Source organism: Argiope bruennichi, chromosome 10 (assembly GCF_947563725.1).
Source record: "Argiope bruennichi chromosome 10, qqArgBrue1.1, whole genome shotgun sequence".
Classification (NCBI taxonomy): domain Eukaryota; kingdom Metazoa; phylum Arthropoda; class Arachnida; order Araneae; family Araneidae; genus Argiope; species Argiope bruennichi.
In genome coordinates this window covers 117,591,521-117,835,313 of record NC_079160.1, presented here as the reverse complement: position 1 = coordinate 117,835,313, position 243,793 = coordinate 117,591,521, and the positions used below count along the sequence as shown (strand labels likewise).

The window sequence follows — 243,793 nt, the reverse complement described above, 5'->3', positions numbered from 1 at the left end:
GTATTTTCAGGAAGGACACCTATATAGATACACTTAAAAAACAGAATCTTATCTAAATATAAAATTGCATGCAAGTCGTTCGAGTCGTTTCCGAGATACACGAAATAAATTTATAGATATATGCAAAAATTGGTAGTTTAAACTTATAAGATTAACTGTTTCGGTTTGATATTCATTTCAAAGCACAATTTTGACTTTCGCTTTTATTAACAGGTGTAAAAATGTATTGTTTCAAATTTGAAGAGTTGTTTTTTGCAATTTCTTTCAGTACTAACGCAGAAAGGAATAAAGTGCAAAATTAAATGATTTAAAATCTAACTTACTTTTGATTTAGTGAGCATATTTTCCTTCGACAATGGATACATTGCTTCATTTACGCCAAAAGGTTGGATCAATGTGCCGTTTGCTCCTTTTATTTTGATTAAACCAAAACTGAATGGTTCTTTAATCTCGAATTGGAAGGAAATGGATACCTTGAAAAGAAAGTAACCGTTTATAAAACATTCAACTTTCAGCCACTGACATAACAAATCAAGCTTTTAATTCTACTTTCAGTCACAGACATAACAAATCAAGCTATTAATTAGACTTTCAGTCTCTGACATAACAAATCAATCTGTTAATTCACTTTTCAGTCACTGACATAACAAATCAAGCTTTTAATTCAACTTTCAATCACTGACATAACAAATAAGCTGTTATTTCAACTTTGAATCCCTAGCATAATAAATCAAGCTGATAAAGAATGTTTTAATGAGTTTACTTTCATAAGTACATTTTGGCTACAGAATACCTTTTATTAAATGATTTTTTGGAGGTTGTAATATTAAAACAAAAATTATTTTTTGCGGCTATATCAATAATAGACTTTGATAAACAAAATTGGTAATTCACAAACGATATTGTTATTTTCACCGCAACTAACTAATGCATGAGAAATGCCAAAATCGAATGAGTCGAATAAAGAAGAAAGAAAAAAATATACTGTTTTAACGAAGATAACTATCTTTAAAATACAATTATTGTGAGAAAAATGGATTTTACCTGGAGTCCAATTGCAACGGAGGATGACCTTTTCTTATGGAGTTTGAGAGAAAGCAACCATTTTGCGATTTTACAAGGAAAACTTGATCATTTATATGGACAAAGAAAAAACTGCACTTTAGCAATGATATGAACATTCTTTGATTGCCCCGATGAAGAAAGGAAGCTTACTGTAATATTTATATCTCTATACCATCATTGAAATGATTCTTAAAAATACTTTAGATATTATATGATGAATATGAAAAATATTTAGATATTATAGATTCTTTGATGGCATCGATATAAAAAGATATGTAAGCAGATAGGCAAAAAAATAAAAAATAAAAATATCAGTAAGTGCAGAAATTTTCATACTTCGGCTTTTGGATTGCAGGAATCTTCGACATCTATATAAAGAGAATCTGCAATGAGTTCGTTCTTGTAATGTGCCCAAACCACCAACCGGAAACTCGGTACCATATCGTGAGTGACCGAAAAGTTGATTCGCTGAATTCTGAAATAGCCTTCAGGAAGTTTGCTCATTTTCACGATTCTTCCTTTTGACAAAACCTGTGTATTAACAAAATGTAAATAAATGAAACAAAAGGATGTTGTTTTATTATAGATTCATATTTCCTTGAAAATAACATAAAGTCTTAAGCGAAATTTGCAAAATACTGATGAATTTGTAAGTTCAACTGACAGGAATAATCTGTAAGAAGAGTATCTAGTACTATTTTTTTCATATAGTTTTAAGAAATTAAATTTAAAAATGTATTATTTTTTAGAACTATTATCCATCTATGGTTTTAACAGGAAGGTGAGTAAAGTTATCTGCAGTTGGCTTTTGAACCACATTTGAAAATTTAATTAAAATATCTTAATTAGTAAAGATTATAGTAATGAAACATCTTGTTTCATTCGAAATGAGACAAAGTGTATTTATAACTAAATAAATGGATTGTGACTTGGTTTTCCTATGTAAATATTTTTTTATACTTGTTCTTTATGTACCCTAACAAGTTCGAATCAAGAATTTGCAATCATCCTGTATGTCGTGTTTTATGATACTTTTTAGAGATTCTTCCGCCGGCGTCCTGGCATAGGGGTAGCGCGTCTTCCCCGTGATCTGGGCGTCCCGAGTTCGAGTCCCGGTTTGGGCATGGTTGTTCTTCTGTTGTTCTATCTGTGAGATGTGTGAATGTGCCCTCCTGTAAAAAGGGGTTGTGCAAGCGAATGAGTGATGCGTGAGTAGCAAAGTCGTACTCTTGGTCCTAGTTGGCGCTGCTATAAAAAATAAGAGACGTCCCCCTCAGGCTTAAATCGCTGCCTTCGTAACAGCGGGCTTGTCGGTGGCAAGTGCCATAAGAAAACAAGCAAACAAACAAGAGATTCTTCCCGTCGCGCATTCTTATAGTATCTCAATACACATTTTTAATTGAGCACGGAATTTAAGTAAAACATTATTGAAATCGTAACTACAAAGTTAGAACATAAACAACTGAAATTATAAAAGAAAACTTACAACATAGTAAATGCTCTCCATAACAGGTGGTTCAATGTAAAAGTTTGTATCAAATATATCACCAATCTGTCAAAATAATGAATTGTAACATTGTAGTATAAATTAAAACAAAGCACGAAGAAAATTATTTTTATATGATTCAGTATAAAATTCATTTTACAATGTGAACTGAAATACGTGCAAGAGGAAAAAAAGAATTTTAGTTGAATTGAATCATCATTGTTTAAAACTTGAATCATTTAATTAAGGATGAATTAGCTTGATTTATAATGTATGATTTTCAAAGTACCGTTTAATACTTATTTTTACTTCTCATTACTTAGAATGAAATCGGTCAAGAAAATATTTTTTACTTTTAACATTCAAGCACTCCTTCTCTCCAAAGCAATGAAAGCTTTCTCCCTTGACATGAAACGACGCTGAACAAAAGTGCGAGTAGCTTGACTGCCAGCAAACCTTGGGTCGGCAATCTCTATCTGAAAAGTTTAAACACAAAAGAAAATTTATAAGACTAAGTATATTAGTTAATACCTTTAAAATCAATAGTCCCTCCCCAATCTTTCTTATATACTCTCTCATAAACCTCTTATGACAGGGAAAATCTTGCATGGATTAGCGTGTAAGAGTCATGAATATTAACTTTTAGCTGGAATTTAGTATTTTTACTGAATATATTATGTAATCCTTGACGATTAATCTCTGGAATGAGGTCAAAAATAATCAAAAACGTGACGTGTTTATAAATGGGCGTGCTTTATATTATATATATATATATATATATATATATATATATATATATATATATATAGACGTGCTTTTCCAACCGATTGAAATCAAAATTTAACTCAGAACTGCACTTGAAGTAAAAAAAAAAAAAAACTCACACACCAAATTTGATATATTTAAGTCATTGCGTTTTTTTGAGTTATTGAGTTTGCATCATGCCAAATTTGATATATTTAAGTCATTGCGTTTTTTTGAGTTATTGAGTTTGCATCATGCCAAATTTGATATATTTAAGTCATTGCGTTTTTTGAGTTATTGAGTTTGCATCATGCCAAATTTGATATATTTAAGTCATTGCGTTTTTTTGAGTTATTGAGTTTGCATCATGCCAAATTTGATATATTTAAGTCATTGCGTTTTTTTGAGTTATTGAGTTTGCATCATGCCAAATTTGATATATTTAAGTCATTGCGTTTTTTTGAGTTATTGAGTTTGCATCATGCCAAATTTGATATATTTAAGTCATTGCGTTTTTTGAGTTATTGAGTTTGCATGCTAATGATAGTTAAGAGCGACAGTCGGTCAACCTCTTGTTGGAATTCGCTCAAAAATTGATGTGTCTACAGTGTAGCTGTTAAATCTGAGTACCAAATTTTATCTATCAAACTTTTTTCGTTTTGTGGTTATCGAGTTATTTTATATTAGAACAGTTCGACAGACAGACTATCTTAGAACGGATTGTGCTCCAAATTTGATAAAAATGTACAAATTTGGTGTAAAGACTGCATATCTAATTTCATTCGTCTAGCTTAAACTCATTTATTTATTTTAGTTATCTTTGTCAAAGACATACATAATGCCAAAAATGTATTTATTGGACTCCAGGGAGTCTAAAATGTGAAGTTTTTTTCTTTTGACAAGACTCTTGGCGCTCATAATACTTTATTTTGTATAAGAGAAAGTATACAAAAACTTAGATGGAAAAAAATCTCAAAACAAAGTTCTCACCTAAAATGTTATTGAAAAAAATTACTTAAAAGAATTTAAAGCATATTATATAAACAAGAAATGAAGTCTTAATATTTATTTTAATTAAATTAAATATCATACTTTATTTGAAATTATTATCTGACTTCAATACTCTTTTATCCCTTTTAAACATGATAGAAAAGTCGAATCAAACTCAAATATATTTAAAACAGATGTTTATAGGATGAAGCAAACAGCTGTAGTGAAATTTTGAGAGTAGTTATTACAAGGAAACATTTTGTTGGTCTCGAAATATTTATAGTAAACTGATATCTCAGACAACATATAAATAATTAATAATAATTGAAATAATTTAATTTTTCGTGTAAATGCTAAAGTTTTATCAGCATCCGTTTACATTTTAAAAATTGCTATCTGGAAACCGAAGGAAAGAAGTAAATTTCTTTTATCACGTGATATAAAAGGAAAGGCTGCCACTACTTCCAATAATGTCATAAGAATTGAAACTATGAGAATCATAGCTAGGAAGTTTTAATTGTTCGTTGAACAGGATTTTGAATCATGGAAACGTAAATATTAGAGTGTAATGACATGCAATTATACCTGAACTATTTATTATGTATTTCAATGCAGTTTCTGCCGGCGTCCTGGCATAGGGGTAGCTCATCTTCCCCGTGATCTGGGAGTCCCGAGTTCGAATCCCGGTTGGGGAATGGTTGTTCTTCATCTGTGTTATATCTGCGAGATGTGTGAATGTGTCCCCTTGTTTAAAAAGGGTTGTGCAAGCGAATGTGTGAGTGTCATCTTCATATGAGCTAGAAGTCAGACTTCTGGCCCTCGGATGCTCAGGGGTCTTTACCTTCAGAAGCTACTGCACCCCCTTTCCGTGGTAAAGCTGACACGACATCGTCATCATCAATGCCGTTTCTGAGGCATTTGCATAAATTTATATTCTTTGTGTCGAAATTTATTTATTTATTGGTCTTTTTAAAGGCATTATATTTAATGGTAGGTTATCTTCAAAAGAATTTCTCACATACTCTTTTAACAAATAGGTTTAACAAATGTCTCCAGGAATGATACTTTTCGTATTCTCTTATACCATTTTAGTATAACAATGTGGAACTGCGTTAACCCCGCCAATGATGGAACGTCCTCCTACAGGAGTGGTTATACTGTGGCGAATGATGACTATTTGGAACCAATCATAATACTGTCTCATTGCTATCGTGTCCATACCATTTACTAAACCCCGAATGTCTGAGGAGGCCGGACAACCTTTTTGTTATTTAGTAAAATCTAGCACCTTATTTCCAGTTCTATTTTTATCCTCCTTTTCATCATTTGAACATATTGCGGGATGATGAGAGGGCGCAAAGGAGAGGGATTAAGCAATTGCAGATAACAACTGCATGCAATCGTTTCCCCCGCATTCCATATGTAGTGATGAAGTAAGGTCCGTTTTGTATTTCGTCATATAATGACGAAAATTGAGTATGCCTTTTAAAAGCCCCGTTTTGCACCAATATTATCCAAAATTTCACAGAAAGTTTCCATTTTGACTATAAAATCACAAATCAAATTTTATTTAACAAAGCTAGTATTGTAATACCTTGATTCAGACCGATCAAAAAAGAGAATAGCATAACAAATCAATTCAATCAATATTTACAGCCTTATATATGTACACAAAAAACTTGTTCTTCACTAGGTTAATATTATTTACAAGATTCTCACAACAGTTGAAAGTTTAATAGTGAAATAGTTCCTCGATCAAATTGGGGAATTAAAAGAAGGAATAATGCTTACAGGCTGTTTGCTCAAACTGCTATTCCAGGGTGCCGGTTCAGAAATCCACCGATCTTTATCGATTGGATCCTAACACAGAAACCCGAGTCACACAGAGTTTCTCACAAAATCAGGAACACCTCTTCGAACGCCGACGTCTCTCCTTCCACGTCTCTCACTACTCTCCTCTCTTCTCTCCGAAAAAACACCACATTTTATCTACGTCAGATCTCCGCCTCTGACATTTCCCATTGGTGAATTTGAGTTCCTTATTACCCAATAGCTGCTCAGCAATGCTACCTCAATGGTCTCTTGTCGATCGTGGGAATGTCTGTTGATGATCCATCTTTGTAGCTGACACCTCCTGAAAACATGTTAATTATAATCAAATCACAGCTAACAGCGGGTAAAGTCCACTTGACTTCGGAGATTAATGAAAATGATTGATAGTTCCTTGAAGATTTGAGGAGTCCATTCATAATGGTAAAAAGTTTAACATCTGAATGTTGTGACGTTCTTCTCCCTTGAAGGTATGATGGATCTCTTCGAAACGACGAAGCACACAACTGCGGCCCTGTATCTGGATACAACAAATGACCAGACACGATAATTCTTCTAGTGAAGAGGATCCCCATCTGGCGGTCTGTAGGCACTTAACTATGTGAGATGCAACGATGACGTTACATCTGGCCAGAATGCCAATTACCATTTGAGGAAAAAGCGGAAACGTTACAGTGTGCTTATGAATTATCGTTCATATGTGTATTTTTCGATCCATATATTCCTGTGCATAGTTTTCACATACACAGGGATATATGGACCAAAAAATGCTTTTTTGACAGATTTGGCCTAAATTTGATATGCATCTTGTAAATTTGATATGCACGATCTTATGATAAATCTGCATGTTCACATTTAATCCATATGGATCTTTTTCAGTTTTTGTGTTCTCATGTATACCGATCACATACAGATTTAGTCCAAATTTTAATGGAAGTCTATAAATTTCATACGCCTTAAAGTTCCAAATTTTTTATCTTAGTTCAGTGCGTTTTTGATCTATCATGCTCACAAACAAGTATAATATACAAACAGTATAATATACACACAGTATAAAACACAAATATAATTCCAAGAAATAAGAAGGAACTCTCCGAAACTTCCTAACATACTTTCCGGTAGGTCTAAGGTAAGATCTTAGAGGTTTTATCCTCCCCCTTCCCCCTCGAATAGAATTAGGGATCTTGGTAAGGCCACAAATACCTTGCAAAGCATTAGCGACTTACAGTTATTAAATATAGATTTTTGGGATGAATCCAACATTTTTACTGAATCTGTCGCCAGAATATATATTTTTGGCACTTTGTTGGTGACCCAATGACTTCAAAATTTGGCACAAAACTGCAGTTCTAGTCACTAGATAACACCCTGAATTTCATTGATTTGAGTCTTTATTCTTATGTGTTACTGAGTTCGAATGCATGAGAAAGTACAGACCTAAGGCGGTTAACTGTTTGAGATATCAAGTTCAAAATTTGGCAATAATCTACATTTTATGTGCTAAATCCGTGTACAAAATTTTGTCTATTTGGCTCTTTACGGTTTGGAGTTATCGAGTTTATTTGGAATCGAACAGCAAGACTTCCTGTGAATAGATTTCGCACAAAATTGTATACAGATCTACAACTTAGATATGAAGTCTATATACCAAATTTCATTCATTTAGTACAAAGTGTATTTGGGTTATCAGGCTCACAGACTGATGCGATAATGCTAAAAATGTTCCTCGAATTCAGGGAGATCTGAAGAGTTTTACAGCATCTGGAGTTCGAATTACAATTAGAATGCTTCGATTGTTACGATTGCAATATTTCGTATTCCAGAGAGTAAAATGTGGATTCTGAAATATCTCTGAAGATGTCTGACGCATCCAGATTTGTCAAAATTTCATTGCCCTTTTTTTACGATTTTAGTATTTTCTTTTTTTACATGAGAAAGCAAAATATATCTATAAAAAACGCTAACGTACGTGGCACGGAAATCGCTTTTATTACATATTCCGAATGGCAACAGTCAAATGTAAACAATTCATTGAGCATTGTTACAGCTGCACTCAACGTTCCGCTGACATTTGAAGCGGAAAAATGTTACAAGGAATGTTCTGGATAAAGTTCACCAAAAACTGATTTACACAGAGGGAAGAAAGTGTTAAAAAATCAAGAAATAGACGTCAAACAAAGTTTAATCGGGTGCAAAAATGGCTTAACCATGCCATACGGATAATCGCTAGACCTATCTATGGATATTGATTACCATAACTTCCCAAACTATTATCTCACATAAATGATATTTATATTTGTTTAAAAAAACTTTTTAATTATATAAATTTTATTTTTGTACCATTATTTTTAATATTTTTCCAATGCAATATATAATTTGTAAGATTTTTATTGCTATGAAATTCAAACTCAGGTATCAAAACATTTAATCACATGCGTTTGATAACGTTAAAAATAAAATTTTGAAAACTCAAAAATAAAATTTTGAAAAATTTTTTTTCAAAGGATAATTAAAAAGTGTGACTTTTGTCTCTGCTTTTAATTTTGCAATAATTACGTTATATACATTATTTAAATTGCATACATTATAATTTGTTATGAATTATTCAATTAAATTAATGTTCTTCGGTCTTCTCAGATAACAAGATAAAAATTTTAAAACCGCAAAGTACAAACGGTCTTGTACGAAAATCTAAAACGCTGGACCGCCGCAACATCAACACTTGCGGGAACTTTGGTAGAGACCTGAGGGCCATCATCGGCCTCGGTACAACCCTTCGCTTGGGAAGTACGTCCCGTCATCGATGGGAGGAGCCAGATCTCCACCTTTTCGTGTACAAATAAGGGTGGCGGGAACCAACCACTATGCAGGAAGCTTCTCATACACAGTTACGAGGGGGCCTCCGTAGGATTTAATTTGTTAAAAATATGCATTACACATCAATATTTAATAATGCAAAAAAATCAATAATCTAGGAGAACAAGCTGATCGCCAAAGGCGGATCGTATATAACAATTGCATCATCGATACATTAAAACAATATAGATTTACTGAGTAATGTAATTAGTGGATGTCTCACCGTAATGGATATGGCATTGTGATGCACTTGTGGATGGAGCTCAAACGAAACTTTCCCATCCTCGTCGCTGACGGCACAGCACCGAGAAATGGCAAGTGGTTTGCCATCAGCTAGAGCCTTGATCTGAGTAGCAATGCCTCCTGCAGGCGTGCCATCGATGTAGTTGATGTCAGCCTACAATTAGGACTTACAATTTTCGTTTATTATTTACAAAAGTGGCACAAAAACAAACAATTTCTTATCAAAGATAAATAATTTTGTACAGATGTAGCAGTTTTTAATTTGAATAGTTTTATTGTTTGGTTATAGATGAAAATCCATTCGAAATTTCCTTCTATTTCACTACAATGTTCAAAAAGGTAATCCATCCGATTTTCAAGGAGAGTAAATGCATACAATTTGAGAAATTTCAAATATTTCATTACAATGTAATTTGCTGTTCATTTCACTACAATGTTCAAAAAGGTAATCCATCCGATTTTCAAGGAGAATAAATGCATACAATTTGAGAAATTTCAAATATTTCATTACAATGCAATTTGCTGTTCATTTCACTACAATGTTCAAAAAGGTAATCCATCCGATTTTCAAGGAGAATAAATGCATACAATTTGAGAAATTTCAAATATTTCATTACAATGTAATTTTCTGTTCATTTCACTACAATGTTCAAAAAGGTAATCCATCCGATTTTCAAGGAGAATAAATGCATACAATTTGAGAAATTTCAAATATTTCATTACAATGTAATTTGCTGTTCATTTCACTACAATGTTCAAAAAGGTAATCCATCTGATTTTCAAGGAGAATAAATACGCACAAAATGAGAAACTTAAAAATATTTTAATACAATGTAATTTGGAACCACAATAATAATTCAATTCAAATATTTGAAAAATTGGGTTTTAAAATCCGGAACATAATGATGAGAATCCTGCCAAATTTTAGTTTAAAAATTAATTGCAATATAAATTTTAAAACTAATCAGTGTTTTCATCTGGCGTGCTACGAAATTTTTATTGCTGAAGATCCTATATAAAATAATACATAATTTGTTATTAAGGAGGAAGTGATTTTAATAAATAGATAAGATTTTTTTAAATGTACATTTTAAAAAATAAAAATTTATCTCATAATTATTTAAAATTTTAAGATTTATCTCTTAATTTGCTTAAAAATTTCGAAATAAATAAAAATGTATCTGAAAAAAAGTAAACAGTTAAAATAAACAGATGAAATTCCAGATTTTGAATTCAACTATTACTCAAAATAAGTAATGTTTTTATCTGGTATTTTCAAAATGTTTGCCTTTAGATTTTAAACTTTCATTAACATTATATAGGAAAAAAATATAAGACATTGGATAAAAACTCGGATTAACAATTTTTAAATTAAACACATTTTAAAATAAAAAATATAAAATTACAGCTGAATTGCGCTGGGTTCCTTTTTGCAGTTCCAAAATGTTTAGTAAAGTTTAAATAAACGACAGTTCAGAAATGAAAAAAAAAAAAAGAATCTGTCAGCTAAAATCCTCTAAGTCTTGGTTATAAACCTGAATACGACATATCTTCCTTAAAGTCCCACCCCAAAGGCGGAACTTTCCGGTCCCCGGTATTTGGGCTTAATTTAACCCTAAATAATAATTTTATCTTATTGCGATGTTTCCGATATGCATAAAGTTATCACTTTTGAACTTCCGCGGATGGCAGATACATAATGTTTTCAATACTAAAGTTATTCATTTCCTCCTAATTTGAATATTTTGTCCCTTTTCAATAATAAAGGGTTTATACCCAAATAAAAGCTTTAATTCAAAGAGATTTCCTACCCCCAATGAGCTGAAAGATCCGCCTATGAATTTATCCGAGGTTTTCATTTTTCCAAAGATATAGCCGTCATCGTCTGAAATTCAATCAAAACCAGTTTAGCGCTTAGAAAATAACATGGACAAATCAATATGCAATCAAACCTGTGCAAGTGATAATTCTAAAATTTTTTATTACATTTGAACCGGCGAGTAATATACTTCTTCTGCTTGTGTGTAGGGCCGCGGTGGCCAAGTGGTAAGTTCTCTGCTTCGAAACCTAAGGGTTATAGGTACTAAACCCGATTCCACAGAAGAATCGTAGTGTAAGCGGGTTTGATGCACGTTAAATCCGTCGGGACCAAACGTCCTCCAGCTGGTATGGTGTGGAAACTTGGAGAGGGGTGACAGCTCAGGTGTCGTCCTCGTCATCTGACAGTGGTTCAAAATTACGAGGTCCGTCTCGAAATAGATCTAGTGTTGCCTTAAAGAAACAAGATGCTATTATAACTAAAATAAACGAATCTTCTTCTGTACAGCCGACTATCCCGCCACTATGAGCTGGCGAATGATATACTGCAGGAACGATGAAAATACGAGCCGAGCCAGTAGATGTTCCATCTAGCTCAAAGGAATGGATATTTTTGATATCCCCATATAGTTCTTATATTATCGAAAGTAGAAAGGCAATAATATTTGGAGGAAATATCGCCTCAACAAATCGAAGAATTTTTTTTGTATAGGAACGTTTTCAATATCAGAAATTGTTTGGAATAGCTGTGCTTCTCAGAAACTACAGATATGATTTTAATACTACATCGTTTAAGAATACAGTTCAGCTAATAGCAGCTGGCGCGATTCTTCAATGGAAACTACACAAAGATACAATGAACAACAATGAATTTAAACTAGTAGGAGTTCTATCCCCAAAATTTTCTCGTTTATTCCCTAATAAAGTTGTTATATCAGAGATTGTTTTGCATGGAATTGTCATACAAAAGTTAAGAAATATAAAAATTTAGCGTGAATTTAGTTATTTTACTAATTTTATCGAATCCCGGTGAGTTGTTTTGAGATTAGTACCTGACAAGCGGTTAGTATATGAAAATCGAATTTGTGTTTTAAACACGTTTCCCCAAACCGATTGAAACAGAAATTTGACACAGAATACACTTGTTGTCCAAAATCCCATATCAAATTTGATATAATTAAATCATTACGTTTTTGAGCTATCGAGTTTACACGTTTCTGAAAATACAGACCAACAAAAAGTCAACCCCATCTTGAATTTGGTTCAAAATTCAATTCTTGCCTACACTATAGATGCTAAATCCGTGTATCGAATTTTTTCCGTCTAGCTCTCTTTGTTTTGTAGTTTTCGTGTTAACTTACTCGAACTGCCAAACGGACAGACTTTCCTCTAAGCGGAGTTAGCTCAAAATTTTATAGAAATTTACAAATTTGGCCTTAAGACCATACACCGAGCTTCATACATCTAGCTTAAAGCGTCTTTAAATTATTTTTGTCACAGACAAACAGATAGAACGGGTATTTTCCGAAAATATATTTTTCGAACTCAGTAGAGATCTAAAACATAAAGATTCCTCGAAATCTCGAGTTTGAACTTTTTGACGATTACTATACTTTCTGTATACTACATATGCGAGAAAGCAAAAAGAAAAAAAAAATGCCAATGAAATGGGAACCGCTCTTCTATTGCTTAGTTACATTCACTTATGTCGGGCTTACACTCGGCCAGTAGGCAGCGCATGCGTACAAAGGCTGAAAAATGCTGTTCGGTCGCTGGCAAGTAATTGCTCCGACTGACAATAACATGTCACGGTATTTTTTTTTTTTTTATCATGTGAGAACATGATGTTGTTTTGGTTTAAGGTTTTTGAAAATGTTATGGGAAGGCAACAAATTGGTGAAGCCTCATAATTCAATATTTAGAAAAATGATTTTTTTTTTTAAATCTAAAAATCGGTCGAGCTCCCAAACTTTGTTCGCCAGCTAGAAAAAATTGAAAATGAAAGTTTTAAAAAAATATCATTATATATGTATAGAGAGAGAGAGTGGGGGAGTGGGGTATAGAGATCGATAGAGAAGTTTTGTGATTGTTTAAACTGGTTAATGACTTAAATTAATTAAGACAAGTAATGATTTAAAAAATAATAATGTTCTCACATGATAACTTGAAATTTGTGATCGTAGATTTCATTTTTATTTTTTCTTATTGCGCATGCGTTTGTGGAATTTGGCGGGTTTTTTGGCGTGATAAAATTGATCACATATCACATAGATTAATTCCGATATTTTTTGCTCTTTGTTCTTTTTGATGCGATGTTGTGTTTTTCTTCCTTTATTTGTCATTTATTTTTTTATAGTTTTCCGAATTTAGGTGCATTGACCTTTTTTTATTTTACCATGTTTTTTTTAGTAAATACCCACCATTTTAGAACGATACGCAGTGGAAAAAAAATTCAGGGACATCAAAACGGCATTTTATAGCCACACATAAAATGCTTGAATCTATCTTATGAAGCTTTTCAAACATAATTCAGTCCCTTTCTGCGCATGCGCTGCCTACTGGCCGTCTTATAACTGGCCGAGTGTAAACCTGGTATTAGAACCATTGCTCAAAACCAGAAGAATTAACTGTGATTCTGCAGGCGAAACAAGTACTTTCAAATATCAGGTAATACAGATAATTTTAGATATAGATATGTTTCTTTCTTCATAATTACCTCCACGATGGATATAAGTCCCCCTTTGAAATCTTCAAAGCTTCTTTTGAAGGAAATGACAAACGGAGAATTGGAAAAGAGCGCTGTGGTATCTATTGCCACCGCTCTGCTGCCAGTCGCATAATCCACGACTGTTGCTTCGACAAACAGATGGGATCCTTCTATTCTTGAAAAGCAACCAATGTCCGTTTGATTGGTTAATTGTTTCGTACTTACTGTGATCTCATGGTATCCGTCTTGAAGCTGCAACATAAGTTAAATTATTGTCGTAATTTCAATCAGTAATATCAAAGGGGTCTCAGATAGAGATGCATAATCCACGATTTTTTGAATAACAAATAATTTTGCTATTGTTATTTTTAAATATGCGTTCCAAATATCTGTTATTTCAATCATATTATTAATTAAAAAATATTACTTAATATTAAATATAAAATTTATTAATTGTAATTAATACTTAATTTACTAATTTAAGTAACGTGTAATTGAATTAATTTATCTATTTCAGCTTACTTCTTAAATTTGATTTTTTCAAAACTATTTATTTAATTTCTGTATTGGAGTAAACCCTTTTCTGAAAAATTTAAATTAAATATAAATGTCATTTCTTTAAATTGTTTACTTCAGTTCTATATTCTACCAATAGATGGCGCCGGCAGTAAATAAAATATAAGCACAGTCAAATCACAAGCAATTAAAACGGTTTGTATGGAACAGTGCATCAACACATACAAATACCAGTAAGACCGGTTACTCTCATGAAGTGGAGCGGCGACTTCACACTTTCCAGTGAGGTCACCGCTCCGATAAATTTCAGTGATATGCAATTCAGTGATACGATGATTCCAATAACCGGTCCATTCACTTTTCAATCCGTTCACAGATTTCTCCTTTTCTGTTATGTTCGAGAACTTCCATTGGACAGATCGTATCGATTGTTACTTTGCAGTGAAGTCACCACTCCGGTAAATTTCAGTGATATCGTATGGATTGTTACTTTCTATCGTGAAATACCACCAGTAAGATCGTATCGAGGATTTGAATCACACCCCTCTTTGAAAAGTATTGATCACTTGTATTTGTGACTTTTTGGTATAAATATTCGTCTTTTCTAAAATATTCGTCATCCCTAGTCTCAGAATTCTTTACAGAAATACATAAAAGTGAATATATATATATCCTTTTTCCAACTCATCAATTTTTTTAAATTTACAATGCGAAAATTGAAAATTTAACTATAGAATATTCATATACAATTACCTCTCATGTTTTCATGTGATTTCAAAAAAAAAATTATAAAGTTATAACGAAATATAAATTGGATAGTTTTGCAATATCTTAAAAATCCGTTTTTTACTCTGTGCAGGATTCTAAATTTAAAAATTGATCAAAATTTACAAAATTAATACTCATTTTCAGAAAAATGTGCAGTTTTGAAATTATACATACTTTTTATAAAATTTGTTAAAAAAATATTTTTAATACAATTATTTTTTTAAAAAAATTGAAATTTTAACAAAAATTCTATATAAAATTCAAAACTTTTCTATGAATAATTTATTTAAAAAATGAAGTATAAGTCACAGAGGAACTAAATTTGAGCATGCGCATGAAATTTTAGATTAATAGGAATGGTAAATTTTGAGGAATCCTGCGCAAAGGCTCTATTTTTTGTTTTGAGAAAAATGACGTTAAAACAAAAAAATATTTAAAAAGGAATTTAAAGAAAGTAATGCAAATTAAAAACCCCATGAAGCAAAAGCACTGTCCATAATTAGGTAAAATTGTTCCATTTCTTTTGAAATATTAAGTTTTTTCTCCTTATGTGCATCAAAGATGTGCTAAGGACATCTTTGATGATATATGATATAAGGGCATCTTTGATAGGTTGTATGTCTTGACATTCTGGCAAAGAAAGTTTCTGCTTACATTTAATCGAGGTTGTCTTAATTTTTTTTCTCGATAACTCTGGAAGTTTTTTTAGCATCATTAAAATTTTGATACCAAAATGCTCAGAAAAGATGGGACTCTAACACGTATTTTTTTCAAACATCGAAAAGTTTGAAGTTTAAGAGTTCTGTGACCCTTAAGGAAAATGGGAAAATGTTAAAAAAATGACATTAAAGACATTTAAACACTTAAGCGATCGGAATTATTTCTACGCTCTTTTAAAAAGTACGTATTATTGTGATGGTACCAAGGTTCTTTCTGCCGTTTCTGTGATTTACAGTGACGATGATGATGGGAATTTTCTTGACAATAAAAATGGCAAAAATCTCAATTGCAGATAATCGTTTTTTTTTTTTTTTTCCACAAGTGAACTTTAAAATCTGATAGAAAATTTAGGATATATAGAACGTATGATTTATTTTAGTTATAAAACAGGAGAAAAAATATTTTTTCTTAAAGTACTTGCTTTTTAATGGTAAATCGATCAAATATGTGTTGTGAGGGTATGGTTTTTAAAGTTCATAACTAAAAATCGGTAAGCTCAGAAAAATAATTCTACGCAAAATCGCTAGAAAATTAGATAATTCCATAAGCATAATAATTACAGAGAACTTATTTTCATTTAAATAAATTAATAACATAAATTTTAAAAGAATAATAAATGTTGTAAAACTTGAAATCTGAAAAATATACGATATTTTGAATGATAAATAACATCTGAAGATTGATACTATTGCACAGAAAAAATAAAAATATGTCTAAAAGAAGTATATTGTTTTTAAATATCGTTGTATAAATTTTCACACAATTTTGCTGAATAGAACTCCTTCTATGAGTACCGAAATTTTTAGAAAATATGTTTTGAAAAAATACACTATCTTTCAAATATAAGTGATCTTGTTAGATTCATTGTTAAAAGATAATAGTTTGTCTCTTCAAACCTATACGAATTATACATTTCGATTATTAATTAAATCCTCTCCATTTTATGAGATTAAAATTGAAAAAACAATTTTTTGAAAGTAGAAATGATCCAAGTTTTTTTGACCGCAAGGAGTGCTAAAGAGTGTTTCTTCTCAGACTAATGCAAATGCATGAATGCGTGAACCCCTTTTTTCTTTGACCGATTAAAATCAAAATTTTACAGAAAAAAAACTACACATTTAATAAGAAAGCCTCATACCACATAGCATTTAGTTAGTTTATTATTAATTATATTAGCTTTCTGTGTCTCCACTGAAGTTTTTCGATCAATTTAATGCAAATAATAGTAATAATAAATATATATTGTAACGAAATTTCCGGGGTTCGTTTGGATAGTGGGGGTTATATGGTGTGAAGAACGCTCAATTACCAGCCGGCAGTAGAAAATAAAACAACGACGTTTATTTACACGAAGACACACAGGACAGCACAAAGACGACAACTATATACAGCACAGAAGACGATTATCTTCAGCCGAGACGTGCAGCATACAACAGACTCTACTACAGAAAGCAGCACACAGCTTAGTTCAGCACGAGCTTCACTCCGTCGCTGCTCCGCTTATATTTGGAAGGCCAGTTCCTTATCGTCGGTTTCGACTACTCTTCGACTCCACTGGTCCACGACTCAATTCACCGTCGCTTTCGACTACTCTCTCCGATCTGATTCACAACTCCCCGGCAGCTACAGGCTGCTCCTTTTATAGGTCTCAGGAGACGGGGCTAGAAGCCTCTCAACCAATTAGGAACGTTCGAGGCGTATCTCCGTTCCTACTGGACGGCTCGGGAAAATTCTCGATGTTTCGGGTATAATCTATTTTGGCGCCAAAGTCGCCAAATTCGTCGCCAAGTCGCCAAATGATCGCCAAGTTTGTTACCAAGCTCTGGGACCTTCTATGGAACCCACTATGCTGGGAAGTAGCATCGCAGGTTCGTAACAACATATACATTAATTTTCTTTGCAAAAATTCTGCCTGAATGTAATTACTTATCTTAGAACATTATCGCAATAAAAAAAAATGAGAGAATTATATGTTCTCCCACGTAGTAGGACCTCCATTTAATTCCTGAAGTAAAGATGTGATTCCCACAAATCATGGAATCCAAGTACAATATTTAAAGAAATCCAAGAAATATCTGTAAGTTATTACAATCCTACTTAAGATGACTTGAGAATTTTCCTTTTTTAAGAAAAGAAAATTTCCTGTTATATTTATGTGAAAGTGATTTCTATACGTTCTAACGAAATAGCTAACATTTTGTAATTGTTTCATAAGCTTCTTTAAATACATTTGTAAATCTAGTATTTTTTTAATTATTCAGTCTCTATTAAAACACGTTTGATGCGTATTTTACCTCTTTAGGTCCGATAACAGCAAAGAAAATGACATTTGGAGTTTCTTCTTTTACGCCAAGTCGGAAAGTCACCAGGCCTTTCACTTTTTCGTCAAAAAAGTATCTGAAATGTTAAGACAAGTTACACAGAAAAGTAGAAATGCGTGTTTTGGCGTTAAAACGAAATATAGTTTTCCGTTGAAAGCTGGGAGAGTAAAAATTGGGAACAGGAATTTTTCTGAATTAAAATACTGAAAAAAAAACAACAATTCATTTGAAATCAATTTGTCAAACCATTTTTAAAAAAATTAAAAAAAAATGAATAAACACTGTTTATCAATATGAATAATCTCTAATTATAAACATAGGAAATGGTGACCCTTCAACTTACTCGCAATTCCCCGCCCCCTGCTTACATTTATGGCTCTGAGTGAGAACGCAAATTCCTTTACATAGCGGGTAACAATTACAATATATGGATGAATATAACATTTTTACTGAATCTAATGTGAAAAAATATTTTAACCCTTAACTGGGGACGTGCGGTCTGTGAGACCGCTAGCGATGGATTTTTTATCACTCCTATTCTATTTTTAGCTCAATTGAATGGGTTGACCCTGTAGCTTCCTGTTTTGTGACCTTCAATACACGTGCACTTTTCAACCGATTTCAGCAGATGCTTTTAAAATTAATTCAGTTATTTCTTCGAACGTGGTCTCTAAGACCGCATCTCCCTGTTAGTGTCCCAGTCATAAACAAGGCTTAGCAGATGGCGCTAAAACTTGTTCCCCGAATCAGCATCCAGTTTACTGATCCTGTTATGAAGCAGTGTTCCAGACACTTTTAAATGAAGCAGAAATGAAAAATTTATAAAATATATTAATATACCAAGATATATATATGCAGAATGTATAGGCTGATTTTTATACTAGTTCTTAACCTGTATGTTTAAAATGCCCTAGAAAACCGTACCATGAAAGTCACACAAGCCGATAAAAAAAGGGCCAATTTTACCGATTGTCATTTTTTTTTTTCGTATAATTGTTGAATTTTATATTATATTGTCTTCTATATACCTTCATATACTGTAAAAATAAATAGGATTTAAAAAGTAAAAAGTAATATGCTTTTTCAAGAATATTATTTATTGTAACATGTCATTTGAGAAGAAAATGTATGTTCAAACGCATTTACTTTTTTCAATGACAATATATTTTGAAAAATTTCTTTAACATATTTATATATCAAGAAAAATACCTGTAAAATATATTGGCAGTTTTTCATATTAATACATTCATTAGAAAATTCAATTTGAGACTAAATGGAATGCGGTCTCGTAGACCGCACCTCCCCAGTTAAGTCCTAAAATTTCATCGCCCCAGTTAAGGGTTAAACGCGTTTACCCGAATAAAGCCAAACTTTGACATGGAATTACAATTGTATTCCCAAGATAGTGACCAAATTTCATTTATTTAAGTCATTTCGTTTATGAGAAATTGAAAGACCGATAGACAGTCATCAACTGGATTGGTTCAAAATTTGATAGGAATCTATATTTTAGATGCTAAGTCTTGGAAGCAAATCTTAGTTACTTTTTACTTTAATCTTACTTACTCTTTGCGTTTGGGAGTTGTCGAGTTCACTTGCAGTTGAACAGCCAGACATACAGACTTCCTCTGGATGGATTTCGTTTAAAATTTGACAAATATCTAAGCATTTAGTCATAAATTCATAAACTACATTTCATTCGTCTAGCTCAAAGTAGTTTTGAGTTATCGTGTTAATAAGCGTATATTAAGACTGACAAGATAACGTAATTCCAGGAATGGGTTTTATGAAGGGAAATCTAAAACATGGCGATTCGTCAAGATTTCGGGATCGAAATTTTTATGATTTCTATACTTTCTCTACATTTTGTATGCGAAAAAATAATAATATGTGGGTTTTGGCGCTCTATATGGCAGATTGTCCGATAAAGAGCTACCAAATTTGATATTAATATAATTTGGACATAGGGATCGCGCACCTACTAGCGATTTAAATTAGAATCTTATTTAATTAAACGTTAAACGAGTTTTCAATGTTTTTCCATGCCAATTCTCAAAAATAATATTACACAAAAATATCTGAAGATAAATTTAAAACTATACGTAAATTAATTATTCGAACAGATTTTTTATCGTTATAAAATTAAAAAAAAGGTGTTTAATAGTAATAATTTAGTAGGTTATTTTTCTTATGTTACGAGTAGGATTTTTTTTCTTAATGATATCCGTAACCGTCTCTTATGAATAATCAGAGTTTACTTATTATTTTACATTAATTAATTTTATTTTATTAATTTTTAATTAATCAATCTATAATTCCTTGGAGCATCATGACCCTCTATGACTGACGCTCTCAAAATGTCTTCTGTTTGCTATTTAGAAATGGAGAAACGACACAAGAATTAATTAATAAGAATTAATTGCCTCCATAATTAATTGAATGCCTTATTATTTCTGTTTGCTCTTTACTTGGCATAACAAACTTCCACAAACTTGAAATCGCAGTTTAAAAAAATAACCTCTAGAATTTCCAAGACTCAAAAAGTTTTGGGTGACAAACAGATTCACAGGATTTTAACATAATAATTAATTGAAGTATACACATGAAACAAAAAACAGAGGCATAATACATTTTAATAAATGCACATCATAGTAACTGAAACAAAATTCACATATTAATGTTATTATGATTAAAGTTTAAAATAAGAGAAAACATGTCGGAAAAATCGACTGAAAAATATTGCGATAGTATAAAATAATTTAAGTAAAAAATACAACTTGATAACTAAGATCTTGTTGTGTCGCCCTTGAACTTTGTGACTTCTTGCAATTGATTTGGCATAGATTTCATCAATGTTACGGAAAATTAACCGTTGATTTGGGTCCACTTTTCATTCAGATATTTTCTTAACGCCTGGTTCTTAGAAATATTGTGTTTGTTATATTTTCGCTGTATATGATCTCAAACATGTTAAATGATATCAAGTTCTGGACTCTGGGCAACGATTTTAATCACACCAGGACAGTGGTAGAGGAACCGTTACGTGCAAATATGAGTAGTATGTTTTCGGTCATTATCCTGGTGCAATTAAAATTGCCTTGAGATTTTTAAATTTCTCTCACTTTGCTGTAAATTTCGCATGAAAATTTCAAGGTAGACATATTTATTCATTGTACCATTTATAATGTCTAAGTTCCTCACCATAGAGCTTACCATACGACCCTGGTCTAATTGGATGCTGCTTTTATATTTTACAGTAGATAGCAAATTTTTGATATGCAATGCTGTATTTTGTATGAAGCAAACGTTTTACATGCCATAGTTTCCTGAAATGTTACATTTGCTTTCATTCGTAAAAAGAACACTTTCCAAAAAATCCGTTGACTACTTTACGTGCATTTTAGCAAATGTCGTCAAGCTTTTCTCTTTGCCTTGCTGAAGTAGGGCTTGCTCCGAGGTACTTTTGCCAGAATACTTATGTTTTCTTAAAACATTTTTGACAATTTTAGGATTTACAACTATTCAGCATTTTTTTTCTTTTAACATTTCAAAGTGAATTTTGTGGCTCAAGTTTTTGTATTAATGTGAACCTGTCTCACAATTCATTTCTCTTCATCTTCACGAACATTCCTTGGATGCTCTGATCTTTCCTTGTTTTCAACATTGTTATTTTCTTGAATCTACGAGTAATACTGAAAACAACATCCATACTGAACTTCAAGATTTGCCAGCATGCAACAAATTGATTTTTCATTTTTTTAATGACTAATTACCAGATATCGCAAATCAACCGAAATACCTTTGTTTCCCGCCACCGATCCATGTATAGTCTTTTCTGATAATTTTTTAAATCGAAAATATAGTCTAAAAATGACAGTAATTGAATTTTATTCATGCGCTATACATTGATTAAATTTCTCATTTCAAAAGTTTTCCAATACTTTTTTACAACTGTTTGCGTTTAAAATGTATTTAAAAGGTTAAAACTTTACAACTAATTGTATTCTAAAATACTATAAAAATTGTCCTTATAAACTTATAGACCAGATTGTTAAATCATTTCTTGATCAATTTGGTTTTTGCTTTAATGTGATTAATATTTTTATGAATGGCAATATGCATAAGTGTCTCAATACTTCTTTGCGTGTCTGTTTATAACCGTTATATATCTGACAAATCCGCTAAAATTAATTCAATTAGACGAGTTTTCAATTTTACTAGTTTTTAACGCCGAAATCTTCTTATTGATATTCCTTATTAGGCTCCTGTAAATGAATATTTCAAGAACTTTGAAAGGGGATGTAATACTTTGTTTTATTGACTATGTGCATCACGCGAAATGTCTGTCAACCAAATGTAAGAAACCAGCATGTACTGAATTTTAAATTCTTTTCGGTTTCGATATATTTTAAAGTGCTGATTCGTACCTTTAATTTGCGCACGATTTGAATTCAGTATCATTACCAAGCTGCTGGCGGACGCAATTCCGAGTAAATATTATAAGCTTTCCATTAAGCACTTTGTATGCGATGATGCAAGGTAGCAATTTAGATCACAGAGAAATAGCACATAATGTAGAAATTTAACAGTGATGCCATCTTATCTTTTGTAAGGTGTTTTCAGTGGCACACGAATTTCAAGAGAGAAGTAAATACAGACGAACAAAATGCATGCTTTATGCTTTCATTCGTAATATTTATTTACTTACTTAGCAGAAACAGACACAGTAATGTTGTCGTGGGATTCCAAAATAATTTTAGGTGCTTTAAGATCGACGGCAAATATTGGCAGAACTATGAAATAAAGCAGAAAAAAAAATATATAAATATATTTTAAAATTTAATATATAGGTCCAATGAATTTAAATGCATATAATTATTTAATATAAGAAAGTGTCAATAATATTTTGATTATTTCATTTTACAGGCCCATAAATATAGGAAAGTTTCAAAATCAAGTTTTTATTAAAGATGTTCACAGAAGAAAGAATTTCTTTATCAAAAATATGGAGATCAAAACAAAATTGTAAATGTTCTTGGCCTTGATTGAAATACTCCAAATAAAGTGGAATATATTTACATTTATATTATGTTTTTAATGTTTAATAAATGCTTGATATTTTCTTTTTTGTACTTTTTACTGTTACTTAATTTTCTTATAGAACTATTTTCAATGCCTTATGCCTTTATGAATTTATTTCCTCCGTATGTTTCGTTTAAAAAAATGATTTTTTAATTTTCAGTACAGTAATAAAAGAAGCTTCAGTTTATTTATATTTTTATTAGTCTTACTTTATACAATATGTTTCATAACTCTTTATTATAAATAGTTTTTTTCATTCAATTGTTTTTTCTCAAATTCCATACTTGATGCCACCGCTGATATGAAATTTAAAACAGATGAAATATTTTATTTTTATAGGAAATACACAAAATTTCAGAATTCTATTGCAAAAGATTTTTTTTTATTAGCGTAAAGATAAGTTAAGAAAAGTTGAGATGTGTAATAAAGACTTCGAACAATGTAATACATCTAAATATTTAAATTTATTTTATCATAAAATTCGGATTACTGTAATTCTTTTTTTAAGTTACGGAATTGAAGACTTTAATAGATGAAAATTGAAATTTATTACGTTGAAGCAAAATTAGTCAACTTACCATACTCTTTTAATTCAAAGTAGGCAGTTGTGTTTAGCTTCAGCTGAAACAAAATTGAAAAAAATATTCTATGAAATATTATCAACATAGGAATATCATAAGAAAAATTTAACATACGTTCTAGACCAGGGGTGGAAAACCTTTACGGATCAACGTGCCATTTTTTTTTTAAAAAGTTTAATGAGGTGTAGACGTGCCGTAAATAATTTTGATTTGTGATTATTGGGAAAATAATAAAACTAAATACTAATAACTCAAAACTTTATTTACTACGAAAAAATAAATTTTGCACTGTATAGTAGTAAAGATTTTAGATATACGTGTAATTCAAATGAAAGTAACTTTAGCGTGACTTCTTTTGTTGCCGATTAGATGACAAATAACTTATATTAGGATTGCAAGATGTTACTTTTGGCAAAAAGCATGCTGAATTAGAGTCATCTGCCAAACGGTTTCTAAGAGAGACTGTAATGTTATTCATCTCTGAATATTATGACTCACCGGCATAAATAGATGAAAATATGATTAAAATAGCATGAGCCAACTTCTCCAAACAGTTAAATGTGTCTGAAATGGAATCCCGTGTTTCCAAATTTCGTTATTGGCATTTTTACGTACATTGCTTTTTAATCTTTATGTTTCAATCAATACCAACTTTTTCATTGTTTCAATAAATTTTTGAATTCATATTGAACTAGATTGGTAGTTAATCGGTTGCATTTCAAATTCTTCAGTTTCCAACCAATCGAACAGGGACAAATTCAGTTTATGAAATGAAATCACATCAGGGTGTATAATAACCTTGAGCGTTTCCGATAATTTTTTGAACTGAGAAAATCTGGTTGAAATGTCTTGATTGGCGAATCAATTACGGAAATAAATTCTTCAATAACTTTTTCTTCGTTTGGTTTCTGATGTATATCTAAATCTTTGAAGTATATATATATATATTAAATTTAGGAAGTACTTGTAGTTTTTTTTAATATTATCGTTCCTAAAACATGCAATCCAATGTCAAAAGTGCGAATGAGATCCGTCATGACGATAATTGTTTCATTTGTGCCTTGAAGCTTTACGTTCAATTCACTGAAATGTTGGCATATGAAAAAAAAAAAACTCAATTTTGAGAGCCACATAATATCCAACAACTATTTATATTGTTAAATTTCTCCCACATTTTGCAGAAACAGTCTGATTTCTTCCAAGCAGTCAACAAATCTTTGAAGTACGTTCCCACGACTCAACCAACGAACATTATTATACATTAGTAAGCCATTATATACCGAGATGACTTCATGCAACAAAGCCCCAAACTTTCGCTTATTTAAAGCCTGCGACGATATGAGGTTGACTATTTTTGTGACTAACGCCATTACATTATCAAGAGATGTTAAACCATTCTTAGCACAGAAGGATTTTTGGTGAATAATGCAGTGGAATTCAAGAATCGAATGTACTACGTCTGTTTGAAATAAACAAATTAAACCATTTTTTCCTCCACCATATTTAGAGCCCCAGTGGTAAGCATAAGATGAAGGGTAGTTGCATTTCCTCATTCCATTTTTTTGATGAAATAAACACTTAATGACGTATGGACAAAAACGCTGAGGATGTCTGAATCCGATAATGAACACTAGATACTGGGCTTCTGACTAGAACTGAAAAACATGATTAAAATCATTAAAGCGAAGAATATTTTCTATTATATATCATATTTATGTTTGTATTTTAACATGAAAATAATTGTTGGTTTGTGAACCGTATTTAATTTTATTTATACAGAGTGAAAAAATGATTCGAAACATTCTGCAGAACATACCATTGGATTTGGAGCTAATAAATTTAGCACGTAGTTATTCTTTGGTTGAAAGTAGTTAGTATGGAAAGAGTTTTCAAAATTTTAATCGGAATTTTAATTAAAAAAACTTATTAAAATGTTAACATTTTTTCTTAATCGGAGCATTTTATCGGACAAAAATCATTACAACATTTTAAAATAATAAAAAAAAAGAATTCATTAATAATATTTTATTCCTTCTTATATTTTTCTATTTCTAAGAATTCGTTCAAATAACTTTGAATGCAAATTTCGCAACGAGAAGTTTCATTGTTATATCAATAAATAGTCACTCGCGTTGCAGAGATATTTTCTGTGTGCACTCTACTGCGGATATACAATTAATAGTTAATTTTAAATATGAAATGAAAATGGAAAATCCCTCTAACGATGTGCATTCCATTTTTCAAAATATATCTGTGCAAAATTTAATAGCTCTAGATCCAATGGCGTGCCTTATAGGCACTAAATAACATGCAGAGACACATTCAATTTTATTAGTAGTAGAAACCAAATAATACCTCATATCCATACCGTACAGTAGCTGACCATTCTCCTAATTCAGAGCCATCTGAGAATTTATAACTATGATCAAACGAAAGTCTAGAGAGTGTTCGAAAATTCTTGTTGAAATCGGTCTCTTTGAAGATCAGATTCTTCGGATTCTGCAAATTTTCAGCTATTAAATAACCTTAAAAAAGTCAAGATGAATATTATCATACCAAAAGCATATAAATTCAAATTAATACTATCCACAAATGGAAGTTCTATTTATTAAGCACATAGGAAACTGAGTATATGCTCTGAGAATTTTCTGTTTCACTCATTGCCTCCAAAATTTTACACTAAAGAAGGTAATGAACTATTTGAAATAGAATGCGCAATGAATATTATAATATTAAAGCATATAAATATTATCGACAAATGGACATTTTTTTATCTATTTCTTAAATGCATTGTAGGAAAATGATTATACGTTTTGAGAGTTTTCTATTCATATCATTGAATTCAAACTTTTTTTAAAGATTTACTACGTTGTTGGCAAGACTATAAACCAAACTACATCCATTTCGTTATATTTTTGAATTATCATTTCCATGTACTCGCAAATATGCGACTAAATTAGGTGAACCTTTACTCGAATGTTATCCAAAATTTTGCACACATCTATAATTCTAAAGATAAACTTAATTTTATTAATTTCTTTTATCTAGCTCCTTATGTTTTTAATTTGTGACAATGCAAACTTCAACCAACTGTTGTTTAAAGACAAAACCGTTCGTCTTGAAAAAGGTGCGGAATTTGTGAACTAAGTGAATTTGTGAATCCTACTTTTCAAGTCATTGTGAACTAAGAATTATAGTGATTTTGACATATCAAATCCCACTTGACTTAACGTATATAGTTAAACTCAAAAGTCAAGTGTTAATTACAAAGAGAAACGAATCCTTCCTAGAAAGAATCTAAGACAGAACTTGGTTTAATGACTATACTTAAGAGTAATTTTCATTCCTGAAGGAATTTTTGACGAGCCCCATTCTTGCTTTTCTGGGTGGGAAACCTCTAGCAACTAATTCTAGTCACAATGAACAATTTATTGCTAATTTCTATTGTTTTCTGAATAACACTGATGCCGATCACATCCAGAGAGTAGAACCAATACCCTTTTTCCTCCTCAGTTATTTAATCTTATCACTACTAATCCAGTAGTGAAAGTTCTGTACTAATAGTCCTTTTTGGGTTCAGCGTCTTTTTGAAACGAGGAATTAAGGGCATTATCAGTGATAACATGTTTTATATACGGCACTAATCGTACGGAAAAAAAAAGATCAATTAGTGTAAATCTTGCCCGATCGGGTTGGGCAGGTGTAATAGTGTGAAGGTTAATACTTTAATCCACTTGGCATTGGCGGCGGTTAGGATCTATGGTTAGTGTTGTATTATCTCAAGGTAATACTCTATTGCGCTACCAGCGCATCTATACTGTGCTTACTGAGCAGAGAATAGCTCTAAAAAAACCGAAGACTTTAAAATATAACGGAAAGTTCAGGAGGAAATAAGCAGGCCTTTTCTTGCATTCATTGCGTTTATTTTTCCGAACACAAACCGAAACTGAATTCTAAACACGTTTCAACAGTTATTATTACAGTTAACAACAGTTATTAGGTTACATTTAACAACAGTTATTAGGTTACAGTTAATAAAACTAATACTAAATAAAAGATAAGTAGAATGACAGTTAGAGTCATTTCGCCATTAGAGAGCTAACAATACCTTCTTGTTAAATAATGAACATAACTGTCACTCATAAGCAATGCAATAGGAAAAGGCAGTAAAACTATACCAGGATAATTAAATGAAAAATAGATTAATCCCGCATAGGGACTAAAATTTGGTTGACTTAAAGAAACATGAAAGATCAACCTGTCCCATCTATCTAGATACGGTGTTCTGCTGCACGGTCACCAGCAACTATCACACGAGAACAGTTTAATTCTCGTATTATATCAATAGCAATTCATGTATCAAAATACTCAAGTGAAAATATATATTTTGTCAAGAGTGAATTAACCGTTAACTAATTACAGCATCTATTTTGTATCTACCTGTATGTATATGTATTGTAATGCAATGTATATTAATTTAAGGCTTCAGAAGCCAATCAATACGAACATTTTCTTTTTTGAAAATGGGCATTGCAATATCTTTAAAGAGGTTTAAGTTTTCATTGGTCAAAGTACTCGAATACATCCATTCTATCTACTTTATATCTAATTCACCAGCAATTGGAAACTTTTACTTCTAATTTTAAAAGAAGTTTTATTCCCTTTTTTAATGATCATTGATTTGAGAGAATGGTTTCTTAATTCTCCAACATACTCCAAATAAATAAATAAATAACATAGATACTCTAAATTATATAACTGCATGAAAAAGTCACAAAATATTATGAATCATATACCCTGATTTGAAGTTTGAACGGCTTATCAGAGGGCAATCCATCTTCATTAAGGGATATGATTCGGATGCTGGCTGAAAAGAGAGAGAGAGAGAGAGAAATCTTATTCATGCACATAGACTTCCATTTCTAATATAGTAAAGACTGAAACAAATAGTCGTAGAAACTTCATGAAAATTCAAGCTTTTATTAATCTGAAAATAGTAGATATTTAATACTTCCAGATTTTTTTTTCTTTTCGTTTTTTAATATTGAGTTTAGTTTCTTATGGTCCTAGCAGATGGCGCCACGGAACGAAGTCAAAATTTAAGTAATGATTAGCGGATAATTAAACTCTGAAATCATCGAAATAACGAATATTTATCGCTGATTCCAAATCTTTTTAAAACTCCGGCATACCAGGGAGAGAAAAAGCAATTTCCCAGTTCCATATTTACATACATAAAACAAGTCACATTAAATAAAAATGTTGAAGAATTATAAATTAGAAAAACATGATTACCACAAATAAATGGAATAGCTACAGTTTCCTTTTATAAAATTTATAAATGATAAGAAATTTACTTTAAAACAAGTAATTAAAATGAGTGGTATTTGAAAATATGACTATTAAAAGCAAATGAGACATGTCTCTTTTTACGATATAAATTTCTACTTTATATTTTTATTATTTTCTCGTATACGAAGTATAGAGAAAGTATGCCCACATCTCTCACCAATATCTAATGGTCTCCACAAATCTTTCCCGGATACTCTCTAATAAAGGTGCTATACCAAAGAATGCCTTGCATGGCATTGGTGTACAATAGTTACGAAATATTAACTTTTGATGTGAATTTTGCATTTTTACTCTATCTATCATGTCAACGTTAATGGTTTATTTGGTGATTAATCCTTGCAATCCCTTAATAACATTCTGCAATCGTATTTGCGATTCAGATGGGTTTTTCCCAACCGATCGAAACAAAATTTGATAAAAAAGTACACTTGTAGTTACAAAATCTCATACCAAATTTAATATATTTAACACATTGCGCTTTTGAGTTATCACGTGTCTACACTATAAATGTTAAATCTGTGCACCGAATTTTATCTACCTAGCTCTCTTCGTTTTGTAGTTATTATGTTAATTTATATTCGAACAGCTAGACAGACACACTTCTTCTGAATGGATTTCACTGCAAATTTTGTGAAATGATCACATACCAAAATTTCATTTTTCTAATTCACAGACAGGCAGACATACTGACAAAAATGTGTTTTTCGAAATCGAGAAGGTCTAACGTGGCGATTCGTAAAAATCCCGAATTCGAATTTCTTGGTTTTTACTACACTTTCCTTATTCTACGTAAACGAGAAAGTATAAAAGGACGTCTTTCTCTCACCTGTACACGAAATTGGGAATTATGAAGAATTTCGTTAATAAATAAAGAAGGGCGTGTATTTCAGTACCAATAAAAATAGTTTTAATTGCTAAGCTAAATATTTATGGAATGTATTTTCGTTCGTCTACAAAAGAGTCACCTAATGAAGAACTGATTTAATTTGATTAGAATGCATTAAGAGAGTTAGAAAATGTAACCTACATTGATTTTTAAAAATACCATGATAATTTTCATAAAAAATAAAGGAAATCCTAAATTTAAAAAATAATTAAAATCATTTTAAAAAGTTATGAAAATTTTGGATTTTCAATGTATCCAAAGTTTTATTGCTACAAACCTGTAATGCTACTTCCCAGCATGGTTAGTTCATTCACTGGAAAAATTATTTTACGATCAGCTCTGTTAGTTGCTGATCGGGTGCTTCGTCAGTGATTTCAGAGCTTGGCGACAGACCTGACTATCATTTGGCGACTTGGCGACGGATTGGCGAAAAAATAGATATTACTAGAAACTTTCAGAATTTTAGTTACTAAGCCAATAGGATCCGAGACACGCCTGATTGGTCCAGAACCTTCTCCGTCCTCCTCCCAGGAACTATAAAAGGCCGGCAGTCTCAAGCTGCAGTGGATCGTAGTCGTAGACAAGTATCGAGCCGTCGAGAGGATAACGAAGCAACGAAGAACAAGCATTGTATGGGGCTCAAGCGATTTCTGAACTGAGCTGTGTGCCGAGTCCCGGTGTTTATTTGGAAGAAGTATCGAGTCGTGTGTGGATTAGCCAGTCGTGTAGTAGTTAGTCGGCAGTTGGATACAGCTAAAGCGGGGAGACAGTGGAGAATGGCAGCCGTTTGGAAAGACCGTAGAATGAAGCTCCGAAGATTCCCTATCCTGCTGAATTCTGCATGGCCGCTTTGTGTGCTGTGTTGTTATTGCTATCGCTTACTACTTGTGGCCACTGTATGTTGTAGTGTGCTGCTGCTTGTTGCCTATCTTCGTCTCGGCTGTATATATTTGTCGTCTTTGGCCATTCGGCTCTTTGTGTTCAATAAATGTCGTCGTCCGTTACTTGACTGTGTTTATTTCGGAAAAAAACCAACAAATCAGAAAAGAACCCCGACGACGGAAGAATATTACGTAACAACATTCAACGTTTTCTTTGAATTCATTCCCTGAAAGTATGGGGGCTATAAGAGATTAGAGTACAGAGCCCTTCAACTAGAAAATTATTGCAATGGAAAACTGATATCAAGGTAAGTGGACCCTTAATATGCTCGAAGATTACTGCTGAGACTTCATAAAGAAGCTGCTGATTACGTGTATATGAAAGTGTTTCACAGTTAAGGCGTTTGTTGCTACAAATAATATAAAACATGAAAAATTTCTTAAAAATCTAATTTTGTCACAAAAATTTTCTTATATTTAAAAAAAAAAAAACTTTATCAATAAGGTAATGTTTTAGAGTTGTATTAGTTTTAAGCCTGAAAAGTGTTTATTAATGCAAAAATGCAAATTTTTTATGGTCAATTGATCATATAAATACTATAAAATTGTGATTTTCTAAATTTTGAATTTTAAAAAAAGTCTTTGGGCGATAAAATATTTTTACTATGTTATTCCTCTTCAACACCTATCAAAATGTTTAAAACACCTCTTACTTAAAGTGGAACAGAAACTCTATTTATAAGTACAATCAAAATAAATTTTTATGTCAAATTCTTTAACAAAAGAGAAATATTAGATTTAAAGACATGAAGGACATGACACAATGAAGGTTGCATTTTAACAAAATAAAATGTTTAAAATAATTGTTTTCAATTGTTTATTTGAATCATATTTTAGTGATTAATTCTGATTTTGAATGTTCGCGAGCAATTTGAATATAGAAGGTCCCATTGTAAGCAAAGAAAACTTCAAAATTTTATTTTATATTTGCATCTAAAAAGTACAGAAGATAATAATTTTTTATCCAATTTTTTTAATTACTCTTTCGCCGGCGTCCTGGCCTAGGGTTAGTCCTGGTTCGGGCATGGTTGCTCTCTACCCTGTGTTCTATCTGTGAGGTGTGTGAAAGAGCCTCTCTATAAAGAGGGGTTGTGCAAGCGAATGTGTGTGTCATCTTCACATGAGACAGAGGTCAGACTTCTACCCTCGTGTGCTCAGGCACCTTGGCCCTCAGAAGTTACTGCACACTCGGCTTAAATCGCTGACAGTTCGTCAGCGGGCTTATAAAGTACCATGAGTAACAATAACAATGACTCTTACTATATGCATGAAATATTGCACTATGATTTTCGTTGAGATATTATTAACAGGAAAGCAAACTATCTAAATAGATACATCTTCTAGCTGTTAATGTAATTCTTACCTCTTTCCTTTGGCTTGTAGATTGGTTTGTCGGTTTGAATAAACACATATCCAGCCTCGTTAGTGATGGGAATCGGAATCTCTTTGTGAAAAGTTTCGCTTCTAACTGTCAGCAGCACATATTTTCTCGGACTCGGATTCGATAAAAAATGACGAGGAAAGGCAGATGGTTGCAAGCGGACTTTGAATATTTCGGGTTGCTCTGTAATAAAAAAAAAATATATATATGAATTTCAATTTGCCAATATTTCTTCGCATTCAGTCCCTAAAACTAACCCAGTGAGAGTTGTTTCTCCAAAACTTTCTCGCATACTTCATTCAAACTCTCATTCTTCACGTACAACACCCGATTCCACCAAAGAATCGTTATGTAAGTGGGTCTGGTGCACGCTAAATCCATTGGGGCCAAACATTCTTCCACTCATGTGGGATGGGGTACAAATATGGAGAGGGGCTGCCAGCTCAGGCGTCGTCCTTGTCATCTGACCGTGGTTCAAAATTGTGAGGTCCGTCCCAATCTAGCCCTAGTGTTGCTTTAAAGCGGGACGTTAATATAATCAAACGAAACTAAACTTCGTCATAAATATAGTTAAATAAATCTATTTAATTAAAACAAGATATTTAGTTTCTAACTTCTTCATTAGTAAGGATATTTTAATGAAATTTTCAACATTGGTAGGGTAGATCAGTCCCTTGGTCATTCGGATTTCAGGATTTATCGAGCACCTATTACTTTTATTGGGAATATCTGAAGAGTCTTGTTTACGAAATTCCAGTTGAGTCAATTGAGAATCTCGTTGTTCAAATATAAGAAGCTGATGTATGTGGGCGTGACATATTTGCCATCTTGGCAGTATAAGCCAATCGCTTCATGGAGGCTGTCAAGTATGTATCGGAATTTTGATCAGTTCTTATAAAGATTTCCCTTGTCAATGACGCTGTCATTAAATATTTTTGTCTCTCTGTTCATATTTTTTTTGCGTCACATGCACATATATATTCCTATTACAATAAATAGCTCTTTTAAATAAATGGAAATTCTACTAAAATATTTTCGCTATTGCAGAAGTTTTAAGCTAAACATCTTGTTTCAGTTGAGATGAGACACCTTGCATTTATCGCTAAAAAATGAATTCCGATCCCGGCATCCTATGTGAATATTATTCATATCCTTATTCCCTATCTCCTATCCAAATGTTTGTACCATGAATTTTGAATCACTCTGTATAACATAATGTTAACGGCATCTTACAGAGTATCGTAAAACATTTACCGGATACTTAAATAATTAATGAAAAAAAAATCTGTTACACCTGAAGATACATCCAGTACTGTTTCTGTTATGTTCTTGGCCTTTCCCGGATAGTCCTGGATAAGCACGCTCACCCTGGCCTTCGACCTGCCCTCCAAGGCCACTCCTATCTTCTCATCCGTATCGAGACGTAGAGTTTTGGGAGCAACCACATGGAAAATTCTGCAAACAAATGAATAATTATAAAGAATGTCTCCAGATATCAATGACTCAAATTCCATGGTAATTAGACTAAAAATTTTATAAACCTCAACTGTTTACACATATTTATTAAAATAAGGCTAGCGGGAGTATTCTCCCCGAAACCTTCTCTCATATTGTCCAATAAATGCCTTATATTATTCATGTGCATAATTATGGACTTTTGATAAGACGTCCTTTGCATGATATTGGTGAATGATAGTTACGAAACATAGATCTTTTACTTTTCTCGGGAATATGTATTTCAGACAATTTTTCGATTGGATCGATTTTTATTCATCAATTCGATTAGTATCAAAATTTGAAACAAAATTAAAATGGTGGCCATTGATTTAAGCATTGCATTTATGAGTTATGACGTTTGAATGCTTGAGAAAGTACAGACTAACAGACAGTCAACCATTGGACATTGACTGTAAAACTTTAGGACAAGTATCTGTATTTTAGATGATAAACGTATATGCCAAATTTTATGTATCTACATATTGGCGTGTTGTAGTGATCGAATTCACTACAGTTCCTGTGAATGGATTTCGTTTAAATTTTGATATAAATCTACAAATTTGTTCGTAAGTCCAGGTACCAACTTTGATGCATCTTGCTCAATGCATTTTGGAGTTAGCGTGCACACAGAGAGACACATTTCCAAAAAATGCATTTTTTGAACTGAGGGAGATCTGAAACGTGGGGATTCGTCAGAATTTCGACTTTGATTTTTTGGTGATTTCTATACCACCTTTATACTCCGTATATGAGAAAATAATAAAAGGAAGATATTCGCTTTCTACGGATATCCATGCACTGCCAATGGCTTCTTAGAAGATAAATAGTGAAAGGTGACTCAAACTCCTAATCCACAATATAGTAGTGCGATAATATTTTATGTTTGATTCGGCCATCTTTACTGTCGTGGCTGGTTCGTGAGTGCTTTGAAAAAAATTAGGCAAATAGAAAACTTAACAGATTTATTTCAGATTCGTTCGAGTTACTCTGCTCAGTAACTCCTTCTCCACCAAGAGCCAACACTCGAATGACATCACTCTTTGAATTACACTCGCGCTAGTTGCCTAGCGCCATCTATGAACGTTTATTTTCTTAACGCTTCAAAATCCAATCACTACACCCCCAACGTAAGAGTAGTGTTTATATGAAAACATAAACATACCTCTGAATTAAAATTATGAATTGGATTTTAAAACGTATCTAATAACATCAAATTATCCAAATAAAAATAAACACAAATGCAAAGTTAACTCGAATGAATAACTAATTACTAACAAACATTTAAGAAAGCAACGAGGTAAAATAAGAAATGCACAATTGAATATAAATACCATCTTGATAATAAGAAACTCACTTATCAGTTAATATATACTTAATAATGTATATAATCACTTATCAACTAATAAACACAAATTTATAATGAATATAATCACTTAGTAAACATTAATACATAATTAAGAAAGGATTTCACTTGATAAACCTTATTCAAATAATATTTCAAATATAACCAAAACTGCTGAATGAAAGTTTATAACAAACACTAGAAAAAGTTATATTCCTGTAACCAATCCTATTTCAAACAGTTTTGCACATTATACTCTTAAACTTGCGAATACCAATTATTCAACATATTAAGAAAATGATAATAACAAAAAAAAAAAAACATTAAAACAAATATACATAATATCAAGCATAAATTATTATTATTTTATAGTCACTAATCCCATATTGATATATAAAACAGAAAAATGATATTAGTACTAAAAAAATGTTTTTCAGTCTATTTTGGTAATAAACGTGACAGGGCATCAGCATGCGGCATTTTAGAACCAGGGCAATGTTTTAATGTTATGGTGAATCTCTGCAAGGCAAATACCCACCTTTGTAGTCGAGATGACTGAGGAGCGCACTTGGTCAGATAAGGAAGGGGGTTATGATCGGTAAAAATGTGGATCTCGGATCCAAACACAAGGGTTTCAAACTTTTTCAAGCTCCAAACTATAGCAAATGCTTCCCGTTCGATTGTCGACCAAGATTGTTGGCTTTTGTTTAATTTTTGACTTGCATAAGCGATAGGGCACATTTTTCCATCAACAGTCTGTGATAAACACGAGCCAATCCCGATTGACGAGGCATCACAATGAATCACAAAGGGTTTGCTCATATTCGGAGTGTGTAGAGTAGGAGCGTGTAACAATGCTGATTCTAATTTTTCAAAAGCAACACTATGCATTTCACACCACGGTAATACATCAGGGCTTCTTTTCTTTGTTAGTTCCGTTAATGGAAAGGCAATCTCGGCGAAATTCGCAATATAATCACGATAATAGTTGAACAGGCCAAGAGCACTACGTAGTTGTTTCTTGGTTTCAGGTACGGGCAAACGAGAGATCGTTTCTAACTTAGCTGGATCAGCTTGATGCTTTCCTGAGCCAATTATATGTCCCAGGTATGAAATTTCAGATTTCGCGAAAGCACACTTTGAAAGATTAACAGTGAATTGCAGCTCTTCCAATCTATTCAGCACCAAATGAAGATGTTTCAAGTGAGAGGAAATATCATTGGAGAATATAGCAATGTCATCAATATAAGCACGGCAAAATTCTCTGTATGGCGACAATGCTTTGTTCATTTCCCTTTGAAAAGTAGCAGCTGCATTTTTCAGCCCAAAAGGCATTACCTTAAAACGATATTGTGCTCTATGGGTCTTAAAAGATGTATAATCCCGCGAATCTTCTTTAATTTTTCTTTCTTCCAATTCTCGTTCTTCTTTAATTTTTCTTTCTTCCAATTCTCGTTCTTCTTGCTTTCGTTTTTGTTCTTCTCTCTCTTTTCTATCCTCTATGATAACTATCATTTGTTTCTTCACAAACTCTTCCTCGTAATTTTCACTTCCAGTAATTAATTTTTTTAAGTCCACAATTTTCATCTCTAATGAAACAGTTTCACCCAGCTCTTCCGCCAACAACTTCAAATCTTCCTTTTTCGCGCTGCCTAGGAAGGCCATATCGATACCGAAAGCACACACCTTTATCAAATAAAGTTCGATTTCAAGTTCGTCAAAAATAGCACTCGATTCTCAATCTGGTCGACTGCGCCAAATGTCGTGGCTGGTTCGTGAGTGCTTTGAAAAAAATTAGGCAAATAGAAAACTTAACAGATTTATTTCAGATTCGTTCGAGTTACTCTGCTCAGTAACTCCTTCTCCACCAAGAGCCAACACTCGAATGACATCACTCTTTGAATTACACTCGCGCTAGTTGCCTAGCGCCATCTATGAACGTTTATTTTCTTAACGCTTCAAAATCCAATCACTACATTTACTTTATTTTTAAACTTTACTTTTAAATATATAGCAAAGATAATGTGCCTTAAAAATTATATTTAATATCATTGCAATGAATCTGTCTATAAACATAGTAATTACAGCCGAGGAAAAGATTGCTATAAAATATGATTTGAATAATTTGAAATATTTATTAAAATTAAATCGAAACTGCCTGGAACTAATATTGGGATCTCTGAAAAGTCTTTAGTGTGGATTTCAGAGTTATAAGAGTGTTTTTACTTTCTTTGCGCAATAAAATGATTCATGGCTATCGAGGAAAACATTAACATCTGGATTTAATTGTAATAAAATCGTTTGATTAAATAATGATATTATTATACTTAGTGAGAACTTACTACTCAAGAAATAACCAAGTGTCAAAATGGGTAGACTTATGCTCAGTGATCTGTACCGTGGAAAGTTTTCAACAGTTTTACATCCTGCATATATTAATGAACCGATAGCGACCATCAATAAATATTTCATGTAAAAAATAGTGAGTGTTGAGTATTAACAGATAGAAAATTTATTAACTCATTTTATTACAATTATTTCTGTCATATTGATTTATAATAAGCTAAAATACTAAAAGGGATATAAAACTTTCGCTTTTTTTTTCTTCTCCTTTTCTCAAATTGCAGTTTTTCAAACACTTACATTCAACATGATTTATTTCATATTTGTAAACAGATAAATGAAAAATAGAAATATTCTTTCAGTTTGGGAAAATACTAAAAGTTGTAAATGCTACAAAGAACTATTTTTCATGTTGTTTACGTTCAATAAAGTACAGATAAAAAATTACGAAATCTAAATTTTTACACAATCCCGCTGCTTAAATGGCCATAGTTAGTAAAATAATCTTTCCCTGCAAACATTCAAACAAAATAATTGTACTCATCTGCACAGAAACTGAGAGTATTTAAAAAAATGTCCGTTTCAAGAAATTGGAAAAACTTTAAAGTGCGTTATTGTCGGTCATTTTTCATATTATAACAGCTTTCTAGAGGGATATCCACCAATCATTAGACGTCACTCTCTCGAGGTGACCAGTGATTTGTTTAGATTTAGGAAATTCGAAGCTTCATAACTTGATATGTTTTGGTCACAGAAGAATGGGAATTATTTTTATTCGAAATATGCTTACTTTAGGCTTACTTGAGGCAATATACTTGTTTATATTCTTTTATTTTTTAAGTACTTTTATTGATTGATCCGCCACAAAAGTATTTCTTATGACATTTAAAACTTTTTTGAATTTAAAATTATATATCTATATATTACAATTAGAAATTAGATATTTTCAACTATTTTTTTCCACTAGAAAATGAACTTGTTTTCGTTAGTTTAAAAAAAAATCGAATCTAGCTTTTTTTTAAACATTGAATGAATTCCCCATGGACATAAGATAAATTTTTAGAAATTATTTATAGCTTATGCCCATATATTCATTTCAAAGCTAATAAACGCTATCTAAAAATCCCCACGTTTTAGATTTTCCAGAGTTCAAAAATTTGTGTTTGTATGTATTTCCGTGTCAAAGATAATTGTAAAACGTTTTCAGCTAGACGGTTGAAATTTGGTATATGGTCTGAAAAGTCAAATTTGCAAATCTTTATCAAATTTTGAGTAAAATCTCTGCCGAGGAATTTCATCTGTTCAGCTGTTCGAATATAAGTTAACTCGAGAATTACAAAACGAAGATAATAAGATAGAGCAAAGTAATCGTTGGCCAATCATTTAGCGATCGCTCTTGCTGCTTGGATACGATAACTACAAAACAAAGAGAGCTGGACGGATAAAATTCGGTACCTAGATTAAATATCAACATGTCAAATTTTCAGTAAAATCCAAATGCGGAATGTCTGTCTGTCGTTCTATGCTTTCAGGGACATATAAATGCGATTTTTCAAAAACGGAATAATTTAAATATATGAAATTTTATGACTACAAGTATAGTTCTACGTCAAATATTTATCTAAACTGATTGTGAAAAAAGTGTTTGAAGCAGAAATTCGATTTTCGGATACCATAAACACATATCAAGGACTAATCATCTCAAATCTCGCCAAGGTTGACATGACAGATTCAGTAAAAATGCTAAATTCACGCCAAAAATTAATATTTCGTAACCATCGTGCGCCAATGCCATGCAAGGCGTTCACTGGGATGACATATTTATTAGAGAGTATGTGAGAAAGATTTGAGAAGATTACTCTCATTGGTTAAAAGAAAAATATTGATTTTCGCGAGTTTTCAGATCTTAAAATCGAATATCTAATGTACAAAAATAAATATTTTCTAGATCGTTAGATTCTTTACATTATTTTTCTACTTTTATTAGAGGTTGTTTTATTAGAGAGAGGATTAGGACTTCGCTTTTGAAAAATGATGAAAAATTAATTCATCTTTTTCATAAAAATTCCAAAACAAACGAACAAAAAAATCTGATAAATTTGAAAAACGCTCCTGAATTTTTCTTTAATTCGATATTTTAAAAGGAAATACTTACTGAGCACTAGCAGCAGAGAAAAGTGCAAAGCAAATGAACCATTTATATCGCGTGGTATCCATCACGATGCTTCACTTAAAATAAGGAAGTTTCATTTTTAAAGAAATGTGCCAAGATTTCGCCATGCAACTCTTAAACTTCAGCCTTTGGCAGATCGATTTTTTGATTAGATATTTCGAGGACGATCATTTTAACATGTCTGTCTGAAAGTCCGTAATAAATAAAAATCAAAATAAATTATAATAAAAGATAAAAATAATCATGCCTATGACCTTATTCAAAAAGATTAATTACTTTAAAGTTCGAATATAAAATGGTACACGAAAATGATATTTTATTTGAAGATATGACATTGATTTGATATTTTATTTATTAATATTTCTCTATTTGAGCAGCATCTTTAAATCTCAGTAAATTACAATGCCGAACTTTGTGAAATGTAGGTTTCAATATTTGTTTCCTTGATAAAATTTATTTATTGATTTTTTAATATGATTTTTTATGTATTCTGTATTTTCTGCGACTGTTTAGAAAATCGTTAAAACTCCACTTTATTTTTTATTTATTAATATCTAATCAGAATTTTAAAAGACTAAAAAAATTATTTTGAATCCCTTATTCATTTCTGTTACTAAATTTGGTAGCTATAAGGCCAAAAGCCTGCCTTGTAAAATACTTAGACATACGCGTACAAAGATACTTATTCTTAATTAATATTATCAGAAAGTTTTTTTCTTTTTTTCCAGTATAGGAAATACAGAGAAAGTATTGTGGCTGTAAAAAAATTATACTCGAGATTTTAACGAATGTCCAAGTTTTAGACCTCTATGAGTTCAGAAAACACATTTTTTTGGCATTACGTCTGTCCATCTGTCCGTCTGACTGACTGTATATGATGATTAAAAAACGATGTGAGCTAGAGCGATGAATTTTGGTATATACCATCTTTATACCAGATAGATATAGATTTCTATCTAATTTTGAGAAAAACCCGTTCTGAGGAAGTCTGTCTATCCGAATTTTCGAATATAAGTAAATACGATACATTTAATTAAAATTTTGTCCCTTTTAACTTCTTTTAATATTTCTTAAAATTTTGTTTCGAGCCTAACTCTAAGGATTACTAATACTAGATGATCTTTTGCGTCTAAAGTGTTTCAGTTTTTGCATTTTATGTTCGTTTAAATAAACTATTCTATTAGCGGAGAAATGAAAAATTTATTAACAAGAAAGCCCAATTACATTCGAGAACGAAAAACAGGATGCATATATCCAAAACTTAACCGAATTATTTAAAATGAACCAATCAGAGAGGGGCGATTCAAAAGGAAACGGAACATGGTGTCACATAAAGCGAAAGTGAAAGTAAAAACGAACGGATTGCGCTAATAACTAAATAGATATACTATTAATGGCAGTAACGTTAAGTAAACGCTTTAACCAAAATTCCGTTTAAAACTATTAATGTTTCTGAACTCGCTTTTGAAGAATACTTTTGGGGAAGATATAGGCAATAGTAAATAAAAAGAAGCCAGTGAGTATGGTCTCTCGAAAACTTTCTCGCATGATGCTCTCTAATAAAGGAGTTATTGTAGAGAATGTCTTGCATGCCATTGGCTTACAATAGTTACAAATATTAAGTTTTAAAGTGAGTCTAGCATTTTTATTTAATCTATAGTATGATCCTTCAAGAGTACTTTTACGATTAATGCATGCGGTTAATAGTATCCGGAATCGAATTTGTGTTTTCGACACTATTTTCCCAATGGATTCAAACGGACTCAAAACTACACTTGTAGTCACAAAACCACGGACCAAATATTATATATTTTAATTACTGCGTATTTGAGTTATCGAGTTTACGTTTTCGAAGTTATAGTTCACCAGATAGTAAGCCTCAGTTTAGATTTGACTCAAAATTTGTTATGTGTCTATTCTATAGATGTCAAATCTGCTTTCCAAATTTTATAAATCCAGCTCTCTTTGTTTTGTAGTTATCATGTTAACTTATATTCGAACAGACAGACTTCCTCAGAACGGATTTTGCTTAAAATTAGATACAAATCTACGAATTTGGTATAAGGACCATATACCAAAATTCATCTATCTAATTCAAATCCTTTTTAACCCTTAACTGGGGACGTGCGGTCTGTGAGACCGCTAGCGAAGGATTTTCTGTCACCCCTATTCTATTTTTAGCTCAATTGAATGGATTGACACTGCAGCTTCCTATTTTGTGACCTTCAATACACGTGCATTTTTTCAACCGATTTCAGCAGATGCTTTTAAAAATAATTCAGTTATCTCTTCGAGCGCGGTCTCTAAGACCGCATCTCCCTGTTAGTGTCCCAGTGATAAATAATGCTTTGCAGATGGTGCTAAAACTTCGACCCCGAAATATCATCCAGTTTACTGATCCTATTATGAAGCAGTGCTCCAGACACTTTTAAATGAAGCATAAAATGATTTTATTGATAAGGTTAATTATAAAGAAGAGTTTTTCGATGAAAGTTCGAATTCAATTGATTTTGATATGTATGTTCAAACATAATTAAATTTATAATGTATTTTGAAAAATTTATAAAATATATTAATATACCAAGATATATATATATACAGAATTTATAGGTTGATTTTTATACTAGTTCTTAACCTGTATGTTTAAAATGCCCTAGAAAACCATGCTATGAAAGTCACACAAGCCGATAAAAAAAAGGCCAATTTTACCCATTGTCATTTTTTTTTTATATCAATGTTGAATTTTACATTATATTGTCTTCTATATACCTTCATATACTGTAAAAATAAATATGATATAAAAAGTGAAAAGTAATATGCTTTTTTCAAGAATATTATTTATTGTAACATATAATTTGAGAAGAAAGTATATTTACCAACGCATTTACTTTTTTCAATGATAATATATTTTGAAAAACTTCTAAAACATATCTATATATCAAGAAAAATATCTGCAAAATATATTGGTAGTTTTTCATACTAATACATTTATTAGAAAATTTATTTTGACTGTAAATGAAATGCGGTCTTGTAGACAGCACCTCCCCAGTTAAGTCCTAAAATTTCACCTCCCCAGTTAAGGGTTAATCATTATATTCGCAGCCAAATTGATGGATAGACATAACGCCAAAAAGGGTTTTAACTCAGGGAGGTCTAAAACGGAAAGATCCGTTAAAATCTCGAGTATAATTTTTTTTTACAATTATAATACTTTCTCTGTACTTCGTATACTAGAAAACAAGAAGCTTTCTATAATAATAATTGAGAATGAGTGCTTATGTGTTTGCATGTGGAAGTGATTTACAGGGCAAATTGCTGGCCCTATAGAAACCAAATTTAGAACAGGGCGGAATAAGGGATTATAAATAATTTATTTTTTTAAATCTTAAAGTTTTGATTAGATTTTAATATATAACAAAATGAGCGAAATATTAGCCACTTTCTAAACAGCCAGAGAAAATACAGAATGGACAAATAATCATATTTCCTTGTATATTTGGAAACATTAGACGATTTGGGGTGAGTTTGGACTTGAAGAGTTAATCACAGGAGAAACATAAAATATTTTATTGAAATTTTTGAAACGCAGTAACCCCGGTGGATTAGTTGGCAACAAAGATAGTGAGTAAATAATGAAATTTTAGAAAGAATAAAATCTAATTATAGTAGATTTTGCAAATTTGACAAATTAAAAACATAATTATGATTACTAAAAATGGTAGGAGTCTGTTTGTGTGCGTTGGCATTCTAAGGGCTGACAAATAGATCATGATTTAACCAATTTTAGCTCATGCATAACATATTTTCATAACTGATATTAACTGATTTTAGGGTACTTATTGTTAAATGCAACGAATAAATTCCCAAGAATCATATGACAGATTAGTAAAAGATTTAGTAAAAATGCTGAATTCACTTCAAAGTTTAATATTTCTTTGCTATTGAGCGATGCCATGCAAAAAGTTCTCTGCCTTTCCCAAGGTCCACAATATTTTTGCCGAATGTGGGAATAATATCTTTATTTCAGAGTATACAAGATAGTTCTGGAGAGACTACTTCAGCTGATTTCCATTATATTTTATTAATTTATCGGCTGTTTTCCAGTCTAATTCATTAAGTTTGTGTTGAGCATTTTAGCTTTCGATGTTTCATTACCTATTGAAATTAAATAAAATTTTCTTTAATTCCGTTATGAGAAAACTGTTGGTGAAATAAATTATATATATATATATATATATATATATATATATATATATATATATATATATATTCACACACATTATATCCTATATACAAAAATAATGTGCTTATAATAATTCAGAGTATGTAAACAGTGTGTCAGAGTATTTGGAAATTGTTTGAACACGTTTAATATATTCAGCTACATTGAGATATGTAACTTAATATACCATCCTTCCCTCCCCCCCCCATCTTCTTTCAATTAACTTTACAGTAAGGTATTCTTAGAATATTATTTTTATATCTTTTTTTAAAAAATCTATTTACATTTTAAATAAAATTTTGAAAATCTATTTTTGAAATTTTATATAATAAGGAATGCATTAAGATAAAGTTTTAAAGTTTTATCTTATTATTGATGATGTCTGACTACATTTTCAAGGTGTATTTTTAACGAAGGTAAAAAAAAAGGGATTCCAAACTTCAAATTAAATTTAAAAAAAAAATCAACATATAAACATTTTTCTCAGCGAAATTAAGAAATATAATTTTTGAAACCTGTAAAGATCTTTTCTTCTAAAATTCAAAAACATTTATTATAAAGAGAAAATATATTCACACAAAGATCAAAATTGAATTTTCCCTACCTAAAACAATGTCATCTAATTTTCCCAATATCTAATCAAAACCTTCATTACATAGAAAACTATAATAACTCCACGGAAATGTTTGATTCTACACGAAAACAGAGGAACATGTTCTTGTCTAGAACATAGGTACTTAAGCTTGCATTTAGCCATGTCGAGTGGTATTATACACTGAAATTTAAAAAGGATGTAGAGGTAGGCAGAGATTAGGAACTACTACTTAAAACAACCTTCATCTAACCTAAACATCTTACACTCGTCCTTAATTTCAGCCTGCATCATTAAAACGACACACACAATTCAAATATTTATTTGAAACACTTGCTGAGACGTATAAACACAAAGTTAGCGTTTTTCTAAGTAGCCGGTGGGGAAATCCCCAGCCGAATATCAGTTTGTTTTGGTTATTCAAAGCGCGCTTTCAGTCACAAGTATTAAAAAAAAAACCGCTCTTGTAATATCTTATCAGGAAAACGATCTAGTGGGGTTGAAGGTCAGGAAAACACGTCGCGAAATCTTGGCGATCTTTACTGTAACCATCAATAAAGAAAAAGCGGAACCACCACTACTACGAAAGGAAATTCTATATATAAAATACTCAAATGCAACTTCCTCACTTCACACACAGCATCGCCATGGATACCATGCGATGCACAGTGATCTTCTGCTTGGCGCTTCTCTCAATTTCCAGCGCACAGTAAGTGTGTTCTTTTTCAAGAATATATTATCTTTCTATTGTTCTTAAAGTCATCACGCATTTTTAATAAATGCTAACGAGTAAGAGATAAAATAATTAAGTGCAAAAAAATCTACTTCTTTACGTTTGGTAACGACTGCTAGATAACTTGAGTCATAAAACAAACATTTGAAGGGGACAGTAGATTTTGAAATAAACAAAAATAGACGAAAATATGAAATTTTATTTTTATTTTTTCATCACCAAAATATATGTTTATATAAAATTAAAATCGCATTATTAAATGCATTGTTCAATAAAATGAGTGCATGAAGATCCTAAAGAAAAAACACATTTTAATGGCTTTTCTCAAAATATATTCTAATTAATACCGTTATAAAATTATATTTTAATTGTATATAATTAATAAAATTATGTTATGACTAATAATAATAATAAAATTATATTATGACTAATAATAATAATAAAATTATATTATGATTAATATAATTTATGAAATTATAATTAATAATGTTAAATTTCTTTGAAATGCTTGAGCTGTCTTGATTTTTGAAGAACATAGAATTGATGATACTGATATTTCTGTTAAAAATTGACAGAAAACAGGATGTGCATTTTATGTTTTGAGATTTTCTTTAGGTATTTAAAAGTGACAAAAATGTTAGTTCAGAAAAACAAAATGATGAAAATTCAGTGATTGGCCATAAAAATATTTCTTAAAAATTAACATTTAATTGGAATTACAAAATCATGTAAGTTTCATTCCAAAAAAATTTTTTATAGGGTAATAACGAAAAAATAATAGAAAAATTTTTTTTAATTTAATCTTTTGAAATATTTTGAAATTTTAAAAGGTCATGTGCCTTTTCATTTTTTAAAAAAATAATATATTTTGTTTTGAATTAATTTTTATAAGATATATGATGTATTTAATATGCATACAAATTTTAATAAGCTTTAGTGAATAAGTAGCAAATCTAATGAAGTTCACTGTCATTTTAAAACGAAATTTTTACTTTGTTTACAAAATATATCTATATTTATCTTTCTATCTATCTATTTCTCTCTCTCTCTCTCTCTCTCTCTCTCTCTCTCTATATATATATATATATATATATATATATATATATATATATATATATATATATATATATATATATATTGTAGTCATCATAAAATTAGAAATCAAGATTTTGACTTGTATATATGGGCGAAACTAAATATTATTTTTTACTTTCATTTGAATGTGAAATTTTATTTTTTTCAAACACACTATTTTTATTAGAATTTTCTGTCTTTCTGAACTAAAATTGACTCGTAAATATCTGAAATATCTCGTAACATGAAAAGCATGCATCTAGTTTTATTTTGATATTTTACTGGAATCTTTATAGCGAATTTTATGCAACTTACTCAAAAATTAAAACGGCATGGAGTATTTCGAATACATTTATCTTTGAAAGTTATATGGTTTTATGAAAATGTCATTTAAAATGCACTTCCTCCTTCGATCTCATGAAATATTCATTTTATTTAAGAAAAATTTTGTTATACGACTTTAGTTGCACATGAGCATATATTTTGGAGATGAGACGTTAAAATTTTATTTCTACATTTTGGTCTTTTTTCTTTCTTTTGCTAATGTCAAAGTTCATCGTCTCTTTGAAACTTACATGAATCCATAAAAACATATTTTCGGAATTATATGTTCCAGTATTAGAATATAATAATTCAAAAATGTTTTAATTAGATGAATAAAATTTGGAATGCTGATTTGATGCCTAATTTGCAAATTCATATTTAATTTTCCATGAAATCCATCTTATCTATCTATATCTTCGTTTGTTTGTAAACACGGCAACTTACAAACACAAATAGGAAAGTGGGTAAAATATTTTACACATTTTTAGTTTTTAAATATATAGATCTTTATCAAATTTTGAATTAAATCTTTTGAAAGATCGACCGTCTATCATTGTTTATATTCGCATACTTGTAAACCCAAAAGCGCAATCAGTCAGATAAATGAAATTCTGTATATAAATCATGTAAATTTTTTTTTGTTCTGATTAAATTTGTTTTAATGGGTCGACAAAAATAAATCAAAGATGTATAAGCGACTTTCTTCAGCTCATTACGAAGCAAAAACTGCACATGCAGACGACTCTGAAAATAAAAATTGGTCGTTTTTTGTGGAAGAAAATAATGACCTTTAATCAGAGAAGAAATTTCGGAGATATCAAGTCCTTTGCTTTTTATAAAAGTAATTTTATTTAACATAATATGAACCACATTTACAAGTAAGCGATTTTGATGATAATATTCTTGTATTGCAAAGATCCAAATTAGAGGAGTGCACTGAATTTTTTATAAGATTCCATCTTATAATAGAAAACCCATATAAGAGGCAAAATACCAAAAACAATGTATAAGTAATCGGTTGCGTCCTTTTAAGCATATAAATTCAAATAGCGTTATGTATAACCAGGGGAATACCACCTAACTATAATAAAATGACTATGCTGAATTTATTGAGATATGTTACAGTATTCCTTGCGTCGAAAATAGGAAGTTACAAATATACAATGAAATACCTCTTTTTTTGCTTATACCTCTATTAATAATAATGGAGACTGTGTGTGTATTGGCTTTTTTAGGATAGACTTTTAGACCTAAAACAAACCAAAACTGACATAGATACAGTTTAGAAAATAGAATTGTCTCTTGGAGAGATTTTTTGAAATTTTAATTAATTAAAAGTTAAACAAAGTTGCCGAAAATATTATAGCATAAAATGAATTTTATATCATTATAAATTGAGAAACTTATATTATGTTATATATAACTTATATTAATTGATGCATTATAGTTGTCCGTTTTTTTATATTCATAATTTAATTTTAAAAAAGTATTTTAAAGGTTTTTTTTGTTACAATTTCTTTGTAACGAGAGATTTTTTTTATTGTTACAAATATCTCACAATGTGCCTTTCTTATATTGTTGATGATAAAGATGTAGAGATATACTGTTTATTTTCCGATGCTGAATTTTTTTTTATGTATAATGTATGTTTGTAATAAAATTTTTATAATTTTATTCAACTCGTAATTAAGATTTAACTTTACAAGTAAATAATGATGTTTTTTTTTCATTTATCAATAATTAAGCTCTTTTCTGTAACATAAATGGAGGCAGAAAAATATATTATTATTAATTGTTTTTTTATTGTACAATCCATTTTTTTACTGAATCAGAGGAATGATATTGAATGACCCTTTGAAATATCACATAAATTGGAAAATATATTTTGTAATAATATTTTTAAAGAATTTCTTTTTAATTTCAGTAATTAATCTATTATATTAGTGAAAGTTACTAGCTTTCGTTTCAAATTAAATTTCAGGCTTTAGATGGGAGGAAATCAAGGAGATGCGTAGCACACTGAATCTAATAGTGTGAAATTTTATAATTAGTAAGATTCAATTGCGTATCAAAATTGTTGAAAAAAATAGTAAGAGTATAAAATATTTGATTGAAATTTTTAACAATCGTAAATCTCGGCTAGCCATTCACAATGGGCGGAAAGTAGACAATATTGACTTTGAAAATGCGATTTTTAAAAAAACTTTCTTCAATATCATTTCAGGTTGGAACCAATAATAATTTAAAAGACTATGATATGAAATATTTTATTTTTTGAGAAATTCACCCGAAAATGAATGCAAACTATCTAAAATACTCTATTATTTAAATCTACTTTTATTAATCTTCAGAAAGCAACTTCTTATTTAAAAATAAAAGTATTTGTCAATGTTAGATAAATCATAAAGTCCATGAAACAGTTTTCTTGAGATCAAGAAAGCTTAAGCAACATCCATATTCGTAGAAATCCTTTACGAATATTAATTCTTATTACTTTTGAAGGAGGTTCGGGAAAAAGTAAAAAGATAACAACTGTCCGTGATGAAAAATATGCAAATAATTCATTATTGAGAAGTTTGTTTGCTTTACTGGAGCCATAATGACTTGATAAATATTTTCTCTCCTAATAATAGTTGGTCAGTTCTGCTTCATGTAAAAAAGTGACGCTATTTTTTGGATTATTCTTTCATTTTCTTTTACTTTGGATATGTTAAGATAACACATTATTGATATCAAAAAAAATTTCTGTATCTTTATTAAGAAGGATTTTCTAACATTTTACTCTTCCTTCTGCTTGGGAAACACATTTTTGACTATATATTTTTTCGTGTATATATGAACAAAGTAATTAAAAAACACAATTAGTTAGATGGATGGCATTTGGTATATAGTTCTAATAGGTTTTAAATATATACCGAAACCATGATCATATCTATTAACGGGAAGACTGTCTGTCTGTCTGTCCATATGTGCATGAGTATGATAGTTTAACCAGCAGGAATGGTCTCCACAAAACTTGCTCGTATGTTTTTAAGTAAAAATGTTATTTTTACCCTCCCCTCTTCCCCACCCTGCAAAAAATTGTAAACCATGGGTTTGCCAGAGGATGGTTGCATGGTGCAGTAATTGTGGCATACATTATATACATGGCATACAATAATTATGAAATATTTAACTTTGGTGTGAATTTAGTATCTTTACAGTTTCGTTTCGTTATATTAACGTCCCGTTTTAAAGCAGCACTAGGGCTATTTTGGGACGGACCTCGTCATTTTGAACCGTGGTCAGATGTCGAGGACGACACCTGACACCTCCTCCCCTCTCCACACCAGCGGGAGGACGTTTGGTATGACGGATTTAACGTGCAACAGACCCCTTTAAATGACGGTTCTTTGGTGAAATCGGGTCTCGAACCTGAAACCCTACGGCTCACAAGCCGAGACCTTACCACCTGGCCATAGTATCTTTACAGAATCTCTCCTCTGATCATTGGCGAGTATTTTGGCGATTTGTCCGTGGCATGTAGTTAATATTATCCAAAAACTGATTTTGTGTTTTAGGCATGTTTTTCACAATCAATGGAAATTTGGAAAATCACCAAAATTTGGCACATAATTATAATTGGTGTCGTAAAATAGCATTCCAAATTTCATGCATTTAAGTCCATTGCGTTTTTCAGCTGATGCTTCTACTTACTTCTGAAAATACAGACCGACAAACGTTCCACCCCTTGTTAGTTTTGGTTCAAAATTTGGAATCGGATTTTTTTAACGTTTACAATACTTTCTCTATACTTCATATATTGAATGTAAAAATTAAACTAGCCGTACTGTTGAAATTCAGTATATGATTTATTGCAAATAGTGTAGATGGGCATCGTATTTTGGCGCAAATTCGTCCATGGATGCCACTCTGGGAGACGCCGACATTTCGCTTTCGAATGTACGCTCACTAGTTCTTATTACCTTACTCATCCCACTAGCGAATCCAAACCTCATTGGTTTCTTAGTGTACTCAAAAATGAGTTGTCTAATATAATATGGTAATGCAATCTAATTTAATGTAAAGATACATCGTGTTTTCATGCGATGGCCAAGTCAATCTATTTATTTAAACCATAAAAGATTTCTAATATTGATATGGTCACTATAAGATGTTGTTAGGTTAGCTAATTACGTAATAACTTAAGACAGAAGGACCCTTAAGTAGGGACTGAATGAATGGACCGACTTGGTATTACATGGATCTCACAACTTTTTACGATAGAAGAACTGAGTTGCGAGACTTGGTTTTTTTTTACAAGTTATGTTTTTGATGGCATAATCCTGACATACCAGTTAGTCACATAAGCGGTTAGTATGATATTTGTATAAGGTTAATATGATAGAAGAGGCAATTTCCATTTTTTTTCAATCTATCAACTATTTCTTTTTTATTTTATCAAAGTGATTTTAATTCCGGACAGTCTGTAATAATTTGCTTTGCCATTTAGTCCAAAAGCTTTTGAACCTGGAATAGAGATGTTTTATATGACATGTTAAATCAATCATAATTGCACATACCATTAAAAATACATCGTTTTACCTTATCAACGTTATGTCTTCTTCCTTTTATAAAACTAACAGAGTTTTAAAGCAATACAAGATCTCTTTTCGGATAGATATTGTAAATTTCAACTCTCGGCAGATGGCAAGGACACTCTTTAGACGACATTTCCTGATCCATACTTCTGTATAATACCAGAAAGAGAACATTTTCAGTATTTAATTCCTTTGGCTGATACGGCCATATCAAATAATTTCCCTTTTATTGTATTTTGGAATGAAGTAAATTTTTCTTTCGAAGTAGGAGATAAAGATTTTTAACTTATTAATTATATAATTTAGATTATCTAATGTATTAATAATATATTATTTAGATTTTTAACAAGTAATAGACGCATATAACTAAAAAGTTTTATTCTGTCTTGTTTTACATCTCTATTTTCTCGTGTATGAAATAGAAGAGAAAGTACTGTAATCGTCAAGAAAATTCGAATTATTCATTTTGACGAATTCCATTTTCCAGACCTGCCTGAGTACGAAAAACACATTATGCATTATGTCTGTTTGTCAGTCTGTTTGTGAAAAATATGATAACTCAAAAACACTTTGAGATTGATGGTTGAATTTTGTATATGGAAATGCAACCAAATTTTTAAATTTCTATCAAATTTTGAACGAAATTCACTTTTAGGACTTTTGTCTGGCTATTTGAGTGTAAGTAAACGTGAACTCAATAATTACAAAACGCAAAAATAAAAAAAATAGAAGAAAAGTTAGCACTTAAGATAAATAAATAAAATTTGGTACGTAAGTTTAGCATCTAAAATATATATACTTTACAAATTTTGAATCAAATCTATCAAACGATTGGTTGTGTGTTGATCTGTGCTTTCACAAGTATGTAAACTTGATAAGTTAGAAACGCAATCCATTCGACGTATGAAATTTGGTAGGAGACTGCAACTGTAGCTCTATGTTGAATCTTGGTTTCAATCAATTGGTAACAACGTGCTAAAAATGCAGATTCAATTTTATATTTTTCTAAATGAAAGGATTATTGGCCCCAAATCACCACACATTAGATTCAGTAAAATTGCAGGATTCAAACCAAACATCAACATTTCGTAACCATTATTCAACAATGTCATGCAAAGTATTCGCTCCAAACACCAATACTTCGTAGCCATTATTCCCCAATGTCAAGCAGGGTATTCACCCCCAAACACCAATACTTCGTAGCCATTATTCCCCAATGTCAAGCACGGTATTCACCCCAAACATCAATATTTCGCAGCCAATATTCCCCAATGTCATGCAAGGTATTCGCCCCAAACATCAATACTTCATAGCCATTATTCCCCAATATCAAGCAAGGTATTCACCCCAAACACCAATACGTCGTAGCCATTATTACCCAATGTCAAACAAGGTATTCACCCCAAACATCAATATTTCGTAGCCATTATTCCCCAATGTCATGCAAGGTATTCACACCAAACATCAATATTTCGTAGCCATTATTCCCCAATGTCATGCAAGGTATTCACCACAAACACCAATATTTCGTAGCCATTATTCCCCACTATCGTGCAAGGTATTCACCCCAAACATCAATATTTCGTAGCCATTATTCCCCAATGTCATGCAAGGTATTCACCACAAACACCAATATTTCGTAGCCATTATTCCCCACTATCGTGCAAGGTATTCACCCCAAACATCAATATTTCGTGGGCCATTATTCCCCAATGTCAAGCAAGGTATTCACCACAAACACCAATATTTCGTAGCCATTATTCCCCACTATCGTGCAAGGTATTCACCCCAAACATCAATATTTCGTGGGCCATTATTCCCCAATGTCAAGCAAGGTATTCACCCCAAACATCAATATTTCGTAGCCATTATTCCCCAATGTCAAGCAGGGTATTCACCCCAAACATCAATATTTCGTGGGCCATTATTCCCCAATGTCAAGCAAGGTATTCACCCCAAACATCAATATTTCGTAGCCATTATTCCCCAATGTCAAGCAAGGTATTCACCCCAAACATCAATATTTCGTGGGCCATTATTCCCCAATGTCAAGCAAGGTATTCACCCCAAACATCAATATTTCGTAGTCATCATTCCGCAATGTCAAGCAAGGTATTCGCTCCAAACACCAATACTTCATAGCCATTATTCCCCAATGTCATGCAAGGTATTCACACCAAACATCAATATTTCGTAGCCATTATTCCCCAATGTCATGCAAGGTATTCACACCAAACATCAATATTTCGTAGCCATTATTCCCCAATGTCATGCAAGGTATTCACCACAAACACCAATATTTCGTAGCCATTATTCCCCACTATCGTGCAAGGTATTCACCCCAAACATCAATATTTCGTAGCCATTATTCCCCAATGTCATGCAAGGTATTCACCACAAACACCAATATTTCGTAGCCATTATTCCCCACTATCGTGCAAGGTATTCACCCCAAACATCAATATTTCGTGGGCCATTATTCCCCAATGTCAAGCACGGTATTCACCACAAACACCAATATTTCGTAGCCATTATTCCCCACTATCGTGCAAGGTATTCACCCCAAACATCAATATTTCGTGGGCCATTATTCCCCAATGTCAAGCAAGGTATTCACCCCAAACATCAATATTTCGTAGCCATTATTCCCCAATGTCAAGCAGGGTATTCACCCCAAACATCAATATTTCGTGGGCCATTATTCCCCAATGTCAAGCAAGGTATTCACCCCAAACATCAATATTTCGTAGCCATTATTCCCCAATGTCAAGCAAGGTATTCACCCCAAACATCAATATTTCGTGGGCCATTATTCCCCAATGTCAAGCAAGGTATTCACCCCAAACATCAATATTTCGTAGTCATCATTCCGCAATGTCAAGCAAGGTATTCGCTCCAAACACCAATACTTCATAGCCATTATTCCCCAATGTCAAGCAAGGTATTCACCACAAACACCAATATTTCGTAGCCATTATTCCCCAATGTCATGCAAGGTATTCACACCAAACATCAATATTTCGTAGCCATTATTCCCCAATGTCATGCAAGGTATTCACCACAAACACCAATATTTCGTAGCCATTATTCCCCACTATCGTGCAAGGTATTCACCCCAAACATCAATATTTCGTGGGCCATTATTCCCCAATGTCAAGCAAGGTATTCACCACAAACACCAATATTTCGTAGCCATTATTCCCCACTATCGTGCAAGGTATTCACCCCAAACCTCAATATTTCGTGGGCCATTATTCCCCAACGTCAAGCAAGGTATTCACCCCAAACATCAATATTTCGTAGCCATTATTCCCCAATGTCAAGCAGGGTATTCACCCCAAACATCAATATTTCGTAGCCATTATTCCCCAATGTCAAGCAAGGTATTCACCCCAAACATCAATATTTCGTGGGTAATTATTCCCCAATGTCAAGCAAGGTATTCACCCCAAACATCAATATTTCGTAGTCATCATTCCGCAATGTCAAGCAAGGTATTCGCTCCAAACACCAATACTTCATAGCCATTATTCCCCAATGTCAAGCAAGGTATTCACCACAAACATCAATATTTCGTAGCCATTATTCCCCAATGTCATGCAAGGTATTCACACCAAACATCAATATTTCGTAGCCATTATTCCCCAATGTCATGCAAGGTATTCACCACAAACACCAATATTTCGTAGCCATTATTCCCCACTATCGTGCAAGGTATTCACCCCAAACCTCAATATTTCGTGGGCCATTATTCCCCAACGTCAAGCAAGGTATTCACCCCAAACATCAATATTTCGTAGCCATTATTCCCCAATGTCAAGCAGGGTATTCACCCCAAACATCAATATTTCGTAGCCATTATTCCCCAATGTCAAGCAAGGTATTCACCCCAAACATCAATATTTCGTGGGTAATTATTCCCCAATGTCAAGCAAGGTATTCACCCCAAACATCAATATTTCGTAGTCATCATTCCGCAATGTCAAGCAAGGTATTCGCTCCAAACACCAATACTTCATAGCCATTATTCCCCAATGTCAAGCAAGGTATTCACCACAAACATCAATATTTCGTAGCCATTATTCCCCAATGTCATGCAAGGTATTCACACCAAACATCAATATTTCGTAGCCATTATTCCCCAATGTCATGCAAGGTATTCACCACAAACACCAATATTTCGTAGCCATTATTCCCCACTATCGTGCAAGGTATTCACCCCAAACATCAATATTTCGTGGGCCATTATTCCCCAATGTCAAGCAGGGTATTCACCACAAACACCAATATTTCGTAGCCATTATTCCCCAATGTCAAGCAAGGTATTCACCCCAAACATCAATATTTCGTGGGCCATTATTCCCCAATGTCAAGCAAGGTATTCACCCCAAACATCAATATTTCGTAGTCATCATTCCGCAATGTCAAGCAAGGTATTCGCTCCAAACACCAATACTTCATAGCCATTATTCCCCAATGTCAAGCAAGGTATTCACCACAAACATCAATATTTCGTAGCCATTATTCCCCAATGTCATGCAAGGTATTCACACCAAACATCAATATTTCGTAGCCATTATTCCCCAATGTCATGCAAGGTATTCACCCCAAACATCAATATTTCGTAGCCATTATTCCCCAATGTCAAGCAGGGTATTCACCCCAAACATCAATATTTCGTGGGCCATTATTCCCCAATGTCAAGCAAGGTATTCACCCCAAACATCAATATTTCGTAGCCATTATTCCCCAATGTCAAGCAAGGTATTCACCCCAAACATCAATATTTCGTGGGCCATTATTCCCCAATGTCAAGCAAGGTATTCACCCCAAACATCAATATTTCGTAGTCATCATTCCGCAATGTCAAGCAAGGTATTCGCTCCAAACACCAATACTTCATAGCCATTATTCCCCAATGTCAAGCAAGGTATTCACCACAAACATCAATATTTCGTAGCCATTATTCCCCAATGTCATGCAAGGTATTCACACCAAACATCAATATTTCGTAGCCATTATTCCCCAATGTCATGCAAGGTATTCACCACAAACACCAATATTTCGTAGCCATTATTCCCCACTATCGTGCAAGGTATTCACCCCAAACATCAATATTTCGTGGGCCATTATTCCCCAATGTCAAGCAAGGTATTCACCCCAAACATCAATATTTCGTAGCAATTATTCCCCAATGTCAAGCAGGGTATTCACCCCAAACATCAATATTTCGTGGGCCATTATTCCCCAATGTCAAGCAAGGTATTCACCCCAAACATAAATATTTCGTAGCCATTATTCCCCAATGTCAAGCAAGGTATTCACCCCAAACATCAATATTTCGTAGTCATCATTCCGCAATGTCAAGCAAGGTATTCGCTCCAAACACCAATACTTCATAGCCATTATTCCCCAATGTCAAGCAAGGTATTCACCACAAAAATCAATATTTCGTAGCCATTATTCCCCAATGTCATGCAAGGTATTCACACCAAACATCAATATTTCGTAGCCATTATTCCCCAATGTCATGCAAGGTATTCACCACAAACACCAATATTTCGTAGCCATTATTCCCCACTATCGTGCAAGGTATTCACCCCAAACATCAATATTTCGTGGGCCATTATTCCCCAATGTCAAGCAAGGTATTCACCACAAACACCAATATTTCGTAGCCATTATTCCCCACTATCGTGCAAGGTATTCACCCCAAACATCAATATTTCGTGGGCCATTATTCCCCAATGTCAAGCAAGGTATTCACCCCAAACATCAATATTTCGTAGTCATCATTCCGCAATGTCAAGCAAGGTATTCGCTCCAAACACCAATACTTCATAGCCATTATTCCCCAATGTCAAGCAAGGTATTCACCACAAACATCAATATTTCGTAGCCATTATTCCCCAATGTCATGCATGGTATTCACACCAAACATCAATATTTCGTAGCCATTATTCCCCAATGTCATGCAAGGTATTCACCACAAACACCAATATTTCGTAGCCATTATTCCCCACTATCGTGCAAGGTATTCACCCCAAACATCAATATTTCGTGGGCCATTATTCCCCAATGTCAAGCAATGTATTCACCACAAACACCAATATTTCGTAGCCATTATTCCCCACTATCGTGCAAGGTATTCACCCCAAACATCAATATTTCGTGGGCCATTATTCCCCAATGTCAAGCAAGGTATTCACCCCAAACATCAATATTTCGTAGCCATTATTCCCCAATGTCAAGCAGGGTATTCACCCCAAACATCAATATTTCGTGGGCCATTATTCCCCAATGTCAAGCAAGGTATTCACCCCAAACATCAATATTTCGTAGCCATTATTCCCCAATGTCAAGCAAGGTATTCACCCCAAACATCAATATTTCGTAGTCATCATTCCGCAATGTCAAGCAAGGTATTCGCTCCAAACACCAATACTTCATAGCCATTATTCCCCAATGTCAAGCAAGGTATTCACCACAAACATCAATATTTCGTAGCCATTATTCCCCAATGTCATGCAAGGTATTCACACCAAACATCAATATTTCGTAGCCATTATTCCCCAATGTCATGCAAGGTATTCACCACAAACACCAATATTTCGTAGCCATTATTCCCCACTATCGTGCAAGGTATTCACCCCAAACATCAATATTTCGTGGGCCATTATTCCCCAATGTCAAGCAAGGTATTCACCACAAACACCAATATTTCGTAGCCATTATTCCCCACTATCGTGCAAGGTATTCACCCCAAACATCAATATTTCGTGGGCCATTATTCCCCAATGTCAAGCAAGGTATTCACCACAAACACCAATATTTCGTAGCCATTATTCCCCACTATCGTGCAAGGTATTCACCCCAAACATCAATATTTCGTAGTCATCATTCCGCAATGTCAAGCAAGGTATTCGCTCCAAACACCAATACTTCATAGCCATTATTCCCCAATGTCAAGCAAGGTATTCACCACAAACATCAATATTTCGTAGCCATTATTCCCCAATGTCATGCAAGGTATTCACCCCAAACATCAATATTTCGTAGCCATTATTCCCCAATGTCATGCAAGGTATTCACCACAAACACCAATATTTCGTAGCCATTATTCCCCACTATCGTGCAAGGTATTCAACCCAAACATCAATATTTCGTGGGCCATTATTCCCCAATGTCAAGCAAGGTATTCACCACAAACACCAATATTTCGTAGCCATTATTCCCCACTATCGTGCAAGGTATTCACCCCAAACATCAATATTTCGTGGGCCATTATTCCCCAATGTCAAGCAAGGTATTCACCCCAAACATCAATATTTCGTTGTCATCATTCCGCAATGTCAAGCAAGGTATTCGCTCCAAACACCAATACTTCATAGCCATTATTCCCCAATGTCAAGCAAGGTATTCACCACAAACATCAATATTTCGTAGCCATTATTCCCCAATGTCATGCAAGGTATTCACACCAAACATCAATATTTCGTAGCCATTATTCCCCAATGTCATGCAAGGTATTCACCACAAACACCAATATTTCGTAGCCATTATTCCCCACTATCGTGCAAGGTATTCACCCCAAACATCAATATTTCGTGGGCCATTATTCCCCAATGTCAAGCAAGGTATTCACCACAAACACCAATATTTCGTAGCCATTATTCCCCACTATCGTGCAAGGTATTCACCCCAAACATCAATATTTCGTGGGCCATTATTCCCCAATGTCAAGCAAGGTATTCACCCCAAACATCAATATTTCGTAGCCATTATTCCCCAATGTCAAGCAGGGTATTCACCCCAAACATCAATATTTCGTGGGCCATTATTCCCCAATGTCAAGCAAGGTATTCACCCCAAACATCAATATTTCGTAGCCATTATTCCCCAATGTCAAGCAAGGTATTCACCCCAAACATCAATATTTCGTGGGCCATTATTCCCCAATGTCAAGCAAGGTATTCACCCCAAACATCAATATTTCGTAGCCATTATTCCCCAATGTCAAGCAGGGTATTCACCCCAAACATCAATATTTCGTGGGCCATTATTCCCCAATGTCAAGCAAGGTATTCACCCCAAACATCAATATTTCGTAGCCATTATTCCCCAATGTCAAGCAAGGTATTCACCCCAAACATCAATATTTCGTGGGCCATTATTCCCCAATGTCAAGCAAGGTATTCACCCCAAACATCAATATTTCGTAGCCATTATTCCCCAATGTCAAGCAGGGTATTCACCCCAAACATCAATATTTCGTGGGCCATTATTCCCCAATGTCAAGCAAGGTATTCACCCCAAACATCAATATTTCGTAGCCATTATTCCCCAATGTCAAGCAACTTATTCACCCCAAACATCAATATTTCGTAGCCATTATTCCCCAATGTCAAGCAAGGTATTCACCCCAAACATCAATATTTCGTAGTCATCATTCCGCAATGTCAAGCAAGGTATTCGCTCCAAACACCAATACTTCATAGCCATTATTCCCCAATGTCAAGCAAGGTATTCATCCCAAACACCAATATTTCGTAGCCATTATTCTCTCATGTCATGCAAGGTATTCGTGACATTTCACTAGGTCCGCAATTTATTGCTGAAGGAAGGGGATAAGACTTTTTTTGGAAAGTATGCGAAAAAATTTCTTGGAGACTATTCTCACTGGTATGAATTTTTTTTTTCATATCTGTTATTGGAAATATAAATTTTTGTGGCCCATATTGACCTTTAACCGACAATTCTTTTCATATTACTTTAACTCAACTTGTGTTATTGTGTTGGCAAGAAAACTTTAAATGAAATCCGTATCCAGACAGAGTGGCTCAATAATGTTTTAGGTCTCATTCCTCCACCATTATTTTTAATTAGTTCTTAATATATAGCAGCGATAATAGGAATAAATCCAGGAAGCAATGAAAAATAATGTTCTAAAAATCCTTAAATATTTTTAAATTGCTTAGAATTTGAAAACAATTGTAAAAAAATGAAACTGATTTCAGTGCGAATATTTGACATTTTGCTTTCCTGCTATAATATCTTCCAAAGCTACTAATACAAATGTTAATATTTTGAATAATTTTTAAATAAAAATTAAAAAATAAAACGCTTTTTTTCCTAATACTTAATATCCAAGAAGTAATTAGATGCCAAATTTGGAAATTCTGATTCGATCTGTGGCATTGAACAGATGTTGAGTATTTTGAAAGATTTTTCATCCTGTACATTGCATGAAATTATTTACAAATGATATGACATCCTATTAATATTATCAAATAAAAAAATCTGTTAAGAGACATTTTTAACAAATTAAAGGACATTAATAGAAATCTGAATGAACAATATTTCATTACAGAACAGAAATCGGAAGTCAAGTAATGGGAAAAAACTGTCGGATCATGTTTTTCTTCGAAAAAGTTATTATTAATCATCATTGTTCCTTGTGAACTGAAAGAATTCTTTGATCAAGATTGTCAATAGATTTCTAGTTTTAACATAAAATATTAACTGGTTTTTTTTTTAAATTTCAAGCAAATTTTTCACATTCTTCCCTTTTTTGTTATCTATTCTAAAAAAAGCTAAAAATATATTAAAAGACAAATTGAATTTGTAAATTATGAACTTTTTCGGAACAAGCCAGTGGCAGTGAGAAATATTCTTCCCTAATAATAAAGATGAATACATGTGTCTGCGCTCGTAGGAGTATGTGTTTCAGCGTGCTCGCATGTTTGTGTGTATGTGTGTGTGTGTGGGTGTGTTAGTATTCTACAGATAGAAGGTTTGAAACCTGTAGTTACCACATTTCGCATGTATATACCACGGAGGGTGGAAAAGTGTACTTTAGAGTAATTTTTTTGAAATTTAATTAGAATTTCGCCTTTTTTATTTCACAAAAATCAAATTTTGCAGTAATTTGATTTTTTTTAAAAAAATTCCTTTTTAATAATACCAATTTAATAGTCATGCAAATTCTTCCTGAATTTCAGTAACTTTTTAAAATTTTACTTTATATAATTTTAAAGAGTTAATTACATTATTGCCTTAAATTCCAAACCATTAAAATATTTGTTGTATCAAGTATTTAATCTCGCAATTTTCTTGCAATGTTGAAAGCTAAAGAAGAAGAATCCTGAATAATATATGTATTGTTTACAAGATAAATGAAAAAGTGAAGTTTTTATATTCCGAAACTTAGAAGATACATGAACTAAACACTTACATTTTTAATAGCACTATAATGCCATTGGGCTCGTCGCCTTCAGAAAGATTCCTGTACATACTGGACAGAACATATGCAGTTCGATTAAAAGAACTTGACTTTATTATTAATTTGGCGGATTATGGACACGAAAATGTATCTAAATAATTTACATGGAAAAAAATTACCAATTTCTCAGGGTACAAAATAGAACAACTCTATAGCCAAAATAGATTAGTTTATTGTAATTTTCAGTATTAAATTATTAAGATTTTTTCGAAAGGACCTTGTTAAATTTATCTTTCTTATTTTATTTGTTTTGTGAGAGACCAAGAAATGGTTCAGCCAAGACAATAAATCAGAAAATAAACATCGCTAACGATGGAATATCTGATCACTTTACAATGATATTACACATAACAAAAAATTGAGCATATTGGGAATGTAATGCTAAAACAAATCACAATACTAAACTTGATGTATGCATTAAAATAAAGTCATGTTGTATAAATAACACATATTATATGGCATATTTCCAATTTGCTTGCTTTTTGTAAAGGTGGCATTTATTGTTCACTTCTTCATGTGCTGGATTTTTTTAACTTATACGTATACTTGCCTTTCTAGCATGAAGAGTGGGTATATTTCCGTACAAAAATTTCTTGTAAACTTCTCTAATAATGATACTATTTCTTTCACCACTCACGTATAAAATTGTGAACATTAGTTTAAGCCGTGAATTCCGTGCATGGCTTTGGCGAACAATTGTTACGAAATATAGATCTTTGGCGTGAATCTAGCATATTTACTGGATCTATTGTGTTATCTTTCACGAAAGTTTCTGCTGATTAATCCCTTGTGGTTGATAGTTGATCAATCACACTTTAGACACAGTTTATCAGCCAACTGATACCAAAATTTTATGAAGAATTACAATTGGAATCCAAAAATTGCATACCAAATTTCATACTTTTGCGTTTTGAGTTATAGCGGTTACATCTTATAAAAGCGCAGGCTCACCGATGATTAAGCCTTTGACTAATTTGGCCCTAAATCTGGCAGGCATCTTCACTTTAATGATAAATTTCTTTATAAATTATTTATGCATCTAACTCTCTTCGTTTTGTAGTTATTACATTAACTTTTATTCGGATACCCGGACAGATACATTTAAATACAGTAACGATACACTTAAATTGCAAAAAAAGATAAAATATTAATTTTTAGTATATCAATTTTTTTAAATATCAACAAAAAATAAAAATTAGCGTAATTATTGCAACATTTATTGCTGGAGGTTTCTGTCAATATCCCCTATATTATAGAGAAACATTATAAGAAAGAAATGAAAAAAAAAAAAGATTTTAAAGTCCTCTAAGATTTCTCTTAGTGGTGCTTCGCAGTTACATTGATGGCATATTTAGAGGCCATAAACTTTTATACAGCAAGCATTGACGAAATCGGACCAGCAGTAGACTGTGTACCGAATTTCATGTATCTAGCTCTTTATATTTTGTAATTATCGTATCCACTTGTACTAGGACCAGCAATTCTCTGATTAAATTTTATTCAAATTTAATACAAATCTACAAATGTGCATTACCAAATTACATCTTTCTAGCTCAAAGTGTTTTGAATTATTTTGTTTACAGACATGATTCCAAAAATGTGTTTCGAACGAAGGAAATTTTGAAATATAAAGATTCATCAAAATCGCGAGATTACAGTTTTTGACAGTTAAAATATTTTATCTTTGTATAATCCGTTTACTAAAAACCAAAAATTGCATTTAAATGCATGCATTGCGTTTCAAATTTAAATTAAACCGTGCATTCATATCATAGATATCTTACGACATTCATTTATTTTTTTACAGAATATTCCATGTGGTTGCTCCCAATACTCTACGCCTTGATTCCGATGAAACAATAGCAATCGCCATAGAAGGAAAACCGGTCGCTAAAGTTCACGTGCTCATACAAGACCATCCAGGGAAAATCAAGAACATATCAGAAACTGTATTAGATGTACATGCAGGTGAAACATAATTGTTGTTAAATATTTGAAATTTGCCTTACCTTTTGTCCTTACTGAGGAAATTTAGATATTATAAATTTTTAAAAAAAGATTGATGTTTTCTTTTTATTACTATGCTTACAGAGCAACCTAACATATTCAAAGTTCGCCTGAACCCGTCTGCTTTTCCTCCTAACTTTCTATCAAGTCCGAGTCCGGAAAAATTCGTGTTGCTGACAGTTAGAAGTGATAATTTTCACAAAGAAATACAGATTCCTGTCACGAATAAAGCTGGGTATGTCTTCATCCAGACTGATAAACCAATCTACACCCCAAAGGAAATGCGTAAGTGTTTATATTTCTGCAGTATATTTTACAAATATTTCTAAATAATTAATGCGTTCTTAATTTCAAAAGTCATTTGTTGTTTCCACTTACCACCTGTATTCGATTATGAAGTGACATCACGGTCGCAAAGCATACTGTTCCAAATCTATAATGCAACTTTTCTGAAAAGTTAGGATCATGAATGGATATTAATAGATAGCGAATTTTAATAGATATCAAATGAATGACGGATCAATGATCCCCGCTATTGGCAAAACATTTGGCGTATATTTCGCAATAAAAATGCAGATTATATGAAATGCTGGAATTTTGGCGACATCTCAATTTAAACCAAGATAAATAGAATCGTCTAGAAATTCCATATCTTGCTAGAAGACCATAAAATATACAAGTATGAATTCTTTCTTTAGAGAGTTAATTGTACAGAGAGCTATCTGGCTGTATATGCTGAGTTCTATGTCTGAATTCTGTATACTTTATTGTGATTTTCTACAAGAATTGTTGTTTAGATACACAGTAGCTGCAATTTTGCCTTTGTGCTTCATGTCATCTTGTGGTATGAAACTTTGTTTTGTGTTATACTTCTTTTACCACACATTTAATGGACATAATATGTAATTACTCACGTTTTCATAATGTAGATAGTACTATGCTGCTCTGCGGTCACCATCTTCTTTTCAACATAAAAATGAGCGTTGGTTGTCATGCAATCTGTAAATGCATGATATCTCAATATAAGATAATCTTGATACAAAAATCGTTCAAACTCAGAGCAAAATTTTAGACTTCCAGCTATTAAATTAGGGCCATATGCAGTATGGGTATTAGATGTTATTCAAGAAAATGTATTTCGACATTTCAAATAGATTTTTAACTAGTCAAAAATTAATGGACATTTTTTTATTGATAGCTTTAGAGTGTGTTATTGCGCAAAAACTATTTTTGATTTAAAATTCAGAATTTATATTTTCTAGTGATAAAAATTTTGTTTTTAAAAATGTAGTTTGAGTTTATTTTACAGCAATGCATTTCATTGTTTTAATTACATGATTTTTATTAATGAAAATTCTGGCAATATTATATATGTTTTGTAGTCTGCACTTATAGCAGCTGTTTAATGAAGAATAAATGGTAAATATAAAATAAAGGGAAAAAAACCCGGCCAAACGGTTAATATGCTACGATGTTTTAGATTGGAGTTAGAAATCTTTTCAACATTCCTTTCTCTATGAGAATGTGCAGTGGATTCCAAAATTAAATTGGTATGATGTATTTAAACATGATATGATGATAATGGATTATTTTTATTCCCTTTTCGAATAGTATATCTTCTAAAATGTTTTGTTAAAACATGAAAACAAGTGGTTTTGTACAGTTTGATAATGAACTTGTGATTTTTTTTTCTCATTTTCCCCTAGAAATGTCGACAATATATAGTTTTTGTTCCATTTAAGCAACCAAGTTTCGAAATGTAAAGAGAAAAAATTAACATTTTTCCCTTCAGCAAACTTTAATTTAAAATTACATGGTTTTATTATATTTCATATTATTGATTGAATGAATAAAAGAATAAGATCAATATGCTCTTACATTATATTTTTATAATATTTGCCTATTTTTAAGTTATTTAATCATCACAAATAACTTATTTCTGGAATAGTATTAATTCACGTGGCATCACAGTCACATGCCAAATATAATTGCGCATACTATTTAAGATATATATTCATATTGACTTATGCTGTGATCTAGTCTTAATTGGTGTCTCTGATGAAGTCTTAATTAGTGCGCCGTGTTTAGTACGTGGCTTTTGCATTTGAATTGTCTCCACTTCTATTTTAAAACTAGCATGCAAAAAGAAGTCGCTGTTTCTACCAATAGCGTCTCGTATCCCACAAACTGAGGGATCTATACTTAGCTTTGTTTTGTCGATATAAATTACAGCAATATATCAGTGAGGGACCCTGCATTGTCAACATTTGCTGCTAGATACAGAAACCACAGGCAATGTACATAATTTAATATTTATAAATATTTTATATTTGCAAAAGTTTTGAATACGCTTCCTTAAATTTCATAAGCTTTATTTATTTTTGACTTTCTTAAAATAAGAATCTATAATAAGGTAAGAGAAAGTGAATATATTAAAGAAAAATGATATAGAAAAATATCTGCGACAATTTAAATTATTAAAACAGAAATACATGGGAAATCAAACTTCGCTAGGCAGGGTTTTTTTTTAAAGAAAATATTTAGATACGGTAATGCTACTTGTACGGCAACTTGATTGGTTAACACAATAATTGCATTGTTGCTATTGCATTTGAACCGAGCGTATTCGTATTCGGATAATTTCATATAGCGCCATCTCACGAAATTTTGAATACCAATAGGTTATCGTCCTATGGCAGCAGTTCAAGTATCACAAAAATTTACGAGGGAAAAAAACCTCCAAAATTTACAAGATGGCGCTGTATGACATTGACAACATGAGAGCAGAGAGAAAAAGTTTCTAATAGTTAATTATAAAAAATATTATATACAAGAATTTCTCGTTTAACGTTATTAGATGTTTATACATAAATTAATGTTATATTAAATTTAATGGGTTTTTTTATAATCATCTTTATTATTTGTGGAAGTTTTATAAAGAAACTCAGCTGTTTCATTAGCAAGTGGTAACCTTATTTGTTAAAATTTATTGCTCTTGTTATATTATCTGTAAAGAAAAACATATATTGATGTATTGATATTTTATTTCATCCTTTCAGCTCACATCCGAATCATTGCTCTCAATGAAGACGAGCTGCCATCTGAGAAACCCTTCAAGCTCCAAATCAGGGTATGTTTGTTTTTAAATCATTGTTACATTTTTATGTAAGACATTCATTTCCGAGATGCCTGATCTCCATTCATTTATCAATAGCTCATCGAATAATTTATAAAAAAATTACTTTCTCGTATAAGAAATATAAGTATTGGATCGTCAAAAAAATTTGAACTCGATATTTTGACGAATCTCCATTTTCTCTCATACCATAACATATTTTTGGAAAATGTATATCTGTCTGTGACAAAGATAGCTCAAAAACACGTTGACCTTGAAGAAAAAAATTTGGTATGCTATCTTTACACCAAAATTTGCACATCTCTATCAAATTGTGGGCCAATTCTATTCAGACGATGTCTGTCTGTCGGGCTGTTCGAATATAAATTAACATGATAGCTACAAAACCAAGATGGTAAAATTCGGCACACAGATTTAGCATCTATAATGTAGACACCTATCAAATTTTGTGTCAAATCTGACTGTCTGTCGGTCTGCGCTTTCAGAAACATGTTAACGCGATAACTCAAAAACACAATGACTTAAATGTATCAAATTTGGTATGGGGATTTGTGATAACGAATGTAATTTTTGTATTAAATTTTTGTTTCAGTCAGCTTGGAGAAATGCGCTTGAAACACAAATTCAATTTTCGAATACTATCAAGGTGAGTAGCTGAAAAAACTCTCCAAGGATCGCATAATTCATTCAGTAAAAATGCTGAATTCACGCCAAAGGCTAATATTTGTACACCAATATCATGCAAAAACTTCTCTGTGATAACCCTTTATTAAAATGTATGCGAGAGAGTTGTTTGGAGACCACTCCCAATGGTTACATACGTTTTCTGTCAGCAATTGCCACAAAGTACATAGAAAATTTTGCTATTATTTTCAGTATTCAACCCTATCGATTCATATTGTGTTTATAGGTCCACTGGCCTGATAGTAAGTTAACTCGAAAAGCGATTCTTCAAAATATGTGTTGTGTATGCGAACCTGGTGTATGCTAAACCCGACATCGTCAGCGAAATGTCCTCCCGCCGATGTGGTAAAAAGCTTGAAGAAGATTTTGTCAGCTCAAGTGCCATCCTCGTCATCTGAATGGGGCTCAAAATTACAAAACCCATCCTAAAATAGTCTTAGCATTGCTTTTAAATGAGATAATATAATGAAGCAAAACTAAATCAGGAAATTTACTGTGCCAAGTTCATTTTTGACGATTATCGTACGTTCTTCTCGCATGTCAGAAACTTTAAAAAAATGACATTTACTTTGTCAGGTCAATTCGTCACATCCTATCCCACAATCAATATAAGTCTCGTCATATCCTCTAACACAATCAGTATCATGCATCTTGTTTTTGCTAATGATAATCAGCGGAAATGCACTAGACTTTCAGCGAAGAGGAAAAGGAAATAATTCTTTGGGTTTTGGTTTTCACATTATTTTCTTGTATCGAGCCTTTCTGCCGGTTTACTTAGAAGTCGTTCAGGATTCAGAAACGGAAAATGCAGTAAAACATGTTTAAAGACGTTTTTCTTAAATTATTTGTTAGCCCAAAAGTTTTATATTCAAGCCAGATTTTTAAATGTTTTGCATCTTCATAGACTCAAAGATGAAGTTCCAATATCAGTTAAATTTGCAAGACAAAGGAACTGGTTTAAAAATATATTCTTTAAACATATTTTTTCTCAAGAATTTTTTTTTTTAATCTTTGAAGGAACTAATTTAATTAATTTTAACTAATTAATTTAAAACTAAAGAATGAAAGGAATAATTTGAATTATGTTGAAGAGATAATGACTGCTACACTTTTCTATTTTCAGTTTTTAATGAATGAAGAACTGCTATTGATTAAAGCAAAATGTCGATTAATGTGATATTGCATAACGAGATTCAACTATTTAAAAATTTATATCGATTTTTTATTAGGTTTTCATAAAATTGAATTTTTATTTCTAACATTACTCAAAATCTAATTTTGTTCCGTTATGCAATAGATTATTTCTTCAATTTTCGATTTTTTCCTATTATAACATATACTCTGTAGGTGATGCTGAAGTTGAAACTTTCTAGACAGATCTTTAATATAACTAAATAAAACTAAAGTTCTATAATATTGTCACGTAGGTACTTTAGTGGGGAACTCAGTGACCCACACAAGAAGTAGGGCTAAACCAATTTATTAACTCAACTCAGAACACAGCGACTGACAGATCTTCTGCTTTTATACTAACAGGGAAAGTTCCAGAATACTTTTCTGGAGTCAGTAAGAAAAGTCCAGAACGCTTGTATGGTAAACTAAAGAAAGTTCCAGAATCTGCTGGAACATGAAATAAAGGAAAGCGTATAATCGAGCAATTAAACATTTACACAAACTGTGAATCGCATTGTCTCTAGCGGGATTTGAACTTACGATCTCTTGATTATGAGACCAGTGCTGTGACCATTCGGCCATGGAGAGTCGACTGCCTCTTTTCAATGCGGCAATATGTCAAAGAGAAATGTGACTTATATTTTTTAAAGCTAATTTTTTATTATTTTTAATGATTAGTTTTCACATTATAGCTTCCATAAGATGATAATAACTATATCATTTTTTGTGTAATATTTAAAGATGCATTATATTTTTAATTTTTTACCAAGTTGTTTTGTACCATATATTTTTTCGATTTGTTTTTAAAGATGCAATATATTTTACATTTTTTATAAAGTTGTTTAATACTATATAATGTTTGAGTCCTTTTTAAGGATTCAATATATTTTTAATTTTTATAAAATTGTTTAATGCTATATAATTTTTGTGTAGTTTTTTAAGGATAGAATATATCGTAAATTTATTTAGAAAGTTATTTAATACGATATAATTTTTTGAGTGGTTTTTAAAGACATAATATATTTTTAATTTTTTTCAAAGTTGTTTAATAGTTTAAATATTGCAGAACCCCAAAAACCTGATCGTGGAGGAGACAGAGTTCAACAAGAAATTTCAGAAATTCCGTAAAACATTTGTGAGTCATCTCTATAAGTTCCCGAACTACCCAGTACATGGAGAATGGTCAGCTACTGTACTGTATGGGCATGAGGTATTATTGCATTTGTCAATAAAAATAGTAAAAGAAAATACTGATATACAAGAAATGTTACACTATTATATCATTATCTTATTATTATATATTATCTTGTTAATATCTTAGATTGGTTTGTCATATATTAACTAATGAAGCTGTAGTAAAGAAGTAGTATTATATCATTATCTTATATCATTATCTTATTATTATATATTATCTTGTTAATATCTTAGATTGGTTTGTCATATATTAACTAATGAAAGCTGTAGTAAAGAAGTAATATTATATCATTATCTTATTATTATATATTATCTTGTTAATATCTTAGATTGGTTTGTCATATATTAACTAATGAAGCTGTAGTAAAGAAGTAGTATTATATCATTATCTTATATCATTATCTTATTATTATATATTATCTTGTTAATATCTTAGATTGGTTTGTCATATATTAACTAATGAAAGCTGTAGTAAAGAAGTAGTATTATATCATTATCTTATATCATTATCTTATTATTATATATTATCTTGTTAATATCTTAGATTGGTTTGTCATATATTAACTAATGAAAGCTGTAGTAAAGAAGTAGTATTATATCATTATCTTATTATTATATATTATCGTGTTAATATCTTAGATTGGTTTGTCATATATTAACTAATGAAAGCTGTAGTAAAGAAGTAATATTATATCATTATCTTATATCATTATCTTATTATTATATATTATCTTGTTAATATCTTAGATTGGTTTGTCATATATTAACTAATGAAAGCTGTAGTAAAGAAGTAGTATTATATCATTATCTTATATCATTATCTTATTATTATATATTATCTTGTTAATATCTTAGATTGGTTTGTCATATATTAACTAATGAAAGCTGTAGTAAAGAAGTAATATTATATCATTATCTTATTATTATATATTATCTTGTTAATATCTTAGATTGGTTTGTCATATATTAACTAATGAAAGCTGTAGTAAAGAAGTAGTATTATATCATTATCTTATATCATTATCTTATTATTAAATATTATCTTGTTAATTTCTTAGATTGGTTTGTCATATATTAATTAATGAAAGCTGTAGTAAAGAAGTAGTATTATATCATTATCTTATTATTATATATTATCTTGTTAATATCTTAGATTGGTTTGTCATATATTAACTAATGAAAGCTGTAGTAAAGAAGTAGTATTATATCATTACCTTATTATTATATATTATCTTGTTAATATCTTAGATTGGTTTGTCATATATTAACTAATGAAAGCTGTAGTAAAGAAGTAGTATTATATCATTATCTTATATCATTATCTTATTATTATATATTATCTTGTTAATATCTTAGATTGGTTTGTCATATATTAACTAATGAAAGCTGTAGTAAAGAAGTAGTATTATATCATTATCTTATATCATTATCTTATTATTATATATTATCTTGTTAATATCTTAGATTGGTTTGTCATATATTAACTAATGAAAGCTGTAGTAAAGAAGTAGTATTATATCATTATCTTATATCATTATCTTATTATTATATATTATCTTGTTAATATCTTAGATTGGTTTGTCATATATTAACTAATGAAAGCTGTAGTAAAGAAGTAATATTATATCATTATCTTATTATTATATATTATCTTGTTAATATCTTAGATTGGTTTGTCATATATTAACTAATGAAAGCTGTAGTAAAGAAGTAGTATTATATCATTATCTTATATCATTATCTTATTATTAAATATTATCTTGTTAATTTCTTAGATTGGTTTGTCATATATTAATTAATGAAAGCTGTAGTAAAGAAGTAGTATTATATCATTATCTTATTATTATATATTATCTTGTTAATATCTTAGATTGGTTTGTCATATATTAACTAATGAAAGCTGTAGTAAAGAAGTAGTATTATATCATTACCTTATTATTATATATTATCTTGTTAATATCTTAGATTGGTTTGTCATATATTAACTAATGAAAGCTGTAGTAAAGAAGTAGTATTATATCATTATCTTATATCATTATCTTATTATTATATATTATCTTGTTAATATCTTAGATTGGTTTGTCATATATTAACTAATGAAAGCTGTAATAAAGAAGTAGTATTATATCATTATCTTATATCATTATCTTATTATTATATATTATCTTGTTAATATCTTAGATTGGTTTGTCATATATTAACTAATGAAAGCTGTAGTAAAGAAGTAGTATTATATCATTATCTTATTATTATATATTATCTTGTTAATATCTTAGATTGGTTTGTCATATATTAACTAATGAAAGCTGTAGTAAAGAAGTAGTATTATATCATTATCTTATATCCTTATCTTATTATTATATATTATCTTGTTAATATCTTAGATTGGTTTGTCATATATTAACTAATGAAAGCTGTAGTAAAGAAGTAGTATTATATCATTATCTTATATCATTATCTTATTATTATATATTATCTTGTTAATATCTTAGATTGGTTTGTCATATATTAACTAATGAAAGCTGTAGTAAAGAAGTAATATTATATCATTATCTTATATGATTATCTTATTAATATATATTATCTTGTTAATATCTTAGATTGGTTTGTCATATATTAACTAATGAAAGCTGTAGTAAAGAAGTAGTATTATATCATTATCTTATATCATTATCTTATTATTATATATTATCTTGTTAATATCTTAGATTGGTTTGTCATATATTAACTAATGAAAGCTGTAGTAAAGAAGTAGTATTATATCATTATCTTATATCATTATCTTATTATTATATATTATCTTGTTAATATCTTAGATTGGTTTGTCACATATTAACTAATGAAAGCTGTAGTAAAGAATTTCATGCATTTTGACAAAGTGTTTAAGAAATATAAAAAGATGCAAGGCGGGAGAAATAGATGGTTGTCAAAGGCGGCTACTTAATAACAAAAATAAGATGCTTAAAACGTAACAAAATAGTAATATCATTCGAAGTTTCTTTTACTTAATAATTCGTTAAAAATGTCATTTATGAGCGAAAATTCTAATTATTTTCGAATATGAATTAAAATCATCAGTAGCTGTTTGTAATAGTCTACTTGGTTTTAGAAATAAATAAAATCATAACGTTGTTTGAAATTAAAAGTTTAATAAATAATATTTTATGATCATCTTTGATATATATTTTTAAATTTTGTTACGTCTGTTTTCATTTCAGTTGGAGCAAAATACTACAGTACACTTTGAATTGCAAGAATATGGTAAGAATATTAATGCTATTTTTTGTACAAACTTTTACTGCATGTAAATTAAACGTATCATTGCATGCAAATTAAACTTATCAACACATATACATAAAGTAAAAATAATTTTCGCGTCCCTACTCTTATATTAAAATGCCTTTAACTAACCGTTTAAAAATCTTATTTTTAAATGCTAAACTTTTCTGATAGAATATATGAAACATTTGTTATGTTTTCCTAATCTAAATGACTCAATTACTGCATGCTATATTTAAAACTGAAGTAGAAAGAATTGTTACTGCTAATTGTTTTTCTTTTCGTTTATTAGTTCTTCCAACATTTACTGTCGAACTCAAAACGCCTGAAGTCATTCTGGAATCCCACGACACCATTATTTTGTCTGCTTCAGCGAAGTAAGTAATGGATGGGCATGCAAGCTTTATTCATAGACTTTATGTGGCCGCGTTTAATCGAAAGAAACAAGTTGCGCAAATATTAAAAACAAACACGTATAGAGAACGGTACTTGTAGAAATTCGCAACAAAAACAGAGAAAAAAAAATATCTCATTAGAAATCTACGAAAGAGTGCTAAAATTTCACAGCTAGAGAATTCCCTCTGCGATGAACAATCTAAATGGATAATTTCATTCTTGTTTAAACGTTTTGTTGCCAAAAGTCTCCTGGCAGAACTATAGAATTTTTCAAACGAGTCTTTAGATGTATTGTTTTAATAGAGATAAATTCAAAATTCTTGAGTTTTCCAGAACTTTCTCTTTTTTATCCGAAATCATTGCCAAATGGATGTCAAGTTTATGACCCATGTCTGAGTCATTGATCTGACATCCTATCAGCATATGTTAATATATCTCATGAATCTGTCTATACATAGCAGCAATATTGCAGGAAAGCAATATTACAGATTTATAAAAATACTACGTTTATTTGGGAGCAAAACTGATAAAATGTTTGCTATTATAATTATTATTTGAAGGCCTCTGTTAGATACATCGATTCTGGCTTGGAAGCCTATGTCTCTTTTCCAGTATTTGAAAACCTAGATTCAAATTTCTGAATGCTTAACATCAAAGTTTTGGATGCTATAATGCATTTTAAGGTATTAGCTCTGAAATGTTTGTTTCTATTTCTCTGACACATTATTTTCTTCAATTTCAGGTATGTTTACGGAGAGAAAGTGAAAGGTTTAGTGACTTTTCGGCTTGGTGTAAAAGGAGAAGCTCCTAATGTCATTTTCTTTGCTGTGATAGGTCCTAAAGAGGTATTTATCATCACTAATTATATAAATAAAGTACTATAAGATAATCTCTACTAATAATGAAGGGGAACGTGTGATTTAAACCGTTTGATCTAGATCTATCAAATTTGGCATAAATATGTTTTGGAGGATGAAAATATGCATATCGGAGCGATTTCATTTTTTTAAAAAATTATTCTTAGAATTCCTAAAATTATTACAGAAAACTGAGTTTTGTACTATATTAAAATGTTTTTAAGGGTATTAATTCAATTGAGTAAAAACTATTTATTTGTTTCGGTAACTTTGAAAAAATATTTATTTTGTTATTTTCTATAATCGATATTCTTATTAGTTAAAATTCAAACCAATTTCATAGTTTCATAAAATATTTTATAGCATGATTTTCTTACATTGTGGATAACTAGGGAAAAAGTGTTTTGTTTACTGTGCATGATTTTTACGCGAAGAATAAATGAAAGAAATTACAATACCTCGAAAATTAGAAGGCAGATTACCTGGGAAGTCTCCAATAACACTGTGATGTCAAGTGACTTAATTCTATTAGTAAGACCTACATATACAATGAATAGAACAGATGTAAATCTATTAAAATTACATGCATGAGGTGTTTGTTATAATTTGATATTTAAAATTATTCACTTGAGGGAATCATGCATTAAGTTATTCATAAGAGAAATGAAGATTTTTAAACAAAAATACTATGTTCCCGAAATCTAAAACCTAAAAAAAGCTTTCAGATGCATGCAATCAGAGGAATTAATAATTTACTAGAAAATGAAATTTCTCCATACTTTTGGCGAAGACTTGTAGCAGTGTACGATTCTCAGAAAGTTTGCTCCATTTTTTAGTTTTGATCGTTTACTTAAAAAAATTTAGTAGCACATTCCTTGAATTTTTAATCTTAACACGATCTTAACACGCACAATTAAAATTTACTCAAAATGTACGAAAAGCACATAGCTCTCATTCATTATGCGAAGCTCCTTTATAAGGTATCTGTGTTTTTCATTGCTTTGCAATTTCAATTTCACCTAAGGCCGATACTAGTGTAAACAGCAATGTGTTCTCTTCTAAAAATAATCACTCCTATTTCCTTCTTCTTCTTCACGTAATACAATAATTATAAACTGAAACATCACAGAATTCATAGTTAAAGTTGCTTTAAGAATGTATCTTTCCTGTGAAATGTATAAAAATGATCACCTAGTTTACTTTCCCTTTATTTTAAAGCTATAAAAATCGTTTGATGTTATAACATTTTTAGAGACGATTGGCTTTCTCTTCTGCTTACATTTGCATGTTACCTGACTTCTTCATTTACAGACTTAACTCTTTGTTTCTGAAATAATTAATTTCTTATTCTGAATATCTACAAAATCCAGCTGAAATAAAAAAAAATATATACATAAAAATAAAATTATGACATTTCTCATATTTAAATGTATATTCGCAAGATGTGAATTGGAAAATATTTTAATGCAGATATAATTATCAAATAATTATACTATTCTTGGACTTATTTTCCCAAATACAAAGTGGACCAAGTTTAGGGGATAGTAAACTTTGAAATAAATAAAAATGGACGAGAATATGAAAGTTTCTTTTTATTATTTCATCACCAAAATGCAAGTTTATATTAAACTGAAATAGCGTTATAGAATGTATTGTTCTATAAAATAAATATGTGGAGGATATAAAGAAAAAATAAGTACATTTTAGTAACTTTTCTCAAAAAGATGTTCTTATTATATTTAAATGCCTCTTAAATATTTCAGATGTCTTAATTTCAGAGGAAAAGTAAATAAAATGGATAATGAAAACTTCAGGGAAGTATTAAAAGATAGCTGCATAGGTATTTTATGTTTCGAATATTTTAGCTAGCCAAGGGTCTATTTTAGCTAAATAATTTGGAAAACTTTCAGAAAAACATAAAATTATTATTAAAATCCAGTGCATGTACATAAAAATATTTCTACAAAATTTAAATATATATATATATATATATATATATGCATAAAAATATTTCTACAACTTTTGATTGTATTTTCAAAATCATAACCGGTTTTGTTCTAAATAAATTTATTCAGAATAATGTAAAAATAACAGAAAAAAGTTAAAAATTAAGTTTCTTAGAGCATTTTGAAATTTTTAAAAATTATATATTTTCCCATTTTTTTTAAATATATGTGTAATGATATTTTAATTCTAATTTCAATTTAATTTATTTTTCAAGATTTTATCTTAATTTAGCCCATAGTAACTTCATTCTAAAATATTCTCTTATTTCGTGATCCAATTCCACTGCCTCTACTTAATTAATTCAAGAAAGCTTTGTTAAATTGTTGAATCAGCTAAAATCTAACTTTCCCACATCACGCGTGAAGAGGCAAAATACCGCTGATCAAGCAAATTCTTTTTTAAAATCTCCCTGTGTTTACCCTACCTTCTCCGCGTGTGTAATGAAAATCCCTATTGAAATCTCATAATACATTATCACTGTAAAGAAATATTTTCCCTATCAAAATCATTGGTTATATAAGACCCGGGATAAAATGTCCAAGAGCTTTTCCCTCATTCCTTTTCTGTGTCGCTCTGTGTGTTCATCATTTGTACATATGCTTGCTTCTTCAAAATGAAATAAAACGACGTCACAAAAATTAAAAGTATCTTCAGTGTCTTCAAACTGCATCATGCTTCGCAACAATTAATATTACATATATTTTGTTTTGAAGAGTTTTTTTATTTGACATATTTATATTTTAATACAAATGCATGAGATATTTCATAACCCTACATGAATAATTTGCAAAAGTGCCTAATAGATTCGCCGTAAGTATTGCAATCGTCGAAAATTGTTCCTTTAGATATTAATGATCTCTAAATTTTAAATTTTACTGAGTAAAAAAAAAATTATTTTTGGAATTACGTCTCATTGCGACTATGGTAATTGAAAAACTATAAAACAAATCAAAACTTTCAAAACTAAAAGCAGTGATCAGTTGCAAATGAAATATATACATGGTCTTGGCCTATCGCACATTTTGGATTCTATCGATCAAAGGGAGGACATTTTAAAATCATAATAAATAATTTTCCCTAAGAAAGTAAACACAAAATGCATCCTATTGAATCACTCCGAAAGTATGCACAAAATGCATCCAGTATAATTTTAAAATAGTGAGTCATTATTTATAAAACCATTGAATCAATATTGCCCGTGTTATTCAAAAGGAAAGAGCCAATTGAAAATATTTATTTCTTATAAATGTCAATAAAAAGATACACAAATGATTCGTAACTGGACAGATAAAATAAAAAATTTTATGTCATGAATTAAAGTTGCTTTGCTGTAAATACATTGCTATTCTTGAAGTAGTTGGTCTTAGATTATAAAATTAATTGTTGTAAAAATTTGATCAAGTAGACTTTGAAGAATCGCAGGCGTGGATAGTAGACGCACGTTGTCTTCTGTACCCACACAAATAGGGCGACATTTAAAAGCAGTTCGAGTGAGCTAAATAATTTCATCTGGTAAGGGAGGATGATGAGGGCTTTTCTTTTGTATATGTAACCATTTTCTACGAAATCCACGTACTAACTTCGATTCCGTTTATGGTAAGGAGGCTTTCTGTCCACTGCACTGCAACAAACAAAACAATTTCACGAAGCGTCATTGTTTTTTCGTAATTGAACAACAGCAACGATTTTTATCAAGAGTATCCAAATGCATTTTAGTCGTGTAAGTGGATGTGGTGCACGTTAAATCCGCCCGCTGGTGTGGTGCGGAAATGTGAAGAGGGGAGGTGCCAGCTCAGGTGTCGGCCTCGTCATATGACCGTGGTTTAAAATTATGAGATCCGTCCCAAAATAGCCTTAGTGTTGCTTCAAAAACGGGTTGTTAATATAGCCGAACCTAATCAAATCAAATGCATTAAAAAATAATGAACTTTTTTTTTATCCAGTGATGTGTCGAGTTTCCATCTATTGTCGTTCATTAGAAATAAATATTTTAAATTTGCTTCATCTTTTTGAATAAACCTGTATTGAGACATTTGCCGTTTCACCTCAATGTAGTTGCACCAGAACAGTTCAGTGAGTCTGCAATAATAAATACCTTCACAGATATTCGTGATCAGTTCTGATTCAAAGATCTCCCCTTTCCTCAGATTCGCGGGTCGCGGTGGCCTGGTGGTAAGGTTTCGGCTTCGGAACCGGAGGGTTTCAGGTACGTGACCGGATTCCACCGAAGAACTGTCGTGTAAGGGGGTCTGTTGCACGTTAAATTCGTCATGACAAACATCCTCCCGCTGGTGTGGTGTGGTGTGGAGAGGGAGGTGCCAGCTCAGGTGTCGTCCTCGTCATCTGACCGCGGTTCAAAATTATGAGGTCCGTCCCAAAATAGCCCTAGTGTTGCTTCAAACGGGACGTTAATATAACCAAACCAAACCAATCCTCAGTTCCGAGCAGGTCAAGAAGCCTTCCTTTTGAGGATCACTAATAATTTCTTTATTAGAATTTCAGGAGAGTTAATAAACCTCAAAACTGAAATTGATACTTTATTAATAGTAAAAACACATTTACACAGAGTCTTTCGGATATTTGCAATTCCATGTCGAAGACTTTTAGCTTCAGAGAAAACATTTATGAATTCCTGTGACATTTTTAGATAATGCAAAGGTATCAACTTCTTACTTCATATGTTAAAGTGTGGTGTGTGAAAGAAATTATACTTGTAACAACCATCTGAAGGAATTTCTCGAAACAATGGTCTTTGCGGAAGTAGAAATGAGGACAGTCAATAAAAGCTGGATCTTATTTTATTGGAAGTGAATTGTTAAAAATTGTCTATTAATATTGTTTTGACATTTTATTAGGCTTAATATTGTGAAATTTAACATCAATTTTTAGATCAGCCATTCAAACGGAAAATTTCTACTAATATTGATAGATAGGAAATTTCTAAATAGTAGGTGCTCATTCATTAATTTTTGTTATTTGTGCAAAATATCTAAAAATACAATATCATTCAATGTTTATATCTAAGAATTTGAGAAAACTGTTGTACAATGTGAAAATAAACACCAAATGTTAAAATTTTCCAATGTCTAGAAAAGCACGATTCCTGTCGCATAACATTAGTTTTCAACAATAAGCATTCTTTTTATAAAATTTCATTAGGCTGAGGGGTACTACGGAAATATCTATAACATCGCAAAACACTCCAACATTTATTGAAAAGTGTCCCCCCCCCCAAAAAAAAATGACAAAAAATGACAGTTTGTGTTTTAGAAATGTCATATCTGAAAATATCGATGACAAACATAGTACCATTTTTGAAATGTCGTCGATATAATAATATACGAAAGAATCATTTACGTAAGACCATATCATTTTTAATGGTCTTGAATTCATCGTTTAAAGTAATATGTTGGTGGCTGTCCAGAAGAAATTCAATATATATCTGACAATTATTAATATACTTTAAAGATTATGAGTAGTAAAAAAATCGAATATTGGTATAATTTCTTTCTTGCCTAATTAATTTCTTCCATCTGTTACTTATATTCTTTAAACAAGTGCGAATCTCAAAAACGTAGTATAATAGCTTAGATATTAATTTATCTCATCAGTTTTTACCACAATTATTTATAACTTACTTTACCTTTAATTATTTTAAATTATTACAAAAATCTTCCATTAATTTTACTGAGGTTAAATTCTTCATATCAGCACCAGCTATTTCGAAGGGTGGTCGCAAAATTCTATTTTATGTGATATTTTTATTTGCTATGGACATGATATTAAATTACTGATTATAACTGAATGAAAAAGTGATGAAATCGGTAATGATTTCTTTATGAAATGATTCATTAGGATATAATTTTAAAAATCTCTGTCAAAAGGATTAGTAAAAATTTGATTAAATTTTACTGTTAAGTGTTCTCATTTTTAAGTTCCGAGGGAGAAACTACATGAACTTTTTATTTTTCTAATAATTTTTTATTCTTCTTGAAGTGATGAGCCAAAATAGCACAATAATTCTGTCTCTATTTCAGTTAAGAGATGGATCTGTCCAGGAAATTGTAAGCACGAAGCAGTTTGCAAATCACAAGGACATCGGTTGGTTCCCTGGAATCGAAGGCTCCCACCTGGTTGTTGAAGCAACCGTCGTAGATGATGCGACAGGCAACAAAGAGACGGTCACTGACGCAAAAGGACGCTTCTCCAAATCACCTTTCGTTATTTCTTTCAAGAGATGCCTGGAAGATTTCAAACCTGGTCTTGTGTCCGTCTTCGAGGTAATTACCAAGCATAAAGCTATTTATTAAGTTATGATTTCACCTGCAAAATCAAAGAAGCTAGAAGCACTAGCTTGAATAAGTATTTTAACAGACAGCAACTGAACAGTCAGAAATCAATAACTACAAATTTTATTGTGTATTATGTTTTTATATATGCAGTTTATACTGACAACCCATTACAATCCGTTATGCATAACTTTCTTATATAACCGCCACAAATTTTGGAACAATTGTAGCGTTAGAATTTTGTCTGCATTCATTGCGATAGGCGTACACTACATATACACTACATACTAATACATACGAAATATACACTACATACTAAAATGTGTATTTTGTAGTTGTTTTACAATGATATAAATGCATCGAATCGTAAATAAAAAGTTTAGGCTGCAAATTAGATGTTTGGGTTGTAATAGGCTATCAAAATCTTAGGTAGATCCCTATTGCAAGACTAACTATTGCAATTTCTTCAGTTCTCCACTGAATATATATGCTTATAACGCTTTGCCCGTGTTATCTTGTAAACAGGATAACTAGAGTAATTTTGTTTAGATTTTAACTGGTTTGAAATATTTTGTTAGGAATGTAAAAATCTCGGATGAGTTCGTAAATCGGCCTGTCTAGCCAAAGAGAGTGAAAATGGTGGGAGGATGAAATTTTCGTTTCGCTATAAGGTTCTTAATATTGAAAATATAAAAGTAAATCCAATTAGCGAAATTAGCGTCTCGTTGAAACGAACAACTTTTGCATTTAATGTTTTTAGATTACTGCAATATCTTAGATGTTGGGGGTTAAAAAGTGATTTCCAAGCTCTTATTTTGACTGTTTCTAATATTAAAACTTTTTCTGGCCAGATAGTAACTTTGATGTAAAGGAATCTACCTTTCCCTTTCAATTTATCTAGAGGAATGTTTTTTTTTTTAATCTCAATAATATTTCGCCATTTTTCTCCTTCGAAAAGAAATTCGTTGTTATATATATATATATATATATATATATATATATATATATATATATATATATATATATATATATAGCTGTATGCAAACAATTTCAAAAACTTTTTTTTTCTCACAAGGAATTGTTGTCCGATGCATTCGAGTAAAAGAAAAACAAAAGTTTTCACTTTTGAAAAGTATTTTTTTAAAAGATAAAATATTAACTTTACAATTTATTTTGCAGTTTCTTTGAACGGTGTCTTATTCAAAAAAAAATTTCCAAATTACAGTATATTTATATTTACTATTTTTTAAATTATTATTTTTGAATTATAATTTTAATTTAGTTTTTGAAATTCGCAATAATTATAGTATGTATTACATCTTTTACTGTTTTATTAATTATACATTATTGATCAAACTATGATAATTTTAAAGAAGTCATTTCTATCGTTTTGAGTTTAAAAATGGGTCAAATCTTATTCTTATGAAGCTTTTTCATTAATAGAACATATATCAAATTTTCATCGTAGTTGTGTCAAATTTGAATAAGAATGCTTGCACTGTTTTCAAAATATGTGGAAATTTTTTTAATGTTACATATGTATTACCCTTTATTAAAACTGATGGGAATTAACTTGCTTAGTGTAATATAGAAATGATTTGGAAATCATGGAATGATTGCCTTTCACAATCCAAAAAATATCCAAATAAACAAAAGAATATACACTGAAAGTTATTTGTTTTTAATAAGCATTTTATAAGTATTGGATAAATATTTTGATAAGTATTTTAAAAGTATAAGTATTTTATAAGTGTAAGTATTTTATAAATATAAGTATTTTATAAGTGTAAGTATTTTATAAGTGTAAATATTTTATAAATATAAGTATTTTAATAAATATTTTATAAGTGTTTTTAATAAGTGTTTATATTTGTTTTTAATTACTTCTTCTTAAGCAGATTTTGTAAATAATGACAAGAATTTTATACTTTAAATGCAGACTGGCTCCAACTATAATTTTAGAATGATTTCCTTTCGCAATCCAAGAATCATTCAAATTAAATATATATATATATATATCCACTCAAAGTATTTGCTTTTAATAAGTATATTTTTTTACCTATGCAGATTTTGTAAATAACTTACGGTAATTGTGTTCCTTAACCGTAGGCTGACATCAACTACGTCGATGGCAAGCCCGCAGCAGGAATTGCAACTCAGATCAAGGCCTTGGCTGACGGCAAACCCCTCGACATCACCCAGCCCAATGCAGTCAGTGACGAAGAAGGGAAAGTTTCGTACGAGCTGCATCCACAAATGCACCATAACACCGTTTCCATCACTGTAAGTTATTCTGAAGAATCCAGATTTTTAGAATTTTAACCCGGGATGCCTTAGAAACTCAGAGCGCAACTTAAGACAAATATTCGAAATGGAATAAAAGGGATATTTTATAAAAGCAAAATAAATCTCAATCAATAACAAAGATGAATGTGTGTGTTTTCACTGTAATGGTCACATTATTAGACTTACAGCTTCTGAGTTATGTATATATATATACCTCGGAGGATGGAAATGTATACCTAGGGAGATTTTTAAAAAGTTTTAATTGGAAGTTTAATTAATTAAAAATTAAGCTGAAGTTTAGCATTTTTCCGCAATAACATCTGAAAATATTACAGCACAAAAATAAATTTTAGACCCTTTTAAAATTTAAAATTTTGCCTTTATAATGATGACAATTTAGTAGTCTAAATAAAAACTTTTCCACATCTATCATATTAATTAATAGCTCCTTTCTTTTTTTCCTACAATAATATGCCATACCACAAAAATATTTTTTATCAAGAACTTTTTGTGAAATTTGTTTAGTTGATCATTGCAAAATCAAAATAATTTATAAATAATGAAATGGATTATAAATTCAAGTAAAAACATCAACCAGGAAAATGAAAATACTAAATGCTTATAATATTCATTATAAGCATTTAGTTACTAAATGTGCTTATATTCATTATAAGCATAATAAGCATATTCATTATAAGCATTTAGTTTCTAAATGTGCTTATATTCATTATAAGCATAATAAGCATATTCATTATAAGCATTTATGTTCGTTATAAGCATAATAAACATATTCATTATAAGCATAATAAGCATATTCATTATAAGCATTTATATTCATTATAAGCATTTATATTCATTATACGCATAATAAGCATATTCATTATAAGCATTAATTACTAAATATGCTTATAATGAAATTATAAGCATATTTAGATATTCATTCAAATTATTTTTAATAATTTAAAGAATTATGCAATTTTTTTTGGTAGGAAGACTGGTAAGCTGAGATTATCCACTTTTCTTTATTAATTCTGCTAAGGTTATTCAGGCATTATTTCAAAGGTTTATTTTGTTTTGTTTTAAATTCCCATTTTTTTTTTTCAGATTGAGACAGTGGATCCAAGGTATCGTGGTAGTCAAGCATCTGGTAATTTCGTTCAGCATCGATTCAAATCAAAAGAAAATGCTTTCGTTGCTTTGGAGAGGAGCAGCGCTCACAGGCTAAAAGTAAATATAATTTCAAAACAAAGTTCATTCTTTTTTCAACAAACTAATTAAGATACATTTGTTTATTTAGCTCAAAAATTAAAGATAGTTTACAAATACTTGGAAGAGGATTTTAACATTTGAGCTACCAGAGATCGACATAGACATTGTCTCTACCAAAGATCGATATATACATAGATTCTACCAGAGATAGATTTTATATTCAGATATAGACGTAGATTCTGTCAGAGATCGACATAGGTATAGACTCTACCTGAGATCAACATAGGTATAGACTCTACCTGAAATCGACATAGGTATAGACTCTACCTGAAATCGACATAGGCATAGACTCTACCTGAGATTCCTATTGACTGGTCCGGTAGTTCTAATGTTAAAATACTTGTGTTCAAATATATTATAAAATTTAATTTTGTAGATCTTGTAACTTTAAACGTGCAATTCTTGTATGTATATATATATATATATATATATATATATATATATATATATATATATATATATATATATATATATATATATATATATATATATATATATATATATATATAATATTTGGATCAAATTTTATATTCAAATAAAGTTTTGCTTTTTAAGTTTATCTACATAAATATGTTTACTGAAAAAACACTATTTTAGACATAAGAAATATTTTTTTAACTAATTACTTGAATAAGTATATTCAACTTCCGCTTCGAAGTATAGGAATTGCAGAATAGTAGTCAAAACTAATGTCTCGTGTGTTGCGAGTCGCACTTTTTGTTTTATTTTTTACTCATGTATTTATATTTAATACTTTTGCTTTTTAATTTTATCTGTATAGGTGTCTTTCCTGAAAATAATGATATTTTAAATGAAACAACATCAACAACACTTTTTTGTAATTAGCTATTAGAGCCTATTTCTGTCTGCTGTCATGCTGAAAGTGCCATATAATGCCATCTCGGACCCGACTTCACTTAGATAAAACTGAGTACAAGTTCAAAAATTTAAGCAATGATAGTTACGCTGTAAAATGAATTCTGTAATATGGCAGTTTGTTTCGAAAAACATGTTAAACTAAGTACATTAATGATTTTTTTTCTTTAAAATAAATGCAAATTGCTAAATAAATGCAAATTGTTGTTTTAACAGATTGGGGATATGTTCGATAAAAGTGTTCACATTGATCCACCTGCCATGAATAACATCTACTATGCGGTAAGTTCCGTGCTTTTCATTTACTTTATTTTATTCCTTATAACTGTTATTCTTATTATGCTACTGTTTCAATAAAAATTCTTTCTTCTCAATTGAAAACTGATATCTGCAAATTCAGGATTGTTTCAAGAAAATAATTTATTTGAATTTTATATTAATAAAGGTGTAAATATAAAATATGAACAAAAATATAAAAAAAGAAATACATAAAGTGAAAAATAACAAATTTATAGAAGCATGAATATATACAAGAAATATAGGTTTCAACAGTTTCCTTTATGAAACAGTATTAAGTCCAGTTCTCAATACAATTCATTGCATCAGTTATACACATTTTTGTCCAAACTATTATTACAGGATTGTTTAATTTTGAAACCCTTGCTTACGCTGCCATATGTTTCCTAAGTGCATTCCATACATCCTCTAGGATTAAAATTTCATAACAATAAAAGCCATTCCATTAGATGTATAACTTCATTGATTCACTTTAACAAACATTTACAAATGAGAATGGTTGTTCTCATCTATGATTATGAAATTATTTCCAACAGTAGCACAAAAATCACGTGAAACTATTTAATACTCTGTTTACAAATTTTTATGTCCATAATGTCCTATTTTTTCTATGTATAATAGTCATTATGAAGTTTACCTTTTGTTATCATGAGTACCTGGACATTCAGATATTATGTTTGGTCTGTAATGGACCAGCATCTCTGTACTGGTCTACGTCCAGCATATTGTGAAAGAATGGATAGTTCCGGATTCACTCTAAATGTTCAGACGTCATGAATAAACTTATAGACAAAATGTGCTTTTATCTGTGAGCAGAATTATTTATAATACTGCTCAGAATATGTATTAAGAATATGTAACGCTACTTTCTGGAGCAGTTTGTTTCATGGTACGGAACAGGAATTTTAATGGATGCTGAGTGGATTTCAAGTAATGAGCCTTAGCCTTGGCGTTTATTTGGAGATTTGGCGGTGTTTTTGGCAACGTTGGCTACAAGAATGAAGAGTCATGAATCTTCAAGAATCTCCATGTTTCAGATCTTCCTGCATCCGAATAATATATTGTTGGGATATTGTCTATCTTTCGCTCTGTCTATCTATTTGTGAACACAATAACTCAAAAATACTTAGTGTTATACAGGTGAAAATTGGTACAGTTATTATTATCATGTAAGAACATGATGTTATTTTGGCTTGAGGTTTTTGAAGCCTCAAAATGCGTAGGCAACAAATTGTTGAAGTCTCAAAATGCGTAGGCAACAAATTTGTGATTTATTTATTGGCGAAAATGTTACAGCACAAAATCGATTTTTACATCATACTGAAGTTCAAAAAATAATCCTTTCCATGATACTAATGTTTTGATCTATAAATTAAATTTCTATTTTTAATGAATTTTTAAAAATATAATTAAATCATATTTTTAACAATTCATTTCGCACAAAATAAAATTTAATCTGCACGAGCATCGCAAAAAGTTACCTTTTATTAACTTGTTACCATCACATTTACAAACGCTCTGATTAAAAAATAAGTTAATTGCTATTGCAAATTAAATCTAGAAAAAGGTAATTTTCAGCACGTGATTGTATGAAGTGAAATAAATACAAAATGTGATATTTGATAGAAATGTGATAACGAATTGGCGATTTATCGCTTTTGAGGCATCAGGGTTATTAGAAATTCGCTTTCAGGGTTATCAGAAAATAATGCAGAATGTTGTCACATTTGGCTTGGTTGTATCTTTATCGCTAACTAAAGTTACAACTTGATTTCCAAATTATTCATTCTCTGAATTCTTATGAATTGTCTTAATTAATTTAAGTCATTAACCAGTTTAAACCGGTTTTAAATAATCACGAGACTATCAAATGACACATGAGTCGATATTTAAAAAATCTATGCTTTTTTTTTTTTTTTTCATTTTCATCTCAAAATCAATTGAGCTCCAAAACTTTGTTTACCAGCTAGAAAAATTGGAAATGAAAGTTTAAAAAAATCATCATTATATATATATATATATATATATATATATATATATATAGAGAGAGAGAGAGAGAGAGCATAGAGAAGTCTCGTGATTGTTTCACACCGGTTTAAACTGGTTAATGACTTAAAATAATTAAGACAAATAATGACTTAAAAATAATGATGTTCTCACATGATAACATGAAATTTGCGATTGTAGATTTCATTTTTAATTTGTTATTATTCTTGTATTACATTTTTTTTTTCATTTCTGTCAAATTCGAAGTTTAAATTTGTATCAAATTTTAAATCAAATCTATCAGAAAGATTTATGATTGGTCTGCCTTTTCATTCGCATGCCTGTAGACGCGATAAATCAAAATCGAGATAGATACATGAAATCGGATGTATGATTTTGTGGTAAAACTGTATTTCTGTGTTGAATTAATTGATCAGAGAACATTCGTTTAAAAGTATATACTTGCACTTGGATCAGTTCAATTCTTAACTAAGAGACGTTCATATCCTTCATATCCTTGACTCTGAAAATAAAACTCTGAAAGTTCGAAATGTTCCCAGTCTACACTCTTCATAAAAAGAAAATTTGTGAGGAAGTTTTGCATCGACATCTCTCCCTGATTATGTTACATTTCTAACGCTAATGTAATATAAATAGAGCTAAATATATCAGGCTTTCTAATGTTTTTAACTGTCACGTTTACTTATCATCATCAAATATAAACTGCAGTTTTGAATGCAACGAAACATAGTTCATGATTTTTATGTTCTTTATTTTTGCACTTTTATAGGTCTTGTCGAAAGGCAAAATCGTGAAAATGAGCAAATTACCCGAAGGCAACTTCAAAGTACAGAGGGTCGACTTCCCGTTGACTCACGAGATGGTGCCGAGTTTCAGACTGGTCATCTGGGCACATTACAAGGACGAACTCATCGCAGATTCTCTGCACATTGACATCGAAGATTCCTGCAATCCGAAAGCCGAGGTAAGAAAACGACTGCTTTTATTTTTAGCCACCTCGTCTTTTTATTCTTCCTTCAATTCTCTGTCTGTTATTTTTTTCTTTTATTTTTAACCGTCCCTTCTTTTTATTCTTACTTCAGTTTTGCATTTGTTATTGTTTCTTTTATTTTCGGTCATTTGTGCTTTTTATACTTTCTTCAATTCTGCATTGGTTATTTTTTTCTTTCCTTTCTAACCGTTCCTTCTTTTTATTCTTTCTTCGATTCTGAATCCTTTATTTTTCCTTCATTAAAAAATATTTTAACTAAAAAGTGCACGGATATGAGAAAATTTTTTTAAATCTTTCAAAATTGATGAAATGTATTGAATTTCTTAAGTCAAGGGCTGCTTGAACCTTGGATGGTTTATATGAAACCAGAACGATAAAATCATTAAAGTCACTCTGGGCAAATTTAGTGAAATAATGGAAGTAGTTTGTAGTTTGTTTCTTTAAACGTTTCTCACATTAAATGTTTTCATTGTTTCACAAACATCTCTTTCAGAATATTCTGATAAAATATTTTTCAATCCTTGCATTTATATTGTTTCAAGATCCAATGTCTTACTTAAACTCAAGAGAGGGTTATAAGCGTTGATTTAAGGAAATAAAACATGGGTTCAAGTAATCCAAGAGAGTTACTTCACCCAAATATTTATTCATTTTTTACTTGATTTTATATTTTACTCTTTTATCTGGTGCAGAATAGCCCCCATTTTCTTTTTTGATAAAACGCCATTCTAAATAAGGATTATTTCTTATGTATTATTCAATTCAAAGTATAATAATAATTGCTGCAGATTAAAGAAAAATTGAAAATTAGGTCCAGAATATTTTTATATTAATTTTATAGGGAAATAAAACCGAAATCTAAAAAAATTAGTCCACTTAAACCCTGATTTTCTGTATCAAACTTAAACATCAATAGATTTTCGCCTTTTGTACCTTGACATATTATTGGCCGAAAAATATAATAATAATTGTTATAGATTAAAGAGAAATCGAATATCATTCCTAATATATTTCTTTTATTAATTTTAAAAGGAAATAAACCCGAAATGAAAAAGAAAGGAACATTGAAGGAAATAAACCCGAAATGAAAAAGAAAGGAACATTGAAGGAAATAAACCCGAAATGAAAAAGAAAGGAACATTGAAGGAAATAAACCCGAATAGAAAATGTTTTTTAAATTAACATTGATTTTCGGTAGCAAAATTAAACACCATCAACTTTTCGCCTTTTGTTCCCTGTCGTATTTTTGCCCGACTCTTCACTTCTTCGAACATTGTTTACAGTGCAATGAAAGAATATACAATTATAAATGATTCATTGAGAACTTTTCCAAGCCAGTGGTAAACAATAATCGCCATCAATCTGTTTAAGCTGTATGTTTAGTGGTATAATATTTTGCCGATTCTACATTCATTCATTTTCAGGTCTGTGCTCTTACAAAATGCTCTAATTAAGCAAAGGTCCTTTAAGAAAGGATAAAGTGCGCCTTTCATTTCTAAGAATGCAATGGAAAATACAATCAAAATGGAAAAAAATACAAAAATAGAAAACGAATCAAACAATTTTAAAGACTTTGTTTACAATTAATTGTTAATTCATGCAAACATCTTTTTTTAGGAGAGGGATTTTATTCTTAACTTAAAAACAGCTTAACACTTTATATATCATACAATCACTAATTTTTAAACTATCATTATATGATCATATTCACTAGATTTCCAATATTTTTTATGTATATGAAATAAATTTGGAAACCAAACAGATTTAATTATAAATCCTTTTCCAGCCAAATATATTCCATACTTAGGTTATCTATCTATAAGGAGTTAAATTTACATAAATAAATATGAAATCAATTTTTATGTTCCTTATCCAAACTTGGAACAGAATCTTATAAAATATATTTACAAATATTTGAAGCATAAAAAAGGATTTAGAAAAGATTTAGTGACGATATGATAAAGTTACTTTTTATTAATTAAAAACTGCTTCCTTTACTAATGCTTAGTATTGCAGTAGCAAATAACATCGTAACATTTAGGATTTGTTTACTAAAAAGACTTTAAAGAAACCAAAACATGGAAAAGAAAATGATTCTTTAACATTTCTTTTAATCTCCATTATTACCTAAAAATTGATTCAAAACTTAATTACTAGTTTTTAAAGGAGATGATTTAAATTCAACTTTGAAAATGGAAGCCTTCATTTTCCATTTTATGAACCCACTTCCAATGTTTAACCAAATTTTATATGATCTTAAATATAATCAATATATTACTCGGAAAAAATTTACTTTCTGAAATTTAAAAAAAAGTTTGGTACAGTCTGGTATTTTTTGAGAAACTACGAAGTAACAGATTCTTTAATGCAGCAGATTATTCTATTTAAATTAAAATGTAGATAAAAAATTATCATATAAAGTAATTTTACATAAAGGGATCTCTTAAATTGAAAATATTATATATATATAAAAGTAATTTGTTATGTTTTAAATAAAAAATAATACTTAAAGTAAGTACCAATATAATATTTTAAACTGATGTGACATATGGTAAATGATGATGTCTATGGCGCCACAGTTTTTAACAAATAATTCAAAATGCAGTCGCGTCATTCTAATTCTATTTTGCGGTTCAGTGGTTTAAACTATCAATGATATAACATCTAAAATCTATTTTCAAACTCTCAAGAATCAAAGATATCGTTAAACGCAGAACGACATTTATTGATGAGCACAAAAACCTACACGAACGCAAAGTGTAATGTCTAATCTTTAATTAAACATTACAAATCTGGATAGATAAAAATATAAAAAAAATGTATCAAAGTGCTAGATAAAGCTACGCGTGCACCGGTTTCCATGGCAGCCACAGCTGTAAAGTGAAAAAGGTGTCTCTAAGACGGAACAGTAAGTATAAAATTATTAAGTAAAGATGCTGCTTGTATTACCACAAAGAACTTTCTAAAAAACGGGGGGGGGGGGGGGCAGATTACGTTCGAATACATAAAGAATCGCTAATCCAGTGTAGCAAAATTATGGAAATTTTGCTACACTGGATATATAGAAAGATAAATGTATAAAATTTGGCACATTATTTTTTCCTCAAATATCTGAAAGTCTTTAACAAAAGCACCCTAAATATTTTGGACAAAATTCCAGTTAAACTACATGGCATAACTTTATGAATACCATCATTCAAAAAGGAAACAAATTCGGTTGATAGTGTGTATATGATCTATAAGACAAAAATATTGATCTGTATCAAATTTTGCTCCAAAATTAGTCTATAGGAAATGGTTTTAATTCAAATTTCATAATCCCTCCTCGTTATTTTACAATGGTGCTAATCCGATAATGTGCTGCATTCCGAAATAATGCGAAATCTCAAAGAGTTTTAGACTATCCATTATAAATCAGCCATTTTTATTTTAATGAATTGAAATGTTATTTTATCTTACATACGAACTATTTTCCTTTTAAGGTGTCCATTACTCCCGAGTTCGAGGCGAAAGAGCCCGGTGGTGTCGGTGTCATAAATATTAGAGGAACGAAAGACACTTTGGTTGGACTTTTGGGTGTAGATGAAGCCGTGTATGCAGTACTGAAGAAAGATCTTCTCACTAAATCAAAAGTAAGTTGCAGCTGGATTTTATATTGCCTCCCATATTCACTTCATTGCCCTCAAATTAAGATTACAATCATTTACTTGTATTCACCTTATTGTGCTCATATATTCCAATTCATTTTATCATCTTATATTCAACTCATCGTACTCGTGTGCTTTTATTCGCCTGACCATCTCATGTACTCGCTCATATTTACCTTATCATACTCGTATACTCACTCATATTCACCTTATCATATTCATATACTCGCTCATAATTCACTTAATCATGCTCATATACACTCTCATATTCACCTTATCATACTCATATACTTCCTCATATTCGCCTTATCATATTCATATACTCGTTCATAATTCACTTAATCATACTCATATTCACCTTATCATACTCATATGCTCTCTCATATTCACCTTATATTCATATATTCATATTCTTTTTATCATGCTCGTTTACTCAAATTCACCTTATATTAAAGATCTCTTGGTAATTATTAGGAGACCAATTACTCATGCTACAACCTGACGAAGTATTTTATATATATATAGAGAGAGAAATAAAATTAATAATAGTGATATATGAAGAAGAAATGAATTCGCCTATTTAAATGCACCATTTTTTATTAATTATTGCATAATTACTTCAAATAATAAGGTGTAATTAATCTATTGCATTTACATTTGAACATCAAACCTGGTTAAATATGCAATTTCTCTTCCAGGTATTCAAAACAATGGCCAAACACGATCTGGGTTGTGGACCCGGCGGTGGTCTGAACACAGACTCTGTCCTCGACAAAGCAGGCGTTGTGATTGCTACGAATAAATACACGCCTAAACCAGGATGTGAGTTTGCTCATAAACATTTATTATAGATTTTCCATTGTAACTCAGTAATCATTCTCTTCATTACTTTTAATATAATTGCTATAGAAGAAAAATCGATCACAGCTGTCCTTAATGGAAATTGCAGTCTTTCATGTTTCTGTTGATGAGAGAGGACATATGTTAAACAGTTCGAAAACGATCAAACGTTGCCGTTTGGCCCGATTCGCAGAAAAAAGATTTATCTTTAAGATACTACTTAAATTTCTTTCGATAAATCCTTTATTTGTGTTTTCCAAGTATTCAATTCTTGCAGATTTAACTGTAGCACTATTGTAAAATTTCTTTGTCCTGAAATATTTCTTTAATTCTTGGCATAGCTCATACTTATCATGTCTCGGGATAACATCACCAATCAGAAAACACTCAACAATTAATTGTCCAGATAAAACATATACAGATAAACTACTGTGCATAATTAATATCTACTGAAATCTTGTGACGTTCAATTGACCAATAAAGATTATGAATAGTCAAATAACTATGATTGTGACATTTGGTAATAGGTTTATTTAAGAAAAAAACTATCATTTTGCATAGAAAGTTGAAATTGAAAAGATATAGAATTGTTGTTCTAATAAAGTAAAATTTTGAAACTTAACTGCAGACAAAATTCTGTGTTTATCAATTCAATTCTTGCCTTTATCAATTATTGTATTTATCAATTCAAATGTTATTAATAATTCATATTATAAAAATTGTGTGTATATTTTTGGCATACGATATGTAGATTTAACTTTAAAAAATTGCAAGTTATTCATATAGCGTTTGTGCTCTTTTTTTTTCATGTTGTTAAAAAAATGGAATTTTTTCTAAAATATTAATCTAACCTTTCTAAGCATATACATCTGTTTACTAAATCTTATAACAGAAATAAGTAAAAACCTCTTTTTTCTCATTTTGATCTAAACGGTTCCGTTTAATAAAAGCTGTTTTGCATATTCTTCATTTCCATTTCCATTATTTGGTCTTCTGACTGACTATATATAAAATACATTAAAGGCTACGTTTTGCTGAAATTTCTCATACGATATTTGTTAGGAACAATAATGATTGTGTCTTTCACGCTGATGTGTATTGATTTAAAATGTTTGTCAAAATATCACTATGACTAAATTATTAGTCATAGTAATATTTAAATGCCAACAAGTAACATAACATTAGAAATGAGTTTTAAAAAGTACTTGAACTTGAATGTTAACAGTGTGGGATATAGCGACAAGGACTATTTTAAAATGTACTTATTAATTAATGGTGAAAGAGCCAAACCTTGCCAAATGTAGCACTAAAGCGCGCCAACCTATGAGCCCACTTCTAACTTACGAGAAGAAAATAAGTAACTGTTTACGCTGTTTGTACAATGTTTATAGGAAGAAAATCGCATTTTCGCCAATGATATTACCGCCAACGCATCGCCAATCCTTCACCGTTAATAAGTGCCTTTTAAATATTTGTTCTGGAACTTTCATTCGATTGTTCTTTGAAGTCAAAAAATTAGATACTTGTTCATATTTTTTAATATTAAAACTAAATCTGGGAGAAAGAATATATAAGCTTTAATTTGCTGCAAAGTACTGTTCATTGGTTCAAGAGTTTGTACGACGTTATTTGAAGAACTTTCTCTCTCATTTCAGCTTCTTCCTGTGTCGCAATCAAAAGAAAAAGAAGAGCAGTTGCTGATGAAATAAGTGAGTATCGCCCTTTCTTGTATTGTTTGTCGAAATACTTTTAAATCTTATGATAAAGAAAAATCAAACATTAATGCAGACAATTTATTAATTTGGAAATTATTTTAATAATAGTGAGATTATTCAGCTTGTAAATATATATGACAAATTATAGGAATGTATATGATAATGAATGCAGATATAATATTTCATTAAATGCTAAATTGTTATTCTTGAATAATAATCAAATCTACTTTTCTATTCTTTTCCTATTTTATGAAATCAATCAGAATTCAAGACTCAATAAATTGGTTTTTGTGTGTATTTTTACTCTTTTTTTATATTTTACTCTTATTTTTACTCTCTATTCTTTTTGAATTTTATGAAATCAATCAGAATTCAGACTCAAAAAAATTCGGCTGTCTTTAGAATGTTTACTCTCTTTTATACTTTACTCTTATTTTTACTCTCTATTATTTTTCAATTTTATAAAATCAAATAGAATTTAGACTTAATAAGTTTGGTCGTTTTTATAATTTTTACTTTCTTTTTTACGAAATTTTAAAGAAAGAAAAGTAGTTAATAGTCAAAATTTTGAAAAAGAATCCTTTTTGGAACAATGTCTTTGGGCACGCGACTGAAATGCTTTCCATAAATGCTGTCAAAAAAATCTATGTTTAAAAAAGTCTTAGATTTCAATAAAAAAAAAAGAAAAAAAAAGTTTATATTATGTTTATCCAAATGTATATGAATGCGATTACTTAAAAACATCATAAGCTTGATGTATGAATTTCTAATATTATCTTATTTCTAAGATCTCTACAGATTTTGAGACCAAAAGGGCCACATCTTCAACCCTTGGTTCACAATTTTAATAAAAAAAAAACTGCTTTGCAAAAATGGAAGAAAAGTTATATAGGACCAAATATTGAGTGACAAAATGTCATACAAAGGCTCTATGTATTTTCATCTTCCCGGAACAACTTCCAGGAAAAACTACATATCTGTATTAAAAAACACATACGATAATACACAGTGCAATGTGACGTGATTTAAATAAAATAATAATATTTCTATCGTGAGTGCAAGCATCTTTAAGAATGATTTTGACATGAGTACTTTCATTTCATAATAATATATATCCTCTTAAATATTAAGTATGAAAAGATTGATAATTTGTTTCATTAATGGAGAAAATTAATGAATTAATTTACTTTGTCATTATTCGCGTTTTTTTCCTTTTTGCTCTTCAGTTATTTTATTAGATATGTATTATTATTTTCGGTGTCAGTGCTAAAATTCTTAATTGCTGTTTTGTTGATTCGTTAAATTACTGTAGCTCAGGGCGATTAAATTTTGTAAGAGTACTTTACAAACGGTATCTATATGTTATTCGTTTCTGAACGAAGGATTTTAAAATTTGCTCCAAACGTCTATTGAGTATTGCATCATCCATGTATATTAATATCTTTTTTTCATTCAATCATTCTATATATTGATATTTTCTTCTAAATCGATAGTATCGTGTATTGATATATTCATTCTGAATCACTTTGCATATTGATATCTTCTTCTGAATCAATCCCCCTATGCATTGAAATCTTTATTCTGAATCATCTTGAATATCGATATCTTCATCTGAATCAATCCCCCTATGCATTGAAATATTTATTCTGAATCATATTGTATATCGGTATCTTCATCTGAATCAACCCCCCCCCCCTGTATATTGAAATCTTTATTCAGAATCATTTTGTATATCGATATCTTTATCTGAATCAATCCCTCTATGCATTGAAATCTTTATTCTGAATCATCTTGAATATCGATATCTGTATCTGAATCCATCACCCTATGCATTGAAATATTTATTCTGAATCATATTGTATATCGGTATCTTCATTTGAATCAACCCCCCTGTGTATTGAAATCTTTATTTTGAATCACCTAGTATATCGATATTTTCTTCTGAATCAATCACCCTATGAATTGAAATTTTTATTTTGAATCACCTTGTACACCAATGGCTTCTTCTGAATCAATCACCCTATGCATTGAAATCTTTATTCTGATTTACCTTGCATATCGATATCTTCTGATGATCTATCTGATATCTTTCAATCAACCCAGGCATTGAAATTTTCACTCTGAAACAGCTTGTGCGTAGATATTTTCTTAATAATGGTTTTTATTAAATTTATTATGTGTTACACATTTCAAATATATATTTCTTTTTCAGTGAGCAGGTACACTGGTTTGGAGAAAGAATGCTGCGCTTTGGGCTTGAATCATGACCCACGCAACAGGAACTGCGAAGACAGGACTAATATCGTGATCCGCTATCTGCAAGGAGAGTACCAGAATTGTTCTAGGGCTTTCCTAGAATGCTGCCTGTATGGAAAGGAAAATGGATTTAAAGACATGAAACTCATGAGTACGTTAAAGATTCGATAATGTCATATTTTATTTGAATTCTTTATGTGAGGGGAAAAAATCGAATCTTCAAACATGATTTCTTTTACGCGTTGAATGCATACACCATACGAAAAAACTCCACATTAGGTGTTTCATAACTCTTCAAAGAAAACTGTTACTTATTATTGATGTCAATGATTTTTGTTGAGACATCAAAGATTTTAAAATCAATTATATTCTGCGCTATTTATCATTTGTAAATATGATATTACATATGAAATTGAGATCGTTGGCATGAACCCAGATATTCGTTTGCGAAGTATGAGAGACTCCAATAATTTAACAATACGCATTCAGCATTTGTGGCAAGACACGCGATAAGAAGAAGAAAGAGATTTGAAATCATGGTCAGAAACATTAAACCAAGATCATACTTCCAACTTTCATTCGTTTGCTTTGTTTTTTTCTAACTTGATTGTATCATCCGTTTCATTCTGTGCGTAATATTGTCACGTAGATACTTTAGTGTGGAACGCAATGACACACACAACAAGTAGAGCTAAACCAATTAATTAACTCAACACTGAACTGAGAACCCAGTGACTGACAGATCTTCTGCTTTTATACCAGCTGGGAAAGTTCCAGAATACTTTTCTGGAGACAGTAAGAAAAGTCCAGAACACTTGTCTGGTAAACTAAAGAAATGTCCAGAATCTTCTGGAACATGAAATAAAGGAAAACATAAAATCAAGGATCTAAATATTTACACACACTATGAATTGCATTGTCTCTAGCTGAATTCGAACTCAAGGTCTCTTGATTATGAGACCAGTGCCATGGCCATTCGTCCATGGAGATTCGATTGTCTTTCTTCAATGCGGCAATATATTAGTATAAGTGAAAGATTTCTTAGAACAATTATATTATTTCAAATACATAACAATAATAAAAATTGCATCTAAAATTACTTTGCTAGAAATTATAAAATATGTATGGGAATATATAGATATCACTAAAAAGCTAAAGTTTTGTAAAGATTACGAAATTGAATATAAATGGATATTTTTTGTGAAAATAGGCTACGAAATTTTTAAAAAAATGCTTAAATTTCGATTCATTTTTAATCAATTAAGAAACAGATAAAAATGTCAGTAATATGTCTCTTATCGTCCACCTATTGCCCAAATTGCGCACATATCTATTTACCCACCCTTCGTACAAAATGTAGTGGCATGAGACATCAGGCATGACGCACTGTACAGAAACTAGGCCAACTTAAAATATGACTACGTGAAAAATAGAATTCTTCAGATATTTTAGCATAGATATATCCTGAAAATAAAAATATTATGAAAAAGATGAATTATTATATGTTTTGTTTTTAAAATGCATGCATATGAATTGTATATTTGATATTTATTTTGATTTCTGCAGGAACTGGATTGAATTTAGCACGAGCAGGAGGAGCCCGAGAAGAAGCGCCCGAATTTATTCCAATCTCGGAGGAAGACTTCTACGAGAGACAACTCATAGTTCGAAGAGATTTTAGAGAAACTTGGTTTTTTGAGGATAAAACAATAGGGTAAGTGAGAATTGCCATTGTGGAATATTACTCGGCTATAAACATATTGGCTCTGAAAGTGAGAAAAGTCGTATGTCAAAAATTCCATTTGGTTCAAATAGATTACTCGTTGCTATTTTATATCGCCAATGGATGCTGAATCGTTGATGCCAACAAGAAAAGTGGCAACTAGTATATGCGATATAGTAAAGCAAAAGCATAATGAAAGAATTATTGCCATAATATATTAATTTACAAATATATCATCATCGAAGCAGCAAAATAATTGCACGCCAAAGTCGCCAACACAAACCAGCGGGAGTCGTCTCCCCAAAACGTTCTCACAGAAAAAGTGTTATCGAAAAGAAAATTTTGAATGACATTGCCGTACAAAAGTTTCAAAATACTGCATTTTTGAGTTATTACATTTAAATGCTTCTGAAAGTACAGACCGACTGATGGTCAACCCTTTGTTGGATTTGGTTATAAATTTGGCAGATGTCTGCACTATAGATGCTAAATCCCTCATTGGATTTGGCTATAAATTTGGCAGATGTCTACACTATAGATGCTAAATCAGAGTATTGAATTTTATCCATTTAGTTCTTTTAATTTTGTAAACTTATATTCGAACAGGCTGACTTCCTCTGAACAGATTTTGCTCAAAATTTGATATAAATCTATAAATTTAGTAAACTACATTTCAACTATCTATCTCAAGGTAGTCGAACAATCTTTGTCACAGGAAACACATGGATATTTTCCAAAAATATGTTTTTCGGATCCAGGGAAGTTTAAAACTTAATGAATTGTAGAAATCTCAAGTTCGATTTTTTTTGACAACTACTATACTTTCTTTATACTTCGTACACGAGAAAGTTAAAAAAAAATAATAGAATGTTTGATAATATACTTGTTTGATGTAGTCAATAGATCAGGCATCATTTATAAAGGCTACAAAGTATTTTTTTTTAAATTATAAATCCTTCAATAATACTGAATTTTTTTTTAAACTTTAAACTGAAAATTAATATCTATGACAGATTCATTGCACTGCTAATCCAAAATTTATGGTATTTATGATTCAGTATTTGCTAGCGATTTGATGTTGAAATCACTTAGTAAGTTTAATAACATTTATGAAAAATACACTGAATAATTAATAATAAATGTTGTTCCTCCTTTATCAAAGCATGCGTTTTCTATGCAAAATAAACTCAAAGATAAGTTAAATCTTGAATGTAAACAGTGTGTAATGCAGTGACAAAAGCAGTTTTCCCCTGGGTGCTGAGAAATTACAGTTAAAGGATATCAAGATATTTGTGAGATGGAATAAAGATGCTTAAATGATGCTTGCTTGCGGGAATTTGGGACAAAAGAAAGGCAAATGAGATGTTCTGTTCTTCAATTTTAAGTTTTTTCCATGGTGTCATTTTTTAGCTTGTCTACTTTAACACTTTAACAAAATGTGAAAAATGTCATTGATTTCGTTGCAGTTGGTGCACAAAGGGTTGCCAGAAAAATTGAATCTGTATGGAGTTATGATCGCTTTACAAATAACACATGCAATATGTCTATTTTGAACTCTGCTTCTAGTCCATTTGGTGATGACAGTGATGTCTGGAAAGTTCTCAATGAAATCTCAAAATTTACTCCTATGATAATTGTATGAGACAAGTTGGGTAGATTTCTTTCTCAGATTGGAGATCATATCCTCTGAAAAAATCCAATCAATGAAACGCGAGGATTCTGCAACTGCCTTCGCAAGAACGTGTATTTTTTTAAATAAAAACCAGAATAAAATATCCAGTTTGTTGTTAAGTATTGCCAATAGAAATATCAAACTAGAGTAAAATTTGAAATGGATGCAAAATTATATGAAAACGAACGTTTGTTCCGTGCGTTGTATATTTAGGTATGAGCGTTTTCGTTTATTACGAAATAGCAATGACACTTCAAACAGCTCTGAATTTGATTAATAAAATTTTTTGCATTGTCCCCATAAATGATACAACTGTAGGGTGAGAATCTTTAATTGTGTACATACATGCTCCTTTTCAATAAAATATTCTGAATATAAACGGATGTGTGTGAATTTATAAATTCATTGAATTGAGGGAAAAGTAGATTAAATTCAAAAACTACATTTAAACTCAATAGCAAATTCAAATTCTAAATAAAACAACTTCAAGTGAATATTACTAAATCAACATATCTAGCCGGTTTACAGCATCTGTTTGCATTTATGATGGGTTGTCAGCAATCTGTTTGCATTTTTATATTCTGTGATGATAGTGAGTAAATATGTCATGATCTAAGTCATTACAAATGACATCCTTAATGGATAATACTTTGAAATCATCCAGCAGTTGAAAATGAACTCGATGAGAGTAGTTTAAAATAGCAAAGAGATTTCGTGATATTAGAAATCACAATAACATTACTAACAAGAAACTGAGGAAAGTTCACTCTTTTGTTAACAAGTTGCTCTTTATGACTAAAAAATTTGAAATCGTACAATTTTTTCTTTATATGTTTAATGGCTCCCATCGGGGGGAGGGGGGACACTTCAGAAATGTGGATGGGAAAATTTCGGTATGGTGTTTGGTTCTCTTTACCTTGGTGGGTACAGTAATGGTGGGAGGCCTGGCTCCTCACATAGATGACGAGGCATACTTCCTTAGGGAAAGTTTGTGCCGTGGGCGGTGATGACTTTTAGGGCTCAACCATAGTTCCAGCAAGTTTTGCTATCTCGGTGGTTCGGCCAGATTTATCCATGTGCCTTAGTGACGTATCGGAGTGGCCGTTTAAGGTTATATGTTTAGTGGCTTTCATTTGAAAAGCAGTTAGCAAAATATGTCAATGTTAAATACCTTTTAAAATTAAGAAATCACAATTAATTGCATTTGTGCATGAAAAGTAATTGTTAAAAAAATATTCCATTGTTTCAATTTTACAGGCCCGATAATAAAGAAGAATTTCCTGTAAGTTTGCCTCATAGTATCACCACGTGGGTCATTCAAGCAGTGTCCGTTTCACCAATGCACGGAATATGTGTTGCGGAACCTCAAAAGATCGTTTCCTTCAAGAAAGTGTTCGTGCAGCTGAATCTGCCGTATTCTGTGGTCAAAAATGAGCAGGTTGAAATTCCAGCGACAGTTTTCAACTATGGAGCTAAAAGACTCAGTGTGAGTAATTTGGGGAAATCACCAATTTTAAAATGATATTTCAAAATGCAATTCAATTTAATCTAAGATTGTTTCACTGAATGCAATAAAACGGGAAATTATATTTAAATGTTAACGAATCAAATAAAATGCTATGCATTCTTTCAAACTTTTTATGCAGTAATGCAGATGGTTTTAGAAATTCGAATTTAGAGTTTTTGCTACAAGTCTTATTTTATTATTAATAGCATCGAGAAAATAAAACGGAATGAGACAAATTTGTAGTAAACATAAATATTTTTGTAAATTTCTGAAATTTACAATTGTTTTCGCTAAAATGTCTGTCATCTAACATTAAGTCCGAGTCTCTGAAATGCGAGAAATGAATTTAGTGCTGAAAGAAAATAAGAATGGTCTCAAATAGGAATTGCTATTTTAGTTCTATTACTGTAGAAGTTCAGCATATTTGATTCCTTACGACGTTGCTTATATGGCTGTCGAATGCATTTTAGTTCATCAAAGTGTTTTGACAATACAATTACATGGTTTTAAAATTAGATCTGAGATTATTGATATATGTTATATTCTAATTTAATTCATAATTTTGATCAACAGTCAGTCCCGGGATTTTCATTTGCATGAAACAACTGTCAGGCTCCGGAATCCGACATAATTATTTAATATCAATCAAAATCGTGTTATTTACATTTAGTAAATAAAACGAGTTGATTACCACAATTGGTACTCGTGTTTGGTCCGAGCTGAAGAATAAGATTCTGATTCGTAATATTCATGTTTGTTCTGACATTATGACTTGGAATCAGGTCTTCAAAAACAGAAACGGTTAAAAAAACTTATTATGTTAATAATAACTATTTAAAATTAAAAATAATAATAATGATAATGATAATAATTTTGCTGCTTTCAAATGCTATAATTTAATTTAAGACTTTTATTTTAAATATATATAAATAAAGAGTTTTTCTTTAATCCATCTTAACGAATTCCTCTCATTACTCACAGGAATGCAATAATTTTTTCCTTTAAAAATGTTTTACTTTTTTTTTATTTTCCTAAATGTAATATAATCCATACATATTCGAACTTAGTTGTGTGCAATTAAGCAGACTGCTGGAGAATGAAAAAATATAACTCCAGTTTATCAAGTTTTCGAAAAACCATATGTAGTATTTGAAAATTAAATTTTTAATGAAAATATATTTTCTGATACGTTTTCCTACGTATTTTCACTTATTGGGAAAGTACAGGTGGTAACATTCTCCCTTTCCCAGTACTGATAAGACGTTTACAGCCAGCTGTGTCGTCGCTGTTACTTACTAAACTCCTCGAGATAGCCAGATGGTGGATTTTTCACCTGGATGGTCTCGCATCTGTTCATTAGCTACTACAATGAAAGACCAAATGTGGAATTCCTCGTCCAAGATGTATTGATAGTACCTTCAAAGAGAAAGGGGTGTACAAACATCTGGATGCTAGATGTTTCTCTTTGTGAAAGGACCTTCCCACGACCGCCGCCGAGAGAGCCTATTGCTGAACCCCGATTGGCCGAAAGAGAGCTCCAATGACCAATGTAAATTAAGAGGCGGATACTGTCGCCGAAATAAAATGAGGAGATTTTTTTTTTAGGAGAGAGAAGAAACGAATTGCAGGAGACTGTTGGACTAAACTCTACCCTCCGCCAAATCACAAAAATGCCATGGTTCATTAGAAACATCAATATTAGAAAAGACCTCCGCATCCAAACAATAGAAGACTTCATTAAAAAAATATCAACCTCCTTCTTCCAGCGAATAGATAGAATTGACAATATAACAATAAAATCCCTCCCTCGGTACGACCGTAAAAACCCACGCAACAAAAAATGACCTCTCCGCATCATAAGCTAAAAAGAAAGAAGAAAGAAGCACCAACCCGTTGACACCAGCGCCTGAAGACAAAAAGGGTTAAGGAAGACCCCTTTAAATTACCGTTGCAAGAACAGCTGATGGCCCCCACTGCTCCTACCCTCTCCAAACCAATTGGACAACAATGCGAACTGCCGGCCGCTCAAGGACGGGGTTTCCCCCTCACTGATCTGCTCCCTCTCTTATCTTACGTAACAGAATTTCCCAGAAACCTAACATTAGAACTTCCCTAAAATTCGCACACTAACACACCAAGTTAATAACTATGTACTAACTAAGGAATTAAAATACCCCCATAACTAATTAACTAATCTAATTGATTCTTAGACATGTAATCATTTAACTTCCTTTTTTTCTCTCTCTCTCTCTCTCTCTTTTCCCAATACTAACAATGCACAATAGTATTAAGTTACAATATTTTGTAATGCATTTGCCCAGCACATCTTTCAGGAATGGAGGTTATAGACGCTTCGCGCCCGGGTCCTCCCAACTAATATTCTATCGGCTGTCAGACTGTTGGACTACGCCCACGAGTCCGGAGTCTGAGAACCAACTGAGTTTCAAGAAAACCGTTCGACTTCGACTGTTGTGTCTCCTACTACAGGTGTAAATAACTATTTATTTAACCAAGATTAGAACAAGATGTACTTTTGTATATATAGGGCTGTAAAATAAAGAATTGTCTGGAAATTCTGCTTCGTTATTTGATCAGTCTAGATCAAGACATTACAAGGTAGTCCCACTGAAAAAAATTATATTTTTCAAGTTGGTATATTATACGTATAATTGTTAAAGTTATCTTTTTCTTCTTCTTCTCTCTCTCTCTCTCTCTCTCTCTCTCTCTGTTTGTGTGTGTGTGTTCCGATATTCGCTTGGTATGCTATATATAACAAACGAAAGAGAAGATTTATGTGGAATGGTTTACCACATTTCATGCAATTCAAAATTCCATCAGAGTTAAGCTACCGTTTCTGCTACACACTTTTCAGATATGGAAACATTTATACTGCCGGATTAAACCTTATTCTGATTATTCTTCATTTCAGGCCGTCGTGTACATGTACGGAGTGAAGGACTTGTGCACTGGAACGAGCGAAGGCGAAAAAAGCGAGAGAAAGCGCCTCATCATCGAGAAACACTCTGCAGCAACCGTCTCGTTCCCTGTCATACCCCTGAAAGAAGGAACATTCGATATAAAAGTTGTGGCTTTGACATCAGACGGAAGCGATGCAATAATTAGGAAACTGAATGTAGTAGTAAGTGATAATTTAGTGTATTTATGTTATTGTTTTTGATTTTCATTTATAGCTTATGATTCAAAAATGAAAACATCCACATTATCAAAATGAATCATAAATTCTGGAAGTGGGTGGTTTCCAAACACGATCGTAAAGATAGTTTTCTACATCTCACAAACTTTTACTTCATACTTTTTTCTTTAATTACGAGTAATAAAACACTGTTTTTATTCAAAAATTCCTCTCGGCAAGCTGGAAGGCAAATATAGATTCCTTTACATCTAAATTATACTCTGTCAATATAAATTGTTGATATTAGAAAGAGTCGAAATGAGGGCTTGAAAATCACATTACAGCCCCTTACTTCTACGATATTGCAGTTACAGAAAAATCTACCGACCAGCTGGAGGCTAAAATATTAGAATTTGATATTCTTCTATTAGTAAGATGATATAGCGAGGGTACAGATCTTTTGCTTCAGGCATTTCTGTAGTCCATTTACCATAACAGTAAATGGGGTTTCGCTTCTTATATTAGCCATCATAACACGTTACTCTACTTCTATTATCATTCTGAATAATCAAAATTCAATATGAACCGTAAGTGATTAGTGAACATTCTTACAATTTAGTTAGGAAGAGTTTATTACTATGCTATCTTTGGTGATTAATCACTGGTTTAGACTCATATTGCCGCTTTGCTTCATTTTGACTCTTTCGTATACGAAATATACAAAGATGCTATAATCACCAAAAACTTCAAACTCGAGATTTTGACGAATCTTCACGTTTTAGATGTCTACAAGACCAAAAACTTCAAACTCGAGATTTTGACGAATCTTCACGTTTTAGATGTCTACAAGTAACAAAAACCGCATTTTTTGGAATTATGTCTATCTATGCTATATATATCTGTGGACAAGACAATACAAAAGTGCTTTGAGCGAGGCAGATGAAATTCGGCACTTGGACATTATAACAAATTAACTCATTTCTATTAAATTTTGAAAGAAATTTATTCAAAGTAAGAATTGTCTTTCCTGCTATTCAAATATAATTGAACTCGAAAATTACAAAATTTAAACATTTAAGTAAATAAAATTTGGCGCACAAATTAAGCATAAAAATTTAGATTCGTAATAAATTTAGAACTGAATCCGTCTAGAGATTGACCGTCTGTTGGTCTGTAACTTTGTATACATGAAATGCAATAACTCAAAAAATCTTTTAATGAAATTTGGTATGTAATCGTATAATTACAATTGCATGTGAAATTTTTTTCAGTCGATTTAAGAAATGGAATCCATATTCGGTTTTCTGGTATTTATGTTTTAAAGTCATGTCAACGTTTAATTGCCCTGAAGAGATTGCCAAAGATAGCTCGTTAATAGGCTTTGTTGCAACTAAAAGCATGTGATTAATGTACAAGTGCTACTTTTTTATACTTTACTACAAATCACACAACGCTTATATGTGAGATTCTGAAACTAAAAATTTGGGCATTCATGGTGCTCACGATTTTAACCAAGTCAAAAATTTTGTGCGTTGAGGAGAAGGAGGGCGTACACACGTTCATTTAGAAACATGAAAGAAAGTTTTGGTAACACCCTAGTTACCAAGCTACAATTTTATTTGCTTTTGGATAATATCTGTTACTAATTTTGATCTAAAATTTACAAAACGAACTTCATGTTTAAAATTGTCATGTAAATTAATATTTTCCGGTATTGTTTCTCATATAAACCAAAACTTATCTAATCTCATATATATCAAACTTATCTAATATATATATAATGAATTAGAAGTAACTTACTTATATACATTGAATAAATCAAGCTTCTACGTGATATAGGTCAAGACGGAGACCAGAAACATGTTTTCTTTTTTTATGTGAATTGAATAGATTTGTCTTCTTTCTTGTGAAAGTGATGTCATACACGTATTCATATTTTTATACATACATCATATATATACATGCAGAAACATATTTTCTTTTCTGATGTGAGTAGAATAGATTTACCTTCGTTCTTGTGAAAGGGATGTCATACACATATTCATATGTTTATACATACATCATACATATACATGCAGAAACATATTTTCTTTTCTGATGTGAGTAGAATAGAATTTTCTTCTTTCTTGTGAAAGTCATAACATACATATATTCATACATATACATACATCATACATACGCATGCAGAAACAAATTTTCTTTTCTGATGTGAGTAGAATAGATTTATCTTCTTTCTTGTGAAAGTAATGTCATACATATATTCATACATATACATACATCATATATATGTATGCAGAAACAATTTTTCTTTGCTGATGTGAGTAGAATAGATTTATCTTCTTTATTGTGAAAGTAATATCATACATATATTCATATTTTTATACATACATCATACATATACATGCAGAAATATATTTTCTTTTCTGATGTGAGTAGAATAGATTTACCTTCGTTCTTGTGAAAGGGATGTCATACACATATTCATATGTTTATACATACATCATACATATACATGCAGAAACATATTTTCTTTTCTGATGTGAGTAGAATAGAATTTTCTTCTTTCTTGTGAAAGTCATAACATACATATATTCATACATATACATACATCATACATACGCATGCAGAAACAAATTTTCTTTTCTGATGTGAGTAGAATAGATTTATCTTCTTTCTTGTGAAAGTAATGTCATACATATATTCATACATATACATACATCATATATATGTATGCAGAAACAATTTTTCTTTGCTGATGTGAGTAGAATAGATTTATCTTCTTTATTGTGAAAGTAATATCATACATATATTCATATTTTTATACATACATCATACATATACATGCAGAAATATATTTTCTTTTCTGATGTGAGTAGAATAGATTTACCTTCTTTCTTGTGAAAATGATATCAAGGATATCTCTGATAATAATTGCAGAAAATTTTTGAAACATTTGTACATTTGAAGAATGAGAGAATACAGAACGTGAATACATGTAAATAATTTCGCTGTCAAAAGTGGACGTTTTCAATGTCATGTGATAATTGTCATGGATGAATTATACTTTGGGGTTTAAAAATTACGATCAAGTAGAAAAGTTGGGATTTTTTAAATTAAAGTTTAAATTGTTTTTAGCAAATAAATTTAATTCTTAAGTTCTATTTATATGTAATTTTTGTTTCAAGAGTTTGTTAGATTATTTAGATATTTATTTCGTCTCAAAATAATTATTTATTCTGTTTTAGGCTGAGGGAGAACCTGTTGAAGTGGACATACCCATCATATTAGATCCCTCCAACCAGCAGCGGAGACAAAAGAGGCACATCATTACTTCTACATATTCTGGTGTATTCATTGTGAATTTTAAATCTTTTCATTTAATATTTAAATTCCTTCCACTTTTTTTTTCACTGAAAAATAAGTTAAGTAATAAAAATGGGCAAACTCTGTAGAAATATTAATGGTATTGTATTAATAATTCCAAGAAATCTAAATGAATAAAGCTAATTATCATCTAAATTTTGTAATTTTGTATAATTTTATATTAACTTCTGTTACTTTTTATGCATGTTCCAATTTGCTTTGTGGCTTGCGTTTTCTATGTGTTTTTGGCACAAGCATTCTGTAAATGGAGTCATTTTGTAATGTGCTTACTTTGAATAAATAAAAAATAAAAATAGTCTGAAAAACATGAAAGTACACATTGAGAACAAATTGTTAAAACACGCGAAAAACGATTAACAACTTAAAATGGACTCATTTGGCTATCTTATACATGAACATCACTTATTTTATTATTTTTATTGATGTGTTATTGAATTGTGGCAGCCTTCAACTTTTATGTCTGATTTGCCCGAAGGCTGTATTCTCCTGGGGACACCTCGAAATTGAGCATGGGAAGCTTTCGACGTGATGGTTGGTTGTCACCACTCCCTAGTAGCACAAATATATTGTACAATATTATATGATGTTAAAAATAGTCGCAATATCGTATAATATTGTTAAATATTGGAAAATATAGTATCGCACAATATTGTATAATATTGTTTCATAAGCTGTACTACTTGGGCTTGGTGGATACAGAAAGAGGTGGGGGTCTGATTCCTTTAATCGAGTCAAGGGAATCTAAGGGAAGGGTTGTACATTGGCCGGTGATGGCTATTAGGACTCAACCACAGTACCCACCAGTGTTGCTGCTGCAACAGTCTGGTCATTCAGATTTTTCCGTGTGCCTTCGGGACGGATCGGTGTAGCCAGTTTAAGGTTACTCGATGGTTATTCCAAGATCAAAGCAGATTAGAAATCTTTCTGATAAATCATTATTAGATCGCTGTTTTGTTTAAGTATTTCTCAACATCTATCGAACTGATTTCTCAGAATGAATTAGAAATTTATTTAAAATTAGCTTTACTTCCAAAATTTTATTCATATTTTTTTATTCAAAATAAATGATTTCCTAGTTTATATCACAGAACTGGCTGTCTTTAATGCATTATTATTGATTAAAAAATTAACATTTATAAATTTCTCCTCAAATTAATTGTTGAAAAAATTTGAATATGCTTCATTATTATATAATTTATCATATTATGAAAATGATAGAACTTTGTTTAAATTTTTTGTACTTATGCTAAAATGGATGCATTAACCCTTCTGAAATTTTCCAGATTCTATTGATCCTGATCAGAAACTGCAGATCACTGCTATCCCATTATCCGTACCAGAAGATTTCGTTCCTGGAACAGAGAGTTGCACCATTACAGCATTAGGTAACTAAAATTTCATTTTCCAGGATGCAAATTTGCTGGAAAATCATTACGACATTCTTTTCTGAGTACTGAAAGATAATTAAGATTCTGCTTATAAGTTGTATTGAGACTTTTAAGCCCAGATCTTTATTCGCTTTCTTTTTATTGTTATGAAATAGAAGAATTTCTCTTTATTTACTGCAGGTGATCAGTTTGGTCCAACTGTGGAAACTGCCCTCAACGATCCTGGTAAGCTTCTTCGAAAACCACAAGGTTGCGGCGAACAAAACATGATGTATCTTGCACCGACCCTCTACACCATGAGGTATCTGAAAGTAAAAGGGACGATAACGCCAGAAATAGAAGAAAGAGGCTATGGGTTCATTCGCCATGGTAAGTAGAAGCTCCCAAAATATCTATTAGTTGGATTGGTGTTCCTTGTTATGTATAGAGTTTCTATCTTCAAATTTCATTTCAAAGCTCCTTTAAAAGGTTTTACAGCAGATTCTATAGCTAATAATGAAAGAAGCAGACGATTTCAAAATGTTTATCAGCTGGGTTGGGAATCATTAGCTATATAGAGAGTTTCTATAATTAAAACTTACTATAAAGCTCATTCACTCTATGATTCACAATAAAACTAGCAGATTTCAAAATGTTTATTTGTGGCTTAGTGTCACTTGTTACATTTAGAGTTTCTTGAATTAAAATTCACTATTAAGTCCATTCAGAAGACTCTAAAACAGGTTCTACGCCTCCTAATGAGACGAAACGATTTTTATTAGTTAGGTTGGTGTGATTGCAGTGATTGGTGTATTTACAGAGATGCTATGATTAAAGTTAATTATAAAGCTCATTCAAAAGACTCTGGGACAGGTTCTATGGCTGATAATGAAACAGGCGAAAGATTTCAAAATGTATATTACTTGGGTTGGTATCACTTATTACATGCAGAATTTCTTTGAATAATTTTCACTATAAAGCACCCTCAGAAGGTTCTATAGCAGGTTCTTTGGCTTGTAATAAAACAAGCAAAAGATTTCGCAATGCTTATTGGTTGGGTTTGCGTCATTTGTTATGTATAGAATATCTTTGATTGAAGTTCACTATAAAGCTCATTCAAAAGGTTCTAGAGCTAATAATGAAACAAGCAGAAGATTTCGAAATGTTTATCGGTAGGGTTGATGTCACTTGTTATGTATAGAATATCTAAAATTAAAGTTCATTGTAAAGTTTATTCAGAAGGCTATAGAACAAGTTCCATGACCACTCTTGAAACAAGTAGAACATTTCGAAATGCTTATAGGTTGGATTTGTATCACTTATTATGTATAGAATATCTAAGATTAAACTTCACTATAAAGTTCATTCAAAAGGCTATATAACAGGTTCTACGACCAATAAGGAAACAAGAAGATTTCAAAATGCTTCTCGGTTGGGATAATGACACTTATTATGTATAAAATATCTTTGATTAATGCCCACTATAAAGTTCATTCAGGAGGTTCTAAAACAACTTCTATGGTTTATAATGAAACAAGCTGAATATTCCAAAACCGTTTATCAGCCGTATTAATTGTTACATGCAAAGTTACTATAATTAAAGTTCACTACTCAGAAGACCCTGAAACAGGATCTATGATTTCAAATGAAGCAAAATTTTATTATTGTGCTGTACAATGCATATAATTTATGACAAACGGGAAAAAATAGTTAAAACGTTCGTCCTGATGCAGCGCTGCCTCAATATATAGTTTGGTTATATTAACATCCCGTTTGAAGCAACACTACGGCTATTTTGGGACGGACCTCGTCATTTTGAACCACGGTCAGATGACGAGGACGACACCTGAGCTGGCACCCCCCTCTCCATACCACACCACACCAGCGGGAGGACGTTTGGTCATGACGGATTTAACGTGCAACAAGCCCTTACACGACGGTTCTTCGGTGGAATCGGGTCACGAACCTGAAACCCTCCGTTTCCGAAGCCGAGACCTTACCACCAGGCCACCCCGGCCCCGCCTTAATATATAAAGCGATTTAAAGATGTTTTTTTTTTTGTTTAGTTGTAAAATAAATCAAAAAATATTATTTCGTTGTTGTTCAAATTACAATTTAATTATTGAGACTTTTAAAGCTGACTTTATAGCATCTAAAATACCGGAAGAAATGAGAATTCCATGACCTGCAATCAATGTCAAGTAACAAAAATCGAAATATGGTGCTCTACACAGACGAGTAATCAAAAAAGGAAACTGTACTTACTCAATGAACCCTGTATTAATTTCAATCACACGTTTCATTAGGTTTATCAGCACATGGTACAAACAATTATATGGGATTATCTAGATTATATCTGAAATTAAAAAGTATCCTTCAGATCAGAGATCGCCTGATTTTTGTTTCTCGATATTGAATTATTCAAAGAAACATGCATCCAAAAATCACATGGTATAAGATTATACGATCTAACGGTCTGATTACTTGAAAATAATGTTTAGTCGCAGTGTCATGTATTAAATAATGATTTAAGAAAGTTTGAATTATTGTAAGTAAGTGAAGTGAAACAATATGCGTTTAGTATAAAAGTAGTTTTTATTTATTTATGTGACATTGCTCTGAACAGTGGATTTCTGCAGCGTTTCTAACTTAACTACAAATTCTGAAATGAATTATTCAGTTTTGCTTTAGTAATAATTATAAAAAAAGTATTTGCTGAACTCTCTTTAGACATTTGAACAAATGTTTTGTTTTGTGCAAATGTTTGCGTATTTTCGGAAATATTTTTTTAGGTTTCGTTTCGTTTGTTTCGGTTTTTCAAGAATTCATCATTTGTACAACATATTAGTGAAATTTATTTCATTTGAAACCATAGAAGCGGTATTAGAAATTTTTACGTTGGTGGATCTGAAAAATAATAGCTCTATACTTATGACATGCATTTTTGTTTTAAAAAATTCACTGGTTTCGTGTTTGTAAAAATAACATTTTTTAATCATTTTTCTCGCTTCGAAATTTATTATAGAACTAAATCCTAATTAATAATCATCAAATATCTCATAAATAAAATTTCGAAACCATGTGCTTTCAAGTGTTAAAGAGAAAAGAAAAATATGCATAATATTTAAGTCCTAATACATTAGATAATGTTACAAAGACTAATGACAAATTTATATTTTTACATACATCAAACAAGTCAAGTTGAAGGAAAAATATTTTAAAAAAAACTCATAATGGAATTTCAAAAATAATTAAAACATACGAATAGATTTCAAATTTAGTAAAATAACTCGCAGAATAATAATGACCATAAAAAAAAAAGATTTTTAAAACATTTTTAATATTTTGAAACATTTCGAGTTTCAAGAAATGAGAAAATTTGTGAAGAGTTTTAAAATGTGTAGCGTAGCCAGTTCCCTCAGTAAGCAATTTTTCAGAATATGAAAATAATTACAAAATCCTCGAAATCTCTGGATAAGGGCCGTATAATACAAGTGTTATTTTGTTATACTATTTAGTAAGAATTTATTGATGGTAATTTTGTCAAATCTAGTGCATCATTTTGCTACGTATTTGTGTTGTAATATCTTGCTCAAGGCCGATCAAATAAGAGAGCACCGTAACAAAATAATTCTTTTATTTACAGTCCTATATATTTACAATGAGCAACTTGTTCTCGTTCAGGTTAATATTATTTACAAAAATCAAATGACGGTTCAATCACGAAATAGTTCCTCGATCATATCGGTGAAAAATTCACCAAAACAGACTATCAGCTTTAAACAATTACTCCAGGGAAGCTCCAGAAATCCACTTATCTTTATCCGATGGACCCTAACACAGAAACCCATATCACACGGAGCTTTTCCCATAATCAGGAATAACCTTTCCTCACTCTGCCTTCGAAGCTCTCTTTTCTTTTCTCTTAAGAAAAACGCATTTTATTTTCATCAGATATCTGCCTCCAGTGTCTCATTGGTGTACATCAGTTCCGTATCACCCAATATCTGTTCAGCAACACTTCCTCATTGGTTAAAACCAGACCGAGGGAGTGTAGGTTAAGAAACCATCTTTGTGACCGATGGCTTCTTGAGTACATGTCAATTACAAACAATTTGCAGCTCACGTTGGCTTAAGTGTACTTGGGTTTGACATTTATTGACAATGGTTGCTGCTGATTGATCGGTTCTTGATGCCTTGCGGAGTCTCTTCATAAAGGAAAAAATGTTTAGCATCTGGATGTTTTGACGTTCCTCTCCTTTGAAGACTCGATGAATCCATTTGAAACGACGGGATATGCATCTGCTTTCCCATATCCTGGATATAGTAACAATTGATCAGACATAACGACTCTCCTGGTGGACAGGATCCACATTTGGAAGTCCGGAAGCACTTAACTATGTGAGGGAAAATGGGCGACGTTACATCTGGTCTGAATGCCATTAATCATGTGAGGGAAGGTGAAAGACATTACAGTGTTATATTTAATTACAACACTAACATAGGAAATTTAGACATCATATCCTAGTTATAAAAAAAATCTTTTATCTGCTCGCTATTGAACTTTCAACTGAAAGAGAACCAATCTCAAAAATACATACATTTTGTAAAAATAAATTCATACTAAAATATTAACCGTTATGTTCATTTTGTATATTATACCATACATACAACTTTATAAAAATATACTACCACTATAAAATAATTTTTATAAAGTTGTGTGTATGGTATACTATACAAAATGAGATGCTATACAAAATGAGGTATACTATACAAAATGTATAGCTACCTACGTACATTTTTTTTTTTTTTTTTTTTGCTTTTCTTCAAAAAAGCAATCTTGCCACGATAAGGGTTAAAGAGAATTTGGAATAGATAAAAGCATAAAGCCAACACTGCCCGAGTACTTTATGTTCGTTGAACAATGATTTCCATTCTATTCGCAGGTTACGGAAACCAATTATCATTCAGAAAAGAGGATGGGTCATATTCTGCCTACCAGCATAAACCAACGAGCACCTGGTAAGTTTCCTGGAAACTAATGTCTGTAATGTTATAGTTTTCAATACTTCAAATTGTTAAATGACAATAACATAGGATGGAGGAGGTGTATAAGGATATTTATTGAGAATGTAAATATAAGTCTTTTTTAAATTCAAAATAGGCTTCCAAGTATATTTTTCAGCTCTGCAAAGTCATTTCCTCATTATCTGAAACGTTTTGTATGTTTTTGTTCACTATTCCGCATTTGAAAAAAGAATAGATTATTTCATTTCTGACTGCGTCTGTCAAAATCTTTCATTTGTAAGAAGCCTAGAGATAATCATCAAAGACAAAATGGTTCATGTATTTATTTTTTAATAAATACCAGCGATTTTATATTAATCAATGGTTCCTATTTTCTGCTATATACTATCCCAATGACTGAAATGCATAAAATTTTATTTTCTAAATTGTTTAAGAACTACAGTGTCTTTGTAGTGGTGCACTTTATGTCCCTCACACCTATTGAGCAAGTAATTCAAAGTTTTAAGTTCATTTTGTAGTTGATAAGAAGAGTAGACGAATCGATACATTGCATAAAAATAAGACTGTTGCAATCTGATGCAATTTTATTATTAACATATTAATCAGGTTTTATGCTAAGAAATAAACTAAAATATCCTAAACTACAGTATTTAAGTAATCAGCATATCAAAAATGAAGTCAAAATATACATAAAATCATTATCAGGAAGATTTCGAATTGTAAGAAATTCCAACTGCACCAATAGCATTTCTTTATTTTTAAAAATGAATATTGAATTCAATTTAAATAAGTTGAATAACAAATACTGATAGTTAAATATAAAAACAACTTAGACATAAGAAATACAATACAGTGGTATTTCATTTCTGAAAACTTCTCTATGAGTTATAATTGAATGTCAAACGTAGAAAATTAATACCGTTACGAAACCCCTCGCACCCTGAACGGACAGTGGTAAGTATACTTACCACTTTTGAATTTAAATGATATTTAACTACAGACTTAATGTATTTCTGAGCTATTAAGGTAGCTCAATTGAATGTTAAGCATCAGATTATCCTATTTATCATTTTAAACTAGTTTTTTGAGCACTCATAAAAATTCTTTTGCATGTGGTAAGTATGTTTACCAAAGAGATATGAAGGGTTAAATGTATCTAAATTTACAGGTTAACTGCTTTTGTGATCAAAGTATTCTGCCAAGCCACTGAATTGGTCCACATCGACGAAGAGGTAATGTGCAGTGGCGTGAGATGGCTTATTAACAATCAGCAACCAGACGGATCGTACATGGAAATCAGTCCTGTATATCATTTGGATATGATGGTAGGTTGATATCGAGTTTGGAATATGGAAATTGGAAATGGAAAATAGGCAACTCAAACTAAACAATTATAGTCAGTTCTTAGAATATTTGCTGAAATTCTAATCTGTATGTTATGCATAATATATATATATATATATATATATATATATATATATATATATATATATATATATATATATATATATATATATATAGATGAAATTCAACTTAAAACATGTGATTAAAGCCCTTGTATTAGGTGAATAATAGGTCCTTACGAGTCCTTGTATTAGATGAATAATTATGCATCGAAATACTTTTTCGAATGTAAAGAGGTAATATTTGCACTCTCGAATTTTTCTTCTGCTGTCAGAACAGAATATTTTTAATATAAAATTAAGATTACTTTTTAAAATAAAATGTTGGATTTAAAAATTTTGCATCCGAAATAGTTGCTATTGGAAATTTTTGAAAAGGTTTTCTGAAATCATGCCAATTTTCTTTTTAATCTCTTTTTGTATGCTTGAAATAATGTTTTTTATCATTGTCTTTTCATTCTAATATCTTAATTAATTAGTCGGAAAATTTTCTTTTAATGCGATTTAAATATTGATCAAATTTAAAATATGTAGAGGAGCAAGACTTCATTATGAGGTAGATGGAAATTACAGATGAGTTTCAAGAAGAGTAATTCAATTATTCTCAAAGTTCCACATTTCTCAGGACAAAATAAACACGAACACATGAAAAATACACGACACTCACTAGAATATCATTTAATAATGACCCCAGAAGGATGATGGGAAATATACCTTGATGCTAATAAGGTAACGCCATCTGTTGTATCAAAGGAGAAGGTAGTAGAGTTATGTAACCGCTACAAAAATATAATTATAACAGAAAAATACGTTTTTAATTGTCTTATAATAAAAAACTTTTTTTAATATTTCTAGGGTGGAGTACAAGGCAAAACACCTCTTACGGCCTTCGCATTGATAACTTTAGAAGAGTGTAAATGTGATCTGCAGGTAAGATTATTAAAAATCAATGGTGATATTTTATTAATAAATTAATTTCTAAAAATATTTGAATAACTCAATTGCCATTTGGGAGACGAAAATTAAAGTAATGGGATAAATTCTAAAAAAAATAATTTATCTTAAAAATCTTCCTGGGTAATAAAATGATTGTTTATTCCAGAATCTTTATAAAAAACGATTTGAAGTGTTTACTTCGTATAAATGATAAATTTTGCTATTCATTTTACATTCTTTTATTCTATTTATTTCCTCTATACAGTTCATGTGAAGGAGATATGATTAAACCCTGCCAAACAATTCCCTTAAGACAAACCTTAAAAAAATATTTTCTTATACGTAAGAAATTGAATAATCTGAGATGTCCAATTCAACTTTTTGACAGTTAAGTGCATTTGACTCCAGTTTGAACAGACAGGGGGAAAAAAAAGAATTACTTACCACTTAAAAAATATTGAATAAATGAGTGTGCGTGTTAATTTATTTAAAAATTTCACGAGTGATTTAGATCAGTAATATTTCTCAATTAAAAATTGTTTACTGTTTTAAACTGTGTTATATAAACAAAATGCATTGAAGGTTCGGGATGAATTTTTTTGAAAACGCTTGAAATGAGTTATGTATTTTAATTATTTATATAAAAAAGAAGGAAAAACCCCTACTGAAAGTAAAATGTTACAGTTAAGTGGAAAAAGTTTTAAAAAAATTGTATAAAAGGACCTTATTTTGACTCAAAAGAGTTATAAAGCCAACATATTTTAGTTTATAAATTTTTCAAATGATTTGTTCAAAATTTCTCTGATAGCTTAAAACATATATTATCTAATTCCTGAACTAAAATAAATAACTGTATTTCAATCCGTTCTTTAAATATTGAGGTTCAACTAATAAATAACATGAAAATTTGAATTTTTTCACAATGTGTACAACTTTAAATTATATCTAAATGAATTATCTCCTAATTCAGGAACTACAGAGCGTATTGAGAAATTATTATACCAAATTTGAACAAAAATATTTGAAGGCGATTTTAATTTATGAGGTTTTACATAAGAAAATTCTATCAAAAAATAGAACTTGAGAGCAAAGCATTTAAAAATGTGAAATAGCATTAAAACGAATGTAAATATAAATATAAAAATGAGTATAACTTTTATAAAAAAAAGTCTGTCCAAACCTTAAGAATATTAAATGAAAATCTTTTTCATCATTTCATAAATAATCACCTTTTTAATGTAGTCACCTACCTGAAGTAATATGAATAAATAATAAAAACCTATATCATATATGGTGGCCTTAAAATAATTTTCTCTGTTTGGTGGCATCTTCAACTAAAACGAATGAACGAAATGAAACCACATTTCATATACAGACTGTGAAAGACATGGGAAGATGAATTCCGCAGAAAAGGAAATTAGTACTAAAAGTTTCCGATAGGAGAAATATTGGAGTTCCTGTTACGTACAAAAGGAAATTTACATATGGAAATGTCCATTATATATGGGATGGATTATGTATGTAAAATTCCTAGTGCGTGCGTAACAGCAGCACCATGAGTTTCTTGTAAAAATGGAAGAATAAACAAATAGTTAACAGTTCGTTCATCACTGTTGATGTGTTCTGGACTGTTGTTCGCGATTAGCTGTTGATATGTGCTTAATATGGACCCTACCTTACTCAGCTTGTTTTATTTATGAAACTGTTGTACACTAGACAGTGTAATGCTCTTAAGCAAACCTGCATGTCTTGAAAAAGAACATCATATGCCTGTTATGAATATTTAAATCGACAGTTTACGCAGCAGTGTAAAACGTCATACACCGTATGTAATATGTTAAACACAGGGAATGTCGGAGTGTTAAAAATGTTGCACGGCGTTCAGGGGACCCTAATATTGTTGAATAAAACAGTATTTTCTGTGAATTTCATGAATTCATTCATAACTGTACTCCCACAGCGCCAGTATTTCTCCTGTCAGCAACTTTTGGTGTTATTTTTTTCTGCAGAATTTATCTTCCCATGCCTTTCACAGTCTTTATAAGAAATGTGGTTTCATTTCTTCCATTCTTTTCAGCTGCAGATGCCGCCAAACAGTGAAAGTTATTTTATAGCCACCCATACTTTTGTATCAAAATTATTTTTCGTTTTAGAGAAGCAATCTGATCTTTCAATCAATCAATCTTACACCTGAAATATATTCGGATGCTGAAACATTTATCTACAACACAACTACATTTAATATTATTGAATAGCAAAATATTAATAAAAATATATGCTACAACTAAGACTGAATATCTGCTCTTTTTTTAAAAAAAATGGAGTACAAGAAAGTTGAAGTATTATATAAAATATTCAAATTTCCACAAGTGCAAAAAAAAAAAAAATGGATCCTTGTGTGAGCCCAAGAAAAATTGGAACTTGTATTTAATTGGGTAGATCCTCCGGGAAAAAAAATCATAATAAAAATTCAATAATTCTTTTAAAATTATTGATAATTTACAATCTCTTTCGAGGCCGGCTAGTCTGGTTGGTAGGGTTTTGGATTCGCATCCTTTGGGTTGTGAGTTCGAATCAGGCCAGCCGAACACTCTCCGTGTACATAGTGGCTGGTGCACGTATGAAGCTGCCGTAGCCACAAAGTCCTCCGAGTCACCTTTGTTTCAGCACTGCTAGGGGTACTGGAACGGAGGTGATAGCTCTCTGATTCAGGTCTAAATTACGATGAGTGAATGAAATGTACGAATGAAGTTCGTCCCGTGAAAAGGGCCGTGACGCATGAGTAGCTAAGACGTACTCTTGGCCCTAGATGGCGGTATTGAAATAAGAGACGCTAATTCTCGGCTTAAAAGTGCTGATTTTGTCACGGGCTTGTCTATAACAAGTGCCATGAGCAACAACAACACAATCTCTTTCAATTATATAATCAAATTATCTTTTTACAGAATCTCCATATCACGAAGAAACGAGCTCTTGCTTTCCTCGAAGACCATTTAGGAGATGTGAACGAGCCTCTGGCTGTTGCAATAGTGGCTTACGCTTTATCCTTAAGCGACAGCGTTCTCAAAAATGCAGCTAATGATAAGCTCATGTCCATTGCCAAGCGAGATAAAAGTAGGAATTTACAGTTTTTCTTTTCGGTAGTTTTGATTTATGGAACCCTAGTTTCTGCCAAGTTTATATATTGGCACCAAAATAGAATAATGCTCACAGCTTATGTTGGCGGCAATTTGTGTGCAATTCAAATTCTAATAAAATCACTAAAAGCTTACGATCTGAGAAGGATTTTAATAAGGTATCACTAAATTTATTTAGCCAATCAATAGCTAGCCGTAAAATTTGGCAGTTTTTATCTGAGTTCAGGCTATCCTTTCTTTGCTTTTTACGAGTTAGTTTTAATGCGAAATTTTGATACATAGCTAAATGTTGCCCACAAGCCCCCTTGGGGAATCGATTCCTTATGTAAGAACATAGAAGTAAAAAAAAAGTGTAATATCAAAAGATTTTATACATTTTTAAAAATAAGCGGGAATTGCCGGTGTATGACTGCTTACCAAGGACATCTATTGACCAAAATAATAGGTCCAACAAAGTTTCATCATCAGCAATGCAATCACATTTCTAATAAAAGGATATATCTGTGGTGAATACCATATAACCCAGTTAACAACTACGCTACAAGAGCGTACGGTTTTGTATCCTGGTTTAGTTACTGGACTGCTAACTACTAGGTCCCAGGTTCTGTCCCTCGTTCATTCACCTATCGCTACATTGGTGACCTCGGACGATTAACCTTCAACCTTCGTACAGCTGTTGTGGCGCTATCTACCCACAGCAACCCAAAGTCGTCAGACTCACTTGACGCAACAGCAACCACTCACCCACACACGCTCGTCATAACGCTTGGCGCTACTCAAATGCTCAAATGGGTACAGGCGCATTGGGCTCAGACTCAACAGACATCACCACTCAACAGCCATATCGTTCGTCTCACCTCCGAGTCTCTGGAGGGAGAGTTCTGTGGTGAACCTTATAAGCCAGATAACAGCTACGAAACACGAGTAATTACTTTTGTTTCATGGTCTTGCTACTCGGCTGCGAACCACAAGGTCCCAGGTTCTATCCTCACTCATAACAATCCGCTATATATCTATCTGTGTTGAAAAACGCACGCACGCACATATGATAGGTTCTGGAATAATAATAAGGAATATGGATTTAGTATTGATTTAAACCTTTCATTTGCTTCTCCAGATTTTACACACCTTTCAAAAGTTGGAATTGCCGGTATATGACGGTTTACACAAGGGTAATCATTGACCAAAAAAGTAGGTCACGTGTTTACAACAAAGTTTCATCGTCAGTGATGAAATCACGTTTCTAGTAAAAGGATATATTTATCTGTGTTGAAAAAAGCACACGCTCGCGCCGTGAATTGTGGAATAATAATAAGGAATATGGATTTGACATTCATTGGAGCCTTTCACTTGTTTCCTCATTTTTTGGTTGGGTGTTTCTTCGACATTGCATTGCCGATTATTAACGAGATTTTGTTGGAATTGTATGGCAACATTGCTTAATCCGAATAATATTTACTTCAAGGTAAAACATTTAGAACAGAGACAGAGAAAGTTGAAAGTGCATTGCTTTAGCAGCTGTAAAGCCAATGACATAACTCTTTTTTATTAATCAAGAATAGAGCCCATAAAAATCTACCCCAGCCTTCTTGTATAGTTAGAAATAATTTAATGATAAGCTTTTGAAACATGTGATAATTCGTGAGTTTTTTTAAATTCACTGAACCTTAATTCAGCTTCTAAATGACGCTTCGAGAAACTGTTAAAATTTACGGGATTTAAAAATTTATTTATCTATTAAAATAATTTTAGACCATCATTTGAACCCAAACAACTGATTTCGACAAAATTCATATAGTCAAATTGTGATTTAGTCTCTGTGTATAGCAAATGCTTGAACAATGGTACTTTATTTCTTGGCCCATAAAGTGCTTCAAATAGTGCTAAAAATGTTTATCATGTAATTCTAGACAGCAATTTCGTTTATTGGGGAAATGGTGACCAAGCAGTAGATATCGAGGCAACTAGCTACGGTCTTTTGAACCAACTTCTCTTAAATGATATGGAAACCAGCAACTCCATAGTTAATTGGCTCAACACTCAACGTTTACAGTCCGGCGTGTTCAAGTCCACTCAGGTGAGTATGCACTTTACAGACTTTCAAATCGTGATTGTTCAAATACTTTATTCTTCATCTTCTTGCATATGAATCATATATGTATAACCATATTGCGATGTATTTCATATGCTAATTGTTACCGAAATAAAATAATCATCTGGAGGATTCCTGCATATAGTTACAACTATTTAACTAATACTTTGAAACTAATTGCTTATATAATATCATTTTTTTTGTAAGGATATAAAGATTGAATACCGAATAAACAAAACCAGGGGAAGTTTTCTGTTTCTTTTCTTCTTTGAGCTTAAATTCGTTAAAGAATTAAATTGAAAAGATTTTGCTAGAGTTTGATTGTTTGACAAAAAATATATCAAATGACAAGTAAATGTAATTTTGAACATTCTTTTCTCACTCCCTATTTACAATGAATTTAGTTTAGAAATGAATTATAGTAACAACTTTGAAAATTTAATTTGAAGTTATTAATTTGATTTATATTTAAGTAGCTATTTAGCTTGCTTAATCATTTAACGTTCTAACAATACGACACATCTTATTTCGAGCATTTGATATTATTTAAGTCTATCCTTAAATGCTAAAGATGAGTCTCAGTGTGTCTTGCGTTTTAAATTAAATGCGATTTTAGCTATTACAGTTTTAAATGTGAAAATTATGCGTGTCGTTGAAGGGGAAATCTTCAATCAGAATTCACTTATGCTTCAATTAAAGGATTTAGAAATTATCAAAAGTATTACATATACAGGTTATGTGATTTCACTTTAAATTTAAATTAGTCTTCCATGTTCTGAAATTCATCCTTTTCGCCGGTAGCAGTTTTTAAAGCACCAGCCGTCCTTGGCATCCAACCTGTCCGCCTAGGTGATTGATTTCTTAAACGACTGATCTGAAATGTTTAATTCTTAGTGATTATCCATCTGGTGACGTTTAAACCTGTTTTATTTCTGTTTGATGATTGTTTCTTTATTTCTTTAACATCACAATTATTTTTGACTTAATGAAATTCCCAGTTCTCTCCAAAGCATTTCTTATAACATTTTGAACCTTCGTCAATTAGCGAAGCATTGAATCAAGCGCAACATTCAACGTGCTGACATTCAACATTCAACTGAAACGTGAGTTTAGTAATGTGCTTAAATTTCCCTGTTGCCATTCAGTAATAAGTGCTATTTCTCAGTCGCATACGTTAGCTATTATATAGATGGTACTCAGTAGTATACTGACGTAATTAAAAAAAATGATAAATGGATATTCAAAATGTGGAAATTCCTTAAACTCTGGCGGCTGATTTTTGGGGTTGGGGAGGGGGCGATTAAAATATTTTATTTTTATATATTGTACTGGAGAAAGTAAAAATGATAAAAATTTTAAGTATTATTTGTCACTAAAACAAGTTGTTTACTTATTCTGCATTTTAACTGCAGACTTAAATAATCAAAAAATCCTTGAAAGTGCAACATTTAGAAAATAGTTCTCAAAAATTGTTATTATTTCCAAAGTGATATAACTTTAAATATTTTACACCATTTTCACGTCATTAGTGAGAAGTACCATGCCTTTTTACTTCGTTTTTTGCCTAATCTAAAAACTCATTCTCTTCTTATAACCATGAGTACATTTTTGCTTCCCTGGTGGAAGTAATAATGTTGTGTGGTTGGGTTACCTCTATTTTAATGAGAGGAAACCTCTTACAAGAAGGGTTGCTGAATGGGAGTAATTCATTTCTATTTATCTGTAGAATAAGAAAACACAAAATGAAGTCATTCATTTATTTTGCAGGACACAGTGGTTGGACTTCAAGCCCTCTCCGAATATGCGATCCGAGCTCAAGCTCCATCCATTAATCTGGTGGCCAATATATCCTCCAATAACGACAGGAATTTCATGAAAGTCTTGAATTTCCATAAAGGGAACGCTCACGTCTTGCAAGACGTTAAAGTAAGTTTCATTATTAAAAGCAGTAAGTAATACGATAAGGTATAAAACCTATAGGATAATATTAAATACCGATTCAGTGTGCATTGGTAAAAGATAATACAAACGTTGTCTCAAAATGATGAACATATTTTTAAAAATGAAAATGATAAGAATCTAAAATAATCCACCTATATGTAAAATGCAATTTCTCTACATAAAAGGCAGTATCCGTTTTTGTGTGTCCTTTATGTAGATGTATTGAGGCACATAGAAGATTCCCAGAAAGATTCGTGGCAATTAATAAAATGATTATTTTATTTAATTAAAAAAAATTTCGCGCCTCGAAACTTTCAACTTCTTTTCCTACGCCGATGGGGCTAGGCTACTGAATCTTTTCCCACGGGATTGAGACAAGAACTCTAACGGGGTGGAAAATTATTCGCGTATGGGCAGTGTGTTTAACTATTTTTCTCCGCCTCTAGAATTTTCGACAATACGCTGTTTTTTATTATTATTATTTATTTATTTATTTAATTACACCGTTGAGTTAAGGTGTTTGGACTATTGTTTCAAAGGAAACTATTTATTGTTTGGTGCTCTATGCATTGAAAAAAAAATTTGAATTGAAAATTTATTGTATGATTATTTTCAAAAATACTTGAACTTGCTGCATGTCGATAGAAATATCCCCGGTTGTTTTTTTAAGGAAAATTTTAATAAATTTATTAGTAATAATATTTATTTTTAATAAATTTTTTAACTATCAGTATCAGTTTTGTTTTTTAGTACGAAATATTACTCTAATTACAGGGAATATCAATCCTTTTTCCAATTTCCTTTTCAGCCAATTTCGGTTCAGAATATTTCAGAATATTTCCCTTTACAAGCTTGAATATTACTCGTGTATTTTTTGCTAGTTTTTTTTCTCAGCGTTCACAAAAGTATTAACCTGGATTTTGATTATTTATAAATAATCCAAGCTGAATCTTTTTTTAACATGTGAGAACATGATGTTGTTTTGGTGTGGGGTTTTTGAGCTCCCAAAATGAGCAGGCAGAAAATTAGCGATTTATCTCTTTCGAGGCATCAATTTTTCACTTTAGGGTTTTTAGAAATCACATTTAGCGAATGTCCGCCATGTACCCTATTCTCTCGTCTGGACAGCATATCAAAATTATGTGAAACTCGCTTAAAGACTACCATCCTGGATGGATACCTGAAATGACAGCAAAAGGCTTTTAAAGGTTGCAATAAAAAAAAATGTTACGAAGACATTTAGTAAGAAATCGCTCCAAATATTTCAACTTTGGCAACTACATCAATCTTAAGCCTAGTTGTGATCGCTATGACTTCCCTACAGAAATTGATATTCATATCTGCCAAAACAATTATCTTTCAAGAGATATTCTTTGTACTATCTTAAAACTAAAAAAAAACCTTTTAAATGATATCAGTTTCATATCTGTATAGTTTTCACTTAATTTTCATTATACTTTTAATTCAATTTGATACACTAGCTGAAATAATTTTTTCAAATGCTATCGAGTCATCCATCACAATATTTAATTGCGTGTTTTTTACCAGTCATTAATTCAGTTGTAGGATTTTCACACCGGCTTTTATTTCACAATCTATAATTTTTTAATCTGCAGTAAATTAATTCAATCAATTCATATGTTTCAATCGGATTGATGCCACGTGACTTAAAGCAAAATAATGTTCTGTCATGATAACTTGAAACTTGCGCTTGCGATAGCAGATTTCAATTTTTTCCCAATCTTTTTTCATCAATGCTTCAACCCAACAGGTGAACAAAATTGGTGGAATGCTGTTTATCAATACAGCTGGTCATGGAATTGGTTCTTTGGCAGTTAAACTCCGATACAATGTCCTTAGCCCTCCAGAGAAAATATGCAGGGTAAGTTATTTTTCATGTTTTGAAAATAAACTAAGCAGTGTAATGAAATTTAAATTTAAAAATTAATCAAACATGTATATACACCCAAAAGATATTTTTTTCTACAATTTTCCATCATCTTTCTATTAAAGGTTTAAACTGCCGTCATAATCAATATTGTAATATGACTTATCAATCTAATTTTGGGATGTGTTGTCATTTTTATATTGTTAATTTTGTAATAGTTTCTTCTATTATAAAAAAAAAAAACAATAGCTAAACGAATAAATTATCACGTATAAATTTGCTTTATTTTTACCAGCCGTTGTGCATTAATAATAAACCGTGTTTGTATTTTGTGTCATTGACTGGAATTATTTGGAGAAATCGAATTCAAAGATACCTAAATTTAGAGTAGGCTTTGGTAATATTTGGTTTGTTAGTTACATTTTCTGTAATATTTTAAAATTATTATCCACTAGCTGGTACCTTGCACGTTGCTGCCGCAGAAGAAATAATTTTGTAAATATCGATTGAGGTTTGAAATAGCTATCTTGTTTAGTTAGTAATGATAGAAAGAATGATATTCATTTTCTTGTCGACAATGAAATCATTCATTGAAATAGAATGGTATATAAAGGAAAAATATAAACAATATTGTTACGTAGATACTTTAGTGTGGAACGCAATGACACACACAAGAAGTAGAGCTAAACCAATTTATTAACTCGACTCTGAACTGAGAACACAGTGACTGGAAAATCTTCTGCTTTTATACTTGCAGGGAAAGTTGCAGAATACTTTTCTGGAAACAGTAAGAAAAGTCCAGAACGCTTGTCTGGTAAACTAAAGAAATGTCCAGAATCTTCTGGAACATGAAATAAAGGAAAACATAAAATCAAGGATCTAAATATTTACATATACTATGAATCGCATTGTCTCTAGCAGGATTCGAACTTAAGCTCTCTTGATTATGAGACCAGTGCCGTGACCATTCGTCCATGGAGATTCGATTGTCTCTTTTCAATGCGGTAACATTTATTCCATTTTTTTACTTTATTATTCAAGTATACGTTAGGTGAGAAAATATATTTTATTTTTCTGTCTTCAGCGAAAATAAATCAATTTTGTTGCTGTCCGACTTTTAAGCATCCAGCATACAACTGACCATGTGGAAACATGGATTTTTCTAGTTTCAAAACAATCATTTGGCAAAGTTTTATCGCAATCGAATAAATGGTATGACAGTGCGTAAAATACAAAAATTCATTTTTATATATTAGAAAATTACGATTAAGATTGCTTTCTAATTGTTAAGCTATTTATAAGGAAAGTTGTGTAGTCCTGTTATATTTATGCCTTCTTACCAAATTTACACATTTACGTTTGATAATGTAATTACATTTTGCTTTTAAAGCATTCTCGATTTAGAATATACAACATTTATGTTTCTTATTAGTAACAGGTATAAGAAAAAAAAATCCATTTGCTCTATTATTCCATGTTGCGATGCAATTCATTTTTCGCCACAATTATTTCTCATTTGTAGTTCGACATATCGGTCAACGTTACAGAACAGAAAGAAGAGAGGAGTGCTATTCGCCAGAACATAAATATGAATGCGGGCAACCACGACGTGTTCGAGCGCTTCCCTCCAGATCTCATCAGAGGAGCTGCCGATGCACTTGGTAAGTTCATCATCATTGCGCACTGAACTAGCCAGGACAATAAAGATGCTTTTGATTAGACCTCTTATTCTCAAGTTTCTGAATTCGATCAGTGGTCAAAGTTGATGAAATGTAATAATACCATGAATCATCAGTATTGAAATCTATGAATATTAAAATTCCATGAAATCTATACAGTGCATTCAAGTTGCATAGATTTCATGACAAAAATGGATGAATATTAAAATGCCACGAAATCTATACAGTACATTCAAGCTGCATAGATTTCATGACAAAAATGGATGAATATTAAAATGCCATGAAATCTATACAGTACATTCAAGCTGCATAGATTTCATGACAAAAATGGATGAATATTAAAATGCCATGAAATCTATACAGTACATTCAAGCTGCATAGATTTCATAGCAAAAATGGATGAATATTAAAGTAAAACGCAAGATATAAATTTAGTGCGTCCCTTTGAAAATCTAGTAAAAGAATTTCTCTTGGTGAAATAGTACAGTTAGGAAAGGTGACTTGCATTATTAGTAATTAATCTAAGCATTTTCATCGGAACCGAACAACTAGTTTGTTGGTAATCTTGATTACATACAGTTTTATGGGCTATAGATTCGAATGACGGTAGTTTAGTGAAATGAAGCCTTTCGGGACGGCGAATGTTAGTGAACTGCAGTTTGTCTGGCCCAACTCGAAGTTCTGTGGCTGGAGGAAAGGCGAACAAGAAAACAGGAAAAAGGGCACAGGACTGTTTGGAAAATTCCATTGTCCCTGCAGGAGATGGAAGGGTTCTAATATCTCCAAAGAAGCTGTTGAATTTGAAGAATTGTCCCGGAGCATAGTTGCAGAGACAGTATATGATATACATCGGACGACCTCATCAATCCTCTCAATGCTGTGCAGTTTAGTGGAGGTAGAATGATTGACTGCAAATTCTGTCGCCAACTCAGTACTCAGGGAATAATAATAATAATAAAAAAACAGCTTGACTGACTACAGCTTCTCAATTTGCAGTTCATACTAAATTCATAGTGGGTGGCTCTTTGGTCATTCTGAAGAGGAAGTGCTTATAAATGGTCTTGAAATTAGTTATATGGCGAATTAAAAGTTTGTTACCCTGAAAGACGTTAGAATGGCAATTTAACGCCAGATTTATGTAAACTTATTTTCTTTTTACCATAATATTCTCTCCATAGTAGAATTCCTAGGTTTCAGTTACAGATAAAGTCAAAGAATCTCTATCGATTTCTTTACGAATTGCAATTAAGAATGAGTTTTTTTTTTTTTATTTACTTTCTTGTATACATAATATTCAGAAAGTATAGTAATCGTCAAAAAATTTGAACTCCTGATTTTGAAGAATCTCCACGTTTTAGACCTCCCTGGGTTCGAAAAACATATTTTTGGAAAATATCCGTCTATCTGTCTGTGACAAAGATAACTCAAAAAGCTTTGATCTTCACGATGAAATACGGTCTTCATAACAAATGCGTACATTTCTATCAAATGTTGAGTCATATCCGCTCAGAAGAAATCTGTCTTTCTGACTGTTCGAATATAATTCAACACGATAACTACAAAACGAAGTGAGCCTAGATAGATAAAATTTGATACACAGACTTACCATCCATATTCTAGACACCTATCAAATTTTGAATTAAATCAAACAAGTGATTAACCATCTGCACTTTTAAAAACATGTAAGCGCCATAAGTCAAAGACTCAGTAGTTGAAACGTATCAAATTTGATATGTAATTTTGTGACTACAAGTGAAGTTTTGTGACCAATTTTGGTTTCAATCGGTTTGGTAAAACAGTGAATTGGATCATTTGGCGAGGCCGCATTTCAGGGACTTGTATAATCAGGGGCTTGTATATTGTTGTCAGAGGCATTTCAACTTGTATAATACCACAAACTTAATAATAGTCTGTAGTTATTTATTTTATTGACTTCTTTATTGTCTTTATTGTCTAAAAAATGTTTTATTCCAATTTCTAAATATATGCATCTTCTTTTCCTGAAGTTGTTTTATGGAATAATTATTCAGATCAATATTTACTGTACGGATGACGTAAGTTTTAAATATTCAAGCTTACTTAAAGAGTCTCGATGTTTGTTCTGCAGAGGCTAAAGATGATGCTCCTGTTTTGGAAATTGATCCTAGAAGTCGAGTTCAACGGATGCCATTGGTGGGCGACGGATTGAAGTTAAAAGGTAAGATCATAGTATCATATAAGGGATTAAAACATCTATATTGTTTGAACAGTACTCTTGTGGATCATAGCACAGCCCACCTCTTGGCGTCTTTTTGAATTCTCGCCAAACGAGTGGCGATAACGTCGCCAATGTGGCAACCTAGACGGCTTTTTTAAAATTTATTTTTATTATTTTTATTTTTATTATATTTATTTCATTTTATTTATTTATGTATTTTATTTTTATTAATATTTATTTATTATTTTATTATTATTTATTTATTTATTTTATTTTATTTATTTATTTATTTTATTTTTATTAATATTTATTTATTATTTTATTATTATTAATTTATTTATTATATTTATTTTATTATATTTTATTTATTATTATTTCTGGCCTTCAAGTATCGTTTTTTAATTAAAAATAATAATAACAAATATTTAATTAGTAGTCAACTTGATGAGATTTCAAATAAGTCACCAAGTGGTGGGCCCATCTAGGATTTTACCCAGTACTCATATTTCCACTCAGTTGCTAATTACCAGTTGAGTGAGAACATTTTTCTTAATCCGAAACTGGAGATATGAATTTAGTCATACAGCCGGGCAACGTGGAGTCAAAGTGGCTCCATTGTTATTTTTTCTTTTTTTTTTTTGTCTTTTGTAAAAAGCATTGGAATTTATTTTGGAAACACAATACATTCTAAAAATCATGTAATTACCAAAAATATTTAAAAATGTTAAATGTTATAATATTAAATACTGGAAAGATGTAATAAGAAAAACATAAACAATCTTTTGATGAATATTTACTTATTTTAGATATAATGGAATGGCACTAGTGTTAATAATTGTTAGAATTTAAGAAAAAAAAAATGAAGAATACAATATCTTAAATATTATTTTACAAACACTTCTTTATTCTTTTTGCATTATTCAATTAAAAGCAGTTTCAGAGATATACAGTCAATGATTCCATAAATAACAGCAAAAACTTTGAAAAAGAATCACTCGGTTATCCGCTCGTGTTCAGACCTAAACTTTTGCCAAGATATTGCTAAAAGAACAACTTGAAGGTACTGAAGAGATGATTGTATTCAAGGATAAAATACCACGTGATAATCAGAGCTAAAGAACAACGTGGAGTCTCCAGTTACGGGTTAAAGAATTTTTATATAATTCTAGTCCCCATTGACGACTAAACTATTTGCTGGATCAGTTTCAAAATCTGCTATGTGTAATTCGAAATACATGGTTTCCTTTATCCTGCTTTTTAAACTTTCTAATTGTGATAGGCATTTAAGAGCGCCGTATGAATCTGAACGTCTCGAATTACGTCCAGATGATTTAATTGTTCGTATTATCTAACATCTAATTGCTCTTTGTCCATTCCAAGTTCATTTTCTTATTCTTCATACAAAATTCACTCTCGATTTCAACATTATAATGATGTGGCGACGTATTTTACATTTAACAGCAAGTTAGCTCGATTAAATGTTGACAAAGGAATGAATTAGAAAATGGCAATTATAATCTTTCAGCTTACAGGATGTGTTTCATAATACATTTAAAATTTTAAAGCTTATTACTTATAAAATTACAAAAAATATTGATGAAATAAATGGAAAAACACTTGAACATTTACAAAGAAGAGTTGAATCAATTTAAATACTCAGGAACATGCACCATGTGAAATCTCATTTGAGCATTTTTTCCAAATCTAAACTTTTAGCGTTGTTTTGTGATGTGGTAGGAAAAAACGTTTGCTTACCTTATCACCCTCAAAGCGGCAGTAATTGATCAACAGTATGTTAGGAAGAGATTCATATTTGTGGCAGTCTAAAATACTCTACTAGTTGATTGCACCTCTGTATTGAGTACTATGATTTTGTCCTGTTGTATAGCACTGTTCTGAATGTAAATATACATACTGAATATTGTACTGAAAGTAAAATGTGCTATGAAACGAGCTTTTCACCACTTTCTTTATCGAATCCTGCTCCAATTTTCTTCTATTTTACTCAGGATTATTTACTTGGATTTTTTCAGATCATTGTCCATCATATAGTGAATTTTTGACTGGCTTCTAAAAGTTTTAAAGACTTTTTGGGGCCTGCCACACGCATTTGATATTTATCATAGTTTTTTGCTTTGTCAGAAATAAACATTGGTATAATCGATATTTAAAAGAATGAAATACACTGTCAAGGAAAATTTTAACTCATTTCATAAAATCTAATATTCGATATCAGATCTTGGGATTTAATGAATTCCAAAGGTATTAAATAGAAAAAATTTGATTTTTGTTCGATCTACTTTGTTAGCAAAACAATTTCAGCATTGTTCTAAAAATGCATTCTAAAATATGTTCAAATTCTTAGATGAAAAAAAGTATTTGTATAGCAGATTCATAGCAAAAGAAATAAAGAAAAAGTGAAATAATACATAAGAAAAGGGCTTTCTTCTAGGAAAAATGATAACAAAATAATTAAATTTATAAAATTAAACGAAATAATTAAAATGCCATAGGAAAGGGGAGGGAAAGAGACAAAATGTAGTTGGAATTTTGCCAATCTGTGATTCTCCCTATGAGAAAGATAGTTACTTACTTTATTGTATATAAATCATTATCTCTCATTTATTAAGGAATATTGCTACTGTATTTAGCTATTCAATGTGTTTCTCTTTCAACTTATATTTTTGTCACTACTCATGCCAGGGGTATATAGACAAATATTATATTTTCGCTTTCAAACTGCTATTGCAAGATAGAACTATTGTTTTTTTTATTTATAACGACTTAAAACCGTTCCAATTTTCTATAACTTAACATGTTTTAGAAATAACTTGTTGAAATTATTGTAGTTCTATTAGCTCAATGAATAAATAATAGAAATAATAACAAAAGTATGCAAGGATAGCATAATAAGGAAAAATCTATAAGTAAAGACTGGATGAAAATATGTTAAATATACGGATTCTTCAAATTATATATATTACAATAATTTTCTATACTATATATATTTTTACAGAATCTAAGAGATCAAAGAGACAAGCTGGAAATGACAACAGTAAACTCATCATGAAAGTTTCGTTATGTGCCAAGTATGTTATGGCTTTCTTTAAAAATTCAATTTTTACAAATGTGATAAAATAATTGTTAGAAAAATTTATGGAATAGTTATCAGAGCAATTATTTTTTGTAGCTCTTACTATTTGATAATGTTGATTTATTACATCACAAAAATGAATCTTTATTTTAATTTAAATAAGTTTAAATTTTGAATTACTTTTAAATATTTTTTCCAGTTTTTCGTTTAACAAAAGGTTTTAACCAATCAATTTAGTTCCACCATTATTACATTACCCTAGTATAAGTTAAGTTTTTTTTTTAACTTTTTTTTCCAGTTCGTTTAATAAATAGTTTGTTTGTAATCCTAAGATCGTTTTAGATCATAGCTGTTACCCTAGAAACGTTACAAAACAAGATGCTACCCAAGAATATCCACAAAACAAAATTGCTACACAAAAGCTTCTATAAAACAATTTTTTTACCTTAGAGCCACTACAAAACAAAATTGTTACCCTAGAACCGTTACAAAACAGGCCTATTACTTTAGAATCACTACAAGACAAGATTGTTACCCTAGAACTGCAACAAAACAAGTTTGTTCCTTAGAATTTCTACAAAAAAAAAGATTGTTACCCTAAAACTACTTAAAACACGATTTTTACCTTAGAATCACTAAAAAACAGGCTTGAATTCATGTTTTGAAATGGATAATATTCCATGTACACTTTTTGTAGTACATTTGACGTATGGCATCATCCATTAAAATAATCGAGAATCTTCTAGAATTCATCTTAGAAAGGATCAGAACCCAGAGTATATTTTAAATCATTATATTATGAAAGAAGTAACTTTGTGTACAAATGTCGGATTATAATGTTCACTTTCAGGTCAATTTGTCTATTGCTAAATTATCCATATTTGTTCCATCTCTCAGTCATCCATTTAATGAAACATCTCCTATAAAAGATATTTATTATAAGAAGATTTTGTAAAAATGATCGCTTATGAAATTCATGTTTCTTCTTTTGAAGAAAATCCTATTGAAATCAGCATGCTTATCCAAGAATAATGACTGATTAAATAAACATTTATGGCCATTTGTATTGTTATGACTTTTATTCACTTAGGTGAATTGTAATATTGCTTTTCAATTCATTTTAAAATAATTTGCAATGGAATATAAAATTGCATTTGTATTAATGTAATTCATACATATCTCTAAATATCTATATTTAAATCAATAATATTTGGATCTTAATTGCTTTTCTCCTTTTGCTGCAGATATTTAGGAAATAAAACCACAGGAATGAGCATCATTGATGTTGGAATATTTTCTGGATTTGCTCCGGAAGATGAAGATCTTCGAAGTGTAAGATAACATGTTTATTCATCATTTCATAATTTGACACCAAATGAGACGAAAACCCGGTTCTTTTGCAACATCATAACTGATAAAGCTTTTCATTGATCATTGACTGAGTCGAATACTGATATTTAATTCGATTAGTTATGTTTTGAGTTAGCAAAATTTAAAAAAAAAAAAAAAAAAAAGTGGAGTATTTTTAATTCGTCAAAAGACGAATAAATTAAGAATTTGACAAAATAATTATGTATAAATGTGCTTTGAATTATAGCGTAGTGTTGTTTATAAGGAAAAAAATATTGTTCTAATTTTCACTGAAAATCAATAATATCTATTATACTAAGTGAATGTCTTATTAAATTGTCCAATGCCAAAGAATCCTCTTTGCAATTTGGTCAAAGCGTCATAAGTAACAATTGTAATTTTCATTCTTAAAAAATAATACAGTTTAAACCAGCCGGTGCAGTCTCCCTAAAACTTTCTCGCATACTCTTTAATATAGTTGTTATTCCTTAGAAGGCCTTACATGGCGTTAGCGTACAATAGATACGAAATAATTTTCGGCATGAATTTAGAATTTTTACTGAATCAATCGTTTGATCTTTGGCGAGATTTTTTACTGAATCTATAGAGCAACCCAAAATCCCAAGCATGATTTGACATGTTTAAGTCACTTCGTTTTGGAATTATCTTGTTTACTTGTTTCTGAAAATATAGACCGACAGACAGTCAACCCGTGGCTAGATTTGGCTCAACATTTGAAAGGTGTCTATACTGTAGATTCTAAATATGTGTATGGAATTTTATTTATCTTGCACCCTTCCTTCTGTAATTATCGTGTTTATTTATATTCGAACAGCTGGATAGGCGAACTTCCTCAATTAGATTTTACTTGAAATTGGATAGAAATCTGTAAATTTGGTGCAAAGACCTTATACCAAATCTGAATCTTCTAGCTCAAATCGTTTTTGAGTTATCTTTGTCACAGACCCAGAGACAGACGGACATTTACTAAAACTGTGATTTTCGAACTCATAGAAGTCTAAAATGTGGAGATTTTTCACAATTTCGAGTTCGAGTTTCTTGACGATGTAAATGCTTTTTTTATATTACGTATACGAGAAAGTAAAATCTACTTTAAAACTTAAATGAAATTTCGCATTGTCACAATTTCGATTGAATTTTGTCTAAAATGTCTAAAAATTGCTAGTTTTTCACGATTTTCGGGATAAACTGATTTTGAAATAAGAAAAACGTGTGATTTGAATGTAAACTAACAGAGTTACCAAATCAAAACCTATTGAAAGGTAATTATAGAATTTTTAAATCATTTAACATAAGAGGCTTGGTACTTTATACACTCGTAATTGTGAGTATTGTAATCTAAAGAATAGAAGCTAAATTGACTATTGAAAGATAAAAGTTAAATCCAGCATTAAGTTCCAGGGAAAATAATGAATGTTCCGGAAGAAGATTTTGGTATCTTGCACATTTGAATCTGCGAATGATCAAACGCTCAAATCCTTTTAAAAAATATTTTATCGAAAACAACGTGGCCTGTTTCATGTACAATGAATGATTTTATAATAAAGTTTATCTTTAATGTATTCTGTTATATTGTTTAGTCAAACTTTTTCAGAGGGGCAGTTAAATATGAAAGGGAAGAATGATGATTTGTTCGAATGAAAATCATCAAGTTTTGTTGAAATAAAGGAATGCTTCAGAAAAAAAAATCGATCTCAAATAATCAAAACGTTCGATTTATTCCAGTTCTTATTAAAAGCACTCAAAATCACTGGGGGACACCTCAGCCATGAGGATGAGAAGCTCCCGGAATAGTGATTGGTTCTCGTTATCCAGATGGGTACAGAAATGTGTAGGGTCGGCACCCCTTACGGATGACGTGCCGTGCCTTCCAAGGGAGGGGTTGTACCGTGGCCGGTGATGGTCCTAAGGGCTCAACCTAAGTTCCCACCAATGCTGTCGTGGTGGTCCGATCATTCACATTTTTCCGTGTGCCTCAGGGAAGATCAGAGTAGCCAACATGTGATTACCAAACATTCATAAGTTCAAAATCCTTTATTTACTAGTTCATTTAGAGCTGCACTTTTAAAGTTAGTTTCAAAAATGTGCTCGTACTAATATTAATAATTTATAATGGCATCTTACATATGTATCGCTGTAAACTCTCGTGATTTTGAAATGGCGAGACTATTAAAAACTCGCCAAGCGATGTCAAATCATTTGTTCAATACTCATCACTTGTATTTGATGAAATCATATCTGTATAATATCATTTTAAAATATTCCATTCTATTAAAGAAATCTGTAACTCCCCTCATATGCAGTTCACAACAATAAGGAATAATTTAGATAAAAACTAACTGCAACTAAAAATAAGAACACATTTAAAATATTAAAATAGCATCTCTTACGGCAAATATTGGAATGGAAATTCTAAAATATTTATATTAATAGTAAATAATTTCATTAATTATATATTTCATATAATTTAAATTCGTTTTCTTTTTCTGTACAACAGTTGCAAGATGACCCAGAACATGAAATTGAGAGATACGAGAAATCGAGCAAAGGGGTGGTGTTCTATTTGAAGAAGGTATGATCAATATCATAACTATTTCATTAACTATTTCAGAAGAGATAGAAATCTGTGATAAATGAACACTGAATTATTCTCGACAACTTGTATATTTTTCTAAATGTACAAAATGAAAAATGTTTACAATCAAAATCTTTGAAAACCAGTCTTTTTTAAAGTTTCTATTTCTATTCTGTTCTAATTAAAAATATTTTAAAAAATAAAAAGCAATTTTAGATTTTAAAGAAAAATATTTATTAGTAAATAAAAATAGTTGGCAATAAATTCTAGTAATTGTTGTTTCATTTCCGCTATGCTAGGATGTGATTCTTTTTTCTCTTGCAATAAATCGATTTCTGAATTAATTAATTCAATAAATTTGACATGTCTTTAGCTAGAATAAATTTATTTTATTTAATACTGTGACCTTTAAAGCATAGTTTAACCTTAAAAAAAGAGAGAAAGTAAGATTTTTATTTGATTTCCGTCATTATTGTAAAGATGAAACTGTGCATTTGATTTCTCGCTGAAATTTAAATTGTCACCTTATTTTATTTTAGTTCTGAAATTTGTATTTTAAAAACATACATTATTGTCAACATACTATATTTTAAGAGTTTAAATCAAAAGACCTAAAATTTATATTTTTTCAAAAAGGAATATTATTTTATTTTCAGAGTCAATTATTCAGTCAATCGATTCCTTTTAACAAGATTTTGATTTCATAAAAGTGTCACCATTTGGCTAAACTACGTAAATTCCGTAATATTTACAAATGTAAATATTAAAAAAGTTTCAAAATGTTAAAAATCAAATATTTTTGAAAAATAGGCTTTTATTAATACACAGAAAAGTAGAAAATATAAGTTTTATCCAAAAAATGGCAGTCAGATCAAAAGTAGACGAATCCTGGCCCTTTTAATTTAGTAAATTAGCAAAGTAGAGGAACATGAATATTATAAAAAAGAAAACTTTTGAACATTTTCTAAAATCAGTCATTCTATTCATGTGATTGAAATTACAATTTAGTTAGGATATTTCTATGAGCAATTCTCATTTTGAACTATTTTTTTTTATGCAACTCAATTTTTAAGTGAAAAAATATTTTCCATTTTAATATACGGTTATAAACTTTTGACCTCTGAAAAAATGCTTCATAATTTATTTTATTTTTCCAATTTTTTATAGGACATTTATGAGAAATTTGCTCTTATAGACTAAATAAGAATTAAATTAAGGATTGTTTTTCTGTATCAAATGAATAAACTCATTTTAGAACTGCACAGTAGCTGCCAAAATCATATTTGTCGCTATCTTCATATAGGTAAAAAGAAATATATATAGATATTGTTACGAATCTGTGAGGCGGCTTCCCAGCATAGTCGGTTCCATAGGAGGTCCCAGAGCTTGGCGACCATTTGGCGACGAATTTGGCGACTTTGGCGCCAAAATAGATTATACACGAAACATCGAGAATTTTCCCGATCCGTCCAGTAGGAACGGAGATACGCCTCGAACGTTCCTGATTGGTTGAGAGGCTTCAACCCCCCCCCTTCCTGAGACCTATAAAAAGAAGCACCCGCAGCTGCCGGGCAGTGGTGAGTCGAATGGTGAACCAGTGGTGAATTGAGGAGAAGTCGGAAGCGGCAGAGCAGAGCAGAGGAGTGGTGAACCAGTGGTGAATTGAGTCGTGGACGAGTGGAGTCGAAGAGTAGTCGGAATCGACAGTAAAAAAAACTGGTCTTCCAGAGATAAGCGGAGCGGCGACGGAGTGAAGCTAGTGCTGAACTAAGCTGTGTGCTACTGTCTGTCTGTCTTGTTATATGCTGCTGTGTATGCTGTGGTTGCTGCACGTCTCGGCTGAAGATAATCGTCTTTGTGCTGTCCTGTGTGTCTTCGTGTAAATAAACGTCGTTGTTTTATTTTCTACTGCCGCCTGGTGATTGAGCGTTCTCCATACCATATAACCCCCACTATCCGAACGAACCCCGGAAATTTCGTAACAATATATATATATATAATATTGCATCATTAACTTCATAAGGTTGTATTATTTAAAATAACGAAAAAATTAATGTTTTTAAAATAATTCAGTGAGATTTTTTACAATGTTTTGTGTTTACATAAATTTCTTCCTTTTATTATTAATGAATGCTTTATTTGCATTTATTATGCTATAGTACAAATGTGTATTTGCAATAATAGATTCTAGCTAAAAGTAAGTTTATTAAATTTATAAAAACGCAAGTATTTTTTGGAAAAAATTAAGAATTTATTGCGTTTTCTGATGTTTTACTTGTTTCTTCGAATATTCAACGTCCTCAAATGCATTTCCTAACAGATTCCCAACACCAAACCTTACTGCTTTGACTTCCGCGTGACAAGAGATTATATAGTAGGAAAAACCCAAAGGAGCTCGGTAAAAGTTTATGACTATTATAATCCTGGTAAGTTTCCCACTCTTTGTAATTCTTGGATAATTTGTATCGATTCAAAAGTCCAAATTTCAGAATTAAAACTTAGATTCAATTATTAACTAAGAGAGATATGATATTGAATGTTAGGAATGAATTTTGTTATTTTTATCTAAATTCAAGGATTTTCAAATTTATCTTCTCTTGGTTTCTAAAATCCAATGCTAAAGGAAAGGGTGCTATTTATATTATTAAAAATAAAGTAATAAAAAAAACTTTCTACAGTGGAAAACAACAACATTCTTTTTTGGTGACCCTTATCATTCCAAACGAAACTAAGTTCTTTTTATAGTAATTTTTTAAAATTATTTTTAATATTTTTAGTTATTAGGAATTGTTAAAAGAAAGCTTTTTTAGTTAGGAAATCGGAGGCAATTATTAATACCAAATTTCCTATTAATTAAAATAATTTCATATTAGCTTTTCCAATAAAACAAAATTCTCAATAATCAAGAAATCGTCATATTTTTGTATTGAATGTATAATATAATAATGATGAAAGGGATTAATACATCAAATGTTTTGTCCTACCAGACATGCAAAATGTATAAGAATGTAAAAGAAGCATTTTTAAAATAAAATAATAAAGTAATAAGCCATTGTGGATTTGATTTTAGAAAAGAAAAACTAAATATCAAATTCGATACTTTAATCAAATCCGTTATTTTCAATTGTTTATATTTTTCAGTGAACCGTTCTATATTTTTTAAACATTTCTCCAAACAAATTAAACCATCCTTGTTTATAAATTAGTTTTATCAATGGAATAAAAACAATAGTAGATTTATTAGAGGAAGTGAATTTTCCCTCTTTCACTTGAAATTTAAATTTCTTAAATTGAATTTTTTACTCCGTTGTTTACACAAAAATAGTAATATTATATAATAATAGTTTTTGTATATCACTAAAAAAAAATGCAAAACTGTATTAATTTCAACAAGGGAATGAATATTACAACTTTCATTTGAAAATAAAAAATATTTCACCGAAATCATTACGATCGATCTTAGTGTTATTTCTTTTAACAAGCTTTTTCGATATTCGATTATTCTCATAAATTTTATTTTCCAGATGAAGCATGTACAGTATTTTATAGTCCTCCAAGTAACAGCCCAATGTTGCATAAGTTATGTGATGGTGGTATCTGCCAATGCGCAGAAGGTAAATAAGGATTTTTTAAATAAACTTATACTCTTTAAATGCCTAGATTTCCAGTTATGAGCTCTCTGAATAAGAGAACCACATCACGTAAAGACACATAACCACATACATCCTTTTAAAGGTATTTAAAAAGTTTTAACAATTTATTTTTAACCAGGACTACTGCCTTTATTCATATACTTTGAAGATATTCATGAACCTTGGGCATTTTACCCTTAACTGGGGAGGTGCGATCTGTCAGACCACTGACGAGGGACTTTCGGTCCCCTCTATTCTATTTTCAGCTGAATTTGATGGATTGACCCTGTAGCTTCCTGTTTCGTGACCTTCAATACACGTGCACTTTTTCAACCGGATTCAGTGGGTGCTTTTTGAAATAATTCAGCTATTTCTTTGAGCGACGTCTGTAAAACCGCACCCCCCTTTTAGAGTTCCAGTATTAAACAAGGCTTGGCGGTGGCTCTAAAACTTGGTGCTAGAAAACATCACTCAACCTACTGATCCTCGTTATGAAGCAGAGCTCCAGAGACTTTTAACCCTTAACTGGGAAGGTGAAATTTTAGGACTCAACTAAGGAGGTGCGGTCTACGAGACCGCATTTCATTTACTCTCAAATTAAATTTTCTAATGAATGTATTAGTATGAAAAACTGCCAATATATTCTGTAGATATTTTTCTTGATAATTGGATATGTTTTAGAAATTTTTCATAATATATTATCGTTGAAAAAAGTAAATGCGTTGGAACATAGATTTTCTTCTCAAATTACTTCTTGCAACAAATAATATTCTTGAAAAAACATTTCACTTTTTACTTTTTAACTCATATTTATTTTTACAGTATGGAGGTATATAGTAGACAATATAATGTAAAATTCAACAATTATATGAAAAATAAAAAATAAATTGACAATCGGTAAAATGGGCCCTTTTTTTATCGGTTTGTGTGACTTTCATAGCACGGTTTTCTAGGGCATTTTAAACATACAGGTTAAGAACTAGTATAAAAATCAATCTATAAATTCTGTATATATATCTCTTGGTAAATTAATATATTTTATAAATTTTTCAAAAACATTATCACTAGAAAAATTAATTATGTTCGAACATACATATCAGAATCAGTTGAATGCGAACTTTCATCGAAAAGTTCTTCTGTACAATTATCCTTATCACTAAAATCACTTTCTGCTTCATTTAAAAGTGTCTGGAGCACTGCTTCATAATAGGATCAATAAATTGGATGATATTTCGGGGCCCAAGTTTTAGCGCCATCAGCTAAGCCTTGTTTATCACTGGGACACTAACAGGGAGATGCGGTCTTACAGACCGTACTCAAAGAAATAACTGAATTATTTTAAAAAGCATCCTCTGAAATCGGTTGAAAAAGTGCATGTGTATTGAATGTCACAAAACAGGAAACTACAGGGTCATTCCATTCAATTGAGCTAAAAATAGAATAGGGGTGACCGAAAATCCATCGCTAGTGGTCTCACAGACTGCAAGTCCCAAGTTAAGGGTTAAATGAAGCAGAAAGTGATTTGAGTGATGAGAACAATTGTACGAAGATTTTTTCGCTAAAAGTTCGCATTGGACTGATTTTAATATATACGTTGAAATGTAATTAATTTTTCAAGTGATAATGAATTTTTAAAAATTTCTAAAATATATTAATATACCAAGAAAAATATTTACAGAATTTATAGGCTGATTTTTATAATAGTACTCAACCTGTATGTTTAAAATACCCTTGAAAACCGATGATGACGATAAATAAGGGTCAATTTTACCCATTGTCATATTTTTTTAATTTTCATATAATTGTTGAATTTTTTATTATATTGTTTCCTATATATCTTTATATACTGAAAAAATAAATATGACTTAAAAAATAACAAGTAATATAACTTTTCAAGAATATTGTTTGTTGTAACATGTAATTTAAGAAGAAAATGTAGGTTCAAACGCACTTACATTTTTCACTGATAATATGTTTAGAAAAATTTCTAAAACATATTTATATATCAGCAAAAATATCTGTAGAATATACTGTCAGATCCGCACCTGTTCAGTTAAGTCCTGAATTTTCACTTCCCCAATTAAGGGTTAAAAAAGACCCTATTAACCATTTTACAACACTGTCCACGAATCTGTACTTAGAGACTTAAAAAAAAAAGACCCTGTGAATCGAATGAAAATAGTTCCCATGAAACTTGTACTTGAGAAAGTTCCTATGAGCTATTTTAAAACAATAGGCACGAATATTGTATTTCAGGGATTTAAACAGGCCCCTATGAACCATTTTACAAAAGTGTGCACGCATCTTGAATCTTAAGGACTTAAAAAGTCCCTGTAAAGCATTTTGTTGTACTATACTCGGATGTTGAATTTTAGGTCTTAAAGATGACCCTTTGATTGGTTTAAGTTAAATTAATTAATTTTAAAAATGCTTTATAATAAGTATTAACTTAATCAATTCCTTGTTAAATAAATTCTTAACAAAGAATTGCTAACAATTTTTTTTTTTTGTATGCTTAACATTATAGTAATGATATTTGTTTTCTCACTTTAGCTATCAACTTATGACTTGTTAAAAAAGAAGTACTTGTACACTGATCAAATGATTTAAAATCATTCTTTCAGGTGGTTGCCCACCAAGCAAGCCTTTCGAAATTATCAAAACGATCGAGAAATCGGAGCAGAGGAAACAGCTGAGACACATCGCTTGTGAAAATTATGATTATGGTAAACAAATTTAAATTTAATTAATTAATTTTAATGCATTCGTGTACATGTTTGGAATTTAGGTAAATTGTCTGTAAAATTTTACTTAAATTTTAGTTTAAAGTGAAATTAACCTATGTTGTAAATCTTAATGCTAAAAATATAGGAAAAAAAACAGTCTAAAGAAATAACTAACTTGAAATAATATTACTTGGTTAAATTTTTTGAAATTATGAGTATTTAATCTTGCAGTATTTAAATTTAATTTCGAGGGACATTTTTCATAAAAGATGCAGTAACAGTAGCATTTAAATATCGATTCATTCTATCAAACAATTAACCTTAGTGAAATATTGAAAACAATAGATGCCACAACATTCTTTATCCTAAATTTAAGAAAAAATTTCGAAACGTTTCGAATCCTTATAAATATAATATAATTCATATTTTTATTCAAAAGATATTGAATATTTTATGTGGATATCGATTAGTTATCCACTAAACCAAACGATATTGAATGAAAACATTTCTGGAATTTTACAAAATCATTTAACAGTAAAGAAATGATTTTAGTTTGAAAATACTAAGATGATTAAAAAATTAGTATTTAACTTCATTTTGTTTGTTTTTTCAAAACACTTATTAAACTGAATAATACATTTGGTTTTATTTTAAAATTTGCAAACAATGATTAATTACGAACTGTGGCTATTTTTTATGAATAATGTCCTCGGCATAAATTGTATTCTAAAAAAAAATGCGTGACTGTTACAGAAACAAATGCCATACTTTTTGGAAACTGTTTTCTCTGAAAAGCTTGTAAAGATAAACTGCTTGATTGTCACAGGCATTCAGATTAGAAATAAATATAGCTAGAAGGAACTTCTTAGTAAATCTTATGTCAGTAAGTTTTTACTATCAGTTATCGTAACAGAAAAATAATAATTTAACGGTTGATTACTTAGATATTAAAATTCTTCTTAATACTATTTCGTACAATGTTCCAAATCTACAAATTCAAAACAATTAAATTAGCACAATTAAGAACCCCGAATTGAAAAAAAATATATACTTAATAGTGTAATCTTACAATCAGGACAACTTAAGTGTCTTCCTCGCAATAAAATTAATATGTAGTTATATTTGAATCTACAGTTCAGTTTACGGAATTAATAAATTCAGTTTGTTTAATGATTATTAGATGATCTAAAAAATTTAAAGATTTTTGTGACTTATTGAAAAAGTGATAAATTTTCTGTATATAAATGAACTAAAATTTTCTTCTTGATTTTCTTCCTATTTTTATGCTAATTATTGTGCATAACCTCTTCTAAAAAATATTTTCTAGTGTGGAAAGGTGAAGTAGTAAACGATGTAAATCAACAAAATGGATTTTTCAATATTTCCTTTGAAATCGATGAAGTTATTAAAGAAGGTAAGCTCAATATTATAAATTAATTAACATTTTTTTTAAACCACAAAATGTTTATAGCAATTTTTTTAGAGCAATCATGTAGTCAGTAAATTAAAATTTGCTTGTTAGATTATTATCGATATTTCAATATTCTCACCTTGACTCTGTCTTGTAAATTTTCCCTCAACATCTTATATATTAAATGATACTTTTGCCCCTCTCTCATCGCGCAAAATTTATTAATGTTCATACTAAATCACCTTTAATTTTAGGCAGAACTTGATTAACTATGAATTATTTATTAAATACTGACAAAATTAGCATGTTGTTATTAATGTTCATACTAAATCACCTTTAATTTTAGGCAGAACTTGATTGACTAGGAATTATTTATTAAATACTGACAAAATTAGCATGTTGTTATTAATGTTCATACTAAATCACCTTTAATTTTAGGCAGAACTTGATTAACTAGGAATTATTTATTAAATACTGACAAAATTAGCATGTTGTTATTAATGTTCATACTAAATCACCTTTAATTTTAGGCAGAACTTGATTAACTAGGAATTATTTATTAAATACTGACAAAATTAGCATGTTGTTATTAATGTTCATACTAAATCACCTTTAATTTTAGGCAGAACTTGATTAACTAGGAATTATTTATTAAATACTGACAAAATTAGCATGTTGTTATTAATGTTCATACTAAATCACCTTTAATTTTAGGCAGAACTTGATTAACTAGGAATTATTTATTAAATACTGACAAAATTAGCATGTTGTTATTAATGTTCATACTAAATCACCTTTAATTTTAGGCAGAACTTGATTAACTAGGAATTATTTATTAAATACTGACAAAATTAGCATGTTGTTATTAATGTTCATACTAAATCACCTTTAATTTTAGGCAGAACTTGATTAACTAGGAATTATTTATTAAATACTGACAAAATTAGCATTTCATAAGCAGGTCACTATCTTTTTCTGAATCTGGAGAAAAATTCAATTTTCTTATATCATAACAATTAGGGATTGCAATACCGGACCAAAATTTCAATACCGGTATTCGGTATTTTTTAGATCTTAATACCGGGATACCGGTTTTAATACCAGTATTAGAAATTTTAGAAAAAGAAAGAAAACACAGGTGTTTCTTTGTTTTATTTGCCAGTTTTATTAGAAAAGGTAAATATCACTAAAAATAATTTGTAACCTATAAATTAATTATAACAGTATATAAAGAATCACAAAAAAGTAAAGGAACAACTTATTTATTTAAATCACAAAAAATTTTAAATATCACTATTCAGTCTGTGGTACTAATACAAATTTTTGAAATGTGATCTTAAAAAATATAATGCATCCATTGTACTGTCATTAAACCTGAAAAGTAATTTTGTGCAAAAATTATTAGCTATCGAAAACGCTCTTTCGGCATCTAAGATAGTTAGTGGTACTGTTAGCAATGCGCGATATACTTTTTCCAAGTATTTACCTCTAAATCCCTCATCTTCAAATAAATTGATTCTTATCGAATGGTTTTGGATATAGCTGATTTCTGTACTGTATTTTGGTTCGTTGAAATTTTCTTATTCAATGCTAATTCTAATTTTTGTTCAAGAGACAATTCCTTTTCACTATCGACATTTGTTTCATCATAATCTTCGATAACTGAACCGATTTTTTTTGAATGCGGATAGGTTTGTGGGTAAAATATGTTAAGAAAATTTACTATAAATTTAATCAGATTTGAATTGGCTATTTTCTTTTCTTCTTTTTCATTTTCATTTTTAAAATCATTATAATTATGTAAATACCATAAGACATTTTCTATTTCGATATGCCTTTCTTCTGTGCGATTTTTCACTGTAATATATAATCTTCAGATATTGATGTGTGCTGTTAGGAGTAAACGTGTTTTAAAATCTAATATTAACATATATTCTGTTTTATTTTCAGTTAGTATGTATTTTTGTAATATGTCATTTTTTATAGGGGAACGTTTAAATATCTTAACAATTTTTCGAACTTTATAAATTATAGGAAGCAATTCTTGATGGGTTAATATTTCATCCTCATTAGCAATATTTTCTTCAACAATTACATTGTCATTATCTTCGTAGTCAATATCACTATCACTCTTACTCTCTTCAAAATTGGAATCCGAAGTTTCTATATCCACAGCATTTGGATTCTTCTGTTCTTTATTTTTTTGGTATAATACATCTATAACTCCTAACTGAATTCCATGAGCATAGCACAATTGCTGATTTGCACCAATCAACTTTCCAACTCTTTTCATAACTGTTGCTCCATGAGTCATTATGGATACAATTTCTTCTTTCAGGGATAATCCATGTTTCGCTAATTTAGTTTTAAGCAATTAAGTAAACCATTAATTAGTTAATTAATTTCTCCTGTTAGGGAGACATAAAAACAAAAACGTATACTGTTTTGCTATGTTGGCGATCCCTGAACATATAAAACATCCCTGAACAATTTTAAAAATTTCTAATAAATACCGAAAAACCGGTATTACAAAATTGTACTAATGGCTCAAAATACCGGTATTCGGTATCCCGGTATTGAAATCCCTAAGAACAATATATATAATTCTTCTATGAATGAAGATCCACGATGAGCACTCTTTGCTTACTTTTCATCTTTATTTCTAAAAAGATGTCTTTCTTTAAATTATTATTCTTGATTTCAATATTGACAGTTGCTCCCATTTTTCCTCCTTAACTATTAGTTATTTAAGATTCATCATCTTTTAACATTGAGTGCTTTTGATAAGTTCGTCTTTCTTTATTAGACTTTTTAATATACATTCAAACCTGTTTTTGTGAATCCTTTATTATGCGTTTTTATCTTTCGGAGATTTCTTTCGTGAAATTTTTTATGCCCTATATAAATTTCAACGGTGTTGCCATTATAACACTGTTGCAATGTTTCCTATCAGCGCATACATGTAGATTAATACAATTTGTATGATATACTATATATGCACATATTAAATCAACTAATGCTAATATTCTAAAACAAAATAAATAATATATTTCAAAAATAAATCAGTTCTGATATCTTCAAGTGAAAAAAATTATTTTGAACCAGTTCATCACAAGGAGATGCGCGCTTTGGGTTAGAACGAGTTGTATTGAATTATGAATATTTTGAAAATTTCTGTAGTTGAAAATGAGAAATTAAATTTTAATAAATTTTCCCACTCAGAATTTAATTATTCATTTTATTTGGAAAATATTTTCCCAATATTTCGTAATCCTGCGACTGATTTTCGAAATGAGAGTTTCTTTTAATGAGATTCCCTTTTAATGCATATTTTTTTTTCTTTGATATGTTGTAAAAAATTATTTATTATAGCTATTTATGAAGTTTTGGACATAGCTATTTTTGAAATTTTTTTAAGCGACTTTTTTTAGGCTGTCCATATTTGAAGCACAAAAACAGTTTTGGCTGCTCACTGTGTTATATGAATATGAGGAGATAAATAAGATTTTTTTTTAATTTTAAATATCAATTATGCACTATGTAATATAACTATAAAGAGATAAATAAGATTTTTTATTATTGATATCAATAATACAGTGTGTAATATAAATATGAAGAGATAAATATGATTTTTTTATTATTGATATCAATAATACAGTGTGTAATATAAATATGAAGAGATAAATATGATTTTTTATTATATTTATAAATAATGATATGTGTAATATAAATATAATAAGAGATAAACATGATTGTTTTAATTATAACTATAAATAATTCACGTAACCAATCTAAAGTAAGAAATAGTTTGAAAACGAAACAAAACAGTTTCGAAATCACAACTAAAATTTATTACCTATTCAAACTAAAACCAAAAAAGAATTTCATAGTATTTAGAGAGCTCAACTGCAGCTACATCTAAAACATAGATTCCTATTAAAATCAAGTTAATAGGAAAATCAAAAAACCAAATAAAAATTAAACAAAAAAAATATATAAAAAAGAATCCGGTCTGAAGACTTTTTCAAGGGTCACCCTCAGGCAGGGATTCAAAGAAAGGAATTTTTCTGTGAAGGAAATGCAGACATAGTCTAATAATGATTCCTCGTGACCCGAAAATCCCCTGAAATTAGGCCCAACCATTTTAACAGAAAGTAAAATACAAAACAACAAATTAGAAGAAAATAACCACAACAAAATAAAAATACCATAACAATAAAAACAAAAAATACCATAAAATGGCACTAAAGGGAAAACGAAAAGGCAAGAAACATACCATCTGCAGTCAAGAAAATTTTAAGCTATCGATTGTGATTCCCGCTTTTTAAAACCACTAACGGTAAAATAGCGAACGGTAAATTAGGTAAAAAATTGTAGGCTCCCAGCGCCATCTATTGAGTGATCTAATATGCAAGGAAAGTTCTATTTTTATTAAAGCCAAAGGATTAATCCCAAACCATACCTTGTTTAATTAAAAAATTGACATTACAGTAATTTCTAGGAAATTCTTTTTTAATGAGGTTGTTAGATGCTTCAATATAGGAATTTTTATTATTGCAAACCCTTTTGATCCTGTTAACTTGTGAGAAAATTAGATTTTTGAATATTTTAGAGTTTAGATTGGAATGGTAGTTACATAGTTTTGTAATTTTAAAGTTGAATTCATCCCTTTTATCGTATATACCAACTATTGTTTTATCATTAGCAATTTTGATTTTTAAATCCAGAAAGGTAGCCTCAAGTTGATTTTTATTTGTTTCTGTTAGAATTAAATCTTTTGCATAGCAATTAGTAACAATATTAGTATTGTCGAAGTTAATCAAAAGTAGGTCATCAATATATCTCCACCCATTTATTAAATTATATTAAATTATTTTTTTTCTCATAGTAATGTAGGAAAATATTAGCTAAAGCACTTAAGAAAGTTGTTCCCATTGGAATGCCCTTGTCTTGTCTATAAAAATTAATACCATTAAAAACGTAATTTTCAGTAATATTAAAATTACATAACTCAAGCCAGTTATTTTTAGTAATGATATTTTCATTTAAATATTCGTCATATATAAAAGTGCAGATCTTTATTAATTTTTCATGAGATAGATTAGTGTATAAATTTTCGAAATCAAAAGTATTAAGTTTATTAATGTTGTTATTTTTAAGAAAATCCAGTACTTCTTTGTTACTAGAAATAATAAAGTTGTCTTCGTTTTTTTATTTTGTCCAGGATAATTTTTAAGTATTTAAAGAAATGTTTACCCGTATAGTAATTATAACTGCCAGTGCTACAGGTCACGAATCTGAATTTTAATGGATTTTTATGAAATTTAACTGTTGGGAATAAATAAGGATAGTTAAGAGAGCAAGTCTTAGTTTTGGTCTTTTTTTTTTTTTTTTTTTTTTTTTTTTGCGAAAGCTAGCATTCTTTTATCTAATTCCTTTTCCCCGGTGTTCTTTAACATAAAAGTTGCGTTAGAGTTATATTCATTAATTAAAAGTTCTTTATAATAATATTTACAAATTAAACAGAAATTATTTGCTGATTTATCTATTACTGTAATAACAAATTTTTCTTTAAAAATTTTTATTTCGTTTTTTAATGTTTTACTAAAATAAATCCCACGTTCTTTAGGTCTGTCAAAATCAGTATTCATTTTTATTTTAATTTCCTTTAAAATTCTCCCTTTCCATTCCCGGAAACCTTCCGCAGGCCAATGGTATTTTCTAGATAATTTAGCAATAAAAACATCCAAATCATTACCAATAGAAATCAAAATTTTGTTATGGTTTATTTTTTCTCTTAATCTAAATTTTGTTCCTCTTCCCATCAAATCTCTTAAAGAGTTGGATTCAATAATTTTTAAATTACCTGTAATAATATGACCTTTATCAACATCTATAAAATCTTTATAGTTTTCTTTTTGTTACAGTAACAATCTGTTTTATTTATTTTATATAAATTTTTGCTATAGTAATTATAATTACAAATTTTTTTCTTTAAAGTTGAAGTTAACTAAACACTATTGATACAGTTGTTTTATCTGAAAGAGGAAAAAAATATTATTATTATGTATAATTTTGGGCAATTTTAGATATTCGAAGTAAATATCCAAAAATTTAATCACACAGAATTCTTTGTAAACATTATTTTTATTATTAAAAAGTAAATCGTTTTTTCCAATGTTAAGTTTGCATTTAATAAGATCTAGAATAATACATTTTGTGTACGAATTTTTAAACTCAAATTCCTCGAATCTATTATTTAAAAACCATTTAATTTTATTATTTCTAAGACCAAAAATGTATTTCCTAATTTTGTGAATGTTTTCACTATTGTGTTCCAGATTACAGTAATTTTGAAATTCCTCAAATATAATTTGAAAATTGCCTCCTTTCCCTTTACCTCTTTTAAATCGTTTAGAGAAGTTATCTTTATTTAGAAAATTTTTTAATATGTTAAACTTTTTATAATTGTTGTTATATATTGTTTCGGGTCACGAGGAATCATTATTAGACTATGTCTACATTTCCTTCACAGAAAAAATCCCTTTCTTTGAATCCCTGCTTGAGGGTGACCCTTGAAAAAGTCTTCAGGCTGGATTCTTTTATATATATATATATATATATATATATATATATATATATATATATATATATATATATATATATATATGTTTAATTCTTATTTGGTTTTTTGATTTTCCTATTAACTTGATTTTAATACTTTTGTATAAATAATTCACTGTGTAGTATAAATACGAAGTGACTAATATATTTTTTATTACAGTTATCAGTAATGCACTGATTAATACAAATATGAAGAGAATTCAAAATCGTTTGTCCATAAATTGTCATACATCAATGATAAATAAAATACCAAAGTTCCTAAAATTATTTCTCTGTTTATTTAACTTTTTTTCTAATATTCTGAGAATATTCATAATATTTTTTTAATTTTATATATGTTTTTTATGAGAGTAAATTATTTAGCTTAGAGTGAGTTGTTCGATATTTATTTTAATTTTTCACTTCTTGTGCATCTTACCATTTAAGTTGCTGAGTGCTTAAACTGAAAATTATTACAGTATTTAGTTTCACACTTCAATCACTTGTTATTTCTATTAATGATGAAATATATATATTTTTCTGTCATTGGGATATTTAAAAAATCGATTATCGTTTTTCTTCACATACTAGGCATTGAGAAAAAAGAACTCACCCAAGGCGAGACGAGGCACTTCCTCATCCGGGACAACTGCGTGCCCCTGTTGAAAGGAGAAACTTATCTCATCATGGGCAAAGATGGAGAAAAATATAAAAATGAGCAGGGAAAAATATGGTACGCACAAAACGGTTTTCTTAAATTGCATTTCAGTTGCATACACAAGGTCATGCAATAAAATATATCTAATAATTGGCAAATATAATCTATATTAACGAAACGAAATTATGTCAATAAATCTTCTTCACTGGTGCATCAACCCTGGATGGTTCTTGGCCTTTACGAGAATTCCATTCCATGCCATCCTGTTCTTGACTAAGGTCTTCCAATTTGTCACCTTAATCGTTTTCAAGTCTTTTCTAGGCAATCAATCCACCTCCATCTATCTCTTTATCGATATCAAGTGTTTTAATATCTTTGTCCTGATCTGATTGTCGGCCTACCTTATTAAGCGTCCTGCCTATTTAATCCTATATATAACTATGAATTTAATAATATCTAATTTCGATATTATTAAATAGTTTGTAATAGTTTATATTTCCTTATACAGTTTGTGAGTTTCCTAGCTTGTTCTTCCTATCCAATAGTTATCACATTTAGTTCCACCAAATATGCTTCTTAAAATTCCTCTTTCAGATATCGCAAGAGTCTGTTTATTTTTATTAGTCTTTTCCCATGTTTCAGCAGTGTATATGCGAAAAGACCTAATCAATTTTTTTAAATGAGTGATTTGGTTTCTCTGCTGAAGTAATTTGATTTAAAATATTTTTATAGTTCAAAAAAACATTTGTATGCAAATAAATAGGAATCCTCAATGTAGCATGTTTAAAAATAATACTGTTTTACTATCTTCGATATGAGCTCTCATCTAGGTGTCTAAGTTCTTTGTGATTGTTTATGAGTGGTTTGAAAAGACGAGAAAAAGAAGCTTACCAAAACCAACAAAGAAGAGTTTTACAAACGAATTGCAAGATCAAGACATTTGAAAAACAACAAACATGGCTTACAAACTTAAAACGCTAACAATCGATGGTAGGCAACCACAAACATAAATTTTTTAATCATTATAAATGGAATTTATGTAAAAAACAGGAATGTCTTTTCTTCAATTAGACTTACTCAATAGGGTACGTTTAAAGATAATATTGCTTTACTATCTTCAAGTTGAGCTCTCATCTAGGTGTCTAAGTCCTTTGTGATTGTTTATGAGTGGTTTGAAAAGACGAGAAAAAGAAGCTTACCAAAACCACCAAAGAAGAGTTTTACAAAAGAATTATAAGATCAAGGCATTTGAAAAACAACAAACATGGCTTACAAACTTAAAATGCTAGCAATCGGTGGCAGACAACCGCAAACATAATTTTTTTAATCATTATAAATTGAATTTATGTCAAACAAGAATGTCTTTTCTTCACTTAGGCTTACTCAATAGGGTATGTTTAAAGATAATATTGTTTGGTTGCTAGCACAATATTTTTAAGTTGACCTCTTTCCATTTATCTAGAACCCTTTGGACTGTTTATAAGTCAAACAAGAGTTTATTAAACGAAAGACGTAAGCAATGAGATCTGGAAACCTTGGAGGCCACACGAAAAAGTTAAAGATAAAATTTTAAAAAAATTGGATAACCTTTTACTTCTTAGCATGGGAATGAATTCGCTCTCCATCTCGTGTTTCATATGAAAAAAGGGCGAATAAAGAAATAAAAATACGTAACACCTGTTCAGTCTCGTTCATATTAGCATTGAAAATTGTTAAATTTAAAATTTTAAACATGATAATTCTTATAGGTTAGATTATATCTGTAAATAGCATAATAAGATATTCTTGATGCAAAAATTGTTCAAAAACTCCCAGAGTATTCAAATGAGATCCATAATTACTTCCTAAGTACTAATTACTTAATAGGAAAGATATCTTTTAATTTTAATTAAACTATATTTTTAATTAAAATCAATCGAAAAGTTAATGTTTTTCATCAAATGTTATTATAGTATAAAACTCATATTTACACCAATTAAAAATTCAAAAATATTATTTTTTCAGTGATAACAATCTTCTTTACGTACAACCTTTTATTTAATAACATTTTTTAATTAATTTTCATAATTTTGTAACATGGCTTCCCCTTTACTTTAATCTTTTTAACATGACAGTAAGTATGTGAATAATCAATTTGAGTATTTAAGTAGCTATCTTGCAATTAAGTAAAAATAAATGTTAAGTTACAATTTATAATATAAATGAACATTTCAACTGATCTCAAAATATTTGATATTTTTTTAATAAGACTATAGCTTTAGGTTAATATTTTTTCTGCGAACAGCATGTTTTAAATTTGTATTTACTATATCCTGCGGCTGATGCAATAAAGCTATATTAAGATAAGGCAGACGATTCAATCCTTAGAAGATTTCTATATTTCAAACCAAAGTTTTGAAGCATCACTAATTTGTAACAAGACAAGATTTGTATCTAATTACATAGTGTAACCTGGTTTCAAATTGATATATACAATCGTGGAAATATTAATGAAGAAATAAATTTCTCCTATTTTATAAAATAATGTTTTATTTCCTATAGGCACAGATATATACTGGATCAAACTTCAGCCATTCATCTGTGGACTTCAATAAGAACGGCAAGTGACAAACCTTTACAGCGTATCTTGAACAATGTCGTGGACAAGTTACAGAAAGAAGGTTGTTTGGAATAACCTTCATTTCGAAATGTTTCTTTCAAAGTGGAAAATAACAACATGCTTCTAGGCATTTCATGAGCGATTTTCTGAAAAAACTTTCTGAAATTCACCGAGACCAAAAAAAAAAAAAAAAAAAAAAAAAAAAAAAAAAAAAAAAAAGGTGAAATTTTAGAGAAACGATCTGTAAAAAAACTATATGCATCGTATTGATAAATAAAGGTGTTTTTTTATGTTGTTTCAATTTAAATAACACAGAATTAATGGCCCAACATCAGAAAGTAATATGAAATGAAATATGAAAATATATCTATCTTAGTATAATTCTTTCTCAATATCAGTGGGTATATTAAGTACAATAATTCATTCCGTATGTTCATATAAATATACTTTTCAATTTTAACATTTATTATAAATATACTTTATTTATTATAAATGTTATTTAGGATATGTATATTATATTTAATGTAGCATATGACAAGAACATGTGAAAACGAAATATGAAAATTCAACTTGTTTATCGTGATTTTTTGCTTCATTTCTGTGAATATAATTATATGTAATTACTCGATCCATATCAGTTACAACTCAAATGACTAAGAAAGCAATTTGATTATAATTTCTTTTTCTTCTGCATAACAATATTATTTCTTTTTCTTCTGCATAACAATGACTTTAAAAAATGCAAGTCTGGAACATTCAAACGGGAAATATTAAAACTCAACCTGCTTATCTTAAATTTTTACTTAATTTACGCGAGTATATTTAGGCTTAGTTACATGCTCCATATCACATATATTTCAAATAAGAAAGCAACTAAGAATATTATTTCAATCATTTCTTTGCTGCATTTTAAAAGGAAATATGAATATTGAACCCACTTTCATAGAATATTACTTCATTTCAAAGAATATATTTAGGCTTAGTTACATGTTCCATATCGCGTATAGATCCAATCACTAAGAAAGTAACTAAAAATACATCCTACATAATAATGACTATAAAAAAAATGACATGAGAATCCAAAATTCAATCTACGTATATCTAACTTTTTATTTGATTTACGTCGATATATTTATGCATAGTTCCATCTCACTCAGCCCAGTTTCTTTTCCTTAAGAATAACGATGACTATAAATAATAAAACATACAAAAATTCATTTCGTTATTATAATGTTTTATAATTTCCTTCAATATAATTATGTTTAGATATTTATTCCATGCCATTTCATTTTAAACCACTAAGAAAGCAATTAAAAACACAATTTCTTTTCCTTCTGAATAACAATGTCTGGAAAAAATTGTAGTATGAGAGACAATAATATTTGAAAAAGAACTATGGAAATTGAACAAACTTGTTTCCATTTTTTTATTAAATTTATGTGAAAGTTCATAGCTTTAACGTACATGGCACAGATTTCGCTCTTATTTCTATTGCTAAATGACAATTAAATATAAATAAATCTCAAAAATCATTTTGGATTGCTTCATTGAACTGTTTTTTTGGCTGCACTTTATTCAATGATTCTTTAATAGATGGAATTGAGAAACATTACTAGAAATGTATTTCTCCGCCGTGCCTCCGAAAATTGTATTCATTTAGAGGAAATAATACATGAAAGTAATCAAGAAAACTTTAAACGATCTCGAAAATAGATTTAACCATCATCAGATGAATCATCACTATATTCCAACTATAGAAATGGATGATCATATTTTCCAAAACTATTATCTCTGAAAAGAGGGTTTTGTATTACATAAAAATTCTAAAAATTACTTTTTAATGATAAGAATTCTACAAAAATGAAAGTCATTTCTTAATTTTAATTTTTAAAAATTTAATGTGGAATCTCTAAAGACTTTTTTTTTATTTTTATGACGAAATTCACACTCATCCATCAGAGCATTCAATCGCACGCTTTTGCCAGTGTTAAAATTATAATTTGTAAAGTTGCTTTATTGGATATTAACTCCTAAGTAGGATCTTACATCTTTATTTCTAAGTATTTACGCTCTTTAATTTGTAATAGCTCTGAATCAATTAAATTCGTTTCTTTCAGTCTTATCAAAAGTCTAATATTTGAAATTTTTTAATAGTTTTGCATCCAAAACAAAGTCAATAATCTGAGCAAAAAGTTACTTGCCAAAAGTGACAAATTTTAAAATTAAAAATGAAAATCCAACTCCCTTATCGAAATACTTTTTTTTAAATTTTGTGAGTATATTCATTTTTTATATTAAGTCAAATGTTTCATATCACTTATGATTTATTCAGAATTTTGTAAAACTGCTGAAATTCCAGAAAAAAATCTGAATTTTTTTTTTTTAATTTTTGTCATTTATTAAAAGTATCAGTTCAATATGATTTAGTTTATCAGTTTTATATTCTTTTTTCTATAAAAGCGTCTCAAATGTTTTTTAACTAGTCTCGCATTTTATGCATTTTTATGCATAATATAGAATTATAAAAACATTTAAAAAGAATGAATTTAATAATTTTTAAAAATATTATTTATTTATTCCTTATTTAAATTTATTAAAAAAATATGCTATCTTTCTTTTCTAAAGTTATAATGATAAACCTATATAATTGTACTTAGCTAATTCAAATGTGTTTAATTTCAACATATCGGTCATTCAAATTTTAATTTTGCTCTTTTGAATTTCTTATTTGCAAAAATTTTAAATTTCGTGCTTAATTCGAATTTTTTTCATTAATTCAGAGTCTGAAATAAAAATTCTAAAAGTTTATTCGCTATTCAAAATTATTTTCAATTATTAAATAATATGTATTTTGTTACTTTAGTGATTGTAAGTGAATTTTTTTTTAAGATCATTCATTCAGTCGAGTGTAAAATTTTTGCAGATTTATTTAATAAAAAAGAATTGAAAATGTATTTTTTAATATCTATCCTTCTTATCAATTATTTTAAGTATATTTTAAAAGAAAAGATAATTGTACTATTCATATAACATGTTATTCAAATTTTAACATAATATTATACTATACATGTTTAAAAAATAAGTCCTTTTTAGCAAAAATGTAGAAAAAAAAAATTCTTTAAAATTTACATTATTATTTGTAAAATAAAGTAATAAAGATTACAATTATAAGGCCGATATGTGTATACTTATTTTACTTTACAAGACTTTACACGTAATATATCAGTAATATTTACATGTAATATATCAGATGCAAATATAATAGTTTTCAAAAATTTTAATGATAGAAAAATCTGCAAAGTGTTCTTTCTATATTCTTTGCAGTTTTCACAATACAGTACATTTTACAACCTCCATACATTTTCTTATTTATAGCATTCATATGCATTAGAAAGGTAAAGCAGTCGGATTTCCTAAAAATCCACTTTTGGCTAAAATTTAAAAATGTCTACTATTTGGAATGAAAACAGCATATTAATTTTTTTTCCGTTTAGCTTTTTTTCATTCTAGGATTCTCTATTCATAAATTGGCATAGTTACAAAAATGCATTCTATTATTGTTGTTGCATTCACGATGTTTTAAAATTTTAATATTTATCAAAATTTTATACTAAAATTAAAAAAAGATTAATATACTTCTCTTGAACATTTCATATCCGTCAAAATAAAGGCGTTAAGATTCAAAAGCTAACATCTCGCATTATTTGATCCAAATGTATACTTACGATTATGATATTTTCATTCTATATATGACAGTAAAAATTAAGAAAGACTAATAAATATTTAAAAAAAAATATTTCTATACCTTTTTCATTGACTACCAAAAATATTCTGTTGCATTAATCGGAATACGTTAAAAAAATATTATATCTAATTTTACATGAAACTTTCTTACATGAACCTACATCATTCCAAAAGATATCTGAAACATTTTTAGAAACAATTTGACACAATTTTAAATTTTAAAATACGAAATCAAAGATAAAGAATGTTGGAGAAAGATATTTAGGCAAATCACAGTGGAAGACAAATAAGCCTTATCAGAGATATCTTTTTTTCACTTCTCCTTTCGGTTTAAAGTCTAACGGATGATCAGAATATGTCCACCTGTATACTAATTCTGCTACATCAGCGGGAAATCGAACATCTGCCCCAAAAAATCGTCTGAATATAAATCACGGCGTCCTCAGATATGGACGTTCAGGAAGCTCTTGAGTTCCAGGTGAGTACAGTTCTCTCTCATACACTTCCTTTGAAATTGATTTTGGCTGAAATGAATGCAGATTAACTCGAAAGGATAAATTTCAATTAGAATTTAATTTGAAATTTTTTTGCATATAAACTTGCTTTAGATTAAAATTCCACATAATTTCATTTGCTTATTATTATCAATAAGAATATTTATTCTTTCAAAATCGAACCGGATTGAATTAATAAGTGCAAATATTTAACATTAACGTACCTAAACTTAATGTATACCTCTTTGTAACAAAAAATAAATTAAAGTAACTAAATCTGTTTTGAAATAAAAACCCTAACTATTTTAATAAGGATAGATTCAACAAAATAATTTTAAATTCATACTTCGACAAATATTAATTGTTTTCCATTTCTATATAGTTATCTTCACAAAAGACAAAAATTATTCCATGATCATTTCTTGATGACGCCGAACACAAGACTGACGAAACAAATCTAAAATATCATGATATTTGGCTTCTGACTAGAGTTCTACACCATTATTAAAGTAATAAAAAAGTAAATAATGAAAAATTAAATTGTATATTGAATACAGGAGGACATGGAAACAAATAGAAAATAGCCATGATACTGAATACAAATTTTCTTATTAGAAGTCAACAACCACTCATTTTGACTAATTGTGGAACGCTTTTTATTCAAACTACAGGATAAAAAGATTGATTTTTTCCTATTACCTTTTGGCAATTTGGAATCAATTGTAATTCAATGTTTGGTGTTTTGTATTGAAAATTTAGCTTTCTATTTATTTGTTATAAAACTGTAAATAAATAAAATACCAATTGTTCATTTTATTAACATTTAGTCAAATTATGTATCAATTCATTTATAAAGAGTTGTTTTAAAACATTTTAATAGAATTAAAAATAGCAATTGAACTTCTTTAATATTCAGGGAAAATTTCCAAGATATTTCAGTCGTTAAAAACTTATTGTTCCGATTTAAATTTTTAAATACTACAAGTGCTATTTCATCCAATTAGCTTGTTTTTTAGTTCTCGCATTTTCATATTGACGTAGATATCTACATAATTAATCAAATCAGACTTTTCGAATTCCTCAATCGAAAATGTGAAATTTCATTATAATGGTAACGGCAAGGCCTAGGGTGGGTTTTTTTTTGGGGGGGGGGGCGATTATAATATTTTCTCTATGCGTATTTTCTATTTTACAAAAGGTTAGTGTTGCATTTATGAGGATATAAAAAGTAACATTAATAGACAATTCGGCAAAACTGTTATATCGTTCAAATAATTTTAAAAAATTATTTTCTTGTAGAATTTCAATTTTAGATTACATTAGTGACTGTAATGAAAAGTAAATTAGTTTGAGCCAGTGTAAAACTAAGCTCTTTAGGGAGAAAATGAATTATATTCATATTTCATGAATATAATTCATATATGAATTAATTTCAAGATATGAATTATATTCAATAACTTTTGCATTAGCTATCATGTTTACTGAATTATTGTGACTCGAGTCAAAGAAATTGTTATGCATCTACACTGATATAAAATATTGTATAATATAGAAGAATTAGATATAAAAAAAAATTTTAAATGAGAAACATCACAAAAAACTGCAACATAATTAAAAGACAAAAGCTTAAAATCGCACTCATTTATCAAAAGAATGCAAGATATCTTTAAAATGGCATATCATCCATCTTATGTTTTCATTTTGAATATTTCAATTTTTCGGTTAAAATATTTTATATTTTTTTAAGTTATTCATGAATACACGAATAGGCATTCATTTCAGAATCATATATATTAGTTAACATAAGTTTCCTCTATTAAACATCTTGAACAGTTAAAATAAATTTCCCTATTATAAAAAAATCATAATAAAATACTTTAAGCACTTCGGTTCCAAAGCTTCCCATTGGTATAATGTTTGATATAAATGATTAAAAAGTAATAAATTTTTAGAAAAAAAGTAAAGTAAATGGTTTGCGATTATCTGTTCTACTTTCGCTGATTGTATTAATATTCTTGTTATTTAAAAACTATTGATCAATAAAAAAATGAATTACCTTAGATTAAAAGTTTTTCTATATTTTTCAGAAAAGCCGCCACCATGATGAAAGTTGTTGGAATTATTGCCGTAAGTATTACTTCAGTTGAATTTTTTTTAAGTAACAAAGTATTAAAAAGACATTGATTTTTAATTTTAAAAAAATTCCTTACTTTTACATACCACTATGAAATTTTTAGTTCTGCACGGAAATTTAAGAAAATATTGAATCTTAATGAACATCTTATATATATTCAAGTTTCTTATACATTATGTGCACAAATGCATTTCTTATCAGGAATAAATTAGAAAACAATATACTTGTTACCCTTAGTGAATTTGCAAGACTTCATAGGAATTGCTTAAATCGATAGTAATTTGGTGTCATTCATAAGGTACTGTAATAAAGCGTTTTGGTGTAATAAAGCGCAACATTTTTCATGTTTCGTTTGAATTTGAAACAGTAAATTTAATATATGCGTCTGAAATGCAAAACGAATGAATACTACATTGGAATTAAACCCGACTAACTGAAACATCCAAAATTCAACTTAAGCGCCGATTAAGGTTCAGCGCAGGACATCACTGGCTGAACTGGATCGACTTTCATAGAAAATATGACTTTACATCGGGATTGAGGTAACTCGACCACAGATCATTAATATATTCAGAAGGAAACTGAGAATCAATAACCATACTTGAAGAAATAGTCTTCTGTTAGAAAAAATTGTTCTCCAATTTAAAAAACGAAACTCTTTATTGTTAAAAATAAATTTTATTTTAGGAATTTCCATAAAATATTTTTCCAATGAAAAAGCAATATGCCGATAATGATTTACAAAAAGCATTTAAATTTCAATCCACAAGAAAAGAAAGACTTAGGTATCAAAATTAATTAAAATTATATAATTATGAAATGGATCAAAAGGCAAAAAGGATTCCAAAATTCAATTAATATACGTATACACAAGATCCAATTGATTTTATCGAACGAACAATAACAAATTAAAGTAGCTGCTTGAGAGAAAGATCAGTAAAATTGAATGATATGCCCAGAAATCTGAAATTATAATATTCATTCATGACAAATTTGCAATTTTTGGAGCCTAAAGGAACCAAAATTTATAAAATGAGGACAATTCTACGTTTGTGGATTATGTATGGTTGGAAAGTTAGTAAAATATTGCAAAAATTCCCATAATGATAAATTTTACTGATGAATAAATAAGTTCAAGAACCATCTTTAATTCCACCCGAGACTCAAAATTCATCTGACAAAATTATAACTACTTTAATACAAAATATTTTGCTTTTTAATTCATTAAATTAATTTAATAATGATCTTGTTTCGGAATTATGCAGTATTTTATAAACAAATGACTTGTGCATTTTTAAAAGAAATATGAATATTGATTGTTCTTTTTATAAGTGAACATATTTCCAAATTTTATTTGCAGTTGTGCCTTTTTGCCGTCGCCTTTGCTGACGATGAAGAAAAGGGTAGGTAACAAAATTTGTAATATTTACATAAACGGTCATTGTTGTTTTCACAAAACAAAAATAGTTAATAATGCAAAAAATTTTGTTTGCTTGTTTAATTTTACTGCTCTAGTGAAAAAATTTACATTATTTTTATTTTACATGAATGGATAATAAATATTTTGATAATAGAAACACTTTTTCAAACAAAAAAACTCCTTTTTGATTTTGTCTTTATTGATTTTTTTAGGAAACAGCAAACATCATGCTTGTTTAAAAATTCTAAAGCACACTAGTTTTTCCATATTTTTATGAAATCATAAATATAAACAGTCTCATTATACCAAAATATCACAAATAGTAATTATAATTAATGTAAATGAAGTAGAATGTTCAATTCGTTATTTTTTAAATACCAAATTTCATATGAACCGATTAAAAATAACTGCTCGTGCTTTTGTTTAGTTTACTAAACAAATATCAAACCAGCTGTTTCTGCTAGAATTCGCAATTTTCACATGCATACTCAGTTTGCTTACAACTTGCTTTTTAAATTTTTTGCTCGAATCTAAGCGCTAGAAGTGACTAAATATTTTTAATGAAAACTGAAGATTAGAAAACATTAAACTTCAAGACTTCAAGAAGCTATAAAATACAATTGTTGAAAACAGCACGTTCCTCTAACTGGAACTAAGTAATACTAGTCATGATTATTTAAAGTGATTTAAAATAGAATTCAGTTGTGTTTAGGTTTTTGTTATTTTCTATAATAATTTATATTTTGTTAAGTTAGTTAACTTTATGATCCTTAAAGGGAACTAAAGAAATGGGAAAAAGATATGATTATAAATATTCTTTTGCAAATTTCTTATCGCGTGAATATTATTTAAGATGGACATGTTTGCCTTTCTAAGACTTAAGAGACTTGCGATGTAATTTGCGAGACTTAAGCTATATTTACGTGTCGATGGACTTGTCGATTTGCACCTCGTATCCTTATCCAGAAATCAAATCTAAGTCACTGGTCTTACTATTTCATCAACCAGACGATATATTATTGATTTATGTTACATGCAATATCACGATCATTAATGTTCTGACAATGTTGTTGTTTCTTATGGCACTTGCCACTGACAAGCCCGCTGTTACGAAGACAGCGATTTTAAGCCGGAGAAGGAGCGTCTCTTGTTTTTATAGTAGTACCAACTAGGGTTAAGAGTACGACTTTGGTACTGACGCATCACTCATTCGCTGGCACCACCCCGTTTTACAGGAGGGCATATTCACATATTTCATAGATAGAACAACGGAAGAACAACCCTGCCCAACCGGGTCTGCCCAGATCACGGGGAAGACGCGCTACCCCTATGCCGGCGTTCTGGCAATAAATGTCTAACAATATTATTATGTATATCTCCACTATACAGTACAGCATACAAGACATCGCTGATATAATGAATAATATCTCTGACTATTAAGAAAAAGCTGTTGATGGTAAAACCAGTGATTCAATATTAGATTAATCAACCCTGTGCTATCATTTTTTAACCTTGTTTTCGCGATCCTCTATCGTCCTCTATTTTCTACATCGCTCTCTGCTTTTTCAAGCCGTATCGGTCTAAAATTTAAAAAAAAAATGTTTCTTTATTTTTATTACAAATTACGCTTAAGGACAATCAATAAATTATAACATGCCTCCCAAAGTCCCTTCCGTTATGTTTCTCTAAGCATGCCAAATGCAAACAATCTCAATGATGAAACATTCTACCTCCAACTCACCTCGTGTTTCTCATAGATTGTTCATTTTCTCTTTTCGTGTCCAGTGCCCACCGCATGTGAGGAGGATCGTGCTCGTCGTCTGAACGCCACCCTGACCGAGAGCATCCTCCACCTGATCCCCGAGTGCGACGAGAACGGCGACTATGCCGCCCTCCAGTGCTTCACCGCCAATGACTGGTGCGTCTGCTACAGAAGGAACGGCGAGAACATCAACACCCCCTCCAAGAACATCAAGGCCTGCGACTGTGTCAGACAAGCTGATGATGCCAAGACCGCCGGTGAGTAATTCGGCCCTTATTTTTTTTCCACCAGAACAACAAGTATCTGCCTATTTGCACCAGAAATCTGGCAGGGCAAGTACATGCCCTGTAAGATTTCCGCCACAAATTGTCCACATTTAATGTATTATAGGTATCTATGGCTTGGCTGTAGAATTTCAGTTTGTCAGCAAGAAAATTACCTGTTACTGTTTAACCTATTGATTGATGCAGTCTTAGGGATTTCGCTGAGTACATTAGGTGCGCCCTAAGTGCATTATGATTATTCGATATATTATCCTCCACCCCACCCACCCCCATTGGTCATATGAAAAAGATTTGTCGCAGACTTCTTGTGTAATATTGACCACTATACCACCCCTGAACAAAGTGGTATTGATAGATTTGTAGTAGACTTCTTCAGTAAAGTTGACCCCCCCCCACCACCACCACCACTGAACTAAGCAGTATCAATAGATTTGTAGTAGACTGAAAGCTTAGATAGCTTTTGTCTTAATTGCTGGTAATGATAGTTTAAATTTACAATGCTTATCTTAGATAGCTATTTAGTTTTAAATGCGGACACATAACCTTTATGTTTCAGCACGATTTTTTTACCCTCCAAATATGAAACATTTTCATAATTTGAATCTCATAATTTCTCATAATTTGAATGTTTCTTTAAAAAATATTAATAAACAATTAAACATATCCTGCATACTTCCTACTTTTCCATGGAAGACATTCCCCACTTTTTTCAGTAAATTAAATTAAATAAAATTATACATATGTGTAGACTTAGACATTCCCGGATGGAATTTAATATTTTAAAAAATATATAAAGTAAATTATTGACTTTATAATTAGATATCGTATTTTTTATCACCAAATAAATTATCCAAAATAAAAGTGTAATGAATTCATTTGCAGTAATTTCTATATTAGTTTATTAACTCTGTTATAACTTTTCTGACTAAACTCTTGAAATAAATAAGCTTTTAGCTTATTTTTTAAATGCTTGTTCACTCTCTCACGTTGAAAGTATAAGTATTAAGAATCAAACAATAGAAAAGGATTTCGCTTATTTCTTACATCTTATGAACTAACAATAACTTCTCTGTTTGGTTTCTTCTTAAATATTCAACTCGTTGATGTGAAATAAATTTAAACATCCTTTACTAACTAAGTTCTACATAAAACGTTTTCTTTATCTTTTCCAGGAGACACCTATGTGCCCCAGTGTGACAAGAACGGCTACTACAAGGCCAAGCAGTGCGAACGTGATGAGTGCTGGTGCGTCGACAAGAACGGCAAGGTCCTCACCGATCCCCAGGTCGGCGATGTCTCATGCTAAATCGCTCGCTCTTGATTAATGATGGAATTGAATAAAGATATTTAGTAAAAAGTTATGTAGAGTTTGTGTCTTTTTGAATATTTTTTCTTTGAACTCGTGTTAGGAATCGTTGAATATAATTTATCAATAAAATAGATTTACTTGCTTAAAGAAACTTCCAACGTAAGGAAACTTATGGGGCTCAACATTTATGCATTTAAGGAATATTCTAGAATAATTTTCTGGAATTTTGAAGAAAAATCGAGAATTGCAGAAGAATTAATAATCAACGAGTAACATTTTGAATTCAAATGCCATTTCTTGTATTCGACTTCTGAGGCTCATATGTAGATCACAGACTTGCTGATTATCAGTTCAAAATCAACCAAATTAACCTATCAGGACTTTTTTTAAAGTTTTGTTTATACGATTACATCATTGGTTGATTCTACATGAGCGGTACTCTTTAAGTTGTAAACGAAGGCATTTAGAATAGATGCTGGATAATTTTAACTATACAAATTCTACATTTCGCCATATTATCCATTTCAGGCTATAGAAATTAATCAATAAACCGAATGTATTTCATACGAAATACAAAGTATTATTCTTTAATAATTAAACGTCCGTTTTCAAATGCCAAAACAGTATGTTGAATTTGAATTTGTTAGTCCAATTTTATAACAGTGTCCTTCACTTTGTTTCTTCAATAACATAAGGATATCAATGCAAATTCAATGCTCTAATTAACAAGTTAATTAAAGGCTTGTTATATTTGTAAAATTAAGCACAAATCTAAGCTAGAAATAAGTAATTGAATCCCTATAGACAATTTAAATGTTTCTCAATATTTTAAACAAAAACGTTCATATTTTGGTATCAAATAATACGAGAATTTACCGCTTACACTTAATGTGTAATAAATTTCCTCTTACAGATTGTTCCTACAAATTCTTTGCAGTCTAGAATCAATAAAAAAGGAAATGTCCATTAATTCGAAAAAGAAAAAAAACAATACAATTTTAAATAGGAACAAAATATAGATTTATAAATGTTATGCTCAATTTTTTAAAAAAAATATTTAATCAGTTATTACAAACAAAACCAAAGAAAATCTCGAAAGCATAGAAAAATGAAAAAGGTTATATTTCCCAAAATAAAATAGTAAATATATTCTAGTAAAATGGAATCATTTGTCATTTTAATTTAAAATCCCAAAATTATTCCTTGTTCTTTAACGTTTTTATTATTTATCTTTACTATTATTTATTTATTATTTATTTTAATTGACATATTTTACTGTTTAGAACATCGATGCAAACTTATTATAATTAATTATCGTATTAGTAATTCCCCATTTTGCTGTTCATGTCATCCAAATCAAAAGAATAATTGAATCACAATACATGTTTTCTTTCTCAGAGTAGATTGTTTAAAAATCTCAACACTATTATAAACCTAACACTTGTTGAAAGCAACGAATTTAAAGATCTTCAACTATATTTCAACTAACAATAAGAAAAAGACATCGGATTAAAAGTTGCTCAAAACACAATAGATAAAATGCCTAAAAAGCTCAGTTTTTTTTAAATTTATTCTTGGCATCCAGGATGTTTTAAAAGCCTATTTATTCATTTCTGACATACTTTCAGATATCATTCATAAAGAACAACTTTCGAAATTTGATCGAACGACTAGACTGGAACTTCAATTCTTTAAAACGTTTTGAGCAGTAAAATAGGACACTAGAACGAATGATGTAAATATAGCATAAGAAATCCTCCTTAAAAGAAGGGACTACACAATTAAAATTAGATAATATTGTCAACAAACTGTTTGAATAAAAGAATATCTATTAGGCTGATTTAAAATAAGAAGTAAATTATATATTGATATCTTCAGAAAAGAAATCATTTTGTGCTGAAATTTATTATAACAATTTATGTAATTAATTCAAAGATGAAGCTAGGGAAGCAGTTTGTTGTCGATGTTTGAAAAGTTTTTCAAACTTGAACATAAACAATTATTTAAATAGGACTGTTTGAATCAATGGAATTATTAATTTGAAATAGCCTAGAAAATAATTTTATTTACTTGAAGTATCCATAAATTGGCAATTAAATAAATATAGATTTTTTAAATAAATGGAATTATTGTTAGATAATGGCAGAAAAACCAAGTAAATAATTTACATCATTATCAGTTACTAGAAGTTGACAACAGAATAATCTGAAAAAGTATGTCTTAAAAAGAGCTTTAAAAACATCAAGGATAGTTGAAAAACAACAAAAATTAAAAATTTGTGGTTCTTTTATAATGTGTAAAGAAACTGAGAAATTGCAGAGTTTATAAAACAACATAATTCAATTCGTATAAGGTGTGTTGGTGTAACTTTAGGAGTCAAAAATATTTCTGGGCTTAATTTATACTTTTCGGTTTATTTGTTTTAACTGTGCTTAGTAAAATGCTCAGTTGCATTTAATAAATTGGGCATTGCTTAATTGATCATTTTCCTTAAATGAACCAATGACGCAATTAATTGTGTTATTTTTTCTACTTCAAAATGCATTTCTAAGAATGTTAATTACATTATTTCAAAACTAATGAAAATATAAAAGAATCTCTGATTAACTTTTTTTTATATAAAAGTTACTTCCCTGCAGTGGTATTCCCTGTCATTAAAAATATTCATATGGTGCAACTGCCGCTATAAACAGTTACAAGGAATTTCTAATCACAATAATTTCGAAATTAAAAGGCAAATTCATGATACTTTAAGCGAAAGAAAGAAAGTTACTTTTCTAAACTGAATTGAGACTTGAATTACCTGAAGAAGCGGCAGTTTCATTAGATATGCGGCAAAAAGTATCTTAGCACCTTGTCCAAATGTATGGCATGCATTGAAGCTACAGAGTTACTGCTAGTTTATACGTTTTCTTTTTTTTTTTTTTTTCATAACAAGCTCTTTATTGAAAGTTCGATAAATTAAAAATAAAAACCTTTTGTTAATCTATCGTATAAGCAGAATTTGGTTATGTAATCTTAATATTTCCCCCCAAAATCGGATCCTAAATCAAAAAGTGTTACAAGTTGCTTTCCACAGTTTGCGAAACAGGAATATATAAAAAGGTAAAAGGACTTTCTAATGTGCGCAAACTCTTTCAAAATCGCAAGGGAAATTAGAATCTGGTTTCAGCTTGAATTCTTCTCTCCTTTCTAATTCTAGTAAATGTAAACCAAAATGGTAAATGTAAGCTGATGAAAAACATTCCTGTAACAATACTTTACTTGCATTTTTAATTCATTTGTATTATAGTAAAACCATATACAAAGATAAATCTTTATTAGATAGAACCCGTAGGAATGGTCCCCTCGGAACTTTCCCGGATCTACTTTAATAAAAATGTTATCCCAGAAAATGGCATTGGCATATACTAGACATGAAACATTAACATTTGAGTTGAATTTAGCGCTTTCAATGAATTGTGGGAAAAGGCAACGACCAGCATTAATATTTGAAATATATTTATTAAGATTAAAGTACAAAGGACAAAACATTACTACATAGAACATAAAAGATACATGAGCGTGAGCTGCACGTCTTGCAGTCTCACTGCCTAACTCTCGTCTGCCAATAATGGCGGGAAAGCATCACGTGATTAATGACGTGACGCAACATGACGTGGCCAGCATGGCGCCATACAGGATACGGGATCTGTCAGCGCTTCCCACATCGGCCATCATGACAGGACAGGCGGCCTCGCCTTATGGTATACAGTACAATGAAGTAAATATATAAAACAAACAGCAAATACAGGAAAATAATTTGTAAAATTGAAATATTCACAAGATAAAACAAATAAAATAGTCATACCATCCGTGACAGCATAAGTATATAGCAATACAATAGCGTGCACTGGAAATATCGAATAACTAACTAAAAATAAAAATAATATTAGTGTTGAACATATAAAAATATAATAACACAAAATAAACAGAGAAAGAAAAATCAAAGTCTATATCGTCCAAATATACACACACAAAAAGAAGGAAAATAGTTCTCTTTCTCTTTAAGTAGTGTTCAGTGTTTTCTTTTGAAACACAATTCAAGTGATATGTTCTATATTGCTGGACCATGGTTTCATATATTCTGCACAAGTTGAAGTTTTTGATGGTCCATCGAAGAAATCATACTTTTCAACATCGTATGTGTCGTTTGCTTTAATTTTGATCACTTTATATGGTCCGAGAAATTTTTGTTTCAATTTCAGACCAGGGCCAAATTGAGTGCGCTTGATTGCGACGAGATCATTCAATTGAAATTTTTGAGCATGTTTCCTACGCAGATTGTAGGTACGGCGATTTTCTTCTTGAATTTTGAGGATTTGTTGTTTTGCATCTTTACGGAGCTCATCACGCTGTTGGAGAAATGCAGACTGGATCTCTTCGTTGACGATTTCGAGGATTTTTATATCATGCTCAGATTTCATTTTAGTTCCAAACAGAATTTCGAATGGAGTAGAATTGATACTTCGTTGAAATGTAGAATTAATAATTTGCTGAACGGAAGCAACATGGCTATACCATTTCTCAGGGTTTTCTATGGATAGCTTGGAGAGTACAGATATGATAGTAGAATTAAGTCTTTCTACCTGACCGTTTGATCTAGGAAGTCCAGCTGTAATAGCAATGTGGGTGATATGCTGATGTTTACAATATTCTTTGAATGACGTAGATGTGAAAGCGGTACCTCTGTCCGTAATAATCCTTGAAGGATTACCGAAAACTGATCTTTGGCATTCGAGCTTATTGAGAACTTCAGCGGTGTCGGTGGACTTGGTCGGGTAAAGCCACACAAACTTCGTAAAGGAATCGATGATCGCCAGAATATGCTTATATTTCTTAGAAGTGCTGGGAAGAGGACCCAAATGATCAATATGGTATGTATGAAAGGGAGTATCGTCTTTGTCAAGTGGATGCAAAGTGCCATCTAATTTGCCACGTTTTTTGTTATTTAGAATGCATGTTACACAGTTGCGTATGCATCGTTCAATTTTCTCTTTCAAGTTCGGAATAAAGAATTCTTTGTTTAACATTTCCTGCGTGCGTTTTACTGCAAAATGGCCTCGTTCATGACAGGATTTAATAATGTTGGCCTGCATATCATCAGGTACGACAAATAAATCGATTCCGTCTAAGTTCTTATATAAAATGTTGTTTTTGACTATGTAGTTCTCGTAAGGTGCATTTTGAAGTAATGCTTTTATAGCTGTAATATGCTCATCTGTCTGTTGAGCTTTGAAAATTTGAAGATTGACACAGTCTTGAATGATCATGCAGCATGGGCTTCGGCTAAGAGCGTCGACATGAGTCATCTTTGAACCGGTTCGATGCTCTATTTCGTAGTCAAAATCCTGAAGGTATAATGCCCATCGCGAAATGCGGGAATTCATTTCTTTTTTATTTAACGTTTTGACGAATGCATTACAGTCAGTGATAATTTTAAAGTGTGATCCGAGGATGTAAATTCGGAATTTTTTAAGAGCTTCTACAATGGCGAGTACCTCCAGTTCATAGCTGGTGTATTTTCTTTCGCTGTCAGACGTTTTCTTGGACATATAATACACTGGATGGAATTTGTTATCATCTTTGGATTTTTGTAGTAGGACTGCCCCCAAGCCATCAATTGACGCGTCTGTATGAATTTCAATGGGACTGCCTTGATTAAAAATAGATAAAACGGGTTTATCAGAAAGTAACTGTTTTAAGCGTAAAAACGCAGTTTTTTGCTGAGCTTGAAATAGAAAGGGGCTGTCCTTACGAAGAAGATCACTAAGTGGTTTTGCTGTAGTAGAGTATGAGGGAATAAATTTTCTAAAGTATCCCGTAAGACCTAGAAAACGTTGTACGTCTTTTGCATTTTTTAACTCAGGATAATTAAGAACGGCTTTAGTTTTGGAGGGTGAAGGGAGCAATTTGCCGTGTTCTACTACGTGACCCAAAAATTCAATCTGACTATGCAAAAATTGACATTTTTTAAAGTTTATATCTAGTCCATAATCGCGAGCTACTTTTAGAACAGTGTTAAGGCGTTCGAGAGCCTCAGATTCATTATTTGCGGGAATGACGATGTCATCCATATACGGGAGGACAATGCCTTTTGCAATAAGATCACGAAAAACGGCATTTATGTATCGCATAAAGACAGGAGGACATGAACTTAAACCGAATGGCATATAACGGAATTGAAATTGACCTGTATTTGTGACGAAACTGGTGTAACAACGACTTTTTTCTTTTACCGGCACATGAAAAAATCCGTTACGCAAATCGAGAGTACTGAAAATTTTAGCATTTTGAAGACGATCTAAAATGTCATCAATTAATGGTAGTGGATAATAGTCTTTAACTAATTTACGATTTAATTTTCTATAATCTATACAGACTCTATGTTTTCCATCTTTCTTACGAACTACGACAACTTGACTAGCATAGGGTGAAGAACATGGTTCTATAATTCCATTTTTTAACCACTCGTCTATCTGCGCATTTACTATATCACGTTCGGCAAAGGGTAAACGTCGAGGAGTGTGGAAAATTGGCTCATCGTCAGTAAGCGTTATATCAAGTGCGATGTTCGTGGTTTTAGTTTTGTTAGGTTTATAGGCTAACAAAATCTGTTCAACCTCATTGCGAGTTTGTTTAGAAATATTCGGACCTATATCAAACGTGGGAGTTTCGGCAGAAATAGCCATTATAAAACTGTCAGTTTCAACAGGATCATCAGATTTAGAAATTTTGGAAAATACAACACCGTCAGGTTTAATTGTCAAATTTGCCTGATTTATTACGTCGCAACCTATTATTAGGTCATAAGTAGTACAATTATTAGGTACCACAGAAATAAAAACAGGAAAACTTTGTTTGTCAATAATAATTTCAGATTCAAAGGAACCTATTATTTTAGTTTGGGAAAAACCGAATCCAGTTAGTGTCATCTTGTTATTCGTCAACGGCGGCGATCCTAGTTTAATCCATGCAGAATGTTTGAGAAGTGTCGAAAAACTACCAGTATCGACTAATCCGGAAAGTGTATTATTAAGAATAACAACCTCTTTATGCATATTCGACGGAGAATGCAATAAATGTAAAGTGTTGACATTATCCCGTGGGGTAGAACTGTCATTCCGAGTAGTACGATGACAATCGGAAGATTTATGTCCGAAAAAATTACAAGAAAGACATTTGGGACCATGATTACGATTAGGGCAAGACTTTGCGATATGTCCAAAATCGTTACAGTTAAAACAACGCGTCTTACTGTTAGTCGGATTACTAAGATTCGATTTTGATTCTCTTTGTTGGACAGGGATTTTATGTATTGTATCACGTCTTTGTCCGTCATTAGCATATCTAGAATACGACATCTTTGAATTATTTGCGTTCATTGCACTTACGATAGTTTCGAAAATTCGTAATTTTTCTTTAAACTCAGAATAACATTTTGCACCGTAAAGAATAATTTTATCAGAAGGAGAACCCTGTATCCCATTTATTGTGTATTGAATAACAGAACATTCATCAATAAGGGTTTCAGACTGATTCGCAATTTCACGCATGGCAATAAAATATTGCATAAAAGTTTCATTCGAGCGCATTTTACGTCTTTCTAGTTGTTTATGTATTTCAATTGAAGTTACTTTATCGGAAAATTCATTAATGAATGCACTTTTAAAAGCATGATAGGAATTTAGATTTCTTTGAGAGAATAAAAAAGATTTAGCTGCGCCGGAAACTAATCTCTTTACAAAGATTAATTTTTGTTGTTCGCTTAAAGAAGGAAAAAGAGAAAAATTCTCTTCAACATCATAAAAAAAACTTTTAATCGAATAGGAATCATTTCCTGTGAAGTTTCTGCTACTACCACAGAGATCGCGTAATAAAAAACAAAACTGAAGATTTATTTCATTCATCGTTTGTTTATTCGAGGGATCATTTTCGAGTGATTCCCTTTTGGCGCCAGTAATTAATGCCTTACTGTTATTTATTAATGTTTCTTCTGAAGTTACGGGGATGGGGAAGGAAGAATTATTACCCGTATTACTCATAGAGCTGTTATTAATAGATGAAGTTTCGGTTTGAGAAACCTTTTGAGGAGACAAAGGTTTTTCTTCTGTTTCCGATAAAAAACTAATATCTAGCGAGTTCTGAAATTCATTTAAATTTGTTAGGGCTTTAAAAATATTTTCACACATAGTATCTTTGTCGGTCTCAGTTACTTCTAAGTGTAATAAATTAGAAACGGAGATAAAATCAGATAAAGAAAAATCTTCAGCAATTCTTGTTTATGTTTTTCTACATCTAAATTTTCAAATCTTTCAAAATTTCTCATTCTTTTTCGAGAAGAATGGTCAAAATTACTGTAACCTAACACAGAGTTAAGCAATTTTACGGAATTAGTTTTTGCATATTTAAGGGAGTTAGCGATTAATTCAATATCGCCTAGTTTTAAAGACATTGTAATGAATTAAAACAGAACTAATGCACATTCACTCGGGATTAACATTTAAAGGGAGAATAGAATAAAGTAACGTACTATACTATAAACTACAAACTTCGGAAAAAATTGCGCCTACCTGGTTGGGAGCAGTCGAATTATTCACTCTTAAAAGTTCCTTTTTTTTTTAAAGCAGCCAGTATATGTCAGCACAGTTGCACAAGAACACGAAGTACTTGAACTTTTAACGTTTCCACTTGAATCATATCCATCCAAAACGTGCACTAACGTCCATTAAAATATCCACGGCAAAAATCCACTCTTATCAAAATTCTTAGCATCAATTTAACGTCTTAAATTGTACTAACGTCCACAGCTTTTCAACAATTTGGCGGGATTTTCTAGGGGTATTCACGAGAAAGGCCGAGCCCCCAAAAATGTGGGAAAAGGCAACGATCAGCATTAATATTTGAAATATATTTATTAAGATTAAAGTACAAAGGACAAAACATTACTACATAGAACATAAAAGATACATGAGCGTGAGCTGCACGTCTTGCAGTCTCACTGCCTAACTCTCGTCTGCCAATAATGGCGGGAAAGCATCACGTGATTAATGACGTGACGCAACATGGCCAGCATGGCGCCATACAGGATACGGGATCAGTCAGAGCTTCCCACAGAATCTATAATGATATCCTTGGCGAGGTTTTTGCCGTTTAATCCCCAGCATGCGGTTAATAGATCCAAAAACCAAATTTGCGTTTCAGACACTTTTTTCCTAACCGATTAAAAAAATTGCAGTAATAAAATCACATATCAAATTTCATATATTTAAGACATTACGTTTTAGAGTTATCACGCTTAAATGTTTCCGAAAGTACAGATAGAGGTCAACCCCTTGTTGAGTTTGGCTGAAAATTTGATAGGTGTCTAATTTTGACGATCTATCTCTTTTTGTTTTGTAGTTATTGTGTTAATTAATAATCAAACAGCCGGACAGATAAACTGCCTCTAAACAGATTTTGCTGAAAATTTGATAGATATCTACACATTTGGTGTAAAGACTATATACCATATTTCATCTGTTTAGCTCAAAATGTTCTTGAGTTATCTTTGCCACACACATATATACAGAAAGACATTTTCCAAAAATGGTTTTTTCGAACTCGGAGAGGTTTAAAATGTGGACTTCAAATTTTTCGATGATTACAATACTTTCTCAATATTTCAAATGCGAGAAAGTAAAAATAGGCATAACTCGGAGAGAATTTTTTAAGAAAATTCACATCAGTTAATATTCAAAACGCATTTGTAGACAGTAACTTTCGTTAATTTAAAACTATTTAAGGGCAAAATATTCAATATTTGATTCCAAATTTATTAAATAATTAGATTTGTAATACTTCTCTTTTCCACTCAATAGCAATATCTAAAATTAAAAATCCTTGATTTCAAGAATACAATAAACTTTTTGTGCATCGTCAAAATTTGACATTGAAGGGAGGAATTTGAGATTAATATGTTAAACGAAAATTCAAAATGTTTTTCCTGCATTTCACTTTTCTGAAGGACTAGCTGCTATTTAAAATACTCATTACAACATTGCAATATATAGCACCCTTAATGTCAGTCGTAATACCCACGCACGTACACCCACATAAAGCTCACTTATATATGTTCCAATAAAATGAATGCTTTCGTGAAATTCATGTGTGTGTAGATGTTTCTTGAATTATATTTAGGTTCATTTTTACCACAGCACTGAGATACAGAAGACAAAGAATTGATTAAGCACTTTTATATCGTCAGTTGTGCTCTAAATCAGCAGAAGCAATCTACCTTTAACTTTCACATGCTAGCACAACATAGAGAGCTTTGTATTTAATTTCATAGTTTAGTGAAATCAATCGAGTATGCACTTTTGAATGCCCCCCCCCTCAAAAAAACACTCGGGTAGAAAACTGGATGCAGAATCAATTTGAGTTTCAATAAAAATTTTACTAATCAAACCGGATCAAAGTACCAAAACAACGTGTCAAATTTCTTTAATTAAACTAAATCCAATTTTGAATATTCATGTTAAGTTACATATAAACATACATTCCATTCTACCTATTAATAGACTCAATTCAAAGTTTAACTCAGGTTGAATTTTTAGCATAAAGAATGGATATAAAATACATTCTTGAAGCTCATTAGGTTACTACTCGCCTTAGGCGACCGGCGAGTTCCTAAAGAGAATTAGTAATAAACGTTTAGATAAAGCTTCATATCCTTTAATCGGCCAAATTATTCGACATTAAAGCCATGTTATTTTAAGTGTTTTAATTACGTTTTCGTTATTGTGTACATGAACTTTTCTTGCATTTCTGTTCCATATATCTTCTAAATTTCTCGATATTATAATTTTCCTATTTTTTAATTTATCTAGTAAGCAACACAAATATCAAGCAACCATCCTTCTTTAGCTTTCAAATATGGAAGAAAATCATGTAGTTAAATATTTGAAGAAACAATTAAAATGTTTTGATTTTCAGGGTAACAATCTATTGTTGGAAATTAGACAAAAATATTTTTAATAATTCGCCGAAAATCGACAAAATGTTCCATGATTATTAAATTGCTGATATTAAAAAAACAACTTTTATATTTTAAAATGATTTAAAATTCGTTTTGTGCAGTATTTATTTTCTCGGAAATTATCGCAGAAAAAAACCTGAAAATTTAACTTAATTTTTAATTAAATAGAATTGCAATTAAAATTTCAAAAAAAAATTGTTCCGAGATGCACATTTTCGTACTCCAAGGTATATATGTCCCAAATTTGATAGCTAAAGATCAAACTGTCTGACCAATAGAGCACCTGCACACACACACACACACACACACACACACACACACACACACACACACACACACACAAACACACACACACAAACACACACATTTTTATTATTAATAGAGACAGAATTCACATATTATATAGAGAGGATTTCATCTAAAATATAATACTGATCTTAGATTTTGATAAAATTTTATACGAAATTTCATTGGACAAATTTATTCCATCTTTTAAATTATCGTACTCACATGTACACAGTCCCCATTTCCGTTTTGAGTCACTGCTTAAACAACAGACTGACAGACATAATTCCAAAAATAGTCGTTTTATGATTAATAGAAATCAAAGACATGTGGATACATCAGAATCTCAACTTAAGTCCAATTTCTAGATCATGAGAATATTTTTTCTGTCTTTTTACTTGGTTTCTTTGTTTATTTCGACCAAACAAAAAAGGGATTTCTAGTAATTGTTCTAAGAAGAAGTTCTCTGAAAATGTATATTATTAGTATAAATAGACTGAAGAAATGCAGTTATAATATTCTTTTAAATTAAGGTATTTCTAACTGAAATATAAGGAAATATATATTTCATTTGAAATATGTGTGTACAATAGGATGAAACGAAAATATACTTTTTTTTTTAAATTTTAGTTTCGTAATAGTGCGGAAAAGTTGCCTTTTAGATTATAAAACAATATTTAAAAATCTGTTTACAATATTACATTATCTTAAGGTGCTGGAAAAGGCCTTGAAGTTTGTAAAAAATTTATAAACTTAGATAAAATATTTTTTATGAATTTTCGTTCATATTATGTTACAAAAGATGATTTTAAATGCATATATAAGTATTACAATCGGAAAAAAATTATTAATTATAAAGTATAATAATAATAAAAAAAATTTATGTCCAATTTTGAGTTTCTTACTTCTGTATCCTTAATGATTACAAATATTACAGCTGCAAAAGGTTTGTTTCTACTTCTTTGCCACATTAAACAGTTTTTTAAAACAAAATTTCGGCATATTCACACGTGAGTCAATTTTTGCTCTTATGTATCCTTCTCTTGCGATTGAACCACAGATGTTTTGAGCCGATTCGGCCACCAGCTTCACAGATGTTTCCACTGCTTGCATGTGACAAGGAAGCCGGGGAAAATCGATACCCGAGTCCCCTATACTATTTGGTTCAGCTTCAGATGCCATCTGTATAAAGTCTGAGCTTAATATTAAACCGCACAGGCACTCGGTAGTTTTATCGCTCCTTGTCTGTTTGATGGATCTGGTTGGCTTGCCTCTATTTGTAAAGAACACCGTTGTTTTTCAGTGTTGCCATTGTCGCTGTCATGTATGCCAGGTAGACCGAGAGACGATACGATTCGTTTTACATACACGCAAAGAACATTTATTAGTATAAAGATGCACAGGCACGAACGAGCATAACAACAACTACACCGAACAAGTACAATACGAAGAACTACGGAACTCAAAAAGGTACAAACAACACGCGCGCGTCACACAGCCTGGAAGGGTTTTTTCTAATCTGGCCGTTGCCAGATACATAACAGTCGCCAGAAATCGTTTCTGATGCACTAATATTTTTTGCCGTTCTTGATTAAACTTAACTATTCTTTGTAGTTATTTACTTTTTCTTGCTTCTTTCTTCCTCAAAGCACTTGTGGTAGCAATATCAATATTGCCTATAACCATTTTCCTGTTAGAGCATTGATTGTTTAGAACCTTTTATTCCTTAAACGACCTTTTTTTTTTCTTTTATACAAGTCAGCAGTATCAAATAGACATCTGGCTTCTTCTTTAAATTCTATGAGGATGGAATTAAACCTTATCTGAACCTTCTCTGCTTTTAGACTTTAATAAATTCCTGTATTAAGCAAGATACGCTTTTATCATTTGTAAAATTCTTTTGCTAGAAGCAACGGGAATAGAAGCTCTTGACCATATTTGTTCTATTATGGGAACTAAAGTGTCACATATTTCGCTTACAGAAGGACCCTTCTCTGAAGCAATTTTGAGGTTATGTCTAATATAATATAGATTCGACAGTAGTGTGTTCAACTTCAAGCAAATCACTCAATTTCCCCAAAATAGAATAATCCGATATTTGTCTTGTCTTCACTAATTTAGACTGAACCATTTTTACTCACAGCAAAACATCCAAGCACAAATCAGTTACGTTAATCAGTTAAACCATAGGCGGAGGACTCAACTGAACTCGGAAATTGAAACCAGCTCGGTCCTTGTCACCGAACTCAGACAAATCTCCACCTTATCTCAATAACAACCGTTCCAGAGACGACTCAGTGCCATGCGAGTGCAATAGTAAAACTGTTTTTTTACTTCTATTCATATGAAAATACCTAATGAAAGCTTTTTATTTCATAATCAAGGCACGCAAAAATCCTTAAAAAATTGCAAAAAGTGTGTTTTTATGAAACTGTAACGTCTTTGCGGCACCTCAAGATATACTCTAATGTTTTTTATAATTTTTATTTATCTTATCTATACCAAAAGCCAACTTTTCCACACTATTACAAATTAAAAATCCGATGTTGATTATTTCGTAAAAAACTTTAAAATGTAGCAAAAATGTCCATTTTATGAAACTTTCATGTCTTTACGGCACCTTAGTACCTACTCCAATATTTTTAATATTTATAATTTATCTTATCTGCACCCAAAGGTAACTTTTCCACGCTATTATAAATTAAAAATCAAAACTTGATTTTTTCGTTCCAGCCTAGTCTACGATTCAGATCAAAATTGTAATAGAATGAGATTTGCCATGTCAGTAATCTCAATACTTAAAATATATTATTTTTAAATTTTAATATTAGATATTAAATTTGGTTTTAAACAAAGAGCGTGAAAATTTATGCTGAGCGAATTTTCTTATCACGATTAGCAAATGCAGGAATAAAAAAAAAATCCAACTTCTATGCATGTGAGCAAATGAAAAGTACTCACTAAAAGTTTCAATTTTTAATTTACATACATTTCACCAACAAACTATTTTTATTTATTAGTACTCCTTTTTATCTTCCTTTAGAATACAAAAAAAAAGGATAATTTTCGAATTTAATAATATATATTTATATGTATTGAAACATAGAGTTTTCTTTCAAACATTAGTCAATCATAAGAAATTACTGATTTAAAGCAAAAATGCTACCAACTGCGTATGTGAAGAGCATCAGAATGACTTTTATTTTTTGATTCCTGGTTTATCCAAAACAAATTATTTTTTTCTTTTACTTGATAGTACTTAAAACCAATATTAACCAGCTGCATGTACACAAGATTTTGATATTTATCTCTCAGAAAAAAGACACCTGTCGGAAAAAAAAATCAGAAATATCTGCGATAAGAACGCTTAAAAAATAACCTTCACTTTTCGTTAAACTTATTTTTACTTTCTTGCATCCGAAGTTTAAAGAAAGTATTGCAGTCGACAAAAAAAAAAAAAAAAAAAAAAATCATGCTCGAAATCTGATGAATCACTACGTTCCAGACCCCCCCCCTCCCCTTCCAATCACTAAAAAAATATTTTTAAAATTATGTTTGTCTGTCCGTGAACTCGATAGCTGAAAAATGCTTTCAACTAGGCGGATAAAATGTGGTATATTGGCTTCATGCTACACTTGTCGATTTCTGTCTCAGTTTGGACGAAATAATTCAGAAGAAGTCTGTTTGTCCGGTTGTTCGAATATAGGTTAACACGATAGCTATAAAACGAAAAGAACTATATGGATGAAATTCGATGTACAAATTTAGCCTCATAAGTATAGATCTATATAAAATTCGGAGTGAAATCCATTAAGAAGTTGATGTCCGTCGATCTGTACATTTGTTTATATTTCAGTGCGACAATTAAGAAACGTAACAACTTAGACAATAAAATTTTGTTTCAGAGAATTAACAACTAAAGTTTGGATTCTTAACATATTTTGAATCATGTATATCAAAGAGTTGATTACTCTGTCTGTCTGTCTGTAATTTCACACGTATGTAAACGATAACTGAAAAATGTAACAACTTAAGTGAATAAAATTTAATATGTTATCTTGTCGAAATTAAAATGTAGCAATAAAGCGTCGTTTCAATCGGTTGGAATAAAATATCCAAAATACATATTTGGCTTTTTGGTACTTGTGTATTTACCACAATACAATGATAAAATGCCAAACAATTTAACCAAAATATTGACCAAAATAGGATAAACGACCACTGATAACATATCTCATGATGACATATCTCATGTAGTCAATGATGTCATTGAAATGACATGTCTCATGAAGTCAAGAGCTTTTAGATGAAATTAAAAAAAAAAAAAAATGAAATTGGCCCGATGGTTGTTGTTGTTAAAATAAATCGTGGTTCGAAAGTGAAAAGTTTTAGTGGGGAAACCAAAAACGCTTAGAAAATGAAGAGAAAGCTCTTTACTTACATAACATAGCAGTTATATGCAAAAACGCATCAGGCCTACTAGGCCTAAACTATTACAGGCCTAACAGCGTTTATCGAATGATTGAAGTACTCTTTCGAAGACATCTGGTGTTTCATGAGCAGCTGCAGCCATAGCTGAAAGTTCAGCAATGAGGCCCTCATCCGGGATCGAATGGAGTCCATCAGACACTGCATTTCTCCAACTTACCTATATTTACTTATACTTACTTGCTCCTTTTAATTTACTATGCCTTATTGCTATAAAATGGGTATGCATATATATATATATATATATATATATATATATATATATATATATATATATATATATATATATATATATATATATATATATATATATATATATATATATATATATATATATATATATATATATATATATATATAACTCTAATTTCAATTTAATTAATTTCCAAGGTTTTATCTTAATTTAGCTCATAATAACTTCATTCTAAAATATTCCCTTCTTTCCTGATCGCATTCCACTTTTTCTATTTAATTAATTCAAGAGTAAACTGATTAGGTCAGAAATTCACACGCTCCGCGTGAAGGGATAGAAAAATGTCCAGTAAGCAGGTTCTTTTCTAAAGATCCCTGTGTTTCCCTTACTTGTGATTGATATGCGTCAGAAATCCCTATCGGAATCTTAATAATATTAGCACTGTGAAAAAATATTTTCCCTATCAATATCTCATGTTATATAAGACGATGGATGATTTATTTCTCTCTCTTCCCCACTTCTGTGCCGCTGAGAGAACGGACTACCTTGCCCGCGCCTTCTTGTAAATAAATTATGCCTTACCGGGATGGATTAAAGCGAATTTAAAAATGCAAAGTCTCTTCACTGCTTATCGCACCTGCATTCTGTTTCACACAAAATAATGCTTACATTATATATATAAGTGTGTGTGTGTGTGTGTGTGTGTGTGTGTGTGTGTGTGTGTGTGTGTGTGTGTGTGTGTGTGTGTGTGTGTGTAAACATATTTTAACAGAGGAAGAAGAAACTTTTGGAATTTTAACTTCGATTTATTTCATCGCGGGAGACGTAATTTGTACAAGAAACAAATGATCATAAAAGATGCGCGACATCTACATCGCGACATAAGAGCAAAAAAGAGGGAAATTTTTCCCTTCAGTGATTTTACCATGAGATTCTGATAGGTCTTTCTTTGCCACGTGTCGATTTAGGCAAATGAATCTTAGATACCTTTAAAAGAAACATTATAAACATAGGTATTTTTACCCTTTCTCTCTGAGTATGGGAAATGAAAGCCATCAGTTTTCTATAACTAGTGTAGAATTAATTAAATAAAAAGTGGGTATTGGATCAGGAAATAATATAATATTTTAGAATGAAGTTAATATGGGTTAAATGAAGGTAAAAATTACTAAATTAATTAAGTTTTAATTTAGATTAAAAATATCCTTACACACACACATGTATATAGCTTATTTTTAGAACATTCAATAGCTTTTAATAGTTTGTAATCTTAATTTTTAACCGTGTTACATAATTTAGTGTTGTTTAGAAAATGTCCACAATAACAAAGCAAGTGAATCAGCGTTTTCATCAACGAAATCACTACCTATTCCTATTTGTTTACGAAAAATCAAGGAATGAAGTATTACGAAATTTCTCATCTGAACGTGCAGCTTTGATGCGAGCATTTATCATTTGAGATCCGAACGCAACCATCCATCAATTCATGACATCAAAAATAATCAGACACTTTGACTACCGTATTTAATTTCCCGAAGAGTACTTCCCTCTGTCGTCATTTACCCTTTAGTGCCGGTTCCCGTCGCCGGGTGATAGTTTCGCAATGCTGATAATAGATAACTGCTGCTGCCGTCACATTCTTCGCAAAAGCTTTGTCTGAAAATACACATTACTGCGGAAAATTGATTGATGGATTTCAGTGCGAATGTCACTGGGATAACGGTCCGTTTCCATTAGCAAGAAGTTAATACGATATCTTTTTGCAGAACTGCAAAAAAATATGGGGCGAAGTGGTTGTTAAGGAAAAGGAATTAATACTGTGAGAAAATGAAGGGCAATATAACAGAAGTAGTCTCTTACATAAGAAATGAAAATTACATTTAGCAGAAAACCTTGCTTCTGTATGATTAATTCATTTTCTAAAGATAGATCTTACAGAAAACTATTTTTTTAAATAGATTTCAATGAAAATAAAATAAGATGTTTCTACACTTTTAATTTGGTGAATAAAAAGAACTGTTATTCAAAATACGTATTAGAAGAAACTAAGTATATAAATAAATAAATTTATACATATAAAAAAACTCTCTTATACGGCTCCCAAAAGATGTGTTATTTAGTTATAAGATTCAACGACACCCTCAGTGTTTTTTTTTCAAAACAATAAGCCCAATTAGAACGCAAATGATTATAAAAAATATGTATAAATGTATTTTGGTAGAATTATAGTTTAAAATTCCCATTGAGAATGTGAAATATTTTTCCCGTCAGACCGAAAACGATTATTTAAAAAAATACCAATGTGTTCAGATAAAAGCGAAATTCATTTTAGAATTCTTTTTGAAAAAATAAAGTTATTTTAATATCCAAAAGTTGCTTCATATAAAAACTAAGTATTGTTTATCATAAATGTTTTCTTTTTTCATTTCAGCTGAAGATTTTTTTGATCATTTGAAAGAATTTCTTTTCTTACAAAGGCATACGTGAATTTGTCCTTTACAATGCCAATACATGCTGTCATTTATATTACGTTTTAAATGTCATTTCGACTGCTTACCTTTATTATCTAAGTATGAATATCGATCTTTCTATGAAATATCAAACGAATGAAAGAAGACTAATTCAACAGGAAATGAATCCGTGGATGAAAGTTTTGAAAGGTGTTCAGAAAGAATATATTGTTTCAACATGAATATTTATATACCGGGTGGGCAAAAATTCCATAAAAACTTTAAAAACTCATAAACTTGTAAAATTAAGTAAAATAAAAAACGGTTAGTAGATTTAGCATCGATAAGTCACAAGATTTTTTTTTAGGTAAGAGAAAAAATTAATTCAAAAAAAAGCCGATAGGTGCCATTTCGTACATAATTGAAAAAATAGACATGCATCTAACAAAAATAATGCTGTCAAATCATATATTATTGCAATATGTGTTCAACATGTCCACCACCACAAGTGATTACCCATTGCAGTCGTGTCACAAATCCAGCAACGGCAGAGAGCAAGCAGCATGTCCGGCTGTATACATGACATCTCTCGGCTTATTGAATCCTTCAATTCCGACAATATTGGATGGATGGGATCGATACACCCGGGATTTTAAATTTCCCATAGCATAACGTTTGCTGGTGTCATATCTAGTGACTGAGAAGGCCATGGAAACTTGCAAAGTCTACTAATGATTCTTTATTTATCGAATGTCTGTATCAGGAATTCCTTGACTGGAATAGCAGTGTGACTTGTTGCTAAATCTTGCATAAACGTAATAGCAGAAAGCGCATCTTTTTCACGCAAAGATGGAGCAACTTTTTCGGACAGAAGTGTTAAATAACGCTGAGCAATTACTGTCACCGTTTTCCACCCATGTACCGGACACTGTGTTTTAAAGAAGAAGAGTCCTATGATGAAGGAAACTATGAACCCACACCACACTGTGACTTTGGGGGAATGCAGTGGTTTCTCAGCATTCACTCGTGAATTTGACGTCGCCGAGATGCGACAGTTATATGAACTAACGTCGCCATGGAGCGAAAAAGGAGCTTCATCTGTCCAGAAGATGTTAAAGACCCAGGAGGAATCTTATTCAATTTTGGACAACCTCGCAAATGCTTCTCTTTCTTCAGTATCCGATGCTGAAAGTTCATGGCAAGACTGTAATTTGTATGGATACTGATGAAGAACTCCATGAAGAATGTTGGATATCGAGGAGGGTGATAATTCCAAGCGTCTGCCAGCTTCTCGTGCACTGCCGCGGTTTCGGAAGCTAATGTTTCCATTTTGGCTGCAACGCGCTGAACATGGTCTATCTTAGACTTGGTCGTCCGGAGCTTACACGATGCTCCAGCTATTCAGTTTCCTCAAATCGCTGAACAGGCCTTATGAAACCTGCCACGGTTAAAGGTCCTTTCCCATTCTTCACATTTTTCTGAATTCGGGATTCACGCAGTGCAACAGTCGCTGATTCTTGGTTCAGGTAAAAAGCTTCACCAACAAAGCTTTATCTTTTCCACAAAGCATCCTTGTTTATTTACATAGCATGCAACGGAGAACTGATTCTGGATCAAGAGCGTAAGTATTTATAATCGCCTGTCTCATTTGCAAATTTCGAACTAAGTCGTTCACACCAGCGCCATCTATTGACTGTTTTTTGAATTATTTATTTTTTTACCTAAAAAAAATCCCATATATATATATATATATTCAAAACCATAACTTTAACAATATTAATATCTACATTCTAGAAGACAATATTAACGAATTAAACAAAAGATTAGATCTGGAAAACATTTATATTTGCAACCTGAAAACTTTATAACCTTATGGTCTCAATAATAAATTAAATGGGGAAGGTTATGCAGATTTAAACAATAATTGCATTTATAACAAATTTAACATATTTAAAAATTTTCTAAATAAAGATAACTTTTCTAAAAGATTTAAAAGAGGTAAAGGGAAAGGAGGCAATTTTCAAATTATATTTGAGCAATTTCAAAATTACTGTAATCTGGAACACAATAGTGAAAGCATTCACAAAATTAGGAAATACATTTTTGGTCTTAGAAATAATAAAATTAAATGGTTTTTAAATAATAAATTCGGGGAATTAGAGTTTAAAAATTCGTACACTAAATGTATTATTCTAGATCTTATTAAATGTAAACTTAACATTGGAAAAAACGATTTACTTTTTAATAATAAAAATAATGTTTACAAAGAATACTGTGTGATTAAATTCTTGGATATTTACTTCGAATATCTAAAATTACCCAAAATTATACATAGTAATAATATATTTTTTCCTCTTGCAGATAAAACAACTGTATCAATAGCGTTTAGTTACACTTCAACTTTAAAGAAAAAAATTTGTAATTATAATTACTGTAGCAAAAATTTAGATAAAATAAATAAAACAGATTGTTACTGTAACAAAGAAAACTATAAAGATTTTATAGATATTGATAAAGGACATATTATTACAGGTAATTTAAAAATTATTGAATCCAACTCTTTAAGAGATTTGATGGGAAGAGGAACAAAATTTAGATTAAGAGAAAAAATAAACCATAACAAAATTTTGATTTCTATTGGTAATGATTTGGATGTTTTTATTGCTAAATTTTCTAGAAAATACCATTGGCCTGCGGAAGGTTTCGGGGAATGGAAAGTGAGAATTTTAAAGGAAATTAAAATGAATATGAATACTAATTTTGACAGATGTAAAGAACGTGGGATTTATTTTAGTAAAACATTAAAAAACGAAATAAAAAATTTAAAAGAAAAATTTTTTATTACAGTAATAAATAAATCAGCAAATAATTTCTGTTTAATTTGTAAATATTATTATAAAGAACTTTTAATTAATGAATATAACTCTAATGCAACTTATATGTTAAAGAACACCGGGAAAAAGGAATTAGATAAAAGAATGCTAGCTTTCGCAAAAAAAAACCAAAACTAAGACTTGCTCTCTTAACTATCCTTATTTATTCCCAACAGTTAAATTTCATAAAAATCCATTAAAATTCAGATTTGTAACCTGTAGCACTGGCAGTTATAATTACTGTACGGGTAAACATTTCTTTTAATACTTAAAAATTATCCTGGACAAAATAAAAAATGAAGACAACTTTATTATTTCTAGTAACAAAGAAGTACTGGATTTTCTTAAAGATAACAACATTAATAAACTTAATACTTTTGGTTTCGAAAATTTATACACTAATCTACCTCATGAAAAATTAATAAAGGTTTGCACTTTTAGATATGACGAATATTTAAATGAAAATATCATTCCTAAAAATAACTGGCTTGAGTTATGTAATTTTAATATTACTGAAAATTACGTTTTTAATGGTATTAATTTTTATAAACAAGTCAAGGGCATTCCAATGGGAACAGCTTTCTCAAGTGCTTTAGCTAATATTTTCCTACATTACTATGAGAAAAAAATAATTAAATATAATTTAATAAACGGGTGGAGATATATTGATGACCTACTTTTGATTAACTTCGACAATACTAATATTGTTACTAATTGCTATCCAAAAGATTTAATTCTAACAGATACAAATAAAAATCAACTTGAGGCTACCTTTCTGGATTTAAAAATCGAAATTGCTAATGAAAAAACAATAGTTGGTATATACGATAAAAGGGTTGAATTCAACTTTAAAACAACAAAACTATGTAACTACCATTCCAATCTAAACTCTAAAATTTTCAAAAATCTAATTTTCTCACAAGTTAACAGGATCAAAAGGGTTTGCAATAATAAAAATTCCTATATTGAAGCATCAAACAACCTCCTTAAAAATTTAATTAAAAATGAATTTCCTAGAAATTACTGTAATGTCAATTTTTTAATTAAACAAGGTATGGTTTGGGATTAATCCTTTGGCTTAAATAAAAATAGAACTTTCCTTGCATATTAGATCACTCAATAGATGGCGCTGGGAGCCTACATTTGTTTACCTAATTTACCGTTATTGTTTTTAAAAACGGAAATCACAATCGATAGCTTAAAATTTCCTTGACTGTTGATGGTATGTCCTGGCCTTTTCGTTTTTTCCTTTAGTGCTATTTTTTGTTTTTATTGTTATTTTTGTTATTGTATTTATACTTTGTAGTGGCTTTTTTCTTCTAATTTGTTGTTTTGTATTTTCCTTTCTGTTAAAATGGTATATCTCTTGGGCATAATTTCAGGGGATTTTCGGGTCACGAGGAATCATTATTAGACAAATGTCTGCATTTCCTCACAGAAAAAATCCCTTTCTTTGAATCCCTGTCTGATGGTGACCCTTGAAAAAATCTTCAGGCCGTATTCTTTTTTTATAATTTTTTTAGTTTAATTATTATTTGTGTTTTTTTTCTTCCTATTATCTTGATTCTAATACTTTTGCATCAATTCATCTGTGTTTTAGAAGTAGCTGCAGTTGGGCTCTCTAAATAATATGAAGTTCTTTTTTGGTTTTAGTTTGAATAGATAATAAATTTTAGTTGCGATTTCGAATGCCGAATGGTGTCATAGAATTGATCTCATAAGCAAGGGATTGTGAGTTCGTATCCCACGATTTACAGTTTGTGTAAATATTTAATTCATTGATTTGATGTTTCTCTTTATTTCATGTTCCAAAAGATTCTGGACATTTCTTTAGCTTACCAGACAAGTGTTCTGGACTTTTCTTATTGTCTCCAGAAAAGTATTCTGGAATTTTCCCTGCTAGTATAAAGGCAGAAGATTTGTCAGTCACTGTGTTCTGAGTTCAGTTAATAAATTGGTTTAGCCCTACTTCTTGTGTGTGTATCATTGAGTGCTACACTGAAGTACCTACGTGACAATATATATATATATATATATAAGGTGGCCAAAAAGAAATTTTTCGAAATTTTAAAATTTCTATATTTTGATTTATCCCACCTCGAGAGGCATAATTTACGCACACAGAATAAGTGGTAAGAAATACATCAGTCTACATCACAATACAAAAACAGAGATGACCAAACTTTTTCCTTCAGTGATTTTACTATGAAATTTTGATAGACATTTCTTTGATAAGTGTCAATTTAGGAGCGGAAATCTCAGGTATCTATAAAAGAATGTGATAAGCATTAGGGACTTTAATCCTTTCACTCGGAGCGTGAGAAAATGCTGAAACCAGTAATTTTATAGAGAGCGTATAAAATTAATTAAATAAAAAACGGGAATTGTGTCAAGAAATAAGAGAATAGTTTAGAATGCAATTTTTACTAACTAAAATAATGTAAAAATTAGGAAATTTCTTAGGATTTAAATAAGATAAAATTTATTTAGTTTTTTTACTGTCTATGCTTTTAAAATGTTTATATTTGGGTTTTATTTAAATCTCTTTATCAATCGCCTTAGCAACTACCAAAATTAGAGTGTCAAGAAATGAAAAAATAAAAAACAAAATAACTTAAAAGGTATTGATGAACGATAGTTACAAAATACAGATGTTTGGGCGTGAATCTAGCATTTTTAGCACTAAATCTATTGTGAGAATATGCATTCTGGATCTAGGATATGATCGTCAATACCTTACAATTTATTGATAAATGCTAGTTACGAAATATAGATATTAGGCGTGAATCTGGGATTATTCTAGGACTGAATCTATTGTAAGAATATGCACTTTGAACCCATTTTTACAAATCGATTGACATCAAAATTAGGCGCTAAACTAATGTTGCAGTCAAAAGATAACATACCGAATTTCATTGATTTAAGTCACTGTGTATAAATGCCTGCGAATGTACAGACCGCTTTACATATTTCGTTCAAAGTTAGATAAGAATCTATATTTTTGATCTTAAACTTGCATACCAAATTTTATCTGCCTAGCTCTTTGCATGTTGTGATTTTCGAATTCATTTGTATTCGAATACCCAGGCAGACAGACTTCATTTGAATAGATTCCATACAGAATTTGATAGAAATTTACAAATTTGGTCCACGTATTAAACTTAGTCTGTCTAGCTCAGAGCGTTTTGCAGTTATTGTCTTCAGATAGGCAGATAGATATAATGCTAAAAACGTATTTTTCAGACTCGGGCAGACCTGAAAGATGAGGATTCGTCAAAATATCGAGCTGAGAATGTGTTGATGATGACAATACTTTCTCTAAACTTCGTATACAGAAAAGTAAAAAGAAAAGCTCAAAATACTTTTACTTTCTTGTTTGTCTGTCATAAGACATTTTTAACATTGCCCTCATGTCGTCAAAACTAATTGCCAATTACCGTCATCTCGTGCGTTTATAAATAAGCCGTAATCGGGGCCATTATCAGATTGTATCTCGTCTTCCGTCACACGTTGTTTAAACGGAGGAACGTCTTCGAGAGGTTAAATGATGCAAGCATTAACGTGTGCTTATCTTTCTTTTCACCAATTCACTTTTTAAAAACCTTTTCTCATATATACAAAAAAAATTTGTAATTGTCAGCTCAAAACTAATTATTACTAATAAAAACTAGCGGCAGTGGCCTTCCTGAAACTTTTTTGCATGCTCTCTATTAATGTTTTATCCCTCAACCCCCGAAAGGTATTGTGGACTTTGAGAAAGGTAGGGAATGTCTTACAGGCATACAATAAATGCGAAATATTAACATTTGGCATGAATGAAGTATTTTTACTGAATCTCTCGTGTGATTCTTGGCGATGTTTTTAGACATCAATCTCTGGTTTGCGGTTAATAGTATTCGAAAATCGGATTCGTGTCTTTAGATGCATTTTTTCCAAATGATTGCAACCAAAATTTGACATAGAGCTACAACTGTAGTCACAAAATATACATACCAAATTTGATATTAGATTTTTGAATTATTGTCGTCACATACTTCTGATCTTAGATCGTCTGACTGTCAACCACTAGTTGGTTTGGGCTCAAAATGTGACTGATCTCTACAATATAAATCTCAAATATGTATGCCGAATTTCATCCATCTAGTTCTCTTCGTACAGTATCTATAGTGTTAACTTTTATTCGAATGTATGGACAGATAGATTTCCTATAAATTAAATTTGTTCAAATTTTGATAGAAATCTACAAATAGGGTTTAAAAACTTATGTACCAAATTTCAGCAGTGGAGTTCAAAGCTTCTTTGAATTATTTTTACCAAATAGATAGATAGACATTTTCTCCAAATATGTTTTCCTGACTCGAGGTGGTCGAAAACGTGGAGATTCGTGAAAATTTCGAATTCGAATATTTTGATGATCACCACATTTTCTCTAAATCTTTTATAGGAGAAAGGATTGCAAGGGCCGGGATAGCCTGGTTGGTAAGGCGTTGGATTCGCGTCCCTTAGGCTACGAGTTTGAACCCCGCCAGCCGAAGATTCCTCGCCTGCTTGGTGGCTGATGCGCGTATAAATCTGTCGTGGTCACAAAGTCCTCCATGTCGAGAGTAATACCACTGGGGGTACTGGATCAGGGGTGATTGTTCTCTGATGCAGGTCTAAATTACTAACCTGTGGATGAGTGAAAGAAATTCATAACTGAAGACCACCCCGTAAAAAAGGTTGTGACGTGTGTGTAGCTAAGATGGCGCCCTAGATGGCGCTACTGAAAAAACAAGAAACCCTCCCCCTCCGGCTAAATTTCGCTGTCTTAGTAACAGCGAGCTTGTCCATGACAAATGCCATAAGAAATGAAAGGTTTTTTTTTGTTTGTTTTTTTAAATATGCTAATTTATTGAGATGGAGGTACGAAATTCCGTATGTGATTTCTACACCATAAAATTGTATCTATCAAAGTCACATAAAATCCTTCTAAATAAAGATGTATTTTTCTGTCTTCTAATTGTATATTCGCGATTCTTATATTTTAGCTATGCAGTCAGTGGGTGTCAGGTTTGATACTTCATTCTGCTATAAAATTTGTCATGTATTGGATTTAATGTCCCCTCATTGATGTGATATAGAATTTCGACAAATTAATATTCAGACCAAAAGTTATGCTCACCATCTGATTACGTTTCAAATCTGAATTCCATCACAAAACAGTTCTCTGATGCTTCAAAAGTAGATATGTAAGTAAGGAAACAAGCAGATGAATATGACTGTATAATTTAAGCCATATATTAAGGATTTCTTAAAATACACCAAGTTAAATGACAGTTCTTTAGATATTTTAAAATTATTTATATATTTTTCTATACAGTAGCATTTTAATTCATTCAGTACCATTGTAATTTAAGGAAAATTCTAGATATATAATTACTTGTTATGATTATATGAACACACGTTGTCATTTTGTTCTGTGAAATTATTAACCCATTGGTTTTGTTCTTATTTTAGTAATTAGAATTTAATTGGTTTTACTGAACTAAAGAGTCATAGAGAAAATAAATAGCGACGATACCAGATTGGTACCAATATTGAAAAAATTCTTTGAGACCAATAAATTTCAAATTTTAATGCAAACATGGTTTCTATTTTTATATACATATCAATAATACCAAAACTCTCATTTCACCAGAATAATGTGCCTCATTGAAATCTTGAAAATAAATTTTCTAACGTAATATCACTAGAAAAATTTACATATAGGAACTCACATTATTTTAATTCCATAATAATTTAATCTATCCGATTATGTCTGGCAAAACTTTCAGAGAAATTAACTCAATTTAAATATATATTCAGAACTGATGCCACAGAATCGAAATTCATCAGAAATAGAATTTAAAGTAAACGTTCTTTATTTACCTTAAAAAATAGTTTTAGTTTAAAAATTTAGTTTAAATTATCTATTTATAAGCAAAATTTGATATTATTCGAACATTTAATAAAAAATCGGACTAAAAACGAGATATTGTAAAATCTTCGGACTTGTCCTGGAAACAAGATAACGAATGAGGCCAATAAAATGCAAACCTTAGTACAAACTTGGTCTCTGTAGTTCCATATATTGGCATGATATCAAATCGTTCCATAGATGCCTCATTTCACCAGGATAATGTGGCTCATGCTAATCTTGAAAATGAAATATCTTACGATATATCGCTAGAAAAATTCACATTTAGAAACTCACATTATTTTAATTCCATAATAATTTAATCTATCTGATTATGTCTGGCAAAACTTTCAGGGAAATTAACGTAATTTTTATCGATCTTCAGAACTGATGCCACCGAATCGAAAACAAAAACAATTCTGAGGAGTAACCGAAAGTCAAAAGGTTAAGAAGCGTCGGCTGATAGCAAAGGAGAGGAAGATATCCACGAACCACATCTAAGGAACGTGGGATGGATTCAAAATATCGACTGATGGAAGTCAGAGTTTCAATCAGCGATCACTTTCGAGAGCGAGATAGCTAGGGGAAATTTCCAGACTTGTCAGCGATCGGCGCGTAAACAGTTGAGATATGCCCCAGATCTTGTTAATGGTCGACGATGAACTTTACTCAGGCATTTTTATGTAAATTTCGTGCCATCAAGGTCAATATCGGTGCAACAGATTGCCCAATTGATATTAGATTTTCCATTTAATGGGCTGGAACTATTCGCTCTGTTATGATTGGATGGAGCATGAATCGGTCGTAATTCTGTGATTAAGACTCAACTGCCATTTTGTAATTTCCGGATTTGGTGTTTTAAAATGTATTTTATACCGTGTTTGTAATTTTTAGCCCAAATTTCATTCTTAGAAATTAATAAACTTGTATAAGAGTTTGGTTATAATGCTAAGATTGAATTTCGAACAAGTTTTAATCCTACGAACAAACTTTTCTGCAATGTTTCACAAAAGTCGATAAATTTATTTATGTACGATTTGCCCATAATTGTATTATATACTTGCATGTATTTTGATCATTTTTTCATTTTAAAAATACATTTATTGAGAAAAATGTGTACAATATATATCAATAAAAATATTTTCCATCATTTTCTACAACTTTTCCCCATTTTCGTACAATAATTCCTGCAATTGATTGTCTTCGAATTTTGTTTCGTCCTCCAGGCCGTTCTTTGTCATTGACATCGAAATCACCACTCTTACATCCTTGAAACCAAAACCTACAATTGGTATATGACAGAGCTGCATCTCTATAAGTTTTTAAACGTGTCTTATGAGCTTCGGCAGTAGATTTCTTCAAATCAAACAAAAAAAAAATGAATGTCGAAAATGCAATTTGGAGCATTCCATGATTGGGGGCTTTATACACTGAATAACTCAATAATACTAAATGGAAAGCTTTGAAAATGATAACAATAAAGTATTATAAATTGGCAAAACCTAAAACCATTGTTGTTTATATAGATACTTCGCATGTCTACCAATAGATGTCGCTGATTAAAATAAATGCAAGCACCTAATAAAATTGCTTGTATTTATGAGATGTATAACATCACCATATCAAGCAAGGCATGTTTTATAGGAAGATCAATGCAAAAGAAATTATAAAAATATAAACTCATGGATATGTTACCGCATTGCATTTTACTTTTTCGTACATGAAGTATAGAGGAAGTACTGTAATCGTCAAAAAACTCAACATTTTGACGAATCTCTACTTTCAGACTTTATGGCATCATATCTGTTTGTCAGCAGACTTTGAGTTAGACAGATAAAATTTGATCTATGGACTTACGACCTTATTTGTCGATTTTTATAAAATTTTGAACAAAATCCATTCACGGGAAATCTGACTGCCTGTCTTTTGGAGTACAGGGAAACTCGAACACTACAAAACATAAAGAGTTAAGTAGATAAAATGAATATACAAGTTTAGCATCTAAAATATAGATGTTTGTCAAATTTTGAATCAAATCTATCTACAGGCTGATTGTTTGCCAATCTGTACTTTCATAAACGCAATAACTGAAATCAATGAAATTCGATATGTGATCTTTTATCTTCAATTGTAATTTTGTGTCGAATTTTGATATCTATCGGTCTGCAAAAGGGCTTCCAAAATGAATATTTTAAGAATACATTGAGTAAATATGCAAGAATCTCACCAAAGATCTTATTTTTCAACTCTTTTTCATCGAAGTCATGCAAGATATTTGGGGCTTTATCGAAGATTAACAATTTTATGAAAAAACTTATTGGAAAGTATGCGAGAAAGATTTAATTAGACAACTATCATTAGTTTTTTTTTACATTGCCATCCCAATTTAATGAACACACCATCGATGATCGAGTGATAACTTAACTCCATTTTAAAACTACTAGAATCTATTGAAGCGATCTGGTCTGATCTATTTAAGGATCTTTAATCCTGAAGTAAGTATCTGTTATAATTACAAGAATCAAGGCAATTCAATTATTTCACACCTTTACAAAAAAAACCGATCTTGTGAATCATTACATAGTTACCATTTGGAAGAAAACATACAATTGTGCCTACAGTTGAGATGGTAATGCAAGCTTCGACGAGTTCAAATTTTCACACATAAAGATAAATGTATGTTTAATCGTTTATATTATTTCAAATACAATTGACTGTTTTGGAATAGCAACATGCCAATTGTTTTAAGAAAACAGTTTTAAATATTAAAGATATTTTTCTCTAGTCGTGATTCAATAAAAAAAACACACATATTTAAACCATTGTATATAAAATGCAAAATTATGTTATTGAAAATTGTACACGATAATTTTAACTTTCTTTTTTTAAAATCTGTGAAATAAAACCTTACTTCTAAGACGAAAACAAAATTGTTTATAGATCGAAAATGAGCTTTACTTCTCAAGCGAAAACAATTTTGTTTATAAACTTCATTCTCTTATGCACACGCTGTCCAAAAATAGATATTTTCTTATGAATTCAAAATTTTAATCTATGCAAGATGTTTTACCATAATAGATCCTGTTCTTTATTCTTCGTAAAAAATATCTTAAAACTTTAAAATATTTCTTCGTTCGAAGAATTTTCATTAATATTATTAATTCTAAAAGATATCGTCTGCTATTCATTCAAATTCAAACGACTTTTTCCCCTTAATGCACAATGAATAAGAACAGACCCTGCACTCCCCTGAGTCGACGTCAAAATATGAAAAGAATGCTCCGTTTACTTATGCGAGGTGTTAAAGAACTGTTCCTGAACGCAGAATCGTTCATCTTTTCTGTCCAAATATTATTTTCGGAGTCCTAGCAAGAATATTCTGCAGTCTTTTCTCTTCTTTTCAAAGAATACAAATATAAAGGGAGAGAAGGAAAATGAGATACACAACTGAAGAACAAACATTCCAGACTTTCTTTTTTATTAACATTTTATGAACTTCCGCGTCAGCGTTTTCTTGTGACGTCAAACGCGATTAGACCGCCGCGGGATTTTTCTTCAAAGAATCCGTCCCTATCTTGATGCAATCCTCTATTCAGTGAAATATTTGTTTTGGAATGGAAGATTATGAAGTGGTAGGAAATACAACTTTTTTGTTTGTTTATATAAATATTCTTAATAAACCAAGGAAAAAATGCCGAAGGGTAAAAGGACGAAATTCACTGTGATTCTGATTTTTTTCTTTTTTACATATTTTTTAATTTTTAGATAAATGAGGATTTTTTTTAAATATATAAATATAACATAAGTTTGTAGACGGAAGGCGGAACATGTATGTTCACATCAAAACAGACGAGCCAAAGTGAGTGAAGTTTTTCCTTCAGTGTTTTTGCTAAAAGATTCTCATACAGATTTCTTTGATTCAGGAGCGGGAATCTTAGGTATCTTTGGAAATTATGATATGATCATTATCGATTTTTATCTCTTCGTTTGCAGCTTGAGAATTACAGACTCAGCTATTTTTTAGTGCGCGTTAAAACAATCAAATAAAAAATGGGATTTCGATAAGGAAATAACCGAACATTTTAGAATAAAGTAATAAGGGCAACTTTAAGAAAAGAAGAAATTAATTAAATTTAGACTAAATTAAGATAATCATTACATATATATCTGTGTGCGTGTGTGTGTGTACGTGTGTGTAATGAAATCCCTTAATGTTATTTAAATCGTAATTAATTTCCTTATATAATTTAAATCATATTAACTTCAGTCTAAAATGTTCACTTATTTCCTCATCCAATTCCCACTTTTTAATTTAATTAATTCTGCACGCACTCTATAAAACTAGTCACTTCAGCATTCTTTCACGCTCCAAGTGAAGGGATAAAAACCCTTAATATTTACAACATTCTTTTAACGATACCTGAATTCCCCCTTCCTAACTCTACACGTGTCAAAGAAATCCGTATTAAAATCTCATAGTAAAACCATAGAGGAAAATTTAAGTCTCTTCTGCTCTTATGTCGCGATATAAAGTGTGTGTAAACATAATTTTTTAAGCGGAATTGTGGCCGCAGACACAAAAGACACTTTGATTTTTTAAACCTCTTTTTATTCCATTTCGGGAGACATAATTTATGTACAAGTAGAAGCGAGAAACATATCACACAGAACGACGCAAGAGTGAAGCGAGGAAAATCTGATGAAAAATTAACCCCCGTGATTACATACTGTGAGATTTTGATAGGGATTTCTTTACACGTATCGATCCAGGCAAGGGAATTATAGGGATCTTTTAAAAGAATGTGCTTGTCTTGACAAATTTTTATCCCTTCACTCTGAGTGTGGGATCTTGTCGATCACAACAATTTTACAGATCTTCTGCTGCATTAATTAAATAAAAAAAGGTGTAATTGAATCAGGAAATAAGAGAACATTTTAGAATGAAGTTAATATGGGCTAAATTAAGCTAAAAAATTAGGAAATTAATTAAGTTTAAATTAAATTTTAAAATATCGTATATATAATCGGTAAATATAAGAGATTAAAAAGCATTTGTACATGACGGTATAAACCTTTTTTACCAGTGCTTTATTTACAAAACTTAAGTGTTGTAATTATTTAGAAATTGGACTGCTAGATTTTGATAATTCTAACTATTCCTTGAGTTCTAAAACAATTAAAATTGTTTTTATCTGTCTGTTTGCTAAAATACTAAGTCAAGTTGGAATGAAATAAAAAGTGAAATTTGGAGAGTAGGTTTATTTTATGTGAGAAAGTTAGAATTTCGAAACCCCCATGTCTGATCTTTTAACAAACAAATATGCAATTCATTTTTATCGCTTTTATAAGACAATGACTCATTAAACAAATGTCAGTTTTGAATTTTTGACATTTAGTATTAATTACATCGTTTTAAAACATTAACTTAAATTCTCACCACCTGTAAATCTTAATTAATTACTTAGTACGGAAACACTTAAGTTAGAGAATCACGAAAAAAAAAACCCATCTTCTTTCGCTGTTATTGATATCTTCTTCTAAAACAAGATAAAATATGGGAAAATGAGCATCTGTGTTATTTATTTTCTAGGGAAAAATTGTGCTTCAAGAAATAATAAAGATGAAATTTAGCTCTAATTTTTTAGCTCGTATAATTGATATAGAAAAGCAAATGTATAAACTTGCCTGTTATTTTCACACAAAAAGAGGGCTACCACTTTCAAAAATGTAACATTTCACTTGCAATATAGCAGTTACAACAGGATGCATTTGAAAAATGTTTACTTGAACTTGATCCGTTGAACAGAACTTTGTTGTAAATTTGAACATAAATTCCTCCAGCAATCATCTACTAATTAATTTTTTTATTGCATGGAAAATAGTATCTGCTTTGCACAGTAGCTCAGCGTTTCTCAACCTTTCAGTATTTGCGGACCAGATTTCATTAATATTTTCATCGCGCCCCACGCTTGCTATAAAATGTATACACTAATAATGTATATTGAGTATTTTGGATTCTGTTTTTAAATTATTTTAACTAACTTCGAAATAAGAGTGAAAGTGAGCCAACGTTGGAGATAAACCACAACTTGCATTTTGGACAAGCCGGTGGTAAACAGATAAAGCGAATGAAAGCGGGGAAAATTTAAATATTTTATTTGAAATGAAAGCCAAACAGGGAGATGAAACGTTAAAAGAATATGAAAGTAGAAAAATTCGTTAATGAAATATAACCTAAACGAGGTGAGCTAAATTTAAAAACTGGGAATACATTTTTTCGAATAATAAAAGAAATTAAACAGAAGCATGACTAAACAAAAGTGAAAAAAATAAGCAATGTTTATGGATGGGCAAGAAACGCAAGATTCAATTCCAGCCAGTCTCATTCGAGTTGATCCTTTTATCTCTGTCGAATCTATAACGAATGTGTATGTTGTATTTGTTTTCATGTCAATGCAATTCACCATATTAAATATTCACAGCAGTAGATTTATGCAGACTCATGGATGAATTTTTAAGCGGAAGTAAGCAAGCATTAGACCATAGTCAAGCATCAACAAGTACACAGGCGAGCGTGGTTGCCGAAAATAAAATCAAGAAAACATTCTCAAGAATACTTATATTTTGGGTTTACCAGTGCTGAAGTAAATGAAGAAGAAAGGCCCCCTGTATATCATTTGCTCAAAAATGTCGGCCTCAGACAGCATGAAACCTTAAACGACATTTGGAAACGCTTCATAGAGAGTACGTCAACAAACCCAGAAAATTCTTCGAATTAAAATTAAAATCATATAAAAAGCAAAAATCATTTTTAAAGAAATTTTGTCTCTGCCTATAAACTTTGTCTATAAAATAGCCAGATGTAAAAACCTCACACCACTGGTGAAGAGCTTATTTTGCCAGCAGCAATTGAGATTGTAGAAACTATGTTTGGAGATAATTTTCAAAACAATTGCAGTCCATACCTCTTTCAAATGATACTGTTGCTCGTCGAATTGGCGATATAGCTGAAGATGTACAGTGTCAGCTTTTCTCCAACTTGCGTGACAAATAGTTTTCAGTACAGCTTGACGAAGCAACAGATAGTAATAAAGATGCTCATTTAATTGCCTATGTTCGAATTTGTGATAATATGTCAGTAGTAGAAGAACTACTTTTCTGCAAAACAATCGAACTCAAAACATCAGCGCTCGCATTATTTGCTATTTTAAATGATTTTATGAATGAGGCAAACATAGAATGGAAAAATTGCATCGGAATATGCACCGATGGTGCTTGTTCAATGTCCGGAAGATTCCAAGTTATACAAGCATTTGTAAAACAAAAATCGCCTCAGTGCACACATTGCATGATCCACAGAGAAGCTTTGACTTCGAAAGCAATGAGTCCTTGTCTGAATATTGTGTTAACTACAGTTATAACCGGAGTAAATTATATAAAAATGAGACCCCTGAAATCGAGAATCTTTTCCGCACTTTGTAATGACATGGGTTCAGTATATTCAGCGTTGCTATTTTATTGCGAGGCAAGATGGTCATCACGTGGGAAATTTTTGCAACATGTTTATGAATAAAAAGAAGAAATCGCCATTTTCCTGGAAGAAGAAAACAGACCGGATTTAGAAAATTTTCGCGATGGTTTATTTGTGATGAAATTGAAGTACTTGGTAGACGTATTCGAGAAATTAAATAACTTGAATCTTTAACTCCAAGGAGCAAATACACACATGTTGGATACGAGTGATAAAGTCAATGTTTTTTGTAGAAAATTGGAATTGTGTAGCAAAAATTTAAAGCAAAAAACCTAACAATGTTTGCAAATGTGGATGATTGTACTAAAACTTATAAGGCTGAAGAAAAACATGTAAAAGTTGTTTTTGCAACCATTAAAAATATTTTAGCCATGCTGGCAAAGAATTTTAAAAAGTATTTTCTTGCTGACGAGAAGCTGATTGCAAGTTACGAGTGGGTTAGGGACAATTGACAATTTAATAATAAATTACTATTTGAATTTTGGGCAGGAGTAAGGATAATTTTTCTGCACTAAAAACAAGGGCATTTCACATTCTATTACCATTTTCAACATCCTACCTTTGTGAAGCTTGATTTTCTGCTGTGGCTTCATTGAAGACAAAATTTAGAAACAGAACTGAGAGTGGCTATTTCTAATACTAAGCCTTCCTTCGAAAAACTTTGCTCTGCAAGACAGGCCCAAGGAAGTCACTCATAATTATTAAATTTGTTTTTAATTTAGTATGTTTTCATTAAGTTTTGATTTAGTAAGTTGTTTTACTTTAATAAGTTATTAAATATGTCGAAATGTATTTTTTTTCTATGTGTATGTGTGCTTTCCTTTCAGTCAGTTAATCAATTTTTTAAAAATAATATTTTATCTTGGATATTCTTGCGCCCCCCCTCTAGTGTGCTCGAGCCCCCTCTAGGGGGGAGCGCCCCACAGGTTAAATATCACTGCAGTAGCTCACTGTATATCATAAATATTTTTTTATTTACGAGGGTTTAAGTTATACAAATAAAATAGCAATATATTTCAAAATATTGGCAAATCAAAGAATAGTTCGATTTCACCAATTTTTATTTGATATGGGAGTTTATAAAAAGTGATCTCTCTAAAGATCTGTTTTCAGATTACTTTTCTGATCTCTAGAAATGTCATCAAGCGTCCCTTGACTCACATTAGCTTAAGTTTTGAAAACAATGTCAGAACATCTCGCTTTACTTTCACTATGGGTTAAATGCCTTAACAGGCCTTCTCAGCCGCAACGAGTGTACCGATTTCGTCCATTTAATTTTATATAAAAGTAAATTTGAAAATTTTTATCATCACGAGATACATTATCAATGGCCGTTTACAGTTCCATTTTTAATTAATTTCGCAAAAGAAAATTTGAGTGCCTCCAGTCTCAGAAATGACATGGATTTCGAACATTTTTTACGCTTATTAAAAATGGGGGCATATCTAATTGATCAGAACTTTTCAGGTTTATTGTACATATATAAACTAAAAATGAAACTTTATTGTGTCGAAATAAGATGTTATTTGATTGGCTTCAATAAATTATTATTAATTGCGTGGGCTGATCATCACAAAAAATCTTAATATCAGAAATCGAAGTCATTTCGAAGATAATTGCCAGTGGTTGACTAGAATGCTTCCTGAATTGAATTGTCAAAATTAAAAAAGAAACTTTGTATTCATAGAAAAGTAGGGTATACCCCTCTTTTGTGAATAAAAAACGATTTGATGGTTGATTAATTATTCGGTAGGTTCATGATAATTGTATAAAAGTGTCTCTCTTGATATTGCTTAGTAAAAAATTAATTTCTGCATATTTTTTTAAAAAGTGATTGTGAATTATGTTACTTGAGATGTATCAAGGAGTATTTATCATGATACTTACCATTTTATTTTGTAGGATTTGGACATATTAAGATATCTTCTAGAATACACATCCCTAAATAATTTCATTCATAAATACTTTCCAACGTAATTTACATATATTTATTAATGTCTGTTAAAATATTTTTTAATGTTGTAAATGCTGTCAAGTATGATCATAATGTTAAGAATTCAGTTACCCACTTGGTCTTCTTGGGCGAAGCTAGCTGTCAATCATGTAAATACCACGTGGTCTCTCTGTTGATTATATTTTCTTTTCCAGTAGAAGCGAACAACTTGACTCGTGTACTAGGGGGAGTGTGATCACGGCTCTCTCCCGAGAAATTTTATGTGTAGTACTTTAAACCTGCTACACTACAACCTGAGTCTTCAAGTCATTTCACCCATGCTGCAATCTTCACTATCAAATAAATTATTGTGTAATCAAGAAAAGCAATAATTTTACACATAACGCTGTATTATGAAAATATTACTATTTACATTTAATTTCACATCCTATGATGTGCTATTGAAATCCATAGATGCGAACTTTGAAGATTTTTTTTAGTTTTAGTTGTTATATCGTAAACGCATAATCCCTTAAGTTCTTCGTTCATTCAAAACTTGAATTTTTTTTTTTTTTTTTTTTTTTTTTTTGTTTTAGAGTTTTTATTAATCCTCTGATGGGAAAATATTTTAGCAAAAGGGATCACGTTTCTTATATTATTATGACTTCATCTTTCAAAAAATTTAAAAAAATTATTTTCTTAATAGATTTTATGTATTTATCATCCATAAAAAACTATTTAGAAAATAAATTTTAAAATAAAATTTTCAGAAATGTCCTAAGTTTACCATTATATCATAGCATTGCAAAGAAAATGTGCTTAAAAATATTAACAGCTAATAATCATAATTGATTATAATATTGTTACGTATATACTTCACTTCAACTCCACTGCTACTAAGTCCGTAAATTCACCGGGTTCGCTTGTAGTGGGTATATGGTGTGAAAACAATCAGCAGGCCTCAGTAGAAAACAACAACTACATTTATTTAACACGAAGACACTAACAGAAAGATGACAATTATATACAACCAAGACGAACACGGGATAGCACACTAGAACACACAGTAGCCCACAAGTAGTAATCAGTAGCAATGGCAACCACAGCACACAAAACGGCCAGGAAGAATTCATCAGGAGAGAGAATCTTCGGAGCTTCGCTCTACGGTCTCTCCAAACGACTGAAATTCTCCGCTGTCTCCTCGCTTTATCTGTATCCAACTGCCGACTCACTATTACATGACTGGCTACTCCACACATGATACGATGCTGCTTCTACAATAAACGCCAGGACTCGCCAGAGTGCTCAATTCAGCACTCGTTTGAACTCCACACAACGCCGAACTATTCCGCCGTTGATTCATTATCCTCTCGACGACACGTTAACTTGTCTTCGACGCCAACTACGACTCCAATTCAGTTTGAGAGTACCAGCCTTTTATAGTTCCCGGGAGGCGAACCGAGAAGGTTCGGAACCAGTCAGTCGTATCTCAGTTCCTATTGGATGAATCATTAAAATTCTCGAATTTTTCATCAATATCTATTTTGTCACCAAGTTCTGAAATCACTGACATGGTACCCAATCAGCACCCAACAGGGCTGATTGTAAAACGGTCTTTCCAGTGATTGAACTAACCGTGCTGGAAAACAGCATTAGAGGTTTGTAACAATATTGATAAAGGTGCAATATTGATATATCCCCTATATATTACACTTCAATTTTTATCAATATTTTCTCGCATATAAAATATTCAAATAGAAAGTACTATTATCTCCCTAAAATTCTATCTTAAGATCTTTACGTTTTATACATCCGTAAGTCTGAAAAGTTTCAGTTCGGAAAAATCAGTTTTGGAATTATATTTGTTATTTGTGAAGCGAATTATTTGAGAATGGAAATTGGTATATAATCTTTACAATGAATTTGTAGTTTTTGTCAAATTTTAACGCGATAATTACAAATTTAGTACTCAGCTCTGGCATTTAAGGTACAGATAATGTATTAAATTTCTAGCCAAATTTGTCTAGGATTAACTCTCTATTTATCTATACAATCTCATATATATAAATGTGATAAATATTGACTTATGTAAATGAAAATTAATATGTCATCTTTCTAACATAATTGCAATTTTGTATCAAATTTTGGTTTTATTTCACCAAGAAAGTGTGTCCAAAATGCATACTGTGTTGCCTTCATCGAGTGCCTTTCCTAAGCGTAAATTTTGATATAAGGAACTTTGAAAATAAAACTCGTGAAATCACTACCTTGCTTAAGATCCACTGTTTTATGCAATTAGGAAATAGATATACTCGTTATATAGTTTTCGAAAAAGTTTCGAGGTGATTACTTTCACTGTTTATAATTTTAAGACAGCAACAATTGTTTCTAAAGAGAATATGAATATTCTGTCAAAAATTCGAATAGAGATGAAATAGAAACTATATCAACCTAATCTACGTTGCTTTTCTGTTAGATACTGTAAATAATGGGTTTATTAATAGTTTTTAGGAAAACTAAAGATATGAAAAAAAACATATTCCTTTTACCTGAGAACCTGTATGCTGCATGCAATAGATTAATCCACGATAGAAACATCCTATTAGTAAAATATACTATGGATAGAATGCTATATTCGCAAGTATTTATTGTCCCCTCTTTTAAAAAAAGGCAAATATATTTTACCTCCATTAACCTCATACAAAAACCGAAATTCTGCTTACACATGGTAAAAAGTCCTTGGAAAATAAAAAATGGAGTAATTGATAGCCTAATTTTCAACAATAATAATTATCGAATTTTCTCAGTCTGAAATTAAAGCTTTAAATAATTGATACATGATTTGTGCTCTTTACTTTTATGAAGTGACGTTGCCTTCAGCTGGCGCTATTTTTTTATTATTTTATTTACTTGGCGTTTCTAGATTTATCGTTTGGTTTCTTACTTTTGATGTATTAAACTCCTCCACAAAGAATGTTGGGAGCATCGTTTGGTATTTTAGAAGTTTTTAAATTTTAATTATCACACTTTTGTAAAATACTTATATTTATTCTTTCTAATGGCATTTTCAATACTTTATAGCCGCACTTTTGCGATTTTAACTGCACTCTAACAAATTGCGTTTCTCATAGAATCTATAAATACCTTGTAAATATTAAAATGGAATTATAAAATTAAGCAGCTTTATATTCATTTTACCACACATACAATAACTTCAAAAATATTCCAATAATAGCAAATTTTTGATCGAATTATTTACTATATTTATTTGTTACTTTCACCTACTACACTGTAACATAAACAATCGATAACTTGTTTCAATATTTACTGAATTTGCTTAGAAATTCATTATAAGTTTTGTTAATGAACATATCATACTTTTCAACGTATAACAATTATGTGAAATAATTGGGGGGGGGTATTAATATTTTATCAGGAAAATGCTTATATTGGAACTCAATTGTATTCAAGTGGCAATTCACTAAGTTTTATCTGCAGTATTTGCTCCAGTTCAAATTGCATTTCGTTTAATGATTTCATTTTTGAATAAGATATAAATTGAAATGAGGTCATTTCACTCGTTACTTCTGATGTGCTATGTAATCTGATGAACAGTAAAAAAAAAAAAATTAGTAGTTGATATGATAAATATCGTACAGTATGATAATTTTTCATTTTTCTTTTGTTGGCAATTTACTCTGCTTGCCACATAAAACAAACATGCAAGATGATAGTTTTAATATCACATTTTTCAAGTTGAAGGATTTTTTTTCTTGTTAGTTATGTCTGAACTGGCCTCAAACGTCCGGGTGGACAATGTGCTTCCGAGAACTGAACCTCTTGAAAAGATCGTGATATCTTCTTATCATGTTTCAAAGGTAACATGAGCTCCTTGAGACAATTGACTTCATAAAAAAATTAGTTTGCATATAAAAGTCCACCCCGTTGCGAAGCGTGGCACAGCGCCTAGTAACAGTGAACAGTACAGTAAGTACTTTCTTTCATTGCTGTATTTCACTTACTACATGCATTCTAGCTGTTGTGCAGTATTTTCTTTACATGGATTTGAATTTTTATGACATGAATTCTTAACTCTTTATCACATGAATTCATATTTCCATTATCATTTACAAAAGTTCTACGTGAATTTTTAAATGCATTCGACATAATTCAAATTAGGTACCAAGTTAAATTTTCAATAAAATTGTTGCGCTTTATTTAAATTCGTATTTCCACAATCATCTACAGTAATTATACGCGAATTTTTCAATAAATTCTGCATAATTTAAATTAGACATCAGATTCAAATTTTTGATAAAACTTTTTTCACTTTAATTTAGTTTATATTTTCACTCTTGTTTCCTGTAGTTGAAGGCGCATTTTTGGATCATTCGACATAATTTAAATTAGGTACCAAGCTCAAATTTTAAGTAAAATTGTTGGGATTTATTTTTTAATATCATTTTTAATATAATATCCAGTAATTGTAGATTCATTTTTGGATGCATTCGATATAATTTACTAGGTACCATTTTCAAATTTTCAATAAAATTGTTGTGCTTTAATTTAGTTCATATTTTCACTCTCGTTTCCAGAAGTTGAAGACGCATTTTAGATGCATTTGACGTAATTTAAATTAGGTACCAAGCTCAAATTTTCGATAAAATAGTTGGGCTTTATTTTAGTTCATATTTTCAATTTCATTTTCAGAAGTTGTTCATTTATTTTATGAACGATTTAAATATAATTTAAATTAGATATCAAGTTAAAATTTTCATCAATATTCTTGTATTTAGTTCGTATTTTCACCATCATTTACCGAAATTGTACTCGTAATTTTGAACGAATTCGGTATAATTTAAATTAGGTATTGGAATAGAATTTATTTGGATAGAAAATAAAATTGTTGCACTTTAAATAATTTATTTTATTGCCTTTCTTCAAAGCTTTCCGAGGTTTTCTCCTTTTCTCCATTACGATATTTTAATTTCCGATAATTATTTCTGATCTAAATTTTTTCATTAGCGGAAAGGTATTAAAATCCATGATTGATATGTTGAGCAATTTAATAGGAAGTATATTTTAAATTTATTTAGTTTTTTTTTAAATTTAATTGTGGATTAATACGCATGACATACTGATTTCTGAAGATATAATTGTATTTCTTAATGAATGTTTGGGTAAAAAATGGCATTTGATAACTTAAAATTAAGATTATATAAAGAACTGAATGTTACATTTTTACTAACAGGATCTCGATAAACCTCCCTCCCCCTCCCCATTTTTTTTTTATTTTGATAAAATTTTCTTTACTTAGTTATAGTTGGGGGCAAACTGAGCGGAAAATTAGATTTTTGAACTATTTCTCCTGATCAGAAATTTCGTTTAAAATTCTGTACATTTTCCTTAAAAATTAAACTAAATTACTTGTTTCTTTCCACTTCTTTTCTCATAAAATTTTCAATATTTGCGCATCAAAGGTGTATAAATGAATCCTCATTATCAGTTTAAGAGAATTAAAAATCTGATTTTGGATACCTAATCAGTTTTGGTGAAAAAATATTTGCTAAATAAAAGGATTTAAAAAAAATGTCCATTTTATTTACTTTCACCATTTTAAAAAAAATTCCAATTCATGTTTTTGCAAATTGTTCCCTATTTCAGTTAAGTTGATATTTGTGAATTTAGGGAAACTGTTTCTACTAATTTGCATAAAATGGGCTTGACATTCATTTCTTTATATAATACATTCATTTCGAGGGAAAACAAACTGAAAAAAGATGGGTTTTAAAACTTAAATACAGAAATAACAACCTTATATCAAACGAATTATTTTCCTCAACAATAATTAAATATTTATAATTGCAAAAATAATAAATTTTTTTCGTTTCCCTAGTGAATAGTATTTATTTCTAGCTTAATTTAGGCATAATTAGAGAAAACTTGAAATTTTTTTTTAAATTTGAAATACATTTTAGTTGTTTTATTTAGAAAACTATTAGCATTTTTTTCATAAATAAATTTTATTAATATTTATTATTTCTGCTTATAATTAGAAATAATTATAAATAATTTGAATGAATTATAAATCCAAAAGTCCATCTTGAAACAAGTAGAGTTTCTAGAAAAGCGAACTGAATAAGAATGAATTATAGAAGATTTTTATTTAAAAATGCTATAAAGTGAAACAAATTATATTTCAAAAAGCAGTAATAAATATTTGTAACCATTCTCTGTTTAGAAAGAATTCTCTGAAACATTTCTTCACTGTTCACTATGGAGAAAAGTATTGAAAAGTATCCAGCAACAACCACAGCACCAATTTCACCAATTTTTATTTCATAGACAAGCTCCTCGCCTAAATTCACCATCAATCATCGCTTTCCTCCTCACCCTTCTTTTTCAAGAAATACCGCAAAATGAAATCTTCAAGCATTCCTTTTTTTTTCATTATTGTTTTGTGTATTGTTGTGTTATTATTTTGCATACTGTATGCAAAATTAAACCTTTTTTTACCGCTTAATAAATTTTTCCACTTGTAACCATTAAATTGACGGAAAATCCTGGAGATTCCAAGTTCGGGGATATTCTGTGGCGAAAAGAAAGAAAATTCCCCAACCTCACCAAAGGAACTGATTCCACCAATTAATTTCTTTACTTTCCAAGCATAGCCAACCATTCACAATGCACTATTTTTACCACGTAAAAATATTATTTAAAACAATATTTTTAGTAATTGTGATAAAATGTAATTCATCCGTGTTGGTTGATATGGTAAAATCAGTACTATTAATACAGTTCATGCCACAATACATTAAGTGGACAATGGCATAAATACAAAATATTAAATCAAATTAAGTTGCTCAAAAATTAAAATGAAATTATTGAAATATATCGAGGTTTTATTCTTTACAGATAAAAGAAGTTCCTTAATTTCCACTCGAATATCCCAAGATACAATGTTTGCTATTACTGTAAGTATATAATCCAATTTTTAGCTTAATGAATTCTGTCCCAATATCTTTTTAAATTCCAATGTGTGTGTGTGTGTGTGTGTGTGTGTGTGTGTGTGTGTGTGTGTGTGTGTGTGTGTGTGTGTGTGTGTGTGTGTGTGTGTGTGTGTGTGTGTGTGTGTGTGTGTGTGTGTGTGTGTGTGTGTGTGTGTGTGTGCGGATGTGAATGAGTAAGAGAGAGAGAGAGAGGCTTTTCTATGAAAGTAATTTTATACCTTAAAAATGATACATAATTTTGTCCGATTTGTTTTTCAGAACAAGTATTTCAAATGTATTGACTAAGTAATATTATAGAGTTATTCTTTCGTCAATCTACATAAAATTTAAACAAGATCTTTATACTATTTTAAAAACAGAATTACTATTTTGTAACACCTAATGTTCTTTTAACCAAAGGAAATGTTTTTCATTTAACTTCTCCATAAACTTACAACGTTTTGTGTTTAATATCTTTATAAAGAGGAGAATAGGGTATGAATTTTGTACCTTTTATTTTTATTCAATAAAATCACAGATTGTCATTTATAAGTCGTTACGTTTCTGTGTTATCATGTTTAAGTACTGAAGGACAGATAACCAGACAGAAAGACTATCCATCGACTGATTTCTTGCGAGATTAGGACAGATCTATATTGAAATCTACTTTAATGTGCTCTTTCACATCGGAATGCCAACAATGTCAATATCGCCAAAGATAAAAATTAAGATGGCTGACACAGTAAATAGTATTTTAAGTATGGTTCTCAGAAAAATTATATTGGTTGCTTGTTTGGATTACCATTTTGGCGATAAATTCCAGAGGTACATTAAAGTAGATTTGAATCCAGATATGCAGCTCTATAGTTACAATAATACATTAAACATTGAAGCATTCCATTTCCTTTGTTTTGTCTTTGTGTTATTATCATCACATACAAACCAATAGAAAATAACAATATCATTTGACATATTTGGATCAAAATTTGATACAAATATGCAATTCAAGTTGTCAATTGTGCTCTTAATACCGCCAATCTAAAGAAGTCATACCAATTCATATTTGGTTTAATCACTGAAGGATAAAGCATCCAAATGCATACTCGATTATTTTTATTGTATGATGAAGCTAAACAAAAAAGGCAGTCCGTTTTGTAAGCATCTGAGAAAGTTAAGAAAATTCTATAAACTTATAGAATTTTCTTAACTTTCTAATTTTCTTAACTAAAGAAAAAAAACCTATTCAATCAATCCAATTCTATTATAGGAAAATTTTACCACTACTTCCCAAATTTTTAAATGTGTCTTTTATTCTATGTACTTTTGCACCATTTAATATATTTATTTATTTCACTGGTATACTTATTATAAAATATTATCTAATTGAAATCTGGCATCTTATAGGCCATAGCTAACAATTCCAAGCAAGACTATGCTTTCAATTCAATAAGATGGTGATGAAAGTATCTTAGAAAATCTAATGTATTAAATTCTAGACTGCTATCCATTTTTCTTGGATAGGAGAGGAAACTAGAAGATAATTCAATGTTTTTATTCAATGAAAATAGGAAGTTAATGGATGAAAATTAAATATATGATTCACAATAATGCATCTTCTATCTGATTAATTTAAGTAAAATTTGTTTAAAATTTAAACCGATGATGTACTAGATAAATATTACACTTCATATATCAAACAGGTTTCATTTCTGAGATATAAATGCCACATCCTCATAGAGGAAAGATAGATTCGCAAATATAATTTCAATTTTAATAATCTACGTTAGAAATGCTTTATTAATTTCATTACTTTCTTAAGTATAAATCGAATGAGAATGAATCTTAAAGCCTCGGATCACATTTCTCTGCTACGTTACACAACTTAAGCTCTTTTATTTAATTTTCAATTTTTTTAAACTCCCGTACATAGTTAGATTTAGGAAATAATTTGAAAACTGATAAAAATTATTTAAAATGTCAAACTTTACCGAAATGACGATACTAACTTTTCAACGATTTTATTCTTTTTTTTAAGTATATATATATATTAAGGGTTGCTCTTAAAACTTTGCATCCCATTTCTCTTCTATTTTAAGCAATTTAAGTCTTTTTACTCATTTTTCATCTTTTTAAACTCCCCACACATCATTTTTTGTGCAAGCATTTCAAAACTGGAAAGATTGTTTAGAATGCCTAACTTCATCTAAGCGGTAAAATCATCTTCTATAGATTTTATTGCGTCCTTACCTATTTTTCAAATAAGAGGTGATCTTAAAACTTTGCATCATATTTTATGCTGTGTTAAGCAATTTAAACATCTTATTTTTTAGTTTTTTAAAAATTCCCCATATGTATAATTATGTTAGTAAAAGGATTTCAAAGCTGATAACAGTTGCTTAAAACTGTTATCAATTACTAAGAAAACTATGTAATTATCAAAACGCTGATAACATATCTCTCCTATGTTAAGCAATTTAAGTCTCTTCGCTTAATTTTCAGCTTTTTTTAAAAGTTGAAAATCAGCTTTCCTATGCATGAGCTTTTTCCTACCAGTTCTCCTTCAGCTTTTTTCCTATGCATGACTAGTTTTGTGGAAAGGTTTCTAACCTGATAATGATTGCTTGAAATATCAAATTTCATTGAAATACTGATATTAACTTTTGGACGACTTCATTCCTTTTTTACGAATATTTTGAATAGGAAATTTAGGCTAAAAATTTACGTGACATTTCGCTATCATATTAAGAAATTAGACTTCATCTTTTTTTATCTTGTGAGTACGTGATGTTGTTTTGATTTGGAGCTTTAGAAGCCTTAAAATGCGTAGGTAGAAAAATAAAAAGTGTGATTTGTTAGAGCTCATAAATGTTAGGAATTTTTGCTGTTCGGGATCATAAATATGAGAAAATATTCCCATTTTCGAACGTTTCAGATTCATTTCTGATTCAAAACCATCTAATTGTTTTATTACAGCATATCTTTAGAGAATAATCATAGTGCAAAGTTCAATACCTCTTTTCAAAATGATTTTGATGTTTCAATTTATCAATGTATTTCATGGAAGGAGGAATGACTTAAATATTCACTTTTCTTGCGTGATAATTTGAAATTTGAGATAGAAGATTTCAATTTTTTTTTCCTTTAAACCTCTCTTGGTTTAATTTAATTTGCAGAAATGTAATGGAACATTTACAAAGACGAGGAAATAACGAAAACAGTCTGCTGCGTTTTTCTTTGATATGTGATTACCGTGTTGTATTTTTATCTGCAGAGAAAAGCAGCCAATATATATTCCATGCTTCAAGTATAACAACCTTTCTTTATATATCTTGGGAAAACCATGTTAAAGATGAATAGAAAATTTAAGTGAATAAGCTCTAAAGAAAATTTAATACCTATCTCCATTCTTTCCTTTGGAGACTTCATTTCAAAAGAAGTTTGGAAATATGTAAATGTATTCATATTATGAGAGGAATAGCTCGTTTTTTTAACATTTTCCCTTGCTGAATTTCTTGTAAATCGATTTGATATTAGAAGACCCGCTCTCCAATGCATAATTCATTTGATATTCAAAAACGCTATCGATGCCGTAAACAACTTTAATGTTTGAAATAAAAATGGTCTTTTTTACATTAGCTAAATTCTTTGCATTTTATTTGCAGGCGTTGTTCGCTGTTCTATTTATCTGCGCTCTTCCAAGTAAGTTTAAAATATTTATTTCTTTTCTGTTTCTTGATATATATATATATATATATATATATATATATATATATATATATATATATATATATATATATATATATATATATATATATATATATATATATATATATATATTATGGAAAATGTGATTAAGCTGGAGATTATGCATACTTACCGGTGATTGTTCATAATCCACTAAATTTATTGGTTATTATTCATGACCAGTTTATTACATTTACCGTAGCATATATACCAATGGCCAAAGATATATATAGATATGATGGTAACCGAAGTAGAAACTTGTAGTTGACTTTTCATTTTTCAACTTAGTTTGTAAAATGTATAGAAAACACCAAATTGTCTTCTGTTTATGGAGAAAAATGGGTAACTCAAATATGATTATATATAAGATAAGTCAGTGGTTCTTCAAATAAAAATAGAAGGTAATATCAAATTGGTTAACAGTTTTGCTTTCATGACGATCCATATTACTAGACTGATTGGGCTTTCTACAAATGTAAGGTGTTAAAACGGCTTATCTTCTGAGGGGACCCAGAATTTGCGATGGTCGGTGGTTGATCCATCATGCTTGCGATTGCTGAATGTTTGTTAAGTTGGCGACTTATTTATTATTGACTAAAATATAAAAGGTGATGGATCTGAAATAACAAAAACGCCTAACGCATTTTTGTGTAAATTTTAAAATAAAAAATATACCATTACCATTTATTCTTCAATTTTGAGTTCCACACTGTGGTCAAAATCCAGCTTAAAAGACGCTATGTTTTTAAAAGTTTTGAAACATTCCAAATGTTTTTAATGGCTTACAAACAAAATTTGAATGCCTTGTTTTAAGGTTTCTGGTTAAGAACTGAAGGATTCCAGATTGCCCTTTGTGTGTTTCTGTTTATCTTTCAATAAAATATCGAGAATAGAATCCAACAAGCGATATGGCTAGGAAGTTTGGAAAAGATGTACAAATATAGTTTTATTCTCAGCGTCAAGTAACATTTCAAAATTCCGATGTCTATACTGATAATGCATTTATAAATGGAAACAATAGCAAGAACACTGATTTATAAATAATATAGAAAATTAATAAATTACACCGTAAGGTATCTGACTATGTTCGGGATGAATTTTTTGAAAAAAGTTCGAAAATAATAATATATTCTTAAATATTTACATAAAAAAGATTTAAAAAACATCTATGAAACGAAATGTTTTAAAAAATTGGGAAAAAGGACTATTTTGCTTTAAAAGATGTATAAAGCAAAAATCGTCTCTTTCAGAGATTAATGTAATGATTTACTTCAAACTTCACAGATAACTTAAGAAATATTTTATCTAGTTCTTGAAGTAAAAAATAAGCAGTATTTCTATCCTTTCTCTAAATATTGTGGTTCAACTGATAAATAGCAAGAAATTTTAACTTTTTTTTTCACGTTGAGAAAAATTAAAACATCTGTAAACTATTTTGGAATGGATGGATTGTTTATTCTATACTTCAGTAATCGTAAAACATAATGAGAAATTATTATATCAAATTTGAACGAAAAATATGCATTAGATTTTAATTTATGAGGATTTCGTATGAAAATTCTATCAAGGACCAGAATTTGAGAAGATAACATCTAATGGTATAAATATTGTTAAAACGTGTGTAAATGCGAATATAAAAATTGTAACTTCCTCAAAAGTCCTAACGATTTTATAAAGAAATCTGTTTAAACATTAAGAGAATTATACATTAAGAGACATTATACATTTAATTATACATTTAAACATTAAGAGAATTTTATTTTAGTCACTTACTTAATTTTTTTCAAGAGTTTAATTCCAAAACTAATAATGGACAAAATTATTCTCTTTCAAAACGCAGAATTGGTTTTAAGAACAGGAATAACTTCACACCTTTAACTTTTCAGTAATTTTAAAATAAGATCACCAAATCTTTTTAATATTCTTATTAATAGCTATTTTTTGTTTTATCTAATTAAAAATCTTTCTAGCTACCACACACATAGTGATGAAACAGGTCAATAGAGGCAAACTAGATTTTAGAGCTTTCCATATAATTTTCTCATTCATAAAAAATTCTAATGAATTTTAAATATAATAGTGTAGCCATTTTTGTAGAAAAGTAAAACATAATAATAATAAGGCAACGTTTGTATAGAAAATTTTTGATTAATATATTAAAGTACTCTTAACTCAATTATAGAACTTTGTATTTCTCTTTTAAAGTAATTTTTAAGTTATTATTCGAATATATATTCTTATTTTTGACCAATAAATATTTAATGAAGAAATATTTTTTTTTTGTTTATGTAGAGGGATGAGACACTTTTTAACTTCCTTATGAGATAAATGGAAATAACAGACGAGTTTCAGGAACAGTTATTTAATTATTTTCTAAGCTCCACATTTCACAAGACAAAAGAAACACGAACACCATAAAATACACCATACTCAGAATACCATCTAATAATGACCCCCAAGAATCATAGGAAATATACCTTGACGTTAATAAGTAACGCCATCTGTTGTATCAAAAAGAAAGGTAGTAGAGTTATTTAACCGCTACATTTATTATTTTTTTCAAGTAACTGGAATATAATATCTGTGACAGACATCGATCTTTTTGGAAGTTATAACTTTTGATAACAGCTCTTATTACCAATCAATGTAGCTGTCGCAAATATGAGTGAAAAAATCAGGGAAATAAAACGACCACCTAGTTTATAAAAGCTTCTTTTAATTGAAGAGGGGAACTGAAATCTTTATCTTTTAAAAACAATGCAGCTGAATCAAACGATATAAAGGCAAAATTTCTTATCTATGATAACTGTAAACGATTAAAAGGCTCTTTAAGGCATTAAATCGTAATTATTCGTGGTCTTAAAGCATTCAATCGCTGTAAAATTATTTTAATGCAGTTATTTTTATCCTAAGTAGAATCAACAAATTAATGTTATTATTTTACAGGAGATGCCTCCTCAGAGACAACTTGTCAGACCCACAAGCGCAATTCTGCTAGTGTCAATTCTCCGGTAAAATGGGACATCCAGTGCGACGCCCAAGGCAACTACCTGCCCTTGCAGTGCACGATCCAAACCCCTAAATGGTGCGCATGCTACGACAAAGAAGACATGGTTGCACAGCCATCCAAAGCTACCAAGTCCTGTGAGTGCCATTTAGCCCGAGCACATGCAATAAAATCCGGTATGTATTATTTCCATTTTTATGTAGAAAGTTTTTGTGAAATTTTGTGGCAAGAAAGTCATATAAAATTAAGAGTCTGGGTAAAACGCGAGCCAAACGCTTTTGTGACACATCAACTTGGGAAAATTATTAGCAAAGTGTGAAAGAATCAATTAAGATTACCAGGGAAGAAAGCAGTCAATATTGGAATTCATATAACACGAAAAAGAGACCATTGTAGAAAAGTGAAGAATCAATTAGATAAAATGAAAAAATTAATAATTGATACCACTTTTAGTAACCAAAGAGTCCGTAGGGCATATTGGTTATGTTTAATTTTTGTTAAATATCTATTTCACGATCATGATATTTTTAACGGTCTTTTTAAATACCGAACTGTAGAAAAATTTAAAACTGTTATTTTGAATCTTTACATATGTTCTATTATGCGCATGAATTTTTCCATTGAAATCGAATCCGATAGCAACATAGGATCATTTAATTTAGGAATCTGGATGTTATTCTATTTAATTATGTACGTTATCTTTTTCGATAATGAAATTTCATTTTCTGGTTTTTCGTTCAAATTCTAAATTATTTCGATTTTTTTTTCTTAATTAGAAGCTTTTAGAAATGAAAGAAAATCATGCAATTAAATATTACGTGAAATTTTGAAAGCGATTTGAATTTCATTGTAATTAATTATTGAAAAATTAATTATTGAAAATTATGCATTTTTTCAAAAGAAATATTAAAATTCAGAAAAAATTGAATACTACTTAAATTGATAATATTAAAAAAAAAGAAATTAAATTTGAAAATATCTAAAAAGTAGTTTTTTGCCATAATTTTCTGGGAAGTTATGGTGGAAAGATACCAAAATCCCAATTAATTTTTAATTTAATTAAATTATAATTTTAATTCAAAAATTTTCTCCGAAATACATATTCTTACTCTGAAAAGAATATTTGTTTTAAATTTGATAACTCTAGGTCACACTGTGAATCAAGTTTAATTCTAACACATATATTTTCCAATATTTGTAAATTTGCTCTCTGCCAGCTCATAATAACATCCTGAATTCGGAATGTGGATCTGCATAGGAAAAGACGTTTATGGTAATTAACTGCTGGAGATGAACTTTCAAATCAATGATTCAAAACGGAATACTCCTCCGGAACTGCTCTCCTTCATCATAGACTACGGTGGCCTGGTGATAAGCTTTCGACTTCGAAACCGGATGGCATCAGGCTGGAGACCCGTTTTCATCGGAGAACCCTCATGTAAGCGGTAAATAGGTAATAGTTGCATAAGCACGTTAAATCCGTCTGGGCCAAACTTCCTTCGCTGGTGTGGTGTGGAATTTTAGAGAGGAGTTGCCAGCTCAGGTATCGTCCTCTTTATCTCACAGTGGTTCAAAATTGCGTGGTCCGTCCGAAAATAGCCCTAGAGTTCCTTTATAAATAATTCTGATAAGTATCATGAAATACTATAAAATATTTCTAAGTGAATAGATTGAATCAGTGTGATTGAAGTGAATAGATAGAATCAGACTAGTCAAACCGTATTGAGAACTTATCACTCAAAATTTCAACAAAAAGTATATATTAGATTTTAATTTATGAAATGTTTTCGTAAGAATATTCTATCAAAAATTAGAATTAAAGAAAATAACATCAAAAAATGTCAACAAAAAAAAACATTAAAATGTTTGTAAATGTAGCTATAAAAATCAGTGAAACATACCCAAAAAATAGAAATAAAATTTTAATTATTTTATAAAGAAACTTGATCAAACATTAGGAATAGTAAATAAAAAAATTCATAATTACGCAAAAAATCGAATTTTCATTGTAATTACCCATCTTAATAAATCTGGAATTTTTAAATAAGCAAATAGAAGAATTTATTATTATTTTTTATTAGTAATATTTTTATTTTTATTAGGAAATGATATAGGAAAATATCATTGTCTAACTAAAATATTTCCTCCTCAGGAAAAACTCTCTGCGAGACCCCTGTTTGTGAGAGGAATGGACATTTCCAGAAGAAACAGTGCTGTGACATCACAAGAGAATGCCGCTGCGTCGATCCTGTCACGGGTCAGAACACTGTCCAGCCCCAGAAGAACCTGAACCTGCACTGCCCATGATCGCTTTCTCTACAATTTTCATGTACCTAACACTTGTTTGTATGTGTTTTTTATTGTTAAATAAATAAATATTTTTTAAATGGTTGAGAGTCCTGAAATCAAATTTTTCGAAAACTGTTTCGGTATTATCTAATTTGAAAGAAAAATTAGCATCCAATGGTATCTTCTCTGTGCATGCCATTTATGGTATCTTGCCCCTGGAAGATTTAATTTACTTCGTGTTCCTTAAGCTGTTTTTGATAAAAAAAAATAAATAATAATAATTTGATGAAAAATTATTATTGGTTATCTACGGTTATTTCATCTATGGTAATTGATACTAAAATGGTTTGTGAAAACGCGAAATAGAAAATGAATATCATAAATAAAATTACCATCTGAAATAGGACCAAATTAGAAATAAATATAAAGTTTAAAAGCATTTAAGAATTAAATAGAATATAAAAGAAGAGAAAAAAACGGAGGTGATGATTTCGGCCTGAAGATTTATTTTCAAGGTTTACCCTCAGACATGGATTCAAACGACTTTTTCTGTGATAATCTGTTTTTTTTATTGATAGTTTCATTTGAAATAGGATCTGTGATAGCAAAGAACCAAATTTCTAATTTAAATTTATTACCAATAAAAAAATTGATAATTTAAATGCAAAAACAGTAAGAATCGATTACAATATGTGTTGTTATTTATTTATGTATGTTATCTTCCATTGAACATTTCCAAATATTCATTTTAAAATTATTTCGCCATTAGTTTACTTATTTAGGATTGATAATAGTTACCTATACTTATTTTATGATTAAAGTTTTTATTTACCTATTTTAAGAAAAATTAAAAAAAAAATTTAAAAAATTGCTCAAGTTATAAGTAGAGTTCAGTAACGAACTTTCTTTCAAATCTTAGCATCTTTACTTCGAATTTTCTTACATTTTAAATAAAAAAATTGCACATTTATTACTTTCTCTGAGTGAAGCGATCTACTTTTGAAATCTCTTCCTAAATTCTTTCAAAATAATCTTTTTTTTTTTTTTTTTTTTTTTTTTTTTTTGCTCCATGTTTGTTTCAGAATGTATAAGAAAATGCTCAAACATTTAAAAAAAAAACCTTGAACAAAAACTATTTATGAATTTGATAATTCAATATAAGCAGACTATCTAACTAGAAATGATTTTAATATAAAAAATTAAGGTAATTAAAAAAATTGGCATAAAATTCTGTGACTCTACTACCTTAATATAAAAAGAGTTAACATTTATTATTAACGTCGAAACACTTATAAATTACACTTGAAGCCAAGCGTATGTAACATGCAAATAAAAGTAATTTATTCACATCACTGTTAATTCTCAGCTCTATTGAAAACAATAATTTCAGTAAGTTCCTTTTAAATTATCCTAAAAATTCCAAAAGTAAAATAATTGTGAAGTAAAATTTATATATATATATATATATATATATATATTCTTGTTTTTATTTTTAAGTTACTTAAAAATATTTTATTTTATATATGGAGAAATGTTAAAAAATCATATTAAAAAATTTTAAACTACAGTAAAATATTAAAAAGAAATTTTATTTATAAATTTCTTGGCAATACTTCAAAAATAAATCAAGGTAAAAAGAAAATCAAAATGACTAAACTTCAAAAGCTTTTAATGGAAAGTGCATTCCAGTTGAAAATAGTTTAGAAGTTTGGGAATATATATTGACTTCTCAAAGAAAGGAATAAAAAATAATGGAATACTTTCTATATAGTCATATTGACTGTAAATGCAGTTGTCCTAGAGAAGGTCGAAGGGCATTAATAGGCTTAAAAGTTTTTTTTTAATTATCATTTGATCTACAGACTTTTTATGCTTGTTAACATAGTTAAAAATACTTTGTGTTTATAATTATAGAATTTGCTCAATTCCTGATATATTAGAATTCAAAAAATTTTATAAATTTACTGACTGCCGATGAAAATGCAATATTTTAATAATTTTAGAAAGTTGACTAAATAATATTTTCTGTAGCAAACTTTTCAATTTGAGAAATAATAACTTTTAGATTTCCATAATACTTGAATTAGGGAATATATAAAAGACTAAATAATGGAAAACATTAAAATTACAGAAATTCTAAACATTGTTTTATTAGTGTAGTAAAAAATTTGAGAGTAAGAAGTTTTAAGGAAAATCATGCAAAGTAATCAAGCAATATTCTAAAAAAAATTAAGATAAAAAAATATTTAAGTATTCATTGAAAGCTCAAATACATAATAAATGCTATTAAATTCCAATTGGAAACTTTTTCCATTAGTATCTCATGCTTTTGTAATCTTATTTCATTATTTTAAAAAAATAATTAGGAAAAAATTAAGAGTATTATAAGAACAAAAGAACACCTTCTGAAAATAAAACATTTTTAAAGATAGTTTTATATAATTAATGATTTACAATCATTTTTTTTATTATTAATTATGGAATTGAAGTTTCTGTTTCAGCTATTTTTGTGTAAAATGGAAATTTTCTGTATATAGATTTTGAAAGAATTAGAATAATCATTCTTAGGAATATTGACAGATGATGTTTTTGTAAAAAGTTACATTTTAAGTAATTTTCTGGAATGTGGATGTAAAATTCAAGAAATCTGACCTATTTTTAGTGGTGGTTTGTGCACAATGTTGCAACCTCAAGGTGACTGGATTCAAATTAAAAACCGTGTTATTTCATTTGTTAAGTCGTAAATTTTTATTGTATGTTAAAGAAAATAATTATAATTAAAATCGAAAAGGCGTTTATTTTCGGTATGTAATATATAATGATAAACATTTAATAACTTTTTAACCAAAAATTTATATATTTTTTTTATATACGCAAATCATTTTTTATCCAAAAATGTGTAGTTAAAACAAAAACCATAAAAGAGTGAGGTACGAGAAGCACTAAAAGGATATAAAGAAGCAATGTATAACATATATAAAAAGATCACTGAATATTCATATCATGAAAAAAATACAAAAACAAATTTTTAAAAAAAGCTAGATTATAAACGTGCTTGCCAATTCAGTTAATCATTTCTGCCTGTAATTCATGCTCTTGTAATTTTTTATTTTTTAAGATTGCGAAATTTATTATTCGGGGCGTACAAATTTATAACAGTATTCATTTGTAACCTTGATTCCAATAAAAATAAATTAAGGTGACAAATATTCGGATGTCAACTTCAATTCGTGGTTTAAATTGGAAAATAATTGAAGCAAATCAAATGCAAAGAAATTTTCTTTGCAAGTTTAACTTTGCTTATAATCCATAATAATAAAATAAAATAAATAAATAATATGGGGAGGATTTTTCTAAATTCAATAAAAAGCTTAAATATTGCAATGTTACTGTACATTATTTCATAAAAAATACGTGAATTCTCTTGAATAATTTTTGAATTGTTACAGCAGATCCGCTTTATCAAATCTTTTATTTCCTACGGATATTTTATATTTAAAGAAGAACTGTTTTGGCAACGATTGAAACAAAGATATGGCAACAAATGTGAAAAATTATTTTCATTTTTAATATGAATGAACCTCGAATGAAAATATAGAAGTTAACTTCCAAATAATTCATTTCTCAACTTAAATCAGTACATTAGGTTGCGTCACAAAAAACATTTTTTTGAAATTCAAAATTTGAATTCAACAAAAACTTGCCATTATGGTTACACGTTTTACCGAAAAAAGTTTTAGTCAAATTTAAAAATATTTAGGTTTCCATGAATGGGCTTAACAGAACGAAAAACGTAAATTCTAAAACGTAGAACGTTTTAAAAGCATAAAGGGAATTCTTGTTTTCAAGTTTAAAAATATGAAATTTAGAATGTTAATTAATAATAGAAGAAATTTTATCCTTGTTCACGGGAAATTTAGGTATCCTAAATTAGTAATAATATTACCTATTTTCGGAAAATGAAGATGTATAGACGATTTCATTTGCTTCGAGTCTACTTTTTAAATTTCTAGAAACCTTTATATAAAGCAATTTTTAACCGTCATATAAATTTCTAGCAACCGTCATTTTTTTTCAAATTTCTAGCAACCGTCCATATAAAAACTACTTCAAAATTGAAATGTATTCGCTAAATCCAACTTATTTCGTATTTTTGAAGCAAAAGAAATAAAACTAAATGGAATTTTTATTTAAAAAGAACTTTATAAAAAATTACAAATATTATTCAATGTTAATATTATATATATTACATCTTTACGAAAATAATTTTTTTCTCTTTTATCCTGGATATCTGTAGTAACAGATGTGAAGTGATGTTTCGGTTCAAACTGTGATAGTAGCCATCTTAATCTAAAAACCCTCTTGCTGTCTGAAATCCTATCTTGCCTTAAAATCTTCTGTAATCTATTTTAGAATTCTTTCTACTATTTGTATGTGCAGAGAAATTTTTATGTTGTTAGTTCCTGCTGCAAAGATCAGTTCTATATCTGGTCTGCTTTAGTTAACTATGAGAAATGATTAAATTTCTGATGCAGATGGCCTGTCAGTAAGATCCATGTAATTTTCTGCCTCAAAGTTTTCTTATGGTGGTTTGAAAATCCTATTTGCTTTTTAGTTTTTTTTATGAAGCGTTTTGTACCCTTTTGATTACTAGATATTTCTTAGCCTATTATAAATGAAAAGCAAAGAAAATTTTTTGGGTTTGCAATTACAAATTTTCTTTATAGAACAATTGCCTTCAAGTACTTGAAATACTATCTTAATAATGTTTAAATACAAAATGCGCTCCAAGTATTATTTTTAAATAATTCTTGCATAATATTTTATAGTAAATTATAAGAGAGCATAAACTTTCACAACAATTTTGCTTTATTTGTCTTTTTCAATTGGGAGGTTGGATCAAGTGGTGTCATGTATAAACATAAAATTCGATTTTCTATTGTCAACAATCTTGCATGGGAAATATTTTTCAGGATTTCTGTTGCCAACTCTTAAGGGCATTTGTATGTTAGTACAACCTGATGTATTATATCCTAGGAGTGTTTTGTTCTTAGATCAATTCATCTAATACACTCAATAAGTGTTATATCTTGACAACATCTTAAACAATTTTCTTTCCTATCACTATAGGAAGTAGGTACAGAAGTTGAGCTATCATAGGTGACCATAACTTTACTGAGAGGAAATTCGCTTAAATGAAGCAAACAAACTGCAGCATGTATTGTGTTTTTTTTTAAATCTATGAACAATGAAATTGATTCATTAACCCTCTCAGCCTTAAGATCATTTTGGTTCAAATGCTTCAGAAAAATAAAACGCTTGAATTCCTCTTTCAAACATAAGGAACCTTCTCCCTCTCAAAACCCTTAATGACAGCAATGTTGTTAAGGAAATATTATACAAAAGAATTCTTTGTTAAGCTAATAGATACGAAGCAAATGTCGAAGCTCAAACATTTTTTTTTTTTAATATTCTTAGAAAATATTCTTCAGCTCCACTCCAAATCCATCCGGTTGAGCGGCTCTAAAAAGCAAAACTTGCGATACCGGGTAATCAATCAATTACTCATAACGAATGGGAGAAGGAATTCGGCCATGATATCTAGGTGATACGGGAGGGCTTAGAAGTTTCGTTGAACAGGCGTTTGTGCCCTTTCCGTATAGGTAAAATTAAAGCCTTTTTTATTTGTTTCGATAACATCAGAGCAAAAGTTTAATATCTTTCTCGTTAAAACAATTATCTTTCATAAATATTAATATTGTTACAAAGCTGTGATGCTGCTTCCCAACATGGTTGATTCTATCACCGGAAAGACTGGTTTACAGTCATCTGTATTGGATACTGCCGGTTGCTGAACCAGTGGCCGCAGAGCTCGACAACAAACTTGGCGAACATTTGGCGACGAATTTGGAGACAAAATAGATAATGCTGAAAACTTCGAGAATTTTATCGATCCGTTCATTAGGAACCGAGATACGCCTGATTGGTCTAGAAAATTCTCGGCCCTTCTTCCGGGAACTATAAAAGGACGGCAGTCTCGAGCTGCCAGTAATTGTAGTCGGAATCGCCGACAAGTAACGATTCTTCGAGAAGATAGCGAAGCAACAGCGGAGTGCCAACTTTGCGTGGAGTGAGTGCTGAGCTGAGCTGTGAGCATCAAATTCTGTTGTCTACTGTGGAAGCTGCGTCGTATCTTTTGTGTAGTAGCCAGTTGTGAGAAGTAGCGAGTCGGCAGCTAAAGCGAGAAGAGACAGTGAGAAGTTCAGCCGTTGGAGAGACCGTAGAGCGAAGCTCCGAGGATACCCTCTCCTGCTGGATTCTGTCTGGCCGCTTCGTGTGCTGTGGACGATTACTACTTGTGGGCTACTGTATGCTGTGGTGAGCTGTCCTGTGTTCGTCTAGGCTGTAAATATTTGTCGTCTGTGTACTCGTCTTTTTTGTGTTCGTCTCTTCATGTAAATAAACGTCGTTGTTTTCTACTGAGGCCTGCTGATTGTGTTCTCACACCATATACCACTATCAAAAGAACCCGGCGGTGAGGAAAAATCCATAACAATATTGATGATAGTATGTCTTTCAGGTGCCAGTTTCTGGACTTACATATCCAAAATGCATTAAATCTTGTTCTTCAATCCAATATATGTGTTTTTATTTCATAGTTATCTTAACACATTTACTACTAATAACTTCTTTATTTATTGTTTCGTCTTTTCTGCAATTAAAATAGAAAATGATTATTTCTGAGGGGCAGTTGAACTAATATCTTGATGGTATTACACCACTTTAGAAAGACATTGATTAATTCACTACAGTTGATTACTTTTCCAGCATTATAAATCCTGCAAAAGATTTCTAGATGCTGCTATACTGGATATGATTCTATGGTCTCAAGCTCAAGGAACAAAGGGTAGAATTTATGGCATTTTTCTGCAAAGTAGAGTATAGTTTATACCAGATTGTAGTTTTTCGTCATTCCTTAAAAGAAATCTTTCGCTGTTTCAAAAGGCTGGACAGCAATATAGATAATAAATGACATTGCTAATGTTAATTTAAAGAATGAATTAAAAATTTGGCTAAAAAATTAAGCTTTTCGTACATATTGGGGGAAACCTATTAAAGTTGGCACGTTAGATTCATTTTTTTATTTTCAATTAATTTATTAATTCTAAACTGGACTTTGCTTTTCACTTTCTATTTTATTATGAAATTAATATTTACTTGAAAAATTCACTTTATGTTTTATTATGTAATTTTTATTAAGTATAATTCAAGTATGTAACCTTTCTTTAATAAAATTCTTTTTAAGTTTTTTGTTTAGCTTCACTTTTTTTCTCCAAAAATAACCTTAATTTCATAAAATAAAAAATAAGATGGATTGAATGAACAGATTTAAATTTAGAAATATTTTTTTTGTAGTTACAAGAATTTTATGAATTAAAAAGTAGATCCGAAGCAAATGAAATCTTTCAACAAAGATTTTATTTTGCAAGAAGTCAATAATATTACTGCTAATATGTGATGCTTGAATTTTGCTTGATACTGATATGATTTTCTTCTTATTAATTGACATTCTAAATTTAGCATTTTTATACTTATAAACAATATGCTTTCCCTTAATGTTTTTCTTTAATTAAATATCTACCTTTTCGACCAAAAAATTAAAATTTTAAGCCCATTCTAGGAGACTCAAATATTTTTCAGTTTAACAAAAAAAATTTTGTTTAACATGTGAGTTCAGTTATAACGTTTAATTAAATCCAAATATTGTATCTCAAAAAAATGTAATGATGTATTCTTCTGTACATCAAAGTAAAGAACTGACGGGGTTTTTTAATACCTTTTAGCTAAGAGGCATTTTCATCCCGCACACCATAATAACATTCATTTTGTGGGCGATAGCGAGCCTATTGTTTCATTTCGTTCTGATTAGCTGATGAAACATTTCCTTGTGGCTGCAAACAATGCAAAAATTTCCCTTGTGCTTACTTCTGTAGATATTAATTTCTCTGGATATGCTGCTGGCTGACGTCATTTGTTCGAAGGATTCTTACACTAGTACATAAGGGTGATGAATTTATTACATTTATTGTCAGATCTTTATCTGAATCACTGTCGAAATAGTTCTTATTTAAATATTGAAAAGAATGGAGACGATTTTGCGGTGTATAGATAGAATAACTTGTCATATACATAATATTATTAATACATGGAATAAAATTTTCTATTTTGATAACGGATTTATCTTAGCTATACTTTTCCTACTTCAGAAAATTCCCATTTACGAGCAGTTTTTAAGTTACTATGTTTAGAGACACATCGTGTCGTTTTGGAGCGTCCAAAATTTTGAATCTAACCATTTGCTGAGAGAAAATGAAAGCATTTTTATACTCAGATTTTTGCACGTGCTTAGAAATATGCTATCTATTGCAGCAGCTCTCTGACACGATATCACGAAAATTTCTGTAAAAATTCACCGATCATGTGCGAGACTTAATTCGGGTGTGCTTGGTTAAGATTGTACTGTGACTCAATAATCATTGAACCAACATTCCATTCTCCAAAATTGCAAGTTTCTCTAGAAACAGCATTCAGCCTACAATTAGAGAATGTACATCTACCCTGTAATGAAGAGAAAATTTGATAAAATTCTTGGAAAGCTGACAGTTTACTTCTACCTCTCACTCATTTAACGTCTCACAAACAAAAGTGAAAGGCATCTGATTTGAATCTGTTATCATCCATATCCCCAGTTGAGATTCTAACATAACATCACTGCAGAGAGAACGCAAGCATCTTCTCATATTGTTAATGTACCTATGTGGATCATTATTGATATATTACTCTACCGGTAATACTGTAAAAATATGTCTGAGGACAGGAGGAAAAGGAGGAAAGCAAAAGGTGATTCGGATGCATTTGACTATTCATTCATTGAACCCACTGCACAGTGGGTTATTAATTCCTTAAAAATCGAAATACAACGATAAGCAACACCTGCCACTCACACCATGTGGTTTGCTAATGACTCAGACCCAGCAACGCTGAACTAACACATTTAAGAATAAACCTGTTATTCAGACGTAAGTATAGCAATCTGAACACCGCCGATAGGAGGGTTAATAACCCTCCCACACGAAATGTTTTGATTGATTGGTTGAACTAGACAGATGAAGCTGACTAGATAGATGAAGGTGGAAAGAGCCCCCTGCTGGTTGAACTTATTGAATATCTAGTAAAACTCGCGGAAAATAACAAATTGTCATCCAATTTTGAAGACCCGGGCAGAATCTTATCCAAAAATGTTATAAGCAATACTGACACAAACTAACAAACGACTGTTTATGATGATACAAATCGTAAAGATTGTTGGCCTTCCCAGAGATCCTTCAAGTAGGTAATCGTCAAGAATATACCTTTAGGCTAAAATAGAGATTCACTGAAAAAAGATCTCAGTACCATTTGACCCATATTTAAAGTGATATCAAGTCCAATTAAGCTGATCCTTCTACAGCAACGCACACGATATTAGAAATAGGGACTCGCAGAAAAATGGTCGTATTGTTGCTATATGATATTCAAAGTGACATCAAGTTCAATTACTTTTATCTCTCTACAACCATCCACGACACCATGAATTTAACATTAGAGATGAACATCCTTGCGCGGAATATTCACCCATTGCTTGCAGCCATGGATCATGATTCTGTTTCAATGAATGATAATACTCTAATTCATGCGGTTGATTACTTAATTCCGAAAACTAGAGCAAAGCATTATTCTTATAATTAGGTTTGTTTGTTGTTAATTTTAGAAATGTTTATGAAATTTCTGATTATGCGATAAAAACTAGCTAAATGGTTTGTTTATTTGAAACAGGTAACAAAGATAAAAAATAAAAATATATCTATAAATCAGTGAGATGTGTGTCAAAAAACAGCTCTATCTCTTCAGAATCGATAAAAATATTTTTTTTCTTCTTCCCAAAATAAACTTTACAAAGCAAACTTATTACTCTAAAGCTTGCAATATCATATCTAGTTTTTTTTTCTTTCTTTTAATTGATTCATTCAATGTTGCCATCAATTTTATTATTTCGTTTAAAAAAACAAAATTTCAACATATTAAAACTTATTTCTGAAACAATGATAGGATATCAAACACAAACAAAGATAACATTTATTAATAACTTTTAAGCAATATTTTTTATTTAATATGTCAAACAAAGTAGGCGTGAATATATTTTATGTATCATAATAATTAAATGTCATTGTTATTTGTTAATCATATCTTAAAGTTCTTCATGATATTTTTTTCAGTTAGGACAACTACGTATTTAACAAATAATATATTTATAGTTCAAATGTCTTGAACTATTTTATTTTAAAGATTTCCAAAATAAACCATTAAAGTGTTTTAATTTTCGATCATAAACCTCATAATTGCAATTCCTTAGAATCTGATCAATTTTTAACTTTCTTGACATGCAACTCCGCCTTTTGATTTATTAACGAAATATAAAACTTATCTTCAACATATATAATTTAATACATTAACTTTATCAGTTGAATTGCTCTTATGTAATTTTATTAAAAGGAGTCCACTTTTTTCTGTATGTCTCATTATGCATTCTATTTTTATGATTGCAGTCTTTTTAGAAATATCTTTCATCTCTACTCGGTATTTATTTTATATCGCCCAGATTCAATTTCCAATCCTGGGTAGTTTCCGATGTACAACTTCAATTCAAAATTCAACAAAACATTTTCTAAGCATATTGATGGTTACAGTTAAAAAAATCTAATGAAACTTGGATTTCTCAAATCTAAGTCCCAAAACGCTTATAAAATTATTCTCAAATCTGTGTCCCATAAAGCTTATAAAATCTTGGATAAAAAATTAGATTGACTTATAAAGCTTATAAATCCAAGGTTTTATCAAATATGAGTCCCCCAAAAGCTTATAAAAACTTGGATTTTTTAAATCGGAATCCTAAAAAGCCAATAAAAACTGGTATTTCTCAAATCTGTGTTCCATAAATCTTGTAAAAACTTGAATTTCTTAAATTCTAGGTTTTACCAAATCTGAGTCCCAGAAAGCCTATAAAAACTTAGAATTCTTAAATCTGAATCCTATAAAGACAATAAAAACTTGTATTTCTAAAATCTGTGTTCCATAAAGCTTATAAAAACTCGAATTTCTTAAATCTAAGATTTGATAAAACCTTAGTTTCATCAAATGTGAGTCCCAGAAATCCTATAAAAATTTGGATTTCTCAAATAAGAATCTTAGGAGGGCTATAAAAATTTGGATTCCTCACACTTCAGATTTCAAAAAATTTCTAATGATCTAACTTTTGAAAGTTCTTATCCAATCTAATGCCAAATATTTCAGTTTTATTTCGGATATTTATTCTATAAATAAAATTGAAATTCTAGTGCAAATGCAAACTAAATTTAAAGCTATTTATTATTGAAATTTTTTATTACTACAATATATTTTCTCTTATCTATAACGTGTATGATATTCCTAATTAGAAATACTGAAGTAATCTTCTTTTTATTTTTTTTATAAAGTCACCAATAATATGATGCATTGCGATGGCTACAAAACTATAAGTATTTTATTGAATCAACCAATGCATTTAGAATCAGAAATTTGTTGAGTGAATGTGTTTGTCAAATTTAATTACATTTTAAATTTTTATTCTATAAATGCTATAAAATAATCAGTACTTTTTTTGAAAAAATTCATGCTTTTAATACGTAATTTTGAGTCTTAAAAATTAAATATTTACAAGTTTTTAGTACTTAATGTGTTTTTATTGTTTATAGAATTACTTGTGTGGTTTTTAAAAATTTTAGGATTGAATGCATACAAATTTTAAATTCTTAGGGTGCTATTTAAGGGATTTAGAATTTAATGCATTCAACTTCTAAATTCCTAATATATCTTATAATATTTTTAAATGGATTTTATATATATTTTTAATATGTTTTTAATTATTTTTAAATTTAATATATTTGGGTTTTAAATATATTATACTTTTTTCAATGCTTATAAGGTTCAAACTTTACAACTTTTAGATTCTTAATATGATATGATATTTTACAACTGTTAGATTCTTAACAGTATATGTTTTTTAGATATTTTTAAATTAAATTATAAACATATTTAATTTTTAAAACGTATTTAATATTTTTTATTATTCTCAATTGATAGCTTTTTGTATATTTGATGTTTATTTTGTAATTAAAACTTTATTTTGTGTAGAGTGTATTTTTTTTCAATAAAAAAATGAAATAATTTTAGCATAATCATTTATAATATATTCATTGGATTGCAACACTCCTACCAATGACCTATAAAAATATTGACAGCACCAACAGTTTCTCATGTTTTTCGAAGATTCGTCAGAATTTGAACATATACAAATGCTTGTAATGTTTATTTCATATATTTCCTACTTTTTCGTTACTTTTTTTCAAATCTAAAAATGTCTGCAATAGTAATGACGATAAAGGAACATAACAATTTTTAGTAACATATGGTTTCTTTCTTCAATTTTCAAACTTAAAAGAGCAATAAAAAAGTAAGTAAAGAAAACTGAAATTTATATTTTTAAATCATACATTGATCTAAAACATGCAAAAAATTATTGAAATAGATTTATTTGAAATAAAAATTATTCCAGTTAATGCATAAAATTGTAATAACATATATTATTCAAATATATGTATAAATTTTACACCTCTAAATTTTCATAAATGAATTGATTGTAAAAAAGCTACTTTCTTCTTTTTAATAATAATTTAAATAAATAGTTTCTACATTGTAACGTAAAATTACAAATAGAACTTTCGCAAACGATAAATGTTGTTTGCTAAAAAAACAGGAAAACTCCTTAAGCCAAAATATGTATAAAATTTATGATTTTCTATGTATATTAATTGAATTTTCAAGTAAGATACTATTTCCTGTCTGAAAACATATTATATAATCTGGATTTATATTAAAAGAAATTTTGGTATTACACTTGTTTAATTGAATAACGTAACAATATTTCGAAAAATAACTCTCATTTGTATAAAAAGAAAGATAGAAATATTATATTCTGCATATTAGAAAAAATATTTTCAAAGTCGTCAAGCTGATTTCTAGGAATGGTCTAAAAATTTCGGAGGGAAATCCCAAAACTGATTTTAAAAAATATTTTTAATAGATAATGCTATATCTTGATAAATTCTTAGTGCAATTGTTTTCCCAGTTTTCATCAAGATATAGATAGCTGTAAAAAATACGCTATTAACTTTGATTATTTCTAAATAATAATTAGAAAATCGTATTTCCAGAAACTATTACCGATTCTGACAACAAAACATACATGCATATTTCTTAGAAATGTATTTAAAAAATCAGATTTTGAGATACACTGAGTTCTGTTTAAAGAAATCTCTTTAAAAATTAAGATTCCATAGTAGATTCTGAGAATTATTTTCTCAACAAAGCAAGCTTAACTTATTGACTTTCCACTTCCACGTAATTAAAAATGAGTTTTGCGATGAATGAAGCACTTGTAGAGATCCGATATCACTTTATCTTATTATTTCATCGTGGACCCAAATAAGCAGCCTTTAAAAAGACTAGCAACTTTCTGAAGTTTAACAGAGTCTAGTAGGTTCCAAAGGATAACCATCGTAAGTAGCTTCTTATTTATAATATAGTTTTTTTTATCGCTATTTGACATAATATGTTCACTCCAATTTTTTAGTTACTTCAAAATGTTTTTAAATCATGTTTTCTTTTAACTCATTTTTAAAACTTAATAATAAACATTTAAGTGTATATATTTCAGCATTATTTATTTTAAAATGAAAAAGCAATTTATCTAGAAACAAAAAAAAAATCCATAATAATCTGTAATAAATATACGCTCTTCTTAACAAATATAAATAATTTCAAAAATTTTCAAATTTCTTTTAAATTTAGTTTTATAAATGTTGTTTTTTATAAAACTAATTAAGATTAAAAGACCACAAACAGCATAAATTTTTGTTATGATTACTTTAGAGTAAAAATCTAAAATAACCATAATGATGTGTAACATCTTCTTTGTTATGTATAAATAATGTCAAACATTTTCGAATTTTAGAGCTCTTTTAAATTTGTTTTTATAATTTTATTCAATGTCTGTTAATTATAGTAACATTCTATTTAATGGACTAATTTTTATAAATGGCTACCTGTAAAATAGAAAGTCTTTTATTCGTAAATCGGGCCCAGAAACAATATTTTGAATAAAATTTTATACCGGAATTGCGTTTTGCAAGTATTAAAGTTTTAGCGCACTTTACGTGTAACAAAATAATCCTTACAATTAAGTCCTTACAATTAATATTACAATATCCTTACAATTATTCCTTATAATTACAGGCATAAAAATGACCCTAAATTTTCAATTCCTTTCATTTAATCAATGTATTCAATTTCTTCAGGTTTCAGTCTGAACTTATAGACATTTTTTTTGTAATTTTGGCATCACTTTGATGATTAATGATTAAATTTCTCATTCTGAACTGATTTTGTAACTTTGCGGAATTGTTTTCTTAAAATAACTAATTAAAATATTAGTTCTCATTTATAACATATATTTATGAGTTTTCTAAATCTTCTGTAATTGATTTGAATGCTTACATTTAATCTATCAGATGTTGGTTTTAACACAAATTCACGGCACTTCTCCAAATGATATCAGTAATAGAATTAAAGCAAGCTTTTGTTGCAAAATCACATTCATTTGAATTTTGTGCTTACTGACGCCTATATTATTGTTTTATTGGAAACATGTCCATGTGAGCGTCATCTATAATTTGACATCTGTCATCCCTGCAGTTCGAAGAAACAAACAATTTTTCTAAGCAATCTGATTTTTCTGATAGAATAGTGAATACTCAAAAAATATTTTAACTTATTTAACAGTATTTAGAAATGAAAATTGCAGGATTAGTCTACAAGATATTCCTGTAATAGGATAAACAGTCATAAAAGTTTTTTCTAAACATCTGATGCCCGTTTAAAATATATACTACGTTAAAATAGAAGCAAAATTTCTGAACTACAATTTTTATTAATATATCAACTACTTTTGTCGGAGATACGCCAATATGGAATTTACAGCAAGATTTATGATTTGTTGTCACCTTTAACACAATACAATCAAACGATTAATATATTTTTATACTTAAAAATTAGATAGTTTGAGTGCTCACATTTTAACATGATGATGATTATTGACTCTCTCTAAAATGCTGCCTATAGCATGCCAATATAATAATTAATTAATATTTATCTGATTGATCTATTAGAAGAGCATTGACTTAGAGCAAAAGCCTCTGTCTTGGAACAGAGTCCGATTCAAGATCTTATCCTAGTGAATACAAAATTCATTTAGCTCAAATATTCACCTCCTGGTGTGGGAGGAAGATAAATATGGGAATGAATTACTGGTTCAAGTGTAGTACTCGATATCCTTTTAAGTCACAAAATGACGAGATCTATCTTCAAACAACTTTGCTGTCACATTTTTTACAGAGAAATAAATCTTATTGCATTCCAAACAATCCAATGAATGTTCAGGTTTTAACATGATTGTGTTTATTAACTGACAAATCTTTGTAAATTGCAGCATACGGCACCCATAATTTAAAATAAGGCAAAACGATTTACAGCTCAGTTTGTTTTAATCCACCAAATTTTTCAGCCAATTATTTCTAGGATATTAAATACTCACTAAGAAAGGTATTTTTATGTTTAATCTGTTCAATTTGGATTTTTAGTTTAAAACGCTACGGTATTTTCATAATAACTTTAGAAAACATTACAGCTCAAAAAGCCACATTTCTCCATTTTAACCCTTCAGTGCATACTATATAATTTAGATACAAGTTATTTCAATTTATAAGCTTCAGATGACTGTTACAAAGAGCAACAATAAATATTTGGAATTTCTTTTATAAATGCTTTATGATAAAAATTTGTTGGAAAGGCAGATAGATTATAATAGCGGTACTTGAATTAGATTTAAACTGGAAACTTGGAAAAATACTAAGATGGATGCCATATGAATAGTTCTATCATTAAAAATAAAATAAACATAATTTTTTTACTTCGTAAAAAATATATTGCTAAAAAGGGACTTTTATTTTTATAAATGGAATTCTTATAATATAATTTGTGCCACTTGGTATTGTTTCATTTATTATATAATCACTTGGCACATTTTAATCTTTCTTTTTTAATTTCACACTAAAAATACTTCAAAATTCTTTAAATAATTTTCTTAAATTATACGCAGCTATTCAAAACAGGTATATATATATATTTGTAAAATAAAATAAAAAAGCCATGCACTATAGGGTCAAATCGAGAATAATTAGTTTTTCACTGATTCCAATTTTACTTTCGGGAAATTTTTTTCTAATTTTAATATTTTTTCAAAATATTTTTGAGCCTATTTTAAAATAACATTTTTCAACATTTTAGATACTATGTTTGCACATATGTGTTCCAATAATATTAAATGCATTATTGTGTACATGTTGTCATTTCTATGTGTGTGTAAAATGGTATAAAGGTGAATTAATTATAAAATATTATCATATCATAATGTTATGGATAAAAAGTTCAAGTCTCCATTAATTATTTTTCCATAAATAAATATTAATTTGGAAATGAGAGGTTTCATTACATTAAATATATTTTTATCTTTAAGAATGACGCTTGCAACTCTTAAATCGAATAACTTTGCTATAGCCCTTAAAACCTTTCACTCTAATGAAATCAATTATTTTCTGATTTATTAATGATTCTTTCATTAAAAATTTTCTACGAAAATGAATATTGAAATTTTCCTCTATTTTTATGCATTACTACGACATCACATTACTATTTAGTAATTAACGTAATTGTCCTTTTTTTATTATATCTCATTATTTCTATTTCAACATATAATTTGAGAGTTTCAATATGAATACCTAAATCTGCATTTTTCCTACTGATACTAAGTTTTTTCAGAATTTCAAAACTTAACTTATAAGTACTAATTATCGTCCCCTAACTTATAGAACTAATATCATAATCTAATTTAATCATTGGTTTAAACGCGATTTTATTCTATCTTGTCTCGATATGTTATAATATTCTAAAATAATATAAAATATTTAACATTCACATTTTTCTCAAAATACAAACAATCTGTTTCCAACCTGATTATTTAAATAAAGTTAAATTTTTAATTGAGTTTCGGAAGCATAATTCATAGATTTTCTTATTATTTCTTAAAAATAATGATTTCCTGTAAAAACGCTGCATAATAACATAATTCTACATACATAATTGTATAATAACTTTGATTTTTTTTATCTTAATTGATGTGAATCAAATTATTAGTTATCAATTTTGACAAACTTCCAAAAAAAGAGAAAGAAAATATTATAGGAAAATTTTAATTAAAGAAAATAAAAATTGAGACGTTGAAATATTTATTTTATATCATTAGTCACTAAAACAATCTCTTTAAATTTAATTTTATCTGACCAAATCACATTTTATGATTTTTTTTTTAGAAATACTTACTCTTCATACGTAATCGTTACATTTCACAGATCATTCTGACAATTCTGAAATTTAAACATGATAACCGATAAAGGTCATTTTTATGTTTGCGTAAAATTAAAAAAAATATATATTAATATAGACATGAGTTAATCATAAAAAATTATCATATCACAATGTCATGGATAAGAAGTTAAAGTCTCCATTAATAATCTTTTCATAAATAAATATTAAGAAATGAGAGATTCCATTATATTTAATATTTTTTTATTTAATATGTTAGATTTAATACATTATAAAATTTAAACATGATAAGCGATAATTCAACAATTATAATGATCTCTGAACGTTTTTTAAAACTTAAAGTTTTAGAGTTAAAAGAGAATGCGTTTTTATTTCAACAATACTTATAAATCTAAACATCTCCTCTCGTCAAATTTGCATGAGATAAAACAATTTTTTTAATCGAAAAGTGGTTAAGAATATAACTTTAGAATATAACTATGTTAAAGTATGCAAATCTTCTAGGTATCAGTCTTCAGTAAAAATATGAATGCATATTTTATTATTTTACATAAACATTCAACAAACATTAAAAAAACTGTTCATTTATAATTAATAAATTTGCATTTTGATTATTTCAAGAGACTTATTTTAATTATGTTTATTTTGCAGGTTTAATAAAGAATTTTACTATAAATACATAGAAAAGAGAAATAACAGAAGAAGAATGTTGTCTACCGTTGTAAGTAATAAATTAACTTTTCTTAAAATATCATATAATCATGTAAATAAAACGTCACAAAAATAATGTGTAAAAAGTTTATTAAAAAAATTTTCAGATTTTTTTTTTATTATTATTATAAAAATTTCTTTTTCTAGTTTTTTTGTAAGTATGTGCTCACTTAATTTATAAATTAGCATAAATAAAGTTAATGAATCATTTATCTCTATATAAGCAGTGCTTAATCTATAATTAAAAGAAATTCCTTATGCTTTCTATTATTATTAATATGATGAGGAAATTAATACGATAATTTTAGAATAAAATATTATAAATTTAAAAGGGACAATTTGACTCTCTCAGATATATCAATTTGAATTGTTGTGGATTGCATAGGACAATTTTTTTGTCGTTTGTCAGCTTTAAAATATATTTATAACAATGTAAACTTTGGAATTTGTATTAAAAATGTCAGGTGAATTAGAACACTTTCCTAATGAACCAACTAAGTTTTAGTATTACATCAGGAGGCCGTGAGCAAAGATAAATTTTTCATTTTAAGACAGTCACCTTCCTTATTTTTTTCCTTTTTAATGATAAGTTTGACCTATTCTTACTTTGTATAGGGAACAAATGAAAAGAGGGCTGTTCCTTCCATTATTAATAACTGATAAATAATTTCTTACAATCAAATTTTTGTCTTTCTCGAGTAAATTTCGTATAATTTAATTCACTTATATAATCTATTATATATAATCCATTATATTATATATTATATATCCATTATATTATATATTATATTATATATCCATTATATTATATATTATATATCCATTTTATCATATATAATCCATTATATTACATTCTTGCATCTTTTTTTCCCCTCTTAAACCGTAAGCAATAGTCATTTCAACCATTGCACATTTTAAAAAAGAAAAACATATTTTTACAGTTAAGCATAACACACTTTTAACTGACTTCCTCAATATATTTGTTACGTAACTATTTTGTTATATCAATTTGCTTTATGTTCTGTATCTTTTAACAAATAAGAAATATCATATCGAAGTTATTTGTGAAATGAATCATAATGATGCCAACTTTCTTTCAGGCAATTTTCACTATCCTGTTCGGTTGTGCTCTGGCAAGTAAGTACAAATCTTTAATTAAACAAATCAATGCAAAAATAATTTAAGTAATGTGCAAAATATTTTAATAATTGCTACCAATACTTGAATAAGGAATTCTAATATTAATTTTATTTTTCAAAATCACATTTGGTTATTCTGATAGTACATCCAATCATTCGTAACTGATATTGAAAATACTTTTATCATATCAATTGTTTTTACACATATTCTCTCTATACTGAGACTATATATCACTTCTTAAATTATATTGAATATTTAATCTAATCTTAAACTCATTTTCCTTGTTTCATTCTTAATATATATATTCAGTCGATTTTAAACTAAATTATGAGGACACAATTATTAAATAGGAGTTAATGATCATTATTATAAATTTTTTTAGTTCATTTGATTAAATATTACTTAAAAGGGCGTAAATTAATAATCAAAATTGAATTAAATCTAATTAGCTGCTGGAAGGATTATTAAATCAAGATAATTTAGAGTTAGATTTCTTACTACGCTTTACTAAATAAGTTAAAATATTTTCCTTTTAAGTATCTAAATCTGTATGATCTCTTTAAAAAAAAATTGCCTACTGATGCCCGTAAGTTGTTTTGGCGTCTAGCCAACTTCCACTTTGGATTTGTTTATTTTATGTGAGCCGAAAAGAAATGTGCGCATGAAAAATAATTAGTTTATATTATGTAAGCTTGCGTTTTATCCCCAGCGGAATTTAGAAATGTTTATAAACGAATGTTTAGATAAAACTGAGTTTATTTTTTCTTCCTTTTTTGTATTTTTTTTTTAATTTTTCATTTGGCAATTCATTTTTTTTTCTTAGTGGAACTAACCATCATTATTATAAATTATAATATCTGAAACCAATATATTTTTTTTTATTTTTTGTTTGGCAATTCATTTTTTTTTTCTTAATGAAACTAATAATCATTATTATAAATTATAATATCTCAAACCAATTGGAATGATTGGTTTTTATTTGAGCATTCGTGGACATCGTAATGGCATCGCAAACTTCACATTTTATTTACATTTTTTCATGCTGGTGGCTACAGTAATGTTTAATAATCTTAGGTCTGCTGATTCATAATATCATCATTTCGACTTCAGTGCATCATGTAGCCATTTGGCTACAGACATTTGTATTTATATTTATAAGTTTCACTTTAATATACCAAAGGGCAATAAAAAATGTTTGGAAATCTTTTTTAAATGCTTTTTGATAAAAATTTGTAGAAAAGACCGATAAATTATAATAATTAGAATTTGAAAAATACTAGGACAGTTGTTGTCTGAATTGTTCTAACGTTAAAAATACAATCAAAATACTTTTCTTTTGCTTCGTAGAAATTATATTGTTAAAAAGGGACTTTTATTTTTATTGCAAAATTGTTATGTTGCGATTCGTGTTACTAGGATATTGTTTAATATATAATGCAATCATTTGGAACATTCTTCTTTTTAATTTCACAAAAAAAAATCTTTAAAATTTTTTAAATAATTTTCTTGAATTATAAGCAGTTATTCAAAAAGCATACATTTTTTTTAAGAAATAAAAAGTCGTGTATTGTAGGGTTAACACTATTTTTATTTTGTATTTGTCATTGCAAGTTCGCGAAAATACCGGTTTCAACGCTTTCGGAATCAAATTTTATGATACTTAAATTCGATTAATTTCCTTTTATGTCATTTCTATAATATTTTGAATATCTCGATCATTTTTTTATAAATTTATTAATTTTATTTTTTATTTAATCATATTTATTTCCCTTTTTAGTGTTTGACAGAATTCATTATTTTATAAAGTTCCACCTTTTTTGTTCTAAATCGACACATCTGATTTCTTCTTATTAAAGGATAAATATTTGTTTCAAATCTGTTTTAAGAATTTGCTTTGATTTAAGTGCTCAGATATATTAGGGATGAGAAGATAAAACTACAAGAAAACAAAACTTTCAATGTTACGATACTATATATTTACATATAAAGTGTACCACAAATAATAATTTTTTTCTTAAGTACGTTGCCAACATCTATAAGATAAATCGCAAATTTATGAAAAATAGAACAAATCTCAAAATGCATATTTTGATAAATTTTTTAACAGTAATAATAAAACATGCTCAAATGAATTTAATTGCCAATCATGCATAGATATTATAGAATTGGAAGCTCATATTTGAAAATGGAGCTAAGAGTTTCGTCAAATTTCTTTCAACTTTGGTATCAATAAAGGGCGTAAATAAATTATGTAAATTTAATCTCTAAATTATGAGAAGATGATATTTCAAAACATCCTTTTCAAATGATGCTCTCGATGACGAAACTGAAGAACTTTTTGAACATTTTCAGTTTGAACAAGTAAGATCTGTTTCCTGCTTTGATGATGTGGGCAAATAAATCTATCTATCACACATAAAGTCAAGCAATAGAACATGAAATAAAAACTGCCTACTAATGAACGAATCTCTACAGAGGCCAGGATTATAGAGAGCTTAGCTGGGAGATTATTAGAAGGTTATTAAGATTATTATTAGACACAGGATATCATTAAAGTTATTATTAGACATTGGTAACTGTAGGAAGTTATTAAGATTATTATTAGATAGAGGTTAGACAGAGGAGATAATTAGGAGGTTATTAAGATTATTATTCGACATACGAGATTATTAGAAGGTTATTAAGATTATTATTAGATAGAGGTTAGACAGAGGAGATAATTAGGAGGTTATTAAGATTATTATTCGACATACGAGATTATTAGAAGGTTATTAAGATTATTATTAGATAGAGGTTAGACAGAGGAGATAATTAGGAGGTTATTAAGATTATTATTCGACATACGAGATTATTAGAAGGTTATTAAGATTATTATTAGATAGAGGTTAGACAGAGGAGATAATTAGGAGGTTATTAAGATTATTATTCGACATACGAGATTATTAGAAGGTTATTAAGATTATTATTAGATAGAGGTTAGACAGAGGAGATAATTAGGAGGTTATTAAGATTATTATTCGACATACGAGATTATTAGAAGGTTATTAAGATTATTATTAGATAGAGGTTAGACAGAGGAGATAATTAGGAGGTTATTAAGATTATTATTCAACATACGAGATTATTAGAAGGTTATTAAGATTATTATTAGATAGAGGTTAGACAGAGGAGATAATTACGAGGTTATTAAGATTATTATTCGACATACGAGATTATTAGAAGGTTATTAAGATTATTATTAGATAGAGGTTAGACAGAGGAGATAATTAGGAGGTTATTAAGATTATTATTCGACATACGAGATTATTAGAAGGTTATTAAGATTATTATTAGATAGAGGTTAGACAGAGGAGATAATTAGGAGGTTATTAAGATTATTATTCGACATACGAGATTATTAGAAGGTTATTAAGATTATTATTAGATAGAGGTTAGACAGAGGAGATAATTAGGAGGTTATTAAGATTATTATTCGACATACGAGATTATTAGAAGGTTATTAAGATTATTATTAGACACAGGAAATTATTAAGAGATTTGTAAAGTTATTATTAGACATTGGTAATTGTTAGGAGGTTATTAAGATTATTATTAGATAGAGGTTAGACAGAGGAGATAATTAGGAGGTTATTAAGATTATTATTAGATAGAGGTTAGACAGAGGAGATAATTAGGAGGTTATTAAGATTATTATTCGACATAGGAAATTATTAGGTGGCTGTTAAGATTATTATTAGCCACAGGAGATTATTAGGAGGTTATTAGGATTATGCAGATTATTATTGGGCATAGGATATTATTAGAATGTTAGAGAGGAAATTATAGGAAATAACAAGCGGTATAGCATTTATTCCAACTTATAAAGAAAAGTTTAGGTAATTCATTTTGTTTGCTTTGCAGGAGACATTAGGTCAGAAACCACCTGCCAGACTCACAAACGCAACTCTGCAGGCCAGCGAGCCCTAATGCACTGGGACATCCAGTGCGATGCCCAGGGAAACTATCTACCCCTGCAGTGCACTGTTGAGACCCCAAAATGGTGCGCCTGCTATAACAAAGAGGATCCAATCACAAGACCTTCCAGGAGTACCACTTCTTGCGAGTGCCACTTGGCTAAGGACTTAGCAATAAAAGCCAGTAAGTGCAATTTACAGCAATTATCCATATCGTCTTTAGAATGACATTCTATCTTGGTGGAAAAATATCTTAAGATATTTATTTGAATTAATCCTGGCAATAAGTCATATGAGTGTCTATTTGAAAGCCACATTTGAATTTGTCACATTTGAAAAATAATGAGTTCTGGCCTTTGTCATCCTGAAGCCTTTATTCGTCTCATAATGAGTGCCTCATAAAATGCTTAAATGACGCTTAAATAGAATCATTCAGTCTATAATACATTTATGTAATAAAGATTACAGGATGCTAAATGTTACGCTTGTACCCCAATTCATTATAAATAGTGAATGAAGGCTGCACAAAAATTTTCATTGGAGATTGTTATAAGTTATGATGTAAAAAACTTGAAAATCCTGCAAGCTATCTGTAATATTCTCCTATTCATATTTCTCTTTATCGCAATTTAATACTGTAATTTTTATCGCTAATAGCATGGCCATTAAAAGCCCATATTTACAATATTTTTAGGATTAAGAATAGCTTAAGAGAAGTTATTCATTTAGTTTATGAGATAAATTTAATCTCATTTATTAAATTTGTCTAGTGAGCTAAAAGAAGAATTGCTTAGCTATTCATTTGATACTTAAGAACTAAATAACAAATCAAGACACCATTTTGTGTGAGATTAGAAATTGAAGCATCTGCTTTTGTTTTATTAAAAAAATTGTCAGAACTATGACAACCTGTATAAATTTAGGTAAAGATTGATGAATTCGGTGGTCAGTATACTTCCCATGGCCTTAGAAAGAGTTAAATAAATTCTTTCAATAAATTTAGTAGTTAAAGTTCTTTCAATAGCAGAGCCAAAAAGTTTGCATAATCTTCCTATTATGGTTTGTTTTTAATCCTTATTAGGTAAAACTGCTCTTGATGCTCAAATTTTCAAGGAAAAAAAATGAATGATATTTCCCCTGCAGCAAAGCATTATTTACATACATATATATAGTCATCAAATTCTAATTCCATTATTATTCATTTAATCTAAATATTACAAATCAGATTTCATTATTTTTATTCCTAATGCGATAGAAAGCAATTTGATGTCAAAGTTAACACTGACTTTCTTCGCAAATTTTAATTATATATATTCTTTATTGTATGCCTATTTATACATTAAAAATTCCAGAAAGCCTAGTAACAATAAAAAAACAGCTACTTGCTATATAAAATATATCGGTAAATAAGAGACTCAATTTCAGTGAATGGAACCTATTTTGTCAAATTGTTTCATTGTCAAAAAATATTCAATAATAATATCTATTTCCATGCTGAAGATATATTTTGATACCCACAAAAATACTAATAAATTAAATTATGAAAATTAAAAGGACAATTGATTTGATTTAATTTAATATAACAGTTATATTTAAAGTGCTATCTGTTATCGATAATAGTTCTTTGCAACTTATCAAAAAAAAATTTAATCCAACGAATCTCGTCTTTTTCAGACAAATCCCCATGCGAAATCCCCGAATGCCACAGGACTGGAAAGTTCGAGAAGAAGCAGTGCTGCACCAGAGACAATAAATGCCGTTGCGTTGACCCCACCACTGGCCAGACGACTGTTCAGCCAACCGCCGACAGGAACCTAAAATGCCCTTAATCGAACATCGAGAATCTGCGCTAGTGATGATGAGGATAATAATACAAGATTTGCGATTTTTTTTTTTATGAATAAATGGGATTTATACTTTTTCATTTATACAAGACAGTCTAGACTCTTAGATTACTAATTTAAAAAGAATCTTTAATAATGGGTATTTTGTCAAAACAACTACAAAATGGGGTCTTTCTTACC

General features: G+C 30.1%; 5 protein-coding genes across 5 annotated transcripts in view; 4 read left to right on the top strand and 1 right to left on the bottom strand.

Moving 5' to 3' along the window:
* Nucleotides 1-346: 346 nt before the first annotated feature.
* On the bottom strand, nucleotides 347-39,686 carry LOC129987889 (complement C5-like). Its single transcript, XM_056095870.1, has 12 exons — nucleotides 39,625-39,686; nucleotides 33,582-33,742; nucleotides 32,270-32,470; nucleotides 28,524-28,594; nucleotides 26,083-26,226; nucleotides 23,725-23,767; nucleotides 22,773-22,857; nucleotides 18,038-18,140; nucleotides 13,749-13,991; nucleotides 9,195-9,368; nucleotides 2,905-3,027; nucleotides 347-473 (listed from the first exon to the last, which is right to left on the bottom strand). The coding sequence occupies exons 1-11, from the start codon at nucleotides 39,684-39,686 to the stop codon at nucleotides 2,914-2,916; spliced, it is 1,401 nt and encodes a 466-aa protein (XP_055951845.1). The 3' UTR covers nucleotides 347-473; nucleotides 2,905-2,913.
* Nucleotides 39,687-45,011: 5,325 nt separating this feature from the next.
* On the top strand, nucleotides 45,012-154,623 carry LOC129989423 (complement C3-like). The gene is made up of 41 exons (XM_056097959.1): nucleotides 45,012-45,165; nucleotides 63,257-63,417; nucleotides 63,541-63,741; nucleotides 66,516-66,586; nucleotides 69,516-69,659; nucleotides 72,862-72,904; nucleotides 73,215-73,299; nucleotides 74,061-74,163; nucleotides 80,220-80,462; nucleotides 82,581-82,754; nucleotides 83,862-83,984; nucleotides 85,119-85,184; nucleotides 87,976-88,170; nucleotides 91,680-91,829; nucleotides 92,543-92,666; nucleotides 94,340-94,393; nucleotides 96,612-96,806; nucleotides 98,222-98,369; nucleotides 101,308-101,536; nucleotides 104,487-104,696; nucleotides 107,936-108,035; nucleotides 109,358-109,459; nucleotides 109,643-109,831; nucleotides 114,388-114,463; nucleotides 115,638-115,794; nucleotides 116,728-116,802; nucleotides 119,754-119,922; nucleotides 121,856-122,022; nucleotides 123,805-123,963; nucleotides 125,750-125,860; nucleotides 127,389-127,527; nucleotides 129,653-129,742; nucleotides 132,759-132,831; nucleotides 134,081-134,168; nucleotides 136,705-136,779; nucleotides 139,103-139,208; nucleotides 140,307-140,396; nucleotides 143,039-143,140; nucleotides 144,468-144,554; nucleotides 151,746-151,887; nucleotides 154,354-154,623. Exons 1-41 carry the CDS (start codon nucleotides 45,071-45,073, stop codon nucleotides 154,484-154,486), a joined length of 5,244 nt encoding a protein of 1,747 aa, XP_055953934.1. The 5' UTR covers nucleotides 45,012-45,070; the 3' UTR covers nucleotides 154,487-154,623.
* Nucleotides 154,624-158,580: 3,957 nt separating this feature from the next.
* Nucleotides 158,581-165,610, top strand: LOC129989092 (U24-ctenitoxin-Pn1a-like). The gene is made up of 5 exons (XM_056097416.1): nucleotides 158,581-158,633; nucleotides 160,737-160,776; nucleotides 162,144-162,186; nucleotides 163,989-164,222; nucleotides 165,422-165,610. The coding sequence occupies exons 2-5, from the start codon at nucleotides 160,750-160,752 to the stop codon at nucleotides 165,553-165,555; spliced, it is 438 nt and encodes a 145-aa protein (XP_055953391.1). The 5' UTR covers nucleotides 158,581-158,633; nucleotides 160,737-160,749; the 3' UTR covers nucleotides 165,556-165,610.
* A 40,583-nt stretch (nucleotides 165,611-206,193) lies between these two features.
* Nucleotides 206,194-218,433, top strand: LOC129988566 (U24-ctenitoxin-Pn1a-like). Its single transcript, XM_056096818.1, has 5 exons — nucleotides 206,194-206,289; nucleotides 209,218-209,276; nucleotides 212,954-212,990; nucleotides 215,982-216,218; nucleotides 218,195-218,433. The coding sequence occupies exons 2-5, from the start codon at nucleotides 209,262-209,264 to the stop codon at nucleotides 218,347-218,349; spliced, it is 444 nt and encodes a 147-aa protein (XP_055952793.1). The 5' UTR covers nucleotides 206,194-206,289; nucleotides 209,218-209,261; the 3' UTR covers nucleotides 218,350-218,433.
* A 13,496-nt stretch (nucleotides 218,434-231,929) lies between these two features.
* LOC129988297 (U24-ctenitoxin-Pn1a-like) overlaps nucleotides 231,930-243,793 on the top strand; it is a 12,964-nt gene continuing 1,100 nt past the window's right edge. The window contains exons 1-5 of the mRNA XM_056096489.1: nucleotides 231,930-232,025; nucleotides 236,617-236,686; nucleotides 237,777-237,813; nucleotides 241,717-241,953; nucleotides 243,444-243,793. The exon at nucleotides 243,444-243,793 is cut by the window's right edge and continues 1,100 nt beyond it. Of these exons, the coding sequence (XP_055952464.1) occupies nucleotides 236,672-236,686; nucleotides 237,777-237,813; nucleotides 241,717-241,953; nucleotides 243,444-243,598 (444 nt within the window). The 5' untranslated portion in view covers nucleotides 231,930-232,025; nucleotides 236,617-236,671 and the 3' untranslated portion in view covers nucleotides 243,599-243,793. The remainder of the gene's footprint in view (nucleotides 232,026-236,616; nucleotides 236,687-237,776; nucleotides 237,814-241,716; nucleotides 241,954-243,443) is intronic.

What these genes read in the sequence shown, in the direction of transcription:
- LOC129987889 (XM_056095870.1), bottom strand. Translation starts at nt 39,686, where the DNA reads ATGGATACCACGCGATATAAATGGTTCATTTGCTTTGCACTTTTCTCT. An exon ending in AGTACTGGATGTATCTTCAG is followed by an intron (nt 32,471 to 33,581) that starts GTGTAACAGATT and finishes TTTTTATTACAG; the next exon opens with AGCAACCCGAAATATTCAAA. An exon ending in CGTTCAAACTTCAAATCAGG is followed by an intron (nt 26,227 to 28,523) that starts GTATATGATTCA and finishes GAAAATTTGCAG; the next exon opens with AATCCGAAGAATCTGATCTT.
- LOC129988566 (XM_056096818.1), top strand. An exon ending in ATTTATCTGCGCTCTTCCAA is followed by an intron (nt 212,991 to 215,981) that starts GTAAGTTTAAAA and finishes ATTATTTTACAG; the next exon opens with GAGATGCCTCCTCAGAGACA. An exon ending in AGCACATGCAATAAAATCCG is followed by an intron (nt 216,219 to 218,194) that starts GTATGTATTATT and finishes TTTCCTCCTCAG; the next exon opens with GAAAAACTCTCTGCGAGACC.
- LOC129989092 (XM_056097416.1), top strand. Translation starts at nt 160,750, where the DNA reads ATGATGAAAGTTGTTGGAATTATTGCC. An exon ending in AAGTTGTTGGAATTATTGCC is followed by an intron (nt 160,777 to 162,143) that starts GTAAGTATTACT and finishes TTTTATTTGCAG; the next exon opens with TTGTGCCTTTTTGCCGTCGC. An exon ending in TGCTGACGATGAAGAAAAGG is followed by an intron (nt 162,187 to 163,988) that starts GTAGGTAACAAA and finishes TTTCGTGTCCAG; the next exon opens with TGCCCACCGCATGTGAGGAG.
- LOC129989423 (XM_056097959.1), top strand. Translation starts at nt 45,071, where the DNA reads ATGCAACTTCCTCACTTCACACACAGCATCGCCATGGATACCATGCGA. An exon ending in CTATGGGTTCATTCGCCATG is followed by an intron (nt 109,832 to 114,387) that starts GTAAGTAGAAGC and finishes TTCTATTCGCAG; the next exon opens with GTTACGGAAACCAATTATCA. An exon ending in TTATGACTATTATAATCCTG is followed by an intron (nt 139,209 to 140,306) that starts GTAAGTTTCCCA and finishes TTTATTTTCCAG; the next exon opens with ATGAAGCATGTACAGTATTT.